The sequence below is a fragment of the Vicugna pacos genome, chromosome 9 (assembly GCF_048564905.1).
Source record: "Vicugna pacos chromosome 9, VicPac4, whole genome shotgun sequence".
Classification (NCBI taxonomy): domain Eukaryota; kingdom Metazoa; phylum Chordata; class Mammalia; order Artiodactyla; family Camelidae; genus Vicugna; species Vicugna pacos.
The window spans coordinates 75,048,605-75,318,601 of NC_132995.1; the positions used below are offsets into that span (position 1 = coordinate 75,048,605).

The 269,997-nt window shown below is 40.7% G+C and overlaps 3 protein-coding genes and 4 non-coding genes across 14 annotated transcripts; 1 reads left to right on the forward strand and 6 right to left on the reverse strand.

The window, feature by feature from the left end:
• Positions 1–577: 577 nt before the first annotated feature.
• On the reverse strand, positions 578–58,203 carry MTF2 (metal response element binding transcription factor 2). Of its 4 annotated transcripts, none has more exons than XM_072968210.1 (16): positions 57,914–58,173; positions 29,620–29,636; positions 29,438–29,539; positions 29,237–29,318; positions 25,234–25,329; positions 24,895–24,995; positions 24,355–24,503; positions 22,353–22,448; positions 21,395–21,463; positions 20,451–20,574; positions 10,570–10,637; positions 8,828–8,998; positions 4,993–5,098; positions 4,817–4,869; positions 4,597–4,701; positions 578–2,976 (listed from the first exon to the last, which is right to left on the reverse strand). In XM_072968210.1, exons 5-16 carry the CDS (start codon positions 25,307–25,309, stop codon positions 2,619–2,621), a joined length of 1,476 nt encoding a protein of 491 aa, XP_072824311.1. In that variant the 5' UTR covers positions 25,310–25,329; positions 29,237–29,318; positions 29,438–29,539; positions 29,620–29,636; positions 57,914–58,173; the 3' UTR covers positions 578–2,618. The 4 variants fall into 4 exon arrangements, with proteins under 4 accessions (XP_072824311.1, XP_072824310.1, XP_006197388.1 ...); XM_072968209.1 differs by adding an exon at positions 49,401–49,524 and having other exon boundaries at positions 29,438–29,636; positions 57,914–58,159; XM_006197326.4 differs by having other exon boundaries at positions 29,438–29,636; positions 57,914–58,203.
• Positions 37,273–37,407, reverse strand: LOC116281816 (small nucleolar RNA SNORA70). Its single transcript, XR_004191281.1, has one exon. It is a non-coding gene; the product is annotated as a small nucleolar RNA SNORA70 (small nucleolar RNA).
• Positions 58,204–58,369: 166 nt separating the features above from the next.
• On the forward strand, positions 58,370–231,902 carry DIPK1A (divergent protein kinase domain 1A). 4 transcript variants are annotated; one of them, XM_072968213.1, is made up of 8 exons: positions 58,370–58,676; positions 59,208–59,340; positions 62,738–62,786; positions 63,892–63,945; positions 203,761–203,895; positions 222,217–222,324; positions 229,776–229,952; positions 231,048–231,902. In XM_072968213.1, the coding sequence occupies exons 5-8, from the start codon at positions 203,782–203,784 to the stop codon at positions 231,858–231,860; spliced, it is 1,212 nt and encodes a 403-aa protein (XP_072824314.1). In that variant the 5' UTR covers positions 58,370–58,676; positions 59,208–59,340; positions 62,738–62,786; positions 63,892–63,945; positions 203,761–203,781; the 3' UTR covers positions 231,861–231,902. The 4 variants fall into 4 exon arrangements, with proteins under 4 accessions (XP_072824314.1, XP_072824315.1, XP_072824316.1 ...); XM_072968214.1 differs by lacking the exons at positions 58,370–58,676; positions 59,208–59,340; positions 62,738–62,786; positions 63,892–63,945 and adding an exon at positions 137,223–137,242; XM_072968212.1 differs by lacking the exons at positions 58,370–58,676; positions 59,208–59,340; positions 62,738–62,786; positions 63,892–63,945 and adding an exon at positions 138,800–138,941.
• Positions 231,903–233,326: 1,424 nt separating this feature from the next.
• Positions 233,327–241,871, reverse strand: RPL5 (ribosomal protein L5). Of its 2 annotated transcripts, none has more exons than XM_006197323.4 (8): positions 241,734–241,871; positions 240,568–240,637; positions 240,373–240,488; positions 239,126–239,260; positions 237,640–237,842; positions 236,263–236,440; positions 234,014–234,102; positions 233,327–233,488 (listed from the first exon to the last, which is right to left on the reverse strand). In XM_006197323.4, exons 1-8 carry the CDS (start codon positions 241,734–241,736, stop codon positions 233,389–233,391), a joined length of 894 nt encoding a protein of 297 aa, XP_006197385.1. In that variant the 5' UTR covers positions 241,737–241,871; the 3' UTR covers positions 233,327–233,388. The 2 variants fall into 2 exon arrangements, with proteins under 2 accessions (XP_006197385.1, XP_072824317.1); XM_072968216.1 differs by having other exon boundaries at positions 234,014–234,098; positions 236,262–236,440; positions 241,734–241,860.
• Positions 233,810–233,941, reverse strand: LOC116281815 (small nucleolar RNA SNORA66). Its single transcript, XR_004191280.1, has one exon. It is a non-coding gene; the product is annotated as a small nucleolar RNA SNORA66 (small nucleolar RNA).
• On the reverse strand, positions 236,513–236,609 carry LOC116281822 (small nucleolar RNA SNORD21). Its single transcript, XR_004191287.1, has one exon. It is a non-coding gene; the product is annotated as a small nucleolar RNA SNORD21 (small nucleolar RNA).
• A 13,838-nt stretch (positions 241,872–255,709) lies between the features above and the next one.
• On the reverse strand, positions 255,710–255,811 carry LOC116281821 (U6 spliceosomal RNA). The gene has a single exon (XR_004191286.1). It is a non-coding gene; the product is annotated as a U6 spliceosomal RNA (small nuclear RNA).
• Positions 255,812–269,997: the final 14,186 nt, after the last annotated feature.

Consider the following 269,997-nt stretch of genomic DNA (forward strand, 5'->3'; position numbering starts at 1 on the left):
TAATTTATAGAAAAACTCTGATAGCTCATATTCTGATCTAGTTTGATCACCTAAGGGCCTAAGAATCCGTATTTTCAGTTATTATCAGAGAATTTATAAAATGTATTTTTGAATAAAAATGGTATTAAAATTAATAAAGTATATTATTTTTACCTCTTCTTTCTGTACTCTAGAGCAAAGCTTTTTAGGGGAAAAACCAAAAAAAGGAACTCCTTTTATGTGAACCCTGTCATCTTCTACACAGGTAAGAAGAAAAGAAATCATAACTGAAAAGTCTGAATTTTTTTCAAGTTTGGGGACAGGGGAGATGGAGATTATTGTCTTTCTAGTATAAAGTATACAAGCTGGCTAAACACAGCTTATTTCTTCAAAAGTCATTTAAGATGAACATGCAACAATTATTAATATTATTTGGGGGACAAGAGGAAAATAAAAGCAAAGTTTTATAAACATTAATTCAAGTTAACATATTTATAATGGAATTGGAAAATCCTTAGCTCCCTGGGTAAATAAATGCAGTCATCTACTGCACCAGTGTGTATTTTCAGGCAAATACAGAAGCAAAACTCATTAGCTCTTTAAAAAATACACACATTTAATGTTGGTCTGTTTTAATTCTAAGTAAAGCAATTCCAAAAATACAAACTGAACATCAGAGCCATGTGAACCACCATGATAAAATAAAACAGACATTCACAATAATTACGTCTAAGACAGTTCAGCTTAATAAATCATCTTCCAAGTATGCTAAAGAAAAAATTACTAAAAATACTGCTGGTGTTCAGTTAGAATTAAAGGACTTTGGGGAAAATGAAATAATATGATACAGGTGGAGTGATAAGGTTACACGGGATTTACATTTTCCATTACCCCTAGGTATAAACAAACATTCAAAATCAACACAAACTCTGTGTGTTATTCAAAATATTGCAGCTGCAGGAAAGGCAACTTTAAATTAATAGCTAGGGGAAAATCAAGTTTTGGTGGAGGTAAACAGAAGTGACAGTTTTTAATTTGCACTTTTGTAAAGCTCATTTATACCTGGCCAACCAGGAACCAAATGCAGGACTACGAAGTTCTCTGCTTCTTTTGGCTATAATGTGACAAGAAAAGGTCATCTTTTGAAGATGTTTAAAGAAATAAAGCAACTTCTTTATAAACAGTCAAATAATCAATCAATGGAATAAATAAGTACTAACCCACATTATACCGCTCTGCAACCACTACACTTTACATATTTTCATTTTGGCAGCAAATTCCCCAATTTTTAGGCTAAAATCGACCAATCACTTTTAAGAGTAAAATGAACAGCCACCAAAATAAGAATATTCTTCTGTTTACTCTTTGGCTAAAAAATAAAACAAACAAAACAAAAAGAAACAGAAGACAACTCTAACACTGGTGATAAAAGAAACTGTTTTTTTTTTACATGTAAAATAAAGTTATCAATTTAAATCTTGGTACATTTTATAAAAACAAGAGGTAATGTTGTAATAAAACAGCAGTTGCCTGGGCAGACAACATACTGCTTGTTAACCCTGTGCAATAAAATACTTTGTTCATACTACACTTATTCAACATGACTAACAGTTACTACAGACATTTCAGGAATCTTCACGGGACTCCTATAGACTTACTGTTAAAACTGAGAGACATTTACAATCATAATGTGCCATGAAACTTGAAAACGTTACTTCTATTAGGAGATAATGTTCATACTATTTGAATTTGTTTTAGGTTCTGAACAGTTACAAGGACTGAAAGTGAAAAGCATTCTAAAAGCCCATGAACACTGTTGTTCACACCCTTCTTCAGAACACACTAAACTTGTTTGACACATTTCTCTTCATACATAGCAAGCAACAGCACCCAATAAAAGCCTGAGAAGAAATGCTGCTGTGTAAATACTGCAACTATTCCTGAAAAAAGAATTATGGGATATATACTCCAAAGCTGCCCATTCCCATAATTTGTATTGCATAGGTCACATAGTCAATCACACACATATATATACACGTGTGTATATATATGCACATGCAAAGAATATATTAAGACGACAATGAAGTCTAGTCACAGAGCAATTTACAGGCTCAATATATTTTTTTACACTTTGCTTGAAAGAAAATTTCAATATTTTACAGTCTTTTAGTAGGCATTATATACACTGCACTTTATGAAATCTAAAAGTTATTGAAATAAATTCTTTCCAACATTTTGGTAACAAAACAGACAATGTTTCTCCAAATCCTTGTGCTATCTATCTACATGATCTGTTTGCTCTGATAACCACTAATCACAAAAACTGACTCAATGGAATAATTAGAAAAATTATCTAACACCATGCATGGGTTTGAATCATTTTTAATATCCTATCCTAGAAACATTCTACAAATCTTAAGATTTAAAAAATTAAGTCTCTTTTCTGATTTTTAAAAGATATCTTTTTATGACAATATCCATAACATTGACAGGTACATGTTAAGGCTAGTATCATCTCCTTATGTGAATTTTTTGACTTTTTTTTTTTAAGAAAGATAGTAAAAGCCAGACTCCTTTAGGACTTTGAACTGTACCTACAGAAAATGAGAGTGCAGTGAACATAATGTTCAGTCCTACAGTCAGGATGCAGTTGCTCCTTCCCATTCCACAAGATACTGCACCTTTCCATCAAGTGTCACCCGACGAGCCAATACGCGGTACTTTTCACCACATGCTATTCTACCTGCAGCACCAAAATAACTGGTAATGGAGTTTTTTAGATGATTGAGTTGTAACTCCTGATCTGCTAAGTTATTCAAAATCTCTGTGTTGAGTTCATCAAATTGGTAATCATCTTTGCCTTCGTCATCTTTTACAATTTCTGAGTTCTGAGTCTGGAGTGCTCTTCTTGGAAGACGACCCCTTCTCCTCCGTAAATGCGGTATTGCAGCAGGCCACGATCTTCCTGTACGAGTTCGTTTTCTGGAGTCAGACAATCTGAAGATCAAAAAAGGCCACAATTATCTACTAAGCTTATAAAGCACCCTTTACCCACACAAATGTACTCTGATTTATTTTCTATTACTTTAAGTAACAGAAATCAGAAAATAGAAAATCAGCCAAATCAAAATAACAAATGTTAAATAAAATGGATTATCACTCGCCTTCGTTAAATTCAATCCTCTCCTTGGGGCTGACCTTTGAAGAGCTTTTCTTCCTTAACTATGTGCTATTACGCGTAAAAGAATCAGAGGAAATTTTTGATTCATGAGGCTAACAAGGCAAATTCTAACCAAGAGGCCCCATTCGTAAGTCACGTCTTATCAAGTTTTATCTTCAAAAAGAAGACAGTTCATTCATTCATTCAATGCAACAAATATTTAACAAGCACCTACTGCATACAAGATACCTTTCTGTGTCCTTGAACTGATGTAATGAACTGGAATAAACATAAACTAGATGTCAGAGTAACCTAGGTCTAGCTCAATGTGATACTGGCCAAATTCAAATCCTCTACATTCTCTTAAGTGAAGAGATGAAGCGAAAAGGGTTGAACTAGATTATCGTTCAGTTCAAAAATTCAATGATTTTATGATCTTCTAAAACAAGGGCAAAATTTAGCATAATAGCTTAACTCAAAGACTTTATAATCAACTGCCCAAGTAGACATCCCAGCTCTGTATACTTGCTAAAAAACATGCCATCTTGGGCTTGGTACCAAAAACCCTCTCAGTTTCCTTATCTGTAAACTGGGAACAATGCAAAAGAATTCTGTTGTTTGTTATTTTAAGAATTAAATAAGGATTTATGTAAGCTTAACACAATGCTTGGTAAGAGGGCCAAAAAATAGCTCACATTATTATTATTATTCACAAATCACTTAAAAATAAGTTATATTTTAAGCCTTTAAATACTTATCATTTTGTATGATTTACAAGAGCAGTTTTTGAATTATGAACAAAAACAACTGAAGTATGAGACTTGTAAGCTCACAGCTGTGATCCCAAGTAAACTAAATTTTTCACACCTGATACATCACACTTAAGAAAAAGCTGTCCTTCTGCAGAGTTAGGTTAAATGAAACATTGGAGAAGTCTGCTATTGCTAAAAATCTTGAGTTTAAAATCGTTTTACTAACAAAAGGATCTGTATGCCTGATTCTGACGTAATAAAAAAAAATTCAAGATGGGAGGGAAATAGCTTGGTGGTGGAGTGCATACTTAGCATGCTTGAGGTCCTGGATTCAATTCTCAGCACCTCCATTTAAAAAAATAAAATAAAAATAAAATCTAAAATTCAAGCTTTCCTAAAGCAAGGCACACTTACATATTAGAAGCATAACAAGGTCTCCCAGAAAAGGGCACACCTATAAACACCAGGGTATCTCTTCTCTGTGAACATAGCAAAATTCCTGACAAAGTAGAAAATGTTTGTGCTCTGAAAAGCAAAAAATACTCAGAAGAGTATTAACCTAAGGAATCTATACATAGACTGTTTCTCAGAAGCTGGAAGACAAACTTGTATCACTTCCAACTGCTAAAATTTTATTTACTCCTCACTTCACAAAGAAAAGGCATAGAGGAAAATTATTTAAGAATAAGGACGTGAAGTATCTACCCATAATGCCTGGAGATGCTAGACGAGGTAGTTTCTTTTGCACCGGAAGCACCCGTGAAATCCACATCTGAGGTATTGGATGAATGTGCAGCCCCCTCAGTTCTCCTGAGACAAAAGAATTTAAATGGTATAACAACTATATTACATCACAGTAGAAATACTAATGCCCACCCCCCCCCAAGAAAATTCCTATAACGGGAGAAAACAACTTTCTATTTACCCTGTAGGACAAGGTAAATCCAAGGTAGGATTCTCTGAAATTGATTCCTTATCCTGGAAAAAAACAAACAAACAAACTTAAAAGAATTGTTCTAAAGTCAGCTGAAAAGATGTTAGTTTCTCAGTAATTTCAAGCGAATGTCCCTTTTGAGAACATATACCAGTACATCCTCTTACCAAAGGTGGCTCAGCAGTTTTCTGAATCATTTTTCTTGTATATGGGCCAGGTGGACGACCTACAGATTTTTTCTTTCCTTTTTTTTCTATGCCATTGCTTACTTCCCTGAAAACAGAACACCATTATGTGTTTAATCTCTGCATAAAGAAAACAAAATCACAATGAACAACATACACTGTTATAGCTCTATGTAAATGTTATAGTTTTATATTAATGGTAATATAAAAATAAAATTAAGTTGAATCTACAAGTTTAGTCAAGTTCATAGATAACACATTTTAATTTAAATGTTTAAGAGATATTCACATATGAAGGTTTAAGAAAAAAGTTCTCTAATACAGTTCTGAAAAATATGTACCACCTAAAAATTTAAAACAAAAGCAAAAACATCAAACATACTACTATATTGGATGGAAGGTTTAAGAACTCCTAAAAGTTCAATTATTTTGTTTAGGTAGTTACTATGTAGGTTCTTGGGGGATGTTTTAAGAATTTACTACTCAAAGTGATTATGAACTTAGTAGTTAACTTTGTGCAGCCATGAAATATCTATGTTACAATATGGTAGCTATAAACAGAAGTAGCCTGTGGGTTCCTGAATGACACTAATCAGAAAGAGGATGAAGCCCAGGATGGGAGAATGTAAAGGAGGAAAGACTCCTTCATATTGGGCAGGGAAGTCATTCAAAGGGCAAAGTTAGGAAGACCTAGAAAACCATTTTTGAGACATAAAGGCAAATATCAAGGAATAGGAAGAGGAAAAAAAGGCAATAGGTCAAGGACATCTCCAATTAATAGAACAGAAAAATGGCAAGTATCAATATGCAAAACATCTATTTCATCTATTCAACAAACACTTCCATATAAAGGGGATATTAACAATAGGGACACAAAGATGTTCCCGTGCTAAAGGGTTCACAGTCTAGTTAGATGACAAATGTGTATATAAGCAGGGTAATAAAATGGGCTAAGGACATTATCCAGGAAAATTCAATTAAAAAACAAAGCAAAGGAACAATATTATCTCATAGGATAGAAAGAGGTGCCTGGAGAAAACTAGGAAAGACTACCCCGCCACACACCCAACTAAGGCTGGGGAATAAAGGTGGAAACAAAAAAAGGGAAAGTAGGGAAGCCAGGGGTGCAAAGCACAACTAGACCTATAGTCAGAAGTCTCACGGATAAAACCAGTGGAGTCCACGTCCTTTTTGACAGACGGCCTACAAAGTATTTACAAAGGACTCTCGGTCTAAAGAAAGCTCTCTTGGATTAAAAGGACCAATTCATACACAGGGCCCAGAAGGAACTGAGAATGCCTTTAAAGAAAGCTGAATCATTACAGGGTGGCTTTAAATGAAAACCTGATAGCTACCACAGTTGAACTGTCCTATCAAAATCATGACAGAAATGAGAAAGAAAGTTTGTGGAAAACTTCTTCCTAATTCATAATATAAGCAATTGCTAGCACAGGATTAATGACAAAATCTGAAAGTGAAAGAAGTCTTTTCTCCAGGAAAAACAAACCCTAACGTAGTATCTACTTTATTACCAACACAAATGGATATAAGGCACTGTCAACTCTCTCAGACCTTGTATTGCTCCTTTAACTTTCCTCTCGGCTATCTTTGCGTTTTAATTTCACAGAGAAAACAGAAGCTACGAAGCAGTGACTTTAGTCGTCTTCCAAATGCTAACTCTACAGTAGAACTAACATTTGTACCTATCTTCTCCTTTTCCACCACATTTCAACAGAAGCATCTAAGTCCTCCTGTCAAAGGCCATTCCACACTATGGCTCTAAATCCTGTCCCTTCTGGCTTCTCAAAGATTTTACAGTACCTTCAATTACCTACCCCCTCTCCTACAGCAATCTCTTCTTCTCCACTAATCATTCCTACTAGCACATACAAACAGGTTACAATTATCTTCCATGTATTCAAAAATCATCACTTGATTACTCCCATCCCCTCTTCAGCTTCCATTCTGTTTGTCTACTTCCCTTCCCTAATACAGTAAAACTGCTTCTGAGAGTGGGCGACACATACCCTTTCTACTGTCTTCTTTTTCTTTCAGAATTCTTAATGATTATTTCCCTTTTCCCCTTTTCCTTTATTATCATCATCATCATCATCATTCTGAATCTGCCTGTGCCCCTTATTGTAGAAAACGCCCAGTTCTGACATGTAAACTGGGCAGTGCTGGATTCGATCACACTCTGATCCGCTCTAATCGGACTTCTATCTTTCTCTCTCAAAAAGAACTGCTTTGGTCAAGGTCACCAATAACAGAACGCTATCATATCCAAATAAACACTTTTCTCTCACTTAACCCACCTCTCAGCAGCATTCAATACCATTTAATACAATCATCTTTCTTGAACTACTCTCCTCCTGATTCTCATGACATCAGACTTTCCTGGATTCCTTGCACTTCACTGATCATTCTTTCTTAGTCTCCTTCGTTTATTTCACTACTTCCAAATCTCTAAATGATATCAGGACATTATTCTGGGCCACATTTTCTTCACTTCTCCTCTCTTTAGGTAATGTCATCCTCATGGCTTTGTAATTCAACTCCCAAATTTATGTCATGTGTCCTAACCTCTCCTGAGACTTACACACCCAACTGCCTGACATCATCATCACTGAGGTATTCCTTGGAAGAATCTCAAATTCAGTGAGTATGAAACAGAAGAATGCTTTATTCACCTTGCCAAAATCTGTTCTTCCAGATCTTGGTTAACAGACACCACCACCCACTAGTTGCTCAAGCCAGAAATCTGGGCACTGTTTGACTTCATTTCTTCCTTTCTTTCATAAATTTAATTAATTAGCAAAGCCTATAAATTCTGCCTCCAACAGAATCTATTTTTTCTCTATTTGACTGCCAACACCTTCACCTGCACAAGCAACCGTTGTATCTCTCACCTAGAGTACTATGAGGCTCAATTTTCTCTTGCTTCTATTCTTACCTCAATTGTTTTCCAAACAGCATCCAGCAAAGTACTTTAAAGGATAATTCAATCTGCCTACATTTTTAAACAGCTCCCCATTCTCAGAAAACCCAAACTTCTTATGAGACCTACAAAGCTTTACACAATCAAGCTCCACCCAACCTTCCCAACACCTGCTACACTCTACACCCATTCCTACCTCACTGGCCCTCTGCGAGCTCCTAGAACATGCCTCACAGCCTTCAGACTTGTTACTGCTGCTACCTGAAGTATTTGTCCCTTTGTTCTTCACATTGTTAGGTCATTCTCATCATTCTAAGTTTCAGCTTAAGTACCATTTTAAATATGCCTTCCTTAAACCTCCTTAAAGTAGATCCTTTCATCTCTGTCCATTCCAGTACAGTCCAAATCTGTCTGTTATTTCCTAAATGGCATTAGTATAATCTGTAATTATTTTACTTTTTTTTAATCACCTTTCTTCCCCACTATAATGTACACCCCAACTGGGCAGAAAGTTTCATTTGTTACTGTGTCTTTAGCACTTAGATGGTAAGATGCCTGATACAAGTAATGAATAGATGAATGAACAAATGAATGAGAAATGAACAACAACAACAACAAAAAACAAATGAACAGGCTAATACTTAAGCTGTTTGCTAACAAAATGAATTGGGCCTATTCCTGAAAAGCCTTAGATCTAAAGTAAATAAATAAACATCTAGCATTAACTCTTTGTACCTTGTCCAAGCAAGAAACTATAAACAGGAAAACAAAGCAGGGTAACTGCCGCTTGTATTTTTAAATATACTACTGAGACTAAATAACACATTTTTAGTTACAAATAAGCTAAAGAGAAAAACTAAGCCACAGATCAGTTTTTACCTTGAATCAGATATAGGTTTGGATGCCTTTCTGCCTTTAATTTTAAATTCATGAGATGTTCCTTCAGGTTCTTTCTCTGCCTTGAAAGCCACATTTGGTGGCACAGGAGGAACACGGATTCGCAACCCAAACAAATGTTTCTTCTTCTTTATTTCTTTCCCAGACATAAACCTAAATTTTTAAAAAAAATTAACTAAAAATTTAAAAACTGAACACATATACATGGCAGACCCTAAGTCATAACTTTCAGGTATAAAGCCTTTACACATTAAAGTCCACCCAATACTAGAAAAACTGCCTCTTCGCCGCTGCCTTCCTTGATTCTTATCTGCCCTAGAGCCAGACGACAGTGGGATATGATGCAGGAGTAGGCAGGAACAGAGTCAGAAGGGAGAAGACCAGATGCCCACTTTTCTTTTTTTTTTAAATTTGTGAGCCTGTGTTTTATTGTGATATTCGCTTCCCTCCCTTTTTTTTGTTGTTCATGGAGGTACTGGGGATTAAACCCAGGACCTCATGCATGCTAAACATGTGTTCTACCACTGGGCTATACTCCCTACCCCTGGCATCTAACCTTTTAAAATAAGGAAAAAGGGTGGAGAGTGGTGTCTTTTTTAGTCCTAATAGGTTTTTCTATGTTTTTACTGTCATCTGATAAAAACATCTCATAAAAATTTTAGGAAAAAAGAATTCTATTTCAGAGTGGATCTGTGACGATAGAAATCCTAGCCAGAAAGTAATATGTAATAGCACTGGGGAAAAAAGTATAAAATTAATCCTAGAGGCCCAGAAAATAAAGGGAGTGTCTAATATATCAAATCTGGAATTATTCCAAAACACCTCCTTAGCTCTACGTAGAGCCTGCTTGGCCGTAAGAACCACTACCAAATGCCTGGACTGTTCTTCCACTTTTCTACAGGTTTGAGAAAGGGGAGCTCCCATTTCTATCATAACAAGAACAGATATATTTTTGGCATACTAAGTTGGAGTAGAGAATTCACTGTTCCAAAAAGTATTTTTACCAGCATGGTAACTGCTCAGGTAATTTTATGGCTTTTTGAGGTGGTCCAAAGATCTAGCCACTTGTAACTATAACATTTTTTAATGAGGAAATGCTACCAAGTTCAAAAACAGCAACTTGTTACAAATGAAAATGTTATAATTCAGTAGTTGGTTGCAGCCAGTATATACATTTAAAAATTATTTCTATTGCATTTTGAAAATAGTTTTAAGAAATATAGATGTGCTGGTTTAAAACAAAGGGGAAGATCTCTACAAGAATGTATCTCACACATTATCACTTAATTATCAAAAACTTGGATCACTAACACTACTTTTCTCTAACAGATGGCAATGACTAATCTTAAAACCACAGAAGATCTCAATCATTTTAAAACCCATATTCTCTACAATATATTCCCCTATCTTTTGCATATTCTTACCAGCTAAGAAGATTCTACCTTACTTAAGTTATAAAAACAAATCATCTCTGAATATGCTTTTTCAACTGAACAGATCAAATTCCTGTGAGATACTGATATGCCTGCCTCCCAACAACCATTCCCAGAGGACTGCTCTTCCCTTCCCCAGCTCTTGAGAACCACTGCTTTACTCTGACTGAAAGAGACGTTGAAAAGTTTTAAATGCTATGTACTAGTTCTATACACCAATCCCACAATTCTTACAATTATTCCTCATACTTACTAAATGCTTCCCTCATAGGGATACATCAATCAACTTACATGGTCTTGTAATCATTTAATGCCTCCAGAACATGCTCGTATCTTTCAGATTTTGGTGTGTCTGCCAGCTGTGAAGTATCAAGAAACAATTTAACGCACTGTAATTTCATCACTTAGTAATACATAGGTGCTAGAGAGAGGCAATGTGATCCAGAAGTGTACTAACTAGCAGTCAGAAGCTCTAAGTTCTAATTCCAGGTCCTCACTGACTAGCTATGTGATTTAAGGCCATTTAACCTCTCACGGCTTGTTTTCTCACTTAAAAAAAAAAGGGAGTATAAATCCTACAGTAGTTACTTTACTAGGAATCATACGGCTCCAGTGGTATGTCTGAAAGAACTATCAACTGCAAAGCACAATTAAAAAATTGGGGAAATAATACATCAGAATTACTTTAATATCAAACATAAAAGCTTCTAATAGATATTAATGGGAAAGAGTATAAAAAATAATGAGATGACTGGGACATTGTGCTGTACACCAGAAATTGACACATTGTAACTGATGGGACTTCAATTAAAAAAAAAAAGAGAAACATACCATTGTATTTCCCAATACTTCTAATTTTAACACACATATTTTAGAAAATAATGTGAAATTTGGGGATTTTATTTTCATAACAATTACAGACTTTAGTTGGCCCCAAAACCCAAAATTGTTCTGTAATTTTTTTATTATCACAACATTTTAAACTCTAAACATTCAATTCTAGAAAATACTCTATTTTGTTCCAAAAGGCTTCTTTCAGTTACTTCTCCCTTTTCTTCAAAGTTTAAAGACTGGGGCCCAATAGCAAATAGGAAAAAAAAAAATCCTCAAAGCTACAAAAACTAAAACAAATAAAAAACTTCTGATATACCACTGCTGACTTTCAAAATTACTGCAGTAATTTTCTTTACCGTTTAAAACTCCCAAACTGCAGAACTGCATCAAGTAAAAAGAACAAATCTGTCAAACAGAATATTGGAGAGAGAAGAGACAAAGTCACCTACTTCAACTCTATTTTACAGATTAGTTTGCAGATAGAAAGAAGAGACAAAGTCACCTACTTCAACTCTATTTTACAGATTAGTTTGCAGATAGAAAGGTTAAAATGATCAAATTCATATGGCTGGTCAGTCAGAGAGCTAGAACCTGAACCCAAGTGACAGCTAAGGACACTCATTCATCACTCACTGAGAGCCCATTCCCTGCCCATCCTGGATACTGGTTTTTTTTTTTTTTCTTCTAAGGGGAAAAAGAAAGAATTACGAAGGGAAGGAGGGAGGGAGGGAAAAAGGAAGGAGACAGTTTGGTGCTCATTCCTCTTTATCATACCACACCTTCCTATTGTACTCTGAAGCCTCCAATGGTAATTTCTATCCTTTAATAGGAGAAATAATGGCCTAGACTTTAAAGTTTGAAAGAGAACCAAGATGTCCATCTAATTCAAGCTTTCACTGATACTGCAATCCCTTTTACAGTCCTGATTGTCCCGAAACCTTGGTTTCAATACTATCACTGAGGAAAGCTAACGAGGCAACCAATGAAGCTCATCCCATGGGTGGACAAAATCCTTCCTAACCAGAACTCTTTCATTCTCTTTCACAAGACAGTTCTTCAAATATCTGACAGCAGCTACCACGTCTAAAATTAGGTTAAATTAGGTTAAAGTATTCAGCAGCCCCACTACTTTATTTCATATTATTTCATATTAAACTTGGCTAAATAATTCCATCCTCTTTCTTGTCCCCCACTCCCATCTCAACTCTAAAATCTTATCAGATGAACTGCTATTAAGCCAAGTATCCTCTCTTATATGCTGCTTGTTCCATACTGTTCTCTGTATATTTAAGCCTAAAAGCAAAATTTTATAACTGTTGTTAGTTTGATTTCATTTTCAGCTCAGTGTTTAAGGCGATCTTTTCTCTTAACTCTGTCATCCTTCTTGAATTGAGGATAGAAACAAAGACAAACCCTTTGGTTCTCCACCAGAACGTCCCTCAAGAATATTTCCAAGCCCTTGACTGCTTTTGTTACTATTAGGCAGCCAGTTACAAATCCATTTAATTTTCATTTTAACGAGTTCACATTTCAATATCTTACGTGAAACTGAGTTATACTATGTCTACACCATGCACATTAGTTACTATTTGACATACCAGTATCGCTAACCATATCAAAAAGAAACTAGCATACTTAACAAACGTGACTTATTCTAATAAATTAGGAGACCTTTTTCTTACTGCTTTTTAAACCTTCACAAGCGATATATATGAAAAATCCGCTCTACAATTTTTTCTGACATTCCACAACAAAAGTTTCTAATTTCTCAAATCCACTCCTTTTTACTTTTTGAAAATCACAACAAACTCTCTTCTTTCTTTTGGTACTTATTCTCTGTGGTTTCTCAGAAGTTTTATCTGAAAGCGCCTTCAGCACTCCAGGGCTATCTTGCATAGAGGTGTGTGTTTCAACACGCATAATGCAGTCTACAGCTCCCTTTCTGTATTTTGAAAACTGAGAGTACAAATATTATAACATAAATCTAATCATCTGTATTAGAAGAGTATGATATTCTAGTCATTCTACTCGACCATGAGGTTTATAACATGCATCTTCAACAGAATAATCATTTTTGTTCCTCCCTCTACACACACTAATCTCACACTATGTTTTTACTTTTAAGGGTGTGTATTTCTGTACAGATATAAATGCTGTTACATACAGTTAAAACTATTCCCTTCAATAAAATATACCCTTCAATTACCAATATTGAATTCCACATCACCTAGGCTTAAGAATGCCAATTTAATCTGTCTGCCAACCTATATACTGTATGCTAATATACTCAAGGTCCAAGTATTTAACTAGATTTCTTATAATTTTCACTTAAAAGTATACCACCTGTACTATACTACATTTTTCTCTAGACAGAACATAGTTTCTGCCACAGTGTTTCATTTGAATTTTATCTGTACTTTTCTCCCTACATCCTTCAAGTGAGGTAGCACTCAGTATACTCTGCTCTAACAAACTTAAGACCACAATTAACAGACGAGTGGGTCGTCCTCACAGAAATAAAATTTCAAATCACATTAGGAATCAAAGACAAATGTTAACAGGCAGATACTCCTCCTCCAAAATAAAATCTGGTACAATCCCATTCTAAACACCTTATTCTATATAAAAACCTTAAGCAATTTTTGAGGTGTCAAGTGTTATATTACATATTCTCACTACCTCAAAGAAAATATTTCAAAACATAACAGTTTCTCAAATAGCTATAGTCAGTCTATATGATAATCATTAAGATACCAAGCTCCAAAAATGTTTAAAAAAATCACATAGAAAATGATATAAAATTATCATTATGTTCTAAAAGTTTCAGCTTCTCTTCACAGCAATGCTGAAATTAATCAACTAAGAACAAGATATATAATATATAAATGCATTTTGCCTCCTGTTCTAAAAGGATACACAGTTGACCCCTGAACAACATGGGTATGACCTGTGTGGGTCCACTTACACACGGATTCTTTTAACTGAATACATACTACAGTACTACGCTGTGGCTGGTTAAATCTGTGTACGCAGAGCTGCAGACAGGGCCAGCCGACTGCAAAGTTACATGCGATTTTTGACTGCGAAGAGTGTCGGTGCCTCTAACTTTGCATTCTTCAAGAGTTAACTGTACTCTCTAAAATGTTTAGTATTTTTGAAATTTCTTTTTGTTATTAAAAGAGGTCACAATATTTCCTTTATAACAATTTTTAAAAAGCACAATATACTAAACACATACAATTGATTCATTTTAAGACTGCTCCAAGTAACCAGAAAACTAAGTAAGTATTTATCAGGCTTCCAAAACAACACAGTAATACCATTAGTTTAGTCAATGTCATCATATGTAAAATTAAGTTATAACTTAGCTCAGAAATGCTTAAGTATAAATGACTGCCTCTCTGAGGCTAGGCGTCCATCATATATTTCTAAATAAAATTCCATAAAAATCTCAATCAACTTGTCAAATCACAAGATTTCTTTTGTTTTACCTAGATGGCGGGTAGAGGAAGAAACTCCACATTTAAGAGAGTAAATTGCAACTATTTTTCTGTTTTGTTTCACTTTTAAGGAGAAACCTCTAGAGCAAAAATCTTTTGTCATGTAATCTATATTATGTATAATAAGAACTGATGTTCAAATCTATGGTTTCCAATCAGAGAAAATCAATCAGATACGAAGGGCCAACAGTATTATGTCACCTTTTTACAAAGTGAAGTATAGTCAGTTACAATGTGTCAGTTTCTGGTGGACAACATAATGTGCCGGTCATGCATATTTGTATCATGTATTTGTTTTCATATTTTTTCATTAAAGGTTATTACAAGATATTGGATATAGTTCCCATGCTATACAGAATTTTTTAAATCTATTTTTATATATAGTGACTAACATTTGCAAATCTCAAACTCCCAAATTTATCCCTTCACATCCCCTTTCCCCTGTAACCATAAGCTTGTTTACTAGGTCTGCAAGTCTGTTTACGTTTTGTAGATGAGTTCATTAGTATCTTCCTTATTCTTTTTTAAAATTCCATATATGAGTGATATCATACCGTATTTTCTTTCTCTTTCTGACTTACTTCACTTAGAATGACAATCTCCAGGGTCCATCCATGTTGCTGCAAATGACATTATTTTATTCTTTTTTATGGCTGAGTAGTATTACATTGTATAAGTATATCATAACTTCATTGTCCAGCTGTCTTTCGATGGACATCTAGGTTGCTTCCATTTCTTGGCTATTGCATGTAGCGCTGATGTGAACACTGAGGTGCATGTATCTTTTCGAATTAAGAGTTCCCTCCAGATATATGACCAGAAGTGGGATTGCTGGATTATATGGTAAGTCTATTTTTCATTTTTTGAGGAACTGCCATACTGTTTTCCATAATAGCTGCACCAAATTATGTTCCCACCAACAGTGCAGGAGGGTTCCCTTTTCTCTACACCCTCTCCAGCATTTATCGTTTGCAGACTTTTTAATGACGGCCATTCTGACTGGTGGGAGGTGATACTTCATTGTAGTTTTGATTTCCATTTCTCAGATAATCAGTGATAATGAGCATTTTTTCATGTGCCTATTGGCCATTTGTATGTCTTCATCGGAAAATTGCTTAAGTCTTCTGCCTATTTTTCGATTGGGTTGTTTGGTTTTTTTGTTGTTGTTATTAAGTTGTATAAGCTGTTTATGTATTTTGGAAATTAAGCCTTTGTCAGTTGCATCATTTGCAAATATTTTCTCCCATTACATACATTGTCAATTTGTTTTGTTTATGCTTATGCTTTCCTTTGCTCTGCAAAAGCTTGAGTTTAATTAGGCCCCATTTGCTTATTTTTGCTTTTATTTGTATTGCCTGGGTAGACTGCCCTAGGAGAACATTGCTAAGATTTATGTCAGAGAATGTTTTGCCTATGTTTTTTTCTAGATTTATATGGTCTTGTCTTATTTTAAGCCTTTAAACTATTTTGAGTTTATTTTTGTGCATGGTGGGAGGGAGTGTTCTAACTTCACTGATTTACATGCAACTGTCCAGTTTTCCCAACATTACTTGCTGAAGAGACTGTCTTTTCTCCATTGTATTGTCATGCCTCCTTTGTCAAAGATCAAATTAGTGTAGGTCTGTGAATTTATTTCTGGGCCCTCTATTCTGTTCTGTTGATCCATGTCTGTTTTGTGCCGATACCATGCTGTTTTGATCACTGCAGCTCTGTAATATTGTCTGAAGTCTGGGAGGGTTATACCTCCAAGCTTTGCTCTTTTTATTTGGTGCTGCTTTGGCAATTCTGGGTCTTTTGTGATTCCATGTAAATTTAAGGATTATCTGTTCTAGTTCTGTGAAAAAATGTCATGAGTAATTTGATAGGAATCACATTAAATCTGCAGATTGCCTTGAGCAGTATGACCATTTTAACAATATTGATTCTTTGATTCCAGAAGCATGGGATATCTTCCCATTTCTTTAACTCATCTTTAATTCCTTAGTCAATGTTTTGTAGTTCTCTATGTATAAGCCATTCACCTCCTTGGTCAGATTTATTTCTAAATATCTTGTTTTGGATGTGATTTTAAAAGGGATTGTTTCTTTACTCTCTTTCTCTGGCATTTCATTGCTAGTTTAAGAATTACAATTGATTTCTGTATGTTAATCTTGTATCCTGCTACCTTGCTAAATACTTCTATCAGCTCTAGTGGTCTTCGTGTGGAGCTTTTAGGGTTTTTTTATACACAGTATCATGTGATCTGCATATAGTGACAATTTTGCCTCTTCTCTTCCAATTTGGATCCTTTTTATTTCTTTTCTTGCCTGATTGTTGTGGCTAGGAATTCCGAAACTATGTTGAATGTTAAGTGGTGAGAGTGGGCATCCTTGTCTTTTCCCGATTTTAGTGGGAAGGCTTTCAGTTTTTCACCACTGAGTATTATGCTGGCTGTAGGTTTGTTATAAATAGCTTTTAATATGTTGAGATATGTTTCCTCTATACCCACTTTGGTAAGGGCTTTTTTATTTTTTATCATAAATGGGTGTTGAAATTTATCAAATGCTTTTTCTGCATCTATTGAGATGATCATGTGATTTTGTCCCTTCTCTTGTTGATGTGATGTACCACATTGATTGACTTGCATATGCTGAACCATCCTCGTGTCCCTGGGGTGAATCCAACTTGATCATGGTGTATGATCTTTTTTATGTGTTGTTGGATTCTGTTTACTAATACTTTGTTGAGGAGTTCTGCATCTATGTTCATCAAAGATATTGGCCTGTCATTTTCTTTTCTGGTAGTGTCTTTGTCTGGTTTTGGTATCAGGGTGACAGTGGCTTCACAGAATGAATTTGGGAGTATTCTTTCCTCCTCAATCTTTTGGAAGAATTTCAGAAGGATCAGTATGAGTCCTCCTTTTTATATTTGGTAGAATTCCCTAGTAAAGCCATCTGGTCCTGGACTTTTGTTTGTAGGGAGGTTTTTTAGTGCTGATTCTATTTCTAGTGATCAGTCTGTTCAAGTGGTCTATTTCTTCTTGATTCAGTCTTCATGGACTGTATGTTTCCAGAAACTTGTCCATTTCTACCAGGTTGTCCAATTTGTTTCTATATAGCTGTTCACAGTATTCTCTTATGGTTTTTTTGTATTTCTGTAGTATTGACTGTAATTTCTCCATTTTCCTTTCTCATTTTGTTTATGTGTGTCCTCTCCCTTTTCTTCTTGGTGAGCCTGGACAGAGGTTTGCCAATTTTGTTTACTCTTTCAGAAAACCAGCTCTTGGTTTGATTGAAATTTTTCGATCATTTTTGAAATCTCTATTTTATTTTTTTCCTCCCTGATGTTTATATTCTTTCCTTCTGCTGACTTGAGGTTTTGTTTGCTCTTCTTTTTCTATTTTTTTTAGGTGATAGGTTAGGTTGTTTATTTGAGATTGTTCTTATTTTTTGAGGAAGGCCTGTATTGCTATGAACTTCCCCCTTAGGACTGCTTTTGCTGCATCCCATAGATTTTTGTGTGGTTCTATGTACTACATCATTTTATATAAGGGACTTGAGTATCCTCAGATTTTGGCATCCAAAGGGGGTCCTGGAACCAATCCCTCATGGATACAGAGGAAAAACTATAATTAATGTTATTTTATAAAAAGATTTTGAATACAAATATAAATAAGAAAGAAATTTTTGTTAACTTAATTTTGGGTTAGTGACAAAATTCAGCCTGCAATTCAATTTCAATTAACTGAAGATTTACTACTTTAATAATTTGGAGTAATACAATATTTGTATTATCTTTGTTTCTATTACCACAAACATTTAAAAGTAAACTAAATGAAAATCACTGAATAAATATTACTGACATAAATTCTATGGTCTCTTTATTATTAAAATGTCACTCTAAAAACCAATTATAATTACAATATTAAGATGTAAAATATTACTACAGAGAATTAAAACCTAGAATTATATTTGCAATTAACTGGTCTGAGGATGGGGTGGCTAACCTAAGAAGTCTGAATATTTTCTTTTTTTAATGCAGAGAAAGAGCAATGAGAAGTGATTAGAAAGTTACTTGCTCTGATAATAAATTTGATGGTTCAAAAAAACGGAAACACTCCTCTGAAAAGCAAAACTTCTCTTTTGTAAAGTTTTATTAGATTGTAATCATTCTTTTCTTATTTTTAAACACAAAGAGATACATTTTCTCATTTTTGCAAAGAATAAATTGAAATTTCTTATTTGTAAGACATTATCTCACAGGCTACAGAAAATAAAACCATGTTTCTACTGCTGAAATAAACTTTTTCTGATATATATCAAAAGTTCAGCTGGAACTCAGATAACTGAAATTCATAAATTGAACTCATTTTTCAAAAACAGACTAACTATAATTTTTATTATTTTCTATTTTCAGCCTCTTTAATAAAATCTAAACATTATGTTTTTAATTAAGAAATCATAGCATTTTAAATAAATAAAACAATTTGAGTTTTTACACACATGCCAACTGTCTACATGAAGTAACTAATGCAGAATTCAATCATGTAAAACATAAAGCATATTAACAGGAATATAGATGTGATATCTGAAGTGCTGAAAGAACCATAGCTAGAAAGAATTTCAAATGAACATATTAGAACATTAAACATTAAGGTGACTATAAAGAACACTATAGTTATTAGTGCCTTACACACTTTTCTATTACTAATCGGTTCATTAAAATGTACCAAATTTATAAGTTGCTCACTTTTTCCCAAATAGCATCTGAAAAAAAACAGCTTTTAACAGAAAATAAGAGTATTATGTTCCAATTTCTAACACTCAAAACATCTTACCTCAATTTATTTTAATATCTTTGATTTTAAAAATCTAAGTATTCCACAGGTGTTTATTTTATGCAACTGATCTACACTAACCAACTTTTAAGTAAATGTGCATTATGCACTTGGTGATGCCCCATAAAACCCCCAAAACAACAATAACAAAACCTTTCATGTCCTGTTTGACATGAACCTTATAAACTGACTCATGCGTAAAAGCTACAAATGCAGAAATTTTTCCTAAATTTCAAATCCATTTACATAATTTTTACCTCAAGAAGTAATACATGACTAAAATTCACACATCTAATTCCACACATTACAAAATAAAATTTTTAGTTAACCTAAGAGTAGTTAATACCTGTAGTTCAATAATTCTAAATAAATGCTAAAATAAAAGGTGAGTATTATTGTTATTCTAGTTACTTCTTTGTGCTATTCTGTAGTTTCAAAATCTTCAATGATCATGCGTTAACTTTTATATTGCTTTTTTTAAAAAAAAGACACTTTGTAAACCAGCATGAGTGGTTGTACTTTGCAAATGTAAAGCAAAATGAAATGCCAGAATGAGGGTGATAAGCTCCAGCTCAGTAGCTACACTCTCTAGCTCATTATTGTGACATTATTACTGGGTCCCACTATTCCTGGAAGTCAAAGAGATAAAAGAGTACCAACAAGAGAGGAAGGAAGAGTGCTGGTTACATCTCTAAGTTTATAGAAAACTTACAACAAAAGGAGGAAAAACCGTAAGATACCAATAATGATTTCTCTCTCCTTTTTATCTTTAACTACAGATGCAGAAAATGGAAAAATCAAGTAATTTACTTCTCTTACATCTTCCCTTCAGTCAACAGGCAATGAATAGGAGAATGAGGGCTGATCCTAATGTGGTTACCAAAGTTATTTCTCCCTAACTAAAAATGAAATGTTACTTTAGCTGCATGGCTTACACATGTGTCTTGGTTGCTTTTAACAAAAACAAAACACAACAAAAAAGACATCAAGTAGCTAGTGAAGTTAGCTCTAAGACCACCTACCTCTCCAGGGTGCAATCTATCCCAGTTTTCATTAATATATGTCATAAGCTCAAGTTCAGAATCAAAGTATTTCTTCTTGTGAATAACACTTAGGTTGTAAAGGCATAGGTGTGCTATATCTACCCTGGAGTCCAAAAATAATCAAAATATATGAAAACAATGTTTTTGGTTATTGTTTAAAAAAAAATCACACAATATTTTTATAAAACCAGCAGTTAAAAAATCCAAAGTGAAGTATTTGGATGAACAGAGGGTTAATATATGTCATAGTCACAATAAATCATTACATGTGAAAATAAATGAAAAATATTAACATTTACTTATCCTGAATAGTAACTAAAGACTAAAAGATATTTTATTTCTTAAAATGCATTCAAAGATCTGACTTTAAGAAAAAATAACTTACAGTCTAACATTTCATGTCTTTTCACTATTACATATACACTACAAAATTAATCATACATTAACACACTTTATTTTATCTGATTCATGAGTTAAATCTTACCTTCTCCTAAAATATATAAAACATTTAACAAAAATTTCTAAGTCCTACTATAAGCATTTTCAGGAAATATCAAAAATTCACGTACTTTCCATGCCTAAGAATTACTAAACTGAGGCAGGAGTCATCATATTTGTTATAAGACCTTTCTCTCTTCTACTGTATGCTATGCTGAAGGTCCAAAAGAACTAGAAATTCTAAAAAATATTTGAAAGTTACTTTTTATGCCATTAGAAACTGAAGGGCCTTATTACTTGAGCAATAAATCTAGATAATTCTTGGGGAAATGACCTCAGGCTTAAAGATAAATACAGGAAAAGAAATAAAGCCAGACATATAGAAGAAATTTTTATTTAAGCCAAGTAAATGTATATAAAGCTTCATCCTGTAGGCTTAAAAATATGGCTCTTTTTTGTTCCATATCAGAAATGTCCATACTTACCACTGTAATGGTAGACGTTTGAGGTATTCTGGTCCAGAACTGCAGACAGAGCAAATAAATGTATAAAACCTATGGGGAAAAAGTTGCATACTGAGTAATCAAGAGACCATACAAATTATTTAACAATTAAAATTAACACTCAGCAAGTACATATCCTCCAAATGACATAAGGACTGATATACAAAGCAAAATATAATTTGAATCATGACGCTGTGATTTAAAGAATTTCTGTTCCAGTAATGACAAATAACGAAATAGTTTGTATCTGGGGGTGAAGGGGCAATTTCTTTAAACATCAGACACCTTCAGAGTTCACATACAGATTCATATACAGGCATACTTTACGAATGACTGTGTACACCAGGAATTGTGATGGCTGCCCCCATGAACACTGTTACTTTCAATGCTCAAAACAATCTGGTAAAATAAACCCAGAGCAGACAAGTTGACCTTCCTAGGGTCAGAAAAATACCAAGTGGCATAAGCTAAGATTTAAACCCAGGGTTTCTGACGCCACACGTAATTTTTTCTTCTTAGAACTCTCTGCTATTTCACATTCACCTAATGCAAAGGTCTGCCTTTAGAAATTTTTTAGATCTAAGGTGTAAAATTGTGTGCAAGGTTCTGTGGCCCTTTCCAACTTTCTGTCACAGGATCCCTTTGAGGTTCTTTAAAAGAAAGGACCAATGAGAATACTTTGGAGTATTGTGGGGTAACAGGAGCAATTATAATCACTGATTGACTACTTAAAAACTTTCTGCAATAATATCCAGAAGTATAAGTATTATGTGTTTTTAAAAATTACCCATAACTTAAGTGTATTATTCAGCATTTTCCCTGTAAGGTGAACCTTTTACAAATCACTGTTAAAACTTTTAGAAATGTGAAAATGCAAACACAGCCACTATTTTTAAAAAACTAAAAAAATTAATCAGTAAAGTGCAAATGCCCGTCTCACCTGTCTCCAAACAGCATTGGCTTTTGAAGGCATTGCACACAAGCTTCATGAAACCACTGCTTACATTTGCAGCATTGGAGCATCTTTAAATACCAGCTGTAAGAAAAGAGTTAAGATGAAAATGACTACTTTTCATGACTTTTTTTAAAGTGGCACTATGCAGAATATAGTTCTGATTATAGTATTACATTTCTGATACAGGACGTGTTTAATTTTTTCTTGCCCAAAAGGTTATTAATACTGACCATTTCCTCCTCTCTTTTATTCATGAGAATTTACAAACTCTTAAAAGTGGCATTTACTATTTCTTGTCAACAAGTGCCTGGTTCCTACACTAGGAACAAATCCTTGTCAAAGCACAAGCTGGGGGCTTTTTTTCCCACACTGACAGTCTCAGAGGTCACTAATGTGTAGAACTATTTGCCCCATATACCAAATGGCCATAGACAGCTTTATGCTTTCACTGCATTTCTCTTATTCTTGTTCATTATAAAATGAGAAGGGATATACCAATTTAATAAATTTTAATAATTAAAAATCTAAAATTCTACCAGGTGTAAAGGCTTTATGACAGATTCTGTTCTTTTTAATACCTGAAGATACAAAAACTGAATCTATAGTACATGATTTAAATATATTAATATCCTTATCTGCCATTCAAATAATGCCTTTTCTCTGAATAATTCTTTTGCTTAATAAGTAAGCCCCATGTGAATGTTAAGCCATACACAGGCAAAGGCAAGACTACTATTAAAATCATTCAATCAAAAGACTAATGAATGCTATGTGCTAGGTACTTTAGGAGCTAAAATTAAAGTGTTAGCAATATCAAACATAACAAAGTTGACGTAGTCATAGTCTTTAAAGCAACAACGAACAATCAGCCTCATAAAATAATGTCTGTAATGGTTTCCACCTACTTTGAACAATACTTTAAATGCAAGGTATTAATAAGTAAAGGAGAAAGATCAATCTCTAGGTTCACTGTATCTCTTTTATAAGTGATTCAAAGAAACCAGACAGAATGCTTCTTAAAAATGTAGGTGACTAAAAACTGAAAAATGTTATAAAACTTTTAAACTACAAATAAAGATTCCATAAGATCAGAGACTAGGCAGAATGAAGAACTAAAAGTTCTTTCATTTATACATTCACTTATTCACATCTTCATCCCTGGACACCTTTTATGTCCCAGCATTCTCCTAGACAGCATTCCTGTCTTAAGAGAAGCACAGAGTCCGATAAGGAAAAAGATACAAGAAACCAATAATTACAATTTAAATAGAGTTAGATGTTACTGTACATTTTAAAAAATGTACTACAAATACTATAAACAATTTGGATCAATATCAGCTTGTATGAAAAAAAGAACTAAATGTTTTAGGTGATCACCTACAACCCAAAATGAGACAGAAGAATATGATGGGACAACCAAACAGAGGTAATAAAATCTCTCTTCGCAACAACAGAAGCATAATGTCCACTCTAATAGACACATTACATTCTGGCTGACTATTCCTGGAAACACTGCATTTTCTCATCTGGCACCGTATATCAAGAGTAAAATTTCAAAACCTGGAGAGCAATAGAGTTTGGAAAGCATATCATAAAGAATGTTTTATGGGAATGGAGATTTTAGCCTAGAAAAGAGAACACTTGGTATGTAAGCCATAGGAACAGGAAATATGATGACTGGGTTGAAATATTTTAAGAGCTACCTCACAATAAAGATAAGATATACGTGTTTGATTCCAAAGAGCAGAATGAGAACTAGTGATCAGAAGCTGAAGTTCTAAACATTCTTAGGTAGAACTCTAACTCATTTATACAGCAAATATTTAATGATAAAAATGAATAAAACTACAGCCTCTAATTTCCTTCATTGTTATTTTCCTGCATTTACAATTCACTATCTTGCACAACCACAATCAACAAAAACAGAGTAGACAATATAAGCAATTAAAAGTTACTTTAAGGGCATCAAGCATCTGTGTTTACTCACTCTCCAGGGCCTCCACAATAGCAGTAACACTGCTGGACGTTGGTTTTATGACCCGCGTCCCATTCGAGGTCTGCCACACTGTAGGGCAACGTCTGCTTCATGACTTGCAATGCTTTGGCATTTGGTCCTTTCTTAAGCGCACCACCCCTCTATATTAGGGGGAAAAAGTTATTTAAAAGAGTGAAGGATAAAATTTTAAATACAATTCTGTAATTTTAAAATGCTTCTGAAACTTCTGAAGAAATTTTGATTCTAAATTTCTTACCATATCACAAACTGTTTGACCAATTATAATCTTTATTTATTTTGTTGTCTTTTCTTTCAAATTATTGCCCCAATTCCAAGACCACTATCAGAAAACAAGTGTAAGAATAGCTGCAAGTCACTTAAGCATCACGAGTCAAACAACAGCAGCACCTCTCTCTACCCAGCGCTGATTGCTTCATTCATTCAACTAAACTTTCAACGCACACAGTCATTACGTTGATAGTGCCTTATAAATTCCATTTAGGGCTTTAGCCCAAAACACTTAAAAGATACCTTTGTTGTTGTTGCAAAAACACACTGTCGACAGAGCCATTTTTCATCTGAATCAATCACACTGGAATCAATATGAGGTGTGTGACACAACTGATGGTATCCTTAATATCAAAAAAAGCATAAAGCAAATGCTATTTTATTAATAAATACTGCAACACAATTTCAAGAAGGCATTTTAGTATTCTCTTTTCCTACATTAATACATTTACAACTGATGAATAAACTTATGGTAACAGCTTCAAATTACCAATGTAAAGAATTTTTAATCATTAATCTTCAACAGGGGTATTAAGTATAAAACAAAACTTTCCCACAAGATTCAAAGAAGTCAGTGTTTACCTTGGCCACACTTATCACATATAACCATTTCATTGGGAGCTTCTGAATACTCTTCTTGACATATTGTACAGACCATTTCCCCACTTCCAGTGGCTCCTGAAATATTTAAAATATACCTTAAAAAGACAGGCATAATAAAGAACTGTTCCATATAACAAAACTAGTTTTTTGACCCAGTAAGTGGCCCATATCCACAATGTTTGTTCACTAGGTCATAATGGCATCTTCTCAGAGCAAAGTACTGTACACAAAATGCTGTCTCTGCTCCCTATCTGTGTTCTTCCCACCTCTAATTTAAGGTGCCTTACTATCTACATTCATAATTTTATCTGCTTTCTGGCAGAGGGCATAATTTAAACTGTTTTCAGGCAGGATCATTCACTGCTAATATGCCCATTCTCCTAGGGGAGAGGAGGGCAAGAGAAGAGGATGTTCTGTAAACACTAGAACTACTCACCGGAATACACGTCTACCCATGAGCACGTATTCACTCACCCTACACTGCCAAACATCATGAGACTAAAGAAAAGGGGCAAGGAAACATCAATGACTCCTTTCTCTCTAGATTCATAACATTTCTTTCTATTTACTAATTTATAAAAAAGGCTGAACACCAGTTATTTAATCCCCAGCTTCTGAAATCTGGAAATATGGTGCAATAATGTACCCTTAACAAAATTCCACTGCAACAGTTAGGGGTTCCACAGTTCTTAATTACACTTTTCACCTGAATAGACAAGTTATTTCTTCCTCAAACATTTTTATTCTAAAAATAATTTTATTCTCCAAATTCAGAATACAATTTTACCACTGTAACACAATTATTTCCGATATTCTCTTCTCATCAATTTCAATATACATCATTAAAATACCAATACACACGATTCAGTCACATACCAATGATAAAAAAATGTATAATTTTGTGCTATGAACCAAGCATTGTTAGGCTCTTGATACGTATTATTTTGCTTAATTCTACAACTTGGTAGATAAATATCCTATTCATAGAGAAGAACTGAGGCTCAGAAAGACAAAGTAACTAACCCAAGGACCCTCAGTCACAGAGCATCAAGGCTAAGATTCGAACCCAGATACACCAGAGTCCACATTCTCTCCACTGTAAAATGCTTCCTTTCGTTAATATTATGTAATATTTCTTCCATCAAAACCATTTTTCACACTGTAGTTTTCAAAATTATGGCTTCTAATAGCTGCATGATATTCCATCCAGTGGAAAGAACCAAATTTACCTTATTACACCTCTATTTTTAGACATGCAGGTTATGAAATTTTTTGCTTGTTCTTTTTTTGCATTTTTCCTTGGTGGCTTTGGCTCTTGTCCTCCTCCCTTCTCTCCTCTCCCAGGCTTTGTTCATTTGGTTGGATGTGGCTTCCCATAGTTTCTTAGTTTAAGGTTTCAGTCAGGAAAGCAATCAGCCTAGAACCCCTCAGTCCAAATCTGCAACTTCCTGGAAAAGGACCAAGAGCCCCAGATTGGGGTAGGTGCCTGATCTGACTCTCACTGTAACCACATGGACTGGTGTGGGGAAAGGCAGGTCCTCAGAAAAGAGGTGCTGAACCAACAAACAAAAGTGTTCACCCCAGGAAACAATCCTGAGGAAGCAGAGAACCACCTTTACTTGCGAAACCCAAGTATGTCTTTTTTTTTATCAAGTTTACAAAGACTTTCTGTGTAGCTTAGTGGCTTTCTGAAGTCCCCCTTACTCTAAATCCAATTGATTATAAAGCATTTCATTTAGATAGGCCACATTTTTTGTTGTTAAAATAAAGCTACAGCAAATATTTTCAACCAAATTTTTAACTTTTGGATTATTTCTTTTGAATAAATTGCTACGAATGACTGCCATATAGATGAAAGCATATAAAACATTTTTATGCATTTAATGCAACTGTTAAGGTAATAGCCAAAACAGAAATTTATACTGCCACCAGCAGTTATCATTTTCACAGAAACTATAACAGTATTTGGTACTACAATTAAAAATCCTTTTAAATTTATTTAATGGTTTTAACACGGTATCTTCCCATTGTAATGCACATTTCTTTGACTACCATGACTACAGATCTCCTATTTATGTGAACTTTTTAAAAGGCTCTTATTAGATGAGTGAAATTACTCTAATGTATTATTTTGATGTACAACTACTATACAAAGCTACACTCTACACTAGAATCTTCCATAACACTGTAACACAATTTTCAGGTTCACTTGCTCATTTTATAGCAACTCCAAGTTACAGGTGTGCAACTTTCTGTGTGTTAGCAAAGAGTTAAACGGCCCAGGAGCTCTCCTGTCTAATTCTAATGACAGAAAAAGGAGCCAGTGAGGAAAGAACCACAGGCCACGGAGCTGATGCACCGGGCAGGCCACGTGTCGAGTAAGATCCCTCACTCTCACTACTACTTTCTACCTCTAGGTACAACTGGTTTCCTTCTTCCTTTCTGGAAGAGAGGAGGAAAGAAGCAGGGAGGAAGGGAAGAAGGAAACAGAAAGCCAGATCTATATTTAACCCCCAGGAACCTCAAAAATGCAGAGAAGTTGAAAGGAACACACAGCTAATACAGGGGAAACAGAAGCAGTATAACATGTTCCAGCTCCAGCAGAGAGACCGTACTTACACTAAGAAATAATTCTGTATGCAGGGAGTAAGACCTGTTCAACATCACTACAGGTGGAGACCACCTGTCCTCCCCCTACCCCTTTTCTCACTGACCCCTCAATTTGAGACTCACAACCTAATTTTAGTCCTTTAAACTGATCAGTCCCCAAAAGTGGTAAGTTCCTCTGAAAGACATTTTACTAGGGTAACAGCTATTGAGTTCCCCACCTAGTCCTTGAATACCATGTATAAAGATGGCAATGAGAACATTCCAATTCCTTTCCCAAAACTTTTTATTCTCTAAGAAAAATTAACAGTGAGATTAAGAAATAGAACACAGGATAAAGCTGCACTTGGGATTCAAATTAAAAACCCAATGGATAAATACTTCAAGGAATTTATGTCTCCTTTCTACAACGGGAGACATAAAAATGCCTTAGTGCAGGCCCGTCAACCCAGTAAAAGGAAAATCACAAGTGGGGCTTTGAGGGGAGGGTACAGCTCAATGGTAGAGAGCATGCTCAGCATGCACGAGGTCCTGGGTTCAATCTCCAGTACCTCTGTTAAGAAAAAATTTTAAAATAAACCTAATTAACACCCCTCCCAAAAAACTTTTTTTAAGAAGTGGGGTTTTAGTGGATAGCAAAAATATTCTGACTTTTAATATTCACAATTTTTCATAAATAAAGCACTTTCCATGAAAGAGATGCCTGGAAGAACACCTGTGCTTAGCAGACGCAAAGGGCACACAGCAACTGCAGTTTGAGAACACAAAAAGCAATACGAGAAACATACCTATAACCAAAACAAAGCACACCAGTATTCATTTTTACCTGCACCCAAATACAGCCTCATTTTCCTATCTAAACATAAAAACCCGCAATTAAGCAGTAATTTTAAACCACTCTTATTAATGAATACTCTAGTACTCTAAAGCTAATGAATATGTTCAAATTCCCCCAAACATCTGGCAAATAGTATGTCCTCAATAAATACTAGTTCTCTGTGTTACTTCGTACTAATATAAGTAACAGTTAAGGTGAAACTCCAAGTATTACTTATATTAGTAGCTAAAAAATTTTTCTTCAAAGTTCTTAGAAGCGTCCTAACAATAATTTATACACGCGTATCAGTGACGCACCTTTCCTCTAATTTACCGCTACCCTAACAGAGCAATTCTTGTTCCTCTCGTGGTCTATAACAGACTGTAACACTCTGAACACTGTGAAGAATACACTGATTTTCTTTTAGCCTCTCCTCAAAAGTGACCATGAGTTATCTTAACACACTGTACTTAACAGACAACACTAGAAAATGATAAGCCGAAGAAGTTAAAATTGCAGTGTAAATCATGTCCAAGAGAAATAGTAGCTAGCACCTGCCTGTTTGAATGTCCTTCCAGAGAACCCAGGATTTAGAACTGTCTTCAAATATGATGAAGCAGCTCTGTTTCAATATGTTTATCTGAAATAAAGAGGAAAACATATGATGATATTTTAAAATTAAAAACAAAGTAAAATTTAAATTAAAGATTACTGAATGTTAACTGCAAAAACAGCAAAAGCTTTATTAAGGTAACTTGCCTTTTTGATAGTTCCAAGATAAAACAAGCCATCTGACCATCTAGCTAGGACATCCTGACCCTCTTCAAATTTACATGCTGGCTTTTTGACTTTATGTCCATCCTGTAAAGACAGCTTGGTCAAGGATGTTGGGGTCTTTTGGTTTCGACGTAAAGGAGACCGCTTGTGGACCAGTGAATTACCTGCCCCTGTAGAGTCTCTGTTTAGGAGATTTTAAAAAAAAAGTGTAAGATTGATTTACTTATAGAACTTATTTTATACCAGTGATGCACTTCATGTATTAATCAAAAAATTTTATTTATTAAAACCCTTAAATTTAGGGAAAATATTAACAAGTACCTCAATCTGAAAAAAAAAAGTACCTCAAATCACAAATATTCTTTGGAAACAGAGGTTTAAAACAAAATGATAGCAATTCTCAATATTCATTCAGTGTCAACCATAAGTGAGGCCAAGATTCAGCAATCACTCCAAGGTAACATATTCAGGGCAGTTATCATCAAAACAACAGCTCTAAGTAGAAGTGGGTAGGCCATGGTCATGAGCAAAGAATGCCTTGAATCTCATGACTGGGTTTAGATAAACCAGAAGTCGCATGGCATAATTTCATAAGCTTTTGAGAAAGAATGAAAACAATTATGCCACATGTAAAAATCACACTAACCAGTGACTCTGGGTACCTGGGCATATTCAGCTCATTGGAGGGTAGCTGTGATCCCCCTACAGGGAGTCACTACTGAATTAAGTCTCATTATTGATGGAAATATGTCACCATCCCGCAAATGTGCAGACTGGAATTTAAAAAAAAAACCTGAGAGTCACCAATTCACAAAGTCATATTCAAATAAGAAGCCAACTGTAAGATCATTTACATTTTTTAAGTAAAAGACCCCAAAATTACATTGTAATTTATATATTAGTTATTACATAAACAGCATAGCATATCACCATCAACTTTCATAGGGGTAACAAAGCAGTATTTGTTTGGTTTCACTTTCCCAATTTATTTTATTAATTAAACATATAACAATATGTAAAACTAGATAGATGATAATTCAAAAATAGCACAAAACTTAAGTAAAAACAAACAAAACAAATGGAGAAGAAAAAATGTTTCCAATTGGGAATACCTATTTTCAATTCCTAAGAACAGACAAATTATGGGAAATTCTGTCACAAACTATAACATGAATGAACCTTGAATATGCTAAAGCAAAATAACCCAGACAAAAAGGATGGACATTGTATAATTTCACTTACACAAGGTAATTAAAGTAGTCAAATTCATAGAGATAGAGAGTAGAATGGTGGTTGCCAGGAGCTGGGAGGAGGGAGGCATGGGGAGTTAGTGTTTAAAGGGTACAGTTTCAGTCTGAAAGATACATTACATTTAAAAAATAGCCAAAGGAGTAATAACTAATATCATCCCAAATTTGCAAGAAATCATCAATCTATACATCAAAGAAGCTAAACAAACTCCAGAGAGTTTGCAAAAGAGATCTACATTCAGACACACCACAGTAAAAATGTAGAAAGACAAAGAGAAAATCTTGAAATCAATCAATCAATCAATCAGTCAATCATCACATACAAGGAAACCCCAATAAGAGTAAACTGTCATTAGAAACAATGAAGGCCAGAAGGCAGTGAGATGACATATTCAAAGTGCTGAGGGGAGGAAAAAATTGTCAGTCAAGAATCTTATACCCAGCAAAACTGTCTTTAAAAAATGAAGGTGAAATAAAGATACTCCCAGATAAACAAAAACTAAGAGAATCTGTTGCTAACAGAGCTACCTTATAAGAAATACTAAAGGAAGTTCTTAGCACTAAAATCAAGTAAACCAAGGAAGCAATTCAAATACACACACACCCCCCACTGGAAAAGTTAACTGAGTAATTATAAAAGACAATATAAATGAATATTTCTTCTAAAGCAAGCCTATGAAACAATATGTATATAACTGCAATTGTTAGGCCTGTAACATATAGGAATGCAACAACACAAAGGAGGTGGTGGGAACAAAACTATTTAAGTAACAACATCAGACAGTCGCTCCAATCTATAGGAACAAATCAAGAAAACTAAAAATGGTAAATAAAAAGTAACTATAAGTGAAGTGATTGTGTCACTTTCAGAAAATATCTACTATAAACCCAAGCTAGTCATTGTTTCAAGTAAAATGTGATGTTCCATGAAAGTTACTTTAGCTGGCAACTCAAACAATGGCATAAATACCTTATATATATTTCCTATTTCATCACATACAATATTAAAAACCTAAAATTCAAGATTAAGATTTAGTGAAAATAATTTTTACTTTCATGAAGAATGTTCTTCAGTGAAATAGGGATTTGTGTGTGCATGTGTGTTACACGTGTGTTTTGTTTGTTTTACTGTGAATGCTCAAAAATGAAGAATACTAGCACAGTTTGATGCTTTGTTTCATGCTAAGGTACACAATCTGACCACACTTCAGTACTATAATTAGAAGGATTAGAAGTCTGACAAGATGAGGGCTAGAGAGAAGTAAAAATGGATGAATCACTACAATAAATTTTATCAGCAGGAATGCTCAATGCCAAGCTGAGAACTTTCTTTCTCTAGACAGTAAAACAATATAATACCTTCAAAACAGTATGAAAATTACTCTATCAGCAAGCAATTTTCTAGAAAGCGAAGAATTCAGTGGTCACAGAGGGATTTTGCTTCCCCTAAGGTAACTTAAAGCCTGAGCAATATAATTAGTTATGGGTTAGAAATGACCTCAATAGAATGCCAGGGTGACTACGAGGGCCCAGACTCTTCCATTTGCAGAGTGCAAGATGTACAAAACTCAAGAATTGCAAACATTCCCAGATACTTTCATACATTCTGTTATTGCTTCAACAAATTTTCTCCCTTTTTCTTTTTGATGGCAACATCTGTCTCCATCTTACTCTCCACCATCTTACTCCCACTACACAGTAAGGTCTTTAGACCATAAGAAATGAACCATTAAAATTTTCTTCCCATCTCCTACTGCTTGCAACTTGCTTCTGTTAATATTCCTGCTGTATTGTGTTTCAATGATATCTAACCTACTAACAGCTGCCCTTGATTTCTTATGCCCTTTCCCACCACTATCTCCTTAATTTTTCCCCTTCCATTCACAACCAAACCTCCAGGGAAAAGTTACTTGAGTAACTACTGTGTGCTCAACCATATATTAAGCTTTCTGCATATTTATTCATTCGCAAATCATTTTTGAGCCCCTATTATGAGCCATTTACTGTGCAAGGGGAAGAGAGATAATACTCAGAACAATGCCATGGAGACACTTTTATAGATGATCATCACAAATCCCTTTTTACAAATGAAAAAACTGCAACTCTAAGAAAACAGATCAAACAACTTCACCAAGCCAGAGCCAGCATTCAGCAAATCTTTCTATTGGCACCTTCCCATTAGCATTCACCCATTCTTAAAAACTTGGAAGGGTTGTAGAGGGGAAAAAGGAGAACTAAAATTTCCTTGATTCCTTGTGCCCCTTCCACCACTTCCCCTTATTTTTCCTCCCATTCACAGCCAAATCTGTGGGAAAAAGTTAAACACACTTAACTGACTCCACTCGTACAGTCCTCCCCACCTAGTCTTAAACCCACGGAAACACACACCGCCCCACCAACCCAAACACTCCACCAGGGAATGCATGTCTGTGATACTCATTCAGTTGTATCCTCAATGCTCTATATAGGGCAGGGTACGTAAAAGACAGAAAGGTTATATGGAATTTATAAAGTTCAACTCAATTAAAGAAAAATCTGTATTTAAAGTAACTTTTTTTCTAAAAATAACTATGCACAAATAATTTCAGTTTTTCTCTGAGTAACAACAGACTCTAATTCATATTCTAAGGTGAATACACCAGTTATCCATATAAACACGGAAAACATAAATCATGTATTACATAAAACAACTTTAATAAACAGATATTTTATAAAAGTATTTCCCTCTTTTAAAATTCCTCTGCTCAAAGAAATTTTAGAGAAAACAAAGAAAGGGCAAATGATCCACAACACACACCTCAAACGTAACTAGGATAAAAAGTGTACATTTTCCCCTCAAAGGAACTTCCCTCCCAATATTGTCACTGATCACTTCCTTTCTCTCTAGAAACATACAATCCAGGTAACAGCAGCAGGAGTCAAATCATATTTCAAGAACACTCACTACAACAATCACTGTTTGCTACACTATTTGACAACACACACAGAGACTACTTCTATCTATAATGCTACCATTATTAGAGAAGCATTTTTTCCTCATCACCACCACTGATACCCATCTTGAAATAGACTGTCTGAACAAAGCAGCTTCTTCCCTTGAAATCAAGTGGAGACCAAGGGTTCTAGCCACTTCTTCCTTCTTGGTTTACTATCCTGCAATAAGTAAGACCCTGACTTAAGAACTTGGGAATTGGGTACGTAATTCAAACAGTGTGGCTTTTTCCCTCCCCATCCATTCCCCAATTTATCCTCCCAGCTAACTAGAACATTACATGTGTATTACTGGTGAGGCCATGGACAGTTTATTTCATCTGCCTGAAATAACCTCTGAGGACTACTACAAGGCTAACATTAAAACACATGGGTTCAGACTTGAAAAAGTATAATTTCTCAAAAATGGTAGAAGAAATGTTAAAAAATACAACTCATTTTCAGGTTAATTATTTTTCTTTCAATAAATACTTGGTAAGTACCTGTTCGAGGCCTGGTGAATAAGGTAGTCAAGATCTCTATCTTCAGCACCCAAAATTTTGATAGGGAAGACTCAGCTAGACCTTCCATTCCTTCTTAAGCCTACTTTCCCAAAGCCCATCCACCAAGTTCAGGTTAGACGCTTAGTAAACCGTAGTTCTCTCATCACTGTACTTCCCACACTGTGCTCCATATGCCTACTTACTTGTCTTTATCTACTCCTCACCCACTAGTTTGTACTCTGAAAGGGAAAAGACTGCCCCATTTTGTTTACCATTACTTCCCCAGGACCTAGCACAGGGCCCAGAATGTAGTAGGAACACAATAAATAATCAGTACATTACCAGAAGTAACTGGTAATTTAATTAAAAGGCAGTATCTAAGAGCCAAAGGACTCACCTCCCTAGCAGGAACTTTCATCCCTCTAACTGCGCTGCTTAAGGTTTTCCTCCTCTTCTCTGATAAACCCAATAAGCCATGATAAATCCACTACAATCATGTCTCTGGCACCCATGCCACTAATCTTCAACCCATGAAGTATCACTTGGCAGCAAAGAAAGGAAAGGAAGAAAGACCTAGTCCCAATTTACCCTGCCACCTCCCACTGGAGCACTCCCACCCTCTTACTCACTCCAATCCACAAAGTCAAAAAAATATGCACTAGCGGAAGAGAACAGTACTGCTAAAGGAGAAAGGGTAGGAAAAACCTGTTCTGCTGTCATCCTAAGCCCAAGCATCACAGGTCCTGATCAATCTCACCTCGTTCAAGAGCAAAAGCTGCCATCCTTCCCAGGCTCTTTCCCACAATGTCTTCCCTTCCCCAGGAAAAGTAGCACATGTGTGGGTATATTACATACGAAGTATATAACGTAACCTAACAATGAGGCCACTTTCAGTGGGGCCTTTCACATACATACAGTTAAATTCATGAGGCCACGGACGGTCAAAGCAGAGCATAGGTACAAGGGAAGCAGAAGGCAGTCTACCAAAGCTTGGCCCTGCATTAAAGCATTGAGGGAGGAATTCTCTTTTATCTCTTGAAGCAAGTATAGTAAAATAAAGCCTGAGACTGGCTGCTTTCTATCTGGCTGTGATTTCAATGAAAGTAGAACACCAAAGGGGACCAGGGTCAGACCTACAGGACAGAAAGTACAAAGCAGGCAGCCTAATGGTTGTTCTACACAAATCCTTAGTTTCAGAAATAATAAAGACATAATAATGCATACTTTAAAAAAATCAAGTACAGAAAGGATTAAAATGAAATGCAGTAGTTCCCCACCAACCCCTTTCCACAGTCCAGTCCTGCTCTCCCGAGTCTGGTGCTTTCAGCTCTTTCTTCTGGGAGGCACCACTGTATTTCTAAACAATGTGCTTACATTTCTCTCTTTTAACTGATCAATTTCAGACCTGACTATTATAAAAAATTATATCACTAACTCCCATTCTCTATAAATCTTACTGGACTATTTTCATTAAATCAATAAAGTTTTACTTAATTAAAACTGTTAAATATTAATCACTGCAAAGCTAAATGGCATACATTTGTTAAACAATCTTTCTTACTCACTTTTTATTTTTCCCAAAATTGCTTATTAATATGCCCCTTTATTGTCACCTTGTTTCAAATTGTCAGGGATAATTTCACACTGTTCTTATTTCCACAGGTAACTCCAGCTTCTAGAGCTCTCCGTGTTCCTGTACCAATCTGGACTGATTGCCCTCTCAGCCCTGTCATCTTTGAAGTCTGCCTTATCACTTTGTTTTCTCGAACACATACTCTTATGCTGGAGCAGTGACACTTGCAATAAAAAGATGTGTGCATGTAAATTTTCTGAATCTTTATGTATCAAACTATTTCAGTCCTACCTTCACAACTGATAGCTTTCTGGATACTGAAATTTATATTGAAAAGAATTTTCCCTCAAAAGTCTGATGGTATTCCTATACTACATCCAGCACTCAGCATTGATAATGAAAAATCTGATGCTGTTCTGATTTTTCCTCCTTGGTAGGTTACTGATTTTTTCCCTTTAGGAATTTTTTAGGTACTTCCCTTATCATAGTTGTCTTTAAAATTCCTAAGGATGTGTTTAGATGGAGACTCTTCCTTCAATCATACTTGTTCAGCTCTCAGTAAACCCTTTTTATTACCTGTTCATTCAGGGATCATTTCTTCTGTTTATCTTGGGCTCTCCTTTCACGCAGCAGGCTTTTCTCAATTATTGAATGATCCTCAGTTATCCACTAACACTTCAAACTGAGGTTATAAGAATTTGTATGGGAATTCTCCATACGTTATGCAGTTTCACATGTTATCCAGTATGATGAGCTCTGCTTTAGGGTGGCTAGATGGGAAGGCAACACTTAGACTGGAAACCTCTAAATGCCAAGATGTGAAGGTCTTTCTTCAGAACCCCCTCCACATTCCTCACCTGAAGGGCCAGACAACTGGGTGCAGGTGGGGAGTGTCCATACTTCTACCACCTGTGGCTGTTATCCTCTCCTCCTTCACCTCGCTGGAACACCTGGTCAGGGTTGCTACTAGTGGCTTAGAATCAGCAGATACCTTAGTTCTACTGCTGGGCAACACTGAGCAACACACATTCAATTACAGCACAAGGTTAAATCTTGAAACCATTATTATGTGCAATAAGGATTAGGAATATTACAAATACTTTGTTGTTGTTGTTGTTTTTACAAGGAACGTAGGATTTTTTTATGGGCATGAGTAAGGAGGGGATGGCGCCAAGGCTCTCATGAGTACAGGGCCTGCCATTTGTCAAGGGGGCCATGATTAGGGATGTATCTGACCCCACAGCCATGTGGGATGAGCTGCTTTTCTGTTGCCATGTTTTCAAATTCATCTGCATTATGTTTAGTAAATCCCCACTTCTTAAAGATGTTGATCTTCTGGTGGCCGGGGAACTTGAACTTGACCCTGCACAGGGCCTCAATCACATGTTCCCTGTCCCACAGCTTGGTACAGATGGACATGACGACTTAGCCTACATGTGCTCTGGGGCTTTCCAATAGCACCACACCTTTCTGGAGCCTAGGTTGGGGACAACATGCCAGACATGAATGTCCACGGTGAAAGGATGTCTCCAAGGTCCCTTAGCGCAACGCATACAGGCAACAGGCTGCATACACTACCAAGGAAGCTGCTGTTTGCAGCCACTGCACACTGGGCCCCCACAAGGAAAAGAGCACAGTCGGCTTAATTGGCTGCAGACATTACAAGTAAGTTATACGACAAATTATAGACTGGCTGACTTGGAATTCTAATCCCCTTATAATGGATTATATGCAAAAATACAGCCTCATTAAACAACTAACTCATACACTTCTGTCTCTACTTGCTGAAAGCTGAAAACTGTAGATCAGAACAATATACTTTCTAATTAACCAGATCATTTAAGCAACCAAAACAGCCCACTCCCCAAACTGTTTTGAAGAAGAGTCCAATAAAAGTTAAGGAAAATCTGATTTAATTTTAACTATATGGCTGTGGTCATTCAGCAAATATTTGCTGAATGCCTGCGATGCGCCAGGTACTGTGCTAGGTGGTAAGAGAAACAAGTATGAAAGAATACATGACATACCAAGGACCCACAGCCTAAGTGGGGAAACAAAAAGGCATACAAAAACAATGTAACAGAATCCCTATACTTAATAGACTCAAAAAGAATTTCTAATCTATCCAGGAGCAAGAAACAAGGTCAGTCAAGACTTCATTGGCACTCAGCTATTAACCTGAAAGATTAGTAGTTTCCCAGGCGAACTTCAGGAGGGCTTCGTAAGCCTAGGGAATATATGCAAATGCACAAAGTTCAAAGACAACACAGTTTTCTAGGACCAAAATTTCAGTGTAGTTACAGCTCAAATTACAACAGAGAGTAAGTGGCAAAGACAACAGTGGACATATGAAAAAGGCCCAAGTTATAAAGGCTTAAAGATCTTCCCTCTCTGTCTAGTTCACTGCTATGCATTCCATATATCTAGCCCATAACAGGTTTCTGATACTGGCTGAATGAATTAACGTAAATAAATGAATAAATGCATTCAGAGGAGACAAAAGATGAGAACTCTCATAACTCTACAACAATCTACGAACAAGAAAAGAATAACATGAATAAGGACCACGAAGAAACTGGAGTGAAAAAAAGGCCCTGGGTAGTAGGGTTTTGAGTAACCTAATTCATATACTTTACATTTTCTAAGGCTTTATTTCAATTATCATAGAATGACCATGAAATAATTTTACAAGTGGACTGGACAGATACTAAGAATTAACTCGATATGATATTAAGAACAAAGGAAAAATTGAGAATAACTCCCAGGTTTTCAACTTGGGAAACCGAAAAAATGGCATGAGAAAAATTAGGAGGAAAACAGTAGCAAGATTAAATTATCTATGTTTCATCCAAGAAAGGATGTCTATTAGACAAAATATTTATAAACACTGACCATATACAGAGCCATAAAACAAGTCTCAACAAATTTCAAGCTAACTACAATGGTATAAAACAAAAAAAAATCAATAAAAAATTTAACTTAAAAGTTTAAAAATCAAGACATACTTCTAAATAAACCATGGGACAAAGAAGCAATAATCATAATGGAAAATATCAAGTATTTTGAATTGAACAATTACAAAATACCATATATTAAAACTTTTAGGATGTAGCTAAAGCAGTACTTAGGTAAGTCTTAAAATTAACTATATTAGAAAAGAAAAAAATTAAGGAAATTGTTTTATTCAAGTGATGGGCAAAAGAATCCTCTAAGAAAAGGAGTCACCACAGAAATAGATAACCCACAGAGAAAACTATCATAAAAAAACAAGTAAAGACAACTAAGAAAAAGCAGAAAATAGTGTATCGGATGTACCTAACAGGTTAGGTAAAATAAGTAATAAAAACTGTTAACAATTCCAAAGTCACCAATGATCACTGAGCTTAAATGTCAGACCATATGGGGTTCAGAAGTAAAGACTGGAAGGCTGAGTTTAGCTTACTCTTTCTAAAAGCTTAGCTCTTCATGAAGGTCAAAGGACTTTCCAAGGTGGGAAAAATTTGAGCATTAATACAAGCTATTGGTTACAAGAATGAAGAAGTTGTTGAAACTAGATTATTTACTAACCATAAATATTCATATTCTAATAAACCTATTGTTACTTTCATACACTGATGAGTAAGTCTGAATCTTCTGTGTAAAACATATTAAAAGCAGAATCAATTTTCTAGAAACTTATGACCTAATCATTCCAAACAAATGCAATTTGCATTTCAAATTACAAGTGAAAGAAAATATGTGGCTTATCACTATGTCTCTAAAACTTTATATAGTATCCAGCACAAGGGAGGTACTTAATTATCTCTTGGATAAATTAATAAAAGCCTCTATTCAACCAATACACATACTAGTAAATAAAACCTCCATCCATCAGGCAAACAGCACTATCCTCTGCATGCACACATTCTACTACACAAAAAGTGAAAACTCTTTTTAAACTGCACTTAATTTCATCTCACTTGAAGACTGAAACTAAAAGCAGAGGCAAATTCTCCACCCCAACCTCAGGTTTGGCCTGTACCCTCTAGAATTAAAAATAGTTTAGCCACCTAACAGGTCAGGCAATGACAGAAGTGTTTACAGTTTCAATGAGTGTGGCTTTGGCTCTCTTCATGAAATTATATAAAATATCTTTAAATACCTTAAAATTTAGGATAATGTATCAGTTTAATAGAAAACTTTCTCTTCTAATTGAAGCATAGTCAGTTTACAATGTTGTGTCAATTTCTGGTGTACAGCATAATAGTTCAGTCATACATATACATACATATATTTGTTTTCATACTCTTTTTCACTACAGGTTACTACAAGATATTGAAGTTTCCTGTGCTATACAGTATAAACTTGTTGCTTATAGGTTTTTGTGAGGAATCCTCCTGTATTTCAAAGCGAGAGAAAACTCTGCCACAGTTCAGTAGGTGTTCTGTGCAATTCAATGGGTCTATAGATATAATTCTTGGTCTATTTGTGGAAGAGGGCGAGCTGTGAGTCCCTCTACTCCGCCATCTCGGCACTTTCCCAAAACTTCTGTATGTTCAGGCTTTTGCAAGTGTGTAATATTTTGTGATCACAAAAAGATTTTTAAAACTATTTAAAAAGATCATAACTTTAAGAAAATTGTAAATGACACAGAATTTCACAATGACATTTTAGTATTCGCTAATAATATTAGTTTGCAAATCCCTGATGATACACTGGTTGTGAGATGATTAGTTATCATGCAATATGCAACAGACAGCAGGTAACCACAGATTTAGAACACCGAAACCAATAATGCTATTAATGTACATAAAAACCATAGATAACTACTATGAGTTAAGTATAAATATTCATTCATGTTCAAGTCCAAAACTGGTAAGGTTGATTACAATACGTAAATGAAACTCCACTAGCAATACAGGCAAAAATGAACGGATTGGAAAGTTCAGAATTTCCATTACAATCCTGCAGAATTTGGTCCTAAGGCCAAACAGAACTGAGGTATTCTTGCTGCAAGCCACTAACTCTGCCCTACAGTTAAAAAGGTACAGTTCCAAAAAGTATGAACAGGATCTTGGGTAGTAGAATAGATTTTAAAGGGCTTGAAAACACCTTCACCTTACTATAGTGTTTAACTTTCTCAAGAGCATTCACATCTCATTTTCTCCTAATAACGATGCCATAAGATAGGAAAGGGAGACTATTTCCTTTAACAAATAAGAAACCTGTAACTCAGAAATAAAATCATTTCCTTGAAGTTCTGAAGAAAGTCACACTGTCTTTGAAACAAAGTTATTCTAGATATCTGTCATTTTAGATCTCAATTATGAACTGAAGTCACAAAATACACTAGGAAGGCCAAGAACATTTTCAGACTTAACAAACGGTGAAATCAGGTCATTCACTGCCACTAACAAGCCTCTGGTCCATAGTATATTTAGCCACAAGGCTTTTACAAGCCTAATTTACCAGTGATGAAATGCCTTTCTGGAGATGCTTCATCTTGGATGTTAAGTTTCCTGGGATAGGAATAGCTGGCTGGCCCTGATTCTGACACAATAAAAAGCTCAAAGACAACTGTCTCTAGTTTACTTTTTCAAGCCTCTGCATTTAAGAGTCTCATACTGATAAATATAAAAGGATTTTATAAATAGTTCAAACACAAACAAAACTGGGACATTAGGCTATTTATGAGGCTGAAAATGCTATAAATAGTTAGTGTTCTCCTCCCATAGAGTACTACATCTTTGCATCTCAAGATCTAGCCATACATGCCTCCTTTCAGTTCTTCAAAGCAAAGATCTTTCTCACCCTGACATTCATACATATTGTGCCGAATCTCAAAAGCCAGCCCCAACTCCTCCATTCTTTGAATAGCTGATTCTATTAAGTAATTACGTGACAATAGTCACCCTCTAAAATATTCTCTATCAGAGAATTCTTGTTCTTTAAAGTACGTATTATAACATAATTAATTTTTCTAAATTCTTTATTTTTAAAATTGCCAAATATAATCAAAATATAATAAGCATTAGTATACTCTTCACCTAGATTCACCAATTAATATTTCATTTTTCTCTCTCTCTCTCACACACATACACACTTTTTTTGCTGATCCATTTGAAAGATACAGATACTATGACATGCCATCAGTAAATGCCAGCATGTACCCCCCTTAAAACAATGATCTTTCTCTTATATAGCCACAAGGCCATTATCATACCCAGCAAATTTAACATTAATAGCATCGCCTGATGTACGGTACAAATTCTCCTATCTGACACAAAAATGTTCTTTAAAGCTTTTTTTAGAATCTAGGATCTAGTCAAGGTTCACTCATTGCATTTGTCATGTATCTTTTGTCTCCTTTAGTCTTAACTGTGTCCTTGTTCTTTTCTTGTTCAGTTTTGTATTTTTAACCCAGGACATTTTTTCAAGTCAGCTGTCTTGGTAGTATGCTACGCATTCTGGATGTATCTTGTTCACTCAAGATTAAAGTCAGGTTAAACAGTTTTAATAAAAACACTATGTAAGTGATATTGTGTGTTTACCTGTTTACTGTGTGTATGTCTGTGTCTTCCTTCCCACTCCCTCCTCCAAAATACGGCATACTCCACAAAAGGAGTGAAAATGTCCATGTTGTTCCACAATGCATCTCTAGCATCTAAGACTACACTCTACATATAAGGTACTCAATAATATTTGTTGAACAAATAAGAAAATGAATTCTCCACAGCACACAGCACCAAAGTACAGTACCTTTTTCAGGATGAGTACCCAACAGCTGTTGGGTTGCTGACACATGATTAAGTCATGCTGAGTTGTTGATGTTAACTCGTAATTAAGAGGTAATGTCATTAGGATCCAAAACTATATTATGATGAGAATGTTTTGAAATTTAGTATAAATGTACTTTTAGTACTAGGTAAGTGTTCTTAACCAGAGCTGCATAAACTACTCTTCTGTCTAATGGACAGTCTATGAACTGCTATCAAAAAGACCTCAGGAAAAAAAAAAAGTCCTCAGACTGTCATTAAAGGGGTACAAGTATCCATAAAGGCACTCTAGGTGCTGTAATTAGACATACATACTAAGTTATTAACACACACCAAAAAAAAATCACTTTTAAAAAACACTGTAATCATTTCTGCTTTGTATACACCTTCAGAAAGAGGAACTTGATGGCAGGTCTACTGGGGTGCTCAATTCCTTCACTCACAAGGTAGAGTCTTACTCCAGAGAAAACAGAAGCTACAAACATTAAATTCTTCAACTTTCTCCTCATCCCTTTCCCCCTAAACCTATCCACAAAAGCAAGTACCTAATTTGCTTCTCTAAGAAGGTCATACCTCTTCTCTCAAGTATTAGAGATCTGACATTGAGAATCTCATTTTATTATTTCCTTTATTTTAAATCTACAATTCTTCTTGGTGTAAATCTGCCATAACCAAAATCAAATTAAAAACAAACAAAACAACAAAAGTCTTTACAAATTATATCTCCATTGTTCTTTCTTTTCACTAATAAACTTGAAAAAAATCACATTCCACTTAATCCAAAGCAAGCTGACAATTCTGATTACTTTTTAAGTTGCGTCAGACCTCCAAATGACCAAATACCAGACAATGCTCTAATTTCAGCTTTCATTGTACCCAAATCTTTACATAGTAATTGATGAAGATGACCTACTGCTTGAACTTCACCTCTCTTAGTTTCTGAGATAACCCTCACCCCTAGTACATGACTCTTCTCCCTCCATCTGACTTTTCCTGTACTGATTCTTCCTCCTTTGCCAACTCTTTAAATGGTGGAATTGCGTAGGGTTCCCGCTTCTTGTTCTACATATTTCGCTTGTCCTATATAGTCATGTTCTTATGGTTCATCTAATTTTTGTCAGCTGACAATTTTGAAATCTTTTATCTCCGGCCCCATCCTATCTCACAAGATTCAGACCCTTATTTCCAACTGCCCACTAGACATCTCAAACTGGATTTGCCTAGCACCTTTAACTTAACAAAACTAACATTTTCTTCAAATTCCTCCCCTTTCTCCAGTACTCCTTATCTCAGTTAATACCATTACTATCTGATCGTCTCTCAACCTAGAAATTTGTTATTCTTGATTTCTCCTTCTTCCCTAACCAAATATTCACCAACCCTGCTGATTCCTCCTTAAAGACCAACTCTCAAATATTGCCTAAAACCACTGCCTTATTTCAAGTCATTAACAGCTCTCATCTGCACTATTACCATAGACTCCTAACTGATCTTCTTGCCACTAACTCCATTGCTTATTAATGTACTTTCAGTTTGCAGTAAGGAAAACCTGTTTTAACTACTCACTCCTTTGCTTAAAGAGCTTCAATGGGCCCTATGCCTAAAGAAGTCATTAACTATAGGACATACAATTTTCACATCTTAACTCTATGAAATGCAGGTCAGTCTTACAACTGATGGTATCTTCTAATCACTAAGAAGCCAAGCAGCAGCAGCAAAGCACTCCTCACAGCCAATGCATGTGCATACACTAAGAGCACCAGCATCATAGTACAAAGAATGGGTATTAGGAGCCACTGGGGAGAAAATATTAAAGAAAATACTGAGGCATCTTTTAAACCTCCAGAAAAACAAATGATTTTAGAAGAAGTTGGGGTACACAGCTGGTTTCCTTAAGTGAGAATCAGGAAAAGACTTGCTCTACTTAACTATAAACCTGCAACAGAGCCCAACACCAATTTTTATACAATTATTTTAATTCTTATATAGATTAATTTAAGAAATACTGTCACCAATATTCATGGTGGCACCAAATTGATACTAAGGGAAAACTATGCTATAAAACTCAAGTAGTGATTTAGAATACACACATAAAAAAAATCAGAACTAATAAATCAGTTCAGCAAGATTGCAGACACAAGATTTACAAAATCAATGGCATTTCTATAACCTAGCAATGAACAATGAGAAAATGAAACAGAAAAAATTCCATTTGCAATAGCACCAAAAAGAACAAAATACTTGAGAATAAATTTAACAAAAAAGTGGATGGCTTGTACACTGAAAACTACACAACAAAGAATCAAATCAGACCTACATGATTGGAAAGACATCCCATGTTCATAGATGTTAACATGGTTAAGACGGCAGTATTTCTCACAGTGATCTACAAATGCAATGCAATATTCACCAATATCCCAGCTGCCTTTTTTGCAGAAGTTGACAGACTGAGCCTAAAGTTCACGTAAAGCAAGGAATCCCAAATACCCAAAAAACCTTGAAAAAGAACAACAAAACCAGTGTAAGCACTTCCTAATTTTAGAACTTAAAGCAACAGTAAATCAAGACCTTATGATACAAGCATAAGGACACATAGATTGATGGAATGAAGTTGAGAGTCCAGAAATAAACCCTTACATTTATGGTAAACTGAGCTTTGAAAACACTGTCAAAACAATTCCATGGGGAAAGAAGAGTTTTTTGAACCAATGGTTCTGGGAAACTGGTATTCACATGTGAAAGACTAAAGCTGGACACCTACCTCATACCATATACAAAAATTAACTCAAAATGTGTCATAGAATAAATGTAGTAGCTAAAACTATATAATTCTCAGAAAAAAAGCATAGGAGTAAATCTTTGTGATCTTGTGTTAGGCAATAGTTTCTTAAATATGACACCAAAAACACAAGCAAAAAAAAAAAAAGGGGATAAATTAAACTTCATCAAAATTTGAAAATTTGTGCTTCAAAGGACACCATCAAGTGAAAAGACAACCCTCAGAAAAGGAGAAAGTAACTGCAAATCATAACTCTGATAAGGGATTTGTATCCAAAATACATGAAGAACACTTAAAACTCAACAATAAAAAGACAAATAATTCAATTTTTTTAAAAATAGGCAAAGGACCTGAATAGTATTCTTCAAAGAAGGTATACAAAAGGCCAATAACTACAGGAAAAAGATGCTCAACATATTAGGCATCAGGATAATGGAAATCAAAACCACACTGAGATACCACTGCACACCCACTAGAATGTTTACAATCAAAAAGACAGACAAGTACAGGCAAGGATGTGGAGAAACTGGAAGCCTTGTAGTCGCAGGTGAGGTTGTAAAAAAGTGCAGGATCTCTGGAAAACGTTTGGCAGTTCCTCAAAATGTTAAACCCAGAGGCATTAGCTGTCCCAGCAATCCCACTCCTAGATATGTACCCAAGAGAATCTAACACTCATGTCCACACAAACCCTATACATGAATGTTCACAGCAGTATTATTCAGAATAGCTAAAAAGTGGAAAAAAACCAAATGTCCATCAACTGATGAATGGATAAACAAAATGGAGTATATCCATACAATGAGATACATTTTAGTCATGAATAGGAATGAAGTACTGATACATGCTACAACATGAATGTACCCTGAAGATATTACGCTAAGTGAAAGAAGCCAGACACAGAAGGCAATAAAATACCTGATTCTGCTTATAAGAAATGTCCAGGATAGGGAAAATATAAACACAGAAAGTAGATTAGTGGTAGTCAGGAGCTAGAGGTGGAGGAGAGGGAAATGGAGGATGAATGCTAATTAGAATGGGGTTTCTTTTTGGGGTAATAAAATGTTCTAAAATTTGATAGCAGTGATGATTCCACATTATATGAATTAAAAAAAGACACTGAATTACACACTTTAAAAGGGTGAAATATAATGGCATATGAAGTATCTCAATAAAACTTATTTTTTAAAGTGATTCAAAACAAGCAAATTTTTAACAGGAAGAAGTCATGGGAATACCTTAACCCAATATACTTTATACTTCCCTTTTTATTTTTATACAAGAATGACAGATAATAAAAAGCTGTTTTTCAATCAGCATAAAGTAAAAATTCTGCACAAGCACCATGATTCTAGCTTAATTAATAGGGATTTTTCTCTCTTAGTGATATATCAAATAATAGCACATCTTCCAATTGTTGGCATCTGATATTTGATGAAATACAAAGAGTTGTAATAAATATCTTGGCAGGAAAAGGCATTTTTCATTTTATGTAATTATTTTGGTGTGTATTAAAAATTCTTTTAACCCTAAACTGATAGGTATTAGAATAAAGCTAAATGAGTTAAAGTTAATATAAAGAAATCTATTTAATAAATAATAATGAAGATATTCAGATATGGCAAGAAATAGTTTTGGTAACAAAATTAAGTTTAGGAAAACACATTGGTCAAACGAATAAAGTCTAAATCCCTTCCAAATATAAAATGCTTTCACAAGTTAAATTCTCATACAACCCTCATTCCCACTCCCCAATATTCTAATCACGGCAATTATTACTTCTCATTGTTCTTGTGAGATGAAGCTGTCAAGAAACAGACCATAAAGGCTTTACCTGTCATGTTTGGAACTTACAAAGAGTACAAGCTTCTCAGTATCCACAGGGTATTGGTTCCACCCCATCCCCTTTCCCCTGACCCTTTGGATACCAAAATTGAAGGACGCTCAAGTCCCTTATATAAAATGGTATAGTATTTGCATATAACCTACTTTCCCATATACTTTAAGTCATCTCTAGATTATTTATAATATCAAATGCAATGTATATGTTATGTAAATACTTGCTGCCAATGCGAGGCAAATTCAAGTTCTGCTTTTTGAAACTTTTTGGAATTTTTTTCCTGTATATTTTCAATCTGAGGTTGGTTTAATCCATGAACACAGAACCCCACAGATATGTGGGCCAACTGTATTTCTCCATCTTTTTTTTCCACCTTGGCCCAATGCTCCTGAAAATCCCACTAATTTAATTTCTACTCCCTCTCCCCCTTTCACTGAGGGGAGGAAGGGGCTATTTTTAAATATATCTCCCCATGACCTCAGATGCCATCATTCTTGAGTGGCATCTCAAGGATTGGCTGTCTCCTCTACATCTAACCATCATTGGTATGACTTGCAGCTGGCCCTGGGAGCAAAGGAAGGAAAAAACCTGAGGGTTCACCTCACAAGAAAAGTTTCTGAAAAGAACTAAGAAGGGTGAATGAGTGCTGGTGTCCTAAAGAAAAGCCTTTACATTCTGGCATCAAGAGAATCAAAAAGGAGCTAGCACCCCACATTTCATCCTAAATTAAAGCCTGCCTTGCCAGGTACCCAAGCAAGCCTCCTAATTTAACACAAATTGAAAACCTACAATATAAAAGGCAAAGCCCAAGAAAACAGACTCCAAACAAAACAATCTAGGGAACAGCTGAGAACTTAAAGTCTAATTAGAATATAAAGAAAAAAAATCAAGGATATGCTGCATCCAAAAATTGAAAATATGACGATGTAAAAAATGAACAAGGTCCAAGAATGAGCTCCCTGAAATTAAAAATATGATTCAGAAAACCTTAACCAAATTGAAAAAATTAGTCAATGAAAATGTCCCCAGATTATTTGTGGGAGCAGGTAAATGATCAAGGAAATGGAAATATAAAAAGAGGCCTTCAACAAGAGAGAATACATATGACAAAAAAATTTTTTTTGATCCATGTATACATTTTCATTTCCAAAAATTAGGTCTGTTTTGCATACCGCTCTGTAATATGCCTTTTTAAAAATTTAATATATTAGAAACATCTTTCTACATCTAGAAATACACTTTCATAGCATCTTTTTATTTATTTTTGCTAGTTAATGTTTATTTTCCATTGAGGTATGATTGACATAACACTATATTAGTTTCAGATATACATGATTTGATATTTGTATATATTGTGAAATGATAATAAAAGTCTAGTTAACATCAGTTAGCACTAAGTCTACTTAACAGTAAGTCTAGTAAACACCAGTCACCAGTTATAACTTTTTTTTCTTGTGACGACAACTTCTAAGATCTATTCTTGGGGGAAGGGAAATTGCTCAGTGGTAGAGTGCATGCTTAGCATGTATGCATTCCCGGGTTCAATTCCCAGTATCTCCATTAAAAAAATAATAATTAAAAAAAAAAAGACCTACTCTCTTAGCAACTTTCACATATGCAATATGGTATTATTAACTACAGTTACTATGCTGTAGATTACATCCCCATGACTTTATTTTATAACTGGAAGTTTGTATCTTTTGACCCCCTCCACTCATTTTGTCCAACCCACACCCACACCCCACAACTCTGGCAACCATCAATCTATCATGTATCTCTGAGCTTGCTTTTTGTTGTTCTTGTTTTAGACTCCACATATAATGAGATCATTTCTCTGATTTATTTCACTTAGCATAATGCCCTAGAGGTCCATCCATCATGCTGTCAGAAACTGCAAGATGTCATTCTTTTTTTTTAATGGCTGAAAAATATTTTGTTACACACACACACACACACATACCCCCCTCATTATCTTTATCCTTTCATCCATTGATAAGACACTCAGGTTGCTTCCATGCCTTAGCTATTATACATAATGCTGCAAAGAACATAGGAGGTATGGTATATACAGTTAACCCTTGAACAACTTGGGGGTTAGGGGTGCCAACCAACCCCCACTCCCACTGTATTACATAATCAAAAATCTGAGTGCTGTTTATCTCTGCCTCAAAAACAAAGGAACTTGACACAACATTGTAAACTGACTATACCTCAATAAAAAAAATCAGAAATTAAAAAAAATAAAAAGCAAAAAGAAAAGAACTGATAAATGACTCACCCAAGGTCAAGAAGCTTTAACAGTCTGGGTAGAATCATGACTCAAATTCTAGTTCTTTTGATTCCACATATTGGGAACTCTAATCAAACACAAACTTTTCCTCACACTTAGTTAATTTAAAGATCTGTAAAATAAAAATACAGGCACTATATTTACTGGAAAAATCCACATATATAGGTGGACCCACACAGTTCAAACCTGTGTTGTTCGAGTCAACTCTATATCTTTTCGAGTTAGTGTTTCCATTTTCTGGAAATAAATATCCAGAAATGGAATTGCTGAATCATATGTTAGTTCTATTTTTAATTTTATGAGGAACCTCCATACTGTTTTTCTTACTGGCTGCACCAATTTACATTCCCACCAAGGAATATAAAGTGTACACGAGTTCTCTTTCTCTACATCCTCACCAACACTTGTTATTTCTTGTCTTTTTGGTAATAGCCTACCTAACAGATACGAGGGATTATTTTTTAAATAATAATGAAAGAAAATTTCCCAAGGCTGAAAGGAGACAGAATTTTCAAAACGATAGGACTTTCAAAGTACTGATTTTCAAAAACCCCAAATTTGCATTAAACTGCGTAACACTGAAAACAGAAGACCCCATAAGCTTCCAAAAAGAAAAATCATTACCTACAAAAGAATGAGAATCAGACTTAGACTTAAGAGCAACACTAGATTCTAGAAGACAATGGACTGCCTCAAAATTGTGCAGAAAAATAAAGTTCAAACTAGAATTCCATACCAAACTAAACTTGAAAAAAATGAAGGCATATAAAATAAATAAGATCTCAAGCCATGATTTGAGGCTCTGGCTCTAGCAAAATGAGAAAGTATCCTCCAAGAAAGAAAAAATGTGGAATGCAGGAAACAACACACCCAACCCAAGACAGCCACATAGAGAAGTCTCATAAGTCAGCCATGAAAAAAAATCTAGAGAGCAACCAGTCTGGATTAGAGAGGGGGGAAGGGAGGAGAGAGGGTTCCAGAGAGAGGTGTTTGAGGAAAAAAGGAGGATTTAACAGACTAGACAGTATGAGACACCAGAAAAATTTATCGTAAAACAAAGGCAGATAAAACATGAAAAAGTGTTAGAAATTTTAAGGGAAAAAAATGTTACAAGAAAGGAACTGTAATCATGATACTATTTGGTGCTATAGACAATAATATTTACTTGGTCAAAATCACATAAAAGCTGTTTATTAATTTTTAATCTTTAGAATCAACCCATAAACAAAGCACAGATAATCATGGTTAATAACAGAACACTAAATGTTGTCAAAATTTAAAACAGAAAAGCAAAGTAAAGATGACAAAAATTAGAGGTGGGAGGAGGAAGAAAAACAAACATAAAGAAAGGGGCTTTTATTATAATACTCGTCTTACAAGGTGGAGGAATGAAGTGTCAATAGATGGAATACGAAAAAAATAAAAATTTTAAAAGCTATGTTAAAGAAAAATAACAAGACACAAGTCAGAGAAATCAAATCTTTAAGGGAAAGACTAGCCTTGAATCAAAGAAAGTACATTTATTCTGATGTGAGGATGGGTACATTTATATTTAAGTTGGTAGATGCGAAGACAGGAAGTGGAAGCCGCTCATGTTTGACAGCCTCAGATTTTTTCCATGAAGAGACAAAAATCTGCTTAAGGAGAGGGCAGGAATGCCAAACACCCTGCAATGCATGAAACAACCCTAACTCCCTAAAGAAACAGACTAGAGTAGCAAGTCTCAAGGTACAATCCCTGGGGATATACAAAGTCTACAAAGTCATAGCTGATTTCAAAATGATATTAAGACATTACGTACCTTCTTCACTCATTCTCCCACAAGTCTAGAGTGGAATTTTTGAGAGGCTAAATAATATGTGATGATTTTGCTCTTAAGATGAATGAGGTGTGCACATATGTTCTTATTTTTAAAGTTTCTTAGTTTTAAATTCTAATCAGCAAATATGACAGGGATAAACCACGTAAAGATTCTTGAGGTCCTCAATAATTAAGAGTGTAAATGGGTTCTGACACCAAAAAATTTGAGAATCACTAGTTTATACTATAAGAATATTTTAAACTTTTAATCTTTACAAATAACCACTTTTGCTTGTTCCTCTCTACTGAACAGCAATAGAACTCTTAAAAAAGGAATAACATCAAATTCTGCAGCCTGTTTTTGAAAAAGAAAAATGTAAGAGACGGATTTAAACATAAAGTGGAAAAAACTATGAGACCTAGGAAAAAATATTTTAAAAGACATTCAGGAGAAACTTGATTTGGAGAATTTTATCCCCCTTGACAATTCTCATTATTAACTTATTTCATCTAGAATCTTATTTTGGTTTTCTTCTTCTTCTTTTTTTTTTTGTGTGGAAGTACTGCAGATTGAACCCAGAACCTTGTGCGTGCTAAACACACACTCTACCACTAAGTTACACCCATTTCCCCTTTATTTTAGTTTACAAAGTTCTTAGAAAGTCATTTACTTCCTACCTAATGAAAAATAAATAAACCCCTCCTTATAATATCCCTAAATAAAACGATCATCTAGCCTCTGTTTAAACACTTCCTGAAAGAATTCTCTATCTCACAACACCTAAATGTGATTTTATAAAACATTTAACAGTTCACAAGGTTCCCAGACTACAAAGTTCCATTAACAACTAACCACCTATTTATTTATTTATTTATTTATTTAATTACTTACTTACTTACTTACTTATTTATATTTTGGGGGGAGGCCATTAGGTTTATTTATTTCTTTTGAACCCAGGACCTTGTGCATGCTAGGCATGCACTTTACCCGAGCTATACCTTCCCCCTCCTAATCACCTATTTAAAATATTTTAAATGAGTGTGATGGAAATAGTACTAAAATATTTTTCTTTTTCATTTCAAGTATAAAAAACATTCCTATTATTAGTTTTTCCTTTGTATGGCTCTTAGCAATGTTTTAATAAAAAATGGTAAGTTTCTAATCTTGATCCTAGAACAAAATCTAGTACTTATTAACCCTGGCAAAACAAAATCAAGAGAGAAAAATTTTAAAACACAAAAATATACGAAAGCTCGCACCAAACCTCTCAAATTAGAATCTCTAGGGTGTGAGTTCTAAGAAATTGGTCTCGTTTGTTTTGGTTCTATTTTTCGGTCTTTAGCTAGCTCTATGGGTAATTCGGGCACTCATCTGATGTCAGTTATAACAGTTAATGCTGGTCATCCCAAAACTCCAAGGACCTGTATTTTTCAAAATTTAACTAAACATGGTTTTCAAAACATTTAACATTTAGTTCAGTAACACTTCTAAATATATTATACTCAACAGGGTACGTGGTAGGTAGGTAACATGTCATAATTATGAATAGGGCAAAATAAGTTATTCAGTATTAAGACATCCTTATTATCTGGAGAGGAAGGTTGTATGGGGTGTTTTTAGTGCATAGGCTTCATCATAAGTATACATGACTCTCTTGTTCTCTATAACAATTCTTCTGGAAAAAAATTTTGGAAAACAACACTATAAAATTATATTGCACCTAGAGTTTTATAAAGTGCTTTCTCCTTGACCCTCCCAGAAATCCTGTGTATAACACAGGCAGATAATATCCCATTTTATAGGTAAAGAACCTCAAATAGCTGCAGAGCTAGCAGATTAGGTGAAGACCCAAATCTTCGGAGTATATATTCAGTACTTCCCATTAGACAACTGTGTCTTTCCACTCCACCCACCACCACAACAAAAAAGTTGTGGGAGTTTTTTCTGCAATATAAACTTCACTAGTAAGGGTAGAGAAAAACAAAAGCTCATCTTTAGTTTGTTTTTATAACGTGGCTGACTGAAACCAAACAAACTGGACCCTGTTCTTATGCCTGCTTTTGTCCACTTTGTTCCCCTAATTTTTATTTTTTAACTAAACATTTTAACGAGATAATTGTAGATTTATATGCAGTTATAAGAAATAATAGATTCTGTGTAACTCTTACCCAGTGGTAGCATCTTTGAAAACTACAGAGTAATATCACAACCAAAAATATTACCATCAGTACAGTCAAGATATCAATATTTCCATCATCACAAGAATCCCTCATATTCCCTGCTCCCCTAATTTTTAAATCCTCATCTTAAGCAACATTTGGAAGGTATACTCATTAAGTCCCTACTCAGTTTTATCTATTCGAAATTTGAGAACTGTATTCATAACCCGTTAAAAAAACCTTTACATTACATAAAGTATTGGTTAGGATTGCCACGATATAATGTAAGATTCTTCAGCCACTACTACAACAATATCCTTTGCAGAGTGGGATTTTTCAAGCTAAGACTGCAGTTCTAGTTTTACAAAACAAAAATTTTAACAGATATACATACTTCATGATTCCATTTATATTAAGTTCTATTCAAAATTAAAGTGAACAGTTTTATGAAGAGGAAGGACTAAGAAAGGCTACATGTGGCTTCCTAGAAAGAGAGAACTATTCTATAACACAATAGGTGTATAAGACACAGTTATATCCATTTGTGAAAACTGTACTGGTATTAGGCAATGGTTTCATCAAAAGAACAAGCACAACAATGAAAAAGGGATAAATTAAACTTCATCAAAATTTAAAACTTTTGTGCTTCAAAGGACACCATCCAGTGAAAAGACAACCCACAGAAAAGGAGAAAGTAACTGCAAACCATACATCTGATAAGGGACTTGTATCCAAAATACATAAAGAATGCGTACAACCCAACAATAAAAAAATAAATAATCCAATTTTTTGAAATAGGCAAAGGACCTAAATAGACAGTTCTTCAAAGAAGGTATGCAAAAAGCCAATAACTACAGGAAAAAGATGCTCAACATATTAACCATCAGAGTAATGCAAATGAAAACCACAAGACACCACTGCACACCCACCAGAATGGTTACAATCAAAGAGATAGACAAGTACAGTCAAGGACGTGGAGAAACTGGAAGCCTCATAGTTGTAGGTGAGGCTATAGATGGTACAGGGTCAAAATGTCAAACACAGAGGTATTAGCTGACCCAGCAATCCCACTCCTAGATATGTACCCGAGAGAAATGAAAGCAGGTGTCCATACAAACCCTGGACACGAATGTTCATAGCAGCATTATTTAGAATAGCCAAAAAGTGGAAAAAACCCAAATGTCCATCAACTGATGAATGGATAAATACAATGGGAGTACATCCATACAATGAAATATATTTTAGCCATAAAAAGAAATTAAGTACTGATACATGCTACAGCATGAATGTATCCTGAAAGCATTATGCTAGGTGAAAGAAGCCAGGCACAAAAAGACATAAAAATGTATGATTCCATTTATATGAAATGTCCAGGATAGCCAAAATATAAACACAGAATGTAGGTTAGTGGTTGCCAGGGATAGGGAAGAATGGAGAGTAACTGCTAAAGGATAGACTTTCATTTTGAGGTCATGAAAATGTTCCAAAATAAGATAATAATGATGGATGTACAACTCTGAATATACTAAAAATCACTGAATTGTACTTTAAAAGGGTATTATGTGTGAATTATGTATAAATATAATATGTGCATTGTATCTTAATAAAACTATTATTAGCAGTGTAGAGTTAGGATTTGTTTGTTATAATACATGTAAATTTTACCTCAAAAACCTTTAAAAAATAATAAAAATAAAGGAGTGGGGAGTGGGTAGAAGTACAGGTGAAACAAGCAAGGATACAAAAAAGTTCATTATATTATATATCAATAAAAAATGTTAAAAAAAGTTCATTATAATTTTGTTCATTTTGTATATGTTTAAAATTTTTTATGTGTAAAAGTAACAAAATTCTTAATAATAGCCAAGTAAAATAATTTTTCTAACATACATTTTTGTTGTTTTTTTTTGACAAAGGAAACAAAAATCTTGTATTTTAAAAAGACCAGAGACACTGCTACCTTCATTATTCTTTTATGATGTTACATAAAAATAGAGATATGACAGAAACATGGTGTGTCGCAAAAATACTTCATCTTAAAAATGTACAGAGAATTGAATCTCCTTAGTTCAAAGATAGTTCCTTACCCTTGGGTTCCTGTGGTTTCCATGGTTGATGGGTGACACAATTTCTAATAAATGGATGTAATAATACTGTGCTATCCAACACATCAGCTACATGTGGCCATTTTAAATTATAAATTTAATTCTCAGTCTCACCAGTTACATTTCTTGCGTTCAACATCCACATGTACCTATGGCTACCATACTGGATAGAGCAGATATAGATAACTGCCATCACTGAAGAAAGTTCTATATGACAACACTACTCAAATACATAAAAAAATCCACAGGGAAACTTCCATATTCCAATTTAGGTGTTGTTATCCTGTATTTTGCTGCAAGAAACAAATCCTGAAGAACAGGGGAAATAAAGCATAAAAACATCAACCAAAGAATATCATTCATGGAAGTTTAGACTAACTAAAACTACAGGTAAATTTCACTTTCAAAAACACCAACCTACAGATTTTGGCCATAGCAACTCCTCAAAGGCAAATCTCCCCATCTGTTAAATAGATTATCACTATACTGCCAGTTTCCTAAAGTCAGATGTAAAGATTACGCTGAAATATTAATAATTATCCTTTCAGTCAAAGATCTAATGAAAAGATATGTTTAAAAGTATAATCCATGACATCAAAGAGCTTATGATCCATAGCAAAATATACAGAATAAAATTCCTTTCCTAGTTGAGCTTTGAGGTAACAGATATAATTATATTTTGTTTCAGCTAGAAAAAAAAGTTTAAACAGATTTCCATACTTACAGACCTAAAACTGTGTGTGCATTTCATCCTGATAGGTATAGATTTCCGTTAATGCCCAGTAACATGAATATGCAGTATCAGGAAGCAGGTGCACTCTTAATTCAAATATTTTAGAATATTTTTAGCACTTTAAAAAAAACTGAAGTTGAGTAAATTTTAAATGTGAATTCAAATAGACTTTTATATTTAGGAGCCTAAAAAAACAAAAACAAAAAGTTTCACCTTGTACTCCCTTTGCAAACTATCACTACAAATGCTTGGAGTGTAGCACTCCAAATACCAAGAATAGAATAGAAATTTAAAATCAACTCTTTCCTTGCCAAAGCTACTGGGCACATAAAGCTGTTAGTCAAAATGGCTTCATTTAAAGCATTTCAAATCCCTGAAAAGGTCACTAAGAATTTAAGCACATTTTACTTTAGCCACATTACTTTTAAATTCACTGTCGTTGCAGTCCACAGCCCAAAAAAGGAATTCTCGAGAGAATGAAAACATGGAAATTGAAACCAGCCTGTAGGCAAGGTATACAGAAGAGTCACATGGAATCAATCTGAAGGAGAAAGTAACTACCACCGCAGCATCTGGAGTCAAATTAAATCAAGCACTATTTACATATTTCTAGTTCTATACTGACCTCACATCTCACATGGTGCTTTCTTATGTTATACACAGGCCTACCTAGGTTTCCATATTTCCATCAGTAAATGGGTTCTACCTATAACCAAAGTTAGATGTTTTAAAGCATAGAACAACACTCCGTATCCCTTTCCCCATTGTTCACGAACCCTCACTGTTCGTCAAATCACCCCGATAAATCCATCGGTTCCCTCTAGTTGCTTCCAAAGAAAAAAATCTTGCAACCAAGGACGCCAGACTGTAAAACACAGAGTTAAGAGTTCTGGCACTACTGAACATGTTAAGAAATCCTGGCAAATTATTTAACATCCCTTAAACCGTAATTACCTCAGTTGTAAAAATGAATACGATAATACAAATTTACAACCGAGCAGGCATATGAGTTAAATTTAATTAAGCAGAATTGCCCCAGATTTTTGGTGGTCTCCGAATATAAGGCCCCACTCCCCTACAGCACACTTTCCCTCCCACTTCTTCCCTTGAAGCTCTCAGGGTTTGCTCTCAGGGTCTACTTAGTGTCGCCCTTATCCTCGTATTCCATCGTGCCCTTCCACTCTACCCCCATCTCCAAATCCATCCAATTCCACCACCCTCCGGTTCCAAGCTGCTACTTCCCTTTGCGCCCCCCCCCCCAGGTTCCAGGCAACCCCTTCACTCTGGTCCCCACGTCCCCCTCAGTCCCCATTTCCTAACGGCTCCTCCCCTAGGTTCCCCACCCCCTCATCACCAGGTTCATCCTGCCCCTCCAACCGTCTCCCGCCCCCAGGTTCCTTCCTGCCCCTCCAAACACAGCTTCCCCGTCTCAACGTTTCATCTCGTTCCTCCAACCGACTTCCCCAAAGTCCTGCTCGCTCCTTTAGTCCCTATTTTCTCCAGTGCCCACCCAACTGACTACTCCTTTCCATCCATTCTTTTCAATATGTACACATATGCAAGGCACCCCCATACACACACTGGAGCCCCCACCCCCACCGCAATCCTCCATCTTTCCCTTTTATACTTGCTTCCTTTCTTCCTCCTCCCCACCCCCTCCACCTCCTCCGGAAGAGCCTGGTTCCCAGGCCAAGGTCTCTCACCTCATTCGGTCACTTCAGTGGTGCCAACCGCTTCATACAGGAAAAAACAACCAATCACGACCCCTTGGGCGCTTCCCCTGCGAGTCCAAGCACTTACTGGGCACCCGCCCCACCGGGCACCCCGCACAGACACACGAACAAACCGAGGTCGTGGAGACGAGGGCTGGGGGTAGAGTGAGCGTTCTTAACCGGCCTCAGACAGAGCCCACTTCACTGCAACCCTTCGCCATTTTGGTTTCCCGCGGACTGCCGGTGCATTCTGGGAGCGCGGAGCGGCTCCGACGCCGAATGGCAGCTCTCCAGGGCCGCGAGGGGGCGGGGACTGCGCGGCGAGCGCGGAAGGACACCGCTCCCTGCGTCCCCGGCCGGAGCTGAACAAAGAAGGACTCTTTAACTGTGCGTGGGACTAAGTCCTTCCGCCGCCGGCGCTAACACAATAGTGAGCGCCGCGCTGCGGCCGCTCGGCTCCTGCTGCTGCTCCTGTTCTGAGGAGTGTGTCGTGACGAACTTGCACAGTGCATGTTCTTTTCCTCACAGGGGGACGGTGCTCCCTACATCTTGCCCTGCTGACTTCCTTTCTGTGGAGAAAATGTTAAATAATGCACGTTTCTTCTGTCTTCAGCCTGAGGCCTGCCTTTGGAATTTCCGTCAGCGGATGTCAGAATTGTGTTTTGTTCGGCGATTATTGTCCAGCCCCAAATTCCTTCCTACCAGGAGCTGCTTGTGTGGAAGGTTTTCAGACTTTTTTCCCTGACGATGAAAGGTTTCTCTGTTTATCTTCTTTGCAAATCCTTGCTAATTGTGATGAAATCTGAGAATAATCTCGTGCAAAGTGGTTTATTTTAGGAATACAGAACTTTTTCGTGCTGAGGCAGACCCTTAGCCTGCCAGCCGGTGCTCGGCTGCCGACAGGTCCCCAGTGACAGAGGGCATGCTTGTCTCTGGCGTCCTTAGATAAAACCCAGCTCCTCTTAGTGCCGCATGGGATGCCTTTGCTTATAACTTTATGAAAATATTTAAAAAATCATTTTATATTTTGTCTCATATTACATCACAGGGATAATTAATACCATGCTTTTTTCTCTCTCTGAAAAAGTATCTCTTGTGGCCTAACCTCACTTTGCTCATATTTCAAAAGGAGTTCTCCTCAGCCTTTGATCTCAGGATTTGGCAGATAAACACGTTCATTTTAACAACACCGTTTTAGTCATACCCTTGTGCTTCTCCTGACTAATAGTCTTAATCAAATTTTTAGTCTGTCGTCTTTCTACAGCTTCACTCTGTTACCTTTCAGGTTTCGCATAGTTTCTCGTAAACTTGTCTTCGATGCCCTTCATAATTTTGGTTGAGAGGATGACTTTAAAAAAGTAAATGCTGTTCAAAAATGGATAAAGATAATTACACAAGCAAGTATACTTGCTATGCAGGTAAGCCCAATAATAGAAGATCAGTTGTTGAGAACGCTTGGTCTAAATTCTCTTCAGCATTTCTCTCAAGCGGTCATCAAGCCTAAACTTCAGCGTCTTCAGGGGTTCAGTACCACAGAGGCGGTCATTTCAATTTCACAAATGCTAACAGAAAATTCTTCTTTATATAAATGTAATCTGACTTCCTATAATTTCCATTTACTGGTCTAACTTTTGGCCTCTTTAGCTGCAAGACAGTGTTCTAATCTCTTATACATTAGAGAAGTAAATGATACCTGTCTTTCTGGAACAAAAAAAAAAGCTTGCTGTTTTCCTGTGTAAACATATGAATACAAAAATGCAATCATTTAAGGAAGCCAGGTACTCAGAGAATCAAGGACACTGAGGGGATCAGAAATATACAAAGAATTCCTGTAATTGTGGTCTTTGAAATTTTTGTTAACTAAGCAACATGCAATGATTAGAACCTTAAGAAGAAACAAATGTCAAGGCCCTCAGGGGTACAAAACAAAATAACTTCAGAGTCAACTGTACCCTTTATTGTTACCTATTTCTGTGATAGTCATAAGGGTTGTTCGCAAAAATTCTGGTTCTTCTTCCTTCCAGACAGAGTAAAATTGTACTCCTTTGCACCCTTGAAATTAGGCATGGACATGCAACTTGCCTTTACCAATAGAAGGGAAGGGGAAATGAATCACTTTCTAGGAAAATCTTTTAAGAGGCAGAGGCACATTCTGTCGCACCCCCAACCCCCCGTTGTGATCCTGGAAGCATGTGTTGAAATAGAACATCTGTCACTTTGAGTCCCTAAATGACAACAAGCAGAGGCTAAAATTGTACAACCATCACCACAATCCAATTTTAGAACATTTCTACCACCCTAAAAATAATTCATTATGCCCAATTGCAATCAATTCCCATTCTGAGTCCCAACCCCAGGCAATCTGTCTCTGTAGATTCGCCTTTTCTGGCCATTTCATGTAAATGGACTCATACAATAAGGTAATCTTTCAGTCTTTTTTTTTTTTTTTCACCCGACGTGATGATTTTGAGGTTCATCCATGTTGTACCATGTGTCCCTAGTTCTTTCCTTTATATTGCTGAATAGTACTCCATTGTATGAATGTACTATATTTTTTTTATCTGTTCACCAGTTGATGCACATTTGCATTGTTTCCGGTTTAAGGCTATTATGAATACTGCACCTATGAACATTTGTGCACGAGTCTTGTGTAGAACTTGTTTTTATTTTTCTTGGATAGATTCCTAGAAGGGGAATTACTGCATTGTATGGGAAGTTATGTTTAACCTTTTAAGATATTGCCAAACTGTTTTCTAAAACATGAGCAATGTGGGAGGGTTCCAATTTCTCCATATCCTCACCAATACTTGTTATTATCTTTCTTTTGTATTTACTCATTCCAGTGGGAGTAAAGTGGCCTCTCTTTGTGGTTTCAATCTGTATTTCCCTAATGGCTAATGATGTGAAGCATCTTTTCATGTGCTTATTAGCCACTCATATCTTCTTTGGTGAAGCATATATTCAAATCTTTTGCCTGCTTTTTAACTGGGCTGTTCAAGTTTTTATCAAGTTGTAAGAAGTCTTTATATACCCAGATATAAGTAGTTTATCAAATACATGATTAGCAAATATTTTCTCCTAGTCTACTGCTTTTCTTTTCATTTTCTTAATGGTGTTTTTTGAAGCACAAAAGTTTCTTAATTTTGATAAAGTCTAATTTATCTTTTTTTAATATGCTTTTGATGTTATACCTAAGAACTCTTTGCCTAATCCAAGATCACAAAGATTTTCTATTCTGTTTTCTTCTGGAAGTTTTGTAGGTTTAGCTCTTACATTTAAGTCTATGATCCATTTTGAGTTAATTTTTGTGTATACTGTGAGGTATGGACCTATATTCTTTTTGCATGTAGATACTTAGTTAGAGAAATAAACTCTTGTGTTAAGTCACTGCAATTTGGAATTGTTTGCTACCCAGCATATTTTAGTCTACTCTGACTGAAACAATATAGATATGTTAATATGTAACAGAACTCAATAGTAACATTGAATTCTCTACCAAAATCAAACCCAAAAATGAAAAATACAAAAATTTGAGCAGGATGTTCAAAATATTAGTTAATTCTCAAAATTTATAATTGAAAAGTCACAGGGAATGTTATAAAATACTATGTTTATAAACCTGCAAGCTCTCAGGTATTAGCTATTACTTTCTGTGGAAAAAGGCTAGAAGTCCTTTCACATTGTTCATTATGCAGAGTTAGCAATGCAAATAAGCAGGCAAGTCAGAGATGTCAAAGAAACATTCTCTGTCCTCACAGAGTTTGCTTTCATTGGTCTGAAAAAGGAAATAAATCTGAAACATCAAAAAAAAAGTTTTGATAATAATCAGATTAAAAAAGATTTATTGAAATTCCTTTCCTTTTTATCCACAGCTTAAACCTCCATACATAACATGAACATTGCTTTTAAACCCGGTTATTTGTTGTAAAAAGTGTACATGGCAAATTTAGACTCCTCATATAATACATCTTAAAATATATTGTGCCCAGTGTCAATTTATTGCTTATCATTTCCAAATTCACCCTTCATTACTTGCTCTGTGAAAATGGATGTGAACCCTTAAAATATTTTTCCCTCACCAACTGGCATAATATGAAGCTTTGTCAGAGGACTGTGCTGGAGACAGCATGCATTACAAAACAGTTTTCTTTCCTGGTTCCAAGGTACACTTTCAGCAGCCTCTTGCAGTGTGCACAGCTTCCCCAGAGCTGGGATCCTGTAGTACGTGCACCCTCCTCAGACTTGTCGAATCATCTTCCCCCTACCCTAACCCCAGAAGAATTTACATGTGCTTCCATCAAGTGATATTTTTGCTGTCTTGGCAGTCAAAAATTTAAGTTGAGTAAAAAGTGTGTGTGCAGTCACAACAAATCAATTAAGGGTCATAAGAGCTAGGTTCCAATTCATGCTTATGGCATCCCTGCTTATGACACAAGCTTTTGAAGATCAACTCACCAAAATCTAGGGGTGCGAATGGGGGATAGGAGAGAGAGAGAGAGAGAATTATCCATTGGTAATAATGATAGACTGTCTTACCTGCTTCACTCTGTTATTTTTGTCCACTGGACAAGATAAGAAAAGGCATGAGGTGAGAGGCAGAGCAACAGAAGCAGGAACCCTGGGGAACAAAGGACCTAAGTTGCCGGTCAGCATCTCTCACTTTATTAGCTGAGTGATCTTGGGCAAGTTTCCCAAACTCTCAGAGCCTGAGCTTCTTGGTGAGCTCAACGGGAAGGATGAGAACATCAACATAAAGCTTTATCATTGGGTTAAATGAAGTAATATTTGTAAAAGTGCTTTTTTTTTCTCTTACAGCAAGTGTTACCTGTCTGACTCCCCTGATTCAACTACTAGCTCCTTGAGGGTAGGAGGACATTACTGTTCTTTATATCCCTATTCCTGGAAATACATCTGGACCACAGATATCCCTTTATACAAATAAAATTTTAAATGGATATTTATTTATTTCACAACAAGTAACAGAAGAACTATGCTATATTGTGTTCAGGACAGGGTACAAGCATTGATAATATACATCCACAAAGTGGGCTGGAGGGCGTAGTGTCTGGAGATAGTGACATTAATAAGTAATTAAGATACAGGGAAAATGTACAGAGGTGTGAAATGGTGTGATGTATGCTAGGAATGAGAACAAATTTAGTGGAACCTAGTATGAAGGGTAGAAACAAGGGCAGAAAGGTGATTGGGTCTTATTGTGAGAGGCCTTGATTACAAGAGTCATGATTACAACCAGAACAAGACTTGGAAGTGTAGAAACCCTTGCCTCGGTGTTGCCTGCAAACAGACCATAAAGTATATAGGCTCCTCCATCTCTCTCTGTCTCTGTCCCTGCCTCTCTCTCTGTCTCTGTCTCTCTCTGTTTCTGCTCCTCTCTGAATGATGTTTCATTCTCTTCTTCTGCACATGGCTTTCTCTGTTTAGTGGGAAACATGGCTTTTAGGAAGGTTACATTTTACAATAGGAAGCAATTAAGAAAAATAAATTTCCTTCCTCCACCTCCTTCCTTCCTTCCTCCCTACTCCTCACCTTTAGAGTGCCCACTGAAAAAAATCCCACAGAAGTATTCTGATGGGCTAGGCTTGGGTTACGTGCCCAACCAGATGTTATAGGCAAGATGAGCTTTTCAATAAAAATTGAATTGATGCCCATCCCTGTAGCCAAAGAAGTAGATATTTTTATTAACTGCCATTACAAGAGGCACAACTGGTGTGGAAGAGAAGATGTTTTCCCAAAGAAGGGGTTGCTATTCTGGGCTGTCAAAATATTTTGAGTCTACTAACATGCAATAAAGTTTGAACTTCCATTATATAATAATAATGATAATAATAATAATAATATGTATTGAATGTTCACTGCTAAGATGTGTGAAAAAGTACTTCATATATGTTACTTTATTTAATATTCCCCAAGACCCTATGAAGAAGATATTATTAATTCTTATTTTACAGATAAAGCAACGGAGATACACAGAAGATAAGCAAATTGTCCATGGTCACACAACAGTAAGTGCAGATCTGAATCCAGTTTTGTTTGACTCTGGACTCTACTCTTTAACCACTATCCTACATAGAAATAGGAGAACCATCAGAGGATTTAAAATAAATCCATCCTGTGGAAATACCTCTCTGGTGGTAGTGTGGAAATTGGACTCAAAATGAGAAATACTGTGACTAAAGAGGCCACTGCAACTGTCCAGGTGAGTAATGGGTGAAGACTTGAACAGAGAGGAAAGGAGAAACTTCAGAGAGGTGATACTAACAAAACTTGGAAGTCACTGAAGAGATAGGTGAAAGGATGAATTGATTCGAGGATAATCTTTGAGGTTTGTGGCTTGAGTGAAATGAGAAACGATGACTGTATTTCTTTGTTTCTTCTTCCCTCCTTCCTTTCTTCTTTCCCTTCTTTTTTTTGCAAAGATTGGATAAGGTGGTTGTTGAACAATTTGAGGGGTAAACTAACTGAGTTTAAGGTGCACATGGAATATGAAAACGAGATGTCTCGTATGCAGCAGGAAGTGCATCCAGAGTGCAGTAGGGAGAGGGCTGATGCTGGACGGGACACTACACACGGCACTCCGATCCAGTTTGCATCACTGGTGTTCTTCCCTGTCTCTCCTGTGCCAGGAACAAGAGCTTGGCACAAATAATAGTTATAACTGAATCAGAATATATTTAATTAAATAATATTAGGTATTAAAATTTAATTGCACAAAATGTGCACATTAAATTGGAGTATTTGAAGGGTTGTTGACAAAAGAAGACAGGAATGAATAGTGTCCATTTGTGCATTTTATGTCACCATTGTCATTAGTTAATGATTATCTCTATGTGGTAAGATTTTTTTTCTTCTTTATATTTCTCCCTATTTCCTAATTTTTCTGCTCTTGTAATGTTTAAAAGATTTGTTAAAACTCATGCAGTGCAGTGATACAGGTTTCTGGTCATGTAACCCATGAGAAAATGTAGATAAGGTTAGCTAGCAGTGTTTGAAAGCTCCCAGGCTATCAAAACGTAGGCTCTTTGGGAGCTCTCCAGGGTACTGGACTGCCTCTCCTAAAATTCTGATCTGTGAACCAGATCTTTGTGTCTCTTCTGCCCTACTTGCTCTTGGTCTACCCTGAATTCTGCCTTTTGATCAACTGGCTGTCTCAACTATCTCTTAATCGGTAACTTAGTTCTCTGGATGAGTTCCCAACAGGGTTTAACTATTAATCTTATGCTGATGCCTTCAAAATCTATAGAAGCAGTAACTTTCTTCCCACCCAAATTCCTCTATTCCATTTCTATTACCATTAGCCTTCCTTAATTTATCTAGCAAATACTATTAAGTGCAAACAGAAAGGTACAATGCAAAACTATGAAACTTCCAGAAGGTAATATAGGAGAAAGTCTATGTGATTTGGGTTTGGCAGTTCATTTTTAGATGCAACCCCAATACTATGTTCCATGAACTAAAAAATTGATTAAGGTGAACTTTATGAAAATTAGTGTCATTCTGCATAAGACACCATTAAGAGAATGAAAAAAAGAAAACAATGATTGGGAGAAAATATTTGAAAAACACATATCCACTAAAGGACATAGCCAAAAAAATACAACGAACATTTAAAGATCAACAATAAGAAATCAAACAACCTAATTAAAATGGGCAAAAAACCTGAACAAATATCTTACCAAAGAAAATATACAGATGGCAAATAAAGCATATGGAAAGATGCTCAACATCATATGTCATTAGGGAAATTAAAACAATGAGATAATACTACACACCATTAGAATGGCTAAATTCCAAAATGCTGATAGCACCGAATGCCAGTGATGATATAGAGCAACAGAAGCTCTCATCATTGCTGGAGAATGGAACAGGCACTTTGGAAGACAGTTTGGCAATTTCTTACAAAACTAGATATAATCTTACCATATAATCTATGGATCACAATCTTAGGTGTTTACCCAAATAAATATGTTCACACAAAAACTTGCACATGAATGTTTATATATGTTTGTAGCAAAACAAGAAGAAACTAGTATGTCCTTCAACAGGTGAATGGACAAACTATGGTACATCCATACAGTGGAATATTATTCAGTGATAAAAAGAAGTGAGCTCTGAAGCCATGAAAAGACACGGAGGAAACTTAAATGCATATTGCAGTCTGAAAAGGCTACGTACTGTATGAGTTCAACAATATGATGTTCTGGAAAAGGCAAAACTATAGAGATGGTAAAAAATCAATAGTTGCCAGGGGCTAAGGAGGAGAGAGAGGGAGAAATGAATAGGAAGAGCACAGGGAATTTGGGACTGATGAAACATGATTCAACTGTCAAATCCCAAAGAACTATACAACACAAAGAATAAACCTGAATGTGAACTATGGACTTCAGTTAACATTTCAATATTGTTTCATTAATTGCAACAAATGTACCACACTAAAGACATAATAGAGGATAATTATATGGTAACTCTCTGTACTATTAGCTCAATTTTTCTATAAACCTAAAACTTCTAAAAATTAAAATCTATTAATAAAAACATTATTGAGTATATATTATATGTCAGCCATTGCACTAGGAACTGGGGTCACTGGACCTCTTGGCATTTCAGTGTAGTATGTGGGGTGGGGGGGCCAGATACTAGTGAAATGTTGACCCAAGTGCATAATTACATACTACTGTGAATGAAAGCTTCATAGGTCTATGAGAGTTTATACCTAGCCTGGAGAGCTAAGGAAGTCTTCCCTAAGAAAGAGATGTTAGAACCATGTTCTCTAAGCGGAGAGGGTATAGCTCAAGTGGTAGAGCACATGCCTAGCATGCATGAGGTCACAGGCTAAATCCCCAGTACCACCTCTAAAAGTAAGCTAATTAGCTACCTTCCCACCAGGATAAAATAAATAATACAATGATAAATGAATAAAATATTAAAAAAAACAACTATGATCCCTAGATGAATAGGAGTTAATCAGATGTGTGGTTTTGTTTGTTTGTTACAGTACAGAGATTCACCTCTTTTATTTTTTACTGAAAATGCCTCCCAAAAAGGAGCCACAAGGCATAGCCAAGTGTGATAATAGAGACCTCTCCCCTTGCTGCGGGCTGTTTTGACAATTACATTAAAGATACCAGGGCCCCATCACCAAACAGGACTCAACACGTGAATAACCCCCCCAGCTGCACAACACAGCAGGTGCCACGCAGGCTCGCTGCGGCCAGGATGGCACAGACAGCTGCCGCTCCACCCGTCCGGCTTCTCTCCTTTCCTGAGGTAAAGTCCTCAACGACCAAGTTGAGGGTCATACTCCTCCTCTTTAGGCAGCCAGGCCAGTGGTTGGAAGGCCGGGTAATGTTAACTAAGACCCAGGAAATCTCTGTTTCTGACGGGAGCACTGTTTCCACGGAGGGAGCATCAGAAGCCTGGGGCCACCAGGGCCTGCACTGCCCAGTGCATCTCTCAGGCCAGCAGAGCCAGGCTCCCACCTCACTGCTCCCTTCAGCTGCACTCCTCCCGCACTGGGTTCCATTATGCCTTTTTTAAACAATTCTGTATTATGAGTTGAGAGCAGACAGATATATTTAATGGCCTCACTCAGCACTCCAGAATCATCGGTATGGACCCTCTGGATGTCATTCATCTGCCAGCTTCCCCCAACCACTGTAGTCATTCCTCCGTTAGAGCTAGAGCTAGGGTCAGGGTAGGGCCGGGAGGGACACACATTAAGAGGGAGAGCATTGCTGACAGAGGGTATGTGAGGTCCTGCAGTGAGATGCAGTATGTATAGGACTGAAGGAAGAAGACCCGTGTGGCTGGAGCATGGAAAGCAGAGGTGACTGCACAAGCTGGAGCTGAAGAGGCTGGTGGGGCCACCCTACAGAGGACGCTATGGGCCAGAAAAAAGGGGTTCGCATTCTTAACCTAAAATCAGTAGGAAGAGCCTCAGTAGGGTGTTAACATGATTGCATTTGAAAAAGACGTCCGGTTACTTGGTGAAGAAAAGACCACAGGATTTCTCAACCTCAGCACTATCAACATTTTGGGTTGGATAATTCTTTGTTGGGGGGCGGGGGGGCTGTCCTGTGCGTTGTAAGATGTTTAGCAGCATCCTTGGCACCTCCACACTGCACGCAGTGCCCACACACGGAGTTGAGGCAACCAAGGTCTCCAGACATTGCCAAATGTTCCCGAGGGGCAGATTCACCCCTAGTTGAGAATCGCTGAATTAAGGAAACGCAAGGGAGAGTGATGGAGGGGGTTAAAGGGAGCGGGAAAGAAGAAACTGGGGATTGGACATTTGCACCTCTTGGGGAGTGATGGAAATGTTAGCTATGTTGATTGTGGTGGTGGTTTAATTGATGCGTACGTATATCTATCAAAACTTATCAAATCGTACATCTGAAATATGTGTTATTTATTGTATTGTACAGGAATCATACCATAATACAGGTGTTTAAAGAGAGAGAGAGTGAATGATGGAGACCATTTGCCAGTTTCACGGTCGCTCAGGTAGATTATGGTAGCTAAGAACTGAGGAGGTGGAACAGGAACCAAGTGGACTGGCTAGGCTTAGGGTTAGGGATTAGGGAGATGTTTAGGAAGTAAAGTCAACGATACAGGTTGCTTGGTTGAAATGGAAGGAGAAAGTGAGAGGAATTAAGGAGAATGAGTGATTCTGCCTAAGCTTATGGGCAAGGGGTAGTATCATGAATTAAATTCCAGGCAGGTCCTAGATGTTGAGCCCAGGTAAGAGTGGAGAAAGACTTCTGGAAGTGTCAGGATATGTATTCTTTTGCATATAGAAGGGACATAAATCACTGGAGGCTGAAGGGCAAACTGTGGTAGTCAATTTATTGGGAGCCCCAGGGAGCCACGCCTCCTGGCATTCATGCCTCTGCGTCATCCCTCCACTTGAATCTAGGTTGGCTTTGTGACCTTTAGCAAATGGAATATGGCAAAATCAGTATTGTGGGGCTTCTGAGCCAAGGTTAAGAAGGCCTGGCAGCTCCCCCATTTGTGCACTGGGGGAAGCTAGTGGCCATTTAAGAAGTCTGAAGTACCCAGCTTTGCTATTTGGAGAAGCCACATGGAAGGTAAATGAGGTCCCCTGCCAGCAGTGCCACCTAAGCTTCCAGTTGACAGCCCCAACTTGCCACCCACGTTGGTGAGGCCACCTTGGAAGTGCATCCTCCAGCTCCAGTCAAGCTACCTTAGCTGGTACCACGTGGAGCTGATGAGCTGTCCCCATCGAGCCCTGACCAAACTGCAGAATTATGAGCAAATAAGTCGTTGTTTAAGGCTGGTAAGTTTTGAGACGTTTTGTTGCACAGCAATAGATAACTGAAATAGCCTCTCTAAGGCTCAGCTTCATTTACTGTAAGTTAGAAATAATAATAGTACCTACCTCCGACTTGTTGTAAGGATAAGTTAAGTAATGCCTGGCACTAGAAGTGCTCAAATATTGCTATTATTATTCTGGTAGGCCCCACGAAAGTGCTTGATGGTTGATAATTTTATTGGACAACAATTAAAAGGATTGCCAATACTAACAGAGCAGTTGTACCTTCTTTACCTCCCTATATTGAACAGAACTTCTCAGTCTGCTCCCTTTTTTGCTTCAAAGCATTTGTCACCATTTGAAAATACATTTTTATTATCTGTCTTCCACGCTAGAATATAAACTCCATGAGAGTTAAGACACTGTTTTATTTACTGTGATACCCTAGTGCCGAGAACAGTGCCCTGTCACACATATGATCAATGAATATTTGTTGAATGAGTAAACGAATGGGTGTGGTTGCTCACACATGCCCATTTTTCACTAAGGAGGCAATGGAAAATTTCCTGTATTTTACCTAAAGCTTAAAACTTACCAGTTACTCCTTCTCAACACAGCGAGTTTGGTTGATTAAACAATAAAACTATGCGCTTCTATTAGGAAATCTTGGGTTACAGACAATATAAAAGTAGGCAGACTACAATTGCAGAGCAACCTAGATTCAACCTGTTCAATTTAGTTTATTAAACTTTGCAAGCTAGTTCTTCAGCTTTTATTCCTTGAGTTAGTCACACCTGTGTCCCAGATCGTTCAGATACTCAGTTAGCTTTAAACTTCACTCTTTATTTCAGCCTAAATCTGTCTTAGACACAAGCCAAGCACACAACCATGGAATCAGCGGCTGCTTCAGCTGAGGTTTAGCCAGGACACTTCATCACGAATGGTTCTTCTTGAGCACACAGCAGTTTAGCTCTTAAAATACTTCTCTTCTCTTCTGCTTTCAAAAGTTTCTAAAGGTTACCTCCAATAGATTCAATCCACATAACCTGAAATCTGATCTAACCTCTAAAAGTTTCTCCATCCCCTTCACCCCCATCCGGTTTACCTGCACTGATTTACACATCTAGAGCCCTGGGGACAGGCTAGTCCATCACCTACCTGTGCAAACATGGGGGAGTGAGCATCGTAATTCTTTGAGCCTAGAAGACCTGTACCTGACCTCGGCAGGCGGTATAGGTCCTCATGCACCGGAGGGTGTTATGTGCACGCAGGACCCCACAGATCTCTGCAGACGGTATTCAGGGTATTAAATGGAATGTGGCAGCTTTGCTGAAATCTGCAGTGTTTGCGAGCTGCTCTTTCTTTCCAGTACACACAGCCAGGGGTTCTAGTAGAGAAACTCTCTTTTTAAGCCTCCAGATCTCACTGGATTGCTCTGGGTTTTGGCAAGTGTTACAGTGTATAGGCTGTTGTCTGTGTTGAATTGTTATTTGCACTTCATGTATAAAAAATAGCTAAAAACAAAGATGTGAATGTAGGAGCTAAAACTGTAAAACTCTTAGAAGAAAACATACCTGTGACCTTGGACTAGATAATGTTCTCTTAGATATGATACCAATAGCACAAGCAAAGAAAAAATAGATAAATTGGGCTATATCAACATGAAAAAAAATTGTACTTCAAAGGGCACTGTCAAGAAAGTGAATGGGAGAAAATATTTGGAAATCATATACCTGATAAAGACTTTTATCCAGTGTATATATATAAAGAACTCTCACAATTTTTATAAAAAATATCAATAACCTAAATGAAAATGAGCAAAGGATCTGTATAGAAATTTCTCCAGAAAACATAAACAGTATACTCTTTGACATTGGCCTTAGCAATATTTTTTTGGATATGTCTCCTCAGGCAGGGAAAACTAGATCAAACTGAAAAGCTTTTGCACAGCGAAGGAAACACTCAACTAAACAAAAAGACTGCCTACTGAATGGGAGAAGATATTTGCAAATGATCTTTTGATAAGGGGTTAATATCCAAAACAGACAAAGAACTCACACAACTCAACATCAAAAAAACAACCAACTTGATTAAAAACAGGCAGAAGACCTGAATAGATATTTTTCCGAAGAAGACATATATAGATGGCCAACAGGCACATGAAAAGATGCTCAACATCACTAATCATCAGGGAAATGTAAATAATCAAAACTACAATGAGCTATCCTCTCATACCTGTCAAAATGGCTATTATCAAAAGGAAATGGATAACAAGTGTTGGTGAGGATGTGGAGAAAAGGGAACCCTTTTGCACTGTTGGTGGGGATGTAAATTGGTACAGCCACTATGGAAAACAGTAGGGAGGATACTCAAAAATAGAACTGCCATACAGTCCAGCAATTTACTCCTGGGTATATTTCCGAAGAAAACAAAAATACTAATTCAAAATAATATATGCACCCCTATGTTCATTGCAACATTATTTACAATAGCCAAGATATAGAAACAATCTAAGCGGCCATCAATAGAAGAATGAATGGATAAAGAAGACGTGTTCACACACACACACACACACACACACACACACACACACACACACACACACACACACACACACACACACACACACACACACACTGGAATACTCAGCCATAAAAAGGAAAAAAAATTGCCATTTGTGAAAACATGGATGGACTCAGATAGTATTATGTTAAGTTAAAGAAAGACAAATACCGTATAATTTCACTTATATGTGGAATCTAAAAAATAAAACAAGTGAACAAACATAATGAAACAGAAACAGAGTCACAGATACAGAGAACAAATAGGTGGTTTCCAGAGGGGAGGTGGGTAACGGGACAAGAGAAATAGGTGAGGGAGATTAAGAGGTACAGACTTCCAGTTACAAAATAAATGAGTCATAGGAATAAATGTACAGTGTGGGGAATATCTTCAATAATGATGTAATATTTTTGTATAGTGTCCGGTGAGTTGTTGTGATGATCGTTTTGAAATGTATAGAAATATCAAATCACTGTGTTGTGCGCCAGGAACTAACATAGTGTTGTGGGTCAATTATACTTCAAAAACAAACTCATAAGAAAAGAGATCAGATTTGTGTTATCAGAAGCGAGGATGATGGAAAGGAGAACTGGCTAAAATAAAGGTGGTAAAAATCTACAAACTTCCAGTTATAAGATAAATAAGTACTAGGGACATAGCATACAACGTGACAAATTTAATTAGCACTGCTGAATCTTATGTATGAAAGTTGTTGAGAGTAAATCGTAAGAGTTCACATAACAAGGGGAAATTTTTTTCTTTTTCTTTTATTTTGGGTCTATATGAGATGATGGCTGTTCACTAAATTTATTGTGGTAAATAATTCCATGATGTATGTAAATAAAATCATTATACTATATACCTTAAATTTATACAGTACTGCATGCCAATTATATCTCAATAAAACTCAAAGGAAAAATTACTTTTGAAAAAGAGCCTGAAAAACTATAATTTGGTTCTCTTAAAATTAAGTATTCACTTTCTAGCATAGGGCAAATATTGTGTTAAACCAAGAAACATATTTACTCATGATAATGCCTTATATTTCCTTTGTCACACATCTATTTTGACCCTTCAACAGCTTTATTTCTTTCTTCTGCTTAAAATTCCCGAGTTTAGTTGTGAAACCTAAAGTCATTTTGAGAAAGGACTCTGGAGACTCTCCTGAAAATAATTTGCTTGAAAACGCATGAGTTCATTCTTAATAGAGTAAGACTTTTAAGTCCCTACTTGACTTTTAAGTCTAATTCTTTAGGCTCTGGAATGGCTTGTGCCAAAGCCTCCTGATACTTGGTTGTATCAATGGTCCAGGGTCATTTAAGAAAGAAGGTAGAAATGAAACATTGTATACCCTGCTCAGATTTTATGTGTGCAGTCTTGAGAAAATAACTTTATGATCTTTCACTTCCTCTTCAGTAAAACAAAGAGATTAAACGTTACTGATTTTTTAAAATGAGTAATCTTTTCTAATACTTTTTAAATTTTATTTTGGGGGAGGAAGAAGGAATTAGGTTTATTTATTTATTTATTTTTAATGGAGGTCCTGGAGATTGAACCCAGGACTGTGCATGCTAAGCATGTGCTCTACCACTGAGCTATACCCTCCCACCCAATTTTTTTAAAGAAATTTCTCCAAAGGTAATCTACAAATGGCCAACCAGCACAACAAAACGTTTCCAGCATTGATCATCAGGCCCCGTTGCTTCAACTGGAGACAAGTTTGAAGGATTATCTTAACTTCAGACCTTCCCATGGACTCAGCTGAAACCTTGCTGAGGATACATTGAAGCCAAATTCTCCCTCTGCCCAATTCTTTCTTCCCTTCCCCCACAGGTGTTGATTTCAAGAGACTCCATAATAAACTTCCTGCATGCTAATTTCCATCTCAGAGTCTGCTTCCCAGAGGACCAAACTCGTGACAAACTCTGTCTTTAGCAAAAAAATTCAGGTTATCTAATAGGGGCAGATGTATGAGAGGTACTCCAGGCCAGAAAAATAAATTATGATAACTATAGGGATAAATAGATGGCCAAATCCAGGTCTCTGGCTCAGTGGATTTCTAATCGAAGCCAGAGTTAGAAAGTGTGTGGTGCATGTGCCCTCATTCTTCTCCTGTGCCTGGGGCAGGACTGACCTTGGTAAGGGAGGGGCCCAACCCTCTGGGATTTTCTGCCACCACTAGGCTAGTTCTAATCTCTACTTCTACTGTAGTTACTATATTAATATCTTATTTCAAAGGTCCATATATTTCCCATTAGGAGCTTATTAACATAAATTGAGTTTATGTTCATTAAATTGGCCATATTTTATCAAATGCATTTTTTAGAAACTGTACTGTGGATTTACTGTCTTCGTGTGCCATCTTGTCTATCGCAAGGCCTGACTGAAATATTTCACTCTAGATAAATAGCAAGGGCTAGGGACAGGGATAGGTTTTGTTACCGTCATTTCTGCAAGGTTTTGAAGTTGACACAGGGACTTTGATCTTAGATTTCAACACATATCAGACATTTTTCTCAATAAAGCCCAGGCCAGCTGAAATGAGAAATGGGGACAACAAAGCTTTTATAACCAGCCTTCCCCTAAGGGATAGGAGGATGATCTAGGACAGGGATTGAGGAAAACCAGTGCAACAATAAGGAATTTCTTTTCCAAGCCCAAGGAGAACCGGCCACAGGTCTGTGTTCATATCCCAAGTCAGAGTGAAACGGCGGGGATGTCTAGACGGGCAGTGTCCAAAAGATACCTTTGTCATCTTTGATTTCTAGCATCTGTACAGCGTTTGATGTTTGTCTCGTGAATGACTAGGTAAGAGATGAGTGAGCATATTTATCTTTCTTGCCATCATACTCCAGAGTCTAGACCAGCATTTCACAAAAAGTGACTTGAGGATGGATAAATCTGTATTTTTAACCTAAAAAACTTCAAGTGCCATTTTCCCTTGAACAAGTCAGTCAATTTCATCCGGGCTTTCCTTGATTCCATTATTTATTTCTAGAGTTGAAGTAAGCAGAATAGGGTAGAACAGGTGTGGAAAGCAGTGTTTTCAGTTTAGTTTTACATTTAAGTTTTGATGAGGCCCAATCTTTTGTTGCTGTGTTGTCTGTAATGACTTGAAGATTAGGATCTTACAGGAGCAGTTAATGATGACTTACATTATCCTCTAAATACATTTTAAAGAAATGTCACCTAACATTTATTCGTGCTGAAACGCGTTTGACATATTCTTCCCAGCGTCACCGCCTTACAGCAGCTTCGTCTAATTCATCTGCATGAGTTTGGGTTTTCATCACAAAAAAGAGCTGAGTGTCACCTTCATGGCCCCTTTAAATCTCATTTTTCTTCATCTGTGAAATGGGCTAATCGTTTATTACTCATAGAATTTTTATTAAGCAAGAAACTCATGTAAAATGCCTAGCAGAATGTCTGACATATAGTGGCACTGGAGGAATGTTAATGTCTTGTGCCTCTCTTATTGGGTTCCTTGACAACTGAACTGTTTTCATTTTTGTTGTTGTTGTTAGAACAGGTCAAAACTCCTTGATGAACTACAGACATATTCAAGGGATATTAGAGCCAGCCGTGTGTGTGTGAACTTTTAGAATTAGATAATTACAATAATACTGACCCAATCGTTTCTGATTATTTTAGAGCCAGGTCAGTATGCATTACCACTATGGTTAGGAATTAATCAGTACAGAAATTTATCAGGACATTTTCTCTTTCCACCTTTGGACAGATTTTGATTAAACTACTCAATATAAAACTTCAATTATAATGATATTTAGAAATACAAACTTATAAATAAATAATACCAATTATGTCTAAAAATAATCCTCTTGTATAATCCATATGCTTCTCCCCACCCTTTTTTTTAAACTGGTGGAAAGTATTGTTTATGAGAAGCTGTTCATTAAATTTTTTAAATGAGTCTTCAAACAATCCTTTGTAGCTGGAATTTGATTGTTTGGTACCTATGCCTTGGCTGTTATTAAAATTTCTAAGATGTCAAAAACTATACAGATTGCCCATATCCTATCCTTATATTTTTTAGATTACATCTATAATCCCAAGAAATTCTACATTTAAATTGTTTAGTTTTGTTTTTGAATCTTCAGTCCATGAAAAAATTTTAAACAAGTTATACTATACCATGATTAAAAAGACACAGAACAGAAATGGGAAATGAGGCTATAAATGGCAGACAAAAGACATAATTTGATAAATTTTGAGAACTCTAGGTCTATGTAACTTTCTTAAATTGAACTCCAGAGTCTCAGTCGATTTCATTTAGGATTTTTTCAGGTGGGTGAGGACAATGTCTACGTGGATCTCCTTTCTTTCCTGCCTTTCACTCTGACTATGTAGTTCACTGAATGTGAGTGAAGAGTATATTAGATTTCACAGTAATGTGGAAATTATTGGGCTGAATTTTGTTTTAGAGCACCAACTGTTGTGGTATTTACTTCTGTTTAAATCAATTATAGTGTATGATGTCAAAACAATACATTGGAACCAATAGCTCTTAGGGTAAAAATTATCCATGTGCAGATGGTGACAAGAGTGATCACTTAAACTCTAGATGTATAAATATCATAAGTCCATATTCAGAGTTGTGAATGGAATAAGGATTCCCGCAGTATTAACTCACCTTCAACAAGCCACACAAGCTGTTTCACTCAGAGAGAGAGTGAAACACAATCTGTTCTATACGTTTTCCACAACCTTAATTGCTGTAACACGGGAAGTCTTAAGGGTATAAACCCTTAACTGCTTTTAGAACACAGAAGTCCGTCAGTTTACAGCTGGAATTCTTCTACCCATTCAGAATATTTGGTACTCTAATGGACAAAAGTCCCACTGTCTAAATGAATAGATTTTGTATCTTTGGAAGTAAAAGGCTTTTAAGTCATGACATGACTTTTGCTTTGGCCTTAATTTTCCTTTTGTCTCTAAGGGCGTCTATAAAAAGTGTTCCTTTGTTAATGTATAACGTATTTTGATTGTGCTATAACATTAGATTTTTCCTCTGTTTTATCACAAAAGCAAAAAAAATTTTTTTATACAAGCCAATAATTTAACACATATTTATCCAATTATAAAATATTGATGTTATTTCTGGAAAAATATAGGAAAGTTTAAAGCATAAAAAATTGTTCATAATCTACATGGAAATAAACACCATTAACATTTGGTGTCCATAGTCCCATATAAAATACTTCTTTAAAAAGAAAGAAAGAAAGGTGACACCCATGGTTCATTTAAATTGGAAGTAGAAAGGGGGGAGGGTGTAGCTCAGTGGTAGAACGCCTGCTTAGCGTGGGTGAGGTCCTGGGTTCAATCCCCTGGGCCGCTATCTAAATGAATAAATTAAATAAATGATTACTCCCCCCCTAAATAAATAAATAAATAAATAGGAAGTAGAAAATACTAGAAGTGTGATTAGATATGTTTGCGAGTGTTTTCTTTTCCAATGCCTCTTTTGGACGACCAATAAACAGCTTCGTGAAACCAGAAGTAGAGGCAGAGGAGACAGGTCTGTAATTCCCATTTTCAAGAAAAGATCTATTAATTTCAAAACATATTTAAAATATGACTAATTATAAACATCACCATCAGGAAGAATAAGAGATGAATAAACCCATTATCAAGATACATCTCTACAGTGAGGAAGAACATCGAGAAGTATAATTTAGAAAACACAGAATTGTGCAGCACAAAGACTGAACCCTCATGTAGACTATGGACTTGAGTAAGTGTCAGTGTTCGTCAGTGTTAACAAATGTCCCGCACCAATGCAAGATGCTGACAGCAGGGGAAACTGAGAGATTAGGAAAGGGAGTATATAGAAACTCTCTACTTGCTACTCAGTTTTTCTGTAAACCTAAGATCACTCTAAAAAGTGATGTCCAGTAATTTTTTAAGATTAAAAAAGAAAGTAAGATAGTATGAATCTTCAAACCTCAATACTTTTCTGGTGGATTTTCTACCTGTCAGTTTGCTGGTTCCTCTTCTTCTACCCTTAAGTAATAACTACGACACCCCTTCCTCAGTCCTTCCCCTTTTCATTCTCTAGTTTACTCTTCCTAAACTAGTTCATCCGCTTCCATACCTTCACCTGTTACTTATCACCTGTCACTTATTTCCTCCCCTTCTCCCACTAAAACACCCACTCTCCCTGTGGTGCTCTCTTGGCTGTACGTCTGCTATTCTCTGTCCCACTTCCGCTTGCCATTACAGGCACATTAGACGAGTGGGCTGTGTTTTCACTGACCTCTCTGCCTTTTATCACGCTGTGCCCTCTGCCTGGAATGCCCTTGCCCTCCAGCTCATCTTTCTGTATCTTATTCATCTCTTAATGTCAAGAGAAAATGTTACTAGTTTTGTGACGCTACCTCTGACTCAACCCTTGCATTAATTGAGCATTGGCTTATAACCACAATTAGGACTTTAAAAACGGAAAAAACCACCACACAGTGTGGTTTATATTGTCATTAGTTACATGTTTTGCTTATTTCCTTCACTAATCTTTGACTTCCTGGGAGGTAGGAAATATGTATTACTCAACTTTGCTTTGCTCTGTTATATGGTGCTAGAAATATAGAAGATAATAAACACTTCAATTCATGATTATCAGGCTTTAAGCAAAACTCTGCTTTACTTCTCTGCTTTCACAAGACGACTTTTGAACCAAGTGGAAACTTCAATGGGATTGATTGTCTGCAAGAAACATTCCTGAAATGTTAAATTCTACAGTTTAATGTTAGTAGGCTTTTAGTGTTGAGAGTAATACATTTCTTGCTAAGTCATCAAGAAGCATTCAATTTAAAATATAATTCAAAATAATTTATAAAATAAGGAATTATGAAAGCATATTGAAATAAAGAAATACTGGTGATATAACTTTTAAAGTTTTAAAATGTCACCACCTGGCATCAGAACTCCTCTTTATTTGGGAAAACCTTTGATATCTTGGAAAGGTGAGATCCTGTGGGCTTGAAGAGGAGATAGGCAGGTCACCAGGGGAGTGATGGAGAATATTATTAGTACTGGAGATATTTGAGCCCGTTTATTGATTAGAGAAAGTTGCCATTTGAGAGAGGGAACTTGAAAAATATAAGAAAGTGAGATTAGCTGATGGAGCAGGGGCTTATTTTATTAATGAGTTCAGCTCACTTATTTCTCAAAAAAGTTTTAAAGATAAACTTCTTCCTGGCAAACATCTCATTCAGTATTCTGTCTTTCAAAGATCTCATGCACGATTGAAATATCAGCACTCTTCACAAATGTCTTCCAAATCAATACCTCCAACTCTATCCCTCCTCTGCCTTTTGAGTATTTCCACTTGGATATCCTGTCATTTCCTCTAACTCAGCATGACAACAAATTAATTCTTCTAACTAGACACTGTTCTGACTTCCCCATTTATGTCAGTGCGGCCACAATTCCTAAAGTCACCAGCTGGCTAAACCTCTTAGGTCCTCTTTACTCCTTCCTTACCCTTAACACCCCAGTCCCAATCAACAAATTCTTTTTTTCTAGGCCTCTTTCTTGTTTTTTTCTGTCCATTCCTTTCCCCACGTCCCTATGACACAGTTTGCAGATTATCCATTCATTCAAACAACTGTTTATTGACCCAACTATGCAGCAAACACTATTCTAGATTCTGGGGATACATTAATGAGTAAAAACACCAGAGTCAGTGTCTTCATGGATTTTTGCATTCTCATGGAATTCACTTTCTAGAAATTCCATTGTCAAGCAGGCAATAATCCAGCAACAGGCAGAGTCCTGTCACCAATCTTTGTTGATTATCTCATCGTGATAGTTCAAGTAAAAATAGAATTTTTGATTCCCAGAAAAGAGAACAGAGTTCTCTGATTCTGCCCTCCATCCATGGTGGTTTCTTGCGTGACACTGTAGAGGGAGTCGTTGTCCAAGTCCCTTCCTCTGAAAACCCCATCAATTATTTAGATAACTGTCTAAATCTCACACTTAGGCAACAGAAAACGAAATTCAAATGGCCTTAAGTATATTAACAAGATGCTACCGTAAGATAAGTGCAAATTAAAGCTAGCTTTAAACCTCTCAGATTGTTAAAAAGCAAAAGCGTGGCTACACACTCTGCTGATGAGATTATGGAAATAAATAAAATGCCCTTGGGAGTATGAAACCCACAACTCCTTGGAGGGCATTTGGAAGGCATTTCAATTACATTTATTCTTTGACCCAGCAATCTCACTTCTGGCATTTTATCCTAAAAATATATCTGCATGTATACAAAGCAACAAATTTACAAGGTTATTTGCTGAAGAATTGTTTGTACTAGCCAAGACTGGGAAGAGCCTGCGTGTCTGTCTGCAGCAGGATTTCTCAGTCTCAGTGCTGATACTTTGGACTAGGTAATTCTTTGTTGTGGGGCTGCCCTGGGCTTTGTAGGATGTTCAGCAGCATCCCTGGCGTCTGCACACTAGATGCCAGTAGCCTTCTCCCTTCTAAACCAAAATGACTGCAGACATTGCCAATGTCTCCTGGGGTGAGAGCTGGGGACAAAATCTTTCCTGTTCCCCTTATGAAAGCCACTGATCTTCTAGAGAAATGGTTAAATAAACAGTGGTATGTCCGTAAATGAAATACTATGCAGCTGTAAAAACAATGAGGAGTGGTCAATGTACTGATATAGAAAATTGATTGGATAACTTTTTAAAATGGAAATGAGAAGAAAGGAAGTTGCTGTTTTGATTACTACTAGGGTGCCAAGGAGAGGCAGAGGGGAGCCTGCACCTCCATTATCCATGCTACCTTTTTAAAGTATATTTTAGAGAACTTAAATTTTTAGTTTCATGAAAAGTAAGGCTATAATTTTAATCAAGGCTGTGTTCAAGATAAATAGTGATACTATAAAGAGGGCAAAAAGATCATTTTATAAGTTATAACAATATTTCTCATTTAAATTAAAGTTATTTATAGAAAGTGTCTTTTAAAAGCTATATAAAGAAAGTGTTAGAAAGTTGATTGCGCTTTTATCTTAGGACCATATGCCACTATAAGAAATTGCTCAGTGATCTGTTCTAGAGTCTATTAATAACTAGTGAGGGAAGCTATAGTTCTATTTTTCCAGTGGATTTTAACTTCCTTTTAAATATACTTTAAAGTATTCTTTTAAGTTCTATGCCAGAAAAGAAGCAAGTTGCTGCCTTTATGTTGCCGAGGATGTAAAACCATCCTCCAGTTGTGACTCGAATAAAAATAGCTACCACATAAAAGAAAAAAGATATCCTGTAGAAAAGATGTGTATCAGTGACATTGTCCCACGAAGTCCGTCTCTGATTAATCTTGTCGCGGACACCAAGCTCCATGGAGATCTGTTTATTTCTCCACTTGTTCAACATCGTTTGAGTGCCTACTGTGTACCAGGCATTATGTTGGGTACTGAGAACACGGTGACAGCTGTAAATGATACATTTCTTGCTTTCAAGGAGTGAAGGAGTCAGACTTTAAAGACCCCATGCGTACAGACTGTTACGGGAGTACAGAAAAGAAGCACAAGGAAGTGGTTTACGACTGTGCCTTGTTTTATTCTGTGTATTGCTTGTACCACTCTTCATGACTGTAATAAACTCCGTGCTCTCCCATTGCCTGTGTAGAATCTACCCTTCCTGTAGAATTCAGTTCGAGTCCTACGAAGCTCCACTTCCTTGGAAAAGTCCTCCGTGACCATTTCCAAGGCCTCATAAATGTAATTTTAGCATCGTTACCATTTCTTGATCACACTATGAGCTGGGCCCTGTACGCGCAGTACTTTTCCTTTCCTCACATCAACACTTTGAGGGATTATTATGCCTACTTTACAGATGGGGAGAATGAAGCTTAGGGAAATTAAATAACTCGCCCCAGTTCTCCCTGCTGCTGAGTGGCTGTGTGGAGATTTGAAAAAAGGCCTGATCCCAAAGCCTGTACTCATTGTGCCTGATGGCCCACCTGTTGTGCTCCCCTGAATTCTCACAGCGTTTGCCAAATAGTCATTCATTCATTCATTCATCAGGCATGAAGTATCTTCATGTACCAGTCAGAATAAATGATTCTTGTCATTTACTTCTTAGACTATTGTTTGTTTGCTGGACTGTGGTTATGTGTGTGTGTGTGTGTGCGCGCGCATGTAACTGTCCTGCCTTCTCAACTTGATTGTAAATGTCTCATGGGTGAGGACTTTAAGGTAGGACCTACAATACAGCTTTCAGCTTTTGCATTTGAGTTATATGCAGCTGATCCCTAAATCTCTTTTTTATTTTGGCGGGGGGGGGTAGTAATTAGGTTTATTTATTTATTTATTCTTAGAGAAGGTACTGAGGATTGAACCCAGAACCTCACGCATGCTAAACCACTTGAGCTATACCCTCCCCCTTTAAATCTTTTTTATTTTACCTTGAAATGCCTCTCAGATCTTTTTCTTTTCCTTCTCATTGCTCGTGCCCTACCACACTCCCATATTTTCTTCCCTAATCTGAATGGTCTCTAAGCCTCCATTTTCTTCTCCCTTCAAAGATTCTTACTCTCTTGCAGCCCAGATTTGTCAGTTTAAAATATGCATCTTCCCATATCATTCCTGTTCTTAAAACACCCCTGATTCCACAGGACAAAGGCAACATTCCTAAGCTCTTAGGCTGAAGTCAGAACTCCCTCCTGCATCTCCCTGATTCACACCCCCTCTCCAGCCCATAGTCCAGGCACAGTCCCCAAGCGGAGCACGCTCTTCCACAGCCCTGGCTCTTCCGCCGTGCAGGGGTGAGCCTCTTGCCCTGTTTTCACAGTGAGCTCCTCCTTATCCTTCAAAGACCAGTTCAGATGTTCTAGATAGTCATCCCATTCGTGCCCGAACTGAAAGTTCCTTCTGTGCTCCCCCCTTTTTTTTTCGTATTTCTATGTTTCAGTTGCTCACAGTGTAATTTATTTACCTATAGAGTAGTTCCTCCCTTTTAGTCTGGGCTCCTTGAAAAGAAGGAACCACGTATTTTCCGCACCAAAGAGCAGGCTCACAACATAAATAGGTGATGAATCAGCAGTTAGATGAACAGCATTCCTTTTTGGCTGTCTCTTTGTTTTAACAGTATTTCTTTTTTCCTATACTTTTCCATTAGAGTCAATCTGTATATACCCATAAAAAAGTAAAAAAAACCAAAAAACAAAACCCAAAGTGGGTTGTTTGTTACGTGTTTATTTCTCATAAGATTTTTTTTTTCCTTTTCCACCTCTATAATGCAGGGAACCCAGGAATCTTATTCAGGGGTGTCCTGGAGACCACCCTTCCTCCATCCCCGCCTACTCTATTCCATTCTGAAGCATTAAAGGCCCTTCAGGCTTGTTCTTACTCCTAAGTCATAGAGGTACTTTTTGGTTCAGACGAGTGTCCTAGCCTTCTTTTCATATGAACTATTCACCAGTCAGCTGTGATTTATTTTAACGGCAAACATTAGTCACAACAGAAAGACAAAATCAGATTAAGTCACTATACTGGCTTTCACCAAAACTTAAATCCTTTCTCCCCGATCTTCGGTGGACAGAGGCACCTGGCAGCTTCGGAGTCTGGGTCTCCCTGGTCCTTCTCAGCACATCTGCTTTTGCCTGCTTCCTTTAGGGAAAAGGCTCTCCATCTGTCATCCCTCAGGGAAGCAGTGTTTTCATGAAATTGACTAATGCTGATGCCAGAAGCTGGAGCACATTTCCACGGTGAAGGCCCCTTGCCAGCTCTAACTGTACTTTATGTGTTGAAGTGTGTTAGTGCAAAGTACTTTTTTAATATTATAATTTCTTTGAAATTAATGATCCAAATATAACACGTGTTTGATTTATACTTTCTTACCGCACTGTAGCCCACTGAAGGGCAGGCGCTGTCAACTGTAATGCCTCAGACGGAGTAGACACCTAACAAGTATTTCTTGAACTATGTAAGTTGACATCAGGGCTGGCTGCATAGTTTGCCAACACAGGGAGGGGGAGGTACAGGTTCCTTTGTGCAAAAAGCAGGAAAAAAATGACATTAAAAAGTACTAATATATAATGTTTATAACAGCATTATTCTTAATAGTCAACAAATGGAAACAACCCAAATGTCCATCAGCTGATAAATGGATAAACAGCGGTGGTCTGTCCATACAGTGGAAGAGTATTTGGCTATAAAAAGGAAGGAGCTATTACACACGGTACAACATGAATAAACCTGGAAAGCAATGTGCTAAGTAAAAGAAGCCAGTCACAACAAGACCACATGTTATATCATCCTCTTCGTATGAAATATCCAGAAGAGGAAAATCTATAGGGGAGGAAAGTAAGTTAGTGGTCCCCTGGGGATGGGTGAGGGAGAGGCACCTGCAAGGGTAAGGAGAGGGGTTTTCTTTTTGAGGTGATGAAAATGTTCTAGAATTGATCACAGTGATGATTAAAACTGTCTGCGAATATACTGAAAAACCATTGAATTCGACGCTTCCGAATTGTAATGTAACTGGTATGGTATGTGAACTATACAATTTGTGTGTGTGTTCATATTCTTTTTAATTGAAGTATAGTTGACATACCATATGATGCCAGTTTCAGGTGTATTACATACTGATTTGACATTTGCATACATCATGAAATGATCACCTTCATAAGTCTAGTAACCATCTGTCCCCACACAAAGTTATTACAGTATTATTGACCATATTCCTTATGCTGTATAGTACATCCCTGTGGCTTATTTATTTTATAACTGGAGGTTTGTATCGCTTTGTTTTGTTTTCAATTCCACGTATAAGTGAGATCGTACGGTATTTGTCTTTCTCTGTCTTACTTATTTCATTTAGCATGACGCATTCCAGATCCATCCATGTTGTCACAAGTGGCAGGATTTCATTTTTGTGACCTATATCTTAATAAAACTGTTTGCAAAACAAGTACTAAAGTTTTTCTTTCTTTCTTCAAGTTCTCTTTCTGGGTTTTTAGTGGTGTTTTTATTTGATGTCTAATGTTATTCCAAATAAAGAAAAATTAAAACTTTGAATTATTAGCATGGATTTTAATGTTCATCTTTGTATTACACAATGACAGTTTTAAATGCAAATATAAGAGCATCTAATTCATGCAGAATTACCAAAATTACGCAGTTCATATACTGTAGCTCATACATGCGTATATATTTTGTCCTTACCAGCACAGTGGAAATATTGCAGAAAAATAACTCAGATGTTTTTATTTCACTTCTTGATGTTCATACATCCTACAAGCACTATCTTCAGCTTGCTGATGAGTAAGGAAGAACTGAATGGAAAAGAACTACAGGTCGCTATCTCTCCCATTCTTTCTGTCATCTTTGGTGTAAGTGCTTGGCTGATACAGGGAAGTAACACGAGTAAAAAGGGTATGATGGCGTTTGTTAGTTATCTGTGTTTCTTTGGATGCCATTGCTTGCTTCCTACATTCAAAGCAAGTTCTGGTTTGAATGTAAAGCACAGCCCCTCAGGGCTGTCAGGCCCCACTTGGTTATGTACGTAACGCACTTACCTTGTGCTTGTTCTTCATCTTGCTGAAATCTCAGGCACTGTGGGTCTCCACCAGAATTCTCTGTTCATGGGGCAAATCTAAAAAGTTACGTGCAAATTCGGCAGCGAAGAATGGAGAATACTTACATCTCCTCTGTTCGTGCACAGGCTACATTATCCTTATAAAAATATAAGTTCAAAGATTAAATTATTAAGAATTTCAGGATGAAGACAGGAGAGCATTTTTTTAAACATTTTTTATTGATTTATAATCATTTTACAATGTTGTGTCAAATTCCGGTGTTCAGCACAATTTTTCAGTCATTCATGGACATATACACACTCATTGTCACATTTTTTTCTCTGTGATTTATCATAACATTTTGTGTATATTTCCCTGTGCTATACAGTGTAATCTTGTTTATCTATTCTACAATTTTGAAATCCCAGTCTATCCCTTCCCACCCTTTACCCCCCTGGTAACCACAAGTCTGTATTCTCTGTCCATGAGTCTTTAGATTCCACATATGAGCGATCTCATATGGTATTTTTCTTTCTCTTTCTGGCTTACTTCACTTAGAATGACATTCTCTAGGAGCATCCATGTTGCTGCAAATGGCGTTATGTTGTCGGTTTTTATGGCTGAGTAGTATTCCATTGTATAAATATACCACATCTTCTTTATCCAGTCACCTATTGATGGACATTTAGGCTGTTTCCATGTTTTGGCTATTGTAAATAGTGCTGCTATGAACATTGGAGTGCAGGTGTCATCCTGAAGTAGATTTCCTTCTGGATACAAGCCCAGGAGTGGGATTCCTGGGTCATATGGCAAGTCTATTCCAAGTCTTTTGAGGAATCTCCACACTGTTTTCCATAGTGGCTGCACCAAACTGTATTCCCACCAGCAGTGTAGGAGGGTTCCCCTTTCAAGACAGGAGAGCATTAAACCACGTGTGGAGCACTTTTGTGACTGCACAGGTTGCATGCCCATGAAACCAGCTCAATTGAAGTATTTGATTTCTAAATGATTTTAGATACAGCTTTGGATAAGCAATGCATCTGAGGGGTTAAAATTTCCTGAGTTTAATATTTTTTTCCAACTGAGTGACTTCAAGCAAGTGATGTTTTATTCTTTAGGCTCTCAGAATCTGATTGGATGATTTCATCTCTCCCTTATACTGTCCTGACCTAAAAAAGCTGGAAGAGTGAACCACTGAGTAATTTTCCTTAACTCTTCCAGATTCAGTTTAAAGAAAAGTCCAGTGAAAAGGATTACTTGGATATCTAGGCATGGGTCTACGTGGGGAGCAGATTGCCCTGCACAAAGAGTTTAAACCCCAAGAGGGGCTCTGGTTGACTGAGGGAACAAGGGAGGGCTGAGCAGTTGAACGCTGTGGGGAGCATGGCTGTGGTTAGGTGGGGCATGCATCATGGTTCGCTGGGGCACGCATCTGGTCTGGATGTGCTCAGATAAACCGGGAGAGGTCTGAGAAAAAGCTCCTCAGCCTCCCAGCCCTCTTCAGAACAAATAAGTAGAAAGATGGCTTGTAAATTAAGATTGCAGATGCTCAATAATAATTTTAATAGCTTTTTATCCACAACTTTATTTAATAAATAAAGGTCATCTAAACAGATTGCTTAAGAGAAATGTTCAATCAGGGTTCATGTAGCTAAAGCACAGAACTTTTCTAAGTCATTTTATAACTATTACAGTAATAGCTCAAAAATACTTACTGAATATAGAATTAGATGAAAGAATCTAGTTTTGGAGAAAAATTGTTTGAGCTGGGCTCAGGAGCCACCAGACAGCATTGAATGCAGAAAGACTACTCTCCTTTATTCTGTTACTGAGAAATGCTTATCAACGGACACTTCCCTTTTTAACCCAGTACTACGTAATGATTGTGGGGTTTCCTGTATGACCCTGGAACTCTTGTAGTTAATTCAAAAATTTTAAATGGTGACAGTACATTCAGTCTTACTTTAATAACATCGTATTTCAGTTATTTGAAGATTTAATTCCCCTAACATTGTATTTATAGTGTGCACATGGTGTTTGGTTATCAATAAATACTATTCTCTGATCAAATATACTCTAATAAGACTTTATTTACTTAGTTTTTAGATTAAGATTTACAAACCTCTCTATATATCATCAAAAACATATTATTGTCAAATAAATGTAATGAATTTATTTATTTTTCCAGGCTCTTGCTCTTTAAGGTTATAAAATTCACTTTTGGTGCCTTCTTGTGTCACAGCCCTGCTATTAAAACAACATACTCTCTTAAAACCTGCATGATGCAAGTAAATTTTATCCCTGTGCAGATGGTTGATACACTACCTTTTGGTAAAGGGAGGTGGAGGCATGGGAAATACAATCCCAGACTAATTTTCGAGGCGTTGTCCAAGCACAGAGCAACCAGAGAGACCACCTGGGATCTTCTTCTACGTTAAGAATACTCAGTTCATGAAAAGATGCATCAAGTTAACCTTTTACAATGATATGCTTCTAGCTTTCTTATTAAAAAAACCAAACTATTTAACTATATAACTAGTGCCAGAAAGGGATTTTTAGAACTTCTCTCTTGATTAAACTTTCTGGGCATAAAATTATAGAAATCAAAGCTTCTCCTACACCTACTTTCCCATTCCCTTTATTCCATGTATATGAATTTCCATGGTATTGGAGTCTATATCGAGGGAACAGCTTTATCTAAGAACCTGTTGCCAGCACCGATCATCAGTGAACTGTGAAGCTGCACTGGAAAAAACAAAGCCAAAGAGAAACAACAGTGCTTCTTTTTTTATCAACCAGACTGAAAGACAGGATATGCTATGGTCGCAATGTTTCCAGGTTAGATCAGGGCGGTTGACAAAAATTTCTCATTGTCTCCTTTAAGATATTAAAGTGTAAACTCCAACGACTCATATAGCCTCGACCAGTCCCATAATCTCTCACTTCCTCAATTTCCCCATCCGTACAATCACTATGCTATTATTACCTTCCTCACTGGATTCTTTTTTTCCAGCTTAGAGATGAAATTGAAATATAACATTATATACGTATAAGGCATACAGTGTAATGATTTGATATATGTATATATTGTGAAATGATGTAAGTTTAGTTCGCATTCATCACCTAAAAATAGTTAGAATTTTTTGTGTAGTGAGAAGTTTTAAGATCTACTCTCTTAGCAACTTTCAATGCAGTATTGTTAACTATAGTCACCATATTGCACAGTACGTCCCCAGAACTTACTCATCTTATAACTGGAAGTTTGTACCTTTGTACCACCTTCAGCCATTCCCCCCGCCCCCTGCCTCTGGCAACCACAAACTGTTCTCCATGCCTCTAAGTCTGGTTCTTCAGATTTCACGCATTGGTAAGATCATGTGGCATTTGTCTTTCTCTTTCTGACTGATTTCATTTAGCATAATGGCCTCAAGAGTCATCCATGTTGAAGGAAATGGCTGGATTCCCTTCCTTCTTATGCCTGAGTAATATCCCATTGTTTATCTATAACACTTTGCTTTATCCCTTCACCTGTCAATGGACACTTAGGTTGTTTCCAAGACTTGGCTACTGTAAATAATGCTGCAGTGAGCATCAAGGGTGTAGCTATCTCTTTAAGACAATGACCTCATTTCCCTCAAATATATATCCAGAAGTAGAATTGCTAGATCATATGGTAATTCTACTTTTAATTTTTTGAGGAACATTCATGTCATTTTCCACAGTGGCTATCCTCAATGGATGGATCCTTATGGGAATCCAATGAGATGATGCACAAAAAACTTAGCCAATGTCAAAAAGTGGAGACAACATGATGTCCATCACCTGATAAATATGAGAGCAAAATGTGATATCTCCTTACAATGAAATATTACTCAGCTATAAAAAAGAGAATGAAGTACTGCTATAAGCTACAACATAGAAAACATGCTACGTGAAAGAAGCCAGACATGAAGGGTCACATATTATATGATTCCATGTATATGAAAAATCCAGAATGTGTAAATACCCAGAGAAAGCAGACTACTGGCTGCCGGGGGCTAGGGAAGGGCGGGAGGGAGTAGAAGGTGACTGATTAACCGTAAGCACAGCGTTCCCTTTTAGGATGATGACGATCTCTTGGAGCTAGATGGAAGTGACGGTTACACAATGTGAATATACTAAATGCCACTGTATTGTACATTTCAAAATGGTTAATGGTTTATTTTATGTTTTGTGAATTTTACCTCAATTTAAAAAACTTAGTCTGCTTGACACCTCGTAACATTCAATGAACAGTAGCCATTATTACTATCCCTGTTGCTCATCTCTACCATGTGACTCCAGTCATCACGTTAGTTCAACACATCTTCCATTCTCACCGTGATAAGGAGCGTGAAATCCACCAAGCCCTATAGAGCCCTGAAACCCTGAAAGCATCGCACAGTAACATTTGCTGAGAGTGCCAGAGTTCTGCTGGAAGTTCTGTAGCATGGAGAAGTGCAGAATCACATAAGCCCTCTCACGGACCAGGCTCTGTACACGTCCAAGGATGCCCTGTGTTCAACATGAAAGTGGCCAGGTGTGAGAAGCATGATTCTAAATGAAAGGAGCAAGACACAAAAGTTTTCATATTGTATAATTCCATGTTCATGGCATTCTGGGGATAGAAATCAGATTAGTGGTTGCGAGTGGCTGGGGGGAAGAATTAGTTGCGAAAGGGCATGAGATAGCATTTGGGGGTACTTGAAATGTTCTATATTTTGATAACAGTGGTAGTTATATCACTATTTTTTGGTCAAAACTCACTTAACTGTATATTTAAAGGGGGTGGCTTTTACTGTAAGTGCATTTTACCTCAATTAATCTGACCTTAAAAAATCATTGAAAGTTTTTTAATTGTTTTTGACATAGAGCAGATGGACTCTAAAAAAAAAAGATGCTTAAGTGTAGGCGTGATGATGGCATTACAGTGTCTTCATGGTTGATGGGACATTGTAACCCGTGGATACACCCTAACAGTCTGGAGAGAATTTTCTAGCCAAGTATCCTGAGCGAGTTCTTGGACTTGCCCAATTCAAGATTTGTATCAGTGATTTAGATCATGATTTTGAAGAGTTTTTTAAAATCATAACTACACGCAAGTAAAATCTTCACAGAAGACAAATATATACAAATAGATAAAAATGGAACGGCTTTGGCGAAGGTGGGGAGTAAACAAAGATACGTCCACACGCCTCCAGGTCCTTGCAGAGCGCGGAGCACTATTGACCGCGGTTAATGAAACCAGCGAACTCTGATTAGGACTTGCTGTGTGCCAGGCGTTTTGCTAAAAACTCTCGTCTGTTATCTCATGCAATCATCACCACACCTCTCCATGAGGAAGAATCCTTGATTGGCTCCTTTTTATAAATTAAGAATCTCAAAGTCAGAGCTGTTAATTGTTGAGTTAATGAATGATCACCCAGTGGTAAATAATGGAGCTGGGCCTTGACACCAGGCTTCCTGACTCCAAAGCCCAGGCTTCTAACTGCCATGGTATTTGGCCTTCTATGAAAGTGTGCCTGTTACAGGTGTCAGATGTTGGGGAGTGCAGGGAGGTGAGAGGAGTAATCGTAGCACTGTGCTCCCTCAGAGTAACCCAAACCCCGAAACACACCATCCGGCTGGAGTGCGCTGGACTGATCTACATTTGCTTTCCCATGTCTTATCTCCATCTCTTTTCTCCTGCCTCTCTTCCTTTCCCAGCTACTCACCTGTGGCTTCTCTTTGTCTGTGGGATCCCTGATCAAATTTGGCACCTTGTGGTTAAACACAGGCTTCACTCTGTAATGTTCCCATTGCTCCTCTGATTGAATTTGACACTTACTTCTGCTTTCTAGGAGCCCACACATCAGTTTTCAGTTTTGTGATGACCCAGGTGCAGCCACCGGAATGCCAGATGGGGGGCAACTGTCAGCACTGTGAAAACTAAGAGAGTAAACATCAAATGCATTCTGTTTCCTTTTCACAAAAACACAGGACACTTACATTTTGAGGTTGAAATTAAGTGCTCTAGTTCCCACACTTACATGTGAACTTCCTACCTGATAATTCACTAGCTGGAGCAAAAGTATTTCAATGTTGCTTTGAAAAGGAAAAGTTCCTTATTCCATACTGGCATGTAGTCATTAAAGAAATACTTGTAAGAAATGTGAGAAGCTTAACTGCTTATTGTTTTCTGTCACGTTTTATATATATATATATTTCATATATAAATTATATATGTCTCATATATATGACAGTAAACACCTCGTAAACACCTTAAATGCAGTAGAAAATTAATTTATATAGAACTGAATGTATAGAAAGACTCTGTAATAATCAACAGAAGTGCATGTAGAGAAAAAAATTTAGTCTTTCAAAGAGAATTAGAAATAGTATTTTTCCCCCAATCCTTCCAAAGTTCTCTCCATGCTGTGCTCCGAATGGACTGTGAGAACTTGGACTGCGGCAGGAGCCCGACCTTGGCTCTCAGCGCAGCAGAAAGGAGCCCTGCACAGAGCCAAGCAGGCGAAGCAGCAAGGCTGTGCCCCTCTCCGTGTCGTTCACCCACAACCTTCTGAGAAGAGACAGTGTCCTTTCAGGCCGCTTCAGCTCCTGGGTCCACCGTGATGTCAAATATCCCTGTAACTCCCTAGGCTTAGGGAAGGGCCTGCCTCTCTGGAGAAATTTTAGGGTAGAGAAGCACTGCCCTTTCTGTTGGGGTTTTGGTTGCATAATCAGTAATATTTCCAGAGCTAGGAACTAATGCAGAGAAAAATGCAGGAGTCGCGCAGCTGGAGAGCAAAGTGTCACCTTAATTACTGATAAAGGCTAGTTCGGAGGATGTAGATTAGCAGCAGAACTGGACAGACCGACCCACACGCTTGCAGGCAGCGCGGGGCAAGGCTGGACCTTTCCCTGCAGCACTCACAGCATGGGGGAGCGACCCAGAACGTGTGTTCTTTTTAGGAGGGTAGACTCCAAAGAGAAGCAAACGAGGATCATGTTCATCTTCAAAATTTACTGATCAGGTAGTAGTGCCGCCTGCCATGGTTGTAGAGGGAGATACGGTCTGAGGGAAGCGTGTGTAGGGACTCCTGGCCTGGCCAATGGCGTGACCGTGTGGTCAGGGATGTGGAAAGAAATGGCTGGAAGACTGGAGACAAGGAACACAGGCTTGAGGAAGGACAGAGAGAGTAGGCACCAAGTGCAAAGATGTTTATATCAAGTGCCAATGCCTGTGAGAAGCATCCACCGCAGAAGTGCTGAACAAAGCAGGCACAGTTTCTCGGCTACATGATGTTAGGCGGCCACTGCCATTGTCAGACGGGAACAGGCATGATGGGCACACGAACGGCTGGCTGGGGTGGCAGAGATGGACTATGGGCTATGTGTTGGCCCCAGAACGTGAACTTCTCCTTCGCAGGGTCAGTGTAGCTACTGCCGCCTCTGTCCTGCCGTCAGTGCGGTGGACCAACACGGGGGTCCTCGTGTGGAGCTGCTCCTCAAGGGGACCGACTTAAAAGCCTTTCTTTCCTGGAAGAGCTGGTGGCTCATCCTCACGGGGCAGGTGTTTACTCCAGGCCTGGGCTTGCCTTTCCTGCTCGCAGAGCCCTGGCTGGCACCATTTTCTGGGGCTTATGGGAAGCTTGATCCACAGACATGAAATCCCACTCAACATAGTCTCTGACCAGGGGACCCACTTCATACGGAAGACGGTGTAAGAATGGGGCCATGACTCCATTCCTTGTTCGAATGGTGTTGCTGGAAAATAACTTCGGTTTTCCGTTTTCCACTTGGCGTCACCTGAGGAGGCCCTGTGGGTGTTACATCTTGTTTTTCTTATGTGCTGTTATGGGCTGGATGGTGTCACCTGCAAAATTCATAGTTTGAAGTCCTAACCCCCAGTACCTCAGAATGTGACTGCATCTGGAGACAGGGCCTTTAAAGAGGTAATGAAGGTAAAATGAGGTCGTAAGTGTGGCCCAAAGTGACTAGTGTCCTTATGAAAAGAGATTAGGACACAGACGTGCACAGAGAAAAGACCATGTGGAGACACAAGGAGAGGATGGCCAGCTGCAAGTCAAGGAGAGAGGTCTCAGAGTGAAGTCAGCCCTGGGAGCGCTTTGCTCTGGGACTTCTGGCCTCCGGAACCGTGAGAAAACGCACTTCTGTTCTGTAAGCCACGCAGCCCAGCGTCTGTGATGGCGGCCCTAGCGCACTAACACACGTGCTGGTTGATAACAGCATCTGAAGGGCTGGCCTTACTCTTTACAGAGCACTTCGGTTGCTGAATCTCATAACCCTGTGAGGCGGTTGGCAGGTGTTGTCATTTTCAGCTAGGAAACTGAGGACATGGGAATCCCTAAGGTCACATAGTAAGTGACAAATGAGGTCCTGAACCCAAGTGTTCTGACTCTGGCTCCTCGCTGTTAGGTGGGACCTATTTAAAACCCGTCAGTGGCCAGGTCCTGGACTTGGAGCGGCATCTCTCAGGCCGGTGTGCCCTAGCTCTTCTGTTCCATCTGCGATCACTCCGCGCTTCCAGCCTTTATCAACGCCGAATTAGTCACCGCTTGTAAGTCAAGTGTGCCTCGCTCTGTCGCGCCGCTGTGTGAGCTGCTTCTCCAGCTGGGGTGATGTGGCTGCTTTCTCAATGTGACAAACTATTACACAGTTTTCAAGACCCAGCTCAAATATTAACTTCTCTGTGAACCCCACCACAACTTTCTCTCCTCTCTGCTCCCATACTTTGTATATATTTCTACAATTAACTTATCTCATGAGATCAGGAAATGAATTAACAGACTGAAAAGGGCCAGGGTCTCGGAGCCAGGCAGACAGGGTCAAATCCTGACTCTGCCATGTTTCATTCAATCAAATAGCTTTTACCAAGTATAAATTACATGAAACACACTGGGCCGCGTTCCAGGAATACAAAGATGACAAAACTGTGCTCACCCTGAAACAAATTCAGTCCTAATGCAGCCTAGTTGAGGATTCAGAGAAGCAGTAAATTAAAATTTAGAGAGACAAGCGCACTGCTAGAGATACGTCCATGGTTCACGAGGCAAGGCGCTTACACTCCCCTGGCTCAGGGAAGGCTTTTTGAAGGACAAATTAAGTGAAGCTGGGTAGAAAGTTTCAGGCAGAGGAATCAAATGTACAAAGGAGAATAAGAGAATGGCAAAGGTATGGGGAGATGTACACCTGTCTCTTAGGGTCGGTGGGAGGATTGAATGACGGATCATACGTAAATCATCCAGTACAGTGTCTGACAATGAGTGCTCCAAGTATTGAGGTACTGTGGGTGTTGTGGTTATATCTATGTTGTTTTTGTTTGTTTGTTTTGGCTTGTTTGTTTTATGAGGGGGAGGTAATCAGGTTTCTTCATTGAGTTCTGCTTAAAGGAGGTACTGGGGATCGAACCCAAGACCTCTTGGGTGCTGAGCACGCGCTCAGCACTTGAGATATACCCCTCCCCCTCTATGTTTCTATTCTGTCTCTCCTACTTCACCGTGGGAGTTCCTTGAAGGTCAGGAACACTCATATTCCTCTTTGTACCATTGACTTCTGACACTGTGCCTGGCATGTAGTGAGCACTTAATATGCATTTACTGAATGAGCTCATGAATGCCTGAAGGACTGAGCAGGTGTTTCAGGATCTCATCTATCCTACGACAAAGGTAAGAAGGTTAAGGAAGGAACCCCAAAAACTATAGCAGCCCCCCAAAAAACCTTCAAACTTTTCAAAGCCTTCCCTTTTTCAATTAATAGAACAAGTAGGGCTTTCTTCTGTGATTTATGTCTCCTGATTTATCAGAAATTACCAAACCTGCCACCTTAAAAAACTCAGGGAGCAACAGATAGAGTTGATTTTGATGTGAAAAAGAGGAGTAATAAGTGCAGATCAGACCAACTATAAATTCAAATCCCATGACCTTTTCCCATTCAACAACAAACAACTATCAATACTTCATTACATGGGACTTAAAACGTATTTAACTGAGAAGTTGGTCAATGACAGAAGGCTAGGAGACCAATGTCTCAGGAACTCCCTTCTTTCCTCTTGGCAAGTCCGAAGGGATGATCCTGGGAACATGGTGAGAAATATTCTCAATGAATTTTATAAATACCATGTGTATAAATAGAAATCTCCAGGTCTTCATTACAACCATTCTTTTTAGCACCAAAAAATGATTATAAGATAAATAGACATCAGTCTTCAAGGTCAGATTCTGTTGAAACCATCCCAAGCTATTAACTGTGAGAGTAATTAAACTGTAGTTTAAGCACATTTTAAATGGCCTGAGGGATCTTTGTCCAGTCAAGCATTCCTAGAGGAGAGGCTGTGCTTCCAGGTTAATCTTAGAGCTACTCCAACAGTACCTGTGATCTGAATTTATTCCCCAAATTGCCAAATCCAGATTCTACTCTCCACTACTGAATCTATTTTCTTCAGTTTGTATGCAGATTATGCCAAGCAGGTGGTCTGTAGCTTGCGATTGACAACACTTAGCAGCTGTTAAATTTACACATCGCTCTAATTTAAATGCTTAATTGCTCTCAGTGGGCTCAATTTACAGCTCATAAATCCCTCCCAATGGCGCCCAGACCTCGCTGCCTATGATAGATTCAAAGTTAAACGAACCATAGTGTCCCTTGGTAGAAAAATGAAATGTCTGAATAATTTTATACTCTTTAAATGTTTACAATGATTTGTTAGAAAAATTAACATCTGAGTATTTTCTCTAAGCTAGTTTGGAGAGAAGTTAGGTTCAATGCCAGGTCTTCTACTGGTCCCTTAACCTTGCTCTTTGGAACTGGAACACAAGGCTGGCACTTGCCTTTATATTTATATCGTGTCCAGGATGACCAGGGAAGATCAAAGAAAATATTAAAAATGTTGTAGACGATGACTATATACTTACAAACTGTTCCAATGTCAGTGGCATCTAACCAACTTAAAGAATACAGGTAAATGTGATAGTCTGGTCAGAGAACTTTCAGAATATTGATTTTGAAAGAGCTGATCTCATTAAACACCATTGTTTTATGCATGAGGACACTGAGCCCCAGAAAATTTAAGTGGTTTGCTCAGCTGAGTGATGGAGAGTAGGACCAGAATCTCAGGTTCTTGCCTCCTTGGGCAACATCTTGACCACTTGACAACCTAGCCCATCTTGTCCCCCAGTTTGTTGCCAGCAACTGCAGTAAGGAGAAAAGGGCAGAATACAGGTAAAAATTTTTAAACCTTGCACAAGATACAGAAGTGGATTTTTTTTCAACCAGTGATTTCAAGGTGCTTTCTGCTTTAAGCCAAACCATATATGAAAATAGAGATTTACCCTAAGCTAAACTTCAGAGTGCTCCTTGACTTAATTCACAAGGATCCACTGTTGGATTGCTGTAAATATCTAGCTCCCGTACTGAATTTTAAAGTTGGCCTATGATAGCCTCAAGAACACATCTATTATGCAAATTAAGGTGTATATGCATTCAAACCAATTAGCAACTGTTTATAAAGTATAACCATCCCTTAGTATCTGCTGAGGATGCCAAAATCAAGTCCCTTATATAAAATGGTGTAGAATTTGCAGATAACCTACGCACATCCTCCCATACCCTTTATTTATTTATTTATTTTTTAATGGAGTTACTGGGGATTGAACCCAGGACCTCGTGCATGCTAAGCAGGCACTTTATCACTGAACTTCTCCCACCCTCCTCCCTTATGCTTTAAATTATCTTTAAATCACTTATAATATGTAATACAATGTAAATGATATGTAAATAGTTGCCTTTGCACAAATTCAAGTTTTGCTTTTTGGAAATTTCTAGAATTTTTCCCCTAATATTTTCAGTCCCTGGTTGGTTGATTCCATGGATGTGGAACCTGAGGATATGGAGTGGAGTGCCGACTGCACCTAACACTGTGTCGGGTGCTGCACAATTTTTTAAAATAATAAGTATAATATAAACAGTGCACCTTACTGACAAGAAGCTTGCGTCTTAGTTGTGGGCACAAGGCAGACAAATGAAACAACTTAAAAACAGAACAGTATGTAATGAAGTGTTACATTGTACAGCACAGAAAATTTGTAGGATATGGATAATGAAGAAAAAAAGACACCCGAAAAGCTTTGTGAGACTTAGACATTTCTGGGCCAATTTCATTTGTGTGATTTTTTGTTTATTCGTGGGTTAGCAAACGAAAACAGGTTAAAAGCACGCGAACCAGAAACCACAACCTTTACACCTAACGTAATTGGTCAGGTTTATGGGCGTTTTGGCGCCCCCTAGTGGCCAGTTATAATAGCATTGTCAGACTGCACTTCGTTCTGAAACACCTGATGCCAAAAAACAATGGGGAAGACTTTATTTTAAAACTATTTTTCAAAGTTTTCTTTGCGTAATAGAGGCCGTATAGTGTAGTGATTGACACATAATGTCTGGAGCTGGATTGCCTCAGTCCAAACACCAGACACTTCCTAGCTGTCTAAGCTTGGGCAAAGTGACACTTAATCGTTCCATGTCTCAGTTCCCTGTCTGTAAAATGAGGGTAATAATAGTGCCCTCTCCATGACGTTGTTACAAGAATCAACTGAGCTAACATTTGTAAGGCACGTAGAACAGTGCCTGCCACATAGTAAGCATAAAATCAATGTTTGCTAAATAAATTAGAGCAAATCACAATGAAGGTTATTCTTATATTTAAGTTACACAGACAATAATTTATAATTTTTCTAAATTTGGGGAAATTATTTAACTTCTCTGGGCTTAAGATTCTTTAATAATAAATAATTACATGTCAGGAAATTTTTAGAAAATAGACTTTTATATATTTTATTGACTTCTCTTTTGGAGCAGTTTTAGGTTCACAGCAGAATTGAGGGGAGGGTACGGAGCTTGTCTGTATACCTCCTGCCCCCTGCACATGCATAGCTTCCCCCCGATATCAAGGTCCTGCACCAAATAGAACATTTGTTACAACTGATAAACATGTTGATACACCATTTTCACCTGAAGTGCATAGTTTACATTACGGTTCACTCTTGGTATTGTACATTCTGAGTTTGGACAAATGTAATGACCACTATGGTATCATGCAGAGTATTTTCATGGCCCTAAAATCCTCTGTGCTCCACCTATTCACCTCTTCCTTCCTGCAAGCCCCTGGCAACCTCTGGTCTTGTCACTGCCTCCCTAATTTTGCCTTGTCCAGATGTCATATAGTTGGAATCACATCCTATGTAGCCTCTACACATTGGCTTCTTTCACGTAGTAATGTGCATTTAAGGTTGTTCCATGTCTTTTCACGGCTTGCTAGCTCACATTTTTAGTGCTGAATAGTGTCCATTGTCTGGTTGTACCATAATTTATTTATCCCTTCACCTACTGAAGGACGTCTTGGTTGCTTCCACGTCAGTTTTGAATAAAGCTGCTATAAATATCCACATGCGTGTTTTTGTGTGGACATATGTTTTTAACTCCTTTGGTTAAATACCAAGGACCATGATTGCTGGGTCATATAAGAGTATGTTTAGTTCTGTAAGAAGCCACCAAACTGTCTTTCCAAGCGGCTGTACCCTTTCGCATTCCCACCAGCAGTGAATGAGAATTCCTGTTGCTGTCGGTGTTCTGGGTTTTGGCCATTCTGCTAGATGTGCAGTGGTATCTATTGTTCTGATTCGCATTTCCCTGATGACACACAATGTGGAGCATCTTATCGCATGTTTATTTGCCATCTGTATATCTTCTTCGTTCAGGAGTGACTTTATTTTTTAGAAAAGTTTTAGACTTACAGGAAAATTGAGAAGACAGTACACAGAATTCCCACATACCCGTACTCCTCTTTTCCTGTTATTACCATCTTACATCAGTATTGTACATTTGTTACACTCTATGAACTGGCATAGGTACATTATTAATAGTTGAACTTCACAGTTTATTCAGATTCTCTTAATATTTACTTAATGTTCTTTTACTATTCTAGGATCCATCCAGGATACAGCATTACATTTAGTTTTCACATCCCCTTAGGCGCCTCTTGACTGTGACAGTTTTTCAGACTTTGCTTATTTTTGGCGACCTTGACAGTTTCGAGAATGTTCCTCATTCTCAGTTCTAGAATGCTCCTCAGTTGGAATTGGATGTTTTCCTCATGATTAGATGAGGTTCTAGGATTTGAGAAGGAAGGTCACACAGGCAAAGAGCCATTTTCATCGCATCACATGTACTGTCGTTATGACTTGTGGCTGTGGATGTTGACCTTGGTCACCCGGCTGATGCCGTTTTTTTGTTAGTTTTCTGACTGTAAGGTTGTTCTGTTTCCTCCCTTTCCATACTCTTTAGAGGGAAGTTACTACGTGCAGCCCACACTTTGGGAATAGGGATTCATGTTCCCCCTCCTGGAGGGCTGAGTATCTGTATAAATTATTTTAAACTCTTCTGCATGGGCAGTTCGCTTCTTCTCTCCCATTTACTAATGTCTTCAATGATTTATTTACACCAGTATTAACTCATAATTATTTTATACTTTGGGTTATTATCCACTTTTACTTTTTTTTAACATTTTTTATTGATTTATAATCATTTTACAATGTTGTGTCAAATTCCAGTGTTCAGCACAATTTTTCAGTCATTCATGGACATATACACACTCATTGTCACATTTTTTTCTCTGTGATTTATCATAACATTTTGTGTATATTTCCCTGTGCTATACAGTGTAATCTTGTTTATCTATTCTACAATTTTGAAATCCCAGTCTATCCCTTCCCACCCTCTACCCCCCTGGTAACCACAAGTCTGTATTCTCTGTCCATGAGTCTATTTCTGTCCTGTATTTATGCTTTGTTTTTGTTAGTTTGTTTGTTTTTGTTTTTTAGATTCCACATATGAGCGATCTCACATGGTATTTTTCTTTCTCTTTCTGGCTTACTTCACTTAGAATGACATTCTCCAGGAGCATCCATGTTGCTGCAAATGGCATTATGTTGTCGGTTTTTATGGCTGAGTAGTATTCCATTGTATAAATATACCACATCTTCTTTATCCAGTCACCTGTTCACTTTTACTTTTATTTATTTTTTGCCCAGATTGTTCCACCTTTGGCCACTGGGAACTCTTTCAGTTGGCTTGTCTGTCCCTTCGTCGTACCCCCATCAATATGATTTTTTAAAATCACATCTTTTCTTACTGTCACTACAACATGCTCCAGGCTTATCTTGTATATTTCCTGACCCTGTCCTAGAATCAACCGTTTATCCCAAAAGCCCGAGTTCTTTTTTTGCAGAATGATCTTAGAAACCGAGATCTGAGTGCTTTGTGTGCTTGTGCTAAGGGAGGTCCTTCTTTTAGGACCTCGCTCCGTTAACAGATGAAAGGAAAATATGCCTGTATGCTAATCGGTGTGTATACACATACCTGTAAACGTTCCTGTGTGCAACCACGCATACCTATAGTAAGCTAAACGAGTTCTTCCCAATATCTCCCGCTCTAATCCATCACTACATGGGTCATTCCAGCCTCCTCCCGTTGCTCATCTGTAAATCCTCACTCCAACAATGAGCTGCACCCGCCGTCCGTTCACGCAGTTGTTCAGTTCTGGTATGCACGTGCAACAGTGCCAGGACTGTGAACACGTCCTCCCAGGTGAACCAACCTTATCAACGAAAGTAGAGTTCTGTGCAGTTTCTTTTGCCTTCGGCCTTACAGAGTCTACTCATTTCCAATTTTACTTAAGGTCAGCGCCTTTCTCCCTGATCTCCTTCAGTAAGGTTATTTCCTACATTTTAAAATACAGCTGGATTCTCTTGTCATGGTCTGCTTCCCTTCCTGGAATTCTCCTATATGATTTTATTTTAATTTTCATACATTAAGCTCGCTCTGCGCTGTACAGCGCTATAGGATTTGATAAATGTAGACTGTCATGTATCCACCATTACGGTATCGTACAGAACAGTTTCACTGCCCTAAACGTCACCTGGGCTCCACCTCCCCACCCCTCCACCCTGAAGCCCTGGCGACCACTGTTTTTGTTGTCTCTGTGGCTTGCCTTCTCCACAACGTCACATACTGGAGCCATGCAGTGAGTAATCATTTCAGACTGGCTTGGTTCACTAGCAATATGCACTTGCAATCCCTCTGCCTTTTTTTTTTTTTTTGTATTATTTAATTTTTTTATTTTGGCAGGCGGGGGTAGGTAATTAGGTTCATTTATTTTTAGAGGAGGTACCAGGGATTGAACCCTTAGCATGCACTACACCCTCCTCCCACCCACGTCTTTTTGTGGCTTAATAGCTCTTTTCTTTTTAATCTGTGAATAACATCCCATTGGATGGATGTACTATTTATCCAGTCAGGCAGGGTTTAATAACCGAATAATTTCAGAAAAGAAAAAGTCATCCTTACTCTGGAGAAGTTCCCAGCCATTGGAGGTGGTGGCACATAAATGAACTCCAGCATGATAAGAGCTGCAACATGCGTATTAGCCGGGTGCTGTGGGCGCCCCAAGAGAGTGGACGTCTACGTGGGATATTTCTGGCATCTGTCTTGGGTCTTGAAGAAAAAGGAGGGATTTGAGAGTGAGAAGGGAGAAGGAAGATGATTGGTGAAAAATAAACCTGCCAACAAGTACAGCAAGCAGGTGAGAGAGCCCACCTCGGGTCCCGGGTAACAAGTGCGCTTCTCTAAGGCTGGGAGCAAGGGGCTCTGCGCTGCCCCGTCACTTGGACAGCAGCAATGGCAGCGGCTCTCCACCAGCACCTGCTGCCACGGCTCCACGTGCCTGCAGCCCAGGCACAGTGCTAGGCGGCGTGCGCCTACTTCCCACTCACAGAACTGGACGTGTGCGTGTGTGACACACATCGGTGCAAGGACATGGGAGGACGCCATCGTTCTTCCTGCTGGAGGCTGGTCCTGCTGATGGTGACTGCTCTTCAGGTCTGTGGAGTGATGGAAGAGACGTGTCCGGAAGGGGTAAAGGAAGCCTGCCCCGTGCTGTGAAGCTGCGGTTGCCGCTTTCAGGCCTTCCTCGCCCAGCTCCTCATCTGTAGGCCCCAAACTTTGGAAGAACCATCGCATTAGCAATTGCTGGGCTCCTTGGGGTGGCCAGGGATCAGGCCTCAAGCTCACCTCATTTTCTTCTACCTCTAAGAGTCTACATTTACCTAAACGATCCCAGAAATGAGCGGTGACAGAACCTGGGTCAGAATTAGAGGGCGTCACACTTCTCTTTTATGAAAGTGGCAAAATGAGGTCAACTTCCTCTTGACTCTGCTGCATGCAAGTTTCCTGAAGAAAGTCCAGGTGAAGCCGTCGATCTCTGTTTAGGCTGCCTGCTTCCTCCTCGAGGGCTCAGAGATGAGCTTTTCTCCCTCGTGTTGACTAGTGTGTGGCAAGGCCTTGAGACTGGGCCAGCTCTCCATAGAAGCCGTCAGAACAGCACTATTCTGGAATAGAGCTCTCTGGGGAAAAGAACTGTAAAAATGTGAACACTGAGAGAGTAAGAGCTGCCTTAGTTCCAACTCTCTTCAATAATCCTGACTTTTGGCACCGGAAGTGGACATGGCAGTTTGCACCAGCAGACAAATGACTCGTCTGGGATAGTCTTTCACAGAGACTTGGCAACCCTGCTGACACTATAAATCTTTCTCATGTTTCAGCCAATGCAGTCCTCCAGGGAATGTCGCTGAGTGACACATCGCATGGCTAAACATACAGCAGTGGTTAATCTGACACCCACTGCTATGACAGGGATGGAACCTACCAACCGACTCATAATTACTATCTCCAATATTTAAAATACTGGTAATCAATTTTCCTCCATTCATTTTCTAAGATGCAAACTTTCCCAAAAACGAAACTCAAATTTGTTGCACAATTAAATTTCAGGAACTGAAGAATTACAGAATGTCACAGCTGCATAGCTACAACATGTGTCCTTGTCCACACTTGGCCAGTTAATGTAACTGTGTCAGTATCATCACTGTGCCTTTCCCTTTAGGAAAAAGTTATTTCAGTCAAGTTGGACTAGAAGTAGCTGTGTATACAAGGAATTCTGCTACTAGACTGATGCACCTAAGCGGAGGCATGTGCTTCAAAGCCCTGGTGACTTCCATGCAGCAGAGACTTCCAGTTGTCCTGTGATATTCATGGTGCTGTCCCCCCAGTTTTCAAATGAGTCACCTGGTCACTCTCTTAATAGAGGCCGCATTTCCTCAGCTTCCCTTGCAGGTAGGTGTGGCCTGGTAACCAAGTTCAGACAAATGATATGTGAGCATAAATGTAAACAGTCTCTGGGAACCTTCCTTAGGTTAGCTTTCTTCTCCATTCTTTCTTCCTCCTGCTGGCTGGATGGTGGATCTGATGGCTAGAGGTGAGCAGCTATCCTGGACCATGAAATAATCTTAGAAGAGAGGCCAGGCCTGGCAGAGCAACTTCGCGGAGCAAAATGACAAGCCAGTCTGGCCTGCCTCACTCTGGACTATTGTGTGGAATAAACGTCTCTTAATTCAAGCTGCTATCACTTGCAACTGAATATAATTCGACCCGATAAACCTTAAAATCTCTAGCATATGTTAACATCACCAGTGTAGAATATATAGTAATAAAGGTTTATTGAATAAATGTTGCAAATTTGGGGGTATACATTATTTTTGTTGGCCCAGAAGTTCATGGGCTAAAACAGGACAACAGTGAGGTCATCTCAAGGTCAGAGGGAAATGAGATCCAGCAGCTCAAGCAACTAGGAGATCAGCAGTTGTCAGGCAAATAAGGAAGAAACCATCAAAGCCGAGGCTCAGTGACAGACGACACAGCTCAGTCTGGGGGACCTGGAGGTCAGAGGAGTTCGGGGTCATCTGTCTCTGGCCTGAAGGACAGTGAGCAGGTAGCTCGAGGCCTATGTCAGGGGCTCTCTGCTGGGAGCAGTTTGCGTCTCAGGGCACGTTTGTGATGCCTGGAGACATTTTTGGTTGTTGCCGCTGGTTGGGGGAGAAGCAGTGCTGTGCGCATCTAGTGCTTAGAGGCCGTGGTACTGCTAAGAATCCTACCGTGCGCAGGACATTGCCTCATAACAATAAACTATCTGGCCTAAAATGTCTATAGTGCTGAGTTTGGACCCCAAACTCCAGCTACTCTTGGAGTTCAAGCCAGAGGTAAAATGGATCATTTAGCCAGCCTGGATAACAGCTTGGAAACAGACAACCCAGACTTCCGTGTTCAGCATCATTAAGCAGACTTCGCGACTAAGCTGAGTGCCTGCAAACTGCTCCTAGAATATTAAACAGCTTGTACCCCCAAGTTCCTCCCACAGCATAAAGATAATTGTGCTCTACCTTGGGCTGAGGCTGTGACATGCTCACAACCCCTTAAGTAGAGCAGGGGACATAAAACAGGCAATGCTGGGGCCCTACGATCTCAGACAGAGAAGCCCCCTTCCATTCCAAATGTTTGGAGAGGAATTAACTTGACAGGCAGCTTCTCCTTTGATGTGCGTCATCTGCATCCTAATTGTGGGACCCGTCCCCACATTCCCAGGGCCAGGGCTTGTGGGAAAGACGCATGCCAGAGCGGTGGGGAGGGCAGATCTGTTCTTAGTTCTGCAGCTGACTTGCTGTCTGAACTGCAGTAATCCTCTGACTTTTCCAGGTGCCAGTTTTCCTTACAGTGTGAAAGTCAAACTTATCATTAGCTGGAGGGCAGGCCTGAGGGAGAGAGAGGACGAGCAGGCTGACTGAGCTGGTTGGGCTCACTTAAGCCTCAGAACTTCCCTGCTGGCTCTAGGACGGCAGTGCTGGGGAACTAAAGTCCTATTTAAATTCTTACTATACTCCTGTATCATCTATTTATATTCCTGCAACGTAACGTTTGTTTCCCATATTAATTAGATCGTAATAAGTACTTTGCTGCTCAAAGAATATTTTGCCCGACTGCATTAAATAGTAAGTGAACGCTTACTGTACACAAAGCACTGTGCTTGGTATTTTGTGGTCACTGCCCACAGACGGCTTTCATTCCAGTGGGAAAGCAGACATTCACGTAAACAAATTACAATACCAGGTAGAAAGTCATAATGTTACCTGAAAACTGGGTTCGCCTCTCAGTGGATGTCAGGCCAAAAGACACAACCGAGCCAAGGACAGGGAGAAGGAAGGCGTTATTATTACTTGCAGCAAGCAAGGAAAACTTTCTTTCCCAAAGCAGTGTCTCCTCGGACAAAACTGGGGACGTTTTAAGCGAAGGGTACACGCACGTTCATGAAGGGGGTTGGGTGGTCACAGAGCCCAGACTTCGGCTGACTGAAGGCACGAGGGTCAGAAGAGGTCAACACCATCATCCCAGAGGTTCCAGCTGATCTTGGGGCTGAGCACGTCGTGCTGATCTTACCGCTGGAACAGAACTGGGAGCCCAACAACTGGTGTGCTGTCTTCACCACTGTCGCTTCTCTTCCCCGATGGCAGTCTGTTTCTGCATTCTTCTGTTCCCTTGCGATCATTCATGACTGTGACCTGTTCAAGGACTAGCGCTGTGGCCAGGCTTAGACTGCGAAACGGCTTAGGCCAAAAATGGCTGCTCTTATGTCAAGAAAGCTTTGCCTGGCTCTCTTTCTCTGGGGACCCCCTACCTCATCTGCTTACACTAATGCCATAGAAGAGACGCAAAGTGTTATGGGTCCATTGGGAATGGAATAATCGATTTTGTTGGAAGAAGTAGGTTCAGTCATTCATTATTGTGTTTAAAAAATATTTATTGCACTTACACTGTATGCCTGGCAGTCCGCTAAATGACGGAGATTTAAAAAATGAATGAGACCAAAGAGCCCTAAGTTGAGTGGGTAAGAGATCTTCGATTCCTAGGGAGATGAAAGGGTGCACTGAGTCCCTGCGAGAAAAAGGCAGAAAGAGAAGTCTCAATTATAGTTTAGTTTATGAATAATTTTTCTCGGTGGAAACCCCTCTGATAGAGCAGTGGTCCTCACACTCATTGAAGATTCTGGGAAATCATGATGTAATGCTGAAAAAATCATGTATTTAATTTCATCTTATGGAATAGAAGCAACTTTCCTACAGAAAAGTGGCTATATGCGTATAATTTTGGCGGGGCTCGCAGCTGGGCCGAAAACTGTAATAGAGACATTGATCTAGGCATGTGGATTCCACAGCCACCTCCGCAGGATCCCAGGCCAGCCCTGGGTAGGTGGCCTGAGGATCTGTCTTACAGACAGAACAGTAGGTGGAGAAATAGGTAGACAGATAGATACTCACCAAATTCTAAATATTGGGTTACCTCTGGGACCTCAAGGGATAACATTCAAAAAGGGCTTTAGTGTTAGTTGAATGTTCTAATATTTTAAAATTACTTAAAATGAATGGAGAGGGAGAAAGAAAGGTAGAGGTAGAGAGACAGAGACAGAAAGAAACATTAAAAAAAAAAATCTATGCACATGAAAAAAGACTGGAAGCAAATATGCCAAAATATCAAGGAGTTGATTTTGAATGGTAGGAATATGGCTGATGATTTTCCTCTTTATTCTCTTATTTATTTTTCAACTCACCCTCACTAAACAAAACATAATATAGAAACGGAATTAATCATAAAAATTGAAAACTTAAACTATTGCTAAGAAGACTTTCACTGAAATAAACTGATGGAATAGCTTAACCACTTTCTCCTGACACAGCAAACTCACGGTCCTGCACTTTCAGTTCTTAGGCCTAGGATTTCTCTCTTTTTTGAAACCATTTTCTTTTTAATACTGTGCTGACGTTCTGAAAATCTGCAGATAGGAAGGCTGTGAGGATGACCTTGCGACATGTCTCTGCTTCCCAGAGTCACTTTAGATTCAGAACTGGTTACATTTTATCTCTGAGCAGCAGAGTGATTCAGTTCTTTGAAAGAATAGAATTTTAATGTCTCTTTCTATTAATATCTTGCATTTTTAATATGCTTTGTAGAATAGATTAGTCTTAGAGTCCAGAAAATCTATGGTAAAACTTATTTGATCACAGAAGCCTTTGCTGGACCCACTAAATGCTCTGCATCCCTTTTTAGCTTTTGGAATGTTAGCAATCACATGGCTGACGTTATCTGCACTACAGAATTATCCAGGGAAGGGATTTATAGATACAGAGCTTTATTCATTGCTGTATGTTTCCTCAGTTCCTAGCATAATGGGTAGGTAGCATAGAAAGTGCTCAATAAATGTTTGTTGAATAAAGAAATGGATTTGGAGCATGTAAGAAATCCTTACTTGTGTATTGCTTAATTTAAGATTTGGTCAACTTTCTCTCCAGGCGAGAGTCTAGCAACCCTAATGAGGCGCCGGGAAATGAGGGACTGGGCTGAGCAGACTAGGGTCCCTTGCCGGCTGGGGGAGCGGGAAGCAGTACTAGGCCTGGAGCGGGAGGGGTTCTGCTAAGGAAGGGGAGCACTCTGACCAGAAAGAATAGGAGGGAGGGTGCTGGGGAAACAGAACCAGTAGCTGTCCACACGGAAGCCCGTGAGCTCATCACAGACTATCCAGTCACATTAGAAATTTCTGAAAGAAAAGAAACTGAGGAAGGAAGAAACGCTAGTTATTATGGCCGAGAAAGGTTGGAGGAACAGGAGGGAGGCCAGAACGAGTGAGGTGGAGAGCGCCTGGAGACCAGGATGGAGCGGGAGGCACAGAAAGCCCGACTAATCCTAGTGCGAGTCTAGGATTTTATTTTCCGTGTGTGGAAGGGACATGACCCGTTTATGCTTTTACAGGATCATTCCGGTAACCGTGTGGAGAACGAACGTTGAGAGGTGTCAAGAGTGGAAGTTTGGAAACCTGGGAGTTATTTCAGCCATCTAGACAAGCGATGCTGCTGGACAGGAAGTGGGCAGAGTAGCAAGATGTGCTGGCTAAACCGGACACTAAGTGACTGTATACACATATGATGGGCTGTAGTTGGGACCTCTGCTACGAAACAGGTGACTGAGGCGGCCTGCTCTGCTCTGGGGGTGGGAGAGCCATCAGACAAGGCTTCTTTTTCTTTTTCTTTCTTTCTTTTTTTTTTTTGATGTCTTTATTTTACCTTCATTCTTTTCTCTCTCTCTCTCTTTTTTTTTTTTTTTTGGCAGGGGTGGGCAGGTAATTAGGTTTACTGGTTCTTTTTTTTTTGGAAGAGGTACTGGGGATTGAACCCAGGACCTCATGCATGCTAAGCATGCACTCTACTGCTTGAGCTATACCCTCCTGGAGAGGTAAGATTTCTCAGAGCAAATGGCATTGGAGCTGAGACTGGAAGCATGAGTGAAGAGGGAGAGGAGAAGAAAAGGTTCTAGAACAGGGGATGCAGGTGGGAAAGCTCTGAGTCCAAGAAGAGTGCAGCTCACTCCAGGAGCTAAAGGCCCGGGTGGCTGGAGCAGAGAGCACAAGCAGCCGCGGTGTGAGGTGAAGCTGGAGGGGTCGCAGCAGTCTGACGGGAGTGAGCTTCTAAGCCTGGTGCGCCTCGTAAGGCTGTTGAGTTTTAGCCTAAAAGCACTAGGAAGCCGTAGGGGGATTGATTGTAAGCCTAAGGGGAATGCTACTTGTCCCCTTGTTTGACATGTTTGTTAAACATTACCTGCATGAGCATCATCTACATGATCAGATTCATAGTTTAGAAAGAGTCCTTTGATTGCAGTGTGGGAAGTGAATCAGAGGGAGCAAGAGCAAGAGCAGAAGACTGGTGGGTGGGCTCTGCAGTAGACGGCAGGAGACAGTGGTGGGTCGCACTGCGGAGGTAACAGTGGGCGTAGAGGAAGTCGGGTACGTCGTGACTGGCAGGTTGGGGAGTAGTGGTGTGGGAGAGGCTCAGAGCCTGGGCACTGCACAGTAGGCATTGGCAGATGGGGCTCGGCAAAGGTCTGGGACATTGTATGAGATTCCAAGGAGCACCTAGTCAGCCCCCTGCTTCTTATCCTAGAATAGTTGAGAATCTCCTCAGAGGACTGTGATAAAACTTGCAGAAAGACTAGCAGGAAATAGATGGCATACTTAGAATACGTCTAAGTGAGCTTATTTACAAAGGGCTGCCTATAAAGATGTACGCTGGGTGTAGGGGAACCACAGAGGGGAGCCCTGGTCCCCAGCTAGCTGTGCTAAGGGCGAGAGCAGTTACCGGAATCGGAAGGAACAAGTCACGTGGAGTAGGTCCCCTTAACCTGCACTCTTTGGCCAAGGGATTCACGGGGAAGAAGCCAGGGGAGTAGAAATGTTCGGACTCACTTTCCTTCCTCTCATCCCCATTGGTAAACCCCAACCGGAAGTCAGAGGGATTGGAAATTCTATGGTGTATGTTTTCAAGTCAACCTCCAGGTGTGAGTGCAGGGTGAAGGGTGGACAGTGGACCTGGAAGGGCAAACAGAAGTCCATGCTGGAGCTCAGCCAATCAAATTAACAATTCAAATTCTCGCCTCAGTGACCTGCGTTGGAGTAGGATTTCAAACATTTTAGTTGGGAAACAAAATGGAAGGATACAGTTCTCAACTGTTGGAAGAAGTCCCTTCATCCATTCTTACTTAGGATATTTAGCTGTAAATTCTGATGAAAATAATCTTTTGGGATCTAAAGGTTTTGCCAATTGTATAGCAAGATCTTCTAAAGGGCCGTTTGAGGAGTAAAGATTTTTACGGTGGAGTTCAAAGCAATCTGCATCCTTCACAGGTGTGGGTTGTTTTCTGCAACCCAGGCAACTCCTTGGAGCTTAAGTGCATCAGAACCAGAAAATCTGGCCAGGTAACAAAATTATTTTGCCACATCATGAATCTCAGCTACCTCGGCTTTCTGCCTTTCTTTTCTCTATTACCAAAGTTACAGCAAATTTGTTTTTCTAAGCACATTGTCTTTTTAAATCGTTGACAAATCATGGAAAAGTCATCATTCTTGCTTCAAATGCAGCTGGTCAGCACATTTTCCATCTATGACCTAGTAAAACAGGTTAGCCAGGTATCTTATTTCTTTGTCCTATAAAACGTTATGATCCTGGAACAGGCTTTTAATATTTTCCTTAACGGCTCTGGTGTTCCCTGCAAGTTAACAATGATTATTTGTGGTCTGACAGTTCCCTTGGCATAACGCCAAAAACAGAAGCAAGAAAGCACATTCTCAGTCAGAGAGGTTTAACATCGAAGCCAGACATTCAGCTGTGAATCCAAGTTTCCTTCTCTTCTGTACCCCTTCTCTCCCGTGAGCGAAAATGTCATCTGGCAGTTTCTTTGGCTTCCTAGCTTCAGAAAGCCATTTGAGCCCAGCCATTCCCCCAAATGTCACAGCATTTTCAAGTCAGTGTAAATGTCGTTCTGTTTTCGTAAGTAGAATATTTGTCTCCAAGTTAAAAAGAAATGAAGTTGGCCTTTTTTTCTCTTAGAAAGCTGGTTATCACACATTGTCTTGGGGCAGAGCCGCAGGCTGAGACTAGTAACGTAGGCTAGGCAGTAGCAGGGTGTGAGGGGCATGCAAAGGCAGTGGAAGGCTGCCTTCCCTCCCTCAGGTCCTCTTCTGCGCTGCCCCTGCCGCCCAGCCCCACCTAGGCCAGTCCTCGCCTTGAAAGAAGGGAACACCAGGGAGAGCGTAGGGCAGGGAAGGCTGTATGAAGAACTTGGCAAAGCTTGGTTTCTTTTTTCTTTTTTTCCTTCCTGGGGGAGAGGTAATTTGATTTCTATACCCTCCCCACCTCTCAAAGCTTGGTTTCTGAACACTAACTATCAATGTTCAGTAACAACAAAACAGTTTCAATTAAAAACCCGAGATTCTAAAGGCAACTTAATTGTGCCCTATTGTTTTAAAAGTGACGACTAGAGAACAGAAAATTCTATTTAATAAAGATAAAACACAATTTAACAATCCAGTTCTAATGTATACTCATTTATAGGCGAGAGATGATAGAGAAAAACAGGAGAATGAAGAGACAGAGGGAGAAGTAGAGAAATTATCTCCGTTACTGTCAAATTCCTGAGAAGCACAGATTTAATGTGTTCACATTAGTGCTAATACAGTAGTATCCTTTTTTGCATTAAAATTTTACTTTGTAACTTGTTAAATGTAACTTAAACATTTTTAACAATTCTGAGCATTTTGAAATGATTTATTCAAATTTTATATTTTTAATAAAAATGTATTTAAGGTATAATATGATGATTTGATATACATATTTATAGTGAAATGATAATTGCAGTCAAGCTAGTTAACGTGTCACCTCCTCACGTACTTAGCATTACTTTGGTGTGATGAGTACCTGAAATCTATGCTCTTTGCATGTTTCTAGTGTTCAGTAGAGCATTATTAGGAATAGTCATTATGTCTGTACCTGTGGTCGCTAGACTTACTCACGCTGCATAACTGAACGTCTGCAGCCTTTGACCAGCATCTCCCCCTTCCACCTCCCTACCCTCCAGTGCCAGGTAACCACCATTCTATTCTCTGCTTCTGAGTTCAACTTTTTTTCTTCCTTTTAGATTCCACACATAAGTGAGGTCAGACAGGATTTGTTTTTCTGTGTCTGGGTTATTTCGCTCAGCTTAATGTCCTCCAGGTTTTTCCTGATAGGACCTTCTCTGCCCACACACTCCTCTCTATCTAAACACATCTCCATGCTCCCAGAGCGCACCCAATTTCTAACCCGATCTCTAAAACCTATATCTCCCTAACTTCTGTTGGCCTGTTTTGTAATTTATAATTCCTTGATTTGCATTGGCATCTAATTTTTGTAGGCATCTGGATGAAATATTTATTGCTGATTCATTGCCTAGTTTAATAAGTGATCCTGTCTTTTTCTGAGCAATGGTCTTGTAGAATAAGCTAGGCCTTAAAATTAGGCAGATCTGAGTTTGGATCCTACACCGCCAACTTATTGGCTGTGTGATTTTGGTTAAGTTAACTAACTACTCTGAGCTTAAGTTTTCTCATTTGTCAAATATTGGCAATGGGTCATTGTGAGGATTATTAGAGACTTCATATGTAAAACAAATAGTGCAATAGGTAAGGAATAGATACTCTTCATTCTCCTTTCTTTCCAACCTGCCCATTAGCGGAAAAAGTGAGGGAAGAAGTCATGGGTTTATGGATACCTAAAATTCTGTTTGATGTCTCACCAAGAAGAGAAGTGCGATTCTCTGGGCTTATGAGCAATATAATAATTAAAGTTCCTGGCAACAGCTGAGTCTCCTAATGTCTCAATCTCAAGATTAAGAATCATAAGAAAAGTGGTGTCTGCAGGGTCAGTGGTGTATTCAACGCTCTTGGAATGGTTCAGTCACATCTCAGTAGTGATGTGTTTTGCAGAAGACCTTTTTTCCTTTTCCTTGGCAAACTATTCTGGCCTGATTTTCAGAAAGGGACATGGGTAGAGAAAGGAAAACTCTGGATATCAATCACGTCCCATATTATAAATAGCAAACAGAATTAAAACTGATGAAATCAGTCCATTAAAAATCCTCTTTAATAAAAGCAAAAAGAATTCTAGGAAGGCAAAAAAAGAAGTTTGGCATACTGTACCTCTAAAGAAAAAATTTTTTCAAGAAATAAAGGTGATGGCAGGAAAACCATGGCTAATTAATCAGAATAAATGTGGGTAAGAAAAGCTATTTCATAAAGTAAAAACCAGGCAGTGTAGAGAAACTCAGGTGAAAATTTAGTAACAAATAATAAAAACGATTAAGGGACTGAGATTAAAGAAAATAAGTGGCCATCATAAATGAGTCCTGACTCGGGAAGAACACTCAAAGATTCAAACGATGGCGGTAATCCCGTGATCACGTGGAGAGATGTGCTGGACGACTGGCACCTGGGGGCGGGGGGCGGGGAAGTGTGTTCTGTAAAGTGGGCACCTTGGCCGCCTGGCGGCCCTCTCTCTCTCCTGTGCGAAGATCATACCCCAGGCGCGGAATCTTAGGACTCACTTGGCTAAGCTTGCTAATATCCTCGTGCTCTTCCAGATCCTTCCAGAGTGTCTGAGACTTGTGATGACTAGGCCAAGATGTACCCCCCCACCCCGCCTGGCAATCCCAGGGCTCTGCTCACCCTCTACCCTGCCCCAGTTCTGGGACATAAGAAGTGGCCGACCAAGTGAAAAACGCAGGGTTCTAGCCAGCGCCTGATACAGCGGTCAGGGAACTATGCACGACCTGTGTGTATCTGCGATTGCCTCGTAGAGGGCCATGGATTTTGGTTTGCCTCAGGCTGCCCTTCCACCTGAACTGATTTTAACCCACAGTGTGTTTCCCCAGGCAGCAGCCTAAACCCCCAGTATACGGGGCAAAGGAAGGAGTAAGAACTGGCCTGTTCCAGGTGATGGCAGAGGACGCAGACCTGCCCATTTTGAGCCTGTGCCCTTAGGACTGGCTTAAAACCAAATTCCGTGTTTGGGAACCAGTCACCAAGTATTTACTTTGTCATGGTGCTGAAAATCGAAGGCTGGGAGGATGACATAGACGTGGCAGTAACGAATGAAGCTTCCTTTCCCGCCTGCTCTGGGGTTTGTCTGCCCAGCAGTCTTACTTCTTTGCCGGGCAGGATTCGTGGTGGGGCAGGGAGTGGAGGTACAGAGATGCTAAGCAGAGGGCCACAGCGGTGGGCAGTTGAGAAGGGAGAAGCTATAATCGTTGAGTCCCTGTTCCTTCTCTCTCTCCTCTAAATACATTTCCATTCCTTCTGGAAAAATAAGGCCCCGTTGGCGTGCACATCCGCGTTCCGCAGGTGTGTCCTGCTTTCCCGTGGGCCTGTCAAGGTTTACAGGTGGGCTTTGGCGCTTCCCCGCCGAGGGCGACCCTAACTGCTACAATGCCAGCCTGAACGTGAGCCCCCGAAAGCCCTGGTGAACAGAAGCCAGAGCCCCCTCTGCGGCAGCTCTTGCTGGGTCTCATGGGCTTCGCATGCCTGTACTGACACTGCAGCGGAGACCTCCGCTGAGCCCCAGTTAGGAGCCAAAGTCCCACTCCCCCCACCCCGGTTCTTGCTGTCCCACTGTCCAGGAGCTGGGTCCCATTCTCATTTTTCCTCCATTGATTTTGAATAGATTGCCTTGAATGACACTACTCTGCTTAGATTTTCTGAGGATGGTATACATGTTAAAACCAGTGACTCCGTTATCACTTACTTTTTTTTTTTTTTACTGTTAATTAAGTTCCTTGATTAGAAGCAGTGTTGTATGGTTGTCTATGCTTGTGATTGAGGCATCGAGTAAATACATGGATAGTATTTCTGGAGGATGTATGGAGGGCAAGAAAGACTATCCAGTATAAATGTCTATTACAATGAGGACAAATTACTTAATTACTATTCCTTAGTGATACTAACAGAAGGTTGGGGTCAGGGTTGGGGGTTGTTGAGGGGGGAATGGAATCAGCCTGCCACCAGGTGGCAGTGTTTTACTGCTAAGTCTAGTACTGAATTCAGGGCTCAAGGTCAGGTTGACATTAACAGTGGTGGTAGCCGGATCAGCTTTGTTGAATAAAACCTTATGTTGTATCTATGAAAAATCTCTATTCCTGACACCATTAGTCTTTCCATGAGCCTATTGTGCAAGTGCTGAAGTGTTTGGGGAAAGAGTCTGAGAGTCTCAAAGTGGGTAATTTTATCCATCTGACTGTTCAGAGCAGCTTCCACTACAAAGGCTATCTGATGGGCATTCACAAAGGACACAAATATTCTCACATTCTGAGATCATTCCAAGATAGTCCTTCATATACATCTCCCCCAGACTTCCAGGAACTGACCCCCTGGTGTTCTGTTCTTCCTTTCAAGTTTCCCAACATGTAACCAAACCCTTAGCCCTGTCCTTGAGTTTATATAGACATACATTTCAGTCCATCTCTCTTTCTTGGCAAATGGACCGTAAGATGTACAGGGCAGGGTTAAGCCCACTGGGAGGATTTCCATTCCTCGTTGCCTCCTGAGGATATATCTACGTTGAACTGCCATAGCCATTCGATTTTGACTGCTAACGTCATATCGTGGGCAGTCATCTGTAATCCAGACTTGAATTTCCTTTTCCTCAGTCACTTGATCATAGGTAATTTACCATAAGGATATAGGTGTGGAGTAAATGTGAAAAGAGTGGGCATACTGTTAGTGAGAGACACCTGCTCATGCAGCTTACTTGGGTCCTCAGAAGTTGCTTAAGTCTGACCTTATACATGCCATTTCCCCTTGATGATGGGATGCTTGGCAACTCACTGCATGTTGGGTGGCCTGTGGTCAGGTGAGGTAGCTGGATGCCTTGGTAAGACACATGCATTCCAGAGTTGGGAGAGAAAATCCATGAAGATTCAGAGACCAGCCAATTCAGTGTGGTTGTTAGGAGTCCAGTGGTCAGAGCCTGGCCAAAAATATCTCTCCAAAGTGAAACACTAATTGTAACATCCTTTACCCTCATCATAAAAAAAGGAGCACTGAGGCTAGAAGTCTTTGGGTTCTGGAGGCAACATATTCCATGCTTAAGAATATTGCTCCTGCCCGGATTCTGGATGACATGCAGGGAGATCAGAGCAGGGAAGGGCACCCCAGCAGTTCCAGAATGTGCTGCAATCACATGTCACCTGGGTCATATGATCCATCAGGCCCTAAGTTGTTGGAGGTGTCAGTGGTGGCAAAAAAGTCAGTGAGGGCTTATGGAAAACCCCAGTGGGAGAGTCACAAGGTTGGCCCCTGAGATTCTGGAGAAAGATCATACCATCCACAGCAGGGAATTAGGTATCATTTGAAAAACAGTTCTGGCAAGTTACTTTGGTAAAGGAGAATGCTTGACTATGGAACATCAAATGGCCCATCGTTCCAGAACTTCCCCTCGTAAGCTATGTTCTGTCAATTACACCAAGTCGAAAAGTTGGAAGGGCCCAGTAACAATCCTTTATAAGACAGAAATACCAGGACTGAATTCAAGCAGGGCCAGAGGGCACGAGTAAGACGTATGAGCACGTAGCTCAGACCTCGTGTCACCCGTCCTGGCTGCGCTGGTTCTCCTCCCATTGCTGGTACCCATGTCCTAGTGACCAGGTAACGGGGAGGGAAAAGCCCAGGACCGGCTTACGGTTGGATCAGCTCGTCAAGTACACACGGGCTGAAGATGGACAACTGCGTTACAGTCACACTCAGAGTGGGTCTGGGAAGACACTGGAGAGGGAAAATCTTGCCAAACGACAGCGCTGGGAACAGCGCTGGCCATCTGCTTTGCCGGAAAGAGAAATGGCCTGAGGCAAGAATACATAGAGATCCTGGGTGTGGGCAATGGCCTGGCTGTTTGAGGCCTGGAATGAAATAAATGGGAAGACCAAAGACAAAGAGGTCTGGGCAGAGGAACGTGTATGGAAATGTGGGAGGAGACACAAGTGTGAAGATTGTGCACTGATGTAAACACTCACCAGAAAGCATGCACCGGACACTAAACAACCAAGTAGACAGAATGGCGCAGCCAGTTAACACCAAGCAGACTTGATCATCAGCCGTCCCGGAGCTGACTCGACAGACGTGCAGAAGGAATGATCACGTGGCAGAAGTGGAGGCTGCACACGGGCTCAACAGTGCGGACTCATACTTAACAAGACGAGTCTAGTCACCGCTGCTTCTGAATGTCTAACGTGTCGGCCACAGACACCAACACTAGGCGCCAGGACAGCACTGTTCCTCAAGGAAATCGTCCTGGACTTCGGAGCTCTCCTGTTCCGCCAGGGCTCGTGGTTCTCTCTCGCAAAGATAACACCTGTTCCGGGGGTGAGTTCTCCCTCCCTGCCCACAGAGCCGCAGCCAGGACTGCCGACCAGAGGCTTATGAAGTGCTTGGGCCACAGGCATAGAATCCCGCATGGCACAGGATCTGGTCAGGTGACCTGGTTTAGGGCAAAGGTACAGGTGTGGACCTCTGACCACATATTCTGCTGGGCATATCACATGCCCCAGCATGCAGATGCAGCCAGGCTCAAAGACTGCCAAGGTGACCTGTTAAAGGGCCAGCTGAAGTACAAGCTAAGTCTGTCTGCATTGTCTGTCTGTATTTACTTACTCATTGGAGCAACAAACCTAAAATGCCAACAGTGATTGTTTCTATGTGGTGATTTTTATTTTCCTCTTTTTGCTTATCTATATTGTCTACAGTTTCTGAATGTGATCATTTTAAATTAAAGGAGGGAAAAGTAAAGAAAACTCTTCTTTTTCATGCACCAGAAAATGGTCCTCTACCTTCTGGGCTCCAGAATCAGCCTTTTTATCTCTTGAACTCTCTAAAATCTGTGTGGCTCTTTTATCACTAAAAAAAAATCCCAGCACTTCCCTAGTACCGCAGAGCCCTTACTGCAGAAATCTGCATTGCTGGAGCGTTTGTCCCCCATTGTCCTTGCACGCTTCGATCCTGTCATTGTTTTTCCATCAGTGTTCTGAGAGCTCCTTACAGAATCCAGCAAAGAAATCTACCTTGGTGGCTTCTGAGTTCTATAAACCCAGTATTATTCACTTCAAGTCCCAGAAACTATTTCACAGTGAATCTGTATTAGTTATCTATTGTTGCATAATAAATCACCTCCCAAATTAGCAGTTAAAGCAACATTTATTATTTTACACATTTTCCAAAGATCAGAATCCAGGAACAGCTTAGCAGGGTGGGTCTGGCTTAGCATCTCTTATGATGTTGCAATAAAGATGTCATTTGCAGCCTTAAATAGAGCTGAAGACCGCTTCCAAGATAGCTCACTCCCAGGGCTGTTGGCTCAGTTTCCTGTCCAGTGGAACTTTCCCCGCAGAGTGAGTGATCCAAGAGAGACTAACTTAGAAGTGCAACTGCAGTGTCTTTCTGGCCTGGTCTTGGAATTGACAGGACAATTATGTCATTATGTCATATTCAATTTAGAAGTAAGTTAGAAGTAAGTTGCTAAGTCCAGCCAACACTTAGGGGAAAGGAAGGCTCTTGTAGGGAAGAATATCGCAGAATTTGTGGACGTATTTTGAAACTACCAGAGTCCAATTTAGAAAAACTTCCGGATGTAGCAGGACACATCCACCCCAAGAACCTCCTCTGAAGCTGTCCCCAGGGGTAGTGCCCAGCTACAGGGTTCAGCACGACCGGGGTGTCCAGCACCCTCGATGCCGTCGCTTCTTATCCCCCTGAGCTATGGAGGCCATCGCCTACTCCTCTTGCACACACATGGATAAACCCTGCGGTGTCATTAGATCCTTGAGATTTAAAAAAGCAGGATCTATTCACTTAGATTGCCAAGCATGCCGTGCTTTTCCTCAGACCCCAGAAATATGCTGAGCTCTAAGGTCACAAAATACTTCAAGAAAGGCCATAGAAAATTAAAAGGAGAGGTTTTTCATTCAGAAAGAACCATTAATCTAATTTCGTTCAGAGAAACAAATAAAAAACAATCTACAGAAGTCTGATGCCTAATCCTCAGGACTGATACCCAATGGCAGATCTGGAGTCTACAGCCTAAAAAGGATAAAGAAGGAAAGGTGTGGATGCTATGATCAATAAAAGTTTGAGCTAATTACTAAATCTAACTTCTGTTTCCAGGCACGATGGGATATAGGAACTAGACTTCTTCTCCTGCCAGAAACAACAAAAACCACAACAGAGCAAACAAAATACTTTGAAATTTAAGAAACTATCTTAAGAATCTAGAAAATGAAGTGCAAATTAAATGCAGAGTAAACAGAGTAAACAATATAGAGAGAGATAAATATAAATTAAATAGAAAAAATAGAGAAAAATTAATAAAACTGAAAGCTAGTTGAGAAGATCAATAAAATTGATAAATTAATAAATCTGTGGCCAGATTGGTCAGAGAGAAACAAAGAATATACAGATTACCAGTATCAAGAATGTGAGTGGTGACATCACTATGGATTCTACAGTTATTAAAAAGGTAACAAGAGAATATTATAAATAACTTTGTATCTATAAGTTCAACAGCATAGGTGAAATGGGTACATTCCTTGAAAGACACAAACTACTAAAATTTACTCAGGAAAAAATTAGGAACTTGAATAACTCTATATCAATTAGAGAATTAAATCTGTGGTTAAAAACCTTCCTGCAGGGGTGGGGACAGAGCTCAGTGGTACAGCATGTGCTTAGCAAGTGCAAGCTCCTGGGTTCAACCCCCGTACCTCTATATTAAAAAAAAAAAAAAAAAGCAACAACAACAACAAAAACCCCCCAAAACCAAAACTTCCTACAAAGAAAACTCCACAAGCCCTCAAGATCTGTTTGCAGGAGGATCTAGGATAGTTGAGCTTTAAAGATGGTAGGCACATCCAAATTAGGCACTGAGTGTGACAGTCTACCTTTCTTTTAAAATTTTTTTAAATGAATGAAGGAATCATTTTTTGAAAAAGGAAGAAAACTCCAGGCCCAGATTGTATCACTGGTAAATGCTAAACAACACAGAAGGAAGAAACGATACCGACTCTGCACAAACTCTCTCATAAAGTTGTAACGTAGGGAGTTTCCCCCCTTACTCTATAAGGCCAGTGTTACCCTGATACCAACACCAGACAGAGGCTTTACAAGGAAACTGTATATAGGCCAATGTGCCTCATGGACATACTGCAAAAATCCTAAAAATATTTTAACAAGTCAAATTCAACAATATATAATAGAAGTAATACATCATAGCCAAATGGGCTTTATCCCAGAAATGCAAGGTTGGTTTAACATTTGAAAGTCAGCCAGTATAACGTACCATGTTAACAAACTGAGAAAGAAAGCCAGATGATTCTCTCAATAGACGGAGAAAAAACATTTGACAAAATCCAGCACCTCTGCCAATAAAAATTCTCAACAAGCTAAGCTTCAAGGGGAATTTCTTCAAATGGATAATGGCGCACATCGAAAACCTATAGCAAACTTTATATTTAATGGTGAAAGATAGAATGCTTTCCACCTAAGATTAGAAACAAGCTAATAATATTCATTCTCATCATTTCTATTCAACATCATCCTGGAGATTCTAGCCAGAGCAGTTCTAAGTCAAGGGGGGGAAAATCCAGATCAGAAGGAAAGAGTAAAATTGTCTTTATTCACGGATAAAATAATTATGTACAAAATGAGACAGAATCTCCAAAAATCTATTAGAACTAATAAATGAGTTTAGTAAGGTCTCAGGACACAAGTTAACATTAAAAATTGATTATATATGCCTGTATGTTTTCAACAAACAGTAGAAACTTTAAATACTATTTACAATTGAAAATATGTCAAAAAATATGAAATACTTAGGGATAAATCTGACATAAGATGTGAAAGACCTGTGCACTGAAAACCATAAAACATTGTAGAGAGAAATGAAAGAATAACTAAGTAAATGGAGAGCTCTACCTTATACCGGGTTAAGAAGGCAGAATGCTGCGAAGGTGTCAGTTCTTCCCATTTGTTCTATAGATTCAGTGCAATTCCAAACAAAATCTCAGTAAGCTTTTTCATAGAAATTGATGCTGACCATGAAATTCATATGGAAATGGAAAAGTCCCTTAAAAGCCAAAATATTTTTGGAAAGAACAAAGTTGGAAGACAAGCATGATCTGATTTCAAGACATGACGGAGCTGCACTACTCAAGGTTATGTGGCACTGGTGTAAAGGTAGACAAGGGGGTCAGCAGAATAGAGACTGAGAAAAGACCTGTATGTTACAGACAACTTATTGCCAACAAATGTACAAAGTAGGCTCAGTGGAACAGGGATAGTCTTTTCAACAAATGGAATTGGAACAACTGTATATCCACATGCAAAACAATGAAACGTCAATCCATACCTCTTAGTATATGTAAATTTAACTCAAAATGGATCATAACCTAAATGTAAAACCTAAAATTAACTTCTGAAAAAAAAAAAGGGATAAAATCTTTGTGATCTTAGATTAGGTAAAAGTTTCCTAGACCAAAAGCACAATCCATAAAGGAAGATGATACATTTGATTTCATCAAAATTAAAAATTTCTGATTTTCAAAAGACATTGTTAAAAGAGAATGAAAGAGCAAGCCACTGACTAGGAGAAAACAGTTTCAAAGCATGTGTCTTATATAAATGACTTATGTTCAGAATATACAAAGAACTTTTACAACTCAGTAAGAAAAACAGTCCAATAAAATAAATAATGAGCTAAAGGTTTTTTAATGCGTTCACCAAAAAAGATATTTGGATGGCAAGTAAGCACAAGAAAAGATGCTCAATATTAGTTACTAGGGAAATGCAAATTAAGCTACAATGAGATACCATTGTGCAGCCACTATAGTAAAGAAGACAGATAATATAAGCTGTTGACAAGGATATGGAGAAACTGGAATGTCACACATTCCTGGTAGGAATATAAAATGATACCAACCAGTTGGAAGTCTTCTAAAAAGTTAATTATATACCTATCCCATGATCCAGCCAACCTCTAGGTGTTTACTCAAAAGGAAAGTAAGCATATGTTTACACAAATACTTGTATGTGAATGTTCATAGTAGATTTAATTGTAACAGTCCAAAACTGGAAGCAGCCCAAATGTCTATTGATGGGTGAACAGATAAACAGACTGTGATATATCCATATAGTGGCATGCTACTCAGAATAAAAAACCATGAACTATTTTTTCTGTCTGCATGAGCACATCAGGTATTTGTGGGTATTTTTACTTCTTCAGGTCATCAAATCTCAATTTTTGTATATTACGCCAGCAGTAATTTACAGATAGTCCTGGTGGCTTTAAGTCATAGATGGCCTTTCCAGTGTGCAAGCCACTGCGTACTCTGGGGGCAGCTTGGAATCCAGAGAGGCTTCTTGCCAGCCTGGAGCATTCTGAGCTCTTTCAGGAACGCTGTGTCTCGAGGGTGAGTGCGATGCTATTTAAAAAAAAAGTTACTGAAGTATAGTTGATGTATAATATCATATAAATTATGGGTGTACAATATAGTGATTCACAATTTTTAAAAGTTAGGCTCCATTTATAGCTATTAGAAAATATTGGCTATATTCCTTGTGTTGTACAATATATCCTTGTAACTTACTTTAAACATGACAGTTTGTATCTCTTAATCCCCTCCCCCTGCGGTTCCTCCCCCTCCTTCCCTCTCCCCGCTGGTAATCACTGGTTTGTTCTCTACATCTGTGAGTTTGTTTCTTGTTAAATGCTAAAATATTGATACACAAAGCAGCATGAATAAATCTCAGAATAACTATGCTGAATGAAAGAAACCAGATCCCCTAAAACAGTATATACTGAATTATTCTATCTATATAAAACTCTAGAAAATACAAACTAATCTATAGTGTCAGAAAATAGATTAGCACTTACCTAGGTGGGGAGTGACTAGGGACAGGGCACAGGGGTACATGGAAACCTAACAGGTAATGAACACACTCCCTCCTTTGATTATGGTGGTTGCTCCACAGGTGTGCATATATATACATCTCAAAACTTATCCAATTGTACATTTCAAATATATGCACTTTACTATACATCAGTTAGACTTCAATAAGATGTTTCAACATTATAATTAAAGTGGTGCTTTAGCAAGGACTTGAAGGCAGTCAGAAAGTTAGCCTTGTGGATAACTAACGGGAGATTTAAAAAATATACTAACCAAACCTCTGCAGAGAACACTCATTTTTCTTTAAACCCAGCAACTTTTCCTTCTTCTTGTATAATGTTACCTTTTGCATCAGTTAGGATTAGTTTTGGCTGCAAGTGGTAGCAAATTAAAAAAGCCAGGAGCTAAAAAAAAACTAGAGGTTTATTTTTCCCTTTCATAAATCTAGGCAGGTCAGGGCTGGTATGACTCCATGACCATCAGGGACCCAGGTTCCTTCTAATTTGTTGTTACAGCTTCCATTTTGTGTTTCTGGCTATTGCAGGTCCGGCCAAAACATTTCCATTCCAGATCGCAGGGAGGAGAGAAGTGCATCCCTTCCATGTAGGACACTTCTTAGGGGTTGTGCATACACTCTTCTGCTTACATCCCATTGGCTAGAATTCAGTCACAGGATCACACACAGAGCGGGAAATGCTGTTTCACTCTGAGCTGCTGTGAGCCCAGATAAAAGAGGAAAAAAGAGAACCAGGACATTGGGACACCTAATCAGCTTTGCCACGTCCTCTTCCTTTGTGAAGACAGCTCCTTTTCTCTCACAAAGTGGGGGTGGGGGTCTCGTAAGGGCTGCCAGTCACCTTAACATCTCATTGGTCGCAGAGATGGGCACGTGACCTGAGCCGGATCAAAGATGGGAGATGGAAACTTGGGAGCACCTGGAAGTCAGGGGGTCCTCCTCAGGAAAGCCAGGATGCAGAGGGCAGGGAAGACTGGAAGAGGGGTCCTGAAGGTGTTCAGATCCCTGCTCTGGCTACACTTGATGCTCGCTTGGCTACGTTACTCACCCCTCATTTATGCTTCCTGAGACAACATGCCTTCTACAGCTCACTGGTTAACCAAAGAGAATGCTAAGGGACAAGTTTCGGCCCTTGAACAGCCTCCTAAGTGGCCAGCTGCACTAAAAACTTAACACTAGCTTTGAAGCAATCCAGGTAAGAAGAAATATACACGTCCAGCAAACACATAAAAAGACGCACAGTCTCACTTCTAATTAGGGAAATAATTATTAAGACAAAAGGAGAATACTTTTCTGTTTGCCCAGCAGACTGGCAAAGCTTCAAACACTGGATAATATCCAATCTTAATGAGGAAATAGGTGTCTTAATATACTATTATGAGAATGTAAATTTGTACCAGATTTGTGGAGACCATTTTCCAATACTGACCACAATTTAAAATGAGTGTATCTTTTGATCAGCAATTTTGCTTTCGGGAAACTTCAGTTCAGAAAACTATGCATAAGGATGTTCATTGAAGCGTTATCTGAACAAGTGAAAATCAGATTCCAGGTGAAACATTAATTAATAGAAAGTTTCAAGAAATTATGGTACATTTTGTACGAAGGTACATTTTAAAACAATTTTATAACAAAGTTGCTTATAACTATAGCTCTATGGTGTATGTGTGTGTGTGTGTATAAATTTATTAAAGAGAATAGGATGAATTTAGGTGGTAACATGTGGGTAATACACCATTAAATGGAAAAAGCAAATTATACAGCAGTGGATAAAATTTATTTAAAACATTTATTTAAAACATACACAGAGAGAGTTTGTCAAAATTTGAGGTTCCTTATCTCCCTGACTAGGATCCTATTTTCATCCAAAAAAAAAAAAAAATCACAGTGAGAAAAAAAATCAAAGAATAGTGAGAGAGTTGTGAGAGATCTGTTTTGTTTTCTTGTGAGAGAGGTGTGTGTGCGTGTGTGTGTGTTGTTCTGCAGTCAACCAGGTGTTGTCCTGACACCAGTCCTACCACGCCTGCCCGCCCGCCTCGGGGTGAGCGTGCTCTGTGATCTGAATGGGCCCCCGGGCTGACCCTGCTCACTCGGCAATGAGCATCAGCCACAGCGGGGGATGTCCTCTCCCTCTGCCCAGCCTCTGCTAAACCAAGCGAGAGACCCATCCAAAGCAGGAAGACGCTCTGATGCCTTCTGCTCATTTCCGTGGAGCATGAACTGTGAGCCCACGGCGATGGCCAGCCGTGACCTCTTGCTCGAGACCCTGAGCGACAGACAAGTTTCTCCCCAGTCTTTTGTAGAAACACAAAAAGCAACCAATGTTTTCTGCACTAAGAAGTGTGAAGCAGGGTATTTGTGGATGTTGCATAAATCCTCCTTCACTGCAGATGTGAGCCTTACCTTCTTGGGAGGACCACACTGATCTCTGTGTCCCTTGCTTAAGAATAACAGATAATAGTTACAGCCGGTTCATCTCCTCTCCATGAAAAAGAAGAGAGAGAATCAAGACATAACAGTGTTGGGGCATCCAGTCCCCCTCCTCGGGGGTTTTCTGAAGGCTGTGCACAGACAGGGTCTGCAAGGAGACATCAGAAACCGTCCCGAGTGAGTAACCAGGGGCAGTGAGAACACACGGGAGCAGGAAGTCTTTCTGTGTAGTTTGAATATTTTACAAGTGTTTATTACTTTGTGATTGAAACTCTTTTCTGCTAAGAATTCATGCTGTACGCCTATTGTGTGTCTGTTGAAATGGCCCCCCGTTGAAAAGGATGATCTGAGGAAAACCTTGGCCCTGCATTTTCCCGTCCACCTCCGTCAAACAGTCTGGTGGCTCTCTGTTCAGGTGTGCGTGCTGGTTAGACGCCCTCCTTTCAGAAAGGGCATCAATTCGAGGTCGACCTCAGTCACACCGCAGAGCTCCATTCTCCGGGTTCTTTGCAGAAAATACGACTTTGAATTATCCGGTGCTGAATCATGAGCAAATGCTTAGTTGTAAACGTTGCGTTCAGAGAGAATGGCCGGGTGGGAGTGGATCTGTTCTCTAGTCATTCCAAATTTTGTCAGGCTTGGGGACAAATCCTTGGAGAGATTTCTTGGGCCACATTGTCCCAACACCCCTCTCCCTCATGACATGGCCTCTTTCGACCTACATTTTGGCATTTTTCTTGAGTCTACACTGACAGTTATTTTAAGAAACAGCCACATTATAGACACCAAAGCATAATACTGTAAAGCTGTTATTAAGAACATTATCTAGACATCACAACAAAATAGGAAAAGCTCTGTTTCTTCCTGAGCATATGGTCCCCTTTTGCCTTATGGACACTGTGACTCTGGGTAGCTTTGCTTTCCCTTGAGCATTAGGAAACCCTGAGCCAAATTTGTGTATTTCTCAGTATCCACGTAGATGTTCGTGATGAATTTTTAGTGCCTGGATATTATATGATATTTTCAACCCTAAGTATTATATTTTTCTGCCTCTTCTCTTTCTCTTTGCTCCCTTTCCTCATTTATATTAGTAGATTTTTATTGTTATATTTTATGTATTTCTATAAATGACTCCAAATCCTTTTTTTTTCAAATAAAGAGTACTAAGGGATTCCCTTTATCTTTGAAATATATAATTCGCTAAGCCTCACATGAGTCAAACCAGGATTCCAAAGTCTTCTATAAGGGTTCTGATTATACCATATTAATACCAGTGTCCTCAATATTAACATGAAGTCCTGTTGTCACAACTCAAGGGTGACCGTAAGAGTCACAGAACCTTATAAAGTCAATACTGTCTAGAGCAAGCTGTTGTGTTTTGGGTTGGGGGAAATGTCATAAGACTTGAACTCTAGATCCAGCTAGTTTATTCACTTATTTAAATATTTATTACTAGTTTACTGTGTACCAGGCATGCAGTTAGGTTCTGTGGATACACCGGTAAACAAAAAATAGGCATAGATGGCTTGTGCTCTCAAAGAGTTTATAATCTAGAAGTGAAGACAGGCACATATCGAGTAATCCCACAAATGTAATTATAGGTCATAAGTAGGCTTTCGGAGCATATGATGTGGAATCAGAACTTGAGGGTTAGGGAAGACTTCTTTGAATTGAGATCTGCAGGATAACTAGGAGTTTGGGGAGAGGACAGTAAGAGGCAAGAAGCATTTTGGTAAGTGGGAGACGTGTGCAAAGGCCACATGGCAGGAAGGAGCACCGTGCAATGGAGGAACTGAAAGAGGAGTCCTGTGGCAAGATGCAGACATCTGGGGGGCAGGGGTGCTAGCTGAGGCCATGCCGGAGACAGGTGGAACACTACTGAAGCATTTTGAATTTAGATTAACTGTGTGAGCTATGATAAATGATCCAACCTTTCTGAGTCTGTTTTCTCAGGTGCACAACAGATCCTTAAGCACTCAGTAATGTTGAGCTACCAACCCAGCTACCATTAACAGTTACAAGGGGATTTAAGCTAAGCTTTCTCTAGGTACCAGCACACCAGAAATTTCTCTTTACTCAAGAGGAAAGCCATCTATAGAAAAAGGGCTCCTGGGGAGGTGTGGGTCTTTTTCAAATGAAAGTATGCTCTGTGAAAGAACAGTCTCAAATGTAAATAGTCCTGGATGGTAACCTAAGGGGTCAGTGTCTGCCTTCAGGCACCTGGCTTTTACTTAATGCTTATGTTAATCACCACAGAACACTTTCGATATGCGAGGTACTTTCAGATACATTATTTTGTTTGTTAAGTCACAACAAGCCTGTGACTTAAGTATCCTTTTTCATTAAATCTTTCAGAAATGAAAAAAACTAGGGGCCAGAGAAATCAGGTAACTTACCTGAGGTCATATAGCTAGAAAATTATAGAGCTGGGATTCAAACTCAGTCAGTCTGATCCAAATCCACATAAACAGCAGTCATTACAGGGGTCTCTTCAGGAGTGAATGTGGCCCGGAACCCCCCCGTGAGGCCTTGTAGTGACTGTGAAGAGGCGGGGGAAGGGAACGCAGCACCCCTCAGACCTCACTCACGCACCCGGCGCAAAAGGAGTCTTGTCTTCTAAGGAAATGACTTAGACATCCATCAGCTGGTCAGGCGAGGCAGAAGCAGTCATTACCTGTCAACGTCCAGCCGAGCCTGGTGTCTGCCTGGGACTGGTTCCAGGGCCGAGGATGCCAAAATTCATGGCCCTTCAAGTCCCTTAGGTAAAACGGCACAGTGTTTGTGTAAAACCTACACGACATCCTCCCGGATACGTTAAATCATCTCTAGGGCACCTGTAACACAGAATACAAGGCACATGCTATATAAACAGCTGTCTTCACACTGTGAATCTAAGTTTGGCATTTTGGAACTTTCTGAAATTTTTTCTGAACATTTTCGATCCGCAGTTGGTTGAATTGTGAATGCAGAAACCACGGATGTGGAGGGCAGCTGTATGTAACTTCACGAAACGGTCCCCAGCTTAAAAGAAGGAAGTGAAACAGATAAACTCCTCTGCCCACAGATACAAGAGGTCCTGCTTCCCCAGATGGCCTCCACAGGGGGTGGGCTCCGTGAGGCCCGTGCTTTGTCACGAGAAGGGAAACGTCACCAGACACGTATCTGCAGAGCTTCGCTAGCGTTCTGTGAAGAGGGAGACTGACGTGGCACCAGCTGTCAATGCTTCTGCTTTAATAAGAAAACCACCTTTGGAACAAAATCAGACCCACACCGGGACGGACAGGACGCCCTAGACACAGCGGGGGCTGCCCTGGTGTGGGATCATTAGGGAGCAGCTCTCCAACCTGCTGAGTCAATGCGCAGGAAGTATTTTCAGTTCTCAGCTTGTCCTGAGATGCTGCAAGCCTCTTGCCAAGTTGACTTATGCAGCATCTGTGGAAACTGTTTAAGAATGCCACATTCCCTGTGGAGAGAGCAACAGAGCGCTGCGAACTCTTATCTGCATAAATGTGTCCAAAAGTGAAAAAAACTATTTAGTCATAGAGTCCAATATTCTGTTAACAAGGAAAAGGGAGGACCTCCTCTGGCTGCACCAGCACCGTATTCCCTGGGCAACCGGGTTCCCTTCTTCCTGCTTCTCCCGACAGTCCCGAGCTGGGCACCGTCTGGCCTGGGAGTCAAGGCCCCCCTGTGGACTTCCCTGCCCAGGTGCTTGACTTCTGCGTCCAGACCTCCTGCCGAGGCTGTGCTCTTAGCTCCTTTTGCTCACTGGGCTGCTAACCACCTGCCTGACTTGGGGCCTTCCTGTCTCCTAACGCGCTCCTTTGGGCTTTCTCGTCACCTTGGTTGCTATCTGCTTGCCTGGTTTCTGGCGCACTGTGAATCTTGCCTGCCTTGGCTTCCGGGTCACTGATTTAATGTTTGTCCTTTGATTCTGTGTACTTCTGTTTTCTCATGCTTGCTGGCCACTGCCTAGCAGACATCCACTTCCAGCTTTCCTTACCTATTCGATTTTTTTTAACCTGTTTTTGCACAGCGCTACCATTATTCCCAGTCCTAGAGCTGACATTTTTAGAGCATAAGGTGAAGCAATCAAGAGGAAATACATTTTTGGAAAGAGGAAATACAAGATTAGGGTGGAGGGTTGTTTAGCTTTCTTTAGATCTGAATCTCAGGAAGGCAATAATAGAGACTACAAAGTTCAAAAGATCTGAATTCCAATAGAAAGGTATTCATTGTTAATAACATAGGTAATAAAATAATAATTATCTAAAAATAATTTAAAATAAGAACCCACATAGGTTATTGATTTTTTTTCAGATCATTGATCCTTAATACTATTTTTCATATCAAGAAAATGTTATTCCTTTGAACTATATGCTTTTAGCTTATTACAAAATTTTGAATCTGTGAATCTAGATTTTTTTTAAATGGGTAAAGTTGAATTGTGTTATTTTCATAGGGACACATTGGCTCCTTTTGAAAGATTTACTTCTGGCTTGTAGGAATTTATGAGCATTAATCTTAAGTTACATATATAGCAAGCCATTCCTTGCCAACAGTATATTTTTCTTTTAAAGAAATATATAACTCACTCTTGTCCCTTCAAAAATGTATAAATTATGTGCCTCTAGAATTGTTCAGTTGGAATCAGAAAAACAAATCCAGTTATTTTTGTATTTTTCAGGCCAGTATAAACTTTGTTTTATTTTAAAGTGAATAGAGCCAAACAGCAGAAATATGTAGGGAGTCCAGCTGTGATAAAATTCTGGCTGTGCAGCCTCACAGCACGACCTGGGGCAAATTACTCAATGTTCTTCACCTGGGAAAGATTTTTAACTAATTCTACCTCCGCAGTGTACGGCCTGGGGTCAAATCATCCTTGCCACTGATTTCATCTTGGTAAGATTCTAAACTTTACCTCTCTCCATGTGTCCCGGTTCTAACAGGTAGACCTTTGCCTTGGCCCCTATTGCAAAATTTATTTTCCAGCTGCCTGCCCAGCAATGTTGATCAGCTTTAGATTTAGGGCCCTGCCTTTGCCCAGACGGTGGTTACAGACCTTGACAATCTTTAGACAGACCTTCCAGGAACCACTTCCAACCTGCTGGTCAGAATTCCAGAGTACTATCTCCCCCTGATTTCTGCCTGATTTTCTGTCAATTTGACTCAGTGTTCAACTGCTGCTTTGGGCCACTCATTGACAGGTGCTTTCGTGAAGTATCGCCTGATATGTTGAAATAGTTTGAATACCTGTTGGCATGTCAGTATTCCCAAATTCTAATTCCATCCCAGGGGGTATGTTTACGATGGGTTCTCTTCCCCTCTTTGGTATTGAAGGCCCGTAACCAGCCTACTTCCAAGATGCCAGATATGTGATTCTGTATTGTGTGATCCTATAGCATTAAGAAATTGTTGATTTATGTTCATTACAATCTGTTTAATAAGACAAAGACTTGGGTGACATAGTTCAAAATGATCTCCATTAATGTAGCAATGGTCAAAAGTTTTATGAGTTGTTGTTTAAAGGGACTAGTTTTGTTTACTAACAAAATTAATTTCTGTGGAAAAGTTCATTCCCCTAAAATGGGTTTTTATGTGAAGTTTTGTTGAAGATGCTGACTCTCCATGAATTTGTTCAATAACAAATTTCACAAGAATGGCTGTAAACAAATCTATTCATTCAGTTATACCTTAGAGTTGAAAAAAACCCCTATTTTAATTGTTTCTTTTCATTCAAAAAATGTACTCTTACATGGCATTCCAGCATGGCATTTTAGACGTCGCTGGGTGTGTGAGGCTTACTCTGTGCTAGGCTTTATGTTAACGTACCCCTCATTTATAACATATAACCTGATTTAACACTCGCACAGGTTGATTAACCTGTTACTAAAGCTGAAACAAGCGTAGAGATTTTAAGTAACTTGCCTGAGGTCACATAGGTAGAAAGTGGCAGAACCAGACAAATAGTCTGTGTTTAGGTGGTTCCTAGTCATTGCCTGAAAAAGGGAAGAAGAAACAAAAAGAAAGAGAAAGAAGGAAAGAAAGAAAGAAAGAAAGAAAGAAAGAAAGAAAGAAAGAAAGAAAGAAAGAAAGAAAGAAAGAGAGAGAGAAAGAAAGAAAGAAAGAAAGAGAGAGAGAGAGAGAGAAAGAAAGAAAGAAAGAAAGAAAGAAAGAAAGAAAGAAAGAAAAGAGAAAGAAAAAGAGAAAGAGAAAGAGAAAGAGAAAGAGAAAGAAAGAGAAAGAGAAAGAGAAAGGAAGAAAGAAAGAAGGGAAAGCGAGAAAGGAAGGAAGGAAGGAAGGAACCTCAGGAAAAGATAAGGAGCGTGCTCTGCAAGAAGCTTGGAACCCTTAGGACATTTTCTAAATTGGTTGGTTATAACTGGATTTTACCTGGAGTAATCAGCAAGGAAGCAGCTAGATCCTCTAAGATCTCTGCTACCATCTGAGAGAATAGGCTGTTTCCTGGATTGGGATGGTTACTCTTGTGTTTACAAGAGTTGGGAAATATTTAGAGCTGGCCTTCAGAAGGAAGGAGACACGACAAATCACCCAATGAACGGTGCTCTAGCAGTGCTACCAAGTCATCTCTTGCTGTATTATGTCTCTACGCAATCTTCCCCTGTGGCGGAGAGCATGGCATATCTCAAAAACCGAATGAAGAGGGTAATCAAATCACCCCGTGGAACGCTGTTGGAATCCCATGGTATTAACAGTCTGTCTGTATGGAACCCTGAGACTAGTGCAAGAGGCTGAAAGTATCCTCAGTCTCAGGACAAGTCCATATCCTGCTGAAGACCATAACCCACCTCCCTTCAATGACTCCCATGTGACAGGTTTTATATGATCATTTCTGACACACTTGCTATAGTCATTGTGAATTCTCAGTATGTCTTTGATTTTAATATTTTCATTAGATGAAATTTCAGTTTCCAGAATTTTAGTGTTTTGCTTCCAGTCAGACAAAATTTCAGCACCAAATTGTTGTAGGCTGTTCCTTTTCTTGAAGAACTATGCCAAAAAAATGTCTTAGTAAATGTACTGATAAGAACATGGAATGGAATAAATGACTGTTTCACATTTTAAATGTTGCTTTCAAGTTAAAGTCATCTTTAAAACCAGGAAGATACTTTTTATCTTCCTGGCAGCCTGGTTTATTCATTCTCTCAATATGCCAGATACTGTGCTAGGTACTAGAGACATAACAATGAATTAGAATTTGCCCTCAAATTCTAATTATTCCCTTTTTTCTTTCCTGAAACATTCTGTATTAAAACCAGATACACAAAATACCTGCCAGACTTCATACTAAGTTTCTGTGTTCCATTCTCTTTTTTTGTGTATTTGTTTTGCAGAGGAGTAATTAGGTTTGTTTGTTTGTTTGAATGGTGGTGCTGGGAATTGAACCCAGGGCCTGCTGCATGCTAAGCATGTGCTCTACCCCTGAGCCAGACCTGCTCTCTATGTGTCCCATACTCAATATCATATTACAACATTTTGGACATAAAAGATTCATAATACTTGGTGGTGTTAGTGGAAGGTTAGAGAACCACTGGATTTTTTTTATTCCAATATCCAATTTGCCTTTTCACAGAAGATAAAAGCGAGCTCTGTCTCTCATTTTAGTCTCTGCTCTCATGACTAAAACACAGTAGACTTCGTTTTTCCTGGAGCACAATCCCAGCCACCACCGTGCCTTACCAACACCCTGTACGATCAGGTGGGTGCAGGCTAAACTGAAAATGAATCATTCGTCTCCTCCGTTCTCTGGGGAACTTCTGATGAAACATGGGTTCTTTTTTAATTGAATTATTAATCCAGAGCCTAATCTCCCTTCTGTTGTCTTCACTAGTTCCTTTCTTGCTTCCGATTTTGAAGCCTCAAAGAATCTCCTGATTGAGTCTCCTGTCCCAAATCCCTCACTGTGAGCTTAACTCTAGGTCATAAAGTCAAATGCTTACAGGGACCAGACTAGAAAAATAAGTAAGTGCTGGGGGCTGGGGCAGGAGAGTCAGGGAGTGAGGGGGACTGGGAAACGCAGAGCCCGGACCCTGCAGAGATGACGAGGCCACAGGGCCGGGTCACCGCTGCTGACTGAACAAAAGCCTGGGCTAGCTGATTGGCTGATTTTCAAGAGTCTGAAATCTAGATCTCTAGGCAAAGTGCCCCAATCTGTCAGTGTTGGACCAAGCAAAACACGTCTGCCCAGGGTCACCATTTACAACCTCTGCTCTCATTGGTGTTGAAGTCAAAGAACTAAAAGCACCCAGGTTTCTGAAATGGCCTTGAAGAACGTGAGCTGAGTTCTGTGATCCAAGCCAACCATCCAGGGAAAAGACAAAGGAAGCGTTCTCATCAGGAGGGCAATTTGGTATTGGTCTAGTTAGTATATTTCCATGAATACTAAATAGTAGACTGTCATTCTGCAATTTAAAAAATTTAATAATCTCTTTTATGTAAGAAAAGGGGGATGAAATATATATTCCACTTTAAAAATACATTCGATTTTGTTTTTATTTCTATAAAAAAACACCAGCACCAGAAGAATACGTTCATAATTAATAAAAAGGAATGTCCGTGTGAACAGGGACAAGGCAGAAAGGCAAGAGTGTGGGGATGAGACTTTTTAATATATATTTTTATTTAGGTTTTATTTTTGAACCGGGTGGGGATATTACATCCAAAAATAAAAATAAATTTTAAAATAAAAGTTAAAAGTCATTAAAATGTCAATTTATTTTTATTGCAGAGAAGTATGGTAGGCTGAAAAATAGATTAGAATGCATAAACATATGTAACAAGATAAAATGCTAAAAGGGAGGTGGAACTATAAAACTTCAAGAAGAAGAAAAGGGCATAATGTTGCGTGTCTGATGGCTAAAGAAATAACTTTTCATTTACTCTTTAAATGGGTGATACTATTTAAATGGTATTAAATTGTGATGGTATTTATATTCCACTGCACATACTTAAGAGTGGTATGACTATTTTATTTTTAAATGCCAATATTTACAACTCATGCTGGAAATGACTTCCTTTACAGTTGTTTAACGTTATGAGAAAAATGTTTGGATGGCAGTACAAAAATGAGGAACTGAGGATATATGTATTTTTCAAAATTCTTTTGGGAATATGTAAACAAAAACGTTCAAGCGCACGGATCGTGATTTTCCTGTATTTGACACCACTGGAGCTGCTCCTTCTTCTCTGGAAGGTCAAAGTTACAGGCGGACCAGGAGGCCACGAATTAGCATCTCTGAACATAGCCACCTGGGTTAGCTACACAGCCGCTGGCTTTGGGTTAGCTAGCTTTTACTTAGAAAAACAGAAACACTGACGTTCCTTAAGAGTGGGTGCTAGGTAGACAGGTAAGTTCAGATGTCTGTAAGGGAGGTCCAGTGCATGACATGGAGAATCCTCAGGACCACGGCACCGAGTGCGAAGGAGAGCCTGGTCAGCAGGCCGAGGGCTTCCCCCCAACGCCTGCCGCAGGCCACCTGCTTGGATCTGCCCTGGGACTCACACAGGTGGGCTCAGAGCCCAAAGTACAAGTCCAGGAGTACGAGGGCTCGTCAAACCCACCTACAGTGGGGTTCCCAGCATGGGGGGGCTGCTCCATCGTGATGACAAGAGAAGCTACCCAAGTGTGGAATGAGGATGGTCTAAACGAACTTTCCCGTCAAATAAGAGCATGCTAACTACGTTTACTCTTGTTTGACTCAAAATGGAAAACTGAAGAATCAGTTCTTCTCATTTGGTTGAAACTGTCCTTGCCGTCCCTGGTTACCCCCCATACCACAAGAACTCCTGGACCCCCGGGTCACCCTTCACCTCCCACCCACTAACCACTCAAGGCTCCTCACATCACCTACTGTGACCCACTTTCCCACCACGCCCCAATTTCTGACACTCCTCCACTGTGTCCTCGGGAATTCACAGCCCGTCTTCAGCAAAATCCTTCGTATCCTCAACCTCTTTCTGAATGTTTCCTCCACTCCCTTGTTCTAAAACAAACATGGCTCAGCTCCTGTGGCAGCTGTCCCTGTGGGCTTCCCAGAGCCCTGTACCACTGGACTTGGCGGTGGCAGGGGGTCCTCTTGTCTCTTCATCGTTTCTCTCACGCTACCCTTCTGACCTCCTCTCTAGTTCCTCCCCCCACCAGGATTTGTTCTTTTAACTCATGTCCTCTGATACATCCCTCTCCTCATTGCGGTAGCCACCTACTCACTCACAGATCACTCTGCCTTGCTTCTCAAGGACTTCAGCTTTTGGCTCCTGGCATCCTGTCCAGCACCTCTCTTGTCCTAAATCTTGTTCTTTGCAATATGTACGTAGATAATCCTCATGATACACTCTCTTTGACCCTCTTCCAACACTGTATTCCACACCCCTCAGCCATTCACTGCCATTGTCAGATTCCACCCTAAACCTCATCACTTCTCCATAACCTTAATTTCATGCATCCCAGTCTAATTGCCACGTTGTTGTGGTCACTCTGCAGAAGAGAGAGACTAAATTCTATTTTGGATGTCGAGACTGATGATGCTACGTGTGTATCAACTTTTTCAGAGGATGAAAAGTTTATTATTCACATAAAGAGGCTTTTTGGGGAGGGCAGGGCAGGCTCCAAGCTGGTAGGAATATGGCTTGAGGGAGCAGAGAAAGGAGTCTGTCTTAGTGCTTGACAGTGGTTGCGGGGTGGTTGCAGGGTGAAGGGTCCTTCACATGGGCTGGGTCTTGTATGGTCTGAACTTCCCACTGGCACCAAAGGAGCAAACACCTGGGCTTTCTTGTTGGTTTTCCCAGATGTGGGGCACAGGGAAGACAGTAGTAGTGGGGCTGTCATCAAGTGTCAAAAATGAAGCCAGAACCTTCATCATACACTTATCTTTTCAGACCATTCCTTCTTGTCCTCTGACTCCTACAGTCCCTCAGCCCCACAAGGATGTAAAATTAACTGATTCTTCCACCTTTTCTCTGTCCTTAATCTCTCCAAATCTTCTCTTCCAGCATCTTAAACTCCGCGGTGAATCACAATCACTCCCTTACTTACATGCTTAGCTTCCTTGCTCCTCTCTCCTTGCTCTTATTTTCCTGGTAATACCTGATTACATAGAATTCTAAGCCTGGCAGTCAATTATTGCAGGAGGGGAAAAACGTAATCACATGACTTATCCCACGTAAATTCATGACCATGAACTCAAGTGGGCCCTTAGTGATGCTCAGCAAGCACATGCTTTTTTTCCCTATTCGTCTTTCCATTCTGCTAGATGTCTGTTTCACACCTTTGCTTCTCTCCTCAACCTCCATTGCTCTTCCAAATCTCCTCTCCCCCGTGACCTTACTTCCTATGTCTCTGAGAAAACGGAAACAATCAGAAGAGAACTTCCACGTTCCCAGCGCCACTCCCACCCACCCGCCTGCCAGTTTCCACACAGGAGCGGTCTGTGCTCCTGTTTGCGCGCTAGATTCCACACCCGCTTTCCCTCTCAAGGACACTGCTCAGTAACTCTCTCTTCTTGCTCCTACCTAAATTTTTCCTTGTCTTCCAGATCATTGTCATCAAAAACAAATGTTTCTCCCGATGTTTTTGTCAACCTACTTCACTCCCCTCCCTCCCTCCCTCCCTTCCTTCCTTCCTTCCTTCTCCACTTTCATTACCAGTTACTTTCCCATTTTTGGACTCCCCATTGCAGGAGAACTTCTCAAAAGAATTACCTATAATATTAGCCATCTCCAATTCCTCTCCTCCCATTTTTCCCTTAAACCCACTCCAATCAAGTTTCTCCCCCTTTTGCTTCACTGCAATATGACCACTGGCATCCACGGTACTAAGTCCAGGAGTCAGTCCTCAGTCCTCACTCACGTGCGGGCACTCACTCCTGCGTGATACGCTGCGCTCACGTGGCTTCCAGGCACCTCGCTCTTGTTCACTCACTCCGCTGGCTGGCCGCTCCTTCTCAGTCTCCCCTGCTGGGTCACCCGCTCTGCTGCCCGGAAGTCACCAAGTTTCATCCTTGGGTCTCTTCTATTTATACTCAGTTCCTTGGTGATCTGGTCCAGTCTTACGGCTTTAAATATCATTTACACGTGGGTGTCTCTCACGTATGTCTTCGTTCTTACCCCCAGACTCGTATATACAACTGCCAACTCAAGGTCTCCACTGCGATTTCTAACAGGTGTCTCAGAGGTAACAACGTCCCACATGGAATTCCTGATCTTTCTCCCCCAAACCACTCTACCTATAGTCTTCCTCATCTCTACTGGTTTTTCTTTTTTTTAAATCCCCTGTCAGCTTTATTACTCTAATTGATTTTATTTATTACATGTATTAGTTATTGCCTGTCGCCCCCAGCCCCAAAATGTAATATCCACAAGGTCTGGGATTTTGTGTTTTGTTCAGGTATGCAGCCCAATCAAGTAGAAAGATGTGTGGGTGCCAATTAATAGTTATTTATTGAATGAAAGGATGAATTAAACGAGTAGCGTCCGCTCTTATCTTACTCAAATTGAAAATCAATGAAAAATGGATTCATTGGCCAGGAATAAACTATCACCCAGTTTAAACCCCATGTCTGTGCTTGGGTCGGGGGAGGGGCGGACAGGAAAGCATCTCCTCAGAAACTGAAAGCACTAGAACAAAGCTTAGGTAAGAACCACAGCGAGTGGCGGTTTGCTTCTGGGGAACCGTCTTGTCAGAGCAACAGGCCCGAATGAGTTCTAAACGGCCACCTAAAGTTTGTTGGCATCACGTCAAAAAGTGGTGTGTGGGGTGAGAAGAAGCGAAAGCGCACCTTCCTGCTTCACAAGCCACCAGGACCAAGGGCTGTGCTCCCACGAGGCCGGCTCTCTTTTTCCCTTATTTGGCCCTCACTGTCAAAAGAAAGACGCCACACCCCGCGTTCTGTGGTCTTAACCGAAGCAGTGCCACGTCCCAGGTCTCCTGTCTACAGAACTGTATTTAATTCAGTAATATTTTTCTTTTTTCTTTTGAATCAGGGTTCCTGGGTGGGGCCAAGAAAACTCTGAAGCTGTTGCAAAACAATACAAACCAAAAAGGTCATACTTTTAAAAAGCACTTGAGCAAAAAAAAAAAAAAGTTTAAGGCCTTTGGGGGCGAGCCAGGTTTGGGGAGCACGCTGAGTCGGGCAGAGAGGAGCCCCGCCCGCGTCGGCTCAGGGGATGCGCGGGGCCGCAACTCCGGCTGCGGCCGACGCCCCCTCCCGCGGACGCACCGGCCGCCGCGCGCGAGCAAAAGCCGGTCCCCGGGAGGGAGCCCCAAGCTCACACTGAATTTCCAAGCAGCCCGCCCAGACACGTCCCGGCTGTAGGAGCGGAGTCCAAGGGGAGCGTCAGACCTGCCGGGCGGGGTGGCGGGACGCGCGGCGGGGGCGCGAGGAGCCGGGGGCCGGCAGCGCGGTGCGCGCGGCCTGAGCGCCGGGCCCCGGGGCCCCGCCCCGCCCGGCCCGCGCCTGCCCGCGCCGAGCGAGCGAGCGACACCCCGCGCCCGTGGCGCCCCCTCCCTCCTCCTCCGCTCGCCTCCCCTTTAAGCGCAAGGCGCAGCTGGATTTGTGTCGGCCGAGGCGAGGCGCGACTCCCCTTTATGGCGGAGTCGGCGGCAGCGGCTCTGACAGCCGCGGCGGCGGGGCGCGCGGGGCGGGAGGCCGGGCCTCGGGCCGCCGTCACCGCCGCGGAGCGCGGGGGGAGCGCGGCGCGGGCGCGGGCGCGGGGGCGGGCGCGGGGGCGGGCCGGCCCGGCGCGGGGGGCGGGGAGCCGGGCGGCCGGCGCGCGGGTCCGCCTCTGACTGCGGCGCGGCGGGGCGATGTGCGATCACCATGGCGAGGAGTCTCTGTCCGGGGGCCCGGCTGAGGAAGCCCTGCTGCCTCCAGGTAGGCCGGCGGCGAGCCCGCCACGCGCGCGGTCCTGCCGCGCGGGGCCCCCGGCCCCGGGCCCCGCTGCCCGCGCCCCCCCACCCCGCCGGCCGGCACCTGGCGGCGCGCCCCCCGCCCCCGCGCCCCCCGCGCCCCGAGAGCCCGCGCCGCGACCCGGCTGCGACCCGGCAGCCTGGCGTGTGGGGCTCGGCGCTCTGGGCTCGGGACGTGCCGCCGCCTTCTCCCGGGTCGGGCGCTTCTCCCCCCTCCCCGGTGGGCCCCGCGGGCCAGCTGCTCCCGACTCTGTCCTGGGTCTTCAGTCGCTGGTGGGAAAGGTGGCGTGTCACCCCTCCATATTTTAGAAAATTAAGGCAGTTTGTCGTCTGAGCGCTTCCCCACAGCCCCGAGAAGCGGCGTGTGCCTCGTGCCGAACCCCTTGGCTCGGTCTTTCAAACACCACACCGTGATTTAAATGGGAGGTGGGGCTCGGCAGCCGGGCGAGGCGGACGGGGGTCTGCATTTTAACAGGAGGGAGGTAGTGTCTGGTGCCAGTCTCACACAGCCCAGCAGTGCAAACGTAATTCTCAGTCATGTCATGTGTACTGTTCGCGTGCTAATTTTTCAAGATTTCCCGTTCCACCCTCTGTTCCGCTGCCAGCCTGTCTTCTAACCCCACTGCTGCCTTCATGTACTGTTGGTCACCAGGGGGACCTAGTGGACACCGTAAGAAGCTGAGCGCAAATGCATCACCCCAGTGGAAAAACAACTACAAATCAATGCCTCGCGTGGGCCAGCAGTGTTGTCTGCATGCAGAGGACAGTATTCCTTTACCGCTTACATTAAAAGGCCTAAAGGTGTTGATAGGTTATTTGGGATGGGATGAATTCCATAAATTGCTCAGCTGGGGCTTTTATAAATTATTTTGAAAGTTGAGAAGACACCATCTCAGGGCAAGTAAATCTTACATTTTTGTTTGGAAATTGCATGTGTGAATCATTACCCTGCAGCATGGACTGCAGATTGGAAGCATGACTTGACAGCCCGTGATGTGAAGAGTATAGGGGTGAAAACTGAGCGCTGAGCCTTTGCGTGGCTCAGCCGGCGGTTCTGTGCCTGGAGTAGCGGTAGAGCAACCCAGCCTCTACTTCAACCCAAGCCAAACGGCTCTTCGTCGCCCTTTATGTGAGGAAGGAAAAATCTCCCCAGACTCTGTCCTCAAAATAAGTTTATTGAGATGGTTAATATCTTTTTTTTTCACTAAAACTGTCTATTTTTACTTTTTTAGGTTTTTGTGACAGATTTTATTTTAGGCTTTGTTTCATTTGGTTCTCAATGTTCTCCAGAGCTGTGGTGGTGACATTTTGGGGCACCATCGCACAAAAGCTTACAGACTGGTCGAGTTAAGATTAGTTTTACAAATAGTTCTGCTTCTATTAATGGCAAATATTTGGTCTTTCTACCTTGCAGAATGTGCACATCATTGTCTATTACAAAATTAAGGTAAACTCAGATTTTAAGCATTTCAAAAGGACTTGGGTGCATAGTGATATTTTAGTAGGTCACTTCTATATAAAATATTAAGTAGAAACTTTACTGATTATAGTATTACATTTGAGATAAATAAATTTTAGAACATGGGAACCCGGAGGACTGGTGTTTTAAACATTGTCTTGGTGTTCATATTTATCCTCTTTATGAATTTTCTTGTTAGTTTTCCCTCTCCATACTGTTTCAGTTTAACCAGTTTGAAAAAGAAAGGCCTTCAAATCACGCGAGTGTCATGCCTTCTTCTGTTCTCGGTGGAATGAGCCTACATGCCTCACCTTATGTTTTTAATACTTCTACTACTGTGCTTCAGCCTTGAAATTGTTTTGGGTGAAGTCAAAATAAGGTACTTTCAGCTGAGACTGTTACACAGCTATTCAGTTTCTCAGCCACTGAAAGTTGAATTAATATATATAGGACCCCTACTTTTTAATTTTTATTGTTTGCTTTTTCTTGAGGGTTAAGTCATATCCCTTTGGCAATAGCATGAGGCCTGAGGACAGAGCTGAGTTTTGTTCATTTGTGCATCTGGTTCATTATGACCTTGAAAAATTCCAGACTCTTTGGTTCCACAGTTTCCATATCATAAAGTAGAGATTGTAGTTCTTAGCTGAGTAATCACATGAATGTAGTGAGGATTAGCTAGATGGAAGTAAATCTCTTTTGTGACACCTTTACTGAATTTTTAGTAGAAAAGCATGTGAACTTAAGGGGTCACTACATATAGGTAAATATATTAAATTCCTCAACCAAAGGCTCATGGCTTTCTCCCACCTCCTTTTTCACTTGAGCATTTATTGGCCTGGGTGCATGATATGCCTTACTTTCTTCACTCCATCATTTTTTCGTTGGTTGCCTCTAACTTGCTGGAAACTCTGTGAGGTGTTAGAGATCCTGCAGGGGCTGAGCAAACACCTTCGTGGTCCTCATGGAGTTTAACCTCTAGTCAGGGAGACAAACGTTAATCGGAGAGTCTTAGAAACAAATTGTGACGAGAGTATGTGCTATGAAGGAAAAGCAAAGGGACAAAAGGCCGCCTGAGAGCAGGGGGACGGGTTCTCTCTCTCTTTTTAGAAGTATTTGACTGTGGGAAGTGTTATACATACATAAAACAGAAAAAAGAAACTGCAGTGAACTCTCGTGTACCTGTCACCTGCTGCCGACAATTATCTGTATTTTGTTTCTTCTCCCCTCCCCGTATCTTCCTTCCAGCTGATCTCAGATATCACATCATTTCATCCAGATAACACAGTGTGCATTCCTAACAGATAAGGGTATCTTTAGACATAACTGTAACACCCTTATCACTAATAACAATTCCTTGTTTTTTCCCCACCCTCCTCCTAGGTATGCATTACCCTGAGAGGACTAAATTCAATTTGCCAGGAGGTGGGTTTACTGTGACTTGAGAGGGTCTCTTGGTAAAAACAAAACAAAAAACTCTCCCCTTACCAGCTTGTTCCTACTGGAAATTCTTTGGAGGGCAACTAATTCTGATTTCAGGTTTGGGGAGAATGTCTTAGAAGATGTCTGGTTTGAGGAACATTTTTGTGTAAATGTAGTATTTTAATTTAAAATGAGGCTGTAATTAATCAACAGGTATAAAAGGTCTTGTTGTTTGGGGGTAGGGGAGGGGCTAAAGAGCACAGAAGGGATTGGATTTCAAAGGTGGGGGAGGAGATGAAGGGCCCAGGAAGAAGAGGGGGAGGTTGCAGAGACCAGCTTTGTGAACTTGCAGTTGTGCTGTTTGTCTTCAGCTGTGTAAGCCAAAAAGCAGTTACACCTGAGGTGTTCAGGCCTTAGGGCTTGCAAGTTCCTCTTCTACTACAATTTACACGGGGAAAAACTTTAAGCAATTGGCTTAATTATAAAGGATCTTCATTCCCAGTGTTTTCTTTACTCCAAATATCACTATGGTAATTGATAATGCTTCTAGACAACTGTAGTATTAAGCAATTAATATGTTTTCAGATATAATATGGTTTAAGCAGGCATTTATGGACTAATATGGGGACCTAGTTAGTGTTTATAAAGCAAAAGAGATTCTATTGCTTGTGAAGTAAAGGACTGATGTGGTACATCCATGTGGTAGAATATTATTTGGGAATAAGGAGGGATGAAGACCTGATACATGCTATAACATGGATGAACCTTGAAAACATTAGCTGTATGAAAGAAGTCAGTTACAAAAGATCACATATTCTGTGGTTCCATTTAAATGAAGTGTCCAGAATAGGCGAATCTATAAAGACAGAAAATACATTAGTTGTTGCCTAGGGCTGGAAGGGTTGGGGGGAAATGGGTATGAGGTTTCTTTTTGGGGTAACAGAAATGTTCTAAAGTTGATACTATTCACAACTCCGTGAATATACTAAGAGCCACTGAGCTGTATACTTTAAATGAATAAAGTGTATGGTTTGTGAATTATGTCTCAGTAAATCTGTTAGAAAAAAAAAAGGAAACTGAGTTTATCCCCTTGATGTGGTCCTTCTCTCTGCCTCTTGTCGATTCCACCAGTGCCAGCTGTTTGGTGCAGGGGTACTTACTTCATCCAGAGGACCGGTCAGGCACGCTTGCTTGCCTGTGCGTCCTCTCTGTGAGCCGGGAGGGCTTGTGACCTGCCTGAAGTAGGCAGAAATAGATCGCCAACAAGCACTGCGCCCCGGCAAGGCCTCGCTCCCAGAGCACGCTACCCCACGGCTCTGTCTTCCCCAGCCGTTGTGCTGAGACATCACCTGGGAAGTGGTGCTTCCCGGGCTGCCTGAATGTTGTGGCACATTGAGTGGAGCCGAATCCTGTCCCTGTGATCAGAATCTGTGGGTATGTGAAGCAGTTTGGACCATTTTTAGGCAGTTTTTCTTCCACACACCATTATGATGATACTCCTTGTGGCCTGCTGGGTGTGGTGACCCAGAATGACACCTGTGTTTGTTTTTAGCAGTATGTTGTCTACAAATTAGGATCTACTTTGTTTAGGGTTTACTCATAGCCTGAGTGGGACTGATGACACAGCAGCCCTGTAATTCACTGGTTTTAGTTTATAATACCTTCTTCCTTCTCACTGTCATTAAGTCCTGGAAGAATGAAAGTTAAGACAATTTAAGTTAATTCTGTATACTTAGATTATACACATTTTCCACCCCAGTCATTCTGCCTGCATGACCTGTTGCATATAAAAAGCTGACGCAAGTCGAATGGAATTCGAAGCCTGAGACACGTGGATGCATCTGTGGGTTTTCAAGTCCTTCAAGTTGCAAAAGTTTTACATTTCTTGAAGCGTCCCCTTAGAACTGACTACCTCAGCAGTTTCAACTGTGTGCTCAGAAGGGCCGTCACGGGCAGTGGGTGATTGCGGTGCTGGCGGAGGTTCAGCCTTTCTGGTACCTGGCTCTTCGCCTTGTGTTAGAACTGCTTGTCAGTCGTGACTGCTGTGGATGGTCTGGCTCTTCGTGACTTCACGTGGGTATCTTGTGGGGTTTAGTGCCGGGTAGAGCTGCTGAGACAGATTAGCTGGTGACAGTGACAATGCTGACAAATACTGTGGTAAGAATAATATGGCTTCTTGCTCATTTTCAGCTTCCAGGATTTTTGTAAATCTAAGGCTAATTAGAGCAGGTGGTTGTTTCCTGTTCCCCAAAGAGAGAAGGACCACAGGCGGTGTGGTTCCCATCAGCCCGGTCATGCCTGCTGCTCAGGGCCAAACTTTTGCCTTTGCCTGAAAGTAAATCTCCAGAGCTTAGCTTCCTGAGACTGGTGACTGTATATGGGGAGCCTGTGTATCCCACAGTGTCTTAGATTCAAGCACAGAATTATTATTTTATTATTTTTATTATTTTTATTATTATTATTGGTTTTGGAGGGGGAAGTCATTAGGTTTATTTACTTATTTTGCTAATGATTTTAATTTTATTTATTTATTTATTTATTTATTTATTTAATAATCATCTTTTTTTAGGTGTGATCATGGTGTTATGGCTAATTTTTTTCTTTTCTATTATGGCCAAAAACATAGTGTAAAATTTACCATTTTAACCATTTTTAAGTATGCAGTACAGTGGTGTTAATATATGTACATTGTTGGCAACAGATGGGTAGAGCTTTTTCATCTTGCAAAACTGAAACTCTGTACCTATCAAATAACAACTTCTCATTTTCCCCTCCCCAGCAGCCTGCTAACCACATTCTACTTTCTGTTTCTGTGTTTGACTTCTTTGGAAAACTCATGTAAGTAGAGTCATGCACAATCATTGTGACTGGCTTATTTCACTTATGTCCTCAAGATTCCTGCGTCTTGTAGTGTGTGACAGGATGTCTTGCGTTTCAAAGGTTTAATAATGTCCCACTGTGTGTGTGCACCACCTTTTCTTTATCCAGTCATTAGTTGCTGGACGTGTAGGTTGCTTCCGCCCCTTGGCTTTTGTGAAGAGCGCTGCAGTGAACAGGGAAGTACTAACATCTCTCTGAGATCCTCCTGGCAGTTATTTTGTATCTATTCCTAGAAATGGGGTTGCTGCATCATAGGGTAATTCTGTTTTAAATCTTTGTCTGAGGAACCCCTGTACTGTTTTCCCTAGTGGCTGTACCATTTTACATTCCCACCAGCAACACACAAGGACTCCGGGTTTTCCACATCCTCATCAGCACTTGGGGCTTTCTGTGTTGCTGTTGAACGGCCATCCTGATGGGTGTGAGGTGACACCTCCCTGTGGTTTGAATTTGCATCTCCCTGATGATTAGCCATGTTGAGCATCTTTTCGTGTGCCTGCTGGCCGTTTGTGTGTTTTCTTTGGAAAGAACCTTCTTGATTTATTGTTTCAGAATGTTGTTTATTCAACAGAGTTAATTGGTTACTGTAAGCAGAATTTCCCTTTCTTTCCTAAGAACAGAATGTCATGTTTGAGGATGTTCTTGCAACAGAGATTTATAGCACGCTAACCACCCTCCGCATTAGCCTACGACATCGTTTCACACATACCCAGTGTCAGTCACAGACTCATAGTTTTACACCATGACCCCTCCCATTGCTTGAAAATTAGAACTTATTTATTTTAAATTTAAAATACTGATCGACATGCCAGCCTTTGTACCCTTGATTGATTCCTGGACTGAAAAAAAAGCAATAAAGGGTTTTTTTGAGGTAATGGGGAGATTTGAAAATGGGCCGCACATTGGGGAGTACTGTATCAGCGGTAAGTTGTGTCATATGGGGGGATGTTCTTATTTTTTAGAAGATATGAAGTGAAGTATTTAGAGTGAAAAAGTCATAATGTTTGTAATTTACTTTTAAATAGCTCAGGAATAAAAATATATATGCAAAGAGCAGGGTTTCTCAATGTAAGCACTGTTGGGCTGGGGAATTCCTCGCTCTGCAGGGCTCTGTGTTGCAGGACATTTAGTAGCGTCCCAGGCCTCTGCCCACCCCCAGTAGTGACAATCAGAAATGTCTCCAGACGTTGCCAGATGTCCCCTGGGAGGCAAGTTGTTCCCAGTTGAGAACCATTGATACCGAGAAGGAGAGCGACGGAGGGGGAGAGATACTTAAAAACGTTTAGAAAGGGAGACGAAACAAATAAATGTAGGACAGTGTCAGTAGTTGATGAACGTAAGTGTAAGTGTAAAGGTATGCTTTTCACTGTTCTTCTGAATTTTCTGTAGATTTAAACATTTTCAAAATAAAAGTTTGGATGAAAATAAATTAGACTGGACTTCATAATAACTGAATCTGTCCGATGTTACATTAAAGGTTAAGAAAATGGGATTTGATAGAGCGTGTTTGAGGTCAGTGATTAAAGAAAGCGTGTTAGTTTTCCAGTGGTCCTGTAACAAATTGCCACAAATTTAGCAGCTTAAAACAGCACCCATTTATCTGTACCCTTATCTCGCATTCCTGCAGGTTAGAAGCCCCAGCACGGTGTGACCCATCTGGTTCTCTGCTCCAGGTTTCACAAGGTTGAACATCAAGGCACCCCTGGGGCTGAGCTTCTTTCTGGACTCTGGGAATGAATTGACTTCCAGGCTCTTTCAGGTGGTTTTCAGAGCCCAGTTCTGTAGTAGGATCGAGGACTCCATTCCTTGCTGGGCTTGTTCTCAGTGTCCAGAGGCCGCCTGCACGCCTTGGTTCTCGCTCCCTTTCTCCCGCCTCAAAGCCAGAAGCAGGGGGTGGGGTCCGTCGCATGCTTCCCGTCTCTCTGATGGCTTCCTCCGCCCTTTTCCATCTTTCTCTGCCTCACCTCTGACTCCTTCCTCTTCTGCTTTGAAGGGTTCGCCTGGTTACACTGGGTCCACCTGCATAAGCCAGGGTAACGCTTCTACTTCAAAGTCAGCCGGTTAGTGACCTTAGTCCCCCCTGCAGAGTCTCTTCACAGCAGACTCCAGGTGAGTGTTGGACTAAACAACCAGCGGGCGGGCATCTTGGGGGAGACCTTTAGCATTCTGTCTGCCGCAGAAAGAGCGCAACTGAATTCTGACAGTTTAAGAAAATCAATCATTTCCTAACATAGTTTGACTTTTCCCCCCATTACTGTTAGGCTGAAAGACGTTGCTGTGGAAGAGATTTTATGAGAGAGTTATGACGTTTATCATTTCAGCCATTACTGTGAGAGGAATCACGCATATTTATTTTGTAAAGGAAAGAAAATACAAATAGCCACCGAGCAGCCTCATGTGGAGACACTTGTGAGCAGGCACCATTCTTTCTGTCTTGTTTTGTTTTAGGGTTTTTCATTGAAGTACAGTTGATGTGCAGTGCGTTAGTTTCCGGTGTACAGCATAGTGGTTCACTTGTACGTACGTATATTTGTTTTCATTTTTCTTTTAGCTTATTACAAAATAGTAAATATAGTTCCCTGTGTTGTACAGTAAGACCTTGTTGTTTAACCAGTAAATGCTAGTCTTAAATCTTTTGAATGCTTATACGAACTAAAGTACGGGTGGAAAAGCACCTCTTCATGAATCTAAGGTTCTTTAAAATGTAGCCAGTTTCTTTCTGTTTATTGCTATCATTAACGTTGTTGTTCCTCACCCGTTAAAGAAGACAACTGTGGTTTTGTTTTCATGCGCCAACTTACAAGGTTTTCAGTCACACCTGATCCAGTAGAACTAAACGTGCCCCAGGGCAGGCAGGGCCTGTTTGTCACCTTGGCCTTGGCCTTTGTCCTGAGCATATGGGACTCAGGATGTGCAAAATGATGCAATATAGTACACATAGTTTTACACATATTCAGAGATACCCTGTAATCACTCCAAGATACTGACCTCGAATAGCTCCCACTAAGCGCACACTCCTGTCTCTTTCACAGTCTTACTCTTAACTGTTACCACTACTGGCGTCGTATCATCTTCATCGTTGTCATCATCACTGAGGCTCTGCCACTCCAGTCTGTCAGCCCCTCTGGCTTCCCTGTTCAGTCAGGCTCCCGTGATCTTTGCTCTTCTTTGCTCACCACCACGTCTTCTCTGACCTTCCTTCATTCTTGCCCTGATACCCACACGCTTCCCTTCCGTCTCATCTTCCTTTGCCCCCTGCTTCCCTCAGGACTCCAGCCTTCTCTCCTTCTCATTTTACGCTGTCTCCTTGGGTAATTGCATCTCTTCACATGGCTCCCGCTAGAGCCCACGTAACTCACGGGTCTCAACTCCGTGTCGCCAGCCCCAGCCTCCCTGCCCCCAGCTCCAGACTTGCATTTCTAGCTGCTTGTTTGACGTCCGCCTGCAGACAGCGCTTCACATCCAACACGCCAAGGCTGAAGCCCCGCCCGTTTGCTTCCTTTCCTGTCATTTCGTGACACTCTTCAGGTACTTAAGAGGTAAATTCACCCAAGTCCTTCTAGACTCTCCCTCTTTCTTTCTTTCTTTTCTTTTAAACTGAGGTATAGTCGATCCACAATATTGTGCTAGTGTCTGGTGTACAGCACAGTGGTTCAGCTAGACCTGTGTGTGCCCTTTTTCATTACGGGCTATTACAAGATACTGAATATAGTTCCCTGTGCTCTACAGTAGGACTTTGTTGCTCATCTGTTTTATATACAGTGGTTAGAGTCTCCGTCTTCCTTTGCCCGCAGCAGGTCTGCTAGTGCATCTTCCAAGTAACTTTGGACGGCATCATCTCTTTTTTGAAAAAAAATATGGTGTTAACCAACTATGGTCACCGTCTTTGACATTAGATCCTCAGACCTTATTCATCTTAGAGCTATAAGGTTGTACCCTTTACCAGCCTCTCTCTACTTCCCTACCTCCCAGCCTCTGGTACCCGTCTTTCTACTCTCTGTTTCTATGAGTTTGACTTTAGAAATTTTTTTTAGATTCCCCATATAAATGATACTTTGCTGTATTTGTCTTTCTGTGTCTGGCTTATTTCACTTAGCTATTACCCTCAAGATCCGTCTATTTTGTCACAAATGGCAGAATTTCTTTCTATCTCATGGCTGAGCAATATTCCATTGCATATGCATGTCATGTTTTCTTTATCCATTCATCCTTTGACGGACACTTTGGACACAGGTTGTTCCCACGTCTTGGCTGTTGTGAATAAGGCTGCGGTGAACGTGGGAGTGCAGCCCTGTCTTTGAGATCCTGCTTTCATTTTCTTTGCTGTATATGCAGAAGTAGGAATGCCGTTTCATACGGTGTTCTATTCTTTAATTTTTTGCCTGACCTCCATACTGTTTTCCATAGTGGCTGCACCAGCAGTGCACAGGGGTTCCTTTTTCTCCACACCCTTGCCAGCATAGTTGTCTCTTTTTTTGATGTTATTCTATCTAGCAGGTGTGAGGTGGCATCTCATTGTGATTGTGATTTACATTTCCCTGATGATCAGCGATAGTGAGCACCTTTCCCTGTACCTCTTGGCCATTTGCCTCCTGCTGGTGCCATGACTCTCTCCTTTTGTCTCATGAGTCCCACTGTAACAGCTTCCAGAATGGCCCTCCTGCCTCATTTACCCCTCTCAGATCCATCCTCCAAACTGCTTCCAAACTATCTTCCCTGAAGTGCACATCTGATCACATCTCCCTCCTTCCCAGTCGGATCCTTCAGTGGCTTCCCACTTCCTTCGGTAGAGTTCTGAGCACGGCCCTTCGTTTCTGGTCCCTCCCTGTCTTGCCCTTTCATTCCTGCCACTAACATCTCATGCACCGTTTGCTCTGCCAGCCCGGAAGAGCTCCCAGGTTCCCAGCATGCCACGCCCTCTCTCACACGTCAGCCTGTCTGCCTCACCGCTCCCTCCGTGTCCTAGACTGCTCTTCCCTCATTTCCCTGCATCGCTCTTCACCTGGCTCATTCTCAGTCTTCCATTTGTCCTTTAGGTTTCACTCAGGAAGTGACCTTTTGGCAGTTCCTCTGTAACACCCTGCATGGTGTGGCCCAGCCTGTGGGGGACATGGTACCCGGCACACACTTCTCTTGCAGCATGTATGACGTTGCATTGTCATCAGCGGTTTTCATATCTTTGTTCTGCCTCAGACTGTGATCTCCCCAACAGCTGAGACGTCAGGAGGAGATGCTCAGTAAGTTTTTGTTGAATGAGTGAATCAGCATAAACATGGACATAGGGTTTTACAGAGCTGATTAGATTAACTGCTTACAGGAAAGGAGACGTGCATACAGTGAGACAGTATAGACGAGCTTGTGATGCAGTCAGAACCCCCCTTCCAGCTCTACTCTCAGAAGGCAGCCGCTTTGAACCACTTATCTTTTTGAATATCCTGGTGGCTACCCCTCTGACTTCTGCAGCTGTGTATCTAAAAGGAACTGCACACATCCTGGGAGGTGCGTAAGATGCTGAATTTGAGTCCTGGGAGAAATTATTTGAAATTGTATATATTCTTATATACTTTTTATATTTTAAAATGTTTTTGTCAAAATAGATGGTGATTTTCTGATTTTGATTTATTGTTATGATAAGCATCCTACCCCATAAAATCTATTCAAAATTATTCTTGTATGCTTTTAATTTCTATTTTTGTGTGAGTCACAATATATATGTAATAGATTATTATAGTCATAAGTTTATGTAGAATATTAAAAAGTAAATATATGAATGTTAAGCCTTTGCACTTTAAAGTATTTTCCTGAGAGAGCTGTGTGATAACAAAGATTTGGGGCCGCTATTGTCAATGATAGACTTTACCTCTGTTCTCAGCTTACCAGCTTTCGGTGATGTCCGTTGACTTCCCACTTTTAAAAATGAGTATTTGGCTTTCTTGCTCTACAGTCATCTCATTCTTTTCCAGTATTTGATTATTAATTTTACTTCATCTGTTGCTGAACTTAGTGACTGCAGATGATGCCAGCTCTCTCTCACATCATCCGCTGTTGCAGTATGTCTGCTCCTCCCTTTTTAAGAAGGGGAATTGGAACATGCACTCGTTTTGTGTCTGTTTTTCCCACTTTCTGTCAGTGACACTTTCACATTGTCAAGATTGATTTACATTTCGCCATATTACTACAACAAATCTCCACATAGGTTGAATCTAAAAGATGGAAACTGTGACTAGTATTGTGTTATCATGACTTGTTAATTCTTCCATAAAGGAAAACCCCCTTATAAACTTGAGGCCCTCTATCTGCAGCGTGAAGTTATTTTCTGCTTGTCAGGAAAGCAGGTAGAATTAACAGACCAGGACAAATGCCTCCTGTTATTAAGCGAATTACTGGAAAGATTTGTCCCTTCCCAGAAGCTAAACCACATTTCTGCCGATAGGGAAGAGTACATGTGGTATTTGCATATCGCCTATAAAAAATTTCTTCTCCCAGGCCACAAACGATAAATGCTGGGGAGGGTGTGGAGAAAAGGGGGCCCTCCTACACTGTTGGTGGGAATGTAGTTTGGTGCAGCCATTATGGAAAACAGTATGGAGAGTCCTCAAAAAACTAAAAATAGACTTACTATATGATCCAGCAATCCCACTCCTGAGCATATATCCAGAGGGAACTTTAATTTCAAAAGATACATGCACCCCAATGTTCATAGCAGCACTATTTACAATAGCCAAGACATGGAAGCAACCTAAATGTCCATTGACAGATGACTGGATAAAGAGGTTTTAGTATGTTTATACAATGGAATACTACTCAGCCATAAAAAGAATAAAATAATGCCATTTGCAGCAACATGACTGGACCTGGAGATTGTCATTCTAAGTGAAATAAGCCAGAAAAATATCATATGATATCACTTATGTGTGGAATCTAAAAAAAAAAACAAATGAACTTATTTACAAAACAGAAATAGACTCACAGACATAGAAAACAAACTTATGGTTACCACAGGGGGAAGAGGGTGGGAAATGATAAATTGGGAGTTCAAGATTTGCAGATACTACTATATATAAAATAGATAATAAGTGTATACTGTATAGCATGGGGAACTATATTCACTATCTTATAGTAACCTATAATGATAAAGAATATGAAAACAAATGTATGAATGCATATGTGTGACTGAACTATTATGCCGTACACCAGAAATTGGCACAGCGTTGTAAACTGAGTATACTTCAATAAAAAATAATTTTCTTTTCGCTTAGAAATCATGCTTGCTTGCCTTGTAATGTTTCTACTAAAGAATAATAACTTAAAGCCTAGCCTTTGGGATCTGTCGTGAAGTAACAGTTAGATTTGCGATCTCTCTGAAACAAGTTTCTCCCCGCTTCAGTCGGTACCCTGTCTTGTTTTGGAATGGTTACCTGGCTGTACTCAGCTGTAGGGAGCAGACATTTCTCCTGTTACCCGCATCTCAAATCCAAGTGAACCTCGCTGGTTCTGAAGTCCTGGACTATTTGAATAATGAAAACAACTTTCAGCTTCCTTCCGGAAGAGCACTGCAAGTAGGAACTGGCTGTCGTTTGGTGCCGCGTTTATAGGAAAGAGAAGGAAGTGGAAGCTATTTTGATCAGTCTTTCTCTTAGTGTCCTGAGATTTATGTCTTGAGACAAACCATATCAAAGTTAGTTCTGGCCGAAGATGAAGGGCCTCTCTATTTTTAGTGCCCCTTAAACGTCATTCCATACTTAGTGCAGGGCCCATTTGTCTGCCAGGGTTACATTCTCTTCTCTCCAGGGCCAGGGTCATGACCCCTGGGCTCTCAGGACTGTAAGATCAACAGCAGCCAGACCCTCTTCTCTCATATGCCAGTTCCTTACAATTAGGGCACATGTCAGCTTGCTTCTGATTTGAAATGTAGCTTTTTTGGTGACATTTGTCTTCCTTCCTTCCCTCCCTTCCTTCCTTCCTTCCTTCCTTCCTTCCTTCCTTCCTTCCTAGTTTTCAGGGAGTTTCTAATTGCCTTTTCTTTTTTTTTTTGGCATAGTATGCCTTTATCATAGCCTCACTTTTTCCATATTTTCAGTTTTATTTTTTATTCTGTGGAATCCCCCTTCATGACCACGTGCTTTTCTAGGCTACTGCACAGCTGTCTTCCAAGGATTTCCCTCCACTCTTCTCCTGTGTTGGAATCACTGCTCTCAGGATCCTGTATCTCCCACTGTCCTGATTTATGCCGTAATTCACTTGAGTGTATCCTGAAATAAGTTCTTTAGAAAGGATGTGTGGGAAGTAAACTTTCTGAGTCATATCTATAATTGTCTTTATTGTACCTTTGTTTGTAGTTAGGTTGGGTGTAGAACTCTGGGCTGAAAATACTTTTCTTTAGAAAATGTGAAGACATGGGGTTCTGTTGTCCTTTGACATCCTTTATTGCCAACAAGAAGCCAGTCTAATTATCAGTCCTCCCTGTTTGACCTGGTGTTCCTGTTCAGGGTCTCCTTTTCGTGTTTGTTTTGGAACTCTGTGAGGAAATGTGTAGATGAGGGTCTTTTATCACTCGTGTTGAGCATTCACTGAACCCTTTCAGCCTTAAGACTTGAGTCTTTCTTTCGCTCTGGAGAATTCCATTATTTAATGGTTTCTCCCCTCTCTTCTCCTGTTCCCTCTTTTGGGAGGCTCTTATTAGTCAAATGTTGCACTTCTTGAATTGACTCTTTGTATCTCATTGTTTCTCTATTATTTCCATCTTTTTATCCAGATACTCATTCTGGGTTTTTCAATTTTATTTTCCAGATCATCTTGATTTTCTTTCCTTTTTAATCACCCTTTACAGTCTGGCTTTTAATTTAAACAAGTTCTTTCAAATTCTGTGTTTCTTTTTTTCGTGGTTTCCTACTCCTGTTTTATGTAGAGGGCAACACCCTTTGGAATCTTTTGATTAGTTTTTTAAAAAATATATTGTGTTTTCTTATGCCTCTTATTATATTTGTTCCCCTCAGGGTTCCTTATTCTGTTTTTCTTAGCTCTTCTTTTTCATGCTGCTGGATTTCCCCATGTGTCTTGGTTGTCTGTTCATCCTTTAGAAAGAAGATCTGAGGAACTGGTGTGAATTTCCCCTGCTGTTGTGAAAGTTGGTCCCTTTTCCCCCCAGACCTGTCACCCAAGCGGATGGCCGGCTGTGCCCTCTGTGCAGGGTGGGATGTCTTGGCTGGTCGGCTTGCTCTGGGGTGAGCCTGTGCTCAGGCCCTTGGGGTGCTCCGCTAGAAGCCTTAGCTTTCCCCACGTTGTGTGTTCCTTCAGCTATGTGGGTTTTCAGCTGAGGGTTAATGCCAGGCTGCCTGTGATGTGTGTGGGGTGGGGGAAGCAGACGGAGGCGCAACCAGTGCAATCCCAGGCGCAGACCTTCAGTTATCCCCACTGTCTTCAGCCCCTTCTCCCTCCTGCCCCCCTACCTCTGGCCCAGAGCCCAGAGCCTCGGGAGTTCCGGGGCAGACTGGCTCTCTAGGCTCATTCCCGCATTCCAGCAAGCAGCTTGGTGTCCAGCTCCTTTCGGTTGCCTTGTCGAGCATCCTGGGCTGTGGCTTTCTCTGCCCGTCTCATCCATCAACACAATTCCATCTGCCTTTTGAATTCTAGAAACTTGTTGGGTCTTTCATCCACTTGTGAGCCCCCTACTTCCCTTCCCTTTTGCTATTAGAGGTTCATTGCTTCTTTTGCCTTCTTTATTTGAGTGTGGTTTTGCAAGCTTTAAATAGTAAGCGTATATCCTCAGTCTGCCATCTTGAACTGGAAATCCTGGTGTGTAAACGTTAACTCTGTCTTCTGAATATTTACCTACGCTGTGTATCTTCATGGCTGCAGTGTCTGTTTATTGCACAGGTAATAAACTATTTCAGTAACATAGGCGAGAGAAGCACAGCGAGTGGCTGCAGAGGGATAAAACAAGGAGAAACAGCTCAGTTAAAGATGAGAGGCTTAAAATCAGCATCAGTCTCGCGCCTCGTTTCTGTAGGTCACCGTCAACAAGGGTGCTGCCCGCTAGGTCTCCGGTAGCGCTGGGCTGCAGCAGTGACTGGGCGAGGTCTCTGCTTGCGCAGAACGTGCGTGTTGTTTTGGGAGGGTCACTGATGGACAGGTGATAAAGGAAATAAAAGAAATGACCGTGCAACAAAAGCATTGGGTAGCTGTGTGCACAGTGCAGATAATTAAAATAGCTGATGGGAGACTGAGGGTCGGGACAGCTGTGTTGGCGGCTGACTGTAGAACCTGGGATCTGACTCACAGGCAGAAGCCAGCCAGGCAAGAAGGGGACCTTGGCATTACCCTCAGAAAGCATACTCTGTCCTTTTAGTCAGCACAGCACCCCCCTCCCCCCCCCACTTTTGGTTTTGATCATACCCCTGTCCTGTAAAAGATTTTTATATTGATGTAATGAATTGCCTAAACATTTCGTCAGCTTTTAAATAGCACCTTGGTGAAACAGACTCATGAGATCGTTCATTCCCCTAGGACAGAGAAGGGGTTAGTCCGTGATAGCAGGTTGGTTTGGTGAATTTAAAGGCCTCAGTTATTATGCTTCAAGCAACAACTTAATTTGCTCCGGTCTGGTTCTTAGCTTTCAAGTGGAGTCTTCTTTTGATATATTGTGTTGCTATTTTGGTGCTTGTCATCTTGCTATTCGCTGTTCCTCATCAGAAGCATTTACCGCTCACTTCTGTGTAGTCCCTGTGCCTGTACTGATACCACAGGCTGCAGATGCACATTGGCTTTCGTCTTTAAATTGGGTACACTTTTCAAGGAGTGTGGGGCTTGGATAGTTAAAGGGAACAAGTTAGCAGATCCTTCAATTCCCCACGTACTTTGTCCTAACGCTCTTCTGCCTGAGAATGCGCTTACGTGGAGGTGCAGGGACCACTCTCCCACCTTGCTGTCGCAGCCCCTCTTCTCCCACTGTTGCAGCAGAAGGCCATCCCGCTCATCCACTCAGGTCTCACAAAGGCGCCTGGATGCAAAAGCCACCGAGGTGCCGAGCAAAGGCCAATTGAAAATATTGGTGTCTGTGCTGAGACAGTGAGTGAGTGAGTAACACAGTCTCAGGGAATGGCTGGATGACAGTTCCTTTTGCAGTTCAAATACTCTCCCATTTTTTGCTCTCACAAAACTGAGAGACCTAATTCAGTTGTTTGCCAATTAACTGGTAGATCTTTAAGTATATTTTTGATGGTAGATCACTATTATTTTTGTCACATAAGTCAAAAGATTTTTAAGAGTTGAGAAATAATTGCTCTAGCAAGACTTCCATTTTCATCTTCTCATTTGTGTGGAAAAGGTTTCTCACCGCTTAAAGTTGTGAAAACAAAAAGTAGGAATAGAACTGACACTGAGTCCATTTCATCCTGGCAATAAATAATAGTCACTGCAAGGAAGCGTGAGCTATTGAAGAAGAAATCTCCCCATTTCTTTTAAAAAGTTTTTTTTTATTTAAGAATTTTTAAAATCAAAATTTACAGTACATTTATTGCATAGTCACAATAATTATAAAGAAAACTCAAACTAGAAGAAATTGTTTTAATACTTGAAGTCTTTTATTACGGAAAATAAAGAAATTTATTTTCAATTTATAGACTTTTTTGTTGAGGAAGAATACAGTAGAGTGGCAATAAAAGACTTTCAAACATAAAATGTATTACATTAAAAATAATTTGTGTGGGAGGAATCACCTTTCCTGATGTTAATGCTTCCTGTATAGCTTTATTAATCAAGATAGTATGGTACTAAAAGCAAGGTTCTTCTGTGTAGCACAGGGAACTATATTCAATATCTTGTAATAACCTTTAATGAAAAAATATTAAAATGAATATATGTATGTATCTTTGTGACTGGGACACTGTGCTGTGCACCAGAGACTGACACATTGTAACTGACTGTACTTCAATTATTTAAAAAAAAGGCTCATATGGTACTGGTGGAGGGATGCACATAGATCAATGGAAGCGAATAGGAAACCCAGAAATAGAGCCGCATTACTGTGCCTAATTAATTTTTGACCAAGGATCTAAAAGTGATTCAAATGGAGGAGGGAATATAGCCTTTTTAATAAGTGGTGCTGAAGCAATTGAATTTCCATTGGCAAAACAACAACAACAAAAAATCCTTGACCTAAATCATACACAAAAATTAACTCAAAATGGATCATGGACATACATGGAAAACATAAAGCTATACTACTTCTAGGGAAAAAAGTAGAAAAGCTTTAGGTCCTAGGGCTAGGCAGAAAGTTCCTAGACTTGACATCAAAAGCATGGGCCACAAAAGGAAAGATGGATACATTTTAACTCATCAAAATTAAAATCTTTTGCTCTGCAAAACCCTTGTTAACAGGATAAAAAGACAAGCCATGGCCTGGGATAAAATATTTGGGAACCACATATCTGACAAAGGACTACATCAAGAACTCTCAAAACTCAACTGTAAGAAACAAACAATCCAATTAGAAAATGGGAAAAAGGCGTGCACAGACATGCCACCGAAAAGGACATACAGATGGCAAATAAGCACATGAAAAGATGTTCAACTCATTAGCCATGGGAAATGCACATTAAAACCACAATGAGGTATCACTGGATTGGCTAAAATAAAAAATAACGGCAATGCCAAATGCTGGTGAGGATGCAGAAGAAACTGAATCATTCATACGTTGATGATGGGAATGTGAAATGAGACAGCCACTCTGGAAAACAGATGGGCAACTTCTTAAAAAACTGAACATGCAACTGCCATATGATTGAGGAATTAAACTCCTGGGCATTTACCCCAGAGAAGTGAAAGCTTATTGCTGTGAACTGAATTGCACACCTCCTCCCCTACAACTTGTCTGCTGAAGCCCTAAACCCCCGGTGTGTGGTATTTGAAGATAAGGTGGGGCCCTCATGATGGGATTAGTGCCCTTGTAAGAATAGACACCAGAGAGCTTGATCTTACTCTCTCTGCTGTGTGAGGACATGATGTGAAGGCAGTCATCTGCAAGCTGGGAAGAGACCTCTCACCAGAACCTGACTGTGCTGGTGCCCTGATCTTGGAGCTCCAGCCTCCAGAACTGTGAGAAAATAAACTTCTGTTGTCTAAGCCACTTGTCTATAGGGTTTTGTTATGGCATCCTGAGATGACTAACATACTTATGGTTACACAAACCTAATATACAAATGTTTATAGCCACTTTATTTGTAATAGCCCCAAACTAGAAATAACCCAGATGTCCTTCAATGGATGAATGGTTTAAAGAAACTCTGTTAAGTCCAAACAACGGAATATTACTCAGCAAAGAAATAGGATGAATTACTGATACAACTACTTGGATGAACCTGGAGGAAATTATACAGAGTGAAAAGCCAATCTCAAAAGGATTCATACTACATGATTCCATTTATATAACATTTTGAAATAGCAGTTACAGGGTTGGGAGATTAGTGGTGGCCAGGGGATAGGGAAAGGATGGGGGAGAGGGAGACTTTAGCTATAAAAAGGTAGTAAAAGGAGTCCTGTAAGGGTACAGTTACATACCTTGATTGTGGTTACACAGAGTTACATGTGGTAAAATTGCATAGCACTACAGATATATGCACACACATACAATGCATATATACTGGTCAAGTGTGAATAGCTCTGTTGTACAAATGCCAGTTTCTTGGTTTTGATGTTGTGCTGGTTTTAGTTATGCAAAATGTTAATGTTAATGCTGGGGATGCTGGGTGCAATGTAAGTGGACTTTCTTGTACATTTCTTAGCACGTGCCTGTGAGTCTGTAAATATTTAAAATTAAAAGTTAAAAAAAATAATTTGTGGTGAAAGTAGAAAGGAAAATGAATTCAAGAAGGAAAATGAGAGAGAGAAAATTTCTGACCATTCTGAACCAGTTGTTCATCAGTTTTTTGAAATGGGTAATGGTGGCTATCAAATTGCTATAGAGTTTAAATTCCATTTGATATATTTAATATAATAATAATATAATAGCTTTATTGTAAAATAATATTTACAACATGTTAGAAATTATTCCTTTTTAACTGTTTAAACTACGGTGAAAAATTTTAGATGTCAATTTCAATGTGCAAGGGGGTGTATAGTTTTTAAAATTCTCTTGAGGGTCCACAAACAAAAAAGCTAGGTTTCAACAGCATAACACTCCCGTTGATGAAGGGGCTAAATTCCAAAAGCGTACTTTTAAAAAATCAAATTCTTAATTGCCAGAAGTAGTTGAAATATTAAAGAACTTGGGAGCTGCCTGTTAAGGGTAGGGTTGTGGTATCACAAAGCCATTAGATAAATAAAAATACAAAGTATGGCTCTAGAAAAAGAAAAAGAAGATGTATACTGTGTTTAGGTGATGTCATTGGCCTTTAATGGCCAGTGTTTTTGAATTAGTGCAGATGTTCAGATGTTCAGCAACAGAAGAAAAGGAAAGAGGCAGAAGAGGGCTGGGTTCCTGGCAGTCTCTGTTGGGGGTGGGGTAGAGTGACAAGGCCAGCAGTCACCCTGGAAGGGACTGTACCAGGTTGACCTTTGCTAATGTTTCTGCCCACTAGATGCTTGCTGACGTCTCAGTCCTGAGTAGGGGGTTACACCTTCCACTTCACCATTAGCTGACTTGCTGCACAAGTACTTGTGGGGTTAGTTACAGTGGACATGAATTTCAGTCACTTGATCTATGCAGTTTATGTCTGATCATTTTCTAGTTATAGAGGAGCTGAATGTGAGCACAGGTGTCATGGGATCAAAGGGGGTACGTGGGGAGGTGGGGAGGAGGGGAATCAAGCTTTGAAAGCTACAAATACAAGCAGGAAGTGCGGTGTTTCAGTCTTGTTAATTGTATTGTTTGACATGACTTATGAATGTTTTGGTTAATATTTTTAAGTACTGTGGCTGCTTTATTAAGAAATTTACATCTCTGAAGATTAATTAACCTAAAATAGATCCCATTAAATCAGATTAATATAAAAATGGCCCAAAGCTGGATCTACCAAGTAGATGTAAAAGTCATTATGTTACGTCGACTTCCCTCCCCAAAGGTGATAGACATTAATCATACAAAAATGATGCTACTGGGGTAAAATGTCTTAGGTAGCAGGTATTTTTAATGAAGTGATTTTGGACTGAAAGAAAGTGAAAGAATTCTAATGTATGAAGTTAAGACGAGTAATACCCTTTAGCATGAGATTTCAAGCATATATCAAGCTCCTTTGTTTTCTAATTTTTTTCATTTACCGGTGAGATAATGATGATGATGGTTGACAGGACAGTTTTTTCTTACTTCCCTGACAATATTTTCAGAATTAAAAGAGGAATGCTCTAACTTCCTCATAAAATGCCATGATACACAAAAATTATACATTCCTGAATGACTTTCAGAAAACGCACTGTGGCCGTCTGTGTTGTGCTCTTGCCCACTCAAGAGTTTTTTCAAGTCAGATTAGGAGATGCCCACTCTCCTTTCACACGGATTGTTTACTTATCTTGGCAAATGTTTCTGATCACCTTGGAGAAAGCAACGTAGTTTTTTCTTATTGAGAGTTGTTAATATATCCATTATATAAAAATTCATATATGAGTTATTTTCACATTTAGTCACATTGAATATAGAAAATGTCTGTATTATGTATGATGATGAATAAGTGCTGTAACAAACTACAAAGTTCCACAGAATTTTTTTTCACTTTCAGTAAGTAAATAAAGACATACTTGTTATCTAGTAAGAAAAAGATTTTTCTAATATTTTTATAGCACTTTGAATAAATAGTTTACATTTTTACTCGTGGCCTAGATAGAATAACACAGTGGAGATATATAGGTCAGTGCTATCTATGTGCTAAAGAGAGCCACGTGTGACTCCCCCTGCCCCGGAATCTGTGAACACTTCCAAGAGGCAGGGAGTCGATGTGTGTCTAGATGGGGTGCTGTTCACCGCAGTGGGTGGGGATGGCTTAGATTCACACACGCTCCTCGGAGAAGCTGTGAAGATCACAGTGTCACTGGGAGGCCGTTGTACCTACAGGTGTTGGGAGAGGTGGGGTTGAGGTGCCCCCCTCGTTCGTAGTTGAAGATTATGGCTTGGTATGAAAAACTCTACCATGCTCATTAAGTATATGACTGTATATTGGCAAGTATGTTTTCCTCCTGTTATAATGAATGACACTTAAGATTTAAATAACCTTCAAGTTGAAAGGTTCAAAAATAAACTTTGAAATTCCTTATAAATGAAGGGTGATGGAGACAACTTTAGGTCAAGGTGTGATTTTTAACTTTGAGATGGACTTTGACACAAATGGGCAGTCACTTTCTAAGTTTAGGATTTTCCGAAGTAGAATGAGTAAAAGTGCTTATTTTCCCTTAGGTACCATGTCTTCAACTTGGGGAAATCTCTGCTAAGCGATGCTTTTCTGAACAGAGGAGTGTCTGATTAAAGGTCAGAAACTGAGGAAAGGTCAATAGTCTAGTCAGCCATGCTTTTTCTCCTGCTCTAAACTTTATTAAAGCTGTGCTGGCGTTCACAATGAGTGATCAAACGCAGACACCCAGGCACGGTCAAGAGCCCTCTCACTGATCTTCGTTTTTGACAAAATTATTTTGTCTATCCCTGCTTCTAACACTGTGACCTAAGTAGAAACATTCGTCCTGGACTGGTCTAATTTGAGGCCAGTCTGCTGAGACTTCTGCCCAGTTTTCCATTCAGCCAGTTGCTAAAAGCTGTCAAACATTTTTATGGTGGGCCCACTGCTGGCATTGGCTTTCTGTCGTTGCTCAACGCCCAGCTTTCACTCCTTAACAGTCCAGCCCCTCGATGGGTCTTTATAAAATCACTTTAGAAGGCTAAGGTGATTAGGCGAAACCAAAGAAGATTATCATCACCCTGTGCTGCAAAGCATTCCATGTGACACTGAGGCGATAGAAAATGGTGACTACGAGCATCAGCTTGGGATGCAGACACACCAGGACTCAGACCCTGGCTGTACCACGAATGTGCTGTCTGCCTTTGGACAACAAACTGGGCCTAAATCTCCTTACCTGTAAAATCAGGAATGGAATATAAGTATTATTTCACAGAGTTACGAGAATTAGATGAAATAATGTATGCAGTGCACTTTGCCCTGCTTAAGGCTCAAATAAAAACAATAAGGGGAGGGGGAAGAAAATCATTCTCTTCTACTGCCTTTACAATTTTTTTAAATCCTGAAAGAGCACATCCCTTCCACCAGACTGCCAATAGGCCTCTAAACCTGTGAAGCTGTGGGTTTGGTAAAGGTTAGTCTGCAATTAGCTTAAAATCAGATTAATTATCAGCCTTTACAGCATACTCTGACATTTATCCAGGAGGGGATGATTTTTTTTTAATGCGAAATAGCAAGATAAAGTACTCCTTCTTAACTTTTTATTGAAACGTAGCATGCATATGGAAAAGTACATACATGATCAAGAAATAGAACCATCCCAGCACTCTGAAGCCCCTTTCGTGTTCTCCTCCTGTCACCACCACCCCTAGCAATGCCAACCACTGTCCTGACTGTTAATAGACTAGGTAATAGATCATCCTGTGTCTGGTTTTGTTTTTTTATAAATGGACTCATGTCTTTTGGGTCTGGCTTCTTTGGCCTAGCATTATATTTGTGAGATTCGTCCATATTCCATGTGTAGTTGTTACCAAGTGCAAGCTCTTACTGCTTGCTGCATGACATGTCCAATACATGGAGAGATGAGGTGTTAGGGTGAGGAATAGCCTCTTTATTTGGAAAGCTATAGGCCAAGAAGATGGTGGACTAGTGTCCCAAAGAACCACCTTCTCCAAATTAGAATTCAGGCTTCTTTGGAATTTGACACAACGTTGTAAAATGATTATAAATCAATAAAAAATGTTAAAACGAACAAACAAAAAAAACCAAAAATAAAACAAAACAAAAGAATTCAGGCTTCTTTTATACTAAAAGGGGAGAGGGTGTGACTCGTTGCTACAGACTTCTTGGTGCCAGAATCCTTTGTTTTTGCAGCTGTCCAGGTAGGTCTGGTCACAATGTTCCCATAAAATTCAAACAAGACAAATGTTATTCCCTGTTCTGCAACCTCTTAATCTCTATATGAATGGAAAAGTGTTATACTTTTCCTTAAGAATGGGCTGTCCTGTGTAACTCAGGCTATAGGCAACATTCTTTTAATGATTAACTTGTGGCAAAAGCAATAGAATATAAAGGCTAAAGTAAAAGTAACAGAACCAGTATGGAGCCAGATCTGTTCTTCCCTGTTACATAGTTACATACATTTATTCCTTATTACTGTAGAGTATACTGTTGTGTGAGCCCATCCCAGTTTATTTACCTATTCTCTTATTGGATATGTGGATTCTTTCTAGTTTTTAGTGGTTACAAATATTGAAGCTGTGGAGATTTTGGTACCTGTCTCTTGGTGAATAGATGTAAGCATTTCTGTTGGACTGGAATTGCTGGGTCATAGGTATGCCTACATTTGGTTTTAATAAATAATTAGAGTCTTCCAAAAGATTGTAGCAGTCATACCACCAGCAGTATATGAGAGTTCCAGTTGCTCCATATCCCCACCAGGACCTGTCATCTGTATTGTCATCTTCTTCATTGTTGACATTCTCATGTGTATAGAATTATATCACATTGTGGTCTTAATTTGCATGTCCCTGATGACTAGTGAAGCTGGACATCTTTTCAGGTTTATCTGCCACTTGGATGGTCTTTTTTGTGAATCACACAAGTTCAGATCTTTTGTCCATATTTCTGTTGTGGGGCCTCTATTTTCCTTATTGATTCATAGGAATTCTCTGTGTAAAATCTGTCATTTTCCAGATGTGTTATGATTATATCTTCTTCCACTTTTGTGGGTTGTCATTTTGTTCTGTTACTATTGTCTCTTGATGAACAGAAATGCTAAATGTAATCAAATGTATCAGTTTTTTTCTTTCATAGTCAGAGTTTTTATGTCCTGTTTAAGAAGATAAAAATGCTTAAATACTTTAAGATCACAAAAATATTTCACATTTTTCTCTGAAGCTTTATTACATTCATATTTAGAATTGTAGTCCATCAGGAACTGGTTTTTGTCTGTAGTATAACTAGAGTTTAAGATGCTTTTTTTTTCCAATTGGTTACTCAGGTGACCTTTGTGGAGATTTTTTGGAAAGCAGCATGAATACTTTGGTAATAACAGTTGGGTCATTCACTGCTAGAATGAGTTCCAATCTTAGCCTGAAAGGAGACTGAAAGAGCATTTTAAGATCTCTTTTTTTTTTTTTCCTGACTCGCCATTTGGTCTCTAGCACAATAAAGCAGATAGGGATTTCTGTTGATCCCCTTAAGCTGGAAGTCAGGTCTGCTAGAGGTAAGTAAGTATAACAAGCAGTAACTGTGAAGTGATGCTTGCAGACTGTTCATGATGGTTAGTCACCAGTTAACGTGCTGCAAGGAAGTTGGAGTGATTGGAGAAAGATGTAGATCTGACAGCATCTAGTTTTGGACTTTATATAAAAGTTTTAAAAAGAGTAAGAAGCTCTATAGTAATAATATTGCCTTACATTTATAGAACAGTTGACAAAGTGCTTTCATTTACATCATTTAATTTTTTTTAATTAAATGGAAAGAATTTTTTTTAATTGATGTATAGTCAGTTTAGAATGTTGTGTTAGTTTCTGGTGTACAGCATAGTGATTCATATATATATATATATGAATATATATATGAATATATATATATATATTCCTTTTCATATTCTTTTTCACCATGAGCTACTACAAGAAATCAAATATAGTTCCCTGTGCTATATCGTATAAATTGGATAAAGAAGTTGTGGTATATTTATACAATGGAACACTACTCAGCCATAAAAATAATAAAATAATGCCATTTGCAGCAACATGAATGGCCCTGGAGGATGTCATTCTAAGTGAAGTAAGTCAGACAGAGAGAGAAAAATACCATATAATGTCACTCATATGTGGAATCTAAAAAAAAACAAAAAGAAGAGACAAATGAGTTTATTTATGGAACAGAAACAGACTCACAGACATAGAAAACAAACTTATGGTTACTGGGGGAGAAGAGGTTGCAAGGGATAAATTGGGAGTTCAAGATTTGCAATTACTGCCTGGTATATATAAAGTAGATACACCATTTCATTTTGATCCTTACAGTAAATAGCACTGCCGGTTTTCATGGTAGATGTCCCAGTTTAACAGGAAGAAACCTAAAATTCAGATCAGTTAATCAGCTTGATGAATAATTTGATAAAACTGATAATCCTGTAGTTTTCTTGTTCTGATCCAACCATCTTTACAAGACTGCTGTAGGCAAATTGAACCAGAGATGCAGAGAGCCCCCGAATATGATTTATTCTCTCAAAGGGATATAAAGCTTCAGTGTTTAATCAGAACAAAGTATTTTAGGCCTGGTGAATGAGCTGGAGCTTGGAGGGGCTCAGCTCACAGAGTTGATAATCTCACCTCTTCCTGTTGTCTTCTTACAGCCATCAGTCGGAGTGGCTCCTTATGGAGCCGTAATCCCTTTTTCTGGCACTTAGTAAATGAACTTTGTGTTTGATATCTGTTAGCAAACAGACACAGGACCTAAATGCAATTAAACTGGGCATGGAAAATGGTATGAATTTAATTTAAAAAGTATAACTTAAAGGTCATCAAATTTGTATGATCCCACTCGGTTGTAAGGTCCTGGCAACTGGTGGGATCAGGGGCTTAATACCTTTTGGTTTTCCTAGAGTCACCGACTGTGACCTGCATGTGACGAACATCTGTAGTCCGTGTGAACTAACAATTATCTCAAGTAGAAAAGTGAAGGTGAAAGTTGTTTCTACTATTGATAATTAAAAAAAAATCTAAATGACCTATTCATTAAAAGACTCAACCTTAAATTATCCAGGGCCATATATATAACAACACTAAATAAAGCTGTAGGTCAGGGTTCTTTGTGTCTCAAAGAGGTGCATGGTACTTGCTGCGGGAGTCCTGGCAGAACCAAAACAGCCGCCCTGGGCTGCTTTTATGTCTCCCTTCAGAAAACTAGACTTGGGCTTTCAAAACTATCAGTTAAACGAGTGCAGAAAGATACGACCCAAACCAGCATCATTTCAGCTGTGTCCTGCCTCAGGCTCCTAATAGCCATGTGCTGCTCTCTGCTCTGTGCAGAGCCACTTCAAACATGGGCTTTTTAAAAGAGGTGATGCTTCCTGTGTTTTACCTTGTTCAGTTGACCAATTTTGGATCTATGTGTTTATTTCTCTGCTCGACTATTTGAATAGGTTATAATAAGGATAAAGTCAAGATCTTATTCTTGAGTTCTCTGAAGTTGCATTTTAAATGGTGGAAATAATTTTAGTGATCTCGATCCAACCTGCTTGTTTTCAGATAAGGAGGAAACAGGGGGAGCGTCACTCAGCTAGTCAGTAGCAGAGCTAAGATTTAATTCCTGGTCTTCTGATCCTGATTCCAGCCACCTTTAAATAAATTAAGCCATAACTTTAGAAGATTCTTCCCAAGTTTAAAGATACAGAATTTCTTAGTTATGTTTTCATAGTTTTCAATCCAGTTCTAACCTCATTTTACTTTGGTGAGTCTGGGACTTAAAATACACAGTCCTTTTAAAAATTGTCATGTGTGGGACCACAGAATAAGAGTGTATTGCCATTCCTAGCAAAATACTGACTGAGAAAGAGCCTATGACTTTCAAGTTTTTGAAATGACTTAGATAAAAAGTTTAAGATACAGATAACATGGTCTTTTTAATGTTATTTAGGAAGGTATGCTGTTCAGTAGAGAAGTCGAAAGGTTATTGAACTGAGTTTCGAGATGTGCATTTTGTACTGACACCAACTAGCTGTGTGACTTTGGGCAGATGACCTACCCTCTCTGGGCTTCAGTTTGCTTGTCTGTGAAATAAGGAAATAAGTCTAGAACTATCTCTTCAGTAAATAACTCTCGTTATTGCAGAATGTGAGAAGTTAGGCGGAGCAAGTTTATTGTCAGAAGCCTCTGGACATGAAAATGGTCTGTGAGTTACATTCTTAATCTTGACTGTACTAAGTACCCACAGGCCAGCCAACCAGCCATCAATCTCCGTCTGTGGAGCAGCCACTGTTGTCCATGTATAGAAGTCTGGAGAAGGGCCAGGTCTTATTTTTGCCAGAAATACTCTTGGCAAATCTGTATCCCTTGGGATGACTGTTTAATTTTGTGGTGCAGTGCATGGTTTAGTGAAAAAGAAAAGGAATCTGAGCTATTTTATTCTAAATGCTCTCAGAGATGGCTCATGTTCATTTGTTTCCGTACTATCTATGTTTCAAGATGTGTTGAATGGATGAGCCAAAATGAAAAGAGGAAGGTGAAAAACTGTCCGCAGTCTATGCTGACTCTGGAAATGAATTTGAACTCTGAGTTGTGTGTGTGTGTTCCACATAGTGGAAATTTCTGATATATGTATGTAGTATTAAATATCTTGCCAGATTTGTCATTTTAGATGTTCTTGTGCTAATTTTTTTCATTTTGAACTAATCTCCTAGCTGCAAATTGTTTTTTAAAATGCTTCATTTTTTTGAAAAATTTGTATTTTTCACAGGTATTTCAAAACTGTCCTATTATTTTGCCTTCTGGAAATAAAGATTAAAGTATTTGAATTTGAATAAAATTTCCAGTACTTTTTCTTTATTTGTAAGGATCCCCGTTAACAAGTGGATTTGAAATTCATTTGTTTGAGGAAGTATATTTTGTCCTGAAGGTTAAATGCTGAAAATTAAATATCTGAATTGCATAACCTTTAGGAATAAATCCTACTGAAGTCATATTTTGCTAAAATGTCATTGTATGTTACCACTGATCTTGGTCCTTCATTTTCTTAATTCTTTCACTCTTACAGGTATGTTTAAAATCCTTTTCTCCTAACTTCCATATCCATTTACTAACAAATTCTAATGATTTTACTTTTAAAACAAGTCTCAAGTTTCACCTTTCACCTGTATCATGTGGGCCTACCCTAACCTAGGCTGGGCCCACCTTGCTGCAGCGGCCTTGTAAGCAGTGTCGCTGACCTCAGTGCTGCCTTTCAAACTGCTGAGCTAAAACCCAGATCAGTCTTTCAGCATCAGTTTTACCAGCCTGTGTCTCTGTTTAGAAATCTTAAAACCTTGTAATTCAGTTCTCAGTACTGTCACGCCTTTTAAGCTGTCTCTATGTGATCCTTCCTTTTCCATCCAACTGAAAATATTGTTCTGAGCATCTATGTACAAGACACTCCGCAAAGGTAAAAATAAATAAAACCTAGCTTCTTACAGATGTGTGAGAGCAACATTAATGTCAGCACAACCAGGTTTTGTTTTTTTTAATTTAGAAACTTGTCCTACTTCACTCCATCCCACCTAGACTGTTCTTGCTACGGTTGCCAGTGGCCTCATTGCCAGAGTCAGCCGGCAGTTTTCAGTCCTGACTGTGCTTTCCGTTGGGTACTGTCGGCCAGGCTGCTTTGCTGACACGTTTTTCCTTCCTCAGTTTCTAGGTAGAAACTATTCGCATTTTCTATTTCTTCTTGGACATTTTTTTTTAAAGGGACATAGTTTTCATTTTGTTGATCTTTTTTATTTTTGGTTATTTTCTATGTTATTAGTTTCTATTTTATTAGTTTTATTTTCTGTTGTATTCGTTCTGTTTTATTAATTTCCTTTCCTTCTACTTCCTTGAGTTTTTTTTTCTAGTTTTGTTTTTCAGTTTGTTTTGCTGTTCTTTTCTAACTTCTTGAGATGTATGTTTAGCTTTTTAATTTACAAAGTGGACTTTTTTAAAAATAGCAGTTTTAGATTCACAGCAAAATTGATCAGAAAGTACAGAGAGTTCCAGTGTACCCCCCACCCATGCGGTCTCCCCCACTGTCAACATCCCCCACCACAGTGGTTCATTTACAGTTCTTGAACCTGCACTTGACGCATCATCACCCAAAGTCTGTAGTTTGCGTTAGAGTTCATTCTTGGTGCTGTGCATTCTGTGGGTTTGGACAAATGTGTCGGTATCCACCAGTGCTGTGTGGTACAGAGTAGTGTCACTGCGCTAAAACCTTGTGTTCCACCTGTTCACCTCTCCCTGTACCCCAGCCCTGGCGACCACTGTTCTTTTTACTGCCTCCATAGTTTTACCTTTTCCAGAATGTCGTATAGTGTGGAATCCACAGTACATAGCCTTTCCAGATTGGCTTCTTTCACTCAGTGATTGGCACTTAAGGTTCCTCCATGGCTTTTCATGGCTTGGTAGTGCATTTCTTTTGTTTTTAATATTAGATAGATTTATTAATATTAAAAGGAGCCACAACTATAATTATTACAACTAAAGTATGTGTTATGGAAACATGAGTATGCAGAGTCTTGTGACTCAACATGCAGGACTTAACTGGGTATTGGAAGAAGCTGGTGATGAAGGAACTTGGTTCCTCAGCCTTTAAGGGTCCTGGGAGGAGACTGAGCAGCGGTGGTGGGGGCAGCTCTGGTTTCGTCCTCAGAGAGGAATGGTGGGCGCCGTGGGGGACAAGACCGCCATCATCTCTGATCTCCTCCTTCTGGCCTCTTTTCGGTGCCCCGCTTGCCCAGGGCCATGAAGCTTGCCTTTCAGGAGGCAGTGATTGTCCCTTGTCTACTCAGTACCACATGTGTGTGTTTCTAACTGATTCCTGAAGTTCCTTTGACCGGGAGCAATTCTTCCCCATTTAGGATAGCTCGTGTCTTTTTAAGCCCGAATAATCCTTTGTCTAGGTGTACCACGGTTCGTTTATTCATTCACCCACTGAAGGATGCCGTGGTTGCTTCCAGGTTATGGCAACTATGAATAAAGCTGCTATAAACATCCACGTGCTGGGTTTTGTGTGGAGATAAGTTTTCAGTTAATCTGAGTAGGTACCAAGGAGCATGATTGCTGGATTGTATGGTAAGAGCATGTTTCATTTTATAAAAAACTGCTAAACTGCCTTCCAAAGTGGCTGTGCCTTTTTGCATTCCCAGCGGCAATGTGAGAATTTCGTTGTTCCACGTCCTCGCTAGCATTGGTATGATCAGCGCTGGGACGCTGGCTGTTCCGGTACGTGCCTGGTGGCATCTCGGTTCTCACCCGCAGTTCTGTAATGCCGCGTGATGCGGAGCGTCTTTTCGGGGCTTATTTGCCGCAGGAGGTGTCTCATGCTGAGATGTCTATAGATCCTTTGACTCTGTGAGTTTCAACTTCTTTTCTGGCCTGTGCCTTTCAGGCTGTGGATTTCCCTGTTGGTGCTTTAGTTGCTCATCTGTTTGTGTGACTTGAACCCTTTGAATTTTGTTGAGACTTTCCTTTATACCTCAACACTTAAAAAGCAGTTCCACATGTACTTGAAAACAGCATGTAGTTAGCAGTGTTGGGTGCATGTTCTGTATTAGGTCAAGTCCCCTAATCGGGTTACGTTATTCAAGCCTTTCTCAACCTTACTGATTTGTTTGGGGGGTGGGGGTCTACTTCGCCTCTCAACTGTTAAGAGAGGTGTTAAAATCTCCCGCAGCTGTTGTCAGTTTGTCTGCTTCTCCTTGTAGTTCTGTCATTTTTGCCTTCTGTATCTTGAGGTTGTATGATGAGGAGCCTGCTAATCTAAAACTCTGTATCTTCACGATGGTTTCACACCTTCCCGTTGGTGAGCGTCCCGTGAAGCTGCCTCTGGCTGGCGGGACGCCGTGCTGCCGGCTGGCTCCCCCGGCTCTCCGTTTGGGTTTGTGTGCACAGTGTAGCTTTTTCTACCCTTTTACTTTCAACCTTTTTGTATTCTTCAATTACACGTGCGTCTTATGATTTTGTTTTGCTTTGTTTTTTGCTAGTCTGAAAATCTTTGACTTCTAACTGCCTGATAATCTTTGTTTTTAGTAGGAGCATTCGTTCGTTCGTGTTTCATGTTGTTACTGATCCGTCTGAGCTTAAATATATGATTTTGTTCTGTCTCCCTCAGTTTATGTAATGCTGCTGTCTTGGTTCTCTTCATACCGTTCTGAGTTTTTGTTTATTTTTTTAGATTTTCTTAGTTCACCGCTTGCATGCTTATGTTCCCCAGGACCTCATTATTTGCCTTTTGTTTTCATTACTCTGTGTACCTGTCCTTGGCGACTTTATCCATACTCATAATTTCAGCTACTGTTTGCTTGCTGAGCTCCAAGCCTGCATCCTCAGTTGCCTTCTGGACTTCACCCCTTGTCATTCTTACCGCTACCCCAGAGTCTCCGTGTCCGAAGCCACATTCACCTTCTTTTGCTCTAACACTGGGCCCCGTCCTGTGTCCCGTGGGCTGGCGCGTGTCGCTGCCACTCCTTCCGCAGCGTGTGCTCGTCTGTGCTCCCTGCACGTTCTCCCTTCAGTTCGCGGAGCCATCTCCTTTCTGGTCCCCAAGCCACTGCCTTATTTTGGGTCCTTATCATAATTTGCTTGCTTGGTCACAGTAGTCTTCTGAGTGGTCTCGCTGCGTTTACTGTTATGTCACCACCTCACGTTTCCCCTTCCGTTGCTTTCAGGATGGTGAAGGGCTTTACACAGAAAAATGGTGTCAGACGTGCAGTTTAGGTGTGTAGCTCTGAAAGCCTCCAGTGAGCAGCCATCATTGAAGACGTCTGATGGCCATGTCCTCCGTCTCCACTAGATGCCCTAGACGATGACTTTCTGACTTTTACAGCCATAATCTGTAGTGAGAAATACGTTTAGTACCATGACCAGTATACACACCAAGTAACTGAAACAAAAGTTTCAGTAACAGTTCTTAACCTTTTCTGCTTCTTTTACTGCATTCTGATATCCTCTAGTCTGGGCCATTTCATTTTTTAAAATTCTGGTTATGCACGGTTCAGTCCATTAAAGAGGACATGTTGGGGGGGTTGTTCCAGACAAGGAGAACCAAGGAGCAGGGGTAGGAAGGATCGGGAAGATTGCAAGAGTCCCAGGTGGTCCCGCCTGTGGTCTGCAGGGAGCAGGTGCAGGCACCAGAACCGGCAGGGCCAGGAGAGCAGGCCTGGCCTGGGCAGCCAGGGCCGAGTGCTAAGGCGCATTAGCTTGTGGTGACCGAGCGCGGTGTTAGTGCAGGTGACAGGCGGGTGAAGCTGTGCTCTGGTGAGAACCACCAGGAGTGTGACTTTGCTGGAGAATCTGAGGTGGAGGTGGGCAGTGTCCCAGCAAACTCCAGTGGCCCTGTACCTGGCCAGCTGGGCTGCAGGCCGGGACCTGCCCTGCGCTGCTGTCCCCCAGTTTGGGACCAGGGGCTGTGCTCCCAACACCACTGGTGGAGGTGGGTTGGTATGATCTCCATGGGCTGCGTGGCTGGGCTGGCACATTGGAGGGTGCCCCTGGGCTCCCAGGCTCTGCTGGCGTGCAGGTGCCCGCTTGCTGCTTGACACATAGTAGTTGTTTAATAAATGTGAGTTTTATTGTTAAAAAATAAAATAAAATAAAATGCTGGTTATGGTTTAGTAAGTTGATTTCACTACCTCTAGTTTGAAAAGCTGTTCAAGAGTATGTCTTTTTCAGCTGAACTTAGACAAAGGAGCAAAGGCAATCCAATGGAGAAAGGGGAGTCTTGTCAACAAATGGTGCCAGAACAACTGGATATGCATGTGCAATATGGTAAATTTAGACACTGACCAGACACATTCCACAGAAGCAAACTCAAAATGGATCATAGACCTAAGTGTAAAATACAAAAATATAAAACTTCTAGAGGATAACAGGTGAAAAAAATCTAGGTGACTTTGGAGTTAGCAGTGAGTTTTTAGATTTAACACCAAAAGCATGATCCATTAAACAAAAAAGTGATGGGTTGGACTTCACTAAAATTAAAATCTCCTGCAGAAGATGCTTTTAAGAAGATGAGAGGATAAGCCACAGATTGGGAGAAGATTAATTAGTATCTAAAATACACAAAGAATTCTTAAAACTCAACAATTAAAAAGAAAAACACCCAATTAAAAGTGGATAAAAGGTCCAGACAGACACCTCACATGGGAAATAAGTATATGAGAAGGTTCTTCATAACATATGCCATTAGGGAAATGCAAATTTAAACAATAATGAGATGCTACTACACACCTATTAGAATGGCTAAAATCAAAATACTGACAATACCAAATGCTGACAAGGATGTGGATGGCAGGAGAGACAGAATTTGAGAACTGAGTCTTGCCAAATTAACTGCCTGCTAGACACTAATCTTTAGAGGAACATGACAAAATCCAGAGTCTTGACAACATATCCATAATATATGGTATCTAATTAAAATCACTACACATGTGAAGAAATGGGAAAATGTGAGCATACTCAAGAAAAAAGCGGTCAATAACAAACCATCTCCAGGATGATCTGGATGTTCAAATGAGAAGCCAAGAACTTTAAAGCAGTTTTGTCCTATGCTCTAGGACAAACAGATAAGAAATCTCAGCAGAGAAAGAGAAAACATCTTTTAAGTGTAAATTATAGAACAGAAAAGCACAGTAACTGAAATGAAAAATAAACTGGATGAGTTTACCAGCAGATTTGGGGTGTCAAGGGAAGAGTCAGTTAATTTGAAGACAGATCAATAGACAACATTCACAATTGAAGAGCAGATGGAAAAAGATTCGCAAAAGCCTAGACAGGGCATCAGAAACCTCTGGGACAACAGCCAGTGGTCTAAACGTAACAAGTAAGTGGAGTCTCTGAAGGAAAGGAGAAAGCAAATGAGGCTAAAAAAAAAAAAGAAAGAAAGAAAGAAAGAAAAAAGGAAATCATGGTAAATTTGGCAAAAAAAAGAAAAAATCAACTCATGGATTAAAAAAGCACAGCAAGTCCAGGAAGAATAAATACAAAGATAACCACACCAGGTACGTTTTAGTCAAACAGCTGAAATCCTGGTTGCAGTCAGAGAAAAATGAGACTTTATACACAGGGGGCCAGTCATACAAGATTAGAGCTGATTTCTGCAGGCCTGTATTACAAGAAACGCTAAAAGAAATTCTTCCGGTTGAAAGGACATGACTCATATCTTGAGAAATGGATGGAGAGCAATAGAAGTGATAAAAATGTGAGTAAATTTGAAAGAATATTTTTTCTTCTCTTGGTTTCTTTAAAAGACGTATTAGTGGTTAAAGCAAAAATTTTATTAGCACCGAATTGTGGAGTTTACACCAGTAGCACAAAGGATTGTGGGATATAGAACCATGCTGTTATAAGATGGCTGTATTTAATGATTAGTAGTACAGTGTTAACTCTAAGTAGATTGCATTACGTTAAAAATGCATATTTTAATCTCTAAAGCAACCAATGACACAAAATGCAGTTACAGCTTAAAGTCAGTGGGACCACAGTGAGATACCAGTTTACACCCGCTAGGATGGCTGTGATAGAAAAGATGGACAGTAGCAGGTACTGGCAAGGACGTGGAGGAGCGGAAATTCTCATACACTGCTGGTGGGAATTAGAACGGTGCAGCTATTTTGGAAAGCAAAGTTTGGCAGTTCTTAAGTTTAACACAGAGTTAAATATGACCCAGCAGATCTTCTCTTCGGTATATATATACCCAAGGAAGTGAAAATGTACATCTGCACAAAACATGTGCATGAATATTCATAGCAGCATATTCATAATAGTCAAAAAGTGGAAACAGCTCGTGTCCATCAACTGATGAATGGAAAAATGAAATGTGACGTATCCATTCGATGCACTATTGTTCAGCAATAAAAAGAGACGGTACTGACACATGCTGCAACGTGGATAAACCTTGGAAACATTACGAAAAGATGAAAGGATCCAATCAAAGAAGACCATACTGTACGATTCCACTTACATGAAACATCCAGAGCTGGCAAATCTGTAGAGACAAGAAGTTGGTTAGTAGTTCCTCAGGGCAGTGGGGGAGGACAATTCATGGATATGGGGTTTCTTTTAAGGGGATGAAAATGTTCTAAAATTAAATTTTGATAATAGTTATATACCTGAGAATTTTTTTTTAAAAAAGCATTGAATTGTATACTAATTTAAATGGGTGAATTATAAGCTACGTGAGTTATATTTCAACAAAACTGTTTTTCAAAAGCCAAGGGAGAAATCAAAATGGAATACTAAAACCTTTTCCTCAGTTATACCCAAAGAGGAACAATGAAGCAAGCAAACAAACAGATGACACAGAGAGAAAACAAATAGCAAAATGGCAAATCTTAAGCTAGCCAAATCAAATGTAAACGTTAGACTAAACTCTGCAACTAAAAGGCAGAGATTGTCAAACTGGATAAAAAGCATGACCCAACTAGTAAGTTGTCTCCAAGGCACACACTTTTAACACCAAGGCACTGAGGTTGAAAATAACAGGATGGGAAAAGATGAAAACAATATGCCAGGCAGACGTGAATCATTAGAGTTAGAACTGATATTTTAATAATGGACAAAAGTAGAATTCAGCCAGGGAGTATGATCAGAAATGAACAGGGGTGTTTTACAGTGATAAACCCCAGTGTGACAGGAAGGCAAAACTACAAGTGTGTATGTGCTTGATAATGCAGCTTTAAAATAGTTGAAGCATTATACTGACAAAATTGAAGGAAAAAGGATTCAAATCCACAATCATAGTTGGAGATTTTCATGTCCCTTGAGAGTAATTAATAGAACAACTAGGCCAAAAACCTATACAGATATAGATGATCTGAACAGCACTGTTACCCACCTTGACCTAATTAATATTTATAGAACACAGAGTCTTTTCACATCCCCTGGAACCTTTACCAGGATAGAGCTCTTACAGGGCCATGAGACACGTCTGAGTAAGTTTCAGAAGACTGAAGTCTAGCAGAGTATGTTCTCTGATCACAGTTGAATTAAATGAGAAATCAGTAACAATCAGATATCTGGAAAATTCCCAAAGGTTTGGAAATTAAACGGTATATTCCTGAGCAACCCACGGATGAAAAAAAATCACAAGGGAAACTGGAAACGATTTTCAAGCGAGTGATAATGAAAAGCAAACGGGTTAGCATTTGTGAGATGCAGTGAGAGCTTTGCTTAGGGGGACATTTATAGCTTTAATTGTTTACACAGGCGTGCTTTGGAGATACTGTGGGTTTGGTTCCAGACTACTGCAATAAAGTGAACACTGCAGCAAATCGGTTTCCCAGTGCATATAAAACTTATGTTTACACTATACTGTGGACGATTAAGTGTGCAAAAGTGTTATTTCTAAAAAGTACATACATACCTTAATTTTTAAATACTGTTTTTTAAAAAAAGCTAACCATCACCTGTGCCTTCAGCGAGTTGTAGTGATATCAAAGATGACTGATCACTATAACAAATATAATAATAATGAGAAAGTTTGAAATAATGTGAGAATTACTAAAACGTGACACAGAGACACAAAGCAAATCTTATTGGAAAAATGGTACCAACAGACTTGATCAACACAGGGTTGCCACAAACCTTCAGTTTGTAAAAAATGCAGTATCTGTGAAGTGCGATAAAATGAGATATGCCTGTATTAAAAGGGAGGAATGGTTAAATTTAATTTTTGTGCATTCCCAGAAGCTAGAATAATATAAGCAAAGTAAGAAAGAAAATTAAATTAAGAAAATAGCAGATAGCAGTTAAATAGAAACTAGACCACAGGGAAAGGTAACAAAGCCAAAGGATTCTTCCAAAAGGTCAATAAAATGGAAAAACCCCTAAAAAAACACAAGTTACCAATATTGGAAAAGAAGGAGTATCATCATGGATCATACCTTCATAAAAGAATACTAAGGGTATTCTTAGAACGTCTTATGCCAATAAATTTGACAACTTAGTGAAATGGAAAAATTCCTGGAAAAATACAACTTGCTCAAACTGACACAAAATGACACTAAAAATCCAAATAGCCCTGTCAGAGACTTTGTGAAAGAAACTGAATTCGTAAGAAACACAATCCTCTGAAGAAAACTCTAGGCCCAGAGATTTTGCACTAGTAAATTATATCAAAAATTTAAAAAAGAAATTCTAACAACCTTATAAGTTCTTTCAGAAAATAAAGGAAGAGACTTTTCTCAACTAATTTTGTGAGGCTAGTATAATGCTGATGCTAAAACATAGTGAAGATATTATAAAATATTAAAATAAAATATCTCCTACAGATACGAAGCTCTGTAATAAAATACTAGCAAACTGAGTCCAGCAGTGTATAAAAGAATTAATACAGCAGGACCAAGTGGGTTTTACCCCAGTAATGAAATACTGGTTTTGTATTTGAAAGTAAATAAACAGAATTGCCATACTAACAGAATAAGGGGAAAACCGTCACCTCAGTAGATGCAGGAAGAACATCTGACAAAATTCAGCGTCTATACTTGACAATACAGATCTGAAAGTAGAAGGGCGCTTCCTCAGTCTGCTGAAGGACGTCCACAAAACCCTTCCAGCTAACGTCGTTCTAAATTGCGAACCACTGAGCACTTTCCTTTTCAGACTGGGAACAAGCCCGGGTAGCGACTCTCGCCACGGCTTCTCGACATTTTCCTGAATGTCTTTGCCAGTGCGGTAGATAAGAGAAAGTCAAAGGAATAAAGACTGGAAAGGAAGAAATAAAAACTTCCTATGCACAGATTGTTTATATGGTAGAAAATTCTAATGAATCAACAAAAAATTATTATCAGTAAGGAGATTTAACTTAGCATAATTTTAAGATAAAGGCCAATAAAAATATTGTTTTTACATATATATGAGATTTTAAAACCAATTATATTTCAACAATAAAATACTTAATAAATTTAACATGCACAGCTCTACACTGAAAAGTACAAAATGCTGCTCAAGAAATTAAAGATGTAAATACAAGGGGGAAGGCATAGCTCAAGTGCAGAGTGCATACCTGGCACGCACAAGGTCCTGAGTTCAATCCCCAGTACCTCCTCTGAAAACAAGTGAATAAATAAACCTAATTACCCCCACAAAGTGATGTAAATACATGAGGATGTATAATTTTCATGGATTGGAAACCTCAATATTGTTGATACATCACTTCTTCCAAATGAATCTATGGGTATGTGCATTGCCAGTCATAATCCCAGCTGACTTATTTTGTAAATAAAACAGATCAGCTGATTTTAAGATTCTTATGAAATGCTAAGGACCTAGAATAGCCAAAACAATGAAAAAGAAGAACAAAGATGGAGGACTTATTCTCATCAAGGCTTAGTTACAAAGAGACAATGATCAGTATACCACGGTATGGGTATAAGGGTAGACACATAGATAAATGGAAATAGAGTCCCAGAAATATACACATATATACAGTCAATTAATTTTTGCTTACAGTACAAAGCAATTTAACGGAGAAAAGAAATTCTTTTCAAGAAATGGTGTTGAAACAACTGGCTATCTGAAAAAGATAATTAACCTCAATTTATGTTACACAGAAATTAATTCAGATGAATCAGAGACCTAAGTATAAAAGTTAAAACTATAAACTCTTCAGAAGAAAATACAGGAGAATTTTTTTTGTTCCCTGAGGCAAAATTTTCTAAGGTACAGAAAACAATAGCATTAAAAGAAAACACTGACATATTAAACTTGGTCAAAATTAAGAACTTCAGCCCATCAAAAGACGCAGTAAAGGAAATGCATGTGGAACCCACAGACGGCGCTGGAGGAGAGTCACAAACACTTTTCTGACAAAAAACTTGTATCAAGAATATGAAGTAAGTCATTGCTACAACTCAGTAAATGACACCTGCCCCCGAAGACTTAAACGACCTAAACAGACACTTCACAGAAGGAGATACTGTATGAATGGCTAACAAGCATAAAAATACAAGGCACCATTGACCATCAAGGAAATGCAAATTAAAACAAAATGAGATACTTTCTGTTCCCTAGAACACCTAAAATTCGTAAGACTGAAAATACCAAATGTTGGCAGAAATGTAGAGCAACTGGAATCTTCACACACTGTGGATGGAATTTTTTTTTTGGCAGTTTCTTAGGAAGTTAAGCATACACCTACCTTTTAACTCAGTAGTTCCACCTCTACTTGTTTACACAGGAGAGGTGGAAACATACGCCACAGAAAGACTTGTGCAAGAGCATTCGTAGCATCTTTATTCACAGTGTACAAAACAAGTAATCCACGTATCCATCACCAGGAGAACAAGCAGCTGCGGTTTATGTGCATACAGCAGGGTGCTGCTCACCAGTACGAAGGAGAGAACCGCTGATACATGCAACAAGCGGATGAGTGTCAGACGCAGCGCCGCGTGAGAGACCAGACGTCAAAAAGCACGCGCTGAATGAGCTCTTGTACATAAAATTGTTGAAGAGGCAGAACCGATTTCTGGTGGAAAACAAACTGGAGCAGAGGTGGCCTCAGGCTGGAGGTAGGGAGCTATTGGTGAACTGGGGAGATGGAAGTGTCCTGTATCTGAACTGAATGTGGGTTATACAGATGTGGCCATTTGTTAAAATGTTACAGTTAAGATTTGTGCATTTCCATTTATGCAGATGTTACTCGAGAACTTCCATTACAAAAACAGCAGTCAAGTAGGGGTAAGGAGAGGGTGAAGGCATCGTGATACAAGAAAGGCAGAATCTAAAATTGCTGGAGCTGGTGACGAGTCCATAGGAGGTCACTGGACCATTCTGTTCACTTTGTGTAGATTTGAAATTTCCCATAATGAAAGTGTTTTTTTTTAAATTTTGAAGCACAGTACAGAACTTTCTAGTTTTTTGAGCCCATAAACTTTATTTCTGTCAATTCCAACTAGAGGTGGATTTTCTGTTACTCATAATCAAAACCATCTCAAATAATAACACTGGGGACTGTAGTGGTTTTTTGTTTTTGTTTTTTTTTTTAATATTCTATCATTTCTGCATCTCAATAAGCCTCGCAGTTGGATCTTATCTCAGTTTAGGACCAGATGGAAACCTGTCAGACACCGGGAATTACACAAGGGGCTGGGCTCGTCGGCTGCGCAGCTGGCAGCTGGAGCGGGGGGGGGGGGGGGTCACGGACATACACACTGACAGCACGGGGCCCTGGGCAGCCCGCGTGTTCTGCTCATTGTCAGATTCCAGGCCTAGGTGTGCCAAGTCTCATCGTCAAGTGAGAGGTCATGTAACAACACGGGACTTAATAAAACTTTGAGAACAAGGGAAGGGAATAGCATTATGCAGACTTGAAGAACAATTCTGCAAATTATTTAGAGAATTATAGGGAATTTAAAAACTTTTCTGGTATCCTTTGTTTTTTTATATAGTTATTTTTATACAGTTATTTTTTTAAAAATCTTTTTGTTTTGGGGAAGTAGTTAGATTCATTTATTTATTGTCAGTGCAGGTTCTGGGACTTGAACCCAGGACCTCGTGCATCTGAGCATGGGCTCTCCCACTGATCTGTACCCTCCCCGCTCTGGTATCCTTTGCTGACGCAAGAAGACAAGGCTTCTGTGGAGCTGAAGCACGAAAGCATGAGGAACAAACGGGCTGAGAGGAACAGGGAGCAGAAAGGATGGACAGCAGAGGTAAACAACATGCAGCAGCAGAATTAAGATACAAACTGGAGACGGTAAAAGGGAGGATTCACTCCGAGGTGCACTGGAGCAGTGATGTGGAAAACACATCTGAGAAATGCTCTGGGAACTCAGAAGGGAAAATGGAAGAGATGAGAACTGTGGGAGAGATGGTGGCCATGGATGACATCAGGTGCTGAAGGCGAGCCAGCTTTCAGGGGAAAGGTGGTGACGGGGTTTGCACCCAGCCGCGTTTTGTTTCCTCCATGAAGGTAACAGGCATTTGTGTGTGCCAGGGTTCCAAACCACGTGGACAGTTCACATCACCTTCCTGAAAAACAGAACATTCAGTTGACTGGAAAACAAAAGGAAGAACTTCAGAACAGAATATATGTTACGAAGGGCCTGGCAGACTTCCTCCGGGACTGCCAGTGAGCAGAAGGCAGCACAGGTTCCTGGCGGGATCCTCAGCCCGGCAACCCGCTCTGCTGGCACTGGGCGCACTGAGGCTCTGCAGGAATGTGTGTCGCGTGCTGTCTGGACTACGCTTAAAAGCAGTTTCCTTCTGATCTGTTATTCCCCCCGACCGAATTGCGTAATTAGGCACAAACAGTTCATCTGGAAACTCCTCTCCCTCAGGCACTGTTTACTACAAGATTCAGAAGCTCGAAAGTAAGGGTGCAGCACAATAATGTTAAAAAAGAGCTCAGAAAAAAGACTGAAAGGAAACACTTCAAATGTTAAATAAATTAAATGATTACAATAAGGCTGTATGATTTTTAATCTTCGACTTTCTTGTGTTTTTTAGCTTTTGAAATGAGCGTGTACTGTTTCTCAATTAAAACAAACAAAAGAAAAATTGATGAAAATGCTATTACGAAGCAAAAAAACAAAAGGCATACAAAATAGTGGAACAAGAGAGCCAAAAACAATTAAGATTTCATTAAACAGGTAAACCAGAGAATGCATGTATCACTCAGAGTGTGGTATTAGCGGAAACAGTGTGAAAGGGAGCGTGTGAAATATTCGCTCTTTTCAGTTTCAAAATTCTTAGATTTTAAAAGCAGGTCGTAAGACAAACGTGCGGTCTCAGTACCCTCGTGCGGTGCCCCAGCCCGAGGGGAGCAGCGCGACCACGCTCTGCGGGCCTTCAGGTGCGGTGGGTTTCTGGACGACTGGGGAGCTGCAGGGCGGAGGGCGGACCCCCGGGCTCTGCCTTCTGCCTTTTGTACACGGCTTGCTGGCGCTTCTTGGTGACCACCCTAGTCTGATCCTTGACCCTGGAGGCAGGGGCAGACTTTTATCCACAGCCACACCTAACAGGCCTCATCTCCAGCAGTTAGCAGGGAGCCCGGCGAGCCCGCCTCCTCAGGTGCCTGAAGAGCAGCGCGGACCCCTGCTGGCGCCCTGGCTCTGGGCGACGCCCTCCCCGTGAGCCCGGGCCGGGCCGCAGCAGCTTGCCCCTCGCCTGAGGCGCCCTCGGAGCGTTCTCTGCACGCGCCCCGCCCGCCCCGGAGGTCCTTCCAGACACCTTCCCTGACCTGTGTGTCTTGTCGGCCCCTCTCTCTGGAGCCATCTCTTGCCTGCCGCCCAGCCCAGGAGCTGGTCTTTGTCCAGACAGTCTTCACCCCGGGACGCCCTGCCCGAGGCTCTGCCCCACAGCCACTGTTTGTTGTTGTTGCTGCTGCTGTTGTTTTAAGTCTCTGCACCACCAAACCCTCCTGTTAGTGCCACCTTATTCTGCACATGCGTTTTCCGTCGCTGTCCTCTGGACGTGGTCTGAGAGCCTCAGCTTTGTTTCTAGTTTCATCCCCTCCTTTTCTGGGAAGTCTTTCACAATTTTTCCACCCTGAGTGTGTTTCTATAGCACTTAAAAGCTAGAACACATAATTGCTTTCTCAACATAATTGTAAACTCCTTGCGGGCTGGAACGGTGTCTCATACTTTCTTACACAACATAGGACAAAGCATCCTGGGATTTAAAATAATAATAATCAAATGTCTGTAACAGCAGCAAGTAAATACTGCTCTGGCTCCGCGTTAGCCTCCCACTCGTGGAAGCTCTGGCTTCCCTCAGACTTTCCCAACGCGCTCAGAGAGTCCCCGGGGACAGTCCGATCTGCCTTGCTCGCAGTGCTCTAGGTTATTTGTGGGGAGCCATTTCCCTCAGGCTTTGTTCCATAAATGTTTTTCTCTCTGCCACCCCAGCCCACACCCCTTTCCTTCCTTTTACACTCTTGCTGCTGTGGTGGAACATTCGCCACCCCATGCTCGATGCACACTGTCCTCTGGGACCCAGTTCCTCTGTTTGGCTCCTCACCTGGTTCAGTGCAGGGCGGCGTTGCCTGCCCCTCCAGCTCTGACCCGTGGTCCTTGCCCTGGCTGCGTGCTAGGGCTCACTTCCCCTTAGGAGAGGTGAGAACAGGATGACTCTCCGACTGAGTGAGTTCATTCCTAGGGAGACACTTGAACCACAGAGCAAGTAGCCCCCTTCGTGGACCAACCACCAATCAAACGTATGAAGACACGTGGTTATCTAGGGCTGAGCCCAGGGACCATCTCCCCCAGGAGGCCTTTCCCGAGTCGCCCCTGCCTCCACCGTCACCTCCAGCTGGATAATATGCATCTCCTTTTTGTGCCATGGTATTCCAAACGTGTCTTGGGTGTAGCTTTGATCATGTTATATGGTTGTTGTCTTTTTATCAGCCTGATTCCCCGTCTAAACCAGGAGCCCTCTGAGGGAAAGAGCCATGTCTGTGCATCTTTGAATTCTGAGTGTCTGGCTTAGTTCTTGGCACTAACATTCCACAGAATCTCAAGCTGGGCCCCGAATGTGCTTGTGCACCATAACTAATTTGGCTCAAATAATGCATTGTTTTGATTAATGGAAGTTTTCTCTTTGATAAGAATTGCATACCAAGGTAGTTCATTGTTTTTTCCTTGAAGATATGTGTCAAATCTATTCGTCAAACACTGAAAGAGCCCTGTTGTGTCCTGAGTCCTGCCCTGCCCCGTGGAGACACGGAGATGAGTAAGACATGGTCCCTGCACAGAGGAGGTCACAGAAACGTCTTTGGGTCTCCCTCCTGCTGTTTCTCCATTCTTCCCCCCATCCTTCCTTTTCTGGATAAATTTTTACGGCGCCTAGAATTGTGTCTAGTGGAATAAGTGCACATAAAGCGGTCGGTACTTTTTACAGCACAGCACACTCATTGCAACAGAGGAAGTTTATTCCAGACACGAGACAGCACAGAAGAAAGCAGCATGGGATTCTCAGGGTGGACGTGGGGGATCCTGGGAGGGCGGACTTCTGAGTGAGTTAGACAGGGTGAAAAGGCACTCTGGATACTCGGGGGTGAAAGGTACTCTCAGGAAAAGAAAGAGCACGTGCAATGCCTAGAGATGTGAAGTGCACTGTGTGTTCCAGAAACAGGAAAACGTTGGTATTTCTGCAGCATAAAGTTCGGCAGAAGGGAGGTGGGGTGGGAATAAAGCTAGGGTCATGGGCAGTATTTTAAGTGCTAAGATCTTCTATGTTTGGGAAACTTTTCAGTTAAGAGAGTGGTTATCTCCAGGACAGCTAGTGTACTAATAATCCAAGTGTGAAGCCAGTATATCGCAAATTTCCATCCACTTCCATCACAGAACCAAGCGAGGTTCTGTGATCAGCTAGCTTGGCTCAGGGCGCCCTGAAGGGGTGGGTAGGATGAAGGAGTATCCTCCCTGGAGTTTGTGCGCCTGTCTCAGGGCACAGATTTGCCCTCACAGATAGTTCCGGGCACTTACCAAGCAATAGACAGCCTAGCGCAGCCTGGAGCTGTGCCCGCAGCGTATGAGCACGACCTCGGCAAGTTGCAGGCGTGAGTAGGGCGTTGTGGGTTGTAAGGAGACAACCTGAGTTTCGGCTCAGAAACAGCTTCCATCAGAGACAGCTGAGCATAGAAAATGCAGAATTGAGGAATGTGCTTGCAAACTGGAAACACTTCAATGCTCTGTAGTCTGTGGTCAAGAAATGACCTTCTGGTCAGACCGACAAATAATCATCCTTGAGCTTCACAGCACAAGCGGGAGACAAATTTACTTTTTCTTTGTGAGAAATGTATTTACTTTCCTCTCTACTGATGACCCAAGCCTGTGCTGTCTTTAGTCAGTAGTTACTTTCTGTTAATTTTATTTTATGTACTTGAAGGTATTCAGTTGTTGTTTGTGTAAAGTGAGTTCCTGTGCTTGTGCCCAGTCACTGTCAGTCCGCACTGCACTGGGCTCAGCTTGGCCTCTGCTTTCCTCTCATTACTCTCAAAAACACACCGCTGCCTCTGCCCTTCTCCCTGCGGAAGGCGTTAACCGGTATCTTCTTGTCCCACTAGTCCCCGCGGCCCGCGTTCCCCTGCGGGGCATTCTCCCCTCTCGTGGAGCTGGGGTGGACTCCGTCGGGCCCAGGGCTTGTCTGTGACCGTCCTAAAGCCTTTGATCACTAAGTCACATTCCTCACGTAGGCAAACTCAGGTGTAGAAGGTGTTGTGTTTTCATCAATCCTCCAGAAGAAGACTGGGGGAGCCTTTCACTTCCTGGTTGTATACTTCATGAATTATTTAAGTTTGACCATGAGCGTTTGCTATTTTCATAATAAAAAGTAAAGATGACCCAATATGAAAAATGAAACTCAGCAGTAGAGCTTTAGTATCATTTCAGGTCTATTAAATTAACCTGTCTATACCTGCACGTGCATGCACACACACACACACACACCCCACAGTGCAAAATAGTGTTGAAAAGTGCATTCTCATTTAGACAGCGAGAGCTATAAGGTGTTCCCACGGGATGACCCTGAAGCTCCGCCTCTGAGAAACAACCCCAGGAAGTGACTCAAAAGAAGGAAGATAAAAAAATCTATATGAAGCTCGTCTACACAGAGAACGATTGGGGAAAGAAGACTTTAAAGTCAACATAAGGAAAAAAGTCAGGAAAATAATGATACATCAGCTGGATGGATGTTATTGCAACACTGCAAGTGATTGTCAGAAAACTATGTTAACAACACAGCATGTTTACAGTACTGAGCAGAAGAATACACAATTATATACACACTGATTACAGCTGTGTGAGAAATGAATTACACGTGGACAATTAGAAGGAAGATGGATAATGAAGACAGCTGTTCTCGTTCAGTGTAATGCCTTCCAAGTTCATGTTGCTGCAAAATCTTGCTGAATGTTTTTTCAATAAGTAAGATTGGAAAAATTTAAAGAGTTTCGAGTTGTCAGTTCAGATTATCATTGTTCTGGGACTTTTACAGCAAAAGGAAGGAAAGACTCTAGAATCTGAGCCCTCTTCTCTTTATTCCATTGGCCAAAAGAAATAGAAAGTTATAAAAAGGAACATTTTCAGGGCATATGATACTGGAATGGTCTCTTGAGGGAGACTGTAGATTCCATTCTTAGAAATTTTTAAGCAAGTAGTTGCGGTTGATTGATTTATTCATATTACCAAAGATGGATCAGATCCAATTTTTTAATAGCCGCTTTATTGAGATGAGATTCACATGCTGTACTTAAAACCCACTGAGCTTCAAAAGTGCAGTCAGCGGTGTTTAGCATATTTGCAGATTTGTGCTATTCATCGCCATTATCTAGTTTGAAAACATTTTTTTAAAAACACCCATCAGCAGCTGTACCCCTTCCTCCCTCCTGCCGGCCCCTGGCAGCCACTAACCTGCTGTCCTTCTATGGACTTGCCCATTCTAGACATTCCGTGGAAGTGGAATCATACAGTATGTGGCCTTTTGTGTCTGTCGCCTTTCACTTAGTGCAGTGATGTCAAGGGTCATCCACGGTGTAGCACATATCAGGACTTCCTCTTTATGTCTGAATAATAATGCTCCATTGTGTGTGTGTCGCGTTTTGTTTATCCATCCGTCAGTCGATGGGCATTTGGGTTGTCTGGACGTTGTGTATGTGTGTGTCTGTGTGTGTGAGATAGAGAGACTGTTGTAAGTCATGTTGCTGTAAAAATTTGTGTGTGGACACCTGTTTTCAGGCTATTTTGGTTACGTATATGTGCGGATTTGCGGGGTCCTATAATAAATCTGAGTTTAGCTTTCTGAGGGGGTGTTTCCGAAGCGGCTGCGCCGTTTCGCAGCCTCCCCAGCGGCGTCCGGGGGCCCCCGGGGCTCCTGTGACGTCCCTTCCAGTTCTTGGTGCGGTGCGCGGCGTGTAGTAAACCTTGGCTAGATGCCCGTTATTCTTACTGATAATGCGCCCACTGTTAGCAGAGAAAACTGAAAATTGCCTTGTGTTCATTGTCTCTAAGCAAAATGAGGCACTGTGTTGTTTCCATCACTAGGCTGTATTTTGGCTTTTTTCTACTCTCATTAATGGTAATGATATGTATTTTTTCCTTAATTGTATTTTCTAGAGAGAGATTACAAATGTGTGTGTGAATTTCTCCCTTTTCCTTCAATAACATGCTTTCTCATAGTTCTGAAGTCTGTAGATACTAAGTAAACGCCTGTCCTCACGTACTTAGGGCATGCCACTTTGTCCTCCTGGGTCCCCGTCCCGCTGCCCTCAGTTCGGGTGGTGGAGAGGAATCTGCAGGGGCTCCTGCGGCGAGCGGCAGGCTGCAGAGCACAGGAAGCTGCAGGAGGAGAGCAGAGACCCTGGCCTCGAGCCCTGGGCCACCGTGGTTGGGAGCACGGGGGGCGGCGTGCGGCCCTACGTGTGGCCTCTCTCACCTCCTCTGCCGTGTTCCTCCCCTTCCACTCCCTTGCTGCCTCCCAAATGTTTCCTATTCCTGCTTTAAGGGAAAGTTCATATACAAGAGCCCCATGTATGATAAACAACTGAAGTGCTGACAATACAAAGATCTAGGTCAAACCATCGTAAATCACCTTTCATGGTTTCTCCCCGTTGCCACACTTTAAACCTGTTTTCTTCCCCTTCATTCTCATTAATGCAGTGCATTTGACAGATACTTACTGCTCACCTGCCATGTGCCAGGCACTGCTTTTAGGTACCTGTTCTTGTTCTTCTCCATTGCCTTTAAAATGTTTTCAAATTTTTTATTGAACTATAGTTGATGTACAATATTATTTAAGTTACAAGTGTACAATATAGCAACTTATCACAATTTTAAAAGGTTATACTCCATATAAAGGTGTTACAAAGTATTGGCTATGCTCCTCATGTTGCACTGCATCCTTGTAGCTTATTTCATACATAATAGTTTGTATCTCTTAATCCCCTACCTCTATGTTGTCCCTCCTTCCTTCCCTCTTCCCATTGGTAACCACTGGTTTGTTCTCTGTATCTGAATCTGCTTCCTTTTTGTTTTATTCACTTATTTTTTAGATTCTACATGTAAGTGATATCATACAGTATTTGTCTTTCTCTGACTTATTTCACTTAGTGTAATGTCTTCCAAGTCCATCCATGTTGTTGCAAATGGCAAGTTTTCATTATTTTTTATGACAGAGTATTTCACTGGGGATATATATATTATGTGTGTGTGTGTGTGTGTACCACATCTTCTTAACCCACCCATCTGTTGATGGACATTTAAGTTGCTTCCATAATTTGGCAATTGTAAATAATGCTGCTATGGACATTGGGATGTGTGTATCTTTTCGAATTAGGGTTTTGGGGTTTTTTCAGATATGTATCAGAATGGAGTTGCTGGATCATATGGTAGCTCTATTTTTAGCCTTTTGACAAACCGCCATACTGTTTTCCACAGTAGCTGCCCGAAGTTACATCCTCACCAACAGTGTAGAAGGGTTCTTTTTCTCCACGCCCTCAGTGACATGTGTCACTTGTGTTCTTTTTGACGATAGCCATTCTGACGGGTGGAGGTGACAGCTCGTTGTGGTTTTGGTTTCCCACTGCCTTCTGCGCCCACCTTTTTCTATCCCTTTCAATCCCTTTCTTTCCCAAATTGGAAGTCAGAGAGACAAGTGAGAGAGAGAAATTGTAGGATGTGGTGTCTGTATGTATTATATTCTCTGCATAGTCTGTTAATCATTTCACTGATTTCCTTTTGATTTCCAAAAATTGTATGTTTTGCTTAAAAGCCTCAGAGTTTGTCGGTGGAGGGTTTAGCTCAGTGGTAGAGTGCGTGCCTAGTATGCACAAGGTCCTGGATTCAATCCCCAGCACCTCCATTAGAGATTAAAAAAAAATCTAATCACTCCCCCCGCCAAAAAGCCTCAGAGTTTGTATGACAGCAGACCCCACTTGTGGTGCACTGGGTGTGAGGACTCCTCGCCAGTTCTCCCACCTCTTTCCAGCATGGCTGTATTGACTTGTTCTTTATTTCTATGTCTGGCAAAATGGGAAGGAGGTACTGGCAGGAGAAAAAAGAGAAGTATAAATCAGAGGATACAGACAAAAGAGCAAATAAAAGTCTCTGACAACGCGGGGGCTGTGAGTCAGAGAAGTGGCTGAGGCCTCCAGGTACGTAGCATCTTATACACAGTATCTTTTCCTGGCTCATGGTGCCAGGAGGAATTTTAGAGGTTATTTAATCCACTTACAAAAACTACGTCACAGAACATGCAAAGAACCCTATTTTTACCTTAACTGATGGAAAAGGGCTGTTAAGAGAAGAATAAATTGGACGTTTTTGCTATTCTTTATTTACTAACTCAGAATCCATCTTTGTGGCAGTCTCAAAACAGAAATGGTCTCCAGCTAGGAAGATAAATGGACAGACCAGTATTTCCCGCCTCCTCTTTTTTCATATTATGGCATAAAGGAGACTGATCATTTGCAAAGCACTAGGGCAAACAGGCAGGGCTACTGTCAACTGGAGGTGACTGACCTGAGGTTAAGGCAATCGGTACCTTGACCTACCTGTGACTCTGTCTCACACATCAGCTGAGGAACTCAGGAACGAATTGTGCAAACCACAGTACTGTGGAGAGTCAGTGTTGAATATTACCCCTTACTAAGAAAGACGGCGTGTTTTGGCAGAAACAAAGTGACTGGAGATAATGGCCTAATTACCTCTATGGCTTCCTAGATACTTGTGCACATGGTGTTATGGCTGGTAATATAATGTACAGCCACGGCAGACAACAAACAGATAGTGCGTATTTTCAGTTATTAAAGGTGGCCTCTGACTTTGAGATTTTCACGGCCACTTGGGTTTTGGAGAAAATTTGAGTGAGGGTGTTGGACTCCAGGTTCTAGACCTGTGAACTCATCAGACCTTGGAGAAGAGGGTATCGGGGCTTGAAGGTTCAAGCAGGTGAAACATTCTTGGAGGTATCTAATACCCCATCGTATTTTGAAAATTACGCCTGTGTTTTCACGGAATGCTTTTGTTCTCTGCCTTTTCCCCTGCAGGATGAGAGGAATTCTTTAGGGCTGTAATGAGAGGTATATGTTCTTTTCAAAATTCCATGAATGTTTGACGTATATATGTAAATACATACATCACATTTCTAAGTTTTGAATCATAGTTTAAAAAAAAACATAACTAACAGCCATGAACCTATCACAGCTTCATCGCTTTAAGTGAAAGTCTGTCCGTGTTGGTAAGCGCTGGGAATGGGGCAGGAACCTGAGCATCCTCACCCTAAATCCATTGCTCTTTCTAACAAGTATCTTTATGTTGATACTTATCATTCCTCCTTTTTGAAATGTGCCTTGTTGTCATGAAAACAAGTTGAAATCAGTGATGACACCAGCTGTTGGTGAGGATCCAGATAAACTGGTGGGAATAGAACCCGTAGAAAATGGCGTAGCTCCCGTGGGACCGAGGCTGTCAGTGTGTTAAAAACTAAACTAAACTAAACTGCCGGACAACCCAGCAGTTACATTTTGGGGTATTTATTCCAGAGAAACGAAAGCTTATTTTCACACAAAAACCAGTAAGTGAATGACACAGCTTTGCTTGCAGTAGCCTGGAGCTGAGTCAGCCCAGAAGCCCTGCCCCAGGGGAACGGTTGGAGGAACCCTGGTCCATACGGACCACGGAAAACCGCCCAGCAGTCAAGAGAAAGGAACCACCAGTGTGGACGACAGCTTGGAAGAACCTCCAGGGAATTATGCTGGGTGAAAAAGGCCAGCCCCCAAGTTCACATACTGTATTAATCCGCTTTTGTAACATTCTTGAAATTGTAGAGACGGAGAGCTGACTAACGGCTGCCAGGGAATCAGGGAGGTGACAGAGGCGGATGTGGCGATAAAAAAGCAGCGGGGGAATCTTTGTAGCGATGAAGGTCTGTGTACTGGACTGTAGCGGTGGATACACAAAGCTACACATAATCAAGCCGTGCAGAACGAAGCCCGTCAGCACACACACACGAACGAGAACAGGGAAATCTGAAGGAAGGAAGCAGTTTCTATCAGTGTTGTTGGCTCTGATGCTGTAATTTTGCAAAATGTTACCACTGGGAAAACTGGGCAAAGGAATCTCTGTATCGTTTCTTAACAACTGCATGTGATTCTACAGTTATCTCAGAATAAAAAAGCAAGAAAACAAATGGAAATCCAACTTTAGATAACTAAAGTATTGGTTCAAATTCTTAATAGCTATAGCATATTCCTTTTATTAACAATAACTACTATTACTATTAATAAGTCATTTATTGTTTAATGAAATCTTGGAATGAAAGGGCTCATGAATGATGCATTCTAGTCCTGGCACTATTGGCAATGAGGTAGTTGCTCAGTATAGTCTCATTTTAGCAAACTAGACAGGCGTTCCCTGAGAAGTTGTTATTTATTTAGCTTCTATTTATAGTCCTTTCCCCCCAGATTTAATGTGAATAATCTGGGAAGCTTTTAAAATGCACATCCCCAAGCTTCATCTGTAAGGCTTCTGATGCAGTAGATCTGTGGGTAGGTCCAGGCAATATGCATTTAAAAAACTGTATCAGCTGATTTTGATTCAAAAGATTGATGGATTGTACTTTGAGGAATACTGAGTTGTAATTTTTATGGTGAATAAGTAAGAACCCTTCACTTTCTTTGTGGCATACAGGATTTGTGGTCAGGTGAGAATTTTCAGAGCAGAGGACTGATAAAATTTTCAAACACCCACGTGTTGGAAAAAGAATGTTTGATTAAACTGGATATGTGCTTGCTCTGAATAACAAGAACTTGGAAGCAGAGAGGAGCTTGCCTTTGGTTCTTACTCATGTTTCAGTGGGAGTCCTGCCCATCTCTTAACTGTTTGGCCGGCGCGACCACTCAGGATTGATTTGATCCAGAGAAGGCAAGACTCCTGTTTTGGTTACGTAGTCTGGGTAACTTTGCCGGATGAGGGATGTGAAGCACTTCATGAGCTCTGAAAACAACGAACTCATTAGTGCCTTATTTTTTGTAAGTGAAATTCCACCTAAAGTGACCCATCCTTTTTTCCCCCTAAACCCTAGTATTCAAGTCATTTTAAATGATTGTTGTTGGTGAAAAGCAGATGTAAAGAAATTGTCCTGGTCTGCCTTTCTGGGGTGCTTAGTTTTTGGCATGTTGAATGGACCGCTGTCTGCTCAAGCGGATACTCAGAACATTTTCACTTGAGAATCCTTCAGGCTTACAGTGGGGTCCAGTGCAGCCACTTCCCACACTCCTAGGTGTATGCTTTGAGCTCACAGGTTGTCCCATGGAAGCCCCTCTCTCTAGGCTTGGGTGAGGAAGGCTCCCCTGCCCCTGTTTATTGGAGAGCACCACATCAGCCCAGAGAAACCTCTGCAGACCCTCTCTCTCTTGTGCCGCCTCTGATTTGGGGTGGAGCAGAGAACCAGCCCTGGCGCTTTCGACATTTAGTGTGTGTGTTCTCTTGGGCAGCTCACCTTGGTGTAAAGCTTTCATTGTGTCTTCGTGCTCCACAGCACAGAGCATATGGCACCATGTGTTATGCATAACTTGGTACTTCACATAGTAAAAATACAGAAATACACATGGGAAAGATAGACACCAATTTCCAAATGATTTCCTCCGATGGTGAAGGGAAAGATGAGGGATATAAGGGGAGAGGATTTAGGTCAGGTCATAACATGTGTTTCTCCTTAGAAAAGAGTTAAATCAGTGTGGCCAACTGTTCACATCTGTTTCATTTAGTGGTGGATCCAGAGCTACCTTTTATGTTATTTTTTCTATTTTTCTATATAGACATTTTTTCCTGTATGTTTGAAATGATTTATAACTTAAAATTAATTGGAAAAATGAATCTAGGTTACAGTAGATTTTCTGTTTTAGGTTTCTGTCTCCTTTGTTCTCAAAGGCAGAGACCACAGAAGCCAGCTGCCCGCTCAGATGGCGCGTGTGCCCCCGCCGGGGGCGGTGCAGGCACCGTGCTCAGCTCCACCCTGGATGCCCTCCCTTCTCACCTCGGAAACCTTGTGCTCTTAACCTGCCCACCAGCACCTTGCTCTCGTCAGACTCTTGCTGTTGACTTCCTGTCAGTGTTTTAAGATGTGCTAGTTCCCCTCAGCTTTGGAAACACCTGCGCTTCAGGCCCAGCGAGCGCCCTGCGTCTCTCCCCCTCCTTACAGGCAGACCTCCCTTAAGAGAGGGCCACCCTCCTTCTTTATTTTCACGCATCCTGCTTTTCAGCCCGCTCCAGCCTGGCTCCTCTCCCGTGAGTCTGTCCTTGTCAAGGTCGACAGTGACATCTGTCTCACCAAATCCGAAGGATACTTCCCAGCCCCCAGCTTTGCCAGCTCTCGTCCGGCTTCGCCACCGCGGGCCCTCTCTGCTTCTCCAGCCCCCTTCTGAGATTTCCGCGCGGCCCACGCTTCAGGTTTCCTTCCGACCTGTCTGCTCCTCCAGGCTCTCCTGCATCCGCGCCTCCTTTTTCACTCGGCCATTAAACGGTGAAGATTCTCAGGGCTCAGCTTAAACCCGTTTCTCAGTCCGAGTTTTTCCTTAAGGGACAGCAGTTGCTCTCGTGGTTTCTGTTACTTTCCCTGGGACTCCAGCCTCCACCGCCAGCCCTGGCCTGTTTTCTCAGCCCCGGATCTGTACATCCACTGCCTCCAGGGTGTCCCCAGCATGACTCACAGACACTGTGGTCTCAACATGTGCAAAACTGAGCTCACTAACTTATCCTTCCCCTCGTGGTTTTGTCCTCCAGTGTTGCCTGTTGCAGGAAATGGCAGCACGATCTGTCTGGTTGCTGAGGCCAGGAACCTGCTGCCTGATTTCTCCCGCACTGTCACCCCCATGTCTGCAAAAGCCTATTCTTCCCACGTCTGTTTCAGACCTTTCTCTCTCCCCTCCGTTTCTCACTGCCAGAGCCCTCGTACACCTCGTACCTGGGAGGTGACTTTTCTTTTGGAATTCTGTAAGAGCTAGACATTCTCCAGTGTTTGTGATTTAGACATTTTATATCTAATAGTATTTCAGTACTTGTTGTATTGACTTTTACTGAAGTGTAATTTGTATACAATGAAGTGCTTAGATATTAAGCTATTCTGTTTGATCACTTTGACAGATTTCGCCTAACGTCAGCCTCACCCCTGTTGAGACACAGAACGTTTCTATCTCCCTGGAAATTCCCCTGTGACCTTTCCCAGCTTGTCACCCATCAGTGCAACCACTGACCTCATTTTGTTTTTAAGAGTGTTTTTAAATGTATTTTTTAAAAACAAAAACACCTCAGAATAAAACACAAAAAGATGTTCCAAACCTTAAAAATAACTCGTTGGCAGTGCTGACATGTGACTTCTAAAACACAGAATGTCTGTCCTGTGGTGATTGGCACTAGCTGTCCTGTTTTGTAAGCTATATTTTTTCAATTAAATAGGAAGATCTTTGCTGATTTTCTAAGTTATCCATTAAGTACGACAGAAATATTTTAGACTAAACTTTTAACTTATAATTTCAACACTATTCTCTCTCTGTGTATAGAGTGACCACACACCCCTTACACTTTGAGAACACTTAGAGCTGAGATGGGAGAAGTCGGTCCAGAAAAACTTTTAAATATATCAATATCAGTTGAGAACCTTTTATATGTATATGTACATAAAGCAATACAAATAATAGTTATTTGTATTTAACTTACAAAGAACTCTACGTTTCTGTTTTGATGAGATGTCCTAAAGAGCACCAAACTATCCCAAAACTTAAAAAAAAAACGGTCTTAGTATTTACGGGCTGTGCTGTGCCAACATCTTCTCATTTCTTGATTATGGTTTTCCTGATGAAGTCATCCCTTAACTCTCCTAGCAATTAAAAATGTAGATTAGAAATTTTAAACTACTTTGTCATTCACTTGAACATTAAATATGTAAAGAACCCAGCTGAGCCAGGAAACTGACTCGTTCACCTAATGTAAACCATGGACGTTGGCTGATAATAATGCTTGCGAGTCGGTTCATTGATTGTACCAAACACGCCACCCTGACGAGGGGTGTTGAGGGTTGGGGAGTATGTGTGCCTGGTGGGGAGGGCTATGTGGGAACTCTGCATTGTCTGCTCAGTTCTGCTGTGTACCCGAAACTGCTCTAAGAAAATTAAGTCTATTAAAAAAAGAAAAAGAACCCGACTTGTTCAGTCGCAGGGTAGGTGCAGCAGAGGTAGCCGGATACGTGAACTTCTTGTACTGGCCCATCACGGGTGCAGCTCAAATCCGAGGGGCCGGCATTAAAAGTAAGTGCTGTTTAGGCCCCCCCATGCAGGTGCCTCACAGCTAGTCTGGATTTGGGTCATTAGAAGGAGACCCGTACCAGAGGGAAAAGAGCATGGGCGCTGGACCCGACACCTCCTTGGGGGAAGGACACTGCCAGGTCCCGGGCCCTCTGCCTTTTCCCTGGGCGCCACAGTTTTTTATTGTGCCTGTCTACTGGGAAATTGTTGTGCATACGTCTCTGATGTATATGTCACTGTGTTAACATTATATGTATATTATTATACTTCCATGAATGGGAATTTTAAAGTATAAATTTTTTGTCTGTAATATTATTTAATTTTCACAACATCTGCATTATATACATGAAGATAAAGCTTCGGGGTGTTCAGTAACTTGCCCAAAGTCACATAACTTAATTAGTGCTATTTTTGACAAATCCCAAACCACGTGGGGCCTCAGTTACGAAGTTCTGGATGCCAGCTATGTGCTCCGCGAGGCCTCTTCTAGGTCTGAACAACCTGTGTGCTTTCGTGTCTAAGACGTCCTCTCAGGTTTAGTATTTCTTACCAGATAAGGCCTTACTATGATCCATGTATTAACAACTAAGAATTTTAGGAATTAACAGGTGGTGGAAGAGAAACTGAATACCTAAGATAGTATCAAGTTAGCTTGGTCTTTGGTGCAGTTTTTAAAATCCATTGGCATGTTTTTCGCTCCCAGGCGTATGTCGTCTATTTAAGAGGTCGGCAGGTGCGAAGCGTGTAGCTCGGCGGTGGAGCGCGCACCTGGCATGCACGGGCCCATGGGCTCAATCCCCGGTACCTTCACCAAAAGTGGTAAATAAGTGGATAAACCTATTACCTCACCTCCCCCCAAAAAGAGGTTGGTAGCAACCGTCACTGCAGGTATAATTTACGAGGTATCTGTTGTCTTAAGCTCCGTAAGTAATTCCGTCAGCACAGCTTCCCGGGGACGTGGGGCCGTTGCTTCTCAGCATGTCCCCTGCGGGCAAGTGCGGCGGCTGCTCCTCCCGGTCGCTCGCGGGCAGGAAACTGCCGGGGCGGCAGGCGCCTCTCTCTCCACGGCGCGGGCAAACGTTTTCATTTAGAAACTGCCTCAGTGTGTGCTCCTTACCAGTCAGCTCCTTTCCTTCAGTGTCGGAATTGCTGTGATCAAAATAGCTCTTGTCTGCCTCTGAAGCATTTTCCATAGGTTTCATTTGGTTTTGTTTTTAGCTTTCTTTGGCATTTAGGAGAGAAACGGGAAGGCAGTTCTAGGTTAACACCTGTCTGAGAAATTCCAGAATTAGGGAGAGCCATCTGCTTTGCATGGTTTGTAATGTCTTCGGAGTAGGATCTTATCATTCCAGACAGATTCTTGGGCTCTTTTGAAACGAGCTTAACTCAGAGGCTGCTGCGGCTCCCGGCCTGCTGCTGCTGAGCTGAAGGAGGACAGTGAGGCCCGGGAGGGCGCGTCTGTAACCTCGTGGCCCTGAGGGCCGCGTTTCTCATTCCTCGTGCTCACATAGCCTGAAGGCCCATAACTTAGATTCCTCTGTGCTTCTAATTATTCCTCAGAATTATGTACTTAGATCAAGCCTAAAGGATTCAACCACACAAACGATGAGTGGATTTTAATTGCAATGTCCAGTTCTCCCCAACTGAGGAAGGAGGAAGAACCCTCAGTCAGAACGGCCAAGGCAGTTGCCTCTGTTCTGGCTGGGCCCCCCTTGTTGCTCTTCCCCTCGCCCTCAGAGCCCGCTTTGCTGACCCTGTCCCTCGATGAAGCGTGCCGCCTGGTACGCACGCCCGTATGGGGCACCCCCTACATCCCATCTGCACCAGCCCTGTGTAACCAAGAGCGCGGGGCCAAAATGATTCAGCTTCCACCTTGGTCTCTGGGGACACTTCATGTGAGGAGCCTGACTCCCCTGAGCATCCTGCTCTGGAGAAGTCCAGCTCGCTGCCACCTGCGGCAGCTCCCGCCATTCCTGCCGAGGGGCTGGACACGTGAGGGAGACAGCCACCCGTGTGTCCAGCCCAGTCTGTCCTTCGTCACAGGCCTTCAGCCCTAATCACGAATGCAGCAAAAACTTGAGAGAACTGACCAGCTGAGTCCAATCAGCTCAAAACCATGAGAGACGTAAGTGATTTTTGTAAGCCACTGAGTTTGGGGATGGTTGGTTGTACAACAATAGAAAGCCGGGACACTTAGCTTTCTCAACCCCTGTCTCTCTCCACTGGGCTGGTGGAGAACCCCACGACTGAGTTCTCCGCTGCTGGAAATGCTAACGCTCCTTGTATGTAGGTGCTGATGGCAGCCCACGTGCTCTGGGACATGCTGGCTGTCCACTTGTTCGTGAAAAGCCTTCTGTGTGCCTTCTTTTTAAATCCAGGGGTGGCTTGGCTCTGCTTTCTTGGCCATACGGGTCTCTTAAACCTGTGCCTGGCCTGTGGTCTCTAACGCAGCAGCAAAGCGAAGGGGGATAGCCTTCAGCCTTTACGGAAAAAGCCGTCTCTTGGTGGGCTGAGAACTAAGTTGCGCCCGCCCCCGGGCGGCTCTGTGATAGCTCCTGTTCAAGGCCTGTGGACTTCCTGCCTCCGTCTAATCATTCTCACATCGCGTTGCCCCTCCCTCTGAGTCCAGGATTTCCAGGGACACTGGACGAAGCACAAGAGACCCACAGAGTGTCTAGCAGGGAGCCACGCACAGAGCGCACTTCCGTGCCGCGTGTTCTTTTTTCCCGACAGAGCTTGCAGAGCAATGTATACATTAAAAATTTATGTATTTGATTGTGTCTAAGACAAAGTAAATTTTTTATTTACAATAATCAGACAGTGGAATATTCTGCAGCAACGAAAATGAGCAAATGATGGCTACATGCATCAAAGGAAGATGCAAGTCACGACAGGACAGAGGATGTGTGCTTCTAGCTCGGTGAGGCGCAGGAGCAGTGGGCACCACACTCTGTACTTCAGGCTGGAGCTCGGCGGTTATGCTGCACAGGAAAGCACACATATGATTGTCATCGAAACCGGGAGCATGTTAGTTCGCCCTTTATTGGAGAGGGTCACGTGGGGTCAGTGAAGGCACTAGAAAAGTTGTTCCCTAACCCAAGTGGTAGTTACATGGGTATTTACTTTCTAATTATAATTCACTTATGCTTATGTATGTTAAATAGCTCTATATGAATGATAAATTTCCCAGTAAAAAAAAAAAGTATTTAAAAAGCAATCAGGGAACTTCTAGATCCTAGAGGTATATTTTAAAATAGATCCTGTAAGCAACCATATACAAATATCCAGTTTTTTTCTTATTAAAAAAGTAACTCATATTCATTATAGAAAATCTATACAATAAAGAGAAAAGTAAAGGTCACCCATAATCCTACCACTTCTGACATTTTGAGAAAACAACCCTTGACATTTTGGTTTATTTCCTCAGTTTCTGCAGTCTGTTGGTGACTTTTTCTCTTTCTTTTTTAAAGCAAAATAGGGAACATACAGTACATGTTGTTTTGAAAGCTGAATTTTTTCACTTACCATATCATGAGCATTTTCCCATACTTCGACACTTCTTTGAAATAGCAATTTACTATTGGAAGTACCCGCAGGCTTCAGGATCACCCCATGCAATTAATTCCCCGGGAAAAAATGTTCTGCAGTTTTTATCCTGTCAGCCCCTCAGCATAAGAAATATGAACCAGCATTCAGACAAAGTGTGAAAGTGACCTGCTCCTTATTAAAATTTTACTTCTAGAGTTCTCATAAAACCAAAACAGAGAATATAATTATGCAGAGAAGACCTTTAGAATTCAGATCCGAGGCCAACGAGGATTCTTCCTATGAAAGTGAAAATTCAGCTCTCGGATGAAGATGCTAAACCTCTGATCAATAGACCAATAACGCCCTTTGACGAGGATTCTTCTGTAAACTTCTGTCATCAAAAAGCATTTTCATCCTCAGGATAAGCTGGGGAGCATAGATATTTTTAGAACCTTTTCACTATTTTTAACTTATAGAAACTCAAGACTTTCCTTGTTTGAAATGACATAAAAGTTCTTCTTTTATGTTTCTTTGATTATCATAGTTGTCTCTTGATGTTTGTGAAAATTAGCACCAGGATAGTTTAGACTTGGCACATTGAGACATTCTTCTTAATGATTTTCCCATAGCCCTCAGACTGGCAGCAAGATACCCTTTAACAAAGGTACAGAAAATCCATTCCAAATAAAGTTTATCTGCATGAGTTAGGGTGTACTGTAAATATTTACCTTATTAAATGGTTTCTTGATATTTCTGGTTTTTTACAGCTAGCATATTTTTCAACAGTATTATTACTATAAATATCTAGAATTTATTACAAGGGTAAAATTTATACTGGGGGATATGTGTCCGTTTTAACGTTAGTTTTTTCAGCCTGATTACTCCTAAATACTTAGCAATAAAAGTTAGCTAGTTACAATGTTGTCAGTGTAACTAGCACTAAGGAAAAAAAGTATTTTTGAAGTTTATTTCAGAGTAAATGGTAATTGAAAAACTTGAACAAAAAGATATTGTACACATGCAACTTATATAATGTTATAAACCAGTATTACCTCAAAAAAAGGCAAACACATATCTCTCAGCTTTTTCTATAAAATAATGAATGATGAAATCATTGTATGAGTTTTTGCAAGTGATAACCTTATAAAGTCATCTGCGTGTTCAAGTCCATTAAATATACTGAGTAAGATATGATAGATATTTTTCTTCCCTACTTCTCAAAATTAAGAACATCCATGTAAGGGAGTATTTAGGGGTAAAGCAAATGGGACTTTGTGCTTTACATGTTTATAAAAGTTGTTGAATATAGAAAAATAGAGAAGGGATATAGAAGTAATCTTATGTGGCTAAATTTTGATATGTTGCCTCTTTGTGCCTATTTTTAAAACAACATAAAATTATTTGAAAAAGATCCTAGGTTTTCAGATTTGTTTTGAAATAAAGTTATCACAATGAGATCAAACAATATAAAAAATGAAAAAGTATCACTACCCGTTACAGTGGTGTTTGGTAGAGAAACTTTGTTTCATTATTTACACATTTGCCACCTCCAGTGACTTTTTCCTCGTTTGTGATAAGTTGCTGGAAGTCACTTTGTCCTGAGGAATCACTTCCAGCTGTTATTTCCAGACAGATGCTCTGTTTCTCTAATCGGTAGTAGTTCATGCCTTAAAAACTAATTTAAAATGAAACGATAATGTCGTACAAATTTGATTCTTTCAACACCATGATTTTTGTTTTCATTTTATTGTGTATCCGTAATACAAGGTATGTCAGCCTTAGCACTCTTGACACTTGGGGCAGGTCATTCTTCATTATGAGGGGCTCTCCTTTGCGTTAAAGCATGTTCGGCAGCATCTCCGGCCTCTGCCCGCGGGGCTCTGGGAGCGCCACCCGCGGTGAAGCGGGGTTTCCTGCCGTTAGCAGGTGCCCCCACCTGGGCAAGTTGGCTGTGGCTGAGAATCAGTGCCATAGTGTACTTACTAAATTCTCATACTTTCCAGGAGTAATTTGGAATAAAGCAGTGTACCACCAGTAGCTAGGCATAAAATCAGCAAAACAGACAGCTGCTGGGTAGTATGTTGGATCATTCAGCGTAAATAAGAAGGGCAGGAACAATAACTACATTTCGTAATCAAAGTCCAGGTAGTCTAGGTAGTTGGTACAGGACAGACGACTGGAAGCAACTTAGTGAGCGCCACACAGGGAAATGAAGTTAGTCAGTGGCTACAGATGCCACTTACGGCTGCTTCTCTTCAATCTTTATTTTAAAATGTGAAGGAGCAGGCTCTGCAGAGATTAAAGGACACATGAAGGTCCTTGTACTATTTTGTGTTATTCCCAAATCACAGTAAGTTTCATGGCATGCTGGAGTAAAAATGTGTTCCACTCCTTTTGTCATTATGTCTACAACAGGTGATGCCCAGTGCCCTGCTGGGAGCATCATTAATCCAACTTCCTCTCCTAAATTTTTGGCATTCTGTATCATGAGGAGCTCTCAGCGGGCAAGCCAGTTCACGGAGTGTTTTTCAGTTGAAACATATGCCAGAGAAAAATTTTAAAGTAACTCTTTGAGAGGAAAGCAAAATGATTTCAAATTTTATTAAATTGGATATACAGGAGGGAAGTATACAAAAATCTGAGCTCCCAACATCTGTTAAGCTTAACCTGCATTTGAAAGTAGAAATGATCGATGGAGAGTCCAAAGGGGAGTGGACATCACTACACTTCTTGAGGTGGGTGTCAAGGGGGTAAGACAGGACCAAGTCCTGAGCGCTGGGAGAGAACCCCGCCGCCAGGTCTGTGTGGTGTCCTTGACTCCGAGACTTCTACCTGCTGCAGAGAAAGGCGAAAAAAAAGGCAAAATGAAAATAGCGTAAGGTCTTCCTTGATTGTTTTACTAAGTGAATTGAGGTTAATCTTGTTTTAAAACCCCATCTCGAAAAAGTCATATAAAATGTTAACAAGGATTGGACTTCTAAAAGTAACATCCTGCCATGCCGTGGTTGTTCACGGAGTCCTGTCACTCTGCTAAGGAGACTTGCTTAGTGGATTTATAGTTTGTTTGTCCCTATAACTGGAGATGTTCTGAAAGTTCCCAAGGCACGTGAAGGACAATAAATAGCTGCTGAGTGAATGAGTGGGAAGGGGCTGTCTTGGCATGGAAGTATGCCTTGTCGTACAATATAATTTTCTTTAAATGGTGGTGAGAAACATACACAAAAGAAGGCATGTTACCGTCACCCAGCTTGAACAATTACTAACTCGTGGCCAGTGTTGTTTAAATCATACCCCACCTACTTTTTTTTCTTCTATATTATGTTGAAGTCAATTCCAGATACCATTTAATTCATAAGTATTTCAGTGTCTATCTCTAAAAGATTAAGTCTCTTTTCTTTAAACATTACATTATACCTGAAAATTTTTAAATAATTCCTTACTAACATCAGGCATCCTGTCAGTCTTCAAGTTTTGAATTATCTCATACATGTAATTTTTTTTTACGGTTTCCATGGGACTCATGACTCAGAAAAGATCCACAGACTGTGATTATTTGATATACAGTATTTCTTAAGTAGTTTTGATCTTCGGTTTTCCCACCTTCTCCGTATTTTCTGCCTTGTAATTTCTTTGTTGAAGAACTGGCTTGTTTGTGTCGCAGCGTTTCCCACAGCCTCGAGTTTGCTGGTTGTCTCCTAACCGTGTCACTTGCTTGAGTGTCATCTGTATTCCTCTGTCTCCTGTATTTCCTGCGAACCGGTCGTTAGAGCTGAAGGCGCAATCAGATTCAGATTCAGTTTTCTTTCTGGCAAGCCCAGAAAGGTGGTGGCCAGATGACAATGATGGCATTACTGGCCTGTGTTCAGGGCCCTGCAGAAGGGCTTTGCTGACATCCGTGGAGTATTTTCCATGTGCCGAGACGTGTGCTTTGTGTCATTTAATCATATTTAAGTTTTGTGATGCGAGTACGTATCAATTTCTGTCTGATGACCAGACCTCTCATTAGGGCCAAGTAATCCTAAATGTCTTTCAGACAAACCCCTTGGTACCCTACTGTCATCCCTGTGATTTAACTTGGAATTCCGTCTGAATTTTCTTTTTACTGGATTCATTTAGAGCTTTACAAAAATCACTTGCATGAAGGGCATATTTTACATTTTAATAATAAAGCTCAAAACCCTATCATTTACCTGTGAGTTTGTTGCACTCCAGCTTCCTGGTCCTGGGAGTCACCATCTGCTAAGCTCACAAAGACAGGTGTCTAACTTGCAGATGAGGCCCAGGGAGTCCTATTCCCTGAGCCTCCTTTCCCTGCACCCATTACCTCCTGCAGGGGCACTCACGTCTCTTTCGTCTCCTGCCTTCTCCGTGTGCTCCGTGCTCGCGGAACCCTGCTGCTGCCCAGTGTGAGAAACTGGCTCGTGGTTGTAGAAGCAAAACTAGCTTTTCTTTGTTTGCTTACATGTCTTTCAGTTATTTTGCTCAGTCCTCTCCTGTAGTCCTAAATTCTATTGTTCATAAAACCAGACCATTGGAGTTCCAGGCTCAAAAAATAAATGTCAGATTATCTTGACCAGCTGACACTTTTGAAGATTAAACTGTTTGATACGTGGCTGATGCAGAAAAAGCACCAACGGACACAGGGTGCAGTGAGACACCAGAGCACCGGGAGCAAAGCGCTGCAGAGAGGATCCCTGGTGCAGCTACACAAGCTGACGTGCGAGGAATAGTTTATTCTTTATATATCTTAACCCTCCTTTAGCGCTTGTAATATTCTCCTCGAGCTTCCAGGATATCTATTAGGTGAAGCATTTGGTTGGTTGAATAGAAGGGGCATAAAGCCTGGGTGAAAACAAGCGGGAAACAGGAACGGACGTGAAGTTTGGTGTCTTCCTCCGGTCGTCCCTCACTGCGAGACATTGCACAGAAGGAGCCAAGTTTCCTGTTCTCACTTCTTTAAAACACAATCGTTTGTATCATGCTTGCTCGTAAAGAACTGAAGATTCTTGTTTGAAACAGTCTTCTGGAAGCTCGCAGTACGCAGGGGCCGTGTCTCTGTTTACCAGCGTGGCGCGTGCACGTGCGCGCGCTCAGTAAGCAGCTTTTGATGCTGGTGGTATTTGAAAGGTTATACATTTTAAAGGGTATTTTGTTCCCTTTTCCTTGGCAAGACCAAGGAGCTTCCTTTTCTAAGACCAGTGCTGTTTGGACTCAGTGAAAGTACACTTTGTTCCAGGAGAATTGCCATATGAAAGCCTAGAATATATATTGAGTTCTCCCAAGAAGGGGGGAATGATCGCGTTCTGGGACAGTGAGTGCTGACTTGGTGCTGAATGAATGATCGTCATGTGCTCCTTTGCTTGCAGGCTCGCTTCTCGTATGTGCGGATGAAATATCTTTTCTTTTCCTGGTTGGTGGTTTTTGTTGGAAGCTGGATTATATATGTACAATACTCTACATACACAGAACTATGCAGAGGAAAGGACTGTAAGAAAATAATAGTAAGTATTTTTCTATTTTCTAGTGTAAGGAAAAACCTATATTAATAACACGGATTTGCTGCTTAAATACTTAATAATAATTATTTTCAAAAAGTCAAAAGTTTGGGGGAGAGTAATTGCTCGGTGGTAGAGTGCTTGCTTAGTATGCATGAGGTCCTGGGTTCGATCCCCAGAACCTCCATTAGAAAAAAAAAAAGTAAAAGTTAATTTGCCTTCGAGTTGTGCTGAACGGCTTGTTAGCATTTTGATATGACCCACTTAGCAGCACTGTTCCCACTTTGAAAAATCCAATATTCAGAAATCTAAATGTATGATACAGACGAATGTGTGAGACTGTCCTCGTTACAAAGAAGGACTTTTGTTTCTCAAATGTGCTTGATGTTTAATCAGAGGGATTTTTAAATATATAGAGTATGAAAGTGTTAACAGCAGGCAGCCTTTCCGGAACACATCGTGAATGAATGGAGTCATTCTCAAATACCACAAACTTATCTAAAAATCGTATAAATGTGTTTGTCATTTGATTTCTATCCTGATTATTGGATACAGCTCAGGAAAACCACTCCGTCAGTCTGAGGTTTCTAGTAGTAATTATTGTTTGCATCGCACTTACATTTTACATATTTTAGAATAAGTAAATTTAACTCCTTGTTTTCCACTAATGTCTTCTATATAAGTAATACAAAATATTTCATCAAAAAATTATGTTTTTGATATGATAACTGTTGGGATCCAAGTATTGTAACTTGTTAAGGATTCTGTCATTATTGAGTGGTTGCTCTTTACCCAGGCCAGTGGTGCCAGGTGTGTGCATTTAGCAGGGAAGAAGGTATCCTGACCCTAGGAACTTAGAGTCTAGCAGAGAAGAAAAATGAATAATTACAGTGAGGTAAGATAAATATTATAATAGCAAATGTTACAGGAACATAAGACAGGGAGACCAGATGCGTTCCAAAGTTCTAAGAAAGTGAAAATCAGTTTAACTCCAGGCACTCTATCAGTCAGGATGAAAAAAAAACCATTATTCCCCAGGAGCACTGCAACCTCTTCACTGGGCCGGGAAGAAATTGCTAATATAAGACGCAAGAGTTATCTCTCCCCTCCCAAAATAAATAAAATAAATTTTTTTTAAAAAAAAGGAAGGAAATTAATCACAAAGAAGAGCCACAAATCAAGGTTGCAAGTTGTCAACCCTGTGTTTGTTCCAGCTGGCCATTCCAGATCCTTGAGGAGTTTTTAATAGGAGGAACCTCAGAGGCCAGGCCCTGTGCTGGGTACTTTACATGGTCATTACTACTTAAAATTGTACTGTGAAAGCCCACCGAAGCCCATTTACAAATAAAGAAGTAGGATGAACAGAGAGAATTTGCCTGTGATAGTGGAGCCGGAACTTGATCCTAATTCTGTCTCTAAACAAAGCTCGCCCTCTTTCTTCTCTCCTGTGTCAGGAGAGACTGACAAAGGAAGTTACAGTTTAACAAAGCCAGCAGACACACCCACAAAGCTCTCCGCTCATCTTCGGCAGAGAAGGAAGAAGCAGGACTTACACAGTCAACTGTAATAACGTACAAGCAACCAAAACTATTTGAAATGTCTATTTCCTTTTTTCTAGGTTACCTTTCTCAAACTGTGCCTTCGGGCACATTCAAAGGTATTGCATTAAACAAAGATCCGTAGCCGAATTTACTGGGGACTTCTCCAGCTCTTTCGTACACTAATGTGCAGTCTGCATCTCCAGAGAAAGCAAATGCACCTGATTAGGGGGGAAAACAAATCCGTCCCCCCGCGGTCCTCCCAGGAAGCCTGCTCGCGTCCCCTGATTGCGCTAGAAACTCTGCTCTAAGAGATGAGGCCAAAGTGAAACAGACATGGCTTCATCTTTTTAAAATATAGCAACTTTCAAAATATAAGGCCCGTGTTGGTACATATTCTGTTATGAGTGAAATAGTGTTGAAGCGCCTCATTATTCTTCCTTTAAGTTCACTTTGGTAAGAAATGGAAGCCGAACATAGTCCTAACACAGCTTAATGATTATCTTTGTAAAGCCTGAAAAGAATGAAAAAGTTTTCTGAGCCTAAAATATATCTTTTTCCTAAGAATGGCTTTTTTAAAAAACAGTTGTAGTTCCTTTGTGTTTGGGAATTACGTTCTTAAAACTTACCGAAACCGGTAGCACGAAGGCCGGTAGTACTGAGACAGCACTGGTTGTGGAGTGTTGTGTGATTAGGACGGAAAAGCAGGCAGGGAAGTGCCTTTACAGTGTACGTTACAGCGTCAGAGAGCAAACAAGACGGTGAGGGACTGGGATCTGGGAGAGGATGAGACTTGAGAGAGGTGACCCTCGATTTTGTGGCTGTTGCCTGGAGGTGTACGATCTGAAGTACAGTCTTACGGGGCCAGGAAGATAAAAATCTAGTTTCCACGGAGAGTGGGGCCTTGGTACATCATGCTTTAGGCTGAGAGCCCAAAGGGCTGAACCCCAAGAGTGAAGGTCAGCTAGAGGACCCTCAGACAGCTGAGCCGACTTCTGTGGCCTCTTTGACGTTGAGGGATTTGCTGATGCTGGCCTGAGCAGGGGTCTGAGAGCCGGGACTGTGTGCTGGGAGAAGGCTGCTGCTGGGGACAAGAAACCAGCAAGCTGTCATGGACACCTAGGATGTCTGTTCACAGCTGAGCGCGGACGCCAGGTGTGGCGCATACATGCAACGGAGTAGTGCTCGCCCTTTGAAAAGAGTGCAGTTTTGATGCACAGTGCCATGTGGAAGGACCTCGAAAACACCATGCTAATTGATGCAAGAAGCAACAGGGCAAATTTTGTATGATTCTACTTATATGAGGCACCTAGAATAATAATTACATACAAATTGGGGAAAGGGTGAAGCGAGTTAAAATATTTAAAACCCTTATCCTATTGCAGAGTAGGGGAGAAGTATTACTCAGTTAACTTTAGGCTTCGCTAATTCAAGTATGCGCATTGTTATTTCTAGAGTTGCCTCTGGAATAAAAGAGGAGTGTACTATTTCCAAACTAACATAGCAAAAATGGAATAATGAAGGAATACTCAGTCCTAAGGAAGACAAGAAAGCAGAGGACAAGAAACGTAGCAGGCAGGGGAAGGGGAAGGACGTCATAAGACGACACAGGTCACAAACTGAGGTCCCCGGGAAGCAGGCTCAGAGGCTGAGGTTTGCCTGAGGGAAGTTTATGGGGGCAGCTCCTGGGAGGGAGGCTGCAGGACAGACCAGAAGGAGAAGGTTAAACGGCTGCAGTGGCAGCAGGCCTCACCGTAGGCCTCGTGGACTCTACAGGGAACCGCTGGGACGGCCTTGAAAAGCCCCAGGCTTTCCTACCCCTCACGGATCAGCCATTGGATACAGCTTTCCACCCTCCCCGACCCTCCTTCACGGGGATGTGACCTTGGGCAACGATGCCTTCAGCTGAGGGCGAGGCCCAGAGAGTTCAGCTGAGAGCCGCTGGCTTCCTGTACGCTCAGCAGCCGAGGGAGCGCGTGGTCCAGTTCTGGAGGAGGTATGGTGGCTTATCATGGTGCTGACTGTAGTGTATGTAAACCCAGGTGTGTTGGTAGTTACAGCGACTGTAAAGGGACCAAATGCTTCAGCTAAAAGAAAAAAGATTGTCAAACTGTATTAAAATTAAAAACACAACTATATGACGTTTACGGGAGACACATCTGAATACCACACGATGTCACTCAAATGTGGAATCTAAAAAAAAAGAAAAAGAAAAGGACACTGTGAACTCATCTACAAAACAGAAACAGACTCGCAGACGTCATGAACAATCTATGGTTACTGGGGAAGGAGGGTGGGAAGGGAGAGATTTGGGAGTTTGAGATTTGCAAATGTTAGCTTCTATATAAGAACAGATTTTAAAAAACAGAAAATAGAAGAGACACATCTAAAATATAAAGATGCAGGTAGGTTAAAAATAAAAGAATAGGAAAACATTCGTGTAAGTATGCTAATTCTAAGACGAGGAGGATGTTTAGAGGGAAAACCATGGCTGTACATATTCATGCAAGTTTATGCCACGTGAACTATATACCTCTTCTTAAAGGCTGAGTCAGCCCTCACTGGCTTGAAATACAACACCTCTTACATCTGCTTCTCCCAGGTTGCAGTTTTGCAGTAGCCGCCTGAGTAATTGTCTGGCCTTTTTGTCAATTATGTCAATATCCACTGCTGCTTGGTCCCGGTAATTCCTGTCTTGACATGTGGAGTCTCAAGTAATTGTCTCTCTCCCTCTGTATTACTGTGTAGAATGTTCTCTTAAGTGGAGTGAACTGAACCAGAGCATATAATAAGATGGGATATAAAAATATAAACCTGCATTATCTCAAAACCACACTTAGCAAAAACATGCTTACCAAAGGATCACAGTGTCCTGTGTGTAACCGTGAACACGTTTCCTTCAAAATCCTCCGTCAGCTTCATCTTAATGAACTAAGGGAGATTATAAAGAGACACGGCAGATCCGAAAGTCTCCCCACAAATACTGTTTGCTGAAGTTTATCAGTAAGTGAGGGTCCTTTTCTTCTCTTTGAAAGTTGGCAGTTTAGCTTTTAACTTCTCTCTAGTTTTTTTTTCTATTTTTAATCATTTAATATTTATTTTCAAGGTAATTACTATCACATAGCAGTCGTAGAAAAAGTGTCATCCATTTTAGAAGCGATACCAGGCAGCAGACACTTCGTGAACACCTGCTGCGTGTCAGTCGTTGCTCTGGGTGCTGGAGATGCAGTGTAAGCAGAGTCTGTGTCGTAAGGGGCTTACATCCCTGTAGTGGAACACGAATAATAAAAACAGAACCAAGTAAGTGGCTTCAGGGCCTGAGAAGTGCGGTGAGAAAGGATGTAACAGTCCTATTTGGTAGACAAGGGCAGGGACATCCTGTCTGAACCAGGGTGGCTGGGACAGGCTTCCCTGAGAAGGGGGCGTTTTGACTTGAAACCTGGGTAGAACAGTAGGGAAAGGCTTCGTAGGGAGAGAACTTCTGCAGGGCCTTACAGAATAGGAAGAATTTGGAAAGACAATGAGAAGAATCTTTCCTCTTCTAGTTACAAACCAGGCACACCTTAGCGCTTTTATCCCAAAGAGCGAGAAGCTGACTAACGTCAGATCAGAGGGTTCCCGGGACCGCATGGGGAGCTAGGCCTTTTGTCTGCCTGTAAGTTAATATATTTTCCTCTTTTTATAGTACATTTAAAAAGCAAACGTAGAATGTTGAACGTATCAGTATGTATTTTACATGCATTATGTGCTGTGAGTGAGTCTCACTCAGTAGTCAAGCACATTTCTTATCAACACTGGAAATCACTATAGAATTTTATTAGTATTCCTGCCCTGAGATATTTTTCTGTAACTAATGGATAAATTTTGGTAAAGATGTTAAAAGTTAATGGGATTCTTAACTTCTCTAAGCTTCTAGGAAGCTAGGAACCCAAACTGAGATTTATTTTGCACATTGTACGTTGACTTGCAATTGAATTCAAGTGTCTTTTTTTCAGTTTTTGATAAAAGTGTGAAACTTTCCACTGTCATAGCCATGGTTTAGAGTTTGATTTTAGTGAAATGCATAATAGGCTTTTAAAAAATTATTTTACATTTTTTTGGTGGGGGAGGTAATTAGGTTTATTTCTTCATTTTTAGAGGAAGTATGGGAGATTGAAGCCAGGTTCTCATGCATGCTAAGCATGCTCTCTACCACTTGAGCTACACCCTCCCCCATCGTAATAGGCTTTTAAAACTCCTAGAAGGGACATGGAATGGGGGGCTGCGCCCTGGGAAGCCCGGGTTAACTTGTGGAAGCTGCGAGAAATGAGAGCTGTGCTCTGCTCTCCTTTGTTGAAAGGCAGCTCTTCCTGAAACCAAGGGCAGCAGTAACTAACCCTAATTAGATGTGCTTGGAAGGGTCTGTTTTTTCCAGTTGTGTTTTTTCCTTCGTTCCACCAGGCTAATTATAATATGTCGTAAAATTCTTTGTGCCTTTTGATCGCAGCAATCACTGATTCACTCATCATTTCAGCAAAATCCTGTTTTGTGCCTAACCATAAAGAAATTTTGCCCAGGTTGAGTCTGTAGTTTGCTGAGTTCTTTAAAAACTAGAGAGAAAAAGAGTGGTGGAGGAGGGAGATTTTCCCTCTAGACGTTTTTCAGGACAGCATTGTTAATTTGAAATTTCTGTTGTGTGCCTCCGCGAGCGAGCGTTCTGAGGTAGCAGTGAGGAACCACTCCTTGGGCATCCTGCTGAACCTTTGTGACGATGAGCACATGCTTTAAGATGGAAGCATTAAAAGATGAAAGAGCCTCTAAATTTTATTACAGTCTCTTTTAAGATTTTATTTCTAGAGATAATGGTTTGTTGCTTAAAACAACTAGCTTAACAAAGACTAAATTTAAGATATGTAGAACCATGTTTTCGATTAGATAGCCGTGTATAACGAATGGTTTCATTTGGCTTTCATCTGCTCAGGATCAGTTATTTGACTCTAGAGGTTTCTTTTGTGCTGTTATCCTATATTTTAAAAATATATGGGGCCAATTCACTTGGAACATACCGTTTGTAAAGTACAGCCGTAATTTTTTCCTTTTGAGGAAAGTATGGTCTTCCTTCATGCCGACTTGCGTTAGGTTACCAAGCCTGTCTTTGCAAAGTTACAGAAAAATATTTACTGAAGAAATGCATTCCAGGTCGTAACAGACATAAGCCCTGTTCTAAGGCTAATCTTACTGGTTAAATTATAGTAGCATTTCCAGTGGCCTTCACCTCTGTGCTGCACGGTCTCATGTCACGATGCTGAGCCAGGTGACAGCACTGTTATCATGAGCATCATTCCTGAGAAGTAGGGAGGAGACTCGGGTTGAAGCCAGCTCAGAAGAAACAAGCCAGCGATAAGGCACCACGTGATTTAGGTACGCGCTTCCTTGCACTGTGCTGGAACCCGGAGTTACAGAGATAAGGCACGGTCCCGCCCCGAGGATGCTTGCAGAGCAGTAGAGGGCGTGAAAAAGTAAACAAGAAGTGCATAAGTGAGACTGAGTGAGGTTGCTAGATTTAGCTCAGTTAAACTTGAGTTTAAAAGAATGAATTTTCTTAGTGTAAAGATGTCCCAAATATTACCAGTAAACAACTAATAATTTTTTAGTATATGTCCCATGCGATATTTTTTTTACTGGGCAGTCCTAACTGAGAAGGTTCCAGAAGACTTTCAGGAAGAGGTTGTATCCGGGCTGAATTTTGAAGAATTGAGCACTGCAGGCAGGAGGAGGCACGTGCCGAACGAACACCACCCCTGGGGACAGCACGGCTAGAGCAGAGGGTGAGGGGCAGTTCACAGAGGTCAAGTCTGCAGAGTTCGAATGAGAAGACTGTGTGCACATGTTGTGTTAAGGAGTTTGCCTTTTATCCTCAGGGCAGTGGAGAATCAACAGAAGGTTTTCAACAGGGACGTGAATGATCAGATTTATGTTTCCGACAAATTTCACCATAGTAGTGGAGGGTGGGCTGGATAGGAGACTCACACGCAGGGAGACCAGCTTTATGGTGTGGCAGTAAGCCAGGCATGAAGCAGTGAGCGCTTAAACCATGGCACTGGCAGTGGGAATGGAGGGGAAGGAATAGCTTCCAAGGATATTAAGGAAGTAATGTGACCTCCAGCACATGGTGAGCAGTTGAATGTGGGAGGGTGAGGAGGAAGCAGGCGGTTGGGACATCTCGCTGTTCCCTCCCTGGGCTACCTAAGTGGATGTGGCACCTTTTGATGAGGTGGGAAATAAATGAGAACGACCCTTGGGGGAGAGGAAGGCAGGAGGTGGTGAGCTCAGTTTGGGGAAGGTTGAGTGTGAAGCACTTCTAAGTCATCCGAGTGGAGACAAGAGATGTCCAGGAAGCACCTGGGTATTTAACTCAGGAGAAGGACCTGAGCAAGGAGAGAGATCATTAGAGCCAGGGGGATAAATGTCACCCATGACTGTGTACTGAGAACCCAAGGCAAGTAGCACAAAACCCCGGAAAACAACTCTGTTTATGATTATGAGAAAGGAAGCGAATTCCACACACACACACACACACACACACACACACACACAACTCAGCAAGTGGCCAGAGAAGTAGGAGGAATAGGAGGAAAAGATGGGGAGAGAAGCCAGTAAGAGTGGTCACCAAGGACGAATGCTGAAGAGACGTTAAACAGTGTAAGCACTGAAACTGCAATTCAAAGTTCATTGTCAGAACTGGTGTGTATTTGCAGTGTTAATAGCATCCAAAGTCAAAGCATGTTGGGTTAAGTTTGGACGAGAGGAAATGAGTGTTGGCAGCGAGTGTAGACTGTTTCTAGAAACTGTGCGGGGGAATCTGTTGGGTTGGGTTGGTTTGGGTTTTAATTTTTTTTAATTGTGATAAAATCCACGTAACATTTACCCTCTTAACCATGTTCGTTTTTTACTTTGTTATTACCTTTTCCCCCAGTTAATTGAGGTGTAATTGACAAATAAAATTGTAAACCATTTAAAGTACACGGTGATTTGACACACGTTTACACTGAAAGGGTTACTCCCTCGAGGTAATTAACACAGCCATTCATTACCCAACACGCTTACCTTCTTCTGGTGAGAACAGCTAAGCTCTGCTCTCAGCAAGTCTCAGTTATGCAGTGCAGTGTTTTCAACCATGGTCACCAAGTCGTACATCAGATCCTAGACTTCGCTTGTCTTAACTGAAAGTTCGGACCCTTTACTGTCCTCTCCTTATTTCCCCCACCTCCCAGGCCCTGGCAACCACTTTTCTACTCTTAGAAACTACAGTTTCTGTGACCATTTTTTTTCAGATTCCACTTATGAGCGATACCACACAGTGCTTGTCTTTCTGTGTCTGGCTTATTTCGGTTTGCACAGCGTCCTTCACGCTCATCCGCGCTGTGGCACGTGGCAGGCTGAGGGACATTTCATTGTGTCTGCATGCCACATTTTCTGTATCCACTCATCTGTCCACAGACTCTGAGGTGCTTCCATAACCTGTGCTGCTGTGAATAACGCTACCATGAGCGCGGAAGCACAGCTGCCTCTTGGAGATAATGATTTCCCTTCCTTTGGGTATGTACGCGGACGCGAGGTTGCTGGATCGCATAGTAGTTCTATTTTTAATTCCTTGAGGAACTGCCATACTAATTTCCACTGTGCATCGTAACCATTTTTAAGCATACAATTCGGTAGTGTTAGGTATATTCACATTGTTTTGCAGCCAGTCTCCAGAGCTTTTTCATCTTGCACAACTGAAACTCTGCACCCTTTGAACCACAACTTCCCATTTTCCCTCCCACAAGCCACCAGCAACCACCATTCTGCCTTCTGTTTCTATGGGTGTTACAACTTTAAAGACTTCATAGTGGACTTCCACTTCAAAGTGGAATCACACGGTACAGTAACCCTTGAACAACATGGGTCTGAACTGCGTGGGTCAACTCATGGTAGTTTTTTTTCACTGAACATGTGCTGCGGTAGTCATGATCCACAGCTGGGTGAACCCGCAGGGGCAGAACCGTGGCTACAGAGGCTGCCTGTAAGGTTATGTGCAGATTCTCTGCCGGGGGCGGGGGGGGCACCTCAGCTTGTTCAGGGGTCAGCTGTATTTGTCTTCTGTGACTGGCTTGTTTCATTTAGCGTAGTACCCCCGAAGGTTCATGCACACTGTAGCATGTGTCAGCGTTTCCTTCCTTTTTAAGGATGAATAATATTCCATTGTGTGTGTATACCACATTTTGTTTATCCTTTCATCCATCCACTCTTGGCTTGCTTCCACCTTTTGGCTGGGAAATTGTTTTAAAGGACTTAATCCAGCTTGGTCATTCTCACTTTGATTCTATTTTAAAAGATAATGGTAGCCATAGAAAATGTTGGATATGGTTGGGTATTAACTACATCCATACAACCTCATTACTAGGGTATAATGCAAATTGTTTTTACTATACATATAGGCATTTATTCAGCACATAATTATTTAAAAGCAGTCACAAAACGCTTCATATAATCAGTCTGTAAATTCATTAAAGCTCTAACTCTGGCCTTTTAAGTGCTCTGTCAGCTTGCAGGAAAGGTTTCCGAGGCAGAGACCTGTTACCCTGATAATTAGCATCAGGCAACTAGAAATTCTGAACCAGTGATTCTCAAAACGTGGTCTCATTGACCAATAGGATTAGTATCACCTGGAAAGTTGCTACAAATGCACATTTTCAGCCCCACCTAAAACCTAATGATTCAGAAGCTCTGAGAGGGGGGCTCCAGCTGTCTGTTCTAGCAAGACCTCCGGGAGAGCTGAAGCCCCGCCTCTGCTGCAGAACCCCTGGCCCTGGGGTCCCCCAGGTCCGGGTACCTCTCAGGGAGGGAGGCTGTGGCTTCAGCTTGTTCTTTGTCAAAGAGCAGGGAGCAGCTCATATTTTAGCCAGTCCACATCCCTTAAATACCTTTAATCTCACCAGTGAGAGTTCATTTCTCACTTCATCCTGCCAGTTAGCCTCAGAGTTCACCAGTAAAATCCTAGTTTGCTGATTAACAAAATCTCAGGAGTGGATCCGTCTTGATCAAGACAGGGGTACTAGATGCACTCAGGGCGCCGCCTCTGGAGCGGGAGCTGCCTGACCCCCCGATGGACAGCGCTCTGAGCGCCTGTGCGCTGCTGGCTGGGGCATTAGACGCACCTGCGCTGTGAACAGGCACAGATGTCGCACGGTGTGTCCCGGAGTTTTACAGTAAATTACAGACATTGTAACAGAAGGGAAGGAAAGAGTGGAGAGGGTTCGGGGAGGGGGGGTGCACACGTGTGTGTGTGTAACAGACTGATGAGCACTGTTAACGGCCGAGAGAAAGAAGTCAGGAGAGCAGAATGAGAGGTTGAAGGTACAGTGACACTGCAGAGAGTGGTGAAGTTGACCTAAAATAGCTGACGTGGGGAGTGGGCGACGGTGCTGACTGGAGACGGCAGATTTTCAGGAATTAAGAATCCGATTATGGTGCTTTTTCCTAAGAAAGAGAAGTTGATAAGATTGTCTGAAATACATTTTTAGAACATGGCTCTTAGAAAATTATTTAAAACCTAGTACATCTGTTCATTGTTATCGCCAGAATTATTACCGGGACGAAATGATACCGCATGAAGTTGTTCCTTCACAAATGTTTTGTAAACCTGAGCTGAAGATGCCATCTTCTGGTGGTGCGAGGGGTGCGCAGGCAGGGGGCGTGCGCAGAGAGGCACAGGAACAAACCCCTGGCGCTTTCTCTGGGTGTCCTCACGTACAGCTGAGGGTTCTTCGTAGTCTGTGTCTTCTTAGTTAGGAGATCAGATTGCTGACAGTGGTTATAGTCTGTGTGTATGGCCGTTCCTGAAAACAAGACAAAACAAGAAACACAACAGTATGTGGCCAGCCATTCTTTTCGTAGAAGCATGTGGGAAATTTGCCTTTGGTTTGTGATGGAAGCCGCAAGTGGAAAAGCCTGTTCTTTGTGACTGCCTCTTTGATGCCGGCTTGGCTTAGGGCCTTTGCTCAAAACAAGAATCTGATTCTTGCAGCTGAATGCCAGACTTGTCTTCAGTGTCACAGTTTACTAATAAGACATTGGTTTGTCTTTTTTTTTTTAATGTTTTAAGTATTATGGAAAAGCATTAATTTTATCTGCAATGAGGTTTTAAAATCAAAATCTCTATGTTCTTTATGGCAGTTATTTAATAACCATTTGTTGGACACTGACATCCCAAGCTCTGCCCTGTGTGCTGGGGGGGATTCAGGGTGACTGTGGCCACATCGGTGCCTTCAGATCGTCTGACTGCACTAGGCAAGAGAGTGCGAACATAAATGGCGTTAGACTTGGGAATGCTAGGAGAGAAGGGAAGAGAATATGGGCTCAGGAAGGGTAACACAGCTTCCGGATTATTTACTGGCACACGGGTGTCGTGGGAGGGGCCGCGTTGCGGCCTTGACCTGGGGCAGAGCTGCAGGTGGAGTGCGCCTCAGGGCACGGGAGCCTGAGATCAGGGCAGCTGGAGCGGATTAGCTCTGGTCCGGGAGTTGTCCATGGTAGAGCGCTCTGTTTCTGAATAAAGACCCATAATATACTTCATTCATTCACCCATCCAGGAGGTGCTTTTTATATGCACGCAATTATATGCAAAGTCCCCAGGGAGCAAATATAAAAGTCCTGGCGCTACTGTGAGTTGCTTGTGCAAAGGGAACGAGTGTGACGTGTGACCAGAGCCCCTGAGCAGGAGCACCGGGGCCGGGCCTCCGGCTCCACCGCTGCCCAGCCTGCTCCGCGTGTAGCTCTCCCCGACAGGCCGGCCTGGGGCTTCTGCCTCAGTGGCTGCAAGCTCGGCTCTGGAGGCCGACCCTCTGGGTTCGGATTCCAGCGCCACCACTAGCCTGCTCTGCAGGTTCCTTAGCCTCATCATGCCTCAGTTTCTTTAGCAATAAAATGGAAATAATGATAAGATCTCTTTCACAGGGAGGTTGTAAGGATTAAAGAGATGCACATGAAAAGCCACAGAGAGCAACACGGCAGACACCTGTGTGCTGCCGTCTACACAACAAACCATGACCTTTTGACACATTTGCTGTGTTTTTAAAAAGGGAAAACCTTGCCAGTGCACTTGAAGCTCTCCTTCTCCTTCCCGGGCCCTGTCCCCCTCCCCAGCAGTAGCCACCATCCTGACTTTGGTGTGAGTCCTTGCCGTTGTGTTGTCGGATTTTCACTAAGTGTGTGTAGGTACATAAACAAGCTATGGCATTGCTTTGCATGTTTCTAAACTCTAATAAATGATACTAAACTGCACATACCAGTCTGCACCTTTTCCCACTTGATACTATGTTTTCAGCATTTTTCTATGTTGATATGCGTAGGCTGAGTGCTTTCATTTTAATCACTGCGTAGTATTTATTGTATGAGTATATATACCACACTTTATTCAGCTGTTCTTCTGTTGATGGACATTTATGCAGTTACTAACTTCCACTCTTACAAACAGCACTCCACCCTGATGGCAGCTTTTTGGAGGGGGGGGGAATTAGATTTATTTATTTACTGTTAGAGGAGGGGCTGGGGATTGAACCCAGGACCTTGTGCATGCTAAGCGTGCGCTCTGCCACTGAGCTGTACCCTCCCCAATGAAGGCACCTTGAAGTCCTCCTAGACTGACTGCACCTTGACCTGATTTTTTGGAGGAAAAGATTTTTCATTACTGATTCCATTTTTTTTAATGTTTGTTAGTCTTGTTCAGATTTTCTATTTCTTCCTGCATCATGTTTTATTATTTATGTTTCTTAGAAAAATTGCTCATTTCAGATGCATCGCCACAAGTTTTATTTGTGCCTCCTCCTCCTCTCACGATCGTCTTGCTGAAGGTCTGTCTCTGCTGTTGAAGTTTCCAGAAACGCGGCTCGCGTGTCGCTGACCTTCTCTCCATGAATTTCTGCGGGTTCTTCCTACTTCTTTTGGGGTTTATTCCCTTGTTGTTGGTATTGGGATTTTTTAAAGCACCTTTAGTTGAGTGCTTACCATTTATCTCAGTCTTTTATGTTTTCATCACTGCATTTAAAGCTGTAAATCTCCCTCTAAGCGTTCTTTCTTGGCATCCCACACGTTTCCATATGTGTGCCCTTGTTGTTGTTCAGTTCTGAATAGTCTGCATTTCCACTCTGATTTCTCCTTTAACTCAAATTATTTAGGGCTCTGCTTTTTAATTTCCATGCTTGTCTGTGTCTTTTTACATTATTTTTATTGTTGATTTCTTACTTATTTGCTGTCAGCAAATTGGTCTATGGGATCTAAACCCTTGGAAACGCTAAGCTGTACCTGCGGGAGGTTTCACTCCTGAGTGAGCTCTAAGAACTCCCCCAACCTTTGCCTCAATGAAGAAACCTGCCAGTGACATGGCTGCCTTCTGCTGCCGAGCAGAGATACCAGGTGGTTCTGCATTCCCTAAGCTCCCCAGAAGCTCACCTGGGGAAGGAAGGTCCACTTTCTTCTGCTCCTTCTGTGAAGGTGAAACCTAATATTCTTGGTTACAGCTAGGTCCAGAGGAGAAGGCAGGCATTGCCGAGGGCTCCCCCAGGAACTTCTGCTCGGACAGCGGAAGGGCGGCAGCTCCCAGGGTTGGTACTTAACTCAGGGACAGGACCCGCAGTCTCCATCAGAGCTGTCCTTACCCTCCCTGCGGACGGTGGCTGGTGTCGGCAGGGAGCCCTGTGCTGGCCTCTGCAAGTCCTGAGTGGTTATCAGAGCCCACTGTGCTTTGGCTGTTTCCTTGGGATCATGAAAAATTCAAGAACCCAAAATGAAGGGCTCAAGAAGTTACCCTCAGCCCCTACCCCTCACAAGGGGAAACCCAGCGTCGCTGGCCCTCTGATAGGTTGCATGATCCCAAGAGCAGAGGTGACGAGATTGATCTGTGGGCAGCGTGACGTCATCAGGCTCAGGGAACCAGACAGACAGGGGACGTTCTGGGAAAGAGCAAACGCAAGGTGATTGCAGAAACCAGAAAGCAGCGGCAGACCTACAGCAGCCAATGGGAGATAAACATCAAAGGAATTCTCTCAGTTGCAGGAATGTAGACATAGCCTTTTATTTTTATTTTATACTAGTTAGTTCCTTCTGTCTGATATATATTTTTTAATTTTATTATTTTTATTTCCCAGATGCTTAAAATTCCAATTTAGACTTTCTCTTTGACTCAAGAATTAAAAGAACATTAAAAAATTTCTAGGTAGATTTTTTTTGTTAATCTCAAGTTTTACTGTATGGTGATTGGGGAACACAGTTTCTGCTATGTCTCCTTAAGGGGATGTATAAAGCTTTTGGTCTAATTTTGTAAGTGTTCTGTGGGCGTTTGAAAAGTATATTCTCTGTCCTTGGGGCAGTTAGATTTCCCTTATTAATTAGATTATTTAGTTCTTCCGTATCTTTTCTGTAAACTTCATCTGTCACGGACTAAGAAAAGTGAATTAGGGTCTCCTACATCTGATGCCGTTGTGTTTATTTCTTTTTCTATTTCTTTAGATTTCGCTTAATGAATTTTAATGCTACTGTTTTTCTTTATAGAAATTCATGACTGTAATATTGTAACATCTTTATTGTGGATGGATATTTTAATATTATAAAGAGCTCTTTTTTTTTACCTTATTTAATGTGTTCCCCTCCCTGCAAATTCAGTCTCAGCTGGTATAAGACTGTGACTTAACTTTTTTTCCCCTTGTATTTGGCTCTTATTTTCAACTTTTTTTTTGACAGTTTTCTGAGGATATTTTTCTTACAATAGATGAGCTTATCCCATTAACATTTATTGACACAACTTAGTTCTGTATCACATTTTATGACCTACTTTTGCTTTTAAGGATTCATTTGGTTTGTATTTTTCTCTAGAGCACGTTTATTTCTTTAATTTGTTTTACATTTGTTCCTTTTGATAATTCAGAATGGTTTGTATTCTCATTTGCACTCTCCTCATAGTTAGCCTTATACAAGAACTTCTAAAAATATACTTTATCCTCTATTTCTCTAAACCACACCTATGTATTCCTACCACAAGCAATGACAAAATTATTATACTTCCATTCATCCCATCTCGTTCACTCTACCTGACTTTAATTAATATATTATTATTATTTCTTCAAGTGATCATTTGTAATTTTGAATATACTTATATCTCTGTTATTTGACTTATAAGATGTAAATACTGTCTTTTGACTTTGAACATTAAAGATAAGGAATAAAGACCCTTTTGACACCCCTCATCCTCTTACATTTCCCCTTCTTGGGTTTTGTTAATTTTATTACTTTTACTGGCACAGTTCATAATATTAACATTCTGAACAATCAGTAGTGATGGAGAGGACGCACCCTGGAACCAGACTGCCTAGGTTGGAGTCTTGGTGTCATCGTTTTGCGGCTTCAACAAGTTGCTCGGTAGTATTTCTGTTCCCTTATTTTCACCACGGATGTAACAACAGTTCTCCCTCACAGGGCTGTTGTTGTGATAATAAAAATATAGCCCTGGAACCATGCCTGACACACAGTAAACATCTAGTAGCTGCCGGATGCTGTGTAAGCAATCATTATGAAATTGATTCCCGGAGCCCTTTTCCTCCCAGTCCTACATTTCAGCTGGTTTCCGTGCTCACCTTCGCTGTTCGTCTCTTGGTCACCTAAAATTAACTCATTCTCTAATGATTCTGCAAGAAATGCGAGAAATGGGAATTCTGTCTTCTGATCCTAACACGTTCAAAAATATGTGATGCCTTGTACTTGAAAGAACGGTTGGCTGTGTAAAATAGCCGTTGTTGTAAATACATGTAAAGGGCACATATGTAAATACATGTCAATAGAAAATGTGTACATGTGTAAATATACATGCAGACACATAAATAGTAAATATATGTAAATGTAAATACTATATTGAGCACTGTTGAAACCACAGGAGATCTATACCTATTTTTTCATCACACCACGTAGTAAGGCCATCAATCCAGTACTGTTTACATCCCCTTCTGCAGATGAGAAGATCAGGACGCAGGCAGGTCACACTTCCTTCCTCAGGCTTTGCTGTCGCTGCCCCACCGTTCCTGACCTTTGAATGTGGCGCGGAGAAATCTGCAGCCAGTCTGATTTATTTCACCTTAAAGGTGTCTTGATCTTTCTGCCTGGATGTTCAAGGACTATTTATTTTTGAAGTTGAGAAAAATTCAGTGGGATGTGTCGCAAGGGTCATTCTATGTCAGTTTCCTTGGGACATTGTGTATCCTTTCAATCTGTAGATTAAAGTCTTCTTTCACTTATGTGAAGTCTGCTTAAGTTCCCCCTTGATTATTTGTTCTTTTCTACATGTCCTGTTCTCCCTCGTGTGGACATGATGGATATCCTTTGTCTTCTATGATTTTACCTCACATTCTTTTTAGTTCTTTTCAGATTTCCATTTCATTTTCCTCAGCCTGGCTCTCATGAGTCTTACTGTGCTATTATCTTTGTCTAACCTCCATTTCCCCCCCTTTTTGTAATGTGGTTTTATTTTCTAGGGTTTTTTTCGTTTTCTTCCTTCCTGAGTTCTGCTAGCTTACTTTACTCTTCTTTATTTTTGTCTCATCATTATGTCTTCTGCTCTGAGGCCTTGTTTTAAGCTGTCTCATTAAGTCCTTTGAATTCATAGCAATATTTTCTGGGAATTTTATTTGCCATTTCCTTTTCCTGTTCCTTTCCTCCTTTTCCTTATAAATTTGCTGTATAGATCTCACCCTTGTTTTATTTTGGTTTTTACTCATGACTGAATGAAAGTAGTTCTTCAACCAGCTATTTGCAGGAAGCAGCCGGGGCAGTGAAACAAGCAAGTAATGAAACTTCTGTGGCCCAGAGTGTGTGTGTGTGTGTGTGTGTGTGTGTGTGTGAAGAGGAAAAAAGATGAGGGAGACAGAGACACTCACACACATTGCTTTGGCCAGTGCATCTCCCCAGCGACTACAGAGACGCTCACCACGTGGTCTGTCTCGTCCCTCATGCCAGTGACCGTCTGCCTCCAACACAGATAACGTTCTTAAGGCTTTGATCGTTTAGCACTGCCTCGCCCTGCCACTTCACGATGCCAGATAGAGTCCTTAGAAGCGCCCAGAGCTTGTGCCCCTTAAACGTGCGCTGCAAACCAGCATGCTGGTTCAGCTCCGCCGGCGCACCGCCTGTTCCGTGCTCTGCCAACCCTGTCTGCGAAGTGAGGTCTCAGCAGGCATTTAATCTCAGCATCCATCTGGACTCTGGTGTAATTTTCACTGAATTCGGCAGGTCTTCCTCATTTATGGGGCCTTAGGGTTACATTGGTACCTTGTTTTGTCAAAGAGTTCAGTTTGTTTTTATTTTTTTCTTGTTTTGGGGAACCGTCAAGGATGACAAGATGAGAGAGGGCACTTAATTTTGTTACTCGAAAATATTTTGGTATTTTAAACTTTATTTTCTCATTTATTTTAAACCCAGAGCCGTCTCTAAAAATAGAGTGCCCTTGTTCTCAGAGAGCGTGGGTACCGCAGGTCTCAGGCCAGGCTGCGTGGGGAGTAGCTGCAGAATCCTGTGCGCGCCCTGACTGCGGCGAGAGCGCGCGCCATCGTGGAGCTAGTGCGGGGCAGAGCCTGGGTTCAAGGCCAAGTCTGTCCGAATCCAGAGCCTGAGTTCTTCTCATCACAGAGCTTTCTCTTAAAGAATACAAATACTTCTTTATAGTGTCTTTGTTGTGTTTCTTCTTATGAACATTTTTCTACTAACTGATTTTTTTTCTGGTTTTTAGTGTGACAAGTACAAGACCGGAGTTATTGACGGGCCCGCATGTAACAGCCTCTGTGTTACAGAAACTCTTTACTTTGGAAAGTGTTTATCCACCAAGCCCAGCAATCAGGTATGCATATATGAAGAAACACTGCAGATTTACGGTGCTCTCCAACGTTACTGTAAACTAAATGAAAGCGTTGTTAAAAGAATCTTGAACTAGGGCTGCAGGCCATTTTAAGTGCTGCAGTTTTGTACGCTTTGACTCACTCATCCAGCAGATCTATTAATCCCTATTCCCAGGATGTTCTACACAGTGTTTTAGTTATTAGGAAGACAGTCATTGGTGACAGTAGGTCAGATTATAATTCAGAAAGATACATGCACCCTAGTGTCCATAGCAGCACTGTTTACAACAGTCAAGACATGGAAACAAACTAAATGCCCCTCGACAGATAAATGGATAAAGAAGATGTGGTATATTTATACAATGGAATACTACTCAGCCATAAAAAGAAATGAAATAATGTCATTTGCAGCAACATGGATGGACCTAGAGGTTATCATATTAAGTGAAGTAAGTCAGACAGAGAAAGACAAATATCATGATATTGCTTATATGTGGAAATCTAAAAAAATGACACAAATGAACTTATTTACAAGCCAGAAATAGACTCACAGATGTAGAAATCAAATTTATGGTTACCAGAAGAGGAGGGAGTGAGGGGTAAATTAGGAGTTTGGTATTAACATATGTAAAATAGATAACCAACAAAAGGGCCTACTTATAGCATAAGGAACTATACTTAATATCTTGTAATAACCTATAATGGAAAGGAATATATGTGTGTGTGTGTGTGTGTGTGTGACTGAATCACTTTGCTGTGCACCTGAAACTAACACAACATTGTACATCAACTATACTTCAATAAAAATTTTTAAAAAATAGATAAGATTACTTCCCTGTGGGTCTCACATTATCCCAGAGAGGTGGGGATATAAACAGTTGATAAATGAGCAAGGTAATTACAGAATGTGGTGTGTTTTACATAGGACATACAATTTCCCACAAGCTGATGGAGAATGAGGCAGTGGAGATGGCAGAGATGTGCTTTAAAAGAGGTGATCAGGGAAGACCTTTCTAAGGTAAAACCTGAGCTCATACCTGAATGGAGAATTAAACTACAGCCATGGCCAAGGGATAGGAAGAGCTAAATCACAAAAGAACTATAAATAGCTGATAAGAATAATGAAAAAAATATTCTCCCTTTTTGTCGTCAAAAATACAAATTCAAACAATAGGATACCTCTGGGCTAGAAGAAAATACAACAAAACATCAACACCGGTTACCCTTGGGCAGTGGAATATTGCATGAATTTTTTTCTCAATATCCCCTTTATTTATTTTATTTTATTTGTTTCACTGAGGAATAGTCAGTTTACAATGCTGTGTCAATTTCTGGTGCACAGCACTGTGCTTCAGCCATACATGAATGTACATATATTCATTTTCACATGGGGTGAGAGAGTGACTTGTGATGAAGAGGGCTCTTTCCAGATGGGGGTTGGGAGGCCTCCCTAAGGCGACCTCCGGGCTGGACGGGAGTCATGTGCAGGAGCAGCCCATGCAGACGGTGAGAGTGCATTCTGGGCAGAACCAACAGCGCACGAAGGAGGTCACAAAGCAGGAACAGTGTTGGCAGGTTCAGGGAACAGAACCAAGATGACTGTAGCTGGGATACAGAGACCCAGCGCGTGAGTGGTAGAGACCGGGTTGGAGAAGCAGGCCAGCTCATAAGAAGCCTAGCGGGTGATGGGAAGGGCTTTGGGCTTTCTTCTTATTGAATCAGAGGGTTTGAAGCAGAGGAGTGATGTCATCTGCCTCATTTGGATTAATATTATTGCTAATTAATATGATTATATTTGTTTTTTATATACAAGCAAGAGCAGACGGCCTGGTTTCTGCACGCTGCTTCACTTCTCTCTGCTTCAGGCTCCCCGTCAGTGAAGTCAGGGTAGTAACAGGGTGCACTGCAGAGGGGTGCCCCAGGGAGGAAGGTAGCCAGGTAAATGAGCAGACCAGAGTACCCAGCAAGCGCCATACCATGTCAGTTTGATAAACAGCTGGGCCGTTAACAGCGACGAGGTCTGGGGTGTGAAATTAGGGGAATGGACGTAGGACTTTCCCTTTCATCCTTCTGTGTAATTCGACCTTAACATTTTTTATTTATGCTATAAATACTTACACTGAGCAATAAGAAGTATTTCTAATGAACAACCAAACCTTACAACCTAAGGGATTAGAAAATGAAGAACAAACTAAACCCCACTGACACCAGCAAACTGGATAATCTAGACGAAGGGGCGAATTCCTAGAAACACAAAACCTACTAAGACAGAAAATCCGCACAGACCTGTAACTAGGAAGGAGACTGAATCAGGATCACAGGTCTCCCAGCTAACGCCATTGCTGCACATGGATGGACCTGAGATTGTCCTACTAAGTGAAGTCAGCCAGAAAGAGAAAGAAAAATACCATATGAGATCACTCATATGTGGAATCTTTTTTTTTAACATTTTTTATTGATTTATAATCATTTTACAGTGTTATGTCAAATTCCAGTGTTCAGCACAATTTTTCAGTCATTCATAGACATATACACACTCATTGTCACATTTTTTTCTCTGTGATTTATCATAACATTTTGTGTATATTTCCCTGTGCTATACAGTGTAATCTTGTTTATCTATTCTACAATTTTGAAATCCCAGTCTATCCCTTCCCACCCTCTACCCCCCTGGTAACCACAAGTCTGTATTCTCTGTCCATGAGTCTTTAGATTCCCATATGTGGAATCTTAAAAAAAGACACAAGTGAACTTATTTACAAAACAGAAACAGACTCACAGACATGGAAAACAAACTTACGGTTATCTGAGGGGGAAGTGGGAGATGGAGGGATAAATTAGGAGTTTGGGACCTGCAGATACTAACTACTATATATAAAAGAGATAAATTAATTTATACCATATAGCACAGAGAACTATATTCAGTTTCTTACAGCAACCTATAATGAAAAAGAATATGAAAACAAATATATGTGTGTACATGCATGACTGAAGCATTATGCTGTGCACCAGAAACTGACACAGCACTGGTCACTGACTGTACTTCAACTGGAAAAGAGCAGAGGCAGGGGAGTCTCCCAACAGAAAAGCCCTGGACGTGCTGGCGTCACTGGTGGGTTCTACCAAGCACTTGAAGAAAACTAACACCAGTCCTTAACTTTTGTTGGTTCAACGTGTGAAGATTGGTCAGTAATCACCACGTTAGCAGAATGAAGGGGGAATAAAGAGGATCATTGTAATCAATACAGAAAAAGCATTTAACGAAAGATAAAAACATTATCATTCATGATAAAAACACTCAACACACTAGGGACAGAAGGCAAGTACCTCAGCATACTAAAACTCTTCTCTGAAAAACCCACAGCTAACATCATACTTGTCGTGGGGGAGGGGATGGTGTGGCGGGAAGGACGTCCTCTTCAACGGTAATTGTGTGTCTTTGTTTCAGGTGCACAGCAGAGTGACTCACTTACACACATACATATTATTTTTCAGATTCTTTTCCATTATAGATTGTTACAAGGTATTGAATATAGTTCCCTGTGCTCTACAGCGGGTCCTTGTTATTTATCTATTCTATATATAGTAGTGTGTCTATGTCAGTCCCAAAGTCCTAATTTATCCCTCATGCCTCTTCTCTTTCCCCTTTGGTAACCATAGTTGGTTTTTTATGTCTGTGAGTCTGTTTCTGGTTTGTAATAAGTTCCTTTGTATCTCTTCTTCTCTTTTTTTTAAGATTCCACATATAAGCGATATCATGATATTTGTCTTCCTCTGCCTGACTGACTTCACTTAATATAATCTCTAGATCCATTCATGTTGCTGCAAATGGCATTATTTCATTTCTTTTTATGGATAAGAGATATTCCATGGTATATATTTATACATAGCACAACTTCTTCCTCCAGTCATCTGTTGATGGACATTTAGGCTGCTTCCATGTCTTGGCTGTTGTAAACGGTGCTTCTGTGAACACTGGGGTGCTTGTATCTTTTCGAATTACAGTTTTCTCCAGGTAGAAGCCCAGGAGTAGGATTGCTGGATCATATAGTAACTCTATTTTTAGTATTTTAAGGGACCTCCACATTGTTCTCCATAGTGGATGCACCAATTTACATTTCCCACAATGTAGGATGGTCCCCTTTTCTCCACACCCTTTGCAGCATTTATTATTTGTAGACTTTTAACGATGACCATTCTGACCAGTGTGAGGTGACAGCTCATTGTAGTTTGATTTGCATTTCGCTGACGATCAGCAATGCTGAGCATCTTTCCACGTGCCTGTTGGCCATCTGTGTTTTCTTTGGAGAAATGTCTATTTAGGTCTATTGCTTATTTTTGAATTGGGCTTTTGTTTTTTGTTTTAAGGGGGACTTTGATATTAGGTTGTATGAGCTGTTTGTGTGTTTCGGAAATTCCTTGTCAGTCTCATTGTTTGCAAATATTTTCTCCCATTCTGTAGGATGTCTTCTTGTTTTCTTTTTGGTTTCCTTTGCTGTGCAAAAGCTTTTAAGTTTAATTAGGTCCCGTTTGTTTATTTCTGCTTTAATTTCCATTACTCTAGGAGATGGATCCAAAAAAAATATTGCTGCAATTTATGTCAGTGTTCTGCCTGTTTTCTTCTAGGAATTTTATAGTATCCAGTCTTACACTTAGGGCTTTAGTCCATTTTGAGTTTATTTTTGTATGTACTGTTACAGAGTGTTCTAATTTCATTCTTTTACCTGTAGCTGTCCAGTTTTCCCAGCACCACTTATTGAAGACACTGTCTTTTCTCCATTATATACTCCTGCCTTCTTTGTCATTCATTAGGGAACAGACCATAAGTGCATGGATTTACTTCTGGGCTTTCTACCCTGTTCCATTGATCTATGTGTCTGTTTTTGTGCCCGTGCCATACTGTTTTGATTACTGTAGCTTTGCAGTATAGCCTGAAGCCAGGGAGCTTGATTCCTCCAGCTCTGTTCTTCTTTCTCAAGATTGTTTTGGCTATTTGTGATCTTTTGTGTTTCCAAACAAATTTTAACATTTTTTTGCTTCAGTTCTGTGAAAAATGCCATTGGTAATTTGATAGGAATTACACTGAATCTGTATATTGCCTTGAGTAGTATGGCCATTTTCACAGTATTGATTCTTCCAATCCAAGAACACTGTGTATCTTTCCATCTGTCTGTGTTATCTTCAGTTGTTTTCATCAGTGTCTCACAGTTTTCACAGCACAGGTCACCACTTCTATTCAGCATAGTACTGGAAGTTCCAGCCAGATCAATTAAATGAGAAAAAGAGAGAAAAGGCATCCTAGGTGGAAGTGAAGAAGTGACACTACCTCTGCTGACAGACGATGTGGTTGTGTATGCAGGAAACTTACAGACCCCACGAGAAAGGGAGCGGATACATGAGTTCAAAGTCAGCACACGAAAATCGGTTGCTTTTCTACATTAACAATGAACAATCCAAAAAGGAAATTAAGAAAACCATTCCATTTACAATAGCATCAAAAAATACTTAGGAATAACTTAACTATGGAGATGAATGAATTATACTATGAAAACTTCAAAACACTGCTGTAAGAAATTAAAGAGGTAAACTAATGGAAACACATTCCATATTCACAGATGGTTAAGACTTCACATTTTAAGATGTTAGTATTACCCAGAGTGATCTGCAAATTTAATGCAATCTCTAGCAAAATTCCAAAGATAATGTTTGCAGAAATAGAAAACCCACTCTAAAATTCATATGAAATCTTAAGGGACCCTAAATAGCCAAAACAATCTTAAAAAAAGAACTAGAATGCTGAAGAACTCACCCCTTGACTTCAAATCTTACTATAAAGCTGCAGTAATCAAACAGTGTGGTTCTGGATAAAGACAGACATATAGACTAATGGAATAAAACAGAATAGACAGCCGAGAAATAAACCCTTACATATATAGTCAAATGATTTTTGACAAGGGTGCTAAGACCATTCAATAGGGAAAAGACTGCCTTTTCAATAAATGGTACTGGGAAAACTGTATACACACATGCAAAAGAATGAAGTCAGACCTTTACCTGACACCACATGCAAAACTTAAATCAAGATGGATCAAAGATCTAAAGGGAGAACTAAAATTATAAAACTCTTAGATGAGAACCTTAGGCAAAAGCTCCGTGACATTGGATTTGGCAATGATTTCTTGCATATGATACCAAAGCCACAGGCAACAAAAGAAAAAATAGACAAATTATACTTTATGAAAATTTTAAAATTTTGTGTATCAAAAGACAATATCAATAGAATAAAAAACTCACAGAATGGAAGTATTTGCAAGTCATATATTTGATAAGGGATTACTATCCAGAATATTTAGTGGACTCCTATAGCTTAACAACAAAGGACAACCAGATTCAAAAATGGGCAAAGGACCTGAATGGACATCTCTCAAAAAAGGCTACCTATACACAAGACCAACAAGTACGTGAAAAGTAGCCCGGAGCACAGATTGCTGGGGCGATGCAAATCAAGCCCACAGGGAGATCCCACCTCTCACCCATCAGGACGGCTACTATAACAAATAGTAAGTGTTGGCAGTAACGTAGAAAATTGGAAACCTTGTGTGCTGTTCTGGGAACGTAAAATGGTACATACAGCCACTGAAGGAAACAGGACGGCATTTCCTCAGAAAATTAAAAGAATGACCCTGTGATTCAGCAGTTCCACTTCTGGGTGTATGCCTTAAAGAACCGGAAATCGGGATCTCGAAGAGAGACTTGTACATCCATGTTCATGATCACTCACAACAGCTAAAACATGAAAGCAACCCGAATGTACTTCGGTGAATGGAAATGCAAAATGTGGTTTATTCCTACAATGGAATATTACTCAGCTTTAAAAAGGAAGGAAATTCCGGCACATGCTACAGTATGAATAAACCTTGAGGACATTATGAAATAAGCAGTCACATAAGGACAAATTTTTTTATGATTCCACTTACATGAGACACTTAGTCAAAATCATAAAGATAGGAAGTAGGCTGGTGATGGCAGGGGCTGGGGAAAAGGGGGAACAGGGCGTTATTGTTTAACGGGTATGGTTTCAGTTTTACAAGATGAAAAGTTCTGGAAATAGATGGTGGTGATGGTAGCACAACTTCGTGAATCTAATACCACTGAACTGTATGCTAAAAGTGGCTAAGTGGTAATTTTTGCTTTTTATGTTTTAGTACAATTTTAAAAATGGAAAAATTTTAATGAAATTGATGATCATGGTCAAAAATATATATTTAGGTTTGCAATACTTCTATAATTTCAAAAAATTAAGGAAACAAGTTTAAGTATTTGTGAATTTGCACTTCAGAAAGTCAGCTCAGTCTGCGTGTTTTGTTGGTTGTTTTTAAGAGGACACTAAAAATACAGTGGCAGACTGGAATTTCCTACTTGTCTAACGCATAATTTGTCATTCTTTTCACAGATGTACTTAGGAATTTGGGATAACCTACCAGGTGTTGTGAAATGTCAAATGGAACAAAAACTTCATCTTGATTTTGGAACTGAATTGGAACCCAGAAAAGAAATAGTGTTATTTGATAAGCCAACCAGGGGAACTACTGTACAGAAATTCAAAGAAATGGTCTACAGCCTCTTTAAAGTGAGTACTTACGGGATGCAAAGGAGGCTATAGCTCCGTGTGGCGCCACCAGGTCCTGGGTTTCATCCCCGGCACCTCCATTAAACAAACAAACAAACAAATCTATGCCCTCTCTGCAAAAAAAAAAAAACAAAGTCCGCGCTTTTCACAGCTTGCTGGTGTGAAGTGGGTCGTCTGGAAGGGTCGCAGGGCCTCCGTCCCAGGCCATACAAATGCTGTGCTCTGACCTCTATCAGGGACTCAAGCTTGAGCAAATAAATCAAAGAAAAAGTACATGGAGGAGGTTTAACATGATTTATTATAGTTAAAAATGTCCAAGTGAGACATTTTGGCAGCTCACCAAGCAGACGGGCTGCCCCCAGCTGGACATGGTAACTGACTCTCCTTTTTGCGAAGGCGAGGTCAAGCTGCTGGTCCCTAACTGCACAGCATTTAAAGAAATTCTCAAGGAAGAAATAAAACTATTAGAAGGTGTAAGTACTCTTGGGAAGTCTTTTTCTCATTTTTATTGCTCTTGTGTTTTCACTCAAAACCTCCTTTCTCTGGACCATTTATGCTGGAGACTTTTATGTCAGAGAAACTTCACAGGCACATACTTTTTAATCTTCATTACTGGAAAAATACAACCTGAAAAGTAACTTGTTAACAATTACAAACTAGGAGAAAATAACTTGTAGTTGACCCTTGTAGCTTTGGATACGGGCCAGTTACACTGCAATTTTGTAAGCACATGAATAAAGCAGAATAGTGACTTGGCTGACTGTACTTACCTACAGGATCTGCGGAGGCTACAGGAGTTAGGGTGCCCCCCCTTCCAATGTAGGTACTAGGGAATGGACCTCAAGCCCTCCCAGGGGTGGCCACCCCTTAACAAATAAACTTAGCAAAGTAGGCTTTACCCCCAGCACGTAAGACATAGTCCTGACTCACTTAGTTTGGCATCATAAATGTTTAGCAGCGTACTACATTTCTTACGGGCACTCAGTAGCAAGATTACTGCTCAGCAGGGCAATGATCCCTGTAGTCAGCCAGTGTGCATGTTACCCGTGAGGTACTTGTTTTTCATTCCTTAATTAGCCATTCTTTTCTTTACAGGCCAAGTTAGGGGACCAAGGTAACCTCTCTGAACTGGTTAATCTCATCTTGACAGTGGCTGATGGAGACAAAGATGGCCAGGTTTCCTTGGGAGAAGCAAAGTCAGCATGGGCACTTCTTCAATTAAATGAATTTCTCCTTATGGTGATACTTCAAGATAAAGAACACACCCCCAAACTGATGGGATTCTGCGGTGATCTCTATGTGACGGAAAGTGTTGAATATACCTCTCTCTATGGACTAAGCCTTCCGTGGGTCATAGAGCTTTTCATTCCATCGGGGTTCAGAAGAAGCATGGATCAGCTGTTCACACCGTCATGGCCCAGGAAGGCTAAAATAGCCATCGGACTTCTAGAATTCGTGGAAGACGTCTTCCACGGCCCCTACGGGAACTTCCTCATGTGTGACACCAGTGCCAGAACCCTAGGATATAACAGTAGGTACGATTTGAAAATGCTGGACATGAGGAAAATTGTGCCAGAGACAAACCTGAAAGAACTCATCAAGGACCGTCACTGTGAGTCTGACCTGGACTGTGTCTACGGCACAGATTGTCGAACTAGCTGTGATCAGAGTACAATGAGGTGTACTTCAGAAGTCATACAACCAAACTTGGCAAAAGCCTGTCAGTTGCTCAAAGACTACTTACTGCGTGGTGCTCCCAGCGAGATTCGTGAAGAACTAGAAAAGCAGCTGTATTCTTGCATTGCTCTCAAAGTCACAGCACACCAAATGGAAATGGAACATTCGTTGATACTAAATAACCTGAAAACATTACTGTGGAAGAAAATTTCCTACACAAATGACTCTTAGTTCATTTGGACATTGTGACCATTTTAAGAAACCTAGCCCTTCGAAGGAAAATCTTGAGCATTTTTTAAAACGGCTCCTGATTTAAATCCCTGCCAGTTACACAAAACTCCTTTCCCCAGGTCCTAAGAAGCCATCGTCTTGAAACACATGTTGACTACAGAAGTAACGGCTGGAGGTACAGAATCAAAAGATCCAAACATTTCATTCCTACCCTTTTAGAAGTCCTGGTACATTTCCTGCTAAATTCACTGTGTAACTATTTTGACTAATGACTTAAAATAATGCTGTGAAAAGCTTCATTCCATAAACATCAACAGTGAGCGTATTTTGTAGATTTTGTTAGCCAGAATACCAGTGCTGGAAACATTGTTTGCATCAAAGCTGCTGTTTAAAAAAGAAAATTTATACATAAATTTACTAATGTCTTAGCATGGTAAAGTTTGCACAGTAACAGAAATTAAGACTGCAAAAACAGGTAAATTAAAATTACTCCTTTATAAACAAATGTTGGGTTAATAGCATGGTTTCTTGTATTATACACATTTAACTCATTCAGACAAATTTTATGTGGCTTCAAAGTGTTGAATGGCTCTTACTGAGCCTCTTAGAATTTAACCCCATCAGGACGTGTCCTACTTGGCAGTTTATGTAACGGCCGGTCTGAGAGGCTGAACACAGACAAGCTTCCACCATCCTGGACTCGGGGGGGGTCTCAGTGTCCAGCCAGCCAACTGTCCTTCAAAACGCTTCCCTTTAGGCCACTGACCCAATGCAGATCCACCCACCTTGAATTTGAGCTGAGAAAGTGGGACATTGAGAGCAGGGCTCTGAAATCATACAACTTGATAGTAATTTTCCATTTCAAACAGTACTTCCTATTGGCCAAAGGGCTATTTAAGAGGCATGTAAATTTATCCACCTAACAACACCTTTTCTCATATAAATGCCATATACAAGGATTAATATTTGCTCCTTTCATGTTTATTCAAATTTGGCATGTGCCTTGCAACAACTCCATAAACTGCAAACACCCCGTGAGAAAAAAAACAGTATTTTCTGCTTAAAGAGTTCACCGAGGTAAAGTGAATATATGTAAAATTACGACCTACACTGGACGACTTTCTCTCAAAAATTAAAACTATGGATTAACACCAGTTTTGCTCACTTTAAAGCTGTATACTTTGAAGGTACTTTCTCTTCCCGCTCATCTGTGGTTACAATAAATGAATGGGAGGAATGCTTCTAGTGGAACGTTTCTCTGCTGCTTGCCAGACTGTTTAAGAACTGCGCATCGTACAATTCAAGGGTAACTCCTGTCAGGAAGAACCGACGCCCAAGGAGCAGGTGGGAACTCTGAGTCACTATGCAAGACATTTGCCGAGAAAAGCTACATTTGTTTCTTGAAGGAAAATACTATTAATTTCAGGTATTTCTCAGTTTCATTAACAAGAGCTTAACACAAACGGTTGCTCGGTCAATAAGTTTATTACTGTCTTAAAATCTTCATAAAAAATTGTAGTTTGGTTCATTAACTCTCAGCAGCTCGTTCCTGAGCTCTAAGGAAGCTTGCCTTCTTCTGAGCTACCCGGTCCTTCTTCTGGGCAAGTGACATTTTGGGACGGTTCCACCTACAAAACAAAGTAAGAGAGAAAGGAATATAATTTTTTAAAACCATGGCTAAAGAGGTTTGAAAAACTTATAAAGACTTTGTAATAAGACGGAGGTCAAATAATCCAAGTTCCAACACATGTAGTTGTTTATGATCTTAATCTAACTTCCCCACCCCAACTGTCCTGTTACCACACAGAGCCAAGAACCAAATGAAGATGTCAGTGTAATGCTTAAACTCATTAACACTATTTACTACTCCAAAGATCAAACTGTGAAAAGACTAATAGAAAGTAATTATATTCCGTTAGCCTATTTAAAAACATAGTAACCGACAGTGACCATGTACTGGGACAGAACGGGCCCCTGGGTAGCTCCCGGGGCTAGTGCATTTCCGTCGCCACGGTTGCTTTAGCAAACCTGGTTCCCCTCGCCTCTGCAACATCATGCAGAGCCAGTGATCGAGTTTGCACGACTTCAGAGTCTGAATGAGATAAAACAAGAAGGAGCCCCTCCGATCTTCAAAATAACAGGAAGGCACGTACCTCTTCTTTTTAACCTCTCTCTTGGGCTTCTTCTCGTAGACCGGGTCGGCCCGTATTGCAGCGTGCGCTTTCTTATACATCTCCTCCATCTGGAACAAAGCAAAGCGAACAGTACTTGGTTTCATTTCATGCGCCCTAAACAATGTAACATCCCGTATTCCACTACGTGCTCTATTTCGTCCTTCTAAGTGAGAATCTCAAAAGGAACTAAACTAGGTTAATGTTTGTATCTGCACCTAATCCTTTCCCTAAGGAATTCCCTATTTTTACCATAGGCAATGTGCACGGTCACTTCGCAAAACTCACATCTTCCTCAAGAAAAATCTGCATGCATTTCTGAGTAATTCAGTTATACTTCCTGAGTCACTCAATTTTAGAGCAAACTGATTTCTGCAGAAACACATTTCACATTCACTTAAAACCGTCTGACCTGAATTCTTTCATTCAAGTGTGGATTTAAGATGTTAAGATGAAGAGTCTATGGACAAACAAGCAATTGCCAAACTGATCTGTTCTCCCACATTCCCCAAATCTCTATTTCCTGTTGACATCTAAGAGGTCTTTTCAGAAGGTATCCCAGGACTGCACACCAGGGACCTCTTGACCTACCACAAATCGCTAGTATCTCAGCAGCACTATCGGGCCTCTGTAGAACCAGAAAGAAGCCTCAGTTCCCTGAAAACCCTGAAAGGCTATCCAATTAGATACATTAATGAGAATGTCATTCTGAAACTCAACAAAAAACAATATTGTAAACTGAACTGTCTCAATAACCCCTCCCCAAAATGACTATTGATCAAGTGGAAGATCAGGCAATGAAGAAAAACTGTAAAATGCACGAACTTCAGTAACAATTACAGCTCTCCTCAAGAATGAGTCAAAGCAATCCCGGGCTCTAGAATTTGACCGTTCAATATGGATAAAATGCTATTACTACATGCATCTGTATAAAGCACATTAGCAAAGGAAAATAATGCAAAAACTTTCACTGCCTTCGAGACCTCAAAATACCTAAATCCCTTATGAAAGTGTATTTCTCTACTTCTTTTAAGCTGTGACAGCTCTCCGCTGTACTTAGCAAATCCATCTGATGACTTCAAAGAGTCATTTAACACATCTAGGCCATCCAGCTCATTTCCTAAGAGATCAGTTGTGTAGGCAACACAACCAGGTATTTCAAGAGCACTGTGAGTTTAGGTAAACACCACTTCCTGCTGGAGACACCGGACGTCTGCAGGAGACTTCAGCAGGCATGCCTAAGCAAAGAGGTCTCCACAGACAGAATCAGTGATCTGGCTTAAGTACAGCACACACAGCAAAGCAGCAGGACAGACGCCTGAAAACACAGACTGCATGTCCGTGGCTGAGGAAGGAAAACTTCGCAGAAAGAACAGAATCAGTCAAAACTACATCTTTTTACTAGGGTGACGTCATGCTAACAGAATACACGCAAATGAAAACTAACATGCATCTGAATTACTGCTGTAAAAACCACCCATTTCCTAGCTCAAAAACTCAAGCTGTGTTTATTCAGCCCTAGACTGTGTTAACAGGCACACAAATAACAGAAAGTGCTCTTTCCCTCAATTATAATACTATTTTAAAAATAATTTTCAGACACAGCTATGCCAAAATACAACCTATACACCAACAGAAAAGAACCTAATAAAACAATTACTTGGTATGTGCTCCACCAGTGTACACATAATACTACATTTCTAATAGTTTTATAATCTGTGACCTTTGTGTTGTGCCTTCACTATTGAAACCGGTACTGTCACCTTCAGCTACTCTCATGTGTTTAGAGCCCTGGAGACTCAGCTTCAGAGGTGGTTAAACTCAGTTTTGCAAACATGGGTCCCTTCACCTCTGCAACATCATGTAGAACCAGTGACAGAACCTTTCTGTGCACGTGCCTGACACAGAAAAAGTCCAGAACACAGCACTTATCTGCTAGGAGGAAGAAAGAATCTTGCTTCCCCATGGCCTCAAAATGAGCGGAGTTTAGTGGTAACTGGCACCTCATATCAGACAAAACAGCTTCTAACTAGGACTACAGGAATGAAATTTACAAATATCAAAAAGCCAAATACACAACGGCCCCCAAAAGCATTAGCTCTAGATGCTTGAAGCCTGCCATCCTTCAGCATCTAAGATTCCTAAAAGCCTGTCGCCAAGTCCAGCTCCTCAAACAGGTCGTAAACCCGGTTCTATAAATTCACCAATACATGCATTTAAAAATTTTTTACCATGTCTGGAGTTATGTTGTTCTTTATGTATTGAGAGAACTGTTTCTTGTAAGCATCCTCGTCCTCTTCAATCAGGTAACGCATATAATCTGCAACGTTCTGCCCCATGATGTGCTTTCGGTGAACCTCAGCGTTGAATTCTTTGCTTTCTGAATCATAACCAGGGAATCGTTTGGTACTGAAATAAAGTTTTTCGTATTTTAGTATACATTGGTTGAAATCAGTTCACTAGCAGGAATTCACTTCAGTAGCTGCCATCAGTCCCGTCTTGAAACAATTAATTGCATCATATGCAACCAAAGGACCAACTTATTGACTGCTCAGTTAGTGGGATATCATCATCCAGCAGCTGATTTCTTAATTTCAGGATAGAAAATCATGCCACAAGCACCTTTAAAAACCATTAATGAACCAAGACTTACCACTGTCAAGTTCTCCATATTCCACAGGAAAGGGTTTCAAAACTACTCCCCTAAATCCCAGATCTCTCAGTGGTACCTCAGTGCACACTGAGTGGTTCAGGTCCCAACAGGTGCCTTGCAAGGGGACTGCCAAGCCCCCACACCAACTAAAATGCCCTCCCACTACATGTGATAAAAGTAAGTTCCAGTTAGGTGACACTTTATTGCTTACCTCCCACCCACCAAAAATGGCAAGCCAGAAAAAAAAAATTGGTTGTCAAATTACCAACCACTAAAACATTTCTAAGAAGCTAATAAATCTTAAGATGTATCTACTTAGGGGGTGAGGGAGTACAGCCCGTGGTAGAGCATGTGCTTGGCATGCACAAGGTCCTGGGTTCAACCCCCAGGGTCTCCGTTGGGGGGGGGCAAAAAAAAAAAGATGTTATCTACTCAGCAATAACAAAAATCATTAACTCAAGCCAAAGGAACAACAAAGTTAAACCTGCTTGTTAGCTACCAAGAGCAGCCTGCAGCCTCAATTCCAGTTTAAGTTTACAAATCTTTCCCAAACTTCCCCCACCCCAGAGTCCATATTTTCCCATAACTCAGTAACCAATTTTCATTCTGAATTAAAAAAAAAAAAAACAACCCCGAGGGGAGTGGTGGTGGTGGAATTGTGTTGCTCATTTTTAACCAGAGCTCAGCCACACACAAAAGGTAGTGGCTTCAATGCTAGCTTTTCCACTTACTGGCTCTAGAACCTTGGACAAAGCATTTTACCTCTGAACTCGTCTCTTCACTTGTCAAACGTGTTACAACAGTTCCTTCCCACCCTGGCGGGTTCCTTTTGCACAGCACCTCGCTACTGCAGGCACACAACGATGACTACCAGTTTAACTGATTCAGTTATCTCCACAGCCCAGGTAGAAACAGTGCAGAATCAGAGTCCCGGCAGGGAGGCCTTGAACATTACCTGTGGGGGATAGACAAGCCTCCATCTACGGCTCCCTTCAGCGCCCCAAACACTTTATTTCCAGTAGTAGTTCTGGCAAGCCCTGCATCCAAGTAGCACGTAAAGGCACTGGGTTGACCATCAATGCTTTCCACGTTGTATTCATCTCCAGTCACCTCCACTTGGCCTTCATAAATCTTGTCCATACCAAACCTATTGAGAAGCTATTAGCAAAGAAGCCAGTCTAAATGTTTGCCCAAACATATTTAACAACTTTAACAGTATCTCGAAAATCACAACTTTAATGACCTGACAGAAAATTTCACTTTTCCCTTTATCCCAATCTAGTTTTAAATATCAATTTTTAATTGCTACAAAAAAAATTTCAGACATCCAGTTTCACCCACAACCACAGCAACTGTGTAACAGTTTCTGAACCTGCTACTTGGTCCACACCTGACTTTTGTACCAAGTGGGACACGAGACTTAAACCTGATTCTCTTACTCTTGGGGGGTGATCTCCCCACGTCTTCAGTTACATTTGGCTGTAATTCAACAAGCAAATATTAAATGTTATCACATGCTGTTCTGCTTAATTTGCTTAAAATATTAGGAGTAGGAGTGTGTGCTGAAGAGGAAACCTTCCGTGGCTCTACGCTGCCACCTCCTCATGCTCACACAAGCTACCCTTCTGCTAGTACTTGTCATCTAGCTACTGCTTCCCCAGTAGTGCCTTTGCACCGAGATGCTCACCAATAAAAATGTTCCCCACCCAAACACGTTGATAACCAGTGAATACGTGGGTCCTAACAATGATGCATGCTTAACAATTCACTGCAAATCAATGTCCATAACCAACAAAAGGCAAAGATCATGTCTTCATCTCCCTTCTGCATGTTATAGGAAATGCTGCCACCCAGAGGCAAGTATTATTAAAACAAAAACGAAATCCCCCACAAATGCCTGCCCCAGCCCCCAAAATTTCAGACACTGCTTCTCAAAATACAGCATGCGTATAAATCACTCGGATATAAATTCTGAGGCTCTGGAGTCGAGTCTGCATTTTTAATGGACGCTGACCATCAGAAGATCTACACTTCTGCACACATCTGTCCAACTAGCCACAAGGGGCTATTCACATTTAATTAAGTTAAAAACTCGGTTCATCAGTAGCACTAGACACATTTCAAGTGCTCAGCAGCTACATGTCGCGCATGACTATCAGATCAGACAGCACAGAGTACATACAGGTGGCCATCACTGCAGACAATTCTGTTGGTCTGGATACACCCGACAAACAGGGCAGAAACCAGAAAAACGGCTTCCCCAGATTAGAAATGTGCGTCTCCATCTCAATGTATGCATAAAACCATCTTCCCTGGTGACACCCGTGTAAGCTACCAGGCAACAGCAAGCATCCTTTGTCCCCACAGCTGAAGGTGTCTTACCCACGTGCAAACATCCACCCCGTGAGCTAATTCCAAAATACGCTTCATCTCGTACATACCCTGCGGGCCAGCAGCAGGCCAGTGCAATACGCTGCAGCGTAATTGGTCAGGCCGACCTTCACCCCGTACTTTGGGAGCTCGTGAGCATAAGCTGCACAGACTATCATATCTCCTTCTATACGGGCGTAAGCAATCTACAGGAAAAGAAAACCCGGGTTAGTAATGTGTGTCTTTGCTGTCTGATCACTTGCTTTTTTTTTTCAAAGGACTTCACAAAAAGCTAGACATAGAGCTGCTCACTTAAGATTTGTCTTTGTTAAACCCACTCACCCCCAACTGCAGTTTACAGCTTGGTCAACTATAGCAGGTAGGATATGAGTCTGTAAGTATGTTTAACTAATGCCACAGTATTAAGCCTCAAACTACCACAGACATCAAATACTAAAATGCCTTTGGAATAAGTTACACTGTAGTTCCTTACTTCTGAATACAGAAAAAACTGAGCTGGGTTAGCTAGTGAATTAAGGAGGCACTGGGAAAAATCAAAGAGGAATCCCCCATTATTTCAAACATCTTTTGAACCAAGCATATTTAAGTCCAACAGTGTTTCAGATATCTCATGTTTAGTCACCTGAACCTTAGGTATGAAGAGACGGCCTTCACAACCAATAAATGAGTCTGGCCAGAAAGCATGTGTGCCTACCTCCTGCAAGTCTCAACTATGAAGTTTTCCAAGCTGTAAAAGCCCAGAAAAGTACCTCTAGGAACAAACTGCCATTTTCTGGAGGTCTTTTACATGGGAGACATCTTCATGCTTACTTATTAGAACCTATTTCAAACAATAAGCAGGGATAAGAACAATCTCAAAGAATCTAACTTAACATTCTCAACCACCCACCTCTGCAGAGCAGTGGCGGTGTGGACTTAGTCCACGACAAATTCTACTGCTCTACTGGAACTGGAGTGGGCAAGAATTTGGTCGTCTCAAAATTATCCTCCCAATCCTACAAAAACAGCACAGTACCATCAATTTCTCTACTCTTTCCCAATTAGAAAGTGAATGGGATTAAATGGGGTCAGGACTGCCAAACAGCTATCTTCAGAGTATTTTTTAAAGTACCAATTTTCCAGGCCCCAACTCAAAACCTGCTCACTCACTCGGCAAAGATCTCCTGGAGTGCCAGGTGCTAGACTGGAAGGACCTGATCCACACGTGTCTGCTTGCCCAGTACAACCGCCCTAGCACAGGGAACGCGGAGTGCTGGGGGGTGCACCAGCCACTACTGCAGCCGGCAACACAGCTCACCTGACAAATGATGTCTCTGTTGGTCACACGAACGACCATCCTGTACTTGGGTGTGTTGTACTTATTTTTATCTTGAATCACCAGGCGTTTCCGGGCATAGTAATCAGTTTTACCCTCTGAAAGAAATAATAAATTAAGAAAGTCTGCTCCACTGCAGATTTTTAAAATATTGTAAACATGACTGACTGACCATACCTCGTCTTCTTCTAAATTTCACTTGGTACCTCTTGAAGTAGGCCTTATTTTTGACAACTTTAACAAACCCCTTTAAGAAAAAAAAGGTTATTAAAACTTTGATAAATGTTTTAGCTTATGATACTTTTGAGTTAACTGTGTAACAAAATAACACTTAAACTTCCAATCACTTTCCCTCCTACCTACCGTCTCTCAAGATTGATAATTTTATAAAACAGAAGTGAATCATTGAAGAAAAATAAAATGAAAAAACATAAAAATGCAGGCCAATTTTTTGTATTACAGTTACCAGATATAAAACTGTCACATTGATTTTAAGTCTTTTAACACTTACTCTCTAGTTTTCTTCCCTCTTGGATGAGCAACAGTCCTTGTGCCACACTTTTGCAAAACACCGCTCCAGACAACAATCTTGCCAAACGTCAGTGTATTCTTGAGACTGTCCCATTTCCAGAACCGAACCTCCCGTTTCCCTCTCTCAATGAACGTTTTTCAACAGCCTAAGTGACCTGCTGCAAAACTCAACTGGCCAAAGACATACGCAGCAGTCACTCCCGATCGGAACAGCACTGTCCCCGAGCAACTAAAGCAACACCCCCACCATTCAAGTCGTTAAAAAGTGATGCTAACGAGCATCTCGACAAAGAGGCAAGAGACGATACCAAACTAAATGAGCTTCCTTTCGGGGTCCAGAGACGCCAACCCTCAAGCTCTACTGACGAGTCTGGCTTAACAGCTGCTTCTTCGGCCCAACAACACAGGCTTTCCGAACAGCTCGCCGGCCCGAGGCTCTCCGAGGAGCGGCGGCCCGTCCCCACTCCTGCATCCCCCAGCGAGTCCGGGACCGGCTCCGTGCAACCTGCCCGCGCGGCCGCCCGCCGGTGCCCCCTCTGCCGAGCCTGCCCTACCCCGCAGCTGGTCCCCTAAACTCACCCCATGCCCAGATCGCGGCCCCGGCTCTCCCTCTCCCTCCACCCCTCCCCCCGTGCGCGCGCGCCGTGGCAGCCATTAAGGCCATGCTGGGAGCGGCAGCCCGACTCTGGAAGAGCCGGCAATCTATCGCCATCCGATCCCCGCGCCGCGCTAGAAGGACCCGAGGCGGGCCTTACGCCAACGAGAGGGAACCGCCGTGCATCCGCGGCCCCCAGATCGGGATAACCACTCACCATCCTGCGGAACAGAGACCCGAGTCCGCGGCTTGCCACAGAGCTGCAGGCCCAGCACGGCTCCGCGGGGGGAAAAAGGCCGCAGCGCTTGCGCAGGCGCAGTATGTAGCGCCGACGGTCACGCGAGCGACGTATGGAAGAGAGACCCGCCGGCCGCCGGGCGCGCGGTGTGCCGCCCCCTTCTGGCCGGAGGACCGACGCCGGGGCGCGCCTTCCCGGAAGAAATCCGCAGTGGCGCCGGGCCCCGAAGCTCCCGGCTAGAGATCCGACAGGGAGGGCGCGGGAGCAGTGGCAGGGGGACTAACAAGACACTCACTTTCTTATGCCAGGAATTTGTTTCATAACCACGATGTATTTCTTTTGTAAGCAAGGAAAGAAGTTTACAGATGAAGTAAAACGGATTTGCTCTGAGCCCTTCCGCCCGTCCCGCGACTCCCCCTCCCGGCCCAGCGCACACAGACCCCCGGCAAGCCGCGCCTCCCCGCTCCCGCCCGCCGCCCCCGGGGCCCGCCTCGGCCCGGCCCCGGCGGAGCTCCCGCCGGGGGCACGTGCTGCCGGCCGGCGGCGTTCGCGTCCGTCCCGCGGGGCGAGCCCCGCTCCCGGCCCCGCCTCCGCCCCGCGCCGCCGCGCCCTCCCCGGTCGCCGGCCGGCCGCGCTCTCTTCCGCTCTCCATCCCTCTCCTCGAGTCAGCGTAACTTTCTCCTGACTTCTTTTTCCACTCTTTTAAAACGAACTGCAGCTGGAGAGTGAGTCTATTCTCCACACAGGGGCCGAGGAGGACCAACCACCCAACCATGAAAAAAAAAAGCGCCTCAAGCGCCAGCATGCCCTCACGCAGCGGCGTCTCGAAGGCGGCCGCGGCTGCTGCGCGGGGCCGCGCGGGGCCGGCCGAGAAGCGCGCGTCTGCGCGGCCGCCGCCTCCGCCGGAGCAGCCCGGCGCGCTAAGCGCCGGCAGCGGGCGCTTTCCGCTTGGCCCCAGCCAAGCCGAAGTCCGCAGGAAGGTAAAGCGCAGATTCCATTGTCCCGATAATGGAATTTGCTGACTCCACTAGGAAAAGCAGACAAATGACTTACCAGCAGAGCAATTGAAACTATTCGCATCCTTACTTTTATCTCTGTGCCCGCATCCTCCAGTGTTTACGCCTGCTCTCGGGACAGGAGTGTGTCTGCGTTTAACCTGGCAGGAACGTGCCCGTGTGTAAACTGCCCGCCGTCAGAGCCAGTCAGAGCCGGGAGAAGCGTCTTACGAACACAGCGACAAGGTTAAGTGGTACCAAAAATTGCCGCTTGAAAACAAACAGAATTATGATGCCAATTTCTTCTGGTTTCAATTTATAACTTCTTACATTAAGCAGAAAAATTTGCATGGAGTCCACTGTGGCCAATGTTGACAGAATCCTCAACGAGAAATGCCAAAACGTTCCTCACAGGCAAGTGTTAGTGGCCTTTGAAAGTGTAAAGAAACAGGCATGCAATTTGTATTTGTAGAAAATGCACAAGACCTTCATTTTGGTCGTCCCTCGAGTTGTTAGCCCATGAAGAGGGCCACGTGCCTTGGTCAGGCCCTGCTTGCACTGGAGGTGGAAGCATGGTGAGGGAAAGTCCACCTGGAAACAGGCCCACCCCTGAGTTTTGCATGCGGTGCATATGGAGGGCCACATACCATTCATCCGAATATTTAGAAGTTGTGAAGCAAGAGAACGCATTGTTGAGCTAACACACTGCTGCTTCTTACCTTATAAACCATTATAACAACAAAATTAAAATATGTGTACCTGTTACCTTTGTTTCCAGCTAGGGGTTGGTGACCTGTGCAGCAGGTGACACCAGGAGCCGGGGGAACTTGTCCAGCACCCTTGACCAACATAATTTTGTTCAAGTAGAAATAGTTAAAAATTCCCAGTAATAGGACAAGTCAGTTTTGTGTGCCTCCTGATACGATGCACAGAGAACACAGAAGCGTTTCCTGCCGAATGTATATAATTTAACCTAACTGTCTGATACACGATGAAACTGCAGACAAACCCAAATTGAGGGACAAAGAAACTGGTCTATATTTTTTGGAAACTTTTCTATGATGCTACCCATGTGTTGTAACTTTGGGGTTCCTTCTTACTGCCCTAATCAGCTAGCTCTTTATTGAAACCACCACAATTATGATCAAAAAGCATCTTAAGTTATCTCAAAATGCTTTTTTCCTTGCAGTTGGTTTTGTCTTACAAGACTCTATGGTCAGACACTGAAGGGTGGCAAATAGCTGAACTACTTCACAGTTGGATTCCAATGTTAGAAACATTTTAAACCTGTACTTCCATCTAGGAAAAAAGTAATTAGCCCTCAATGCAAAGAATAAACTTTGTTTCTTCAAAAAAGAATGTGAAAGCTACGGTTTTATGTGACTCAAAGTCAGCAAAGCATCCAGGCCCACCAGACACAATGACGACTGAGCTCGCCTGGGTGTGCAGGTGACAGGCTACTGACAGAGAAGATAAAGACATACAGCTTCATAAATTACGGTATATTTATTCCATAAAACTTCCTTTTTATCTCTTCATTTCAGCAAAATCTGTATGTTGTTATCACCAAGATACCACATCATTTGTGTTTACAGATAGTAAGGCCAAATTGGACTTTCCTTGGGTCATTTTAGGTCTTAAAATAATTTTTATTAATTTCAATTAGGAGAAATTTTGCTGTGATGAAGCAAAAGAAACTGGAATTTTCAATAAATTTCGTAAAATTACTTAGATTTGGAAACGAACCATAAGTTTTTACATATCATATTTGAAACACAAAATGGTGTCAAGTATGATACATTGTTTTCAATAGAATACAACAGAAATGATTACTAGAATCATATAAATCGCTGTCACTTTTATTGCAATTTTGCTGTCTCTTACAATAGTATCCACACCCACCCAGGATTTGTTATTCTTCTTACAGTGTTTCAATGATGGGATATGATAAAGGAAAACAAAAACAGTGATATGTTGCTCAATTCAAATGTCTTTTCAGTCAGACTATAGGAACTGACCTCGCAGGGTCAGAAAATGATCTCTAAAGAAACTGGCTTTAGCTTTTTTTGTATGTGAGTTTTCTTCTTCACAGGCGTGCAAACTTTTTTGTTTGCTTGTTCTCATTTCCTTATATTTCATTAGAATGTCACATTTGTTGAATATTTCTCATGCAGTTTTATGCAATTTAGAAAAAGATTTGTCTAAAACTTAAATCTTTCTAGAAATCAGATCTGTTTGGGTTTTGAACACTTGTACTATTATTAAAAGCAAGGAATACTATTAAAAAACTAGACAGCACAAATTCCAAATTCATTTTTCTGCCAAAGGCTGACTTGCCCTTTATTGGGGCACCTTCTGTTGTTTCCCTTTGCTCTTCTACTGCCTCTTACGTCTCGTCTAAATTGAAGCTGCTTTGACATGACGAATGCCTCTAGAACCAGGCATCGGGACACAAAGACAAGCAAGAAATGGGAGGCTTGGCTGTAGTCAGTTACGAATCTTCGTTATTCCAGAATCTGTTGTGTTCACATTATCACAAAGAAAGGATTCGACAAGTTAATTAGTTTGTTTGTTTTTGTCTTTCCCCCAAAATTTCCATGACTCAAGTCCTCCTGCACTCCAAAGGAGTATCCGTTTCAAATGTCAACGGCAGCACAAACCTAAAGCATTCGTGACATTCAGACACAATTGCCTTTTGTGTCAAAGACACAGCACAAGAAATGAACAACATTTCCCCGGAGCCTGGAAGGTGTTGATTACCAGGGCAGATGCGTAGAGTTTCTGGTGAGAGCTGAATGCCAAGCCCTAAGTGACAGAGGCAGCCATAGCCATGCATTCTTTAATAAATTTACTTTTCTGTGTGTTCGTGATATGCAGGGTTTTATAAAGCACAGAACCAGGGCAAGGGGCCTGGCAAGGGCCCCTACTGCCTGAGTCAAGGGGAGGTACTTTCTAGAAACATCACAGCCACCGAAAGTCACCTGACCTGAACTGTCCGAGCTCCTCCCTGTTGGGCGGCTCTGCTGGACGAGTCTCAACGACTCAGACCTGATTGGCGGGGATATGCTTGGGGAATAGAACCGGGCCTGCAGGACACCCGTAATACGTGTGTATTAGAAATAGCAAACATCTACTGAGAACTTACTTTATGCCAGAGTCTATGCTGAGCACTTATTACAGTAATCCATTTAATCGCAAAACCACTCTGGCACTAGCTCATCATCCCCATTATACAGACGAAGAGACGGTGCCACAGCCAATCGCGGCCAAACACGGGGCTGTCGTCAGTGTAAGTTTCTAATCGGAGCCTGCCTTAGAACTGTACTAAAAGAAGGACCTCGTACTGTGAAAAAATCATAAATGTGTGCATTTGGCTTTGAAACGTATTCCATGATGTATCTTTGTTTGACTAAGATGGAAACATTGTTTGGCTTGGACTAACTACAATGAACTTTGCTTAAAAATAAGTGAAGCTTCAGCTAGTAAATTCCTTGTCATCTTGTAAGTCTTCAGGCTGAACCTGCAGCATTACGCACTTTCAGAAAGCGAAGACTGACAAAATCCTGATCAGTGTGGACTAAGGGATGTAGCTTGTTCGCAGATGAAGCCTGTATTATTAGAAATATGAGGGACGCGATTAAAGCCTAAAGAAGGCAGTCTCGGGACAAGTCCGGGAAGCCCAGCGCCGCTTGGTTAGGTGGTTAATTAATACATGAAATGCACTTCAAAATATTGACACGATTCAGTAATATTTAGATGTGTTTCTGTAGACTAGGTTTATCAAAAGTCATTAAGAAGAAGTTAGAAAGTTCAGGGATTTCTAAACTCTAGAGGTCAGTGCTGCTTTCAGGACAGACCCTGCTGGCCTGAAAAATCTTACTGCCACAAGATTGATAGGAGTATGAAATAAGGGGAAAGAAGTCACTGGCTAGGAGTGTGTTAGGTGATAAGGAAGCTACTGGGAATTCATGTTTCCTAGAATCATCAAAAGTGACCCGAGTCTTATTTAGCCAGTTCTTCAAGGCTTGAAATATATGCCTAATGACAAACTCCATAAATCCTTTTCAGATTCCATTTGTTTAAGTGACACTAATAATATCTGTCTCCCTCTTCAGTTACTTTGGGAATATAATGAGGACCCGAGATACGCACCTGAAAACTCACTAAGTTCTTTGGGAGAAACAACATAAATGATTGTGGCTGATTCTTCCCTTAGCACGTGACAGAAAAGCCAGCTTCTGGGTTCCCTCTGTCTCCTGGGTCAACTTCTTCAAGGAACTGTTGCAAACAAAAAAGGTGTAATTACATCTGTTCCAGACAACTTCAAGGTGATGGTCATAATGCTCTGAGTCATTCCCGCAGTTCTGTGTGGGGTCAGCATCTTGGAGAGTCTGTGCTTAAAGGCACAGTGTCCTGAATGGCACTTGGCACTGGCATCACGGCCAGTAGGTGAGTGTTTGAGTGCACAGAGCGACTCTAGGCACTCCAGTGGCGGACAGGACAGGTGTATGCATGAGATGTACTTGCTACAGAGCAACTATTACACAAAAAGCTTGGTCATACTTGATGCCTCTCTTCTAACCAACTTCCACATCTGTATCCTGGTGACTGCACTACACACACACACACACACACACACACACACACACGGAGAGAGAGAGAGAGAGGGGGAGAGGGAGAGAGGGAGAGAGATCTATATCTGTATGTATCTGACCCCTTCTCATGCCCTGGTCCAAGCTTCCATTACCTGTTACCCAGATCACTGCATTAACCTCTTAACAGGTCTCTCTGTTTCAAACCTTGCACTCCTACAATCTATTCACCGCACAGCCAGACTGATCTTTTAAAAATATGTGAAATCATGTCACTTCTGTCTCAAAACCCTCCAGTGGCCCAAGTCCCCACACTGCCTATGAAGCCCTATGTGGACTGTCCCTTCTCCTCCGTTTCTCACTTCATCTCTGCTCCTCCCATCCCTTCCTCAGTCTACTCCGACCTGCTGGCCTCGAAGCCCCTCCTGTCTTGGAGCCTCTGCACCAGCTACTCCCTCTGCCTTGACAGCTCATCCCAGAGATGTGCATGGGGTGTGCTGCCTTACTTCTTTCAAATCTCTACTCAATTATCTTACTTTCAGGAAGGTCTATCTTAACCACTCCAAGTAAAATAGAACACTCCATCACTCTCCGTTCCCCACATCATGCTTTTTCTCCAAAGCATTTACTACCATCTAGCAATTGTAAATTTATTTATTCATTTTTAGTTGTCTGTCTCTCTGTCCTCCCTGCTACAGCACTCCAGTAGGGAAGGGAGGGACGTTATCTGTTGCAACCACTGCTGTATCACTATAGCACGAAGAACAGAGCTTGGAATGAAATAAATTGAATGATAAATGAAATGAGTATAATATTGTGCTAAGCACACTGTAATCTCTGATCATTTATTATAATCATCCTATTTATCAATTGGTACTTAACAATCTACCTCAAAACACAGAGGCTTAAAATAATAACACTCATTTGCTTTGCTGTGAGTCTGTAATTTGGGCAGGGCTTAATTTGGATGGCTTGTCTCTGCTCCGCTTGGCACCAGCCACAGCAGCTCCCCCGGGGCGGAGGCATCCGCACGCAAGGTGGCGCGCTCACGGGCTGACGGCTCGGGGCTTGCTGTCGGTGGGAGCGGGATTCCTGGCCGCGCGGGCCTCTCTGTGACCTCTTGGGCTTCCTCACAGAATGGTGACCAGGTTCCTGGGCTGAGTTCCAAGAGAGCAAGGCGGAAGGGCAGGGCACAGTGTGGTTCCTGCAGTCCTGCACGGGTCAGGGCGAGGCGCCGCAGAGGCCCACCCGGAGGAGCAGAGGCGGGGCAGCGCCTCGGCGGGGCAACGCGTGGTTCCAGACCGCGTGAAGGGGTTGTTGGAGACGTCTTTTAAAAATATAATCTTCTATGCTAATTAAACCAACCGCTGAGAAGCGGTGAGATAATTAAAACCACAAATATACTGGCGAATATAGAACTGTGCTTACATAGTAACTGTACTAATCATGGGCTCATGTTAAAAAGTTATGCTTAGAGCATCATGGAAAAAACACTCAATTTCTCTCTGGACGTCACCTCTGGTGCTGCCTTCTGTGCCTCTTTTTCAGCTTCTATAACCACCTCTTTTTTTGTGTGGGGGGGAGATAATCAGGTTTATTTACTTATTTCATGGAGGTACTGGGGGTTGAACCCAGGACCTCATGCATGCTAGGCGTGCACTCTACCACTGAGCTCCACCTTCCCTCTACAACCACTTCTTTAAAAGGGACTTCAACCAGGACTGAGTTCTTGCTTTTTTCTTTCTATTATCAAAAAATTATATTAAATAAAATTTAAAATTTCAATTAAAAGGTCAATAAATGTATTCTGACCACACATCCTAAATATTTTAACTCTTAGCTGACTTTTTTGAAATATTCCTTCTTTTGTGAAGTTGGACAGACACAGGTTAAAATCTTGACCTTTGCAAATTGTTTGTGAACTACTTGTTGGTAATCTTTGTCAATTTCTCTACTGACTTCTTATCCTCTTTCTTTTTGATTTGTAAGTGTTCTTTATATAGTAAGAACATTAACTATTTTCCCCTGGGTTGTTGTCAACCTTTTAATTTTATGTGAGGTATTTTCTGACGTATGTAAGTTTACAGTTGATTATGGGTAGTTTGGTATCTTGCAGTGCCTCTGTATACCAGGGGGAGGATTGCAATCAGAAAGTGAAAGAAGATAAAGCTGCATTTTAAGAGGCAAAAGGCAGATAGGGGAATGAACAGATGACCTGCTCTTCTCTGTCCCAGTGCACCTGCAGAAGGGTGCAGCTACTGGCCACTGTCCCAAAATACGGGAAGTAGGGGAGGGGAATGCAGGTGAAAGGCTCGGAGAAACTTTAAAAAATTCCTCTGTTTCCAATAATGCAAGGGCAGGAGCAGGTCAGTTTAAGCGTGTGTGTGTGTGTGTGTGTGTGTGTCTTTGTGTGTGTTTGAGGGGAGAGGGTGGGAGATAGGGAGGAATTCCTCAGGAAGAGAAGGTGGTTTATGAGAGTCAGCAGGTGTCAGTAAACCACTTTACAAAAAAACAAAACAAGACAGAAAACCAGGGAGTAAGCACAGGCCTGCATGGACATCACAGGCTTCAAATCCATGTGCACTTCTGTGTTTGGCCCTAAAATATGAGACAACCTGTGTGTGCGCTGCAGCTGTCCTTTGTATTTCAATCTTCTAGGGTAACAGACAGACAGTCTGCCTTCAGCACAGAACTGCTGTGTCTCCTGGACACACTGTCTCCAAATTTTTGCCCCCTCTCTTTAACTCGTTAATACCTGCTGCCAGTCTTTGGTTGAGATAAAGACCCAGCTCAGGGTGGGACACCATTTCAAGAATATCTGAGATCAGTAGCAGTGACTTTGTATATCCTGAACACCTTAAGGGGCTGAATCAGTTCTGACATGGCTTCAAATTTGAAATCAACAGGGGGAGGGCATAGCTCAAGTGGTAGAGCACATGCTTAGCATGCAGAAGGCCCTGGTTTCAATCACCAGTACCTCCTCTAAAAATACATAAACCCAGTTACCTCCCCCAACCCGCCAAAATAAAATAATTAAATAATACAATAATGAAACCAACAAACCAGAAGGACTGCCGACCACTACTGGCCCCGGGCCAGCGTAGCACCTAAGAGGGAGAGTGGGGTTTAGGACCCACACCGTCTTCAGTAGCACCACCGTCATTGATTTGGACAATTAGTGTCTTCTTCAATTCTGCAAAGTGTTATGCATTACGCGAATGCAGCTTTAAGACCTGTTCCCTCACCTTGCCTTCCCTCTAGAAAGCTGCCTGTCCCACGTCCCTCCTATGTAGCAATCCTAAAGCAACCTCGAGTTGGTTATCTGCGGTGACCCACTTTCGGCTTGCTGACTTGGCTTGATGGTTACAGTCTTATCTTAAGTTTATAAGTGGGTACAATTGAGAACCTTTGAACTTTGCCCAACTTTAAGTCTCATACAACCACTGTAGTTGTAATGCTTACATTAGAATAGCAGGTTCTGATCAGCATTATAATGGGCACCTCAGGTGTAGATTTAACTTCTTTGCCTTTAGTTCACTGTGTGTACTTTGGCCAGTTAATCATGGAAGTAATCATCAAAAGATGGTGTCATACCAATCCAGAAAAAAAAAAAAAAGAAAAAAAAAGGCTTAAACAGCTCTTTGCTTTAAAAATCACACAATTAAGAATAATTTTTCATCTGCCAAAAGGATAAAATTACTATGACTTTTTAGATAGAAGATTTTTTAAATTTTGCTGTTACCATTACTTGAAACATTTGTTAAAGAATCATAAAATAAGTCCTTTTCCCCAGAACAAAATAACAGAGTAAGTTTTTTCTCTGTAATAGCGTACTTTAATTTTTCCCTACCAGAATCCCTCTCAGGGACAGTTCAGTATTTGCTGGAGACAATACTTGGATAAAGTCCTGGTTTGAAGGGTGAGATCTCAAGGTCATGTTCAAGCATCAAGTTTGCTAAATTGCTGTGCAGAAAGCCAGGTGAAGAATTTGCTTTGTTTCTGGAAGGAAGGGTGGGTGAGAGGGAGGGGGAAGGAGGGAGAGGAGGGTGAAGCCGTGGGCTTGGCTTTCCATGAGCTGACCTGGAGTCAACGATCCCACACAGCTTCAGTGACGTCTACTAAAATCCACAAAACGTGGTGGAGGTGAATTTCTCATGAAAACTCATGTGGCGCTGAGTTCTGGTAAGGCATGAACGAAAGAGGAACAAACACAGCAAGCCCCAAAATGTGAGCCAAGGGCAGAGCCGGCCACGAAATCAGAAGCCACTGGGAATGAACAGAAACCCTGATTAGGACATCGGATTTTACAGATCTCAGGGACAGAGGGATTCCCCACCTGAATCTGAAATAATCCTCAAAGAGAATTTGTTGGGGAAGGGAGAGTACTGTCCAACACAAATCATCAGGCCTGGCAGTTCATGTTAGAAGGAAGGGTAATTACTGCCTAACCTTGTAATTCGGAAATCTAAAGCCCATGTAAGAAGAATTGACATTTTTGTATTACCTTAAAGAATCTAGTGGTTGTGTTTCCAAAAATTCCGTCTCCAAAATTTTGCAAAGATAGATCTCATTTTTAAGCCATTAAGTATCAGAAAATGGAGTTTAAGACTGGGATTTTGGGGCTTAAGACCTAGGAATCAACTCTGGTAAGGCTCCTCGGAGCTGACTCTTGTTGCCCCCACGCTCTGTTCCTCTGCGCCTTGTTTCCCTGCAGTGAATGCCAAGCCGTACCCGGGTTTGAGGGTGGGCGGCTGCTGGGTTTCCACCTGGCTCCACAGCTTACTGTCTCTCTGAGCCCCGAATTCTTTATCTGAGAAATGGCAATAATAGTGGTACCTACCTCCCAGAGTTACTGTGAGAATTAAATATTCTATGTTCATTCTTGTTAGCAGAATCGGTGGAAATATTAATGGAAATACATATAACCCTATTTCTATGCTGCTGTTTCATAATCTGCTTGGTTTTCAGGTTTATCTCTTGAAATGGATATGGGGAAGGTGTCGGTGTACCTGAGCACACAAGGAGTTTCTCCTGAGGCGAGATTCAAACAAGGCAGGTGGATGATAACAAGGGGTTGCTCAGAGCAGACCGCAGCCTGAAGGCCCCGTAGCCGCCACGCGCCTCCTCGGCTGTCGGCTAATATTCCATGATTGGAAATATAGTCACTTAAGCAAAGGGTTTATTCAAATGTAAATACGAATACTGCTAGGAAAGATAAGCTTGGAGCAAGTTATATTAAACATTCTTTTCCTAAGAAGAGGGATTTTAAATGAGATTATGAATGGGAAAACATGGGGGCAATGGACCTCTGATAGTCATAAAAAGGGAGAAAAACATTAGAAAATTGAGAAGAAGTGGGTCTCAAAGACAAACTTGAAGGATTTAGTGATTAAAATGTTAGTAGTTAAGAGAGTCTGTTTGCAAAATCCTGACGTTGGAGCAGATGATGAATGCGGGCGATGTCAGACCAGCCAGCGTGGAGAGTGGAAATTTCAGTCTGTGGGTGTCGCCTTTGAAACCAGAGTGAGTGGCTGGGTTTTCCTTCCTGCTTCTCATTCCTAAGTAGCTTAACCACACTGTTGGCGTTTATCGGGGTGAATTTCTCTGGAAAGTCCTCTGGTCTTGGAGGCCGAGAGCTGGAAGCGAGGCTCACACGGCCAGCGTGCCGGCCGCTTTCGGCTCTGAGGTGGTTTCCGTGATCTCACTAGAGACATGGGGACCAAACAAGCACAGGACAGCTGTTCGAGGCCAGATTCCCTCAAAGTGGACTTGTCAGGAGCTGGACAAGCTCGGGTCTGAGTCCTGGCTCAGTGGCTTACTCGCTGTGTGACTTAAAGCAAATGATGTAACTGCTCTAAGCCTCAGTTTCTTCATCTGTAAAATGTATTTACCTCATGAGGCTGTTGTGGGTGTTCAAAAATGTAGTTCATGTGAAGTACCCAGCATTATACTTGGCACATAGTAAATGCCCAATGAAGTACAGGTCTTCTGCAATGATTTTTTATGTGGGGATTTGATGGTTTGCCTTACGTGTCAACTGGCTAGGCTGCAGTAGCCACTTGATCAAACGTTAGTGTAGGTGTTGCTGCGATGGTGCTTTGTAGATGTGGTTAACACCGATAATCAGTTGGCTTTCAGTAAAGGAGATGACCTTAAATAATGTGAGTAGGTAGGCCTCATCTTAGCAGCTGAAGCAATTAAGAGCAAAAACTGAGGCTTCTTGGAGAAGAAATTCTGCCTCAAATATGCAGCATAAAATCCTACTTGAGTTTTCAGTCTGCCAGTCTGCCCTGCAAATTTTGGACTCAGGACTGCACCGCCAACTCCTGGTGGAGCTTCCCGCCTGCCAGTCCGCCCTGCAAGATTTCACATTAGCCAGTCCCCACAATTACATGAGCCAATTCCTAAAATACAGGAACTGTGTGCGCGCACGCGTGCGCATGTGTTCCATCGGTTCTGTTTCTCTGGAGATCACAGGCTGATACAGGGGGTATACCTTGGGCGTGGATAGACACAGGAGGTTTAGAAAATCCAGCTGAGACAGTGGAAAGAGGAAAAGACAGCAAGAGAAGTTCTAAGGAAAATCGGATCCTCTCAGCAGCTCACGTGACCCAAGAAGACCCTCAACCAGTATCCGACCCCGGCGATCGCGCAGAGCCGGGCCTGCCTCCGCCGGAACCGCCACTCGCGGTTGCTGAGGGTTCTCTTCCACCCCGAGCTGTTGCTCGACCACACCCCTTCCTCTGGTCCTCTGGAATTTGCTGGGAGGAGCAGTCAAAGGGGCCTCCTTCCTCCTGGCCCGGGGGCTGGGGACTGAATGACGCTGTGTCACTGTCCTTGCAGGAAGATGGCCCTGTCAGCCGCCCATTCCTTAGTGGCTCTGGACAAAAAGTCAAGGGGCAACAAAATGCATGGGAACAAAAATCTCCTCCAACCCCTAAGGATTCCGAGGATGGACTCTTTCCTGGTTTATGTCGCGTACTGACCGCTGTGTGTTTCCAAAACCACAGATACAACATCGCGATTGGAATCAGAGTCCAAAGTTGCTGTTTCAGAGTCCCGAAGGGCACCCAGCTATTAATTAAAACTCAGGTAAACTGATTACTGCATCTGGGCAACGAAGCGGTTACCTAAGCAGCATTTGTTTAGATAATGCTCATATTAATGATTCAGATTTTAAAAATTCAACTTGTCAAATGACTCCAAAACCACTCACTTTACAGTTACTTAAAATTACTCAAAAATCAAGGCATTACTGTGCTTTGAAGGCCATCCGAACAAAGGGATACCTGACAGGCATAGTACCAGTGTGGCCTTCAATGCCTGTCTGATTAAGTATGGCCAATTAAACACAATTTTGCCTCACTTAATTTCTTACACCATGGGTAACTTTCTAATCTATCATCAGAATTTTCTACCTGCATCTATTGTCCGTGTTTCCATTAAATTTCACCTTTCTGGAACTCCAGTTTTATCAGATCTGACTCATAATAAGCTTCCTCTGATTTAAATCCAAGTGCATAAAACAGTGGGGTCTATTTATATTTCCTAATTAAAACTCAATAAAACCTTTTCCTGGTTAAAAAAAAAAAAAGCGTCTCCAAAGAGGGAGCAAGAAGATTATTGTAAGAGTGGATATTTATTGGAGATTATGTCATTGTTTGGACAAACTACTTCTGAAAAAGTTTGATCTGAGTAAGGAACTAAGTACGTCCCATCAGGGGTCATGTGTTTTCCAGATTCCTGCTCAAGGGTAGGGAAAAACAGTCTGTGTACAAGATTAAGCAGGGAAAGTTGTGATCCTCGGGGTACTCAAGAATTTACCAATGCAAAAAGCCAAAAGGGGGCTGGTAAAGAAGGAGAGATGCAACCATGTGTGAAAACCGTTGGTAACAGCTTGGATGACTAACTCAGGGCTCAAACTGAAGGGTCAGGATGACTGGGTAGACAATGAAATTGATGACCGTGAAACTGAAAGACCAAGATGAGGAGGCCAGCACTGAGTAAGAGATTGATAAAATTTTGGATTGGTAGAAATATGTTTCATCCTGTTTTCCATGAAAGAAATAATCTGAGGAAGAATGAAGTTGTAAAGTCATAGAAAAAATACTGTTTACTTGAACAAAATCTGAGTTTTGACCTCAGTTGTATCTCTGCCTGCTCAGTGTCTACGTCCAGGTGGCTCAGTGTGTTTGGGGCAATCTGCACAACAGTGCTGACTGCTCTCATTTCAAATCTGTGACTAGGAAATGCAGGTAGGCCGTTGGTGATACCTGGAAATCATACTGTATTTTCTAGTAAATTTATTTTTTCACTCTCCTGGAAAACTGTTTCATACTTTCTCTTAGTTTCTTTTCCTTCTTCTTTTTTTTATATGGAATCCTTCACGAATTTGCATATCACCCTTGCACAGGGCCATGCTAATCTTCTCTGTATCCTTCCAATTTTAGCATATGTGCTGTTGAAGCAAGCGTTCTCTTAGCTTCTTAAGCTGCCAGTACTGTCACCACCCTCACTCTCAGATGACATTTCTTCTTATTTCACTGAGGAATTACAAGCACAATCAGAAAACAATGTCCACAAATTCCCAGTATATCTACCATCCACACACTTTTGTGTACAGACACCCTGCCTCTTCTCCAGGAACAGTGGGTGAACTGCCCATGAGCCCATCGGGGGCTGGCTCTTCCACGCCGGCACCTTCCTCCGGGGTGCCGCCCCAATAAGCGTCCCCCTTCTCCCCTGCACCCTCCGCTTCCCCTCTTTGATGGGTCTTTCCCATTAGTATCCAAACATGAGGTCATTTATCTTGCTTTAAAAACAAACACAAACACTTTCTTACAACCACAGTGGGGGCACTTTTCACCTTTCCTTTACAGCAAAACTTCAAAGATGTGTCTGTTTCTCTGATTCCACTTTCTTTCCTCTAATTTTTTCTTGGACCCACTCCAGTCAGGCTTTTGGCTACCCTGCTCCGTGGAAACAGCTCATGGTCACCAATGATTTCCATTTTGCTAAGTCCGACGGTCATTTCTCTTGACCCATTAATAGCAATTGACTCGGTGCTGTTGAAACACGTTTTTTTTCTCTTGGTTTCCCGGACACCACACTCTCCTGGCTTCCCTGCCACTTTGTTAGTTCCTCTTCTATTTAACTTCTCTAATCGCGCCCTGGCTAAGACTCAGTCTTTGAGCATCTTCTTTTTTTCATCTATCCTCACTCCCTTAGTTCAATTTCATGGTTTTATATGTATCAGTAACTATGATCCTATTTTTATAAGTAAACAAATAAACTATAGGTATTCAGATACTCAGAAATGAGACAGAAAGGAAACAGACTAAAAAAGTCAACAGTGATTATCATTCAGTGATGAGATTACAAGTGACCTTAATCTCTGTAATCATATTTTATACAATTAACGTCTAATGTTTCTGTAATCAGATTAAAAAAATAAAGAAGGCTGCATGGCTGGAGGGAAGCAGAGAGACTTTCCCTATAGACTTTAAAACATTCTTTTCCCACGCTAAGCATCAGAAAACTGGAAATAATGAGAGGCATGCAGATTTGAAGCAATTCTTTAGGGGTGGGAGAAAAGGAGCCTTGGTCAACAGAAACTATGCCAACTTGTTTACATGGTCCAGGATGGGACCTGTTTATATTTCCCAGGCTCTGAATGACTGAGAGTCACGGTTGTTCTCCTGGGGAAGGACAACGGGAAAGCCCAAAGGCTCAAGGATCCCAGTCCTTGACGCCTTAGGGATTTTCTCTGATGTAGAATAAAAATTCACTGAGGATCTTTGCTCCCTAAAAATAGAATTTTAATACTATTACTTCTTATTTACTAAATCAGTTTTTCTTTTAAACACGTTTTTAGCATGTAATATATGCTCCAAAAAAGTGTCTGTGTGTAATGAGACTGAACAATGAAACAGCCCAGAACTTTACCTGATCCCACGCATTACCGATTCCTTTGCACATACCCTGGTCACTCCCTTCCTATCCTGTTCCCCTCCCTTCCTATCCTGTTCCCCTCCCTCTCCCGGCAGAGGGAAAAAACACTAACCTGACTGTAGACACTATTTTCATACCTATTTAATAGTTTTGTTGGGTATGTATATTTTCCTAAACAATGTATTATTCAGTTCTCCTTAGAACTTCCTAAACATAGTATCATATCTCATGAGGCTTTCTGCAAGTGGCTTTTGCAACTCGGTATTATGTTTCTAAGGATCATCTACATTCTTGTCCGGAGCTGTAGTTCATTTATTTTCACTGTTACATGATATCTCATTGTGTTAATATTACACATACATTCATCTGTCCATGGATATTTGGTTTGTCTTCAGTTTTTTTCTATTACTAACAATGCTGCTATGCACTTCCTTGAAACTGTCTCCTACTATGCACCTGGAAGAGTTTTTCTAAGCCAATAGCTTTCATGCCTTTTTTCACTGCAGCCCAAGAAATAAGTACATTTTACTCTGCAATTCAGTACATCTATGCAGCACAGATGGCTAGCTGTTCATACATTTCCAAAGTTCCAATAACATTTTCTAAGTTATTGCTGGAAAAGAAAAGTTATTTAGAAGTTCATTTTCAAATACTGAGATCTCGGGGGATTAAAATTGATTTACCTATCTACTTATGTAAGACAGAAGAGTAAATAGATAAAATTTTTACTGTTGATTTCTAATTTAGCTGCATTTGGTCAGAGGAAATATTCCATATAATACCAATTGTTTGAAATATGCTGAAACTTGCTTTACTGACTGAACAGTGGTCAATTTTAGAAGTGTTCCATGTCAATTTTTGTAAATGTTCGGTCAGCGCTTGAGACAAATAAGTGTTCTCAAATTACTGGATCAGGTTTCTATTTTTCTGTAATAAAATCAAGGTTATTAATTACTTTGTTTAAAGCTTTTAAAACAGTGTTTACAGGTGAAATGATTTGCTGTCAGACTTTGCTTTAAAATACACCGGTTCCTCTTACTCCCTTAGAGAAAAATTGCAGAGAGATCTTAAACAAGATTGCCAAAGTGGGTGATAGTACTTTAAGGTTCATTACATCAACTTGTACCAGGTGCTTCTCAAAGTGTGGCCTTCCGACCAGCAGCATCAACACTGCCTGGGAATCGGCTAGACATACCAGTTCTTGGGTCTGACTCGTGACTGACTGAGTTAGGAACACCGGGGATGGGACCCTGCAATCTTTTTTGGCAAACTCTCCAGGTGATTCTGATGCACGCTAACGTTTGAGATTTTCTCACAGTTGTCTTGTAATTGATATTTGCCTGGTTTATCTTTTTCTAGCTGAAATTTTATTGAGGTAATTGTACATTCATTTGCAGTTGTGAGAAATAATACAGAGGAATCTCTTGTTCGTTTTGTTCAGTTTCTCCCAACAGTAATATTTTACTAAACTGTAGTATATCACAACCAGGCTACCGACACGGATGTCTTCTGTTTTTTCTATCACTTTAAGCCTTTCCATATCCTTACGTTTTAGGTATGTCTCATAAATAGTTTATATTTGGGTTTTATTTCTCTTTTTCAGCCATTACTTTTAACAGGCTAGTTCAGTCCCTTTACATTTATTAAGTTACTAACATTCCTACTTGTTTCTACTTTCTATTTTTTCTTTCTCCTGTTTCCTGTTTTTTTCCCCCCTTCTTTATGGCCTTTTGGCTTTTTATAAGGTTTTAAAAATCATTGTTATATGTTATCACAGTCCCTTTTCTCCCCTCTACTAGCTTGGAAATTGCATGTTATATTTCTGTTCTTTTAGTGGTCACCCTTGAAGCATTCTTAGCAAGATCAAAGTTGGTATCTTCCCTCCAAACATATAAGGACCTTTGAACTCTTTGACTTTGGTTATTACCTTCCTAACCTAAATGCTATTTTTTCCAGGTTTTTTTTGAGGCATAGTCGATTTACAATGTTGTGTCATTTTCTGGTGTACAGCACAATTCTTCAGTCACACCATTTTTTGTTTCTTTGTTTTATCCTGTTCTTAGTGCTCTGAAGTAGCAGTACTTTTGTTGTACAGATATTTGTGTAGATTTAACTACCTGCTTACCTACGTTTCTGCTCTCTAGTTCGTCTCTCATCTTTTAGCTAGGATTGCTTTTCTGCTTTCTTCCCCGCTCCTGGTCTGAAACCACCAGAGATGGCATCACCCGGGCAGTTATGAGAAGTGCAGATTCTCAGGCTTCTTTAGATCTGCTGAATCGTTTCTGCATTTAATAAAATCCCCGGGTGATTTGTATACACATTAAAATTTGAGAAGCACCGCCCCAAAGCATTCCATTTTGAAAGTCTGTTAGTGCAAGTATCTTAGGGTGAAAACTCAGTTCTTACTTGTCCAAAAAGATATTCATTTCACCATTCTTCCTGAATGGGTGCACAATTCTTCATTAACAATTGTTTCCTCTTAGTATTTTTAATGATCTTATTTCACTATCTTCTAAATTGCTTTGTTTGCTCTTAAATTTGCTTTTTATTTAATTGCCATTCATTTCTCTCTGGTTGCTATTGAGATATTTTCTTTGACGTTCTTCTGTTTTACTACAATGTTTCCAGCTTTGGATAAATTAGGAGTTTTCCTTGTGGTATAGATTTAGGAATATGTAAGATCAAAACCTAGAAGAAATAGTTGCATTAAAAAAATAAACAGAGCTGTTGAAGTCAGAGGTGATAGTTTACAAATGATTGACAACTTCTCGGCTGCATAACAGATGAAGGTAATTCACAGCTGATGGTCATTCAGGCACAATGTATAATAAGTGAATTACACAGTGTTTTTCAGAACTATTGCTGGATGTTGTTATTTGAATTAGACGTGATTTGAGCCTCACAAAGCTACAGTTTTGCTTCTTTTATACTTAAGGATACTTGATTATCAGAAAAACTTCATGGATCATAACTAAATGGGAGCTGAATCCTTCAAAAGCTGATATGATGGAGACAACAGAATATGTACCATAGTTTCATGTCTGCATCAAGAGAGTAAAACCTTAAACACTGACATGAGCACAGGTTAGGACACAAGATTAATAAGCTGTGTGTTGCCCCATCTCTTAATACTTAATTACAGACAAAGGTAAGATGTTCTTTTGGACCCTTCCCACAGGTGTTACACGGTGAGTGATGTCAGGATGGGGAAGCCACTCTCAGGGCTTTCTGTGCAATAATAAACAACAAGTAAATTTACAAATTTGAATCGATTTTAGTTCTAATTATTTTCATATTGGTCTAGTTTAAACGAAGTAATTACATCTTTTACAGCTTTTATTTGTGAATACAATATTCATTATTATTCTTTTGTAAGTGTTTAATCTCTCGTTTTCAGTATATGTTCCAAAATAACAGGGGTTTTGTCTCTGGTGTTCATTATTGTATTCCCAGTTCAACCTTGCCTGGCATGAAACAGGTGTTGAATAAATATCTGTTGATGGAATGAGTGAATGGACGTAGTGATGCCACACTCAGCAGTTCTCAAAGTATCACCTGTCACCATGTGAAAGACTACAGGAAGCTGGGGTGCATCAGAGCCACAGTCGCCCTGCCACGGAAGGAACCGTCAGTGAAGGAGAAACCTCCGTTGGCGTAAGCCGCCAAGATTTTGGGGGGCTTTTGTTACTGCACAATTTGGAGGGTTTTGTAACTGCACAGCCCAGCAAAAGCCCGATGACACAGCACATACAATACCCACATGCAGAAGAGAGCCCAACAATGAGATTCCAAAGAAAGTGAGTTCAATGTGTATTGACTAAATGCATCCACACTCTTCAACTACCTCACGGAAAGAACCGAGTTTCTGTTTGCCAAGACCTGCCTCATATACCACTTACTTTGTAAAAACTTCTCTGACTACCTCCGTGTTAGGCAGGACTCGACTGAACAGGACAGAAGCCCGACTCTAAACTAACCAGCTTCCCAGCGCCTCCCCCCGGCTCCCCCCTCAGTCTTCCCTGCCCTCGTAAATGGCGACTCCATCCTTCAGCCTGCCTGCCTCCAGATCGCAGAGTCATCTCTGCTTTCCTCTCTTTTGTCCCATGCTAATCTGAAGACAAGTCATGTTGGCTGCAAACATATCCGCATCCATCACTTCTCACCCGCTTGCCCTTCCCACTCTGGTCCGAGCAGTCACTATTCTCAGTAAAGGTGATGCGTCTTTCCATTTCTACCCTTCTGTAGAGTCGATTCAATGCACAGCAGCCAGCTGACGCTTTTAAACACAAAACGTGGGTCAGGTCATGCCGCTCTGCTCATCCATCCCGCTTAGAGTAAAAGCCAATAGCCTGAAGATGGCCTTGAAGGACCCCTTCTGCCATCAGGTTCCGTTTTCTCTCTGCTTTCACATCCCAGCTGTTTCTGCCTTGCTCTCGCCGCCCCACTCACTCCCTTCCTTGCTGTTTTCCGGGCACACCGGGCGCATTCCTGCCTCGGAGCCTGTGCTTGCTTTCCGCTCTGCCTGGAATGCGCTTTGCCAGACGGCTTCTCTCTTACCACCTTCTCTGCGAGGCCTTCCTGTTTAAAATTGTGATAACCCTTCCCCACGTCCCCTCTCCCCTTCGCTGTTCCAGTTTTCTTCATAGACTTACACCATCTCATACACTATATGTCTGTGTGGGGCGGCAGTTACTTACATGTTCAATTTATTATTTCAAATAAATTAAATGAAGATCCCCATTCCGCTCTTTCCCTATTCGTCTCCTTCCAAAACAATCTAAATCCTTAAGAGGCTTTCTTTTCTCTTTTTTATTGTGGAAACAAATACATAACATGAAGTTGACCATTTTAACTATTTTTAGGTATAATTCAGTGGCATTAGATACATTCACAATATAGAATAACCATTATCACTATCTAGTTCCAAAACCCTTTCATCGCCCCAGTCAGAAACTCTGAACCCACTTAGCCGTGACTCCCCATGCCTCCCTCCCCCGGACCCTCGTAACCTCTGTTCTGTCCTGTCTCCGTGAATGTGACCACGCCCGGTACCTCACACAGGTGGAATCATACAATAGTCATTCCTTTGTGTCTGATCTATCTCACTTAGCATAGTGTTTTCCAGGCTTACCCATCTTGCAGGGTGAATCAGAACTCCATTCCCTTTCACGGCTGAGCACCACTCCACTTACGGCCACACCGTATTTGTGTCTCCATTTATAGGTTGATAGACACTTGGCTTGCTTCCCCTTCAGGCTACTGTAAATTGTGCTGCTGTGAACAGTAGTGCATCTGTTTGAGTTTCTGTCTTGAATTCAGGTACTTGAAGCAGAATTGCAGGGTCGCATGGCAATTCCGTGTAACTTTTTGAGGAACAGCCGACTGTTTTTGCAGATGACTGCATTAGTTTACGTTTCCACCAGCAGTGCACGGGGGTCTGACTTCTCTGTGTCCTCAGTAACGTTTATAATTTCAGGGTTTTTTTCCACAATGGCTACCATAGTGATTGTGCAGTCGTATCTCATCGTGGTTTTGATTTGCATTTTCCTAATGACTAATTATATTATGCACCCTTTCATGTGCTGTTGTACATCTTTTTAGGTGGAATATCTGCTCAAGTCCTTTTCCCATTTTCTAATTGTCATTTGTTTTTTGTTGTTAAACTGTAGCAGCTCTGTATACAGTTTAGATATTAATCCCTCACCAAGTACATGATTTGAAAATATTTTCTCCCTTCCCATGAGTTATCTTTTAACTCTTTTTTTAATGGTGTCCTTTGATGTAGACAGTTTTAATTCTGATGAAGTCCAATTTATGTATGTTTTTTGTTGTTGCCTGTGTTTTTGGTGTTATAGTTAGGAAATCATTGACAAATCCGATGTTGTAAAGACTTCCCCATTTTTAAAATGAGCTTTATAGTTTCATCTCTTACTTAAAGTCTTTGATTCATTTTGAATTGGTTTTTGTATGTGGTATAAGGCAAGGGCCCAGCTCCATCCTTTTACATGTAGGTATTCAGTTTTCCTACTGTATTTTTACTCGTAATACGTGTCTGTCTATTGTCTGTTTTCTCCCACGAGAATTGAAGCTCTGTCAAGGCAGGGTTTGTGTCTGTTTCTGTCACTGATATTTTGTATTAATTATCTGAGGCTATTGCTAGTTGTGGTTTTTAAAAACCCTAAAACTTAGTGCCTGAGAACAACAGTAACATTTATTATTTCTCACAGTTTGTGTGTGTGAGGAATCTGGGAGCAGCCTGCTCGCTGGTCCTGGTTTGGGGCTTCCCATGAGATGCAGTCGGATGTGGGGCAGGACTGAAGTCACATGGTAACTTTCCTGGGGCTGAAGCGTCCACTTCCAAGGTGGCCCCGTGACATGGCTGTCAAGTTGGTTCTACATGCTGGTGGGAGGCCTTAGATTTTTCTGAACAGACTTGCTCCCACATGGCAGTGCCTTCCCCCAAGGCGTGCAATCTAAGGGAACAAGCAAAAACTGCAGCGTCCTGATGACCTAGTCTCAGAGGTGATAATCTGTCACTTTTGTTATGTTTTATTGGTCACATAAACCAGCCCTTACGTGGGAGGGGCTACGCCAGAGCGTGAAGCACAGGCAGCAAGGCCCGCTGGGGCCCAATCAGAGCACAGCTGCCACACGTCTCGGCCCCAGCAGTGCCTGGAATCAAACCTGGCATAATAAGTGGTATGTGATAGAAGAGCAGTGTGTCTGTGCACATGTTCAAAAAATATTTGATGAGTGAATGAGTCACTTGGAGGTTATTGGCGAGGTCACAGCGTTAAAGGAAATCAGAACAACAGAGGCTTAGGAAAGGCAGGACTGACTAGAACCAGGGACTCTCTACCTTCAGGATATGCTCCGTCTCATGATTACTTCTCTGAGTACAGCCGGGACCTCTGGGTTCACTGCCCTAGAGTTTCAGAATGAGGCGGCAAAGGGACTTTATTTTTCCAGCTCCGGTTTGAAAAGTCCTCAGGCAGGACTCCCCAGGCATATCCCTCTGACCCAGTTGCTGTGGTCAGGGGGTTAAGGTAATGTGACTGGCCTAGCTTGAGTCAGGTGCTTATACCTGCTAATAGAGGAAGACAGAAGGGGCTGTGGACAGATAAAAACAGCACAACTCCCTCGCCGGGGCAGGCGCCCCTCATTCGGCACGTCCCCACCACCTTCTATCTCCGTATGACAGCCTACATCATCGTCCATTCATTTGCTCACACGTCTGTCTTCTACACCAGACTGTAAGCTCTTATGCTAGGGTCTGCACACAGGTACTACAGTTTTGTAACTCCAACACAGGGTTTGTAGTGAAGAGAGAGTTGTGCTTGCATTTAAGCTTTTCCTTTCTCTGTCACTGTGACTGGACCAGCCATGGTTTCCTCATCTTTAAAATGGGACTAACAGTGGCTGCTGCATTTCGAAACACACATTATCACTGACATGGTGTAGGGGCTGGGAATGTCAGTTAATTGTCCTTCCTCTTAGGGAAGTGCCTGACACAGTTGTGTGTCCTTAATGTGTTTATGAATGAATGACTGGGTGAGTAAATAAATGAAGTTTTCTTGTTTTCTTAACAGACTGCTTTTTTCAGAGCAGTTTCAACTTACAGCAGAACTGAGCAGAAAACACAGAGTTCCCACGCAGCCTGATAAATGAAGTATTCTTAATGACTTGCTTGGGTTCACTTGTAAATGAGGCTAATACAGGGTTTTGGTGAAGATTAAGTAAGACAACAGATTTTTTTAAAAAGTCCTTCCCAAGCCCCACTCGTGGAGAATGGAATATCTCTATTTAAAGCTCTCTCACAAGGTAGACCATGTGCCTCTGTGTTTCACAGACACTCTCAGTTCATAGCCCTGAGTAACACAAACGCAACATCCATTAATAGAACATAACAGTCCACAAAGGCTTGTGTCCCCAAAACCTTAATTAAAGAGTTAAAAAAAAAACCCCAAAAAGGTAAGTCCTACCCAATTAAAAAGTTGTCCAGTGTCAAATTCCAAGAGCTGAAACCATCTAATGTATAGAAGTTCCTCCCCAATGCCTTGTCAGCGCCCCAAACACGGTGACGGTCAGCACACAACTGTCATTCTGAGACAAAACCCACTCATGGAAGAAAGAAAAAGGAGGGGTGGAGGAAGAAAGGAAGGAAAGACAGAAGAGGAACAAAGGCAATCAGCACCCAAGTCCAAAAAGCTCTGTTTGCTGCACACCAAGCCCTCGCGTCCCCAGCCTCCCCTGAAGGTGCCACCCAGCCACGTGCGAGGTGGGGCCCACAGGGCGCTGGATGGGCGGGGCCCCGCGGCAGGGTCTTGTAAACACGCCCCGTGAGTCAGCTATAAATTCAATTCAAATCCCCAGTCTGCCTGTTTCTCCGCTTATCATGGTGACCACCAAGATGACTGCTGCCTTTAGAGACCCTAACGGGAGACAGGTAAATGTCTGAAACAGTCTTTGATTTTGCATTAAAACTTATAAAAATGCAATTACTGTAACAGGAAGTATTTTGTTGTAGAGTTAGGGTTTATATACCTGGGTTAATCTCCAAAACAGGGGAACAGCTTGTTAACATTTCAGTTTTATTTTGAGAATATTATCTCATTGTATTGCGGCCACTTGAGTGAGGAACAAAATTTATGAAGTGTTAGGTTTAATTCCACAATTTAATTCCTGTACAAAAGGTAATTTTAGTAGCTGACTTTTGTAATTCAATACCATGCCTCTCCTTGCTGTAACTGGCTGCTGGTTATCTTTTTGAATGTACTTTCTCCAGGGGAGACAATGATCTGTATGGGTTTCAAATTTCTCATGTGGAGAAAAAGATTAGCTGAGGAAAACGCTGGTTACCATAGAATCTGTGCACAAATTCTACGTGGCGGCAATGTTCAGCGACGGCTTCGGCAGTGGTTGCCTCCTGGTTGTGTTAAGAGCACAGCATATAACAAAAGCTAAATTAATTTTACTGCAAAGTAACACCTTCCTAATGTAGTTTCCTCATCTTTTTTTTTGGTGGGGGTGGGGACAGAGTACTAATTAACATTAGCTAAAGTTTGTATTTAACTTTATTGTTATTAGATAATTTTCACATGAAATAACATATCATATCTCACAACATATTCATTGTTGGCAACTCTTATCCTTATTTGCCTGGTGGAGAAACTGAAGCTAACAGAGGTTAAAGGCAAGACAATCAGCAGGTGGTAGCCAGGATTTTTCTACCTCAGAGTCTTTTTAACATCAATTAATTTCTTTTTTTTTTTGCATGTTGCTGCTTTGTAGATTTGGAAAGTAGCAATTGCCACAGCTACCATTCATTGAATGCTTATTCTGTGCCTCGCATATTTCATTTAATTGTCACCTCAGTGCTGAAGTAGCACTTTTATTATCTCCAGTTTATGGATGAGAAGAGTGGAGCTCAAAGAAGTTAAACACATTTTTGAAATTTTAGGTCACAATCTAGTTACTTGCATTAACATACAGATATTAGTTCCCAGATTATTGGGTAGTTTGGAATTATTACTCTAGTTGCACTAAATTTTATCTTGCTGTAAAACAGATATTTCAAACAGTCAAGTAAAGAATGGACTTCTCTCTTGGTGGGTGAGGTGGAAAGAGCTACTCTACTGGTGTCCCATTTCGGTGGCGCAATTTCAAAAGCTGTTGTTGGGTTGGATAGTGTGAATGTCTGGTTATCACATGTAGAAATTATGCCCAAACTCTAAAGCTAGAGAGCTGGTTCTTTACAACAACTGTGACAGATCTAGTCCTTATCTGCGAACAAGAGCCAAGAGATGGCAATAGAGTTGTGTGCCTCTTAACAATGTTCTTTCCTAAGATAACGTGTCTTGCAAACAGTGGAATGTAGTGGAGGTGAAGTGGTGAGGTTAAAGCCATTCTTATAATCTCAGTACAAGGAAAGACCAGTTTTTGTGCTTGAGTGCCTTTTGGACTTGTGCTGTGGAAAGCATTGAACCAAGTGAAACAGGCGTTGACTATTTCATTGTGAGCCTTCATTTCTCTAAAGCAAAAAATAATTTGAACATCAGCTGGAGGTCACAGTGGAATGTTATTTTTTCTCCTTTTTCTAGAACAGTGCTGCGGAGAGAACTTTCTGATGGATGGACAAATGGTCTATGTGTGCTGCCCAAGGTAGTCACAAGCAGCCACACGTGGCTATCATTAAGCACTTGAATTGTGTGAGTGTGACTGAGAAACTGAAATTTTAATTTAACTTTAAATAGTCACATGTGGCCAGTGGCTGCTTTACTGGACAGCGCAGTCCGAGGATGTAACCGAGATGCCCTGCTTCTCTCGGAAGCTCCAGATGCCAGGTGCTCAGAGTGAGAGTGGGGTGATGTTCGCCAGTGAGTCTGACTCCACTACTGAGTTCCTTTTCTGTACCCAGGGTAGTTTTTGCCTCTCAGGGGAATGCCTCCCTTGCCTTTCCTTTCTGTGAGCAATGAGGCTCACCTGGCTGATACAAAACACTCTGGCAGTTGAGAGCACGGGGTCCTGAAATTTAACCCTTGCCAGGTTTAGAGGGGATTAGAGCTCAGACCCTTCTTCTGTTCCTCTCTTGGACAGTGACACAAACCAATGCTAAGGGTGTGTGGCATTAGAACATTTGGAATCTTGAATTGCTAATGGAATTTACCACAAATTCAATGTCTCTGAGGAGGGTGCCCCTGCCCACTGCACCCACACTTCCTCTCTCTTCTACTCTAGCTCCAGAGTGTGAACAGCAGAGTGGCAGAGAGCTGGAGCAGAGGCGGTGTTGGAATTCACACTTACGCAAGTGCTCGTGCACTTGTGAGAGGTTAGAATTAGCTATTTCTCTGGTTAGATTTAGCTTTGATTTTAATTTCTTCTTATTTATTTATAACGTTTTATTTATTTAAAATTAAAATTTTAATTTTTTTCAGTGAAAAATTAAAGCTAAGCACTTTCATCAAATAAATTGATGTGCTTAGGGTGAGTGAAAGAAACGTGTACACTAGCGATAGGTTGGAGGGTCAGACCTAATGGTACAAGCTTCTTTCCTCAGGTCCATGACCGCATTAGAAATAGTACATTGCAGGCACTTAGCACAGTGGTACTGATTATTTAGATTATTTATAATATTATATATATATATATATACAAACTTACACCAATTAAAAATATGTACTTTGTACCAATAAAACCAACACCAAGCTTGTTCTGTATCATGCACTGCAAGTATGTTGAACAGCTGCTATGCCAAGTGCCGGGGCTACTGAGTACTCAGACAAGATACGATTTCCATCATTGCAAAGCTCCTGATCTAATGGGTAAGCAATATACATAAGCCACTTCAGGCATTAGACTGAGTGGGTGCAAAGCCCTGCCCCACCATTTCTCATTAGCATAAACAGGGGCAAGTTCCATGGTGTTTACTAAGTCTCAATTTTCTCACGTGCAAGGGGGTTATAACAATACCTGCCTTATGAGGATTAAAAGAAATAATATATGTACAGCCCTTAGCTAATACACACAGAGTGCTCAACCATGTGTCAGCTTAGTTTTTAAACTGAAGTATAATTAACTTACAATGTTAGTTTCAAGTGTACAACATAGTGATTTGATATTTTTATACATTATGAAATGATCACCAAGATAAGTGTAGTTACCATCTAGTTACCATCTGTGACCAAAGTTACCACAACATTATTGACTGTATCCTCTATGCTGTAATTCCCATGACTTACTTATGTTATAACTGGACATCTGTACCTTTTAATCCCCTTAATCTCTTTCACTCAATCCCCCCACCCCCTGGTGACCACTAGTTCGTTCTCTCTGAGTCTGTTTATATTTTGTTACATTTATTTGTTTGTTTTTTAGATTCCACATATGAGTGAAACCATATGATATTTTTCTCTTCCTGACTTATTTTACTTAGCATAATACCTTTTAGGTCCATCCATGTTGTTACAAATGGCAAGATTCATTCTTTTTTTATGGCTAACATTCCATTGTGTGTATGTATGTATATATATCCATTTTTTAATCCATTCATCTATTGATGAACACTTAGGTTGTTTCCATATCTTGGCTATTGTAAGTAATCCTGCAATGAACTTTGGGGTACATACATCTTTTAAAGTTAGTGTTTTCATTTTCTTCAGATAAATACCCAGAAGTGGAATCACTGGATTGTGTGGTAGTTCTATTTTTAATTTTTTGAGGACTCTCCTTACCATTTTCCATAGTGGCTGCACCAATTTACATTTCCACCAACAGTGTTACTTACTTGGGTCCTTGGATTCTTTAATTAATAGAAATTGGTAAGAGGCCAGATGAGAAATTCAGGCAAGGCTATATTGAGGCTCCTGCTGCATGATCAGGGAGTGAAAACAAATAACACGTGTTTTTGTTCGCTCCTGGGTGTGGGGGGCAAGCTGGTTCCTTAAAGGAGTTGAGAATAGGGGTTGGTAGATTGGGGGGGCGTGGCTTAGGTGGCCTGCCCACCCCTTTGATGGTGCTGTGTGTAGGTAATGTGTGCAGTACCTTGCTTTTGTGGGGCACCTCATAAATGGTACTTGGTTTGTGGCTATTTTGTATCTTATTTTTCCTAATTGCCCTAACTGCACATGCCTTCGGTTATTTTTAGTTCCTTATAGTTTCTTTGTATTCTGTTGCTCGAGGAGACATTTGTGCAGGTGCAAGCACTGC

What these genes read in the sequence shown, in the direction of transcription:
- MTF2 (XM_072968209.1), bottom strand. Translation starts at nt 49,438, where the DNA reads ATGATTCTACCCAGACTGTTAAAGCTTCTTGACCTTGG. An exon ending in TTAAAGCTTCTTGACCTTGG is followed by an intron (nt 29,637 to 49,400) that starts GTGAGTCATTTA and finishes TCTCCTAAACAG; the next exon opens with AGACTCTACAGGGGCAGGTA. An exon ending in TATTGTGGAGGCCCTGGAGA is followed by an intron (nt 22,449 to 24,354) that starts GTGAGTAAACAC and finishes CTTTTCTTACAG; the next exon opens with CTGGTATTTAAAGATGCTCC.
- DIPK1A (XM_072968212.1), top strand. Translation starts at nt 138,888, where the DNA reads ATGGCGAGGAGTCTCTGTCCGGGGGCCCGGCTGAGGAAGCCCTGCTGC. An exon ending in CCACCAAGCCCAGCAATCAG is followed by an intron (nt 222,325 to 229,775) that starts GTATGCATATAT and finishes TTCTTTTCACAG; the next exon opens with ATGTACTTAGGAATTTGGGA. An exon ending in TGGTCTACAGCCTCTTTAAA is followed by an intron (nt 229,953 to 231,047) that starts GTGAGTACTTAC and finishes TTTTCTTTACAG; the next exon opens with GCCAAGTTAGGGGACCAAGG.
- RPL5 (XM_006197323.4), bottom strand. An exon ending in ACAGAGACATCATTTGTCAG is followed by an intron (nt 239,261 to 240,372) that starts GTGAGCTGTGTT and finishes CTTTTCCTGTAG; the next exon opens with ATTGCTTACGCCCGTATAGA. An exon ending in ACAACATAACTCCAGACATG is followed by an intron (nt 234,103 to 236,262) that starts GTAAAAAATTTT and finishes GCTTTGTTCCAG; the next exon opens with ATGGAGGAGATGTATAAGAA.